The 288,358-nt window shown below is 43.8% G+C and overlaps 2 protein-coding genes across 6 annotated transcripts in view; one reads left to right on the forward strand and one right to left on the reverse strand.

Moving 5' to 3' along the window:
- The first annotated feature begins 28,036 nt into the window (after positions 1-28,036).
- Positions 28,037-231,057, forward strand: ERICH3 (glutamate rich 3). Of its 5 annotated transcripts, none has more exons than XM_073593736.1 (16): positions 28,037-28,286; positions 77,819-77,912; positions 87,425-87,550; positions 114,293-114,364; positions 115,011-115,136; positions 132,837-132,998; positions 138,037-138,240; positions 144,256-144,436; positions 152,152-152,338; positions 154,323-154,633; positions 159,126-159,362; positions 161,783-161,890; positions 173,601-174,002; positions 183,274-183,405; positions 210,792-214,011; positions 228,189-231,057. In XM_073593736.1, exons 1-15 carry the CDS (start codon positions 28,267-28,269, stop codon positions 213,965-213,967), a joined length of 5,538 nt encoding a protein of 1,845 aa, XP_073449837.1. In that variant the 5' UTR covers positions 28,037-28,266; the 3' UTR covers positions 213,968-214,011; positions 228,189-231,057. The 5 variants fall into 5 exon arrangements, with proteins under 5 accessions (XP_073449837.1, XP_073449838.1, XP_073449835.1 ...); XM_073593737.1 differs by having other exon boundaries at positions 228,290-231,057; XM_073593734.1 differs by lacking the exon at positions 228,189-231,057 and adding an exon at positions 215,767-216,250.
- A 33,833-nt stretch (positions 231,058-264,890) lies between these two features.
- The window catches only part of TNNI3K (TNNI3 interacting kinase), a 459,065-nt gene continuing 435,597 nt past the window's right edge, over positions 264,891-288,358 (reverse strand). Inside the window, exons 24-25 of the mRNA XM_073592079.1 lie at positions 272,966-273,045; positions 264,891-267,370 (exon numbers count right to left, since the gene is read on the reverse strand). Coding sequence (XP_073448180.1) covers positions 267,294-267,370; positions 272,966-273,045 — 157 coding nt within the window. The 3' untranslated portion in view covers positions 264,891-267,293. The remainder of the gene's footprint in view (positions 267,371-272,965; positions 273,046-288,358) is intronic.

A 288,358-nucleotide genomic window follows, 5' to 3' on the forward strand; every position in this document is an offset into this window, starting at 1 on the left:
TTATGTCACAGTTATGCTCGGGGATGGTGGGTCGGGACACAGGAACCCGCGATCTGGGACAGCAGCCACCAGTACCAACCACCAGTATCAGTACCAGTACCAACCAGCAGTACCAGTACCAGCCAGTAGTACCAGTCATCAGTACCAGTACCCACCATCTGTACCAGTCATCAGTACCAGCCAGCAGTATAAACCAGTAGTACCAGCCAGAAGTACATGCCAGCAGTAACAGTACCCACCATCCGTACCAGTCATCAGTATCAGCCAGCAGTATAAACCAGCAGTACCAGCCAGCAGTATAAACCAGCAGTACCAGCCAAAAGTACCCGCCAGCAGTACCAGTACCCACCATCTGTACCAGTCATCGGTACCAGCCAGCAGTATAAACCAGCAGTACCAGTACCAGCCAGCAGTACCCACCAGCAGTACCAGTACCCGCCAGCAGTACCAGCCAGCAGTACCAGCACCTGTCAGCAGTACCCACCGGCAGTACCAGCCAGAAGTACCAGCCAGCTGCAGGAATCCTCAGGAAGAAGTGAAGATTGAGGTCAGTTGAGGAGCAGGGAAACCGCTGTGAATCAGTGTGAGAGCAGCCTTAGGCCCCTTTCACATGATCAGTTCAATCGGATCCGCCTGTCTGTTTTTCAGGTGGACTCAAACGGACTCTCCATTCACCTCTATAGAGCGGCAGATGTAAACGGACTCGTGTCCGTTTACACCCGCCTATCTGCAATCCGATCTCCTTAAAGAAAAAACAGAAGGGGATCTGTCCCCTTCTGTCTGGGCGGATCGGAGGGCCCTTAGAGTAGAGCGGGTTGCATCCGTGTCTGCTCTACATATGCAGAGTGGACACAGACCTGCCATCCCCTCTTTACGTTCATTGTGGCCCGCGACTGGTTACCAAGTCGATAAAGTGGCTTTCGCTCCTCAAAAGGTTGGGCACCCCTGCCATAGATCTCTCCTCTACCCTTAAAGCATCTGATCACACCAAGATCGGCGTGATCAGATGCTTTCCTAATTTAAAAATAGCGCTGTTTATATCTGGTGAAACCAAAATGATGAAATGCTTGCAGCTTCCGGTTTCTTAGGCCATAGAGATGATAGGAGCCTCTGTCTCGGATCAGCTCTATGGTCAGCTGGTGGAACCACAGAGTGCATTCTCGGGTTCTCGGGACAGGAGAGCCAAAGAAAACCGTGGAAGACAGCGGGAGGGGGGGTCATCCGCTCCCACTGCTTGTAGAAGCAATTACATAGTAGGTGAGGTTGAAAAAAGACACAAGTCCATCAAGTCCAACCTATGTGTGTGATTATGTGTCAGTATTACATTACATATCCCTGTATATTGCGGTCATTCAGGTGATTATCTAATAGTTTCTTGAAGCTATCAATGCTCCCCGCTGAGACGACCGCCTGTGGAAGGGAATTCCACATCCTTGCCGCTCTTACAGTAAAGAACCCTCTACGTAGTTTAAGGTTAAACCTCTTTTCTTCTAATTGTAATGAGTGGCCACGAGTCTTATTAAACTCTCTTCTGCGAAAAAGTTTTATCCCTATTGTGGGGTCACCAGTACAGTATTTGTAAATTGAAATCATATCCCCTCTCAAGCGTCTCTTCTCCAGAGAGAATAAGTTCAGTGCTCGCAACCTTTCCTCATAACTAAGATCCTCCAGACCCTTTATTAGCTTTGTTGCCCTTCTTTGTACTCGCTCCATTTCCAGTACGTCCCTCCTGAGGACTGGTGCCCAGAACTGGACAGCATACTCCAGGTGCGGGCGGACCAGAGTCTTGTAGAGCGGGAGAATTATCGTTTTATCTCTGCAGTTGATCCCCCTTTTAATGCATGCCAATATTCTGTTTGCTTTATTAGCAGCAGCTTGGCATTGCATGCCATTGCTGAGCCTATCATCCACTAGGACCCCCAGGTCCTTTTCCATCCTAGATTCCCCCAGAGGTTCTCCCCCCAGTGTATAGATTGCATTCATATTTTTGCCACCCAAATGCATTATTTTACATTTTTCTACATTGAACCTCATTTGCCATGTAGTCGCCCACCCCATTAATTTGTTCAGGTCTTTTTGCAAGATTTCCACATCCTGCGGAGAAGTTATTGCCCTGCTTAGCTTAGTATCGTCTGCAAATACAGAGATTGAACTGTTTATCCCATCCTCCAGGTCGTTTATGAACAAATTAAATAGGATTGGTCCCAGCACAGAACCCTGGGGAACCCCACTACCCACCCCTGACCATTCTGAGTACTCCCCATTTATCACCACCCTCTGAACACGCCCTTGTAGCCAGTTTTCAATCCATGTACTCACCCTATGGTCCATGCCAACGCACCTTATTTTGTACAGTAAACGTTTATGGGGAACTGTGTCAAATGCTTTTGCAAAATCCAGATACACCACGTCTACGGGCCTTCCTTTATCTAGATGGCAACTCACCTCCTCATAGAAGGTTAATAGATTGGTTTGGCAAGAACGATTCTTCATGAATCCATGCTGATTACTGCTAATGATATCATTCTTATTACTAAAATCTTGTATATAGTCCCTTATCATCCCCTCCAAGAGTTTACATACTATTGATGTTAGGCTAACTGGTCTGTAAATCCCAGGGATGTTTTTTGGGCCCTTTTTAAATATTGGTGCTACATTGGCTTTTCTCCAATCAGCTGGTACCATTCCAGTCAATAGACTGTCTGTAAAAATTAGGAACAACGGTCTGGCAATCACCTGACTGAGTTCCCTAAGTACCCTCGGATGCAAGCCATCTGGTCCCGGTGATTTATTAATGTTAAGTTTCTCAAGTCTAATTTTAATTCCGTCCTCTGTTAACCATGTATGTGCTTCCTGTGTTGTGTCATGAGGATAAACACTGCAGTTTTGGTTACTGAAGCCCCCCGATTCACTCGTGAAGACTGAGGAGAAGAATAAATTCAATACCTTTGCCATCTCCCCATCCTTTGTAACCAGATGTCCTTCCTCATTCTTTATGGGGCCAATATGGTCTGTCCTCCCTTTTTTACTGTTTACATACTTAAAGAATTTCTTGGGATTTTTTTTGCTCTCCTCCGCTATGTGTCTTTCATGTTCTATCTTAGCCATCCTAATTGCACCCTTACATTTCTTATTGCATTCTTTATAAATTCTGAATGCTGTGGATGATCCCTCAACCTTGTATTTTTTGAAGGCCTTCTCCTTTGCTTTTATATGCATTTTTACATTGGAGTTAAGCCATCCAGGATGTTTGTTCGCTCTTTTAAATTTATTACCCAATGGGATACATTGGCTAATGCCCTTATTTAATATGCTCTTAAAGCAAACCCATCTCTCCTCCGTATTCTTTGTTCCTAATATTTTATCCCAATTTATGCCTTTTAGCAAGGTTTGTAGTTTAGGGAAGTTGGCTCTTTTGAAATTCAGTGTCTTTGTGTTCCCTTCATGTTTCCTATTTGTGTGATTTATACTGAAACTAATTGACCTGTGATCGCTGTTACCTAAATTGCCCCGTATTTCCACATCTGTTATCAGGTCTGTATTGTTGGTAATCAGTAGATCTAGTAAGGTTTTATTTCTAGTTGGTGCGTCTACCATCTGACCCATAAAATTGTCCTGCAAGACACTAAGGAACTGGCGAGCCTTAAATGAATGCGCGGTTCCCTCCGCCCAGTCTATGTCTGGATAATTAAAATCCCCCATTATGATAACACTTCCCATCCTTGCTGCTAATCCAATTTGTGATAGGAGATCCGTCTCCACTTCCTCCCTCAGGTTAGGGGGCCTATAGCATACTCCCAGTATTATTTTCCCCTTAGCTTCATCCCTTTGGAGCTCTACCCATAAAGATTCCACCTCCTCCCTAGCCCCCTCAGTGATGTTATCTCTCACATTCACTTGTACATTATTCTTGATATATAGGCATACCCCTCCCCCTTTTTTACCCTCTCTATCCTTGCGGTATAGGGTATACCCTTTAATGTTTGCCAGCCAATCATGAGAGCTGTTGAACCAGGTCTCTGAAATTCCCACAAAATCCAAATCCTCCTTGTACAACAGTATCTCTAGTTCACCCATCTTGTCCGCCAGGCTCCTGGCATTGGTGAACATGCCACATAGTTTAGACCGGTCGCATATTGTCCTCGTATTGGGTGTTTCAAGATTGCAACTAGGACTTGCTACTATACTCACCTTGTGTTTTTGTGCTTTGGTTAACCTACCACTAATGCCCCCAATACTACCCTCTGGAATATCTTCCGCGCTGGCTATCACTGTCTCTGGACCCTCCCCCCCATCGCCTAGTTTAAAAACCCCTCTAACTTTTTGGCCATCTTCATTCCCAGCAGATCTGCACCCTCCTCATTTAGGTGCAGTCCGTCCCTTCTATAGTACCGGTTACCGACTGAGAAGTCGGCCCAGTCCTCCAGGAACCCAAACCCCTCCTTACTACACCAGCTCTTCAGCCACTTGTTTACTTCCCTAATCTCCCTCTGCCTCTCTGGTGTGGCTCGATGTACCGGTAGTATTCCTGAGAACACTACCTTGGAGGTCCTTTTCCTCAATTTAGCTCCTAAGTCCCTAAAATCGTTCTTTAGGACACTCCATCTGCCTCTGACTTTGTCATTGGTGCCAACGTGCACCATGACAGCCGGGTCTTCCCCAGCCCCTCCCAGTAATCTGTCCACAAGATCCGTGATGTGCCGAACCCGAGCGCCCGGTAGACAACATACTGTTCGGCGCTTCAGGTCTTGGTTACAGATTGCCCTCTCTGTCCTTCTATTTTGCCACTAGGATTGCTTTTACCTGTAGGTTGACCGCCGGCTGAAAAAAATGATACCAACATGATACCTACCCCTGCAGGCATCATCCCGGTATGACCACTCAAAGTCCAGTGACATACCAGTATGTTGTTGGGTATATATTGTAATGTTCTTTTTTTTGTTCATGCAGCCTGTGGGCTGAACGAAAAAAGAGAACCCAACAGATTCCTCTATTCACATTGATCTATCTGGATGAAGAAATTTCTGCCAAGAAAAGTAAAAAAAAATATCCCGAGGCATAGGGGCAATCCGCCCACTGACCACCCCAGCCCCCATGCTTCGGCATATACGCTTCTTTTTTTTTTAACTGCGGTGAAGAAATCTCCTCCTACAGTGCTGCAATCACTGACGTATGTGTTCTGAAAGCAAACCTTGATGCTGTCAGAATAAACAGATCAGTGCTGCAGCTGAATGGCGTTGCTGCAAAGCAAACAATGGTTAACAGTAAAACACAGTAACAATAAAACATTAACTAAATAAAATGAACTATTTTTGCCTTTTTTATTTTTAAAAAGAAAAAAATCTGTACACTGTACTAATGACACTGACAGGGCAGTGAAAGGGTTAACTGGGGGCGATCAGGGGGTTAAACTTTATTAGGGAATATGTGGTGGGCAAACTGACACTATCTAGGACAGATGTTAACTGCTGCTAATGCTATCTGGTATCACCAGTGGCACTAATACAGTGATCAGCAAAAAATCTGTTCACTGTACCTAATGACACTGTGACAGGGAAGTAAAAGGGTTAACGGGGGGAGCGGCAATCAGGGGGTTAAATGTGCCTAACTATGTGATCTGGTGTCAGTGTACTGCTTTTAGTCACAGTCTGATGCTATGTCTTCTCATGCTTGAACCATAGAGGGCTCCAGGAGCGAAGATTGCATCACTTCCTGTGCCTGTGTTTTGTAAACACAGGCACATTCTGTTTGCTGATTCATCAGAACCGATCAGCAGGTCCAGGCCAAAAATCATTGGCGAGGACCTGTAAAATGACTGGTTCTGAAACTAATCACGGCGCCGCCAGGTCGGCAGGTGCTTAATCCCCAGGCTCAGCATTGTGCAGGGAGCACGGATCACGTATATATGCTGCCCTGTAGCAGTAAATGTGTTATAGGGCAGTCGGCAACTGGTTAGGAAATGTCAGGCGGAGGACCAGGCAGACGGTGGTAGCCTTTTTCTTTTTCGGGTCTAGCAGTGGCAGCGGGCAACGTGATTGACAATGGATCTACATTGGGGGACATTGTTTTGATTTTTGATTTTTTTAATGAAGGACTTGTCAAAAACTCGTGTTGTGTCTTTACCCACTTTTTTGTTTAATGGGTAGAGCTACTCATTCAAATATGTACAAAACGATTCTGCGCTGCCCTATATAGAAACAAAAGCAGCTAGCACAACCAACAAGGCATAGACAAGAGAAAAAAACAAAACAGGTGTAGCGCTAGTGAAATGAATGTCCAATATGTAAAAACTGTAAATGTTCCCAAAGGTAAACCAAAAAAGGCAAAAAAGACATCTATATGGGAAGTCCTTCAAGAGACTGAAACTTCAAGGAGACATCTATGATGAAAATAAACACACCACCACCTGAAGAGGCTTACCAGATGGGATGGATCCAAAGGGCATACGCCGAGTTGGGTCAGATAGGCTTGGGTGGTGAGTGACTCGAGACGACCTGGAAAGATGATACTTGTGGATGAACCAGCTTGTTGCTGTATCCCTTTAAATGGTGGATGCCCAGACCAGGGGGGACGATGCAGGTGAAGCAAGCCAGGTGGTACCGTATCCCTCAGAATCGAGTTTAGAAGAGCCAAACGATGATGTAGACAAGTGGAAAAAGAAGGAATGGCCACATAGTGTAAATCCGTAAAAAATATATATGTAATTTATTGAAAATAAAAGGATGTACACTCACATGTAAATCCAGATAAAACAGCGCTGAGAAAAGAAGTGGCGACAGTGGGGTCCTACCCGACGTTCCCCCCAGACGACGTCTATGAAGACGAAACGCGTCGGGTAGGACCCCACTGTCGCCACTTCTTTTCTCAGCGCTGTTTTATCTGGATTTACATGTGAGTGTACATCCTTTTATTTTCAATAAATTAGATATATATTTTTTACGGATTTACACTATGTGGCCATTCCTTCTTTTTCCACTTGTCTACATCATCGTTTGGCTCTTCTAAACTCGATTCTGAGGGATACGGTACCACCTGGCTTGCTTCACCTGCATCGTCCCCCCTGGTCTGGGCATCCACCATTTAAAGGGATACAGCAACAAGCCGGTTCATCCACAAGTATCATCTTTCCAGGTCGTCTCGAGTCACTCACCACCCAAGCCTATCTGACCCAACTCGGCGTATGCCCTTTGGGTCCATCCCTTCTGGTAAGCCTCTTTATCTTCAGGTGGTGGTGTGTTTATTTTCATCATAGATGTCTCCTTGAAGTTTCAGTCTCTTGAAGGACTTCCCATATAGATGCCTTTTTTGCCTTTTTTGGTTTACCTTTGGGAACATTTACGGTTTTTACATATTGGACATTCATTTCACTAGCGCTACACCTGTTTTGTTTTTTTTCTCTAGAGCTACTCATTCACATGGGGGAGGGATGGGATCTGGGGACCTCCCGCCCCAGACCCCCATAACCACCACTCAGGGTTATGGGGAAGAGGCCATTGTCCCCATCAACGTGGGGACAAGGTGCTTTAGGTTGGGGGGGCCGTGCCCCAAAACACCCCCCTATATTGAGGGCATGTGGGCTGGTATGGTTCAAGAGGGGGCTACTCGCTCATTCCCCCCCCCCTCCTTTCCTGGCCTGCCGGGCTGCAAGCTTAGATAAGGGTCTGGTATGGATTTTGGGGGGGCCCCACGCCATATTTTTTTTTTAATAATGGCCTGGATTGGGGGGACCCCATGTCTCTTTTTTTTTCATTTTTCTATTGCCGGCATTCTTTTGTTTACATTTCAGCTCTCAGTGGGGAAGCCCGCTGAAAACTGAAGAGTCATCGGTCGGCTTCCCAGCCCACTCCTTAACAACCAGCTATTCTTCACACAGAATTCAGTCGATCATTTATTGACCGATCCGAATCGTTCTGAAAATTAGAAATTTGTTAGAAAGTTAATAAATTAAACTTATTGAAACGTAACTAAATGAATTCTGAAACGAATCAACTAAACAAAATTAGTAACATAATGAATCTAGAGGAAACAAATGTTTCGGTTCTGCACATGTCTAATTCTACTGACTATAGAGCTGCTTGATTACTTTTACAGGTGGCGAAAGGGGACATCCCCCCTCCCCCCTGTCGCCCTTACCGGGATCTCCTGAATGACCAGGAGTCCAGTAAAGATGAGACTTCTCCTACTGTGTGATGTTAGAAACTGAAAATTCTGAGGATTTCCCCACTTCTGGCTTCAGTTTCTTTGGTTACAAGCCGTTACCAGCTTGTGAAGCAGCAGATCTACCCAATCTCGGTTTGTTCAGATGCTTTGGAGGCCAAAGGAGAGCTCTGGAGTCTCATGGATCCTAGAACTCTCCATAAAGAGGACCTGTCACACCACCCAAAAAAACAATAACCATCACCATTCCACCACCAAAAGAAAAAAAAAAGAAAAACTTGTCTTAGCCCATGCTATCACAAGTGATGTTGTTCATCCCTTGTGATAGCAATAACAATTATCAAAAATATAAATAAAGGGTACTGTGTAAAAATTAAAACATTAAAAAAAAAAAAATAATGAAACAAAAAAATGTTTAAAGCACCCCCACCCCTCTGTGCTTGTGTGCAAATGTGAATATATGAGGGTTCTTCAAAAAGTTTCCGCACTTTTTATCAACTAAGTTATATAACGTATATTAAAGCGTAGAAACTTCTATGTTCTATGTCATTTTCTAGCAAAAAAAAAAAATCAGCTTTTTACATGTATGAGAGAGATGTCAAAATTGGCCTTGTTTTTAAGTGGTTAAAAGTGCGCACTAGGCAGCTAACTAAAGCTAGCCATACTATAGATGTAAAAAAAAACTTACAGATTCCTTCATCCATCCAGACAAATAAAGTGGATGGAGGAATCCCCCCTCCCCCTTCCCCGCTGGAACATTGTATTCCCACCTCACAATATACCACAATGCCTAGGGCAACCGCACCTCCAGTCCCCCACCTTACATGATACCACAACGCCTGGATCAGCCATCCCTCCTGTCCCCCTTAAACCACAACGCCTGGGGCAGCTGCCCCTCCAGCCCCCACACCTCACATTATACTACAAAGCATGGGGCAGCAGCCCCTCCTGTCCCCTTCACCTCACATTATACCACAACGCCTGGGGCAGCCATCCCTTCTGCCCCCCCTAAACCACAATGCCTGGGGCAGCCGCCCCTCCAGCCCCCCACCTCACATTATACCACAAAGCCTGGGGCAGCAGCCCCTCCTGTCCCCCTCACCTCACATCATACCACAACGCCTGTGGCAGCCATCCCTTTTGCCCCCTTAAACCACAATGCCTGGGCAGCCGCCCCTCCAGCCCCCCCCACCTCACATTATACTACAAAGCACGGGGCAGCAGCCCCTCCTGTCCCCCTCACCTCACATTATACCACAACGCCTGGGGCAGCCATCCCTTCTGCCCCCCTTAAACCACAATGCCTGGGGCAGCCGCCCCTCCAGCCCCCCACCTCACATTATACCACAACGCCTGGGGCAGCAGCCCCTCCTGTCCCCCTCACCTCACATCATACCACAACGCCTGGGGCAGCCATCCCTTTTGCCCCCTTAAACCACAATGCCTGGGGCAGCCGCCCCTCCAGCCCCCCACCTCACATTATACCACAACACCTGAGGCAGCAACCCCTCCTGTCCCCCTTAAACCACAACGCCTGGGGAAGCCACCCCTCCTGCTCTTCCACCTCACATTATACCACAACACCTGGGGCAGCAGCCCCTCCTGTCCCCCTCACCTCACATCATACCACAATGCCTCAGGCAGCAGGCCCTTCTGTCTCCCTTGAACCACAACGCCTGGGGCAGCCACCCCTCAAGCCCCCCCCTCCAGGCCCCCCCACCTCACATGATACCACGATACCTGGGGCAGCCGCCCCTCCAGCCCCTCCCACCTCACATTAAAATTAAAATGCCTGGGCAGCCGCCCCTCGTCTGCCTCACCTTGCATGATACCACAACGCCTGGGGCAGCAACCCCTCAAGCCCCCTACCTCAAATTATACCACAGCGCCTGCGGCAGCTGCTCTTACAGCCCCCTCATCTCATATGATACCACAACGCCTGGGGCAGCCGCCCCTCCAGCCCCCCACCTCACATTATATCACAGCGCCTGTGGATGCCACCCCTCCAGCCCCACCTACCTCACATAATACCACAATGCTTGAGGCAGCTGCCCCCATAGTCCCCTCATCTTCACTGTCAATATTTTCTGGTATCAGGTCATCCTGTTCCAATCTTCCTTCTTCCATTCTTGACACCTCCTGTTTCTTGAATTTTTTCTTTCGACTGTAAATGTAAAAAAAAGTGTAAGAACAATATAAGCAGTGTTTACAAACTAACAGAAATTAGCAGCAATAAAGACTGACTCCACCTAAAATCTGCCCTCTCCGGGGGCGTAACCAGTGTGCCCCTTCCGTTAAAATTCTAAGTTACTTTGCTCTGCCATTAGAAACTATTGGAAGAGCGAGACACTATCATTTGGTGTTGTACTGGCTATGAGAGCTGCAAGAACTGGGAACACTGAATTGGATGTCTCACCACTGGTTTAGACATATTTAAAGTCAGGTTTGAGTTTCCACCCAACTACGTAAGCCTGAGATACCAATTTTGGGAGAGTTCCTCTTTAACTGTATACTGCTGCCATTGTCAATTTGTTCTGGCATAGACCTTGTTACATTTTATATGCAGACATTGTGCAGCAAATGAAACTGTAAGGAAAAAAAAATGTAATTATACATCGGGAATCCATTTGCTATTATTACCTGCAGCCTCATAGCCATCCACCTCTGTCAGACATGCTAAAGTTATAAAATGCCCTTAATACTAGCAAAATAGATCTATCGTTGGTGTGTGAAAGATAACTCTATGCTCAAAGAGGTGCTTTTGCTGCTAAAATTTGGGGACTGAACATGGAGGGCAAACTGGTAATAGAGAAAATGGACCTTTGGTTTGTATTTTGATAAAATACTATAGAAAATATAAAATCAACTTACTATATGCGCACTGCTTTTCCCAAGCAGTATATGCCTGTGAATAAGAAGATTACGGAAGCGATGGTCAAAGCGAGAATGCCGACGTATTTTTTCAGAAACGGGGCAAACTTTTCCCATACGATGAGAAACTTTTCTATGTTTTTCTCCCCTGATCTGATTGGTTCTTTGTCAACAGTTGCTGTTTGTTCGTCGGCCGCGGTCACTGTCTGGATAGTGGTAGTGACTGGATAGTGAACCATGGGCTTACGCCTTGCGTTTAATTTCTTGCCAGTGGTCTCTTCTTGGTTCTTTGGTTCTTTGTCAACCGTTGGTGTTTGTTCTGGACGGTGAACCGTGGGCATAAGCCATTGCAATGCATTGAATTTCTTGACTGGATGGTGAACCATGGCCTTAGGCCTTGCGTTGTATTTCTTGCCAGTGGTCTGTCCTTCGTCCACAAGCCTTGCTTGCCCTTCCTCCACAGACGCTGTTTGTTGTTTTTCCACAGCCGGTGTTTGTTCTTCATCCACAGTTGGTGTTTGTTCTGGAAGGTGAACTATGGACGGCATATGCCATGCATTTATTTTATTGACTGGACGGTGAACCATGGGCTTACGCCTTGCGTTTAGTTTCTTGCCAGTGGTCTGTCCTTCGTCCACAGGCCTTGCTTGTCCTTCCTCCACAGAAGCTGTTTGTTGTTTTTCCACAGCTGGTGTTTGTTCTTCATCCACAGTTGGTGTTTGTTCTGGAAGGTGAACCATGGGCGGCATATGCCATGCATTTATTTTATTGACTGGACGGTGAACCATGGGCTTACGCCTTGCGTTTAGTTTATTGCCAGTGGTCTGTCCTTCGTCCACAGGCCTTGCTTGTCCTTCCTCCGCAGAAGCTGTTTGTTGTTTTTCCACAGCCAGTGTTTGTTCTTCATCCACAGTGGGTGTTTGTTCTGGAAGGTGAACCATGGGCGGCATATGCCATGCATTTATTTTATTGACTGGACGGTGAACCATGGCTATACGCATTGCGTTGTATTTCTTGGCAGTGGTCTGTCCTTCGTCCACAGGCCTTGCTTGCCCTTCCTCCACAGACGCTGTTTGTTGTTTTTCCACAGCCAGTGTTTGTTCTTCATCCACAGTTGGTGTTTGTTCTGGAAGGTGAACCATGGGCGGCATATGCCATGCATTTATTTTATTGACTGGACGGTGAACCATGGGCTTACGCCTTGCGTTTAGTTTCTTGCCAGTGGTCTGTCCTTCGTCCACAGGCCTTGCTTGTCCTTCCTCCACAGAAGCTGTTTGTTGTTTTTCCACAGCTGGTGTTTGTTCTTCATCCACAGTTGGTGTTTGTTCTGGAAGGTGAACCATGGGTGGCATATGCCATGCATTTATTTTATTGACTGGACGGTGAACCATGGGCTTACGCCTTGCGTTTAGTTTATTGCCAGTGGTCTGTCCTTCGTCCACAGGCCTTGCTTGTCCTTCCTCCGCAGAAGCTGTTTGTTGTTTTTCCACAGCCAGTGTTTGTTCTTCATCCACAGTGGGTGTTTGTTCTGGAAGGTGAACCATGGGCGGAATATGCCATGCATTTATTTTATTGACTGGACGGTGAACCATGGCTATACGCATTGCGTTGTATTTCTTGCCAGTGGTCTGTCCTTCGTCCACAGACTTTGCTTGTCCTTCCTCCACAGCCGCCATTTGTTCTTCATCTGCAGTCGGTATTGGTTCTGGAAGCTGAACCATGGCCTTACGTCTTGCACTGAATTTCTTGCCAGCGGTCATGAGTGGAGAATCTGCATGAAAACAAATGAAAAGAGAGGTCATACAAATGTACAGTGAAGCAGCAGATCAAACATATTCTTGCTTAGGCGTGCATTCAGTGTGGGAGGATTAAAAACTCTTTCAGATTTTTATTGCTCTCTGTGTCTTTTCTTAGGCCTCATGCACACGGACACAAAAAAAAAGGGCACTTTCCGTGGCATTTTGCATTTTTTACACCTCTGAATGCATCTGCATGTTAGTCAATGTGCCCATGCAGGCATTTTAGCACATTTTTATGCGCAATTTTCAGGGGTGGAAAGAAATACAGCTCAGTCACGCATTTGGGTTATTGAGTTTAGATCGGGGTGGATAACTTAACCACTTGCCGACCGCTGCACGCCGACATTATATGTACATTTACATTGTGATATGAATAAAATTCCTTTGTTCCACTTAACTATCTTCTCGCTTCCATGTGCTTCATATAAAGTCCCACTCTCTTTGTCCCCCCTTTTCTTGCACACCGATATACGTTGGCACAATGGCAGCAGTGGGCAAATGGGTGTACCTGTATGTCCCCTTTAAGAGACCGTGCCTGGGGAACCAGCGGACTCGATGTCCGCCGGTCTCCCGGCGATCGTGTTACAGAGCCTCAGAACAGGGAACTGCCTATGTAAACAAGGCATTTCTCCATTCTGGCTTGTGTCATGACAGAGATCACTGCTCCCTGTCATCGGGAACAGTGATCGCTGTCATGTGACTTGAAGCCCATCCCCCCCACAGTTAGAATCACTCCCTAGGACACACTTAACCCCTTCATTGCCCCCTAGTGGTTAACCCCTTCACTGCCAGTGTAATTTACACAGTAATCAGTGCATTTTTATAGTACTGATCGCTGTACAAATGACAATGGTCCTAAAATGGTGTCAAAAGTGTCCGATGTGTCCGCTATAATGTTGCAGTCTGGATAAAAATCGCAGATCGCCGCCATTACTAATAAAAAAAAAAATTAAATATAAAAATGCCATTAAACTATCCCCTATTTTGTAGATGCTATAACTTTTGCACAAACCAATCAATATACGCTTATTGCGATTTTTTTTACCAAAAATATGTAGAAGAATACATATCAGCCTAAACTGAGGAAAAAAATAGTTTTTTTATATACTTTTTTTTATATACTTTTGGGGGATATTTATTATAGCAAAAAGTAAAAAATATTGCTTTTTTTTTTTTTCAAAATTGTCGCTCTTTTTTTGTTTATAGCGCAAAAAATAAAAACCGCAGAGGTGATCAAATACCACCAAAAGAAAGCTCTATATGTGGGGAAAAAAAGGACGTCAATTTTGTTTGGGTGCAACGTCACACAACCGCACAATTGTCAGTTAAATCGACGCAGTGCCGAATCACAAAAAGTGCTCTGGTCAGGAAGGGGGTAAAATCTTCCGGGGCTGAAGTGTTTAATATGAAATTCGGAAGCCCGAATGGCCAATCCAGGATCCAACAGGACTTCTTTTTAGGAGCCAACTCCATTGACAACAGCTATAGAAAACTTAAGATAGGTAACATCTGGCTACTTGGTCCCTGGGATTTGCCCAGCCCTGGTTTGCATATCATTTAAATCAAACATAAGGTCTCTAAACATTTCATAGCCATTTGTTCAGCTATATGCATGTACATTCCTTCTGTGCAGAAAAAACTAACAGCGCGGGGGCGTCGGCGGTAAAGCGCTGCTAATTTTAGCGGCGCTTTACTGTTGTTTTAGAAACGCTTTTTGGTCGCTAGTGGGGCGCATTTAACCCCCGCTACCTGCCGCGGCGCTTTGCAGGCGCTTCGGCTGCGCTACCCATTGATTTCAATCGGCAGGGGCGCTTTAGGAGCGGTGTATACACCACTCCTAAAGCACCCCAAAGATGCTGCTTGCAGGACTTTTTTCAACGCCCTGCCAGTGCAGCGCCCCAGTGTGAAAGCACTCGGGCTTTCACACTAGGATTGCAGATGAGGCATTTTTCAGGCACTTTACAGGCGCTATTTTTAGCTCTAAAGCGCTTAAAAAACACCTCCAGTGTGAAAGGGGTTCTAAGGTTATTTCCTCTACTGAACGGATGTTCTTTTATTATGGGTAGTAGTAAAATACCGCATTATGGCCACTAGATGCAACTGAGAAGCATGACAGTTATACGTATTTGTAACAACAGATACAATTATTTTAACAATTCTAGAGAACGCTAGATGGAATTAGCAAATGAATGTAACCAGTGGTTACCTGCCCATAATGTTACTCTAGTCCTGAGCTATAGAATATAACAATATAAATAACCAATGGGTCTACTGAATCTAACACTTACCTGTCACGTGGACATTGGTTTTTTGAATCGGTCCGCTCCGTGCACCATTCACAATGACATGGATCTCATATGTCCCACTGTCCTCCATGAGGAGAGGACTGATCACCAGAGAGCAGTCCTCTTGAGTGGTATGGGTGGGATGTAGGTGCATTCTTAGGTCGTGGAGCATCCCAGGATGCAGCTTGACGTCATTGCGCCGAAAGATAGTCCTGTAATTGTTGGATCCATCTGGTGTGAATCCCCATTCATAGTAGATCTTCTCATGGCCAGTCACTCCGTTGGTGGTGAGGTCACATGGAATGACCATTTTGGAGCCGGCTCTAGCCTCCACATTTTGATATGGAAGGTTGGCATGAGGAAATGCTGCAGAAAGAAGGAAAAATGCGTTTAATAAGGAAACATTTGAAAAACTGGATATTATTACATCAAAATACAATGAAAAAAAAGGTTTTGGAGATCACAGGGGGACATGACATTCTTCTTGGGTTTAGATATCCTTTAACAATTTTTGTGATTTTGCACACATTTAAAAATAATTTTAGGCCTGAAGATTACTTAAAACCCCCAATAATATATTTTCAGAAAGCAGACTCTCTGTAGTATAAATTGGTGGTAATTCTAATAGACCCCCGATGTCTCATCTGCCCTCCATTGAAGCTAATGGAGCGCAGATCGCACTGGAAGTGACACCCGAAACCAGAAAATATGTTATACATGTTGCTTCCGGGTTCTTTGCAGCGAGGGGGGATCAGCGAGCGAACATTTGCTGGTCTTCCCCCCCCCCCTCCACCCAGCGACTATCCCCACTACAGGTCCTGGGATATCAAGTTGGGCAGCGGAGCCCAGGGAGCATTGGGTGGGGGGGGTCACTTATATATGGGTGGCAGTAAAAGGGTTATTAAGGCGCCGATGGATAGTAACATTTATGTCTTTTGCCACTGTTGCACGGGTGTGCGCAATTTTAAAGCGTGGCTTTTTTTTTTTTGCATTATAACTAAAAAAAAAAAGTGTATTTTTTCCAAAAAAAATTGCATTTACAAAACCATAGGTACAATATTCTATTGAATTATTTCTATTCGCCATACTCATTCCTGAAATAAGAAGTATCCTAATTTCAGTCAATTTTGTATCATCTACTAATTTTTACCTTATAGCTTATTTTAATGTTTATTACTAATGAAACTTCATTTCTACTATTTTCTATTCCGTCAAATATTGCATTGCCACATATGATATTACTGTACATCTGTTGTTTAAACTTATGGAAACATAATAAAAAAGTTTAAAACAGAAAAAATTGCATTTCAAAAATTTACAACACCCACCAAATTATTCTCTAGGGCAGTGATGGCGAACCTTGGCACCCCAGATGTTTTGGAACTACATTTCCCATGATGCTCATGCACTCTGCGGTGTAGTTGAGCATCATGGGAAATGTAGTTCCAAAACATCTGGGGTGCCGAGGTTCACCATCACTGCTCTAGGGTCTGTATATATATATATAATGTTCTAACTAATTTACTAGCAAAAAAAAAAAAACTGTCTTTTACATGTAAACAAAAATTCCAGATAACATTGCAGGAATAGGATCTCCACCCTGGTCTCCCCACTACTACCAATACACCGCACAACCATTGCCAACTGTTGCTACCCAAGGGAAAGTGAAGAAAATGTATTTTTTTTTTATGTGTTTTTGTGTCATCACTATGTGCTGTAAGGTGAATTCACAGAATGAACACACCAGGACATGGATGGCTGTTTTCAAACCAACCTCCGTTTTGACAGTTAGTCCAGTGAGATTTAAAAAAAAAAAATGAGTTGTATTTCTAAAAATAGAATCCCCCCCCCCCCCCCCCCCCCCAGACATCAAAACAGAACTAAGCCAACAACTTAGACATTTCCCCCCAAAAAAGAGCTGAGATTAGAAATGAATATATAAACTTACCTGCTGCCAGGTGCAGACAGCACAGAGAGATGAGCAATCCTATGAAAAAGCTCATTTTCCAATTTTATCACAAAGATATTAATTAAATGTGATAAAGAAGATATTTAAATAACGATAAATGAAATCGCTTTGCTCACAAAGAATCCAAATGTGACAAAGATAATAATCTAGAGAAGTGTAATCGCCAAGCAAATCGCACGAGTACTGTATTGCTTAAGTCAAAAGCTATACTGACACTGATCTCCCAGCTGGATGCTTTCTTAAAACAGCCAACTGACTATGATGTCATAATTTCAAACCAAGCTAGCCGATCTCAGATCAAGCTAACTGACGTCAGACCAAGCTAGCCGATCTCAGATCAAGCTAACTGGCCCCAGACCAAGCTAGCCGATCTCAGATCGAGCTAACTGACGTCAGACCAAACTAGCCGATCGGTTGACCATTTTTTTTTTTTCAAAAGCCATCAATTCATTTCAGCTTGAGTCCAAGGAGAACTGGAATCCCTGATCACTGATTGGTTGACAAGAATTCTATTGGCAGTGCTGCATTTTCAGTGCATTGTGAAGGACTCAAATCCCAGCAACCCATCTTAAAGTGGAGTTCCACCCACTTTTACAACTCTTCAGCATCCCTCACTAAACTGCGCACTGTAAACGAATTGGATATTTTTAATTTTTTTTCTCAGCACCTACTGTATATCTGCTGTATTCATTTTCCACTTCCTCCTCCCTGGCCGTGGCCCATCGCATCATTTCCTGTTTGCAATGCCTTCTGGGAAGGGGCGGCAACTTCCTCTGACACTGCCGTTGCTATGGAAACCTGACCTGAAACTTATTACACTGCTTGTTCTGCACTCAGCATGTGCGAGATCTGCAAGGATGAGATCCAGGAAGAAATACAGTCTGGCTTCAGATGCCCACACTTAAGATGGCCACGGCCTGCTGTAAGTTTATAAAATAACAAACTACTGCTAAAAACTAACAAAACAGACCTTAGTTTACAGACTAACTTTACTAGAATACATTAAGCTTGTGTATTATAGGGGTATTTTTACTTAAAAAGTATAATTTCGGCCGGAACACCACTTTAAAAAAAACTTAGAAGGTTCAATTCATAAAGATTTAGCAGAAGGATAAGGATCTTTCATTGATCCATGGGACTGTAATTTATAAATGGCATTACGCTCAAAGCCTCCACATCAGGACAAGGGTCCTTGTTTCCAGAAGACTGGCAGTTATATCCCAAAAGGAGAAAAAAAAAAAAACTTGTCTTAATTGTTTAAAAATTGTGTGGCTTTGAAACTGTATTAAACCGAAAATGTAATATATTGCAGCTTACAAATCATTAAAGTGGAAGTAAACCCATTGATTTAACAGTTTCAAAAAACAGTTACATTTCCGGCATGTTGGGAATGTAACTGTCACATTGGTTGTGCTCTCAACCAAACTGTCAAACCATCCAATGGCTGGTGTCATAACTGATCACATGTGCAGCACCATGGCAGTTGAAGATTAAACAGAGGCCAAGATGGCAGCTTCCGTGGCTGAAAACGATAAGAGGGTTTACTTCTACTTTAAATGTGGTGGCTGCATTCGTTTTCTCTTTTTATTCATCTGGTGATCTGGCCAGTAACACACCTCCTGTATTAGAGTGCCAAACTCTGGATGAGGGGGCACAGGAGACACAGCAGACAGCAGCATTGTCGGTCTGGGGAGGGGGGGGGGGGGGGGGGGGCGCTAACACATTGAAGCCAACTCCAGCTAGTATTTGATATTTCATAATGTATTCTTATATTTTTTAAATATTTTATAAGCAGTTACAGCAGAGGTTTCTTTTTCTTTTGGGATAAAGGTTTTACATAACTAAATAAAAGCTGATTCCTGCAAGCACCCCCGTCAATGGTAAATGGTTTGTCTCAATCCTGTACATCTACATCTACAGGACAGCTTTGTCATGCTGAAAAACAACAGTATATGTGCGGTGGGCGGTCCGGAACTGGTTAAATACCAAAAGTTATAATAAAAATAAAAATGTATATTATTATATATCCAGGTCGTGTTATACAGTAGCCAGTACTATTTAGTCACATTGGCCAATGGAACTTACTACCAGCTATACCTTATGTTGTGAATGTTCTATAATTGTTAGTAACCACTTGTCGACCGAAAACTGCTACAGTGCGCAGTATCATGTATATACATGATCCTGCACTTCAAGGTAGGGTGCGCGAAAGCGCACCGGCGGCGGCTCGCTCCCGCTGTGATTAAACACAGCGGGAGCCGATTGGCGGGTACCGTGGACTCGATGTCTGCCAGCACCCGCCGATCGTCCTGCAGAGAGGCAGAACGTCAGTCTGTCTATGTAAACACGGCAGATCACCATTCTGACAGGAGGGAAGGCATGGATCCTGTATCTCTGCAAAGCAGGAACACCGATTCATGCCTTCCCCTGGTGAAAGCACCTCCCACAGTGTAATAAAACACTGGCTAGGCACGCAGTTAACCCTTTGATCGCCCCTTACCAGCCAGTGTCATTAGTACAGTGACAGCCCATATTTTTAGCACTGATCACTGTATTGGTGTCACTGATCCCCAAAAAAAGTGTCAAAAGTGTCAGTCACTGTTCGTCGCCATTACTAGTAAAAATAAATGAATAAATAAAAAATCCCCAAAAATATCCCATAGCTTGTAGACGCTATCACTTTTGCGCAAACCAATTAATATACACTTAGACCCCTTTCACACCGAGCCGCCCTAAAAATAGCTGCGTTTTACCGTTGGATTAGCGGTGCATTTTGGCCACTAGCGGCCGAGAAAGGGTTAAAACCGCCCACAATGCGCCACAATAGTGGCGTTTTGCCGGCAGTATCCCAGCGCTGCCCCATTGATTTCAATGGGGAGCAGTGGTGGAGGTGCATTAACACACCGCTCCTTCACCGCTCCAAAGAAGCTGCTGGCAGGACTTTTCCTGACGTCCTGCCAGCGCAGCACTCCGGTGTGAAAGCCCTCGGGCTTTCACACTGGAATCAATAGAGCTGCTGTTTGAGGGCGGATTGCAGGCGCTATTTTTAACCCTCTAGCGCCTGCAAAACGCCCTTGGTGTGAAAGGGATCTTATTGGGATTTTTTTTTTACCAAAAATATGTAGCAGAATACACATTGGCCTAAATTCATGAATAAATGTGATTTTTTTTTTTACATTTTTTTCTAATTGGATATGTTCTATAGCAAAAAGTAAAAATTTATTTATTTTTTTTCAAAATTCTCAGTATTTTTTTGTTTATAGCGCAAAAAATTAAAAAACGCAGAGGTGATCAAATTCCACCAAAAGAAAGCTCTATTTGTGGGGGGGAAAAAAGAACAAAGAAAAATTATTTGGGTACAGATTTGCACGGCCGCGTTAAAGTAACACAGTGACGTGTCCCCAAAAATGACCTGGTCACAAAGGGGGGGGGGGTAAATCTTCCGGAGCTGTTATATACTGAGTTCACCCCAGTAATAAAATGTACCAGCCAGTCTCGGGGGGCGCCCCATTAGTTTTAAAAATGCTATCAGAATTGGTGCTTAGATAAAAGGCCATACCTGTAGGCCAGTGGTGTCCTCCCCGCAGCCCAATGTTTTCCAACTATACTTCGTATACTGGAAAATGTTTCATAATAGGGAGAGGAACGCAGGCAAGATTGTTTGGTTCATTAGTAAAATGGTCCCTTTATCTAGTTACAGCTTTTAGGCCTCATTTACACATTCTGCAGCCCTCCTCACCCCTCTGAACAGTGATCTGCAGTGGATCGCAGCTGTTTGAAGGTCAGTTGACAGGTGGCTGGGAGACGATACATTGCCTCCTTAACACGTTTTAGAACTTTTTAGGGAACCAGTGACACTAATACAGTGATCAGCGCTAAAAATATGCACTGTCACTGTACTAATGACACTGGCTGGGAAGGGGTTAACATCAGGGGCGATCAAAGGGTTAAATGTGTTCCTAGCCTGTGTATTTGTGTACTGTGGGAGCACTCTTCCAAAAGTAAGTAAGGTGAAAGGTGCAATCTAATGTATTGAACAAGGGTTCATGTCCCTGGTGTCCAACCTATGCTCTGGGGGCCACATGTAGTTCTATGGGCACTTACTGTGCGACTCTTGGGGGTCCACGGAGACAGTAGTCTGCATTTTCCTTACCTACGTAGGTGCTTATCAAGGTCAGGGGAGGAAAAATATTCTGCAGACTGCCTACTAGTAATTAAATGGCTTGTTTTATTTCGTTCACACTATCAACTTGGTGCAAAACAAAAAAAAAAAGAATTTTCATTTTCCCGCAAAATATAAAATATTCTATGGACTCAACATGCCTCATCAGCAAATAGCTTGGGGTGTTTTCTTTCCAAAATGGGGTCATGTGGGTGGGTTTTGTGCCATCTTGTCATTTCATGGCCTCCGAAATGTAAACAGGAAGAGCCGTTGATCGGCTTTTCCTCACTCGCGTCTGACAGACACGAGTAGAGGAGAGCCGATCCGCTGCTCTGCTGACAGTGGGGGTCTGTGCTGATTGTTTATCAACACAGCCCCCCCCCCCCCCCGGATGCTCACCCAGGACCACCTTCTTTCCAAAATGGGGTCATTTGGGGGGGGTTTGTGTTATCTTGTCATTTCATGGCCTCCGAAACTGTGATAGGTAGTGAGGAGTGAAATCAAAAATTTACGCCCTTAGAAATTCTGAATGCGGTGATTGGTTTTCGGGGTCCCGTACGCGGCTAGGCTCTCAAAAAGTCCCACACATGTGGTATCCCCATACTCAGAAGAAGCAGCAGAATGTATTTTGGGGTGTAATTTCACATATAACCATGCCATGTGTGAGCAATATATCATTTAGTGACAACTTTGTGTAATTTTTTTTTTTTGTCATTTTTCAATCTTGTGACAAAAATAAAATCTTCAATGGGCTCAACATGCCTCTCAGCAATTTCCTTGGGGTGTCTACTTTCCAAAATGGGGTAATTTGGGGGGGTTTGTACTGCCCTGCCATTTTAGCACCTCAAGAAATGACATAGGCCGTCATAAACTAAAAGCTGTGTAAATTCCAGAAAATGTACCCTTGTTTGTAGACGCTATAACTTTTGCGCAAACCAATAAATATACGCTTATTGACATTTTTTTTTACCAAAGACATGTGGCTGAATACATTTTGGACTAAATGTATGACTAAAATTGAGTTTATTGGATTTTACTCATAACAAAAAGTAGAAAATATAATTTTTTTTTCAAAATTTCCGGTCTTTTTTCCGTTTATATCGCAAAAAATAAAAAGTGCAGAGGCAATCGAATACCATCAAAAGAAAGCTCTATTTGTGGAACAAAAGGGACGCAAATTTCGCGTGGGTACAGAATTGCATGACCACGCAATTAACAGTTAAAGCAGCGCAGTGCCAAATTGTAAAAAGTGCTCTGGTCATTGAGCAGCCTAATCTTCCGTGGCTGAAGTGGTTAAAACAAATATAATAACCCTTCCTATCTATTTACTAATGCTAGCAGCATAAGGAATAAAAATAGTCAGTGAATAATCAATGATGCAGGGAGTGAAGTTCCGCTTTCAATGAAGCGGGTGGAATCCACTTCCCGATCTCTTCTGCTTGAGTGTTCTGTGCTCCGGGATTCGGAAGGGAGAGACTCAAAACGGATTTTCCATGTTTCTTGGATGCTGGAGAGTTTGGCTCCACTCACACTTGTGGCCGTGTTTACCACCCCCCTTAAGAGCAATCTGCAATAGAGGAAGGAGGTCTGCAGGCATTCGGGAGGTGATGTAGTCTCCTGATGCCTTTTTTTATTTTTAGGCTTTTTATTGCCAAACAGAAATTTTGCATCGCGGAACCGCCCTGCATCTGTAAGCCAAGTTTGCTGCCTGTCAAACACAGTATGTAGCGTCGGCCACATTGCAATGTGTACTCATTCTAATGGCACCATGTCTGCCTGAAGGAGGGCAGTAAAAAACACTGATCATCCATCTGTTTTTACCACCCCCCGTGTGAAAAAGCCTTAAGTACCGGTTCACATATGTGCGCTCTGTGAGATCGCATGTGATTCGCACCGCACTGCAGTGCAAATCACATGCGATGTCCGCGCGATGTGATTTCAGCCAAACAGATAGTATGGCTGATATCGCATCGCATTCGGACCACACACGCACAGGACCCTTTTTCACACCCATGCGATCGGATTCAAGTCCGAACTGTCAGTTCGCAGTGCGATATGAGAGCTGAAATGGGGGTGTCATTAACAATATATTGACATTCCCAGCAGTTCGCATATGGCAGCGTGAACTGCCGTGCGAGATGGGTGCGATGCAGGAACCCGCAGTGGATTCGCAGGATTCCCGCATCGCACAAGTGTGAACTGGCACTTAAGCGTAACTAAATTTTTTTTAAACATTCTAATAGGACCCTCTGATCCCTCCTGTATTGTTTTGTATTGTAATTGTACTGTCTGTCCTCATGTTGTAAAGCGCTGCGCAAACTGTTGGCGCTATATAAATCCTGTATAATAATAATAATAATAATAATAATAATAATAATTAGATTGTAAGCTCTAACGAGCAGGGCCCTCTGATTCCTCCTGTATTGAATTGTATTGTACTTGTACTGTCTGCCCTAATGTTGTAAAGCGCTACGTAAACTGTCGGTGCTATATAAATCCTGTATAATAATAATAATAATAATAATAATAATATGTCCAAGGATACCAAACACCTTTGCGCATGTAACTGTTAGCTGTTATATAAACATGGCTTTATTTAGTTTCAGCTGTTTGCACCTGCACTGTAGTTGCAGACAAGGACTGAAAAAAAAAAAAACTGAAAAAAAAAAATAGATAGAAATAAATAGAAATCTGCTTCTCCTACCTGTTGATTCAATAGGCCTGATTTACTAAAGTAGTTGATCATTTTTACTGAACGAAGTGTGTGAATATTCATTTTATTTATCCAATCATGTGAAAATCAAATTCATGATCACTCCCTTCAATACCCAATAGTGCAGCTCTGCCACCTGTCTTTACCACCTCCCGGCTGCCCGCGTGATAGCGCCCTTTAGATTTACTAACAATTGCCTAAACAGTCTATTCAGATTACCGTATATCTAATTAGGCAGTGTGATGGCCTTTAAATACTTTTGGCTGTATAGCAGAGGTGTGATGGTTAGGTCTTCACATACTTTTGTTTATCAAGTGCAAGTGAGATGGTCAGGTCTTTACATATATTGGCTATATAGTGTTGATATGAAACTTAGGTTTTTACATACTTTTGGCCATATAGTGTATGTGGGATGGTCAGATCTTTGCATTCTTTTGGCCATATAGTATAGATATGAAAGTTAGGCTTTTACATACTTTTGGCCAGATAGTGTAGGTGTGATGGTCCAGTCTTCAAATACCTATAGCAATATAGTGTAGGTGTGATGGGCAGATCTTTACATACTTTTGGCCAAATAGTATAGATATAAAAGTTAGGCTTTTACATACTTTTGGCCATATAGTATAGATGTGATGGTCCAGTCTTCAAATACCTATAGCAATATAGTGTAGGTGTGATGATCAGATCGTCACATGCATTTTGGCCGTAGAGTGTAGATATGAAAGTTTGGTTATTACATACTTTTGGCCATATAGTGTAGGGGGGATGGTCCGGTCTTCACATACCTATAGCCAGGGGCGTTGCTAGGTCTACAAAAGATCTGGGGCTAGAGCCCATAGCAGCGTAGTGAAGAAAGGTATATGCTTGGGCGGGCATACAGATGTATATAATATATGTGTGTGTGTGTGTGTGTATATATATCCCCAGAGAGTCCTCCTTACATCAGGGTCCCCAGAGAGCCTCCCCCTTGCATCAGGGTCCCCAGAGAGCCCCCCTTACATTAGGGTTCCGAGAGAGCCTCCCCCTTAAATCAGGGTCCCAAGAGAGCCTCCCCCTTAAATCAGGGTCCCAAGAGAGCCTCCCCCTTAAATCAGGGTCCCCAGAGAGCCCCCAACTTACATCAGGGTCCCCAGAGAGCCTCCCCTCCCCTTGGGGACCCCTGCAGAGACTCGGGGCTATGGGCCCCAGATTCGGGGCTATAGCCCCAAAAGCCACCCCCTAGCGACGCCACTGCCTATAGCCATAAAGTTTAGGGGTCAGATCTTTACATACTTTTGGCCATTATGTGTAGGTGTGATGGTTAGGTCTTCACATACTCTTGGTCGTATTGTGTAGGTGTGATGGTCAGATATGTACAGTGCCTTGAAAAAGTATTCATACCCCTTGAAATTTTCCACATTTTGTCATGTTACAACCAAAAACATAAATGTACTTTATTGGGATTTTGGGATTTTGTATGATAGACCAACACAAAGTGGCACATAATTGTGAAGTGGAAGGAAAATAATAAATGTTTTTCAACATTGTTTACAAATAAATATGTGAAAAGTGTGGGGTACATTTGCATTCAGCCCCCCGGAGTCAATACTTTGTAGAACCGCCTTTCTCTGCAATTACAGCTGCAAGTCTTTTTGGGGATGTCTCTACCAGCTTTGCACATCTAGAGAGGGACATTTTTGCCAATTATAAAATTTTTGGCGGATGTGAACTCAATGTCTGATTTTCATTACATTAGTATGGTTTTCATACGAAAAGACTACGCATGCGCAGAAATGAAAGAATACATACAAAACTATTCAACACGTTACGTCACTTCTGACATTGTATTCTGTCAAACAAAAATTCCCGTATTGTTAGTAACCTATTCACTTTCAATATGAGACTAGCATGCCACAAAAATCAGATGTTCTGTCGTCCGAAAATCAAAGCGTGTGTACGAGGCTTTATAGTTGTCCTGTGGACAGATTTTCCCACCTGAGCTGTGGATCTCTGCAGCTCCTCCAGAGTTACCATGGGCCTCACTGATTAATGCTCTCCTTGCCCGGCCTGTCGGTTTAGGTGGACGGCCTTGTCTTGGTAGGTTTGCAGTTGTGCCATAAGCTTTCCATTTTCAGATGATGGATTGAACAGAGCTCCGTGAGATGTTCAAAGCTTGAGATATTTTTTTTATAACCTAACCATGCTTTAAATATCTCAACAACTTTATCCCTGACCTGTCTGGTGTGTTTCTTGGCCTTCATGATGCTGTTTGTTCACTAAGGTTCTCTAACAAACCTCTGAGGGCTTCACAGAACAGCTGTTTTTATACTGAGATTAAATTACACACAGGTGGACTCTTTTTTCTAATTAGGTGACTTCTGAGGGCAATTGGTTCCACTAGAATTTAGTTAGGGGTATCAGAGTAAAGTGGGCTGAATACAAATGCACGCCACATTTTTCACATATTTATTTGTAAAAAAAAATTGAAAACCATTTATCATTTTCCTTCCACTTCACAATTATGTGCCACTTTGTGTTGGTCTATCACATAAAACCCCTATAAAATACATTTACATTTTTGGTTGTAACGTGACAAAATGTGGAAAATTTTAAGGTGTGTGAATATTTTTTCAAGGCACTGTACATACTTTTTGGCCGTATAGTGTAGGTATGATGGTCAGGTCTTTATATACTTTTTGGCCGTATAGTGTAGATGTAAAGGTCAGGTCTTCACATAATTTTTGGTCGTATAGTATAGGTGTGATGGTCAGGTCTTTACATACTTTTTGGCCATATAGTATAGGTGTGATGGTCAGGTCTTTACATACTTTTTGGCCGTATAGTATAGGTGTGATGGTCAGGTCTTTGCATACTTTTTGGCCGTATAGTATAGGTGTGATGGTCAGGTCTTTGGATACTTTTTAGCCGTATATTGTAGGTGTGATGGTCAGATCTTTATATACTTTTTGGCCGTATAGTGTAGATGTGATGGTCAGGTCTTTGGATACTTTTTAGCCGTATATTGTAGGTGTGATGGTCAGGTCTTTACATACTTTTTGGCCGTATAGTATAGGTGTGATGGTCAGGTCCTTGAATACTTTTTGGCCGTATAGTGTAGGTGGGATGGTCAGGTCTTTACATACTTTTTGGCCGTATAGTGTAGATGTGATGGTCAGGTCTTTGGATACTTTTTAGCCGTATATTGTAGGTGTGATGGTCAGATCTTTATATACTTTTTGGCCGTATAGTATAGGTGTGATGGTCAGGTCTTTACATACTTTTTGGCCGTATAGTATAGGTGTGATGGTCAGGTCTTCACATACTTTTTGGTCGTATATTGTAGGTGTGATGGTCAGGTCTTTGCATACTTTTTGGTCGTATATTGTAGGTGTGATGGTCAGGTCTTTACATACTTTTTGGCCGTATAGTGTAGGTGTGATGGTCAGGTCTTCACATACTTTTTGGCCGTATAGTGTAGGTGTGATGGTCAGGTCTTCACATACTTTTTGGCCGTATAGTGTAGGTGTAAAGGTCAGGTCTTCACATACTTTTTGGCCGTATAGTGTAGGTGTAAAGGTCAGGTCTTCACATACTTTTTGGCAGTACAGTGTAGGTGTGATGGTCAGGTCTTCACATACTTTTTGGCTGTATAATATAGATATGAAAGTTGGGTTTTTACACACTTTAGGCCGTATAGTGTAGGTGTGATGGTCAGGCATCCCCGTACTATTCCCCATATGTATTATGACTAGTCAGCGGTGACTGGCAGACCTGTCAATCACAATCTTTTGATTTACTTAAAAGCTTCAGAAGCAGATCAAGTTGCTGATATGAGTATCCCCAGTCCAGCGAGCTCTGACCCCCGTCTCCTGACACCCGAGTCCTCCAGCCCTGCAGGTAATAGCAGAGCCAGCCGGAGTGCAGCCTGTTAGCATTGCATTGTTGTGAGTGACTAAACAGCTCCTAGGGAACAGCATACATATATCAGTGACACAAGCAGTAGCAGCCTCTGTGCTGGGGGGGGAGTGACTGCTGATTGAAGTGAGAGGCTGGATTTCACCGCCATTGGCTCCACAATTTCCTGCCTACCTTGTGCTAAAGCATCATTATCTGTCTCAGCAACCTAGCAACCAGTGTGCCCTCAGTCCAGGGACAGGACGGGGAGACAGGACTGGCATACTGGGGGATCCTGGGAGTAGGGATCACACCGGGGACAAAGCTGCTCTTCTCACATTTTATTATTTTTTTGTGTTCTTTTTGCACACTGCAGCTTTCTGGTGCCTTTTTTCTCTTTGCATGCTTCAGTGTAAGACCAGAGGCCAGCCTCCAACATGAGTCACCCATACATCGGGTAAGTGGCTACCAAGTTGTGTAGGAAATTCTGCGTCCGCCAAAAGCCGCTCTCTGCCGTCTCATCAATGCACGACGCCTCGTTTATTAACCCCCTCGCTGCCTGTCCCTCTCCACTCCAGAGTGCCCTACTTGTTGGAGGCAACGGACTTTATATCCACGGGTCCGAAATTCGATCAGTGGGTTTAAAAGATGAAAAAAAAAAAAAAAAATTGCACTGCCAAGGTTGTCAAGGAGTATCAATCAATGCAGTTATATCGGCGGCTCTAGATTTATGGTGACATTGCAAAATGTTGGCTGTAATTTGTAAATGATTGTAAGGGCGAGCTTTATAATTTCCTGACAATTATATTCCCTTTATTGAGGTGCAAACATAGAGTTATATATATAACTATTAGGGCCGCATCACACCATAGAAACGCAGTCCAGATGTGTGCCAGATGCTTTTCTGCATGCGTGTTTTTGGCGCGTTTTTGACGCGTTTTTGGTACTTTTTTTTATGTAGTCCACTGCAATTTTTCCCTCTCTTTTTTCTTAACCTTAAAAAAGGATATGTGTGTTCCAGTCTGTTTTTGGTGTGTTTAGGTGCAGTCCAGTGTGTTTAGGTGCGGTCCAGTGTGTTTAGGTGCGGTCCAGTGCGTTTAGGTGCGGTCCAATGCGTTTTTGATGTGTTTTACAGCGTTTCAGTACAGTCCAGTGCAGGAAAAATGCAGCATGTTCTCCTTTTTTTTTCTGGAACTGGAACGCACTGGAACTGGAAGCACTGGTGTGAACTATGCCATTGAAAACCATATAACCTACTTTCCATGCGTTTTTGATGCAGAAAAAAAACGCACTGGACTGCACTGTGGTGTGAACTGGCCCTTAATACCTATAGCAGTATATAGTATATATATATATATATATATATATATATATATATATATATATATATATATATCACAGTGCAGTCCAGTGCGTTTTTTTTCTGCATCAAAAACGCATGGAAAGTATATATATATATATCTAGTAACACATAGAACAGTATATGCATATAGATGATAATATATAGTGGTATATACCTATAGCTTGGATTAACATATAACAGTATATACATATAGCTCATAAAAAAAAAAAAAAATATATATATATATATACACACATATATATAAATATATATATATATATATAATATATATATATATACACACACATATAGTTATAATACATATAGCAGTATATACATATATAGATTAATACATAGCAGTATATACACGCAGTATAGTTTATAAGACATATAACCGTATATACTGTACATATAGGTAATAACACATAGTATATACATATATTGTATATTACATATAACAGTATATACATATAGATAGTAACACACAGTAGTATATACAGTACATATATCATATAATACATATAGGAATTAAGAGATGGTAGTATATTCATATACTATCTTAAAAAATACACAACAGTATATATACATATAGATAGTAACACATAGTAACATGTAACAGTATATACATACAATAGTATATAAATATACATAGTAACATGTAGTAGTATATACAGGTATCTTATAACACATATATACATGTATCGTATAGCACATATAACAGTATATATATATATATATATATATATATATATATATATATATATATATATATATATATATATATATATATATATATATAGCAGTATATACACATAACTTATAATACATAAAGCAGTATATACATACAGTATATATAGTTAGTAACTTTTACAGATAACTTAAACTCTTCCTGGACTGAATTCACTGCCATTACAAAGTATTCAACCCCACCTCTTATTAGGAAGAAATTAAAGCTTGTTTTTTTTAAAGGGTCACTCGACCCAAAAATTTACATTTCACCTTTTTGGTATAATTTGTGGAGTTGAAGCCCTTGACTGTCTCTTTTATCCCAGGGACCCTCCTGGTGAGCTACCTGCATGGAGTTCACTGGCTGTGACCATTATGAGGGATTCCCACCATCCCTGCTGGATTTTTCAATGTATTCTACATTCTAGAGAATGGAACACGTGTGTGTGTGTGTAAGGCTGGGTTCACACTGCCGTACGGAGAGGCTCACAGCAGGGGGTCCGGTGTGTCCCCTTCACCGTTTCAGGTCCGATTTCAGCAATTTTTTGGCTGATATGGACAAGAAATGGACCACTGTGCAATTCACACCGGAGCCGCTCCGGAGGTGTGTGAACCGGCTCCATAGAGAGCCAATCACTAACTCCTGACATGTGAATTGGATGTGGAGAAACCCACATTCGATTGGCAAAAGTGTGAACCCAGCCTTATTCTGGATGTTACAGAAATCTGCCCATCATCATTACTCAAACACTTTTCTTCCATTAGAAGGATCACTCCTCCCAAACATTATATTCTAGTTAGCAGAGCCTGGTTGATTCAGTCCCTGGCTTCCTATACTGTATATCTCTGATACCCTAACAGTGGAATCTCTCTGTCTGATACCCGACTGTTCCCGTCCACCTGGTGGGGACGTTTGTTTCTGCTACTTTAAGGCTGGGTTCTGTGAATTGGATGTGGGCATGTCCACATCCAATTCACGTCAGGAGATGGTGACTGGCTCTCTATGGAGCCGGTTCACACGTCTCCAGAGCGGCTCCGGTGCGAATTGCACAGGAGTCCTGTGCGTCTTTTGGTCCGTTTCAGATCCGAATTCATGCAAAAATTTGGGCTGAAATCGGACCTGAAACGGTGAACAGGGGCACACCGGACCCCCTGCTGTGATTCGCTCCGTTCCTCAGTGTGAACCCACGCTAAACCTTTGGTTGGTGGCTATTTAGCATGCCTAAGCCCCCGTTCACACTGGTGCGACTTGACCTGCGATTTGACAGTTCCAAATCGCATGACAAGTCAGAGCCCATTGCCTGCAATGGAAAGGTTCATATCGCCGCAACGCATGTCGCAGCGATTATAAAAAAGGTTCCTGCACTACTTTTTGCCGATTTCATTGCAACTTGCATAGACTTCTGTTAAACGAAGTCGCAAACAAAAATGAAATCAGCGGTGCAAATTGCACTGATCTGCGGCAGTAGAATCATGCTGAAGTGATGCGATTTCAAAGCCGCACCAGTGTGAACCAGGGCTTTCTGCATTTTGCTTTACAACATACACCTGATTGATTTCATTGATTGATTGATTGATTGGTTGTTACTGATATAATACATTTCCAAAAAATCTGAAATTAGACTATTAAAAGTCACCTGTGTCTCATCAGATGTGATAGAAATACAGTCCTTTTAAATTTCAGGACAGTATAGAAGACACTGACAGGCATTCCAAAGGTGCTACTGCCGCCTCCTGACTTTTTTTTTCTTTTTTTGTAAATTTTCTTTTTAACCACTTCAGTACCGGGCATTTTACCCCCTTCCTGCCCAAGCCAATTTTCAGTTTTCACTTGTAGACATGTGCGCCGTCAATAAATTAGTTTCATTTTGTTCTGTTTCGCTTCGTAATAGAATTCATTAATTAACTACTAATTTTCGTTAGGTTCGTTAACTTTTTGTAACAATTACGAATGTTCATTATGATGAATTTAAAATTATGAGGGGCTCCCACCATCCCTGTGCTGTGCTGACTTCCTGGGGTTTTTAACTTTTAGGTTCGTTAACTTTTCGTAACAATTACGAATGTTCGTTAGGAATTTGGATCCGAAATTCGTAAACGAAATTTCGTATTTCGAACAAAATTCAAAAGCATCAGAAGTTCGTATTTGGATCCTCCCGAATGTACAAATTTACGTAAATTCGTACGAATTTTGATTCGTACGAAACTAATCGCACATGTCTAGTTTTCAGCGCTGTCGCACTTTGAATGACAATTGCGCGGTCATGCAACACTGTACCCAAATGACATTTTTATAATTTTTTCCCCACAAATAGAGCTTTATTTTGGTGTTATTTGATCACCTCTGCGGTTTTTTTTTTGCGCTATAAACAAAAAAAGAGGGACAAGTTTGAAAAAAAAACACAATATTTTTTACTTTTTGCTATAATAAATATCCCAATTTTAAAAAAAAAATTTCTTCAGTTTAGGCCGATATGTATTCTTCTACATATTTTTGGTAAAAAAAATCGCAATAAGCGGATATTTATTGGTTTGCGCAAAATTTATAGCGTCTACAAAATAGGGGATAGTTTTATGGCATTTTTATTATTTTTTTTTTACTAGTAATGGCGGCAATCTGCGATTTTTATCGCGACTGTGACATTGCGGCGGACAGATCGGACACTTTTGACACCATTTTGGGACCATTGGCAGTTATACAGCGATCAGTGCTATACATGCGCATTGATTACTGTATAAATGTGACAGGCAGGGAAGGGGTTAACACTAGTTTGCGATCAAGGGGTTAAATGTGTGTCCTAGAGAGTGATTCTAACTGTAGGGGGAGGGGACTCACAAGGGGAGGAGACCGATCAGTGTTCCTCTGTACTGGGAACACACCATCGGTCTCCTTTCACCTGACAGGACCGTGGATCTGTGTGTTTACACACACAGATCCACGGTCCTGCTCAGTTAACGGGCAATCACGGGTGCCCGGTGGATATCGCGGCTGCTGGGCACACGCATTGGGTCCCGAGTGACGCGGCGGGCTGGCCTGCGGCGGCGCGCGCGCACTCCCCAGACGGCCGGGAAACCCAGGATGTCATATGACACCCGCCCAGGATGGGAGATCCCTCCTGCGGACGTCATATGACTATATGTGGGATGTGAAGTGATTAAAACCACTTGCCGACTGCCACATGTACATATACGTCCTTTTTTGGGGGTGGATATCGTCGGTGGATAGCTAGCTGCCATATACCTGGTATCCCCGTGTTTGGCTGGCGGTCGGCTAAAAGATAAAAGTGGTCTCTGCGGCGACTTCGCCGCAAGTTCACTTTTATCGGTGGCGGGAGAGGGCCCCCCCTCCCGCCGCGATCCGGTGCCCTCCGCCGCTTACCTGAGCCGTCGGCAGCGGTGGAGGCGATCGCGTCTGTCCCCTGAGCTGACATGGAGACGAGTGAGGGGAAGATGGCCCCCACCCGTCTCCATGAGACTGCAGGGCGGAAGCGACGTCAAAACGTCACTTCCACCCATACCTCTTAAAGGCACATTTTTTCAAATGACAACATTTTTTTTAATTATTGCATATAAGTCAAAATATGAGATCTGAGGACTTTTTGACCCCAGATCTCATATTTAAGAGGACCTGTCATGCTTTTTTCTATTGCAAGTGATGTTTACATTCCTTGTAATAGAAATAAAAGTGACTCAACAATTAAAAAAAAAAAAAAAAAAAACCAGTGTAAAAATAAATAAAATCAAGTAAATAAATAAGAAAAAAAAACATTTTAAAACGCTCCGTCCCGACGAGCTCGCGCGCAGAAGTGAACGCATACCTGAGTGGCGCCCGCATATGAAACGGTGGTCAAACCACACATGTGACGTATCACCGCGATCGGCAGAGCGAGAGCAATAATTCTAGCCCAAGACCTCCTCTGGAACGCAAAACATGCAACCTGCAGAAACGTCGTGAGATTTTTGAGGGTAAAAGTTTTACGCCATTCCATAAGCGGGAGCAATTTTGAAGCGTGACATGTTGGGTATCAATTTGCTCGGCGTAACATTATCTTTCACAATATAAAAATAAAAAATTGGGCTAACTTTACTGTCTTATTTTTTTTATTCAAAAAAGTGAATTTTTTCCAAAAAAAGTGCGCTTGTAAGACCGTTGCGCAAATACGGTGTGAAAAAAAGTATTGTAATGCTCGCCATTTTATTCTCTAGGGTGTTAGGAAAAAAAAACAATATATAATGTTTGGGGGTTCTAAGTAATTTTCTAGCAAAAAAAACTGTTTTAAACTTGTAAACACCAAAATCTCAAAACGTACAGCCCAGTCCAGCTGTATTGTTAGGATCCAGGTTAGTGTTTGTGTGGGGGGCGGTATAAAACTGTGGCTCAGCTGCCTGTTTTTAACCCCTTAACCGCCCTTAGTGTGTAGGGGTGCCATTTAAAATGGCTGCTCTAAAGCAATGCATGTTAACGCGTGCGTTGTGTAAGACAGACCATTTCAAAATAAATGGTTTTCCAATGCCTCCTATCTTATCTTGCCTAAATTTGTCTTTTTTTGTAATGCAAAGCATAATGCTAACATGCATCGCAGAATGTTGCATCGCTCTAAAACACAGGTGTGCTGCCTTAGGCCTGGTTCACACCTATGTATGTAGTTTGCTTTTGATCCTTTCCTGCAGTGCGTTTTTGCACACGTTTTTTTTTTTTTACTAATTTTTCATGTGTTTTTTTATGCAGCTTATCCATTGAAGTCTATTGAACCAAAAAATGTACCATTTTGCATTTTAAAAAGTCCCTGACCCTTTGTAAAAACGCAGTGGCTGAAAAAAGCATAAATGTGAATGTGTCCCATAGGAAACCATGTTAAATGGGCTCTGTAGTGCGTTTCTGCAAAGAGCACAAAAAAATGTGTAGAAAGGTCCTGGGTCCCCTTTGGTCTAAGGAGAACCTCCAGAGTTAGGGACAGGCGACATCCTTCTGTGTAGAGTGGGTTACAAGGCATGGTGGGTGCAATGCAAGGTAGATTCATGGGCGATGGGCGCCAGACACTTCTTGAATGCAAAGAGATTTATTTTCTCTGGAACAGAACTGTGGGAGAGAGGGTTAGGGCCAGGACACCCTTAGGTAGTTGCAATGTTAATTGGCAGATTTTGAGTCTTCTATAGGTAGACAGCCATGTTGGGAAAGGCATCCGGCAAGACGCCACATCTGCATGTGTAGGATCGCTGTTTCCTATGGCACAAGCTGTAACAAACTTCTGTGCTTCCTCTACAACAGTAGTCCCCAACCTTTTTGGCCCTGGGGACCGGCGCTGTTGAAGAAAATTGTGCCAAGACCCGGGGAGGGGGGGGGGCGCCTATGCGGCTTTTCGCTGGCAATTTATCGGGGCAATGGCTGGTGTTGGCGCTTCAATCATCCCGGCACCATCATTGTTATGGTGTCAGGATGATTGAAGCGCATTATTTCTATTATTACAATGTAATATATGATGAAATACTTCAACTCACCATAATGCAGAATGTGCCAGAGTGTCACTTGCCACGTCGCCTGCCACCAGATGCGGATTGTCACTTTCCACGTCGCCTGCCTTCAGATGCAGCTTGTCACTTGCCACGTTGCCTGCCACCAGATGCTTTTTGTCCCTTGCCACGTCACCTGCCACCAGATGCAGATTGTCACTTGCCACGTCGCCTGCCTTCATATGCAGCTTGTCACTTGCCACGTCACTTGTCACCAGATGCATTTTGTCCCTTGCCACATTGCCTGCCACCAGATGCTTTATATCCCTTGCCACGTCACCTGCCTTCAGATGCAGCTTGTCACTTGCCACGTTGCCTGCCACCAGATGCTTTTTGTCCCTTGCCACGTCACCTGCCACCAGATGCAGATTGTCACTTGCCACGTCGCCTGCCTTCATATGCAGCTTGTCACTTGCCACGTCACTTGTCACCAGATGCATTTTGTCCCTTGCCACATTGCCTGCCACCAGATGCTTTATATCCCTTGCCACGTCACCTGCCTTCATATGCAGCTTGTCACTTGCCACGTTGCCTGCCACCAGATGCTTTTTTGTCCCTTGCCACCTCATCTGCCACCAGATGTGGATTGTCACTTGCCACGTCGCCTGCCTTCATATGCAGCTTGTCACTTGCCACGTCACTTGTCACCAGATGCATTTTGTCCCTTGCCACGTCACCTGCCACCAGATGCAGATTGTCACTTGCCACGTCGCCTGCCTTCATATGCAGCTTGTCACTTGCCACGTCACTTGTCACCAGATGCATTTTGTCCCTTGCCACATTGCCTGCCACCAGATGCTTTATATCCCTTGCCACGTCACCTGCCTTCATATGCAGCTTGTCACTTGCCACGTTGCCTGCCACCAGATGCTTTTTTGTCCCTTGCCACCTCATCTGCCACCAGATGTGGATTGTCACTTGCCACGTCGCCTGCCTTCATATGTAGTTTGTCACTTGCCATGTCACCTGCCACCAGATGCATTTTGTTCCTTGCCACGTCACCTGCCACCAGATTTGGATTGTCACTTGCCACGTCACCTGTCATCAGATGCAGCTTGTCACTTGCCACATCACCTGCCACCAGATGGATTTTGTTCCTTGCCACGTCACCTGCCACCAGATTTGGATTGTCACTTGCCACGTCACCTGCCACCAGATTTGGATTGTCACTTGCCATCAGATGCAGCTTGTCATTTGCCACTTCGCCTGCCACCACATTAAGATTGTCACTGCAGTGGTGGCAGCACAGGTGTGCGCATTCGTTCAGAGGCAAGCCTGGAGTAGTGGGTGGTGAGGGAGAACAGCGGTAATGGGGGGGGGGGGCGCGGGTAGTGAGAGATGATCTGTCTCACCTCCAGCAGTGTATTGGTGTTCTTCCACGCTGTGTCGGCAGAGAAGCAGTGATGGAGGCGGCAGTGAGAGATGATCTCAGCTCTCTGCTCCCCCGCCTCACCTCCAGCATTATAGCAGCCCCACTGTGAGTGTGAAACAGCGGCGATGCAGGCGGGCGGTGAGAGATGATCTCATCTCTCTGCTCGCTCGCCTCAGTATAGCGGCCCCGCTGTGAGCACTGAACAGCGTTGATGCGGATGTCATCTCTCTGCACACTCCGCCGCCGCCGCTCGTCAAACAGTGCAGCCTTCGCGGCCCAGCTGCAAACAGGCCACGGCCCGGGGGTTGATGACCCCTGCTCTACAATCACTTCTTGTAGATCTTCACTCCACTGAGCTCCCAGTCTTTCTCACTAGACTTGCTGATCCACTGCCACTGGATCTCCTGAGCTCTTCCAATCTTCTCACTGAGAATCTTTCTCAATCGTCACCCCCTGCTGGGTCCCTAGCTTGGCACTCACAGATACTCCTCAAGTGTCACTCCACTGGCCTTCTCGGTCCCTGGCTTGGTACTCAAGGCTGCTCTGCAAGCGTCACCTCCGCTGGCTGGGTCCCTGGCTTGACACTGCTGAAGTTTCCCAATTCTTCACCGTCCCCGGTTGGTGAGAATACTGCTCTGGTACTTGCTTCAGTTACTCACTGTAGTCCCTGGTAATAAGATGTTTGGTCCCTTAGTGGCGACAGCTTCCCTTCTACCTCCGACCACGACAGGTTCTCCGGCCGGCAGATCCGTCACTTCTAGTTGGACTGCAAGCCGCAACCCCAACGCTGCGCTGCTCTCTTGCTTCTGCATAGGCCTTCAGACAGCCTAGCAGCCAGATGTCCCCGGGATAGACCTCAGGCTCGGGCCTAGCAGCCTGGGGCAATACAACACACGTCCACCCAGACAGCTGTCCAGGCTGTCCAGGTGGCACAGAACCCCGATCACCTGACCTCACCCAAATAAATAGGCTCTCCCAGCAGGCCAAGGGACCCAAGAAGATCCCTTCCCATTGGCTGAGATTCCCCATCTATTCCTAATCTGTCCTTGCAGTGCCCTTGTCTTATCTAATGTCACCAGATACCCAGACATCTAGCGACAGAAGAGAGAAGTGCAGCAATTACAGAATTAGGGTGGAATCAATTGATCTCATATGCACGCAAGCACGCATAAACACAACGCAAGGCTAAAAAATTTTTAAAAAACATGCAAAATGCACACCAGCACGTTACAAAGAAAGTAATGCAACACCCATGAATAAACAGATGCGTTGTGGTGTGAATGAGCCCTAACCCGTAGCCCACCCTAAAATTGATATTCTGCCGGAGAGAGCTCTGCACTCGAGGTGTACATGACTGTCCTGGCCATTATATGAAGGGTTCCTACCCTCCCTCTTTGTTTTATCATTATTATATTATCATATTATGGAGAACGGATTTAATGGGAACACCCAAAAGTCAAGGGCAGCAAAATCTCTTCACTGGGGTCCCCAAAAGAAATAGGAAGACAGGTGAAGACTGTGGTAGATAGAATAAGGCCCCAAAATGGAACCAGTGTGTGGTCGGCAGAGGAGCCTATTCAATAAAAAGGTGCTTCCAATTGGATTCTTCAGGAAGGTTAGTATTTATTGATCATCAAAACAAGTTAAAACACCATCAACACGTTTCGTGGCTACTTCATCAGGAAAACGTGTATGAAATACATAAACGTATGACAAAAACATTTTCAATGAGGATCCAAAGGGTGGAGGATATATACAGTATCCTCTGCCCTTTGGATCCACATTGAAAATGTTTTTGTCACATTTTTATGCATTTCATCCAGTGTACTATACACGTTTTCCTGATGAAGCACCCACTAAAGAGCCATGAAACGCGTTGATGGTGTTTTAACTTGTTTTCCGGATCAATACATACCAACCTTCCCAAAGAATCCACTTGGAAGCACCTTTTTATTGAATGGGCGTCTCTGCTGACCACACACTGGTTCCAGTTTGGGGCCTTATTCTATGTACCATTGTTTGCCCGATCTGATCGCAACCTGGCGTGGTGCAAGAATTTCCGTAAAAACCTTAACGAGCATCGAGTGCGACCGCCTAGTTTCTGCATGGAGACAGTCATATTCTCCACATGTGCTCAAACAGGTCGCTTGACCCTAGGACGGGTATCCAGCAACCTTGGAATGTGAGTATATGCCTACTACATATTTTGACTTACTTTTCTCATACGTTCAACTGAATAATACCCTTAAAAGGATCTCTCTAGTGGATTTTACCCCCCCCCCTTTTTTTTTTCTCTTCCTCCTAGTCTCTGCTCATCTGGAGCACCACTGACTTATCTAGATGTAGACTGTGCCCACCACACTCCCCCTAAAAGGGAAAATACACTTTTGGGTGGAGTGGTCCTTTAAACGGGGTATCTACACGTTTAGATGTATCCCATTTTTAAATCTCTTGCTGAATTAGGACCTTTTCTTTAGTGACATTTGAGAGATAAGCAAGGCTAATGACCTGGGTGATAGTGGAAAGCATATGGCTGCTGATAAGAGATGAAGACAATACTGTGCAAGAGTCGAGCACGTTGCTTCCATCAGAGCCTCATAACAAGTGTTCTGCTCTATGGCAGAGTCCCTATAAGAGAACTTTTCTAAAACGTTTCATTTTGGACAGGCACTGCACCCTCAGCCTGCGCTTTACTTATTTTTTGGCGCGTTAGATAAGGTCCGAACAGATCTACTCACACCAGTCACTTCGGGTCTCAAGTATCTTGTAAATATTGATTGACTTTGTAACAGTGTCTTGTGTGATAACTAATTAACCAGTTCACGACCGCCCTATAGCAGATATGCTACTACAGGGTGGCCGTTCTGTATAGAATCACACACACATTTATATATATATATATATATATATATATATATATATATATATATATAAAACTTTTGCACCAACCAATCAATATATATGCTTATTGGGATTTTTTTATCAAAAATATGTAGCAGAATACATATTGGCCTAAATTTAAGAAGAAATTTGAATTTTTTTTTAATTTTTTTTAAAACGTAAAGTTCTTCATATGTTCTTTACAAGTGCATCGTAAAGCATTGGTAATGTAAAATAAGAAAGAACTATCAAGGTAACAATGAGGAATACAGACTCGTCAAGACGAGATCATCAGGTTATACATAACTATGTAAATGTTGTAGTCAAGGGTTCCGTTCCAGGTGGGGGGACAATTAAGAGGCGGTAGTAATTGGCTGTATATATCGACAAGGAGGTAGAGGGGTAATATTCAGTGAGGAAAATATTGTCAAGCTTAGTGTAACAAAAGCGTAGCTAGCAGAGTAATGCGGAGGTGTCCAGGTTGGAGTAGTTGAACCAGGAGGTCCAGTCTTTCTGGAGTTTAGGCAAGGTCAGGTTGGCTTTAGTGAACATAAGTTCCATCTGGAGATGTTGGTTGATGAGTAGGTGAACCAGTTGCGGAGAGAGGGTGGGGAGGAATTCTTCCAGTTCTTTATGATTAAGAGCCTAGCCACAATTAGAACGTGAGTGATAATGGTGTGATATGAGTAGAGTTGCCACCTCATCCCTTTAAACCCGAACACATATGAATTACACAAGTTCCGTGGCTGATTAAGGTGGTAATTAAACTCACGTGTTGCCTTATCTGCATTTAATTAGCCTCAGAACCTGTGTAATTCATATGTGTTTGGGTTTAAAGGGATGAGGTGGTAACCCTAGATATGAGGTGTCCCAGGTTTCCTTCCCCAGGCCTAGCAATGTGAGTTGGGGGCTGATTTTTGCCAGGTTGCCTTTGACATTGGTGATAAGCATTTGAGCAGACTGCCAAAAGGGAAGGAGCTGGAGGCAGGACCACCAGATATGTATTGTGGATCCCGTGTCTCCACAGTTCCTCCAGCAAGCAGATGAGTGGGAAGGCAAAAACTGGGATAATTTGGTTGGTGTGTAATACCACTGGTGAAGTATTTTCTGTCCTGTCTCCCAGTGCGAAATGCATCTAGAGGCTTTGCGGGTGAAAGTTTTGCCCGGTGCCAGGAAGGTGAATCTGCCGAGAAGTTTCGAGATTTTTCCCATTTTTCCATTGACGGTATTTTTTCAGGGTTCTGTGCGAATTACGTTTTTTTTTGTAGAAAATAGAGGATCCCTTTAGAAGAGATGAGGGGTGTTCGTAGATTTGAATGATATCAAGAGCAAGGGGGAGGTCTGACCAGTTGATAGCGGCTAGGGCAAGCCGCACTCTTAGGTACTTGAAGATATCCTTATTGGGGATGTTATATTTCTTATGGAGGGCTTGGAAGGTGCAGAGTTTCCCTTCTTGTAGGATGCTCCCAACTGTGTTAGCGCCAGCTGTTGACCTAGAGGCAATGACATATCAGAGCACAGTAGTTCTAGTGCTGATAGAGGAAAAGACTCCACAGCTTTTCTTGCGAGACCGTTAGCTTGTTGGTGGATTGAACTCCAGATTTTTATTGTTGCATTTACTGCGCTTATAAAGGACAGGTCTGGTCGATGTTGCATCCATATAGCAGCTAGTAATGATTTGGTGGGATGGCTGAGAGCGGTTTCTTCTATTTGTGTCCACAGAGGACGAGAGCTGAGAGACCACCAATGTGGAGCCTGGTTCAGGAGAGTGGCCTTGTAATAGTTCTTTAGATTGGGAACTCCCATTCCCGATTTAGCAGTCGCAGAATACATGATGGAATGTTTGATCCTGGAATGTTTGTGTTCTCAATTTTTTTTTATTGGGTATGTTTTATAGCAGAAAGTAAAAAAATATTTACTTGTCTCTATCTAGTCCTGAGATTTACATAGTTCTACCACACAGCACTACCCCGTCTGACATAGCAGGAGACCTCATTTTTCCCTACTACAGTCCACTGACACTTACAGGTCCCTCTCCCAGCCTGTGACTGGACATCGAAAGGAAAAGCAGCACACTAACAAGCTTATCTCTGTCACCCTCCTACCAGCATGCCCCTTGCACTGCAGTAAAACTGATTGACTGCTTGTGCTGCTTTTGCTTCAGTCCCTCTGAGCTTTGATATATAGGGACTGCAAGAGGATGATACCTGGCCAAATCAGATACTTACACAATTTGTGAATACATAGCTGCTTTAATTTGTGTCCTTTATATCTGTCCAAAGTTCAGTTGTAGAATTCTTTCACATGGGGCGAACGCGGCTCCAAACCAGTTTTTCAGGTGGGGATCTGTACGCTGATCCCCCACTAAGCAGACAGATAACAGGTCCATGCCCAGACACAGACGCGGCCCACTGTCCTCTATGGGCAGTCAGATGTAAACACCCGACTGCCATCCGATCCAGCCAGGTGGATGGGGAACACATCTCCCTTCCATTTGTTTTTGCCAGATCAGATTGGAGGTAGCCAGGTGTAAACAGGAACAAATCCATTTACATCCGTCTACCTATAGAGGAGAGTGGAGGCTCCGTCTGAAAGGCCTGGGTGAAAGGGACCTTAGAAAACAAACACACCAAGTTCCATCAGCTGAAGACCAATGTAGTGCTTGGTGAACCCTTTATATAGCTAGTAGTATATGCAGGGCTTTTTTTCTCAGAGAATAGGTGCAGAAACTCTGAACTTCACCCTTCTTTTCTCCTCCCTACCCGCCCCTGAGAACCGTTCCTTGGTTCCACCTCCTACCAGCCTCCCTGTACCGCCCATTTTAGAGAATACAGAAGCAAGTATCATTTTTGCTACTAAGTGATTTGCATGTAATTTGTTAATAATAACAAAGAAAGACAGTAAAATACATCCCTTGTAGTGAGCAACAATAGACCCTACCCCAGCAACAGTAGACCCCCCCAGCAATAATAGACCTCACCCCAGCAAAAAGAGAGCCCCCACACAACAAAATACCACCCCAGCAACAATAGACCCCCAGCAGCAAAAACAGATGTCCCAGCAGACTGCATCAATAGACCCTCCAGGAGGCAGCAACAATAGACCTCTCCCTCAACAGTAGATCCCTCCCAGCAACAATTTCTCCCCCCTAAAAACATAAGACCCCCCCCCCACTAGCAACAATAGATCTACCCAGCAACAAGAGTCCTCCACGCAAAAATAGATCCCCACCAGTGACAATAGATCTCCCAGCAGCCAGCATCAATAGACCCTCCAGCACACCCCAGTACTCCTTGCCATTACATACATTCATTGCTGGAGGTGCCGGAACTGCGCTCCCCTGCGTTCCTGCTGAAAAAAAGGCCTGAATATATGATATATAGGCCAAATCAGGCAAGTGGAAAAAAAATGAATAATGTGGAGCCACAAATCTTTATTTCTTTTGTGTTCTATTTCCGGATTTTGTTTTTAAAGTACGTAGTTGACATTTAGATTCAGATCTTGTTTGCAGAAGATTATAACTCATAATGAGCAAAGAACCTTTGTCTTTGGGGAGCGTACTAGATGGCAAGCTCGGTAGTTCTTCAAGTCCCCATTGAGGATTTGCATCCGTGGTGATACTTTGTTCTATTTGGAAGAGGTACATATTGCAATCATTATCATTTTATATATAGAGTCAGCCCACACCCATGTAAGAGGATTATGGTACAATGGTGCTTTAAACACAATCTCAAATACACCGATGTTTACATTTTTTGAGGTGAGGAAACCTAAAGTAAATGTAAAGCCTTAAGTTAACAAACAAGTCACTGGTAGGTCATGACCAAGGTAGATCAGAGGTCACCTTCCTTTTAATTCACATTTGACCACCAACCCAACTCCATCTTCTCAGAGCCCTCTAAAGAAGACACAATACTCTAAAGTTGTATTAAAGTGATTCTAAAGGCCGAAGATTTTTTACCTTAATGCACCTTCTGGGTGCAGCTCCCCCCTTATACATACCTGAGCCCCATTTCGATCCAGCGATGTGCATGAGAGCTCTCCCGGGTCTCTCACTCCTCATTGGCTCACACAGTGGCAGGAGCCAGTTGTTTCTACTGCTGTCTATCACAGCCAGTGAGCCAATGAGGAGAGAGCAGAGGGCGGGGCCAAGCAGCACTCTGTGTGTGAATGGACAATGTTCATTTGTAGGAGCCAGGACCGCAAACGGGGGACCCAAAAAAAGAGGATCGGGGGTTGCTCTGTGCAAAACTATTGCACAGAGCAGGTAAGTATAACATGTTTTTTTTGTTTGTTTGTTTTTTCAACCTTTGGAATCGCGTTAAATGGTCAGAGCAGTCTTTTATTGTAAATAACACATAAAATGACACACCGCATCTCCGATCTCGGTAAAGAGCCTATGACGTAGGCTCTTTACTATGTGATCCGCTGTGTCCAATCACATGGTAACCAGGAAGTGCAGGTTATGAGCTAAGTGAAAAGTGAAAAACTAAGTGAAGCAATGACATTTATCAAGAACATAGAAAATGTGGCAAACAGCATAAAACACAACAACCAATACACACAACAGTGACACATGTGAATATAGAGAAAGCAACCAAACCCACCAAGGAACAAACTAACCTATATACAGGTGGAACCTATCTATCTAAGAATCTATCTGTCTAACAACTAAGTGAGCCAGGGTTTCTCCACCAGGGTTCCATGTAACCCTAGGGTTCACCCAGAGCAGCAGGCGCCAACCAGTGATCCATGGTCCACGAGAAAATTTTGGCGGTCCCCAGGGGTTCTACTACAAATCAACATTGTGGTGGATGTATACCAGTGTTGTTCTCAATGCACGCTGGCAGTCAATACTGTGATGCAGAGAGCCAGCGCATTGTGTGTATAAGGCAGCAGTGTGATCCAGGAGGAGGGGGGCAGAGTGCCGGAGCATTGTTTGTACAAGGCAGCAGTGTGATCCAGGGGGAGGGGGGCAGAGAGCCGGTGCATTGTGTGTATAAGGCAGCAGTGTGATCCAGGAGGAGGGGGGCAGAGTGCCGGAGCATTGTTTGTATAAGGCATGTCCAGAGGTTGCTAGGGTTTCCTTGAGCAATGAGGAATTTCTGCCTCTCAGTAAGTTCCCACTGACACCATTGATCTTTTTAGCTATCTGTAAGGGAGTAATTCTTCCCAGGAGCATTTCCAATGACCATCACACTAACCGGAAAGGTATTTCAAGGGTTCCTCTGTGTTGAAAAGCTTGAGAAAGGCTAAACTGAGCTATATACAAGTGAAAACCTACCTGACCGCCATGTCAGGGGGATCAATGACCACCACCAGAGGCAGCTCTAGGCTTTGTAAGGACTTAAGCAAAACATAGACATGAGGCCCCACTCACGCCCATAATGGGAAAAATAATTCAAGTGATAAAAAAATTAACTGTATAAATTACATATATTAAGAGTTTTAAAGTTCTGGTGTCAGTGCTCTCTATCTCAGTGCTGGTGTCAGTGCTCTCTATCTCAATGCTGGTGTCAGTGCTCTCTATCTCGGTGCTGGTGTCAGTGCTCTCTATCTCGGTGCTGGTGTCAGTGCTCTCTATCTCGGTGACGGTGTCAGTGCTCTCTATCTCGGTGCCGGTGTCAGTGCTCTCTATCTCGGTGACGGTGTCAGTGCTCTCTATCTCGGTGCCGGTGTCAGTGCTCTCTATCTCGGTGCCGGTGTCAGTGCTCTCTATCTCGCTGCTGGTGTCAGTGCTCTCTATCTCGCTGCTGGTGTCAGTGCTCGCTATCTCAGTGCTGGTGTCAGCGCTCTCTATGTCGTTGCTGGTCAGTGCTCTCTATCTCAGTGCTGGTGTCAGTGCTCTCTATCTCGGTGCTGGTGTCAGTGCTCTCTATCTCGGTGCTGGTGTCAGTGCTCTCTATCTCAGTACTGGATCAGTGCTCTCTATCTCGGTGCTGGTGTCAGTATTATCTATCTCGGTGCTGGTGTCAGCGCTCTCTATCTCGGTGCTGGCCTCAGTGAAGGAGATAGCAGCGGAGAAGCCAATCCGCAGGCAGTGCCAGCGCAGGATGCGGAGAACCCGGCCCACCATGGCTGAGGATCAGCACTGGACTGGGACCTCCCAACCCACCCCACAGTGGAGCCCTGCATAGGCGGAGGTAAGGGCAAGGCGGAGGGAGGGGTCACGGGCTGCCAATCACAGGTGGGCACACTGGCACAGGACTGAGCCATCCTTACTGTTAGTGACACTGATGATCAGGAGGAAGAGAGTGAAGTGGAGGGTATGGGACAGGGGGTGGATATAAAGGCCAGTCGGTGGCTGAGGGATGCTGGGGGGGGGGCTGGCTCTCTCATGCTGGTGGTAGCTGGCTGCAGAAAAGGGTTGTGGCATAGGAGCTGTGCCTCTCCTGGCAGCTGGAGCCCCGGTTCCCCCCCCCCCGCACTGATTGACAGCCCCAGAGAGTGGCTGTCCGGACACCTCTTCTTTTTCTACCTCCCCTTCCATCGGCTCCATACAGCGCTCGTGAGGCCTCCTCCACGAGACCCTCCTCGCCACTGCATGCCAGATGCCTCCTCCGTGTGTGCAGGGGACCGCTCTGCTGAGCACTCCAGTGGTGGGGTGGTGACAGCTGGGGGCGCGATCTGCTTCTCCGGAGCAGCGGGAATTGTGCTAACATTTTGCTCTGGCTGCTGGAATCTTCTCCCCTTCTCCTCCCCCAGACAACACAGCGCTGGCCCCGCCTCCTCCCCAAGACACAGCCACCCTCCGTCCCCTCTATCCACTGCCTGGTTGTGGAGCTCACAGGCAATCTTAAACGGCTGCTGGCCTGAGCTTAACGCTGCAGCTGCATTGTTGTCAGCAGCGGCTCTTCAATTAAGCAGTCGCGAGGCCCCTGTGAGTGCGAGGCCTTAGGCGACCTCCTTATTTGCCACCAGCGTAAGAGGGCATTCTGATAACAAGTGTAAGGTCTCTTTTAAATGGCCGGATGGGGGCGATAAAAATGGGCGGCTGAACTACAGTTTTACCACTCCCCTTTTGAATTGGCAAAATACAATCAGACAGGGCTGTATACATGCCATACTCACAATGCGTTGCTTCGTGGCAGCAGCATTTGTAACAAGGAGTGCAGTTTGACAAGCAGTACCGCCTGTCAATCTCACCCATCGAGCTTGTAGGCAGGTGCAGTCTACTTTCTCCACTGCAGGTAGTGACACTGCAGTTAGAGGGGAAGTCAAGCGCAACATGCTTTCTCTATGGTTTTCAGGGCCCGATTGGATGCTGCCCCCCGTGTGACTCTGGTGAACATCTTGGGCAACCATCTTCTCTACCCTGGCCCTTCGGCCACCACCAACACCATCCAGCACCTAACAGAGAGATATCTTGGGGATTTCAATTTTGAGACTGTGCTTGTTTAATTCAATGATATTGTCATCTTCTGAAAAGATATTTAAGGAACACGTGAAACATCTGGACCGGATGTTGGTCAAAAACACCAAGCACACTAGATGGAGCAAGCTGGTGCCAAGTGGGAGCACACCCTGCACCAGGTGGTGGGGCAGCCTTTTCCACCAACCTCGGTCTATGACCTGGTCTCAGGGGCCCGACCCTGTGAAAAAGAGACTGCATTGGAACATGCTGAGACCTTGTGTGTTAGGGGGTGATTGCTCCAGAAGGCCTGCTGATGACCGGGAGGCGTTTGTCCATCCTACAGTGCATGAAGCTCCAACGGACTGGTCCCTACCACCCATCATACTCCAGCCTTTCAAGACTTAGAACCTGACGACAGCCTGGAGGGCTCGTCCACCCCATCCAGTACCACAGACTGTACAGACTTATTCGAGGATTCCCCCGCAGGCTCAGGTGAAGAAAAAAGTAGAAGACACTCTGGTCCCTTGCCTTCTGGGGCCCCTGAGTCACTAGTACTACCTGAGGATGGCCTTTTGCCAAGTGACTCAGCTGAAAGCTAAAAGAATTGTTACCCTTTGCGGCCTAACCACGGGCAACTCCCTGCAAGATATTCTGATTGTGTGGTTGGAAACTATTCATTGCTCTGCCTTAACTATAGTCAATTGTGTTTATATTGCTAGTATTATTGTTGTTTCCATGTTGTGATGCCGAGGACACCATCTGTTAAAGAGGGGGTATGGAGACAGGTGCAGTCTACTTTCTCCACTGCAGGTGGTGCTATCCACAGCGGCACTGCAGTTGGAGAGAAAGAGAGGAGGAACACATGGTAAATGAGCCTCAATGTTTGCAGTATATAGTGTATAGGCATTTTTCCTTCTGCGCAGACTAATCAGCGCTTCTGTCAAACGCCCATCTTGCCAGTTTGCCAGCCCAGGCCTGGATGGAACCATGTACTATACCTAACTGCTGGAAATTCTGGGTCTTCTGTTTTTTTCATCTGTCATCTTCGTGCTTTTAATATTGATATGTTACCTGAGTCAAGTGACACCTCATTACTTTGTGTGCTGTGTAAATACCAGGAAATGACTCTGGTGTCACTTACCTATGCAACAGGTTAAAACAGCACACAAACAGTGGGATGATAGGATCAGAGATAGCGGCAGGTTGCTGGCATCAATGTGGGGAGAGGTGTCACAAGGACTACTAAAAGGCCACTCCACCTACAAAAGAAAAAACAACAGTTTGTGTGAGGAAAGATAGTCTTGGACTCTCGGTCCGTCTGTATTTTTACCTACTACTGCCAATCGGATTTGTCCAGCAATAGTACGAAGAGAAGGACCGTCTTTTTAGCTTATACAGAAAACATAAGGAATTCTTTGTCCCTCAGATATGTTAAATGAAACCCATTACTGCTGTTTATCAATGCAGAAAAAAAGAGAGTTCGAGTGGATTTGGTGACTGACACATGCTGAGGGTCATTCATGAACACGGTTGCGCTCTATTTCCAAATGTTGCACCAAGGCTAGTTCTCTATACCGGTGGTAAGGGCCCCTCAATGGTGATCAGTGCTCTTTATTGGTGGTCAGTGTCCCTCACTTTGACCAGTGACCCTCGATGGTGGTCAGAGCTTTTAAGTTGTGGTCAGTGCCCCTCAGTGGTGATCAGTGCCCCTCACTGGTGATTGGTGCCTCTCATTGTTAATTGGTGCCCTTCATTGGTGATCAGTGCTTCTTAGTGGTTGCCAGTAACCTTCAATGGGTAAACTTTATTGAGGATCATTGCCCTTCATTGGTGGTGAGTGACCCTCATTGGTAATCGATACCCTTCATTGGTGGTCAGAGCTTCTCAGTGGTTGTCAATTCCCCTCATTGGTGATCATTGCCCCTCATTAGTGGCAAGTGCCCTTCATTGGAGGTCAGTGCCCTTCACTGGTGATCGGTGCTATTCATTAGTGGTTAGTGCTCCTCAGTGGTGGTAAGTGGATCTCATTGGTGATCAGTATCCTTCATTGGTTATCGGTGCCCTTCATTGGAGGTCAGTGCTCCTCATTGGTGATCAGTACCCTCCATTGGAGGCCAGTGCCCCTCATTGCTGATCAGTGTCCTTCGTTAGTGGTCAGTGCTCCACAGTGGTGGTCAGTGCCTCTCATTGGGGATCATTGCCCCTAACTGGTAATCATAATTAATTAATATTCAGAACCCTTCACTGGAGGTCAGTACCCCTCATAAGTAATCAGTGCCCTTCATTGGTGATCAGTGCCCCTCAGTGGTGATTAGCACTCTTCATTGGAGGTCAGTGCCCCTTGTTGGTGATCGGTGTCCTTCATTAGTGGTCAGTGCTTCTTAGTGGTGATCAGTGTCCCTCATTGGTGATCAGTATCCTTCATTGATAATCATTGCCCTTTATTGGTGGTGAATGCCCCTCATTGATATTCAGTACCCTTCATTGGTGATCATTGCCCCTAACTGGTAATCATTGCCCTTTATTGGTGGTGAATGTCCCCCCCCCTCTATTGATATTCAGAACCCTTCACTGGAGGTCAGTGCCCCTCATTGGTGCCTCTCAGTGGTGATCAGCACCCATCATTGGAGGTCAATGCCCTTCATTGGTGATCAGTGTCCTTCACTGATAAGCATTGCACTTTATTGGTGGTGAATGCCCCCCTTTGATATTCGGTACCCTTCATTGGAGGTCAGTGCCCCTCACTGGTGATCAGTGCCTTGCCCTCCTTTTCATTGTTGGTTAGTGGGAGTAGTTGCTATTTACCTGATAAATACTGCAAAAGGCCCTGCGCCATTTCCTCTCGGCTCATGGGCCTCCAGAGAGCAATGACAGACCAGAACAATGGAGACATCACCAGGCTGGATATCCCTCCATCCATCACTATGTGCATAGAAAAGAGCAAGTCACTTTAATAGTCAAGGTAATTTGCGAAGTTAGGTCTCGCTAGACCTGGAGAGCTGATGCCTATGGCACGTGCACCCTTCAAAAGAAATTTGGAATTGCTAGTTCACATATATCAATCTTACGTATCATTTTATTAAACCAAAATTTTTTTTTTAGCTAGTTGCAGAAATACAATAGCTGAAATTTGTATGGTTGCTGAGAGCAACTCCTTTATTTCTTCCGTGTTGTGTTTTTTTTGCGCATAAAGCTCTATTGTTTAAAAAATGATGCAGCCAAGAACATGACCACCAGGAAGACTAAGCTCGGTTGACAAGGGACCATCTTCCGGGGACATTCAATTACCCTCTTTAAATAGAAAGGTGACACCAGCTCTGCCAGGACTTTAATTATACGATCTTTTCACAAACTGCTATTGGACACTTTCCAGGAGGCTCATTAAACCTGTAGCAGACTGAGCTATTGTTTTGGCAAGCGGGAATCTATCATAGGAATTTAAAATGTAAGTATTAGCAAACCTTTTTTTTTTTTTTCTTTTGGAAAGAGCGTTAAAACCCCTTATGAGGTTATTTTTTGCTGTCTGTGTACCAGTGGAGATATTTCCCTTCACCCCCTGTCTTGGAAATGCAGCAGGGGGTTAAAGGAAATCTCCCAAGGTCAAGGCAATGCCCCTCTTAGCTGTCCTCAGAACATGTGTCCCCATTGGAAGCTATACCCTTACCTCCTATTCTGGGGACAAACCCTTTTCAGGTTTTTGTTTTGAGATTTATATGTGTAGATTTATCAAATTATCCCCAATCCACCCTAAATAGCATGGATGGATGAATCGTCCACTGCTGGTTATTGTATTCTGACAGCCACAGGTGATTGGCTAAAGTCACTGTTCGGCCAACATTTTTCTGCTCTGCTGCATTTGATTTCCCATTTGAAGTTTGTCAAGCCAGGTGATATTGTTCGGGTCACCCATGGCTCAAATTTAGAGATGTGTCTGGCCAGCCTTAGACAGTTATCACTGGCACAGATGAGGGGGGTAGCAAAATCAACGGTTATGGAAAGAGTATATTGACACATTCTGAGCTGATCCGTAGGAGGCCTTAATGGCCAAAAAAACGGCAATCAGAGCTCCCAAATTTCAGCAATGCCAGTCAATAATGGGCTGTTACTGAACTCCTGGAAGGTTGGGGACCAGGAACAAGCATAGTTACCATCAGGGCTTTTTTTCTCAGAGAATAGGTGCAGGAACTCCCCCCTTCCAAGTCACCCCTTGTCTCCACCCCCTGCCCACCTCCGAGCACCGTCCCTTGGTTCCACCCCCAACCCACCTCCTAGTACCGCTCCTTTTAGAGAATACAAAACCAAGTATCATTTTGTGGTGCTAAGTAATGTGTATGGAATGTGTTAATGATAACAAGAAAAGCAGTAAAATAAACACCTGTAACTAGCAACAATAGATTCATCCCAGCAACAATAGATTCATCCCAGCAACAATAGATTCAGGAACAATGCACCCCTCAGCAACAATGTCATTCCCCAAACCTTATTCTCAGGGACATATTTGTCTACTATGGACCTGGTGCACAGACACCTGAGGTATGCTAAAGAGCACTTAAAGCATGTTAAAGTGACCTCTTAGTCAATATTACCATATGTCGAGTGGCGGCTGGTGCTCAAAATTTTTTTGGGGGGGTGCAAACAAACTGAAAAAAAAACCCATCAATTGCAGCCACTGTGCCCATCAAACGCGGCCACTGTGCCCATACATGACTGCCACTGTGCCATCAAATGCAGCCACTGTACCCATCAATTGCTGCCAGTGTGCCCATCAATTGCCGCTACTGTACCCCATCAAATGCTGCCAGTGTACATCGCCCAGGAGTCGGGACTTACCTGTCTCGCAGCGGGTCATGGTGGCGTCCTCCCCGTCCACGCTCCTCGAAGTCTCCGGTCCTCTCTATCAGGCGTCCAATCACAGCGCCTGTTGTTTCAGCCAATCAGGTGACAGATAACCAGACCCGAGCACCTGATTGGCTGAGAGGCGGGTCAGTGTTCCTAACACAACACTGAGTAAACAGCGAACGCACAGCATTGCGCCCGCTGTTTACCATTTTGGAAGCCTATTAGAGCCTACGGCTCTAATCAGGACGCCTACGGCTCTAATCAGGACGCCTATTAGAGCCCACAGCTCTAATCAGGCGCTTCCAAAAAAAAACCCACCGCTGTAATTCAGGTACCCAGCGCCCGCCTATTAGAGACCACGGCTCTAATCGGGCGCTTCCAAAAAAACCCAGCCGCTGTAATTCAGGTGCCCGGTGCCCGACAAGGGGCCAGACACCTGAATAGGGGGCGGCAGCGGCGACCATAGATAGATTCATGCAATGCATGAATTTATCTATGGTGAGAGAGAGGTGACAGGAGAGAGGGGGCGGGGCTCCTGCGCCCTTTATGGATGCACCGCCACTGCATATGTCATTGAGCATAACTTAAAGGATAACTAAACCCAAGAACAACAATGCAGCTTACAGTCCTTAGATGTGGTGACTGCATTTGTTTTTTTTGTTTTTTTTCAAGCTAAGAATGTTGTTAGCAAGTACAGAAAATACCCAGAACTGCAATATCTTTGTCTCTTCCTGTGAGCCGCATTGAAGAACATCTTCCTTTCTAGCTATCTTCTGTAAACTACCAATAGTCCTGCCCTCCATGTAATGGAGATGAAGGGATACAGACATATTTGTAGTCCATCTCAAAATAGCAGCCTAGAACAATCCCAAGTTTTTGAGGATTTTTTAAAAAAACGGATGGGGCGTTCTGGTTTCAGCATGGAGGGAAATGGATCTCACACCTACTTTTATCAGATACCTTCCGCTCCAGTCCTGATGTTCATAGGGACTTTAATCCCCCCTCCATCTTATTTCCAGTATCTGCAACTAGGACATAAGGCTGCGGCTCAATTTGGCCTACGTAATATCTCTCCCCTTTGGGACGCCTTTTGAATGACCCTTCTCCTTCTAAACGTATTTCTACATATGAGTAAGCACTGAAGACAGTGTGAAACGCGTCAGATTCCCTCTTCTTGCTATGGCATATATGTACTTTTATTGTTTTTACTGAATAAAGGCAAGGCTTATCTTACAAGGTGATTGTTTACAATCACTTGAATTTCACTGAATCCAGATGGCATTCAGATATACCAGAACTTATGGAGGAGGTCTGGCAGGAAATTCTCCCCCTACAGGTCTCCTCCTCCAAGATCCCATACACACTGTAAAACTTTTGTTGTCTGATTTCCTTTAGGCTATGTTTCCACTATTGCGTCCCCAAAGCCGCGAGGTTTTGCCGCAATTTTTTGCCGCAATTTTACAGCAACTTTTTACCACGACTTGAAGCAATGCCTGTGTCTATGGACCTCAAGTCGCATCAAAGTGGGACCAAAGTAGTGCAGGGACTACTTTGAAGTCTCTGCGACTTGAAGTGGCACAGGTATGAGCGGTACTCATTGGAAATCATGGGGTACGACTTGTCATGTGACTTTTCAGTCCCAAGTCGCATGAAAAGTCGCACTAGTGGAAACATAGCCTTAGATTTACCAAACCATGTAGTGCAATAATCTGCCTGATTGCATACAAATCGAAAGTCTCAAGGCTTGACCTCCATATTATATGGTTTTGGTAAATCTAAAAGAAAAAAAAATCTACAGAAAATTGTATAGTGTGTATCCATCTTTAGGATAAGGTTATCCAGACCAAGTTTCTGTACAAGTCCTATTATACTCTTCTGTTTGAATTGGTTACCCTCTGCTGTTTGTTCAAGATGCGTGTCAGCAGATGGCCCGTTTTATCACATGGTGCCTATCAGAGCGTTTTGGTCTGAAATCATTGCTTTCATTAGTTTAATTTACATGAATACCTAATATCTGTAACCCACTAAAGCGCCTATTTGGATATCAGCGGCGGCCTGTGCATTAAGGGCGCACGGGCGCCGCCCCCTCTCTCCTGCCACCCCCTCTATCACCAATAGATAGACTCATGCAATGCATGAATCTATCTATGGCCGCCGCTGCCACCCCCTATTCATGCGCCCGGCCCCTTTTCGGGTGCAGGGCTCCTGAATTACAGCGGTGTGGGGGTGTTTTTGAAGCACCTGATTAGAGCCATAGGCTCTAATAGGCATCAAAAAAGGTGACCTGCGAGCACCATGCTGGATGACTATTCGATTTCCTAACACTAAATCGCCTCTCTGCCAATCAGGTGCTCGGGTCTGTTACCTGTCACCTGATTGGCTGAACCACAGGCACCGCTATTGGACGCCTATCAGGAGGAGAGGACGGGAGATGAGGATGGTAGGAGACGCATGGAGGAGCCCGTTCGTCGCTGTCACCCACTGCCCCACCAAGACAGGGTAAGTGCCGGGCAGACAGTGAGCGGGCGGGGGTCAAACTGGGGGCATTCAAGGGCACACTGGCAGTTTATGATGGGCACACTGGCAGCATATGATGGGCACACTGGCAGCCTTTAATGGGCACAGTGGCAGCGTTTGGCACAGTGGCAGCGTTTAATGGGCACAGTGGTGCCCATTAAACGCTGCAATTGATGGCTGCAATTGATGGCACAGTGGCTGCAATTGATGATTTTTTTTTTTTTTTTTATTTTGCGCCCCCCCAAAAATTTTGAGCACCAGCCGCCACTGTTGGATATATTGATGACGAACCTCTCCCTAAAAGTTCCCAGCTTTTTCTATGCATAGTTCTGTTTTATGCCAAGAAATCTATAGCTATGCACTAGAAATCTTCAGCTCCCACTACTGCAGCTTTCTGGCTTAACCTCATTAACCTCTTGCCGACCGCCCCATGTACATTTACTGCAGGGGGGGCGGTGGCTCCTGTGCGCAGAATCACATACCTGTACGTCTTCTGCCCTTCCGGGTCTGGGGCACACACGTACGCCGCTGGCGACCCGCTCTTGCTGTGACTGGACAAATATAGTGTGGATAAGCCAGTTTGGGGTGGAGGTACTTGACTTTATTATATTTAATAGTTATATTTAACTTGCTTCAATATAGAGTGCCTTGAAAAAGTATTAATACCCCTTGAAATTTTCCACATTTTGTCATGTTACAGCCAAAAATGTAAATGTATTTTATTGGGATTTTATGTGATAGATCAACACAAAGTGGCAAATAATTGTGAAGTGGAAGGAAAATGATAAATGGTTTTCATTTTTTTTTTACAAATAAATATGTGAAAAGTGTGGTGTACATTTGTATTCAGCCCCCCTGAGTCAATACTTTGTAGAACCCCCTTTCACTGCAATTACAGCTGCAAGTCTTTTTGGGGATGTCTCTACCAGCTTTGCACATCTAGAGAGGGACATTTTTGCTCATTCTTCTTTGCAAAATAGCTCAAGCTCTGTCAGATTGGATGGAGAGTGTCTGTGAATAGCAATTTTCAAGTCTTCCCACAGATTCTCAATTGGATTTAGGTCTGGACTTTGACCTGACCATTCTAACACATGAATACGCTTTGATCTAAACCATTCCATTGTAGCTCTGGTTGTATGTTTCGGGCCGTTGTCCTGTTGGAAGGTGAACCTCCGCCCCAGTCTCAAGTCTTTTGCAGACTCTAACAAGTTTCCTTCTAAGATTGCTCTGTATTTGGCTCCATCCATCTTCCCATCAACTCTCACCAGCTTCCCTGTCCCTGCTGAAGAAAAGCATCCCCACACCATGATACTGCCACCACCATGTTTCACGGTGGGTATGTTGTGTTCAGGGTGATGTGCAGTGTTAGTTTTCTGCCACACATAGCGTTTTGCTTTTAGTTCAATTTTGGTCTCATCTGACCAGAGCACCTTCTTCCACATGTTTTCTGTGTCCTCCACATGGCTTCTCACAAACTGAAAACGGAACTTCTTATGGTTTTCTTCTTGCCACTCTTCCATAAAGACCAGATTTGTGGAGAGCACGACTAATAGTTGTCCTGTGGACAGATTCTCCCACCTGAGCTGTGAATCTCTGCACCTCCTCCAGAGTTACCATGGGCCTCTTGGCTCTTCTCTGATGAATGTTCTCCTTGCCCGGCCTGTCAGTTTAGGTGGTCGCCCATGTCTTGGTAGATTTGCAGTTGTGTCATACTCTTTCCATTGTTGGATGATGGATTGAACAGTTCTCTGTGAGATGTTCAAAGCTTGGGATATTTTTTTATAACCTAACCCCACTTTAAACTTCTCCACAACTTTATCCCTGACCTGTCTGGTGTGTTCCTTGGCCTTCATGATGCTGTTTGTTCACTAAGGTTCTTTAACAAACCTCTGAGGGCTTCACAGAACAGCTGTATTTATACTGAGATTAAATACGCACAGGTGGACTCTATTTACTAATCAGGTGACTTCTGAAGGCAATTGGTTCTACTAGATTGTACAAATCCACGCCACAATTTTCAGATATTTATTTTTAAAAAAATTGGAAAACCATTATTAATTTTCCTTCCAATTGACAATTACTATATGTGCCACTTTGTGTTGGTCTATCACATAAAATCCCAATAAAAGAAATTTACGTTTTTGGTTGTAACATGACAAAATGTGGAAAATTTCAAGGAGTATGAATACTTTTTCAAGGCACTGTAGCACAATGTAGATCACTTGGCATCCACTCTACTAGTGGCAATCTCCTGACCGAACAAAGCCAGCTCCCCCCCCCCCCGGCGTGATGACGTTAACGTGCCCACCTGCTTTATGTGTTGTGTCCTGAGGGACATTTTTTTAGCTTCTAAGCAAGTTCATCAGGTGGGTACAAAATACGTCATCATTCCCCTCCCCCCCCCCCACTACTGCATGATATCCATGTATGCCTTTGTATAAAATAAAGCATTCAAAGTGCAGCCATCCAGATTTTGCATACTTTAGAATGAATACCAAGTGATCTACAACATTGTGCTATATTGAAGCATTGATTTCTGGAGCTCAGGAATGCTGTGTACATTCTGAACTTTGAAAGTAACGTAGAGAAGACTGCAGATAAACAGGTACAACTTATGTAGGAGGATTTGTTTCATCTCTGTGTATCACCTGAGGCCAGTCACTTCACTGAGTGGATGTAAGGGTTTACAACCACTTTATTCTTGGTGAATCCGGTCTTATGTTCCCCATAGATGGGCTTTGAGAGAGGAGAAACAGGACAATAAGGCTAACTTTAGACCTAAGGCTGTTATTGAGGCACCTCTGAAAAGTGATTCATGGTGGATCGCTATTCAAAGGCATTTCACAGGCATTGAGGAGGTGATATGTTACCTCCTCACCCCCTGTTTTAGCCCTGTATAGGTAGCACCACCTTGCTGCAACCACTTGCATCATATGTTTGCCCCTTTCGCTCGAACAGGTCTGGGTTTTGTGGCAGTGCTGCCCACCAAAAGTGGCAGGGGGACCATTATTTCTGCAGCATGTATACATCCTCGTCCAGCTTAAACTGTTACTAAACCCACAGCAGTAAAATCAGTCTATATATGCAGTAAAGCGTGCTTGTTATACTCACTGTAGAACCTAAGGGGTTAATCCTCTGCATTGTGTACAAAGGCTGTTTGATCCTGTCTTCTCTGATCCTCCCCTTCTTCCACTGTCCCCAATTCATCTCCTGATAGAACAGAGGCTAGGGGACAAGCTGCACATGCTCAGTTTGGTGTGCTAGAGAGTTTATTTTTTTTATTTTGTTTGCTTTGGGAGGGTGCATGTGATCAGCACTGAGCAGACAGAGGGTTTGGGGTCCTGCAGCCTCATAGGACAGTCAGAGTAGAATGGAAACACCTCCTACAAGCTTTAACCAGACACTAATAGAAGTCATAAGACTGATATATACTGCTGATGAAAAAAGGTATTTAGCCATTTATAATTACTAAAATAATTGCATTTCCATGTTCTGTGTACTGTGGGAGACCAGATATAGTGAATGCAGGGTCCTGGGTTCAGTAACCCTTTAAGGGAGGTGGCAGTAAGAACACGGCTTGACCGCCTGATTTACTGCCCCCCCAAGTGTAAGTCTAAATGAGCCCTTAACCGCATGCTGTCTAGCTACCGCAGTTATACTGCGGCAACATGGCTTGGCTGTGCGAACCACTGTCATGGTACATCAGTACCATAGGCGGCCACTAGGGGGCGCGTGCATGCCCCCTGCTCGCCCATGGAGCCGATGCGAGTGCCCGGCGGTCGCGATCACCGCCGGGCTCCCGCGATCGCTCGGGGCACACGGAGAACCGGGATCTGTGTGTGTAAACACAGTTTCCGGTTCTCTGAGGGGAGAAGAGACAGATCCTCTGTTCATACAGAGTATGAACAGCGATCTGTTATCTTCCCTGCACAGTCCCCTCCCCTTCAGTTAGAACACACACTAGGACACACTTAACCCCTTCACTGCCAGTGACATTTTTACAGTAATCAATGCAATTTTATAGCACGGATTGCTGTATAAATGACAATGGTCCCAAAAATGTGTCAAAAGTCTCCGATGTGTCCGCCATAATGTCGCAGTCCCAATAAAAACCACAGATTGCCGCCATTACTAGTAAAAAAATAATAATAATAAAAAAGCCATAAAACTATCCCCTATTTTGTAGATGCTATAACTTTTGCGCAAACCAATCAATATACGCTTATTGCGTTTTTTTTTTTTAACCAAAAATATGTAGAAGAATACATATCGCCCTAAACTGAGGGAAAAAAATCGTCTTTTTATATATTTTTGGGGGATATTTATTATAGCAAAAAATAAAAACCGCAGAGGTGATCAAATACCACCAAAAGAAAGCTCTATTTGTGGGGAATAAAGGACGTCAATTTTGTTCGGGAGCCACGTCACATGACCGCGCAATTGTCAGTTAAAGCGACGCAGTGCCGAATAGCAAAAAGTGCTCTGGTCTTTGGGCAGCAAAATGGTGAAGTGGTTAATGGGTATGACTACTAAGCATGAAGCTTTTGCCTGATCTCAGATAGAGACACCATCACAAACTGACCGTAGAAACAATGCTTTTTTGGGCATGCGCATTAATAATATTCGCTGATCACATTCATGTTCAGAACTCAAACTCTTTAGAGACTCTGGAGACTCCTCTAATTAGGAAATTAGTTGTGGGTTACAAAAGCCCCCACCCCCACCCAATGCTATTAGTTTCTGATAAGCATCTCTGGACTTTTTTAAAGGAACCTGAATATATTATTGATAGTGGCCTAGAATACATGGAGCTGTCTTCCAGATTTATAGGTGCTGCAGTGTAAACACATCGGTGCATTTCCTGGTAGCGTGCAAACAACAAGTGCCAAGGTAACATTAGACTGTTGCTATAGAGCCATTGTAATCCTACACAGTGCAGAGTAAACTTTGTATCATTAATAAGAGAAGGCTGCAATCACCTGTACACTATGGGCTCCTATCCCCACCCCCACCCCACCCCCGGCTTCTCTTAGGGCTCATTCTGACTTGCAGTTGAGAGACATTTATAACCCCCTTTTAATGTAGAACTAAAGGCAAAACTGTTTTTTTTTCACCATTTTGGATAGCGTAAGAGTCTTATAACCCCTGTCAGTTTTTTTTTTTTTTTTTTTTTTGCCTTCTGTGTCCCATTGGAGAGATTTTACTTCACTTCCTGTCCCATAGCCACAACAGGAAGTGGGAGGAAATCCCTCCAAAGTGAGGGAATCTCCGGTTATTCTTGTTCTAGAATCCAAAATATGGGGGTTGCTTCTTTTCTCACTGTTATGCCCCGTACACACGGTCGGATTTTCTCACGGAAAATGTGTAATAGGAGCTTGTTGTCGGAAACTCCGACCGTGTGTAGGCTCCATCGGACATTTTCCATCGGAATTTCCGTCACACAAAGTTTGAGAGCTGGTTCTCAAATTTTCCGACAACAAAATCCGTTGTCGGAAATTCCGATTGCGTGTACACAATTCCGATGCACAAAGTTCCATGCATGCTCGGAATCAAGCAATGTAAAATCGCGTCCCATTGATTTAACGCTACAGCTACTTTTTACCTACAGGTAGGCCTATAATAAGGCTTGCCTGTAGGTAAACCTGTACGGTTTAGGAGATATTCACCTTACATGCAGCTGCTGACGTCAGCGGGGTATGGGCTCTGAAGGTCCGGCGGATGCTGCCGGAAAAAACAGAGCTCCTTGCCGGAAAGAGGACTGCTGCGCGCATGCGCACAAGTGACATCATCGCGGCTCCGGCCACTCACATTGCCAGAGCCGCGAACTCGTAAGAAACATGTCAGCTTCCTCAGCGGTGACCGGGAGGTGATGCCGGCGCTTCGTTCTATGGTAAGTATTTCTTAATGAGCTAGTATGCGGTTCATTATGCCTTTGCCTTACAGGTTTTATTTTTTGCAGGTACACAACCGCTTTAATGCAAAAACAACTCCTATTGACTGAAATTTAAAATCGGGTCCCATTGACTTCAGAGCAAAATTGCGTCCCATCGACTTCATTGCAAAATCGTGTCCTATTGACCTCAATGCAAATACGCCCCCTATTGATTGCAATGTACAATCACATCTCATTGACTTCAATGTAAAATCCCATCCCATTGACTTTAATGCAAAAACGCCAGCCACAAAAAAATGCTGTTTCATTTTGAATAGAGCAAGTATGTCCGATTTGTTTTTTGGAGACTGCTTCTGCTTACTTTCGTTTCTAAAAATGCTCTTTTACTGGCTGTCATACTGACCCATTGGCTTCTTTGCTCGTTCCATCCAAAGTTGCCCCCAGGCAAGGGGCTCAACTTCACAAAGTAAAAGACTGGAAAAAATGCAGAGCCACCTGGCTCCTTTGTCAGCAGCGCTATTGTTCTCTTTGGTCTCCCTGATCCCCCAGATGGGGTTCTTACAGCCCCCCGGAGTCTTACACACTTCTCAGATTTCCTCCTGCCCCTTCTCTAGACTCGTCACCTCAGCTTTCTCAGTCTCTCTGGACTCATGTAGCTGTCCTGACCCTCCCAGTCCAATGGGCAAGAAATCCACCCCAACATAGGGTGACGTCTCCCTGGTAGGTCACCCCTCCTGGCTGAAAAACGCACACACTTCTCAGACCTGGCTTATAATGATCCTGCACACCTGGGCGCTCACACAGACAGCGGGCATGTATTAAAGTCCGGACACAGGATGGAAGGTTCCGTCCCACCCAAGACACTTTAGAATCTTCAAACTCCAGGCCCCAATCTGGGATTACAAAACCCGGAGAAAACTCAGAACACAGCTTCCTCCGCTCACAATACACACACTGGAGCCTCTCGTAACTTTGAGAACCTTGTGTCCTTTCCTAATCTCACATAGTGGCAAGACCTCCCCTGTTTATCTATTCATACATATTTATTGGCGTATAACGCAAACTTTTTTCACCCTGAAAATCGGGTGCAAATAGCGTGTGCATGTTATACGCCCATGCTTCAATTTTAGCTGCCTTGAAGGGGACAGGGAGGGGCGGCGGGAAGATTGCCGTCAGATTACATACAGTGAGAATCTCCTGTTTACTTGGCAGCCTCTATAATAAGAAGTCCCTTCTCCTGGGCCGCCATTGGAACACCGTTCTGTCTATCATAGGAGATTCTCACTGTATGTAATCTGTCGGCGCTCGTTCCACCCCCTTCCTGTCCCCTCTAGGCTGCAGATGGGCATCGATCAGGCTGCATTGATGGCAATGGTGAGGCTGTTTCATTGATGGCAATGGTGAGGCTGCATTGATGTAGACTGATGAGGCTGCATTGATGGCACTTGTGAGGCTGCAGATGGGAATTGATCAGGCTGCATTGATGGCAATGGTGAGGCTGCAGATGGGCCCTGACCCTTATTTTGCTTCAAAGTTCCTTATTTAAAATTTAAGTTTTTTTCCTGAAACTTCCCGCTTAAAATGAATGTGCGTGTTATACGCCTGTGGGTGTTATACGCCGATAAATACAGTATTTATATGCATGTGTATGTATGTATGTCTGTATGTAGGGAGGTGTAGTCTGCTGTCTCCAGTGCAGCTGGCGCTCAAGCGCAGCAGCAATGCAGAGGGAGAGGGAGTTGTGGGGAACAAGGTTCCTGTATGGCAGTGGTCTTCAAACTGTGGCCCCGGGGGCTGGATGTGGCCCTTTGCTTGCCTTTATCTGGCCCTCTGGCACTATTCCACCAACTGACACCAATGATGGGGCACCATTAACCCTACTGACACCATCAGTGGGTTACAATTCCTCCCATTAAAACCAATGATGGGGTGCTGGTGCCGGGTCATTTTCTACTCCCACTGGCTACTGTCCGGCCCTCCTAAAGCCTAAAGAACATTAAACTGACCCTTTGCTTATAAAATTTGGATACCCCTGCTCTAAGGTTTCCTGAGTCGCTGGGGCAGCGATCCAATTGGATGCTGGCCGCCCATGTGACTCTGGCGGTCATCTTAGGTGTGACAGAGTTTATTTAGGACCCTGGCCCCTGGGTTTGGCACACTTGATGTGAGTGGGTAGTGCAGAGTAAGGTGCCCCGCCTGTTAGGAACCGTAGTAGTGATAGGGAAAGGTTCCTGATGAGGAGGGAAAGCGGAGCATTGCTACTTTTTTGGCCATCTTCCCTATTGGGCACTGGACGGCCAGGGCACATTCTGCCCCAATTCACAAACGCTGTCAATCCGGCTAGTAACTGCTCTGTTCACGTTGTTGGAAACCGTGAGTGCACCCGGTTGGGCAGCCTGCTCCCCAGGTTTGTTGTGAACCGTTGCTGCATTACTTTGATACAAGTTTCCACTGTACTCCACCTACATGTACGTTACTGTTAGGTCTTATTCACATGGGCACAGGCAAGGGATGCACAGGTGTTGCGTGCAACAATCGCTGAGGTAGAGATGATAAAACAGTTTTATATGTGGAAGACAGATGGTGTTGAAGGCCCCAACCCTTCTTCGGGGATGGTTGTTCCAGTTGGACAGAGATGACCACATCCATGCTTCTTGTGAACCAGTTGTCCTCTCTCTCCATAATGTGGACCTCCCTGTTCTCAAAAGCATGTCTCTTTTTTTTTAAGATGTAAAATGATAGCATTTTTGTGCTATAGAATGAAGCCTCTTCTAAATTCTTCTGACTAGCTGAAGAGTACTTTGTCCCATTGCATGTTGTACATCTTCCCTGTAGGCGTAATTCCTGAAAATAACCCTTAATGTGTCAATAACGGAGATGAAATGAGGCAGATTATATCCAGCCCCCACATTCCCCTCCATTCACCGGCTCCTCTGCAAGACGTCACTCCAACCAAGAATTTCCATTATAATTGGAGGAACAATGACAGTTTGATGCACCCTTGTGATGTGTGCTGTTCTTCAGATAATGCTGGTGTTCTCCGCATGTAAAACACACAGAAGTAGATAACAAGCAAGCTTCCAAAAGAATCCACTCCTATCTACTGAAGATCGGACTGCATCTCGATTTACTAAAGATTTGCAACAGTTTTTGTGTGTTTTTGCAACCCCTGTTCATGCAATCATTGTTGGGTGCATTAGAAGTCAAGGTGAAAAGGACAAAGTGTCCCCTATGAGCTCTGACCTGCTTTTGCAGTGTAGCTTGCAGGTCCTGCCCTTTTTGTACTTTGGAAAAATTAATAAATAAATATGATAAGTGTGAATAACACACAAAAAACACAAAAAGTCACAAATACAAGCTGCTCCCCTAATTTGAATAAAACAATCAAATAAGTAATGGTGTACAGTAGGGGGCGCTAGAGACCTGAAAACATATGTATCTGCCAATAGATACACACACTAACTAAATCAACCACAGTGGATTAAATAGTGCTGTTTGTGCTAAACTGAAATTATATCAAATACATAGTTTATAATAAAAATAAATATAAAGAATGAAGTGAAAAGTGATATTAGGATCAACAAAATTCTTAGTGCAAGTGTGATAAATGAAATCGTGATGTTTGATTGTCCCAATCCATTGAAAAGATCAGAGCAAACAGTTGAAACCAACATCAAAGCAGAGACATGGATCCTCAAAGATGCAACAATTCCTGCGATGATATAAAGATTCCGTCACCCAAGAGGAAAAAACACCTGAAGATAATAGATATCTGCTTACCAGATACCAATGACTTCTTTAACTAAAAAGAAAGTCATTAGTGCTTGTACAGGATTGTGCCTGTTCACATGAAGGCTGGAAGGCTGGATGGTACTTTAGGCATAGATCCCTCCCGTCCCATTCATTCAGGATAGGAAATATGAGAAACAAAAGGGAATCTCCATAGCGTAAAACCGTTTAATGAATAAAAATAGAGAACAATAAAATAGCCAATTGGCCTCTTACATTGATCGGTGCCTACCCGGCACTGGGACTGCTCGCATGTCAGGGTGAATGGAGTCAGGAACCCTTCGCATCACATCGCACATGCGGCGTGCGTTCCACCCCGTGCGTCTAGCTAACCAGATGATCCGGAAGTAGGTGGGACGATTCTGGACATGTGACCACGTACCGCTCCGACGTACGTTTCGTTTGTGAACGTCTTCAGGGAAGCGTACATTGGTCACTAGGCGACTGGTTTATATGGGGAATGAGGGCGGGTAAATTGGCTTGGTAAGAATACTCCGCCTTTGTGTCGATAAAGTTTATTTGCTGAACACTGTGCACAAACCAACCAGGGGATAAAAACTCCCCCTGGTGGTTATATGTCATAGTGCTCCAGATAAAGAGAAAATTTCTTAGTATTACATACCATAATTGTCAATCAATAAAATGACAGAAAAACAGTTGGAGATGATAAATTAATAAATACTACATAAACAATCTCATTATTAATGATAATTGTCATAATTAATTGGAAAGGACTAAAAATAATCCCGTCATTCAGAGCAGTCTCAGTCTCGTTTTCACAATGGCTGGTAAGTGATAAGCACATTTAAACATTCTCCATTGTAACCACAATAATAAATTATTTTAATTTTAATTTCATGTGTTAAAGATCTTAAACTATACTTTAATGTAAAAAAATGATGATAACCACATAACCATTAACATCAGGGTTCAAAAATGCATACTGATAAGATTGTGATTAATCATTTGTTAAAAAACAATTGAGGTCTATGTCTATGTTCATCCCATACGGTTGCATACTCTGTAGCTTATAAAGCCAATATGTTTCATTTTTGGACACTGTCCTTTTCATATGAGTACCCCTCCAGTCCCTTGCTACTTTATCAATCCCATAAAACGTACATAGTGATGGATCACTGTTGTGGTACATTTTAAAGTGTCTGGAGACACTATGATTGGGGTAGCCATTTTTTATATTAGCAAGATGTTCACTAATTCTTACTTTGAGTTGACGTGTGGTTCTGCCCACGTACTGTAAGGAACATGGACATTCCAATACGTAAGTTACGTGGTCAGAATCACACGTAATTAATGGTTTGATATTAAACTGTTGCTGGGTAACCACAGAATTGAATTGGGATTTCTTTTTCTTGGAGCCCGGTTTCCTTGTTATTTTGCATGCATTGCACCTAGTGCAGTAGTGGAAACCAGATCCATCCAAAAACGTAGATGGTTTCCTGGGTGGGTCCGGTACATTGGGGGCTAGTCGATTCCTGAGAGTAGGGGCCCTACGGTATATGAATTTTGGTTTCTTTGGCAAAGAGGACTGTAAATCTTTATCTTTTAACAGAATTGGCCAGAATTTCTTGAAAATACCCTCCACTGTTCTATATTGTCGATGGAAGCCTGACAGGAATGCGCATTCATCTTTGTATTCTTTTTTTGGTTTAGAAACCAACAAAGTTTGTCTGTCCATATTTGACACCTGAATTACCAGTTTCTCCAAAACATGGGCTGGGTAGCCCTTTTCCAGAAATCTGGCAGTAAGGGTATCTGCTTGTACAAAAAAATCTTTATCATTTTTACAGTTGCGCCGTATGCGCATGTATTGCCCTTTGGGTACAGCCCCAATCCATTGCGGGTGGTGGCAACTGTGTGTGGGGACATAGGCGTTGCGGTCGGTTTCCTTAAAAAATGTTTTTGTGCTTATAGTGGAACCCTGTTTGAAAAGTGTTAAATCCAAATAGTTTACTGTTGTTAGGTGAAGATCTGCTGTGAATCTAAGATTGTATTCATTATGATTCATACCATCCATAAATTCCCCGAAACTTTCCTTAGTTCCCTCCCACAAAATGATGACATCATCTATGTACCTTTTGTACAACAAAAGTGATTTGGGTCTGTTATTAAAAATGGTTTCTGACTCCCACTTATTTAATGTGATATTCGCCACACTTGGCGCATAACGGGCTCCCATGGCAACTCCACCTATTTGGTTGTAGTACTCATTAAGCGCCCAAAAATAGTTATTCCCCATAGCCATAGATAGTCCTTCCAATAAGAATTTAATTTGGGATTGTTTTAAGGTGGACTTATTTGTGAAGGCCCACCTCACTGCTTCCAACACATCTGTCTGCCGTAGGTTGGTATACAGTGACTCGATGTCTATTGTCACTAGTAAAGTTTGGTCAGTGACTACCACGGATTGTAGCAAGGTGATGAGCTCCCTGCTATCTTTGAGATAGGATTGGCTCTGTGGGACAAGAGGCTGGAGGAAGGTGTCGAGGTATTCCCCCACCCTCGAGTACAGAGAGCCAATCCCACTCACTATTGGGCGGCCTGGTGGATTCTCCTTATTTTTGTGTATTTTCGGCACAATATATAGTACCGGAATTCTGGGTGTAGTCAGATCAAGGTAATCTGCTTCCTTCTGATTTAAGATTTTTTTATTCATTCCTTTACTGATCCATGTTAATAGTTCCTTTTTTAATTTTGTAGTAGGGTTGGATTTAAGTAACTTATATGTTGTAGTATCCCTCAGTAATCTTTGCAGTTCTTTATTGTAATTTTCTTTGGTTAATATCACCAGCCCTCCCCCCTTGTCTGCGGGTCTTACCACTATCTGTTTGTTTTCTTCCAATTTTTTGATGCCTTCCCATATTTTTTGGTTATTTTGTTGTTTGGATGTTTCTATTAGGCGTACTTCATCCTGGACCATGTTCCTAAACACTTCTATGTATTGGTTTGAACCTTTCTTGGGATTAAAAACAGAGTTGTTTTTCAGAGTACTATGTACAAATGGGTCCTCAGTCTCTTTAGTAGTGGAGTTGGTTTTATGGCCTGAAAAATGTTTCCTTATATTTAATTTTCTTATATATTTTTCAATGTCTATAAACAAGTTGAATTTGTCTATGTTTTTGTTTGGTGCAAACTTCAGTCCCTGTGATAAGACTTCTAATTCTGACTCGGAAAACTCTAAATTGGTTAAATTAAATAGCCCAGATTTTAGCTGTTTCTCTTCCTTTTTCTTTCGCCCTCTGCCCCTTCTTCCTCTCTTTCTGCTTGCTCTGAATATCCCTGTTGGAGGTTGGTTGGGATTCTGTATGGCTCTTTCCAGTCCCTCCATTCCCCCCCTCCTTGTGGTGGATAGCTATTGTATCCTGGTCTACCCCTGAAATTGCCCCTTTGGTGTCCCCTCGGGGGTCTATAGGGATATTGATTACGATTATGGGTATAATAGCCATAATCAGGGGGTCTGTATTCTGTGGGGGCAGGTCTGTTGTAATTTTGTCCCCTATAGGGGGATTGGTAGACTGGAGGATAGGTATGGGGATGAGACTTGATTGTATTATTTTGGCTATAGCTTTCTTTTTTGTGGGCCCTCTGGGGTGTACCAGGATCCCTTTTCATATTTGGTGCCAGATTGGCTACCGTATTGTGCACTTCAATCTTCCTTTCTGCCAATGAGTCCTGGGGAGGATTTGTTTGTAAATTATCCTGCCATTTGTATACCTTATTTTCTTGGTAGTCCTTAATATCTCTAAAATATTTTTTAAGTTTTTTATCCTTAATTTCCCCATCATACTTGGCTAAATGGGTACTCAATTCCTTAGCCTTATCTATATATTCTTGAGAGGACATAAATGGTTCCATAGTTGTCCTGAGTTCTTTGATTTTAGATTCCAAGACAACTTTTTTGGCTTCCCGCCTTCTAACCATCATTTGCATTAATTTCTGTTCACAGGCGTTGAAGAATTGGTACCACTCATCGAGTAGTCTCAAATCCTCAACCCCGTCATTCGGGCTGACATCCCATCTTAAACTCCTGGGGGTTAGATTTTTGCCTATGTACATCTCCAGGGATGCAATATCCCACCACAACCTTATTTGTTTTTCAGTATCATATTTAAGTTGTTTGAATCCTTTCTCAAGGTCCACACTGGTACTAGGTGTTTGGTGGAAAATTTCTTCCACATTAAACTTCCTAGTTTGCATAAAATTAAATATATCCATGGCTGCGTAAAGTGAACAAGCTCAAAACCAAAAAAATTTTTTTTCCTCTTGGGTGACGGAATCTTTATATCATCGCAGGAATTGTTGCATCTTTGAGGATCCATGTCTCTGCTTTGATGTTGGTTTCAACTGTTTGCTCTGATCTTTTCAATGGATTGGGACAATCAAACATCACGATTTCATTTATCACACTTGCACTAAGAATTTTGTTGATCCTAATATCACTTTTCACTTCATTCTTTATATTTATTTTTATTATAAACTATGTATTTGATATAATTTCAGTTTAGCACAAACAGCACTATTTAATCCACTGTGGTTGATTTAGTTAGTGTGTGTATCTATTGGCAGATACATATGTTTTCAGGTCTCTAGCGCCCCCTACTGTACACCATTACTTATTTGATTGTTTTATTCAAATTAGGGGAGCAGCTTGTATTTGTGACTTTTTGTGTTTTTTGTGTGTTATTCACACTTACCATATTTATTTATTAATTTTTCCATATTTAATATCACGGGCGCGAAAGTATTGTCTATTTATCACTTCGGCTCAAAAAAAAAAAAAAAAAAAAAAAAAAAAAAATTTTTTTGGTTTTGAGCTTGTTCACTTTACGCAGCCATGGATATATTTAATTTTATGCAAACTAGGAAGTTTAATGTGGAAGAAATTTTCCACCAAACACCTAGTACCAGTGTGGACCTTGAGAAAGGATTCAAACAACTTAAATATGATACTGAAAAACAAATAAGGTTGTGGTGGGATATTGCATCCCTGGAGATGTACATAGGCAAAAATCTAACCCCCAGGAGTTTAAGATGGGATGTCAGCCCGAATGACGGGGTTGAGGATTTGAGACTACTCGATGAGTGGTACCAATTCTTCAACGCCTGTGAACAGAAATTAATGCAAATGATGGTTAGAAGGCGGGAAGCCAAAAAAGTTGTCTTGGAATCTAAAATCAAAGAACTCAGGACAACTATGGAACCATTTATGTCCTCTCAAGAATATATAGATAAGGCTAAGGAATTGAGTACCCATTTAGCCAAGTATGATGGGGAAATTAAGGATAAAAAACTTAAAAAATATTTTAGAGATATTAAGGACTACCAAGAAAATAAGGTATACAAATGGCAGGATAATTTACAAACAAATCCTCCCCAGGACTCATTGGCAGAAAGGAAGATTGAAGTGCACAATACGGTAGCCAATCTGGCACCAAATATGAAAAGGGATCCTGGTACACCCCAGAGGGCCCACAAAAAAGAAAGCTATAGCCAAAATAATACAATCAAGTCTCATCCCCATACCTATCCTCCAGTCTACCAATCCCCCTATAGGGGACAAAATTACAACAGACCTGCCCCCACAGAATACAGACCCCCTGATTATGGCTATTATACCCATAATCGTAATCAATATCCCTATAGACCCCCGAGGGGACACCAAAGGGGCAATTTCAGGGGTAGACCAGGATACAATAGCTATCCACCACAAGGAGGGGGGGAATGGAGGGACTGGAAAGAGCCATACAGAATCCCAACCAACCTCCAACAGGGATATTCAGAGCAAGCAGAAAGAGAGGAAGAAGGGGCAGAGGGCGAAAGAAAAAGGAAGAGAAACAGCTAAAATCTGGGCTATTTAATTTAACCAATTTAGAGTTTTCCGAGTCAGAATTAGAAGTCTTATCACAGGGACTGAAGTTTGCACCAAACAAAAACATAGACAAATTCAACTTGTTTATAGACATTGAAAAATATATAAGAAAATTAAATATAAGGAAACATTTTTCAGGCCATAAAACCAACTCCACTACTAAAGAGACTGAGGACCCATTTGTACATAGTACTCTGAAAAACAACTCTGTTTTTAATCCCAAGAAAGGTTCAAACCAATACATAGAAGTGTTTAGGAACATGGTCCAGGATGAAGTACGCCTAATAGAAACATCCAAACAACAAAATAACCAAAAAATATGGGAAGGCATCAAAAAATTGGAAGAAAACAAACAGATAGTGGTAAGACCCGCAGACAAGGGGGGAGGGCTGGTGATATTAACCAAAGAAAATTACAATAAAGAACTGCAAAGATTACTGAGGGATACTACAACATATAAGTTACTTAAATCCAACCCTACTACAAAATTAAAAAAGGAACTATTAACATGGATCAGTAAAGGAATGAATAAAAAAATCTTAAATCAGAAGGAAGCAGATTACCTTGATCTGACTACACCCAGAATTCCGGTACTATATATTGTGCCGAAAATACACAAAAATAAGGAGAATCCACCAGGCCGCCCAATAGTGAGTGGGATTGGCTCTCTGTACTCGAGGGTGGGGGAATACCTCGACACCTTCCTCCAGCCTCTTGTCCCACAGAGCCAATCCTATCTCAAAGATAGCAGGGAGCTCATCACCTTGCTACAATCCGTGGTAGTCACTGACCAAACTTTACTAGTGACAATAGACATCGAGTCACTGTATACCAACCTACGGCAGACAGATGTGTTGGAAGCAGTGAGGTGGGCCTTCACAAATAAGTCCACCTTAAAACAATCCCAAATTAAATTCTTATTGGAAGGACTATCTATGGCTATGGGGAATAACTATTTTTGGGCGCTTAATGAGTACTACAACCAAATAGGTGGAGTTGCCATGGGAGCCCGTTATGCGCCAAGTGTGGCGAATATCACATTAAATAAGTGGGAGTCAGAAACCATTTTTAATAACAGACCCAAATCACTTTTGTTGTACAAAAGGTACATAGATGATGTCATCATTTTGTGGGAGGGAACTAAGGAAAGTTTCGGGGAATTTATGGATGGTATGAATCATAATGAATACAATCTTAGATTCACAGCAGATCTTCACCTAACAACAGTAAACTATTTGGATTTAACACTTTTCAAACAGGGTTCCACTATAAGCACAAAAACATTTTTTAAGGAAACCGACCGCAACGCCTATGTCCCCACACACAGTTGCCACCACCCGCAATGGATTGGGGCTGTACCCAAAGGGCAATACATGCGCATACGGCGCAACTGTAAAAATGATAAAGATTTTTTTGTACAAGCAGATACCCTTACTGCCAGATTTCTGGAAAAGGGCTACCCAGCCCATGTTTTGGAGAAACTGGTAATTCAGGTGTCAAATATGGACAGACAAACTTTGTTGGTTTCTAAACCAAAAAAAGAATACAAAGATGAATGCGCATTCCTGTCAGGCTTCCATCGACAATATAGAACAGTGGAGGGTATTTTCAAGAAATTCTGGCCAATTCTGTTAAAAGATAAAGATTTACAGTCCTCTTTGCCAAAGAAACCAAAATTCATATACCGTAGGGCCCCTACTCTCAGGAATCGACTAGCCCCCAATGTACCGGACCCACCCAGGAAACCATCTACGTTTTTGGATGGATCTGGTTTCCACTACTGCACTAGGTGCAATGCATGCAAAATAACAAGGAAACCGGGCTCCAAGAAAAAGAAATCCCAATTCAATTCTGTGGTTACCCAGCAACAGTTTAATATCAAACCATTAATTACGTGTGATTCTGACCACGTAACTTACGTATTGGAATGTCCATGTTCCTTACAGTACGTGGGCAGAACCACACGTCAACTCAAAGTAAGAATTAGTGAACATCTTGCTAATATAAAAAATGGCTACCCCAATCATAGTGTCTCCAGACACTTTAAAATGTACCACAACAGTGATCCATCACTATGTACGTTTTATGGGATTGATAAAGTAGCAAGGGACTGGAGGGGTACTCATATGAAAAGGACAGTGTCCAAAAATGAAACATATTGGCTTTATAAGCTACAGAGTATGCAACCGTATGGGATGAACATAGACATAGACCTCAATTGTTTTTTAACAAATGATTAATCACAATCTTATCAGTATGCATTTTTGAACCCTGATGTTAATGGTTATGTGGTTATCATCATTTTTTTACATTAAAGTATAGTTTAAGATCTTTAACACATGAAATTAAAATTAAAATAATTTATTATTGTGGTTACAATGGAGAATGTTTAAATGTGCTTATCACTTACCAGCCATTGTGAAAACGAGACTGAGACTGCTCTGAATGACGGGATTATTTTTAGTCCTTTCCAATTAATTATGACAATTATCATTAATAATGAGATTGTTTATGTAGTATTTATTAATTTATCATCTCCAACTGTTTTTCTGTCATTTTATTGATTGACAATTATGGTATGTAATACTAAGAAATTTTCTCTTTATCTGGAGCACTATGACATATAACCACCAGGGGGAGTTTTTATCCCCTGGTTGGTTTGTGCACAGTGTTCAGCAAATAAACTTTATCGACACAAAGGCGGAGTATTCTTACCAAGCCAATTTACCCGCCCTCATTCCCCATATAAACCAGTCGCCTAGTGACCAATGTACGCTTCCCTGAAGACGTTCACAAACGAAACGTACGTCGGAGCGGTACGTGGTCACATGTCCAGAATCGTCCCACCTACTTCCGGATCATCTGGTTAGCTAGACGCACGGGGTGGAACGCACGCCGCATGTGCGATGTGATGCGAAGGGTTCCTGACTCCATTCACCCTGACATGCGAGCAGTCCCAGTGTCGGGTAGGCACCGATCAATGTAAGAGGCCAATTGGCTATTTTATTGTTCTCTATTTTTATTCATTAAACGGTTTTACGCTATGGAGATTCCCTTTTGTTTCTCATATTTCCTATCCTGAATGAATGGGACGGGAGGGATCTATGCCTAAAGTACCATCCAGCCTTCCAGCCTTCATGTGAACAGGCACAATCCTGTACAAGCACTAATGACTTTCTTTTTAGTTAAAGAAGTCATTGGTATCTGGTAAGCAGATATCTATTATCTTCAGGTGTTTTTTCCTCTTGGGTGACGGAATCTTTATATCATCGCAGGAATTGTTGCATCTTTGAGGATCCATGTCTCTGCTTTGATGTTGGTTTCAACTGTTTGCTCTGATCTTTTCAATGGATTGGGACAATCAAACATCACGATTTCATTTATCACACTTGCACTAAGAATTTTGTTGATCCTAATATCACTTTTCACTTCATTCTTTATATTTATTTTTATTATAAACTATGTATTTGATATAATTTCAGTTTAGCACAAACAGCACTATTTAATCCACTGTGGTTGATTTAGTTAGTGTGTGTATCTATTGGCAGATACATATGTTTTCAGGTCTCTAGCACCCCCTACTGTACACCATACCTTTTTGTACTTTCCCTGAAGAAGTGTCCAACCTCCTCTTCTGCCTATCCCCTGGCCCACCCTGCCATCCATAACAGTGGACTGTAAGAGTCTGTTTACATGTGTGCTGGCCTGCACCACTCTGCCACAACATTGTGCCGAAGCCCTAATTCACTTGAATGGGTCACATTCAGTCCAGTAGGGGTGCTGCACAATCATTCATTGGTGGCAATGGCTGTACAGTACCTCTACTGGTATGACGGGGGTCTTGAGGAGCCTTCTCGATAGGTGTGCACACTAAATCAGCGTGGGTGTGGGACAGGAGTACTCCCTTGGCATGGAGGACTCCAAGGCCCAGTGCCTCCTGATCTGAGTGGTGCTACCTGGTCTGGACATGGGATGGAAAGGCAGAGAACCCAGGGTGTCTGTGCCCCCTGGGAGTGGCGCTCCAAGGGTGCTCTTAGTATCACTATGAATTTGGCGGTGAGTTTGGCAAACTCACTGTGAGAACAGTGCACAAGGTCATATCACCTCTTGTTTTTTTCTGCACTGTGCCCAGGAGCTAGGACTTTTGTTCAAAACCAATTTTTGTTACCAAGCAGCAAGGCCTGGCCAGTGCACCTACACTGCCACTCATTTACTTAATTTATTTTTCTCTTCACATGATTGTCACTTGCATGTTTGTCTATGTGTCTTTTCCCTTGGATGGAGGGTGTGGGTCCTCGGGCCTACCCTGAAGTCTAGGGGGAGGATGTGTGGTCGTTAGGTTCCTTCCTTCCCTGAACCGGTGGGTATCTCTTTGGGCGAGCCCTTCACCTAGTACTCAGTGGTTGGCTTTGGCAGACCATGAGGAGAGGGTTCTGTCAGACCTTTTGGCTAGGTGGACCAAGTTGAGTCTTGCCCCTGTCAGGAGCCTTGCAACCTGGGGGATCAGGGTAAGGTCCTACTTCTTCAGGGGGGAAGACATGAGACATACCTTTAAGTGCACTTTTTATGTGTGTGTTTTTCAAATGCACTTTTTTTGTATACTTAGGTGTTTTGTTTTTGCGCACCACATTTTGTTAAAAAAAAAACAAGATCCTGCAATGAAGGCATTTTTTGTTGTAGGGTGGTAACACTTTGCCCCTTTTGCTCCTAAATGTTCTTCTGCATTGATGTTGAGTCACATGGGCTTCTGATAGAGACTACATGCCATTGTTTCAAAACCCTTTTCGAAGACATGGCCCACTGTTGTCACCAATAAATTCCAGACATCCCTGGAGTGCATGTAGACAGGAAGTGATTGCAAAAAGGCTGTGGGAGATCAGTGTGTCATTCACTTAGGGTTTAAACTTCTTTAAAGGGTTGGTCAACCAATAACAGATACATTTTTGGTAGATGTTTGAAAGATCAGTAATACCCAAGTGCATTCACTAATAGGCTTATAGCATAAGAGAAAAAAAATATAGAAAAAACTTTTTACATATCCTTTATTCCACCAATAGTGCTTCCAACTAAATGATCTAAATAAAACAGTACTGATTGATGCGTTTTTGGGCAACTGCCCTCCTGGGGTCCTTGTGTATGCAACTCTGTCTCCATCTGACACCCCTGCCGTTCCGTTCACTGGGGGGATCTATATGTGCGTTGCCTCTTCCAGCACAGATCACTATATTTCATCCAGTTATGCCGCATACACACGAGCGGACTTTTCAGCAGACTTGGTCCGCCCGTCTTTCCAATGGACTTTCGCCGGAGTTACGGCGGACTTTCAGAATGAACGGACTTGCCCACTCACGGACAAGTCCATTAATTTTGAACGTGACTCGGGTACGACGGGACTAGAAAAGGAAGTCGATCTCGCCGCTTTTATCGGCGAGATTGACACCTTGCGAGCCCCGTCATGGGGCATCCCAGGCCCTTAGGTCTGGCATGGTTTTAAGGGGAACCCCCTACGCTGAAAAATCGGCGTGGGGTCCCCCCAAAATCCATACCAGACCCCGATCCGAGCACGCAGCCCGGCCGGTCAGGAAAGGGGGTGGGGACGAGCGAGCGCCCCCCTCTCCTGAACCGTACCAGGCCGCATGCCCTCAACATATGGGGGTGTGTGCTTTGGCGGAGGGGGCCCTGCGGGGCCCCCCCACCCCAAAGCACCTTGTCCCCATGTTGATGAGGACAAGGGCCTCTTCCCGACAACCCTGGCCGTTGGTTGTCGGGGTCTGCGGGCGGGGGGCTTATCGGAATCCGGGAGCCCCCTATAATAAGAGGGCCCCCAGATCCTGGCCCCCCACCCTATGTGAGTGAGTATGGGGTACATGGTACCCCTACCCATTCACCTAGGGAAAAAGTGTCATTAAAAAAAACACAGTACACAGGTTTTTGAAGTAATTTATTAGACAGCTCCGGGTCTTCTTCCGACTTCGGGGGTCCCTCCGGTTCCTCTTCTCCCGGCGTCCGGTTGGTTCTTCTCCGCTCTCTCTGTCCTCTTCTCCCGGTGTTCCAGTTCTTCGGCCGGCTCCTCCGCTGTCTTCATGCCGCTCTCTTGCCAGCGGAGGTCCGGACTTCTGGCCTCTGGGCTTCTTCTCTCTTCTCTTCTTCCCATGTTGACACGACGGTCTCTCTGGCTGGAATGGTCTCTGAGAGCTCCGATGTGACTTATATAGGTGGACACCCCGCCCCCTTATGCCGTCACAGTCCCTGGGCATGCTGGGACTGTGAAGGCATAAGGGGGCGTGGTCACTGAGTTATGTTGAACACCGGGAGAAGAGGACAGAGAGAGCGGAGAAGAACCAACCGGACACCGGGAGAAGAGGAACCGGAGGGACCCCTGAAGTCGGAAGAAGACCCGGAGCTGTCTAATAAATTACTTCAAAAACCTGTGTACTGTGTTTTTTAATGGGTAGGGGTACCATGTACCCCATACTCATTCACATAGGGTGGGGGGCCGGGATCTGGGGGCCCTCTTATTATAGGAGGCTCACAGATTCCGATAAGCCCCCCGCCCGCAGACCCCGACAACCAATGGCCAGGGTAGTCGGGAAGAGGCCCTTGTCCTCATCAACATGGGGACAAGGTGCTTTGAGGTGGGGGGGGCCTGGTACGGTTCAGGAGGCGGGGGGCGCTCGCTCGTCCCCACCTCCTTTCCTGACTGGCCGGGCTGCGTGCTCGGATCGGGGTCTAATATGGATTTTGGGGGGGACCCCACGCCGATTTTTCGGCGTAGGGGGTTCCCCTTAAAATCCATGCCAGACCTAAGGGCCTGGGATGCCCGCACTCGCCGCAATAGGAACATTTGTTTTTCCTATTGCAGCGAGCGCGAGATGCAGTACCCTGTCCTTGCTTCGTATCTGGTCCGTCGGTCCAGCATACAGATGAACGGGCTTTCCGTCAGAAACTGAGTCCGGCGGACTAAGATTTGAAGCATGTTTCAAATCTAGGTACGGCGGACTTTTGGGAAAAAAAGTCCGCTGGAGCCTATACACGGTCGGATTGTCCGGTGGACTCTGGTCCGCCGGACCAAGTATGCCGGAAAGTCCGACCGTGTGTACGCGGCATTATGATGTGCAACATGTACACTTGAATTTTTAAAAATATTACCCATTTTGACAAAACTCTGAAGAAGGACGTACAATAGTCCGAAACATGTCAGGTGTCTACGCAAGTGTGCATGGCAGCTAGCCCAACAGTTCTCTACGGGTAGCCTCATGTTTGCCACGCTCCTGTGTCGTCAAGGGTATTCAGATGTTATGATTTTCTAATTTTTGCATATCTTGCATATTTTTGTACTGCCTATATGCTTTTTAAACTCTGATGTATAATAAAAACACGTTTTTATGGTATATACTGGTCTGTCTGAAAAGTCCATGAGGGGTTTACTGTGCATTCATGCATTAGGTTTTCTTTTTTTTATTGGTGTCAGTAACGAGAATAGTTCCCCATTGTTGGTGTGAGTGGGAGGAATAGTGCCCCTTGTTGGTGTCAGTAAGAAAATAGTGCCCCAAGGGCTGGATAAAGGGAAGCAAAGGGCTGCATCTGGACCCTGGGCCAGTTTGGAGACCACTGCTCTACATCCATCTTTATGCTGTTTTATTCTGCAGGCTTCTGTACCAATGGGAGAATTTTAGACTGCTGCAACTGATCAGCAAAATAATAAACCGTTATGCATTTTCATAGCACGCAAAGATGAGTTATATAATATTTTTAACAAATAAGTAAAACATGTGGCTGAGTTGGACTTGGTGGAACTTTATGTGAGATGGAAAAGGGGCAGAAGAGGTTTGACAATTTCTTGCAGCGTATCGCTAACATTCTTATGTTTGTCTTGCAGGCCACTGTCCGCCTACAACAGCCTCACCGACAAACACCTAACGGGCTACTTCAACAACACCCGGATCAAGCGACATCTTCAGAGGGCTGGTCTGGTAGGATAACCTTACCATTTTATCCAGTTATTCTCAATAATCAGATGGGTGCTATCTTGCAGATTCCTTTTGCTTTTGGCTTCTCTGGAAACAGATGCATTGTTTGGGGGGTTTGCACTGTTTCCATGGTGTAATTGACTAACCCATCAATTTTTATCAAAATGATCATTGGATCAAGAGATATGGGCACTAGAAGTTAAAAGCAAAGCTTGACTTTTCCTGTAAAAGTCAAAGTTGACCATGATCTTAACCTCCAAAGAATTCCTATTGGTCATTGAGACCGTGGATCACATTATATGGCCAGGAGGAAGGCAATGTGAGGCAGGAATGGTGGGCCCAGCTTGATATTGCAAATCTTAGCTTTTCCTGTAAAAGTTGAGCTTGACCCTCCCTACCTTTGAGTCTTTCTCTGGTTGATGAGATGCTATCTTCAGATGTTTTCTAGCTTGCCCCAGGAGCGTACAATCCTAGATGCAGACACTCTGTTCCTGGGATTGTATGTTCATGCTTGAGTTTAAAGTGTTTGTTAACCCCAAAAAAAGAAAAAAATTACAGATCCTGGTCCTTTAAAGCAGATTCAGCAGTTCAGCCCCGGAAGAATTGGCTGCTCAATGACCAGGCCATTTTTTACGATATGGCACTGCGTCGCTTTAACTGACAATTGCGCGGTCGTGTGATGATGTACCCAAACAAAATTGACATCCTTTTTTTCCCACAAATAGAGCTTTCTTTTGGTGGTATTTGATCATCTCTGCAGTTTTTATTTTTTGCGCTACAAACAAAAAAAGAGCGACAATTTTGAAAAAAAAAACACAATATTTTGTACTTTTTGCTGTAATAAAATATCCCGAATTTTTTTTTAAAAAAGCTAATTTTTTCCTCAGTTTAGGCCGATATGTATAATACACATCTACATATTTTTGGTAAGAAAAATCGCAAAAAGCGTATATTGATTGGTTTGCGCAAAAGTTATAGCGTCTACAAAATAGGGGATACATTTATGGCATTTTTATTATTTTTTTTTTCTAGTAATGGTGGCAAACTGTGATTTTTATCGAGACTGCGACATTATGGCGGACACATCGGATACTTTTGACACATTTGTGGCAAATATACTGCGATCAGTGCTATAAAAAATTCACTGATTACTGTATAAATGTTACTGGCAGGGAAGGGGTTTAAAGGGGCGATCAAGGTTAACTGTGTGTGTGTTCTAACTGTGGGGGATGGGACTGACTATAGGAGATGAAAGATCGTGGTTCCCAGCTCGTAGGAACTCATGATCTCTCTCTCCTCAGCTCACAGAACAGGGATTTGTATGTTTACACACACACGTCCCTGTTCTGCCTCTCGTGCCTGCGATCGCTTGTGGCCGGCGGTCATCGTGACTGGCAGTCTCAAGTATCGGCACCCCCGCTGTGCAGTGGGCGTACGCCTGCTATCCGGCTTAAAGGGACCGACGTACAGCTACGACGGTTCGCGGGATTGTGGCGACCAGCCATAGTATAATGACCGTGGCTGGTCGGCAAGTGGTTAAACAGCACAGTGCTTGTGCTGTGTAATCTCCCCCCTCTAAACTGTAAAAAAACCTCCCTGAATCTGCCAATTCCTGTATGCCCTCTCTAATCTGACCACGACAACCAGGGATACTCAGCCCTGATCACCGTGGTCAAAGTGCGCCCCTCCGTCATACACTGCCCTGCTATGCTCTCCTCTCTCCCCCTCTCCCCACTCCTTTCTGCCTGTCAGAGCCCTCTCTGTCTCTGCTCTGCCCCGCCCCCCCCCCCCCCACCCCCGCCGCTATTATTGAAAATAAAAAAAACTGAAATTGTCACTGCCAGCCTCTCTATTAGAGGCTTGAATGCAACACTGTGTAAATCCTTTCTAAAAACGAGCAGTGTAAATAGTTATTTAGAGCTGTCTTCAGGCCGGTCACGTGACTCGCGGCCGCTTTACAGCTCCGATGGATGGTTTCTGCGGGAGGAGCCGAGCGGCCACGTGATCTCCCCGGCTGACGTCAGAGGGAGATCATTTTCCCTCCTGCAGTAATCGTGTATCGGAGCTGAAAAGCGGCTACAAGTCACGTGACCGTGAAAAAAAAGGCTTAACATACACTTTAAGTAAGTGGCGGTATAAGCCCTCATATACAGTGCATCTGGAAAGTATTCACAGCGCCTCGCATTTTCCATATTTTGTTATGTTACAGCTTTATTCCAAAATTGATTAAATTCATTCATTTCCTCTACAAACAATACCTGATAATGACAACATGAAAGAAGTTTGTTTGAAATTTTTGCAAATTTATTAAAAATAAAAAACGAAAAAAAAATCCCATGTACATAAGTATTCACAGCCTTTGCCATGATACTCATAATTGAGCTCAGGTGCATCCTGTTTCCACTGATTATCCTTGAGATGTTTCTACAACTTGATTGTAGTTCACCTGTGGTAAATTCAGTTGATTGGACATGATTTGGAAAGGCACACACTTGTCTATATAAGGTCCCACAGTTAACAGTGCATGTCAGAGCACAAACCAAGCCATGAAGTCCAAGGAATTGTCTGTAGGCCTCCGAGAAAGGATTGTTATGTGGCACAGATCTGGGGAAGGGTACAAAAAAATTTCTGCAGCCCCAATTAGCACAATGGCCTCCATCATCCATAAATGGTAGAAGTTTGGAACCACCAGGACTCTTCCTGGAGTGGGCCGCCCAGTCAAACTCAGCGATCAGGGGAAAAGGGCCTTAGTCAGGGTGGTTACCAAGAACCTGATGGTCACTCTGACAGAGCTCCAGCATTTCTCTGTGGAGAGAGGAGAACCTTCCAGAAGAACAACCATCTCAGCAGCACTCCACCAATCAGGCCTGTATGGTAGAGTGGCCAGACAGAAGCCACTCCTCAGTAAAAGGCACATGACAGCTTGCCTGGACTTTGCCAAAAGGCGCTTGAAGGACTCTCAGACCATGAGAAACAAAATTCTCTGGTCTGATAAAACAAAGATTGAACTCTTTGGCCTTATTGGCAAGCATTATGTCTGGAGGAAACCAGGGACTCCTCATCACCTGGCCAATACCATCCCTACAGTGAAGCATGGTGGTGGCAGCATCATGCTGGGGGGATGTTTTTCAGTGGCAGGAACTGGGAGACTAGTTAGGATCAAGGGAAAGATGAATGCAGCAGTGTACAAAAGACATCCTTGATGAAAACCTGCTCCAGAGCACTCAAGACCTCAGACTGGGGCGAAGGTTAATTTTCCAAAAGGACAACGACCCTAAGCACACAGCCAAGATAACAAAGGAGTGGCTACAGGACAACTCTGTGAATGTTCTTGAGTGGTCCAGCCAGAGCCCAGACTTGAACCCGATTGAATATCTCTGGAGAGATCTGAAAATGGCTGTGCACCGACACTCCTCATCCAACCTGATGTAGCTTGAGAGGCCCTGCAAAGAAGAATGGGAGAAACTGCCCAAAAATAGGTGTGCCAAGCTTGTAGCATCATACTCAAAAAGACTTGAGGCTGTAATTGGTGCCAAAGGTGCTTCAACAAAGTATTGAGCAAAGGCTGTGAATACTTATGTACATGGGATTTTTTTCATTTTTTATTTTTAATAAATTTGCAAAAGAAGTGTGACGCAGTTACTTTTATTCTACAAAGTCCAATGTTCATCCTATGGGCGTCCCATGTCCCTTTTCCCCAACCAAGTTCAATCCCCTAATAAAAAACAACAAAAACAATCAAAAGATTGTTCATTTACTGAGAAGTTTGTCTAATGGAGGTCTGGGAGCAGAGGGTGGATGCTGTAACGCGTAGCAACCCCGCTGGGCCATCGCTACATGTACATTTCAAATACATGACAAACACAGGTAAACAGCTCCCATCGATGAGCCCTAAAAGTGTTAGCTGGGGCTGGGCATTTGAGTCCACTTAAAACTACATGTCTATCTAAGATTAGATGTTTACACATGTACTGTATTTGCAAAGGTGTGCAAACTAAACCCCTGTTTTTAACGCAAACTGTTAGGCAGGATAATTTGGTTGGTTGCAGACTGGTTAGTAAAACAGGAGGTTATAACAGGGGTCATAGTACCTGTGTAGTGTGAGTATCTGAGTGTTGTCTGAGTAGTGTGTGTGGATCGTTAGTACTTGTATACTGTGTACTGTATACTTGTGTATTGCGAGTGCACGTAGGTCTGTGAGTACCTGTGTATTGTCTTGTTGTGTACCTGTGTATTGTCTTGAGTATTAGTGCCAGGAAGCTAGCTGTTAGGTAATTTGGACAGGGTAAAATCCCCAAATCCTCACTAAATTTAATAGGTACGATGCCCGGCGGGTGTGGAGAGGCGACTCTTTGTACATCTTGCCGCATGTATGCGTTCCTTGATCATCCGATCGAGGGCGAATACTGCTGTGCAAAATGTAAGCACATTGTTTCCCTGGAAGCCCAGGTTCTGAATCTGGGGAAGCAACTGTCAGCACTGAGAAGTCCCTCCATACTAAAGGTGAGCCAGGAACGTACACGGCAGGTGCCGGCAGGGGCCAGCACAGAGGCGGGTGGAGACAAAGAGGTGCAGGCACTAGCAAAGAGTAGATGGGTGACAGTCAGGAGGGGTAGAGGGGGAAGTGCCAGAGAGGCCGATCCAGGACTGGAGCATCCCAATAAGTACGCTCCATTGAGTGACATTGGTGAAACCAGTCAGGGACCAGCACTGCTGGAGTTGAGGGACTCTCCTAGCTGCCAGGGGAAGAACTCCTCCAGTGAGAGTGGGGGGGCAGCAAAGGGAAAGGAAAGACAGATTCTGGTGGTAGGGGACTCAATTCTTAGAAGGACAGAGAGGGCAATCTGTAACCAAGACCTGAAGCGCCGAACAGTATGTTGTCTACCGGGCGCTCGGGTTCGGCACATCACGGATCTTGTGGACAGATTACTGGCAGGGGCTGGGGAAGACCCGGCTGTCATGGTGCACGTTGGCACCAATGACAAAGTCAGAGGCAGATGGAGTGTCCTAAAGAACGATTTTAGGGACTTAGGTGCTAAATTGAGGAAAAGGACCTCCAAGGTAGTGTTCTCAGGAATACTACCAGTACATCGAGCCACACCAGAAAGGCAGAGGGAGATTAGGGAAGTAAACAAGTGGCTGAAGAGCTGGTGTAGTAAGGAGGGGTTTGGGTTCCTGGAGGACTGGGGCGACTTCTCAGTCGGTAACCGGTACTATAGAAGGGACGGACTGCACCTAAATGAGGAGGGTGCAGATCTGCTGGGAATGAAGATGGCCAAAAAGTTAGAGGGGTTTTTAAACTAGGCGATGGGGGGGAGGGTCCAGAGACAGTGATAGCCAGCGCGGAAGATATTCCAGAGGGTTGTATTGGGGGCATTAGTGGTAGGTTAACCAAAGCACAAAAACACAAGGTGAGTATAGTAGCAAGTCCTAGTTGCAATCTTGAAACACCCAATACGAGGACAATATGCGACCGGTCTAAACTATGTGGCATGTTCACCAATGCCAGGAGCATGGCGGACAAGATGGGTGAACTAGAGATACTGTTGTACAAGGAGGATTTGGATTTTGTGGGAATTTCAGAGACCTGGTTCAACAGCTCTCATGATTGGCTGGCAAACATTCAAGGGTATACCCTATACCGCAAGGATAGAGAGGGTAAAAAAGGGGGAGGGGTATGCCTATATATCAAGAATAATGTACAAGTGAATGTGAGAGATGACATCACTGAGGGAGCTAGGGAGGAGGCGGAATCCTTATGGGTAGAGCTCCAAAGGGATGAAGCTAAGGGGAAAATAATACTGGGAGTATGCTATAGGCCCCCTAACCTGAGGGAGGAAGTGGAGACGGATCTCCTATCACAAATTGGATTAGCAGCAAGGATGGGACGTGTTATCATAATGGGGGATTTTAATTATCCAGACATAGACTGGGCGGAGGGAACCGCGCATTCATTTAAGGCTCGCCAGTTCCTTAATGTCTTGCAGGACAATTTTATGGGTCAGATGGTAGACGCACCAACTAGAAATAAAACATTACTGGATCTACTGATTACCAACAATACAGACCTGATCACAGATGTGGAAATACGGGGCAATTTAGGTAACAGCGATCACAGGTCAATTAGTTTCAGTATAAATCACACAAATAGGAAACATGAAGGGAACACAAAGACACTGAATTTCAAAAGAGCCAACTTCCCTAAACTACAAACCTTGCTAAAAGGCATAAATTGGGATAAAATATTAGGAACAAAGAATACGGAGGAGAGATGGGTTTGCTTTAAGAGCATATTAAATAAGGGCATTAGCCAATGTATCCCATTGGGTAATAAATTTAAAAAAAGAGCGAACAAAAATCCTGGATGGCTTAACTCCAATGTAAAAATGCATATAAAAGCAAAGGAGAAAGCCTTCAAAAAATACAAGGTTGAGGGATCATCCTCAGCATTCAGACTTTATAAAGAATGCAATAAGAAATGTAAGGGTGCAATTAGGACGGCTAAGATAGAATATGAAAAGCACATAGCGGAGGAGAGCAAAAAAAGTCCCAAGAAATTCTTTAAGTATGTAAACAGTAAAAAAGGGAGGACAGACCATATTGGCCCCATAAAGAATGAGGAAGGACATGTGGTTACAAAGGATGGGGAGATGGCAACGGTATTGAATTTATTCTTCTCCTCAGTATTCACGAGTGAATCGGGGGGCTTCAGTAACCAAAACTGCAGTGTTTATCCTCATGACACAGGAAGCACCTACATGGTTAACAGAGGACGGAATTAAAATTAGACTTGAGAAACTTAACATTAATAAATCACCGGGACCAGATGGCTTGCATCCGAGGGTACTTAGGGAACTCAGTCAGGTGATTGCCAGACCGTTGTTCCTAATTTTTACAGACAGTCTATTGACTGGAATGGTACCAGCTGATTGGAGAAAAGCCAAAGTAGCACCAATATTTAAAAAGGGCCCAAAAAACATGCCTGGGAATTACAGACCAGTTAGCCTAACATCAATAGTATGTAAACTCTTGGAGGGGATGATAAGGGACTATATACAAGATTTTAGTAATAAGAATGATATCATTAGCAGTAATCAGCATGGATTCATGAAGAATCGTTCTTGCCAAACCAATCTATTAACCTTCTATGAGGAGGTGAGTTGCCATCTAGATAAAGGAAGGCCCGTAGATGTGGTGTATCTGGATTTTGCAAAAGCATTTGACACAGTTCCCCATAAACGTTTACTGTACAAAATAAGGTGCGTTGGCATGGACCATAGGGTGAGTACATGGATTAAAAACTGGCTACAAGGGCGTGTTCAGAGGGTGGTGATAAATGGGGAGTACTCAGAATGGTCAGGGGTGGGTAGTGGGGTTCCCCAGGGTTCTGTGCTGGGACCAATCCTATTTAATTTGTTCATAAACGATCTGGAGGATGGGATAAACAGTTCAATCACTGTATTTGCAGACGATACTAAGCTAAGCAGGGCAATAACTTCTCCGCAGGATGTGGAAATCTTGCAAAAAGACCTGAAGAAATTAATGGGGTGGGCGACTACATGGCAAATGAGGTTCAATGTAGAAAAATGTAAAATAATGCATTTGGGGGGCAAAAATATGAATGCAATCTATACACTGGGGGGAGAACCTCTGGGGGAATCTAGGATGGAAAAGGATCTGGGGGTCCTAGTAGATGATAGGCTCAGCAATGGCATGCAATGCCAAGCTGCTGCTAATAAAGCAAACAGAATATTGGCATTAAAAGGGGGATCAACTCCAGAGATAAAACGATAATTCTCCCGCTCTACAAGACTCTGGTCCGGCCGCACCTGGAGTATGCTGTCCAGTTCTGGGCACCAGTCCTCATGTACTGGAAATGGAGCGAGTACAAAGAAGGGCAACAAAGCTAATAAAGGGTCTGGAGGATCTTAGTTATGAGGAAAGGTTGCGAGCTCTGAACTTATTCTCTCTGGAGAAGAGACGCTTGAGAGGGGATATGATTTCAATTTACAAATACTGTACTGGTGACCCCACAATAGGGATAAAACTTTTTCGCAGAAGAGAGTTTAATAAGACTCGTGGCCACTCATTACAATTAGAAGAAAAGAGGTTTAACCTTAAACTACGTAGAGGGTTATTTACTGTAAGAGCGGCAAGGATGTGGAATTCCCTTCCACAGGCGGTGGTCTCAGCGGGGAGCATTGATAGCTTCAAGAAACTATTAGATAATCACCTGAATGACTGCAACATACAGGGATATGTAATGAAATACTGACACATAATCACACACATAGGTTGGACTTGATGGACTTGTGTCTTTTTTCAACCTCACCTACTATGTAACTATGTAACTATGTAGTTGAGCTGGGAAGTTTTGTTAGGCATGCATCGCCCTTTCATGTGCTCCTTGTGGCGAAGGCCAGTTATAGGTAGGGGCAGTTGCCATTTGTTTGTACCATCTAAGTTTATCCTAAAACATTAAGGCTTCACGTGCATGGCCACAAAAAGGGTGTACAGCGTGCATGGGGCTTGTTCACACATGCTTTAACAGGCGGTGAGGAGGCCTGCTCGCCACCTGCTTTAACCCCTTGATCACTGCACTATCATGCTGCGTGCATTGCATGGGGTTGCAGGGCACTTAAAGAATGGCTCCATTCACTTGAAAAAGACAGAGTGTGTAATTTCTGTGGCAGCATTGTGGCTGTGTATGTGTACACCCCTGGCCACTGCCTCTGCAGCTAAAGGGGGTAGCGTTTGGGGGCAGTAACAGCACAGCTCAACCTTAGGGTTTTACAACCCCCTCAGCCGCTAGTGTGAACAAGACCAAATAGCGGTTTAAGGGAGCCACAGGTGCAGCGCAAAGCCTTCTAGTACTATGAATGGTTGTATACTTCTATGTGATGGTTTAAGCTAGCTTCTGCATAAACCCTGGACGCAGACCATTTACATCTAGGATTGAATACCCCCCCCCCCCCCCCATGTTTAAGCAAGAGCTGGCATAAATACCCATCTAGCAGCTTACAGCCATTCATTGCAATGGGAGGCTGTACCCTGTACCTGTGGATGTCAAGCAACGCCCATCAGTGAGCCCTAGAACTGTTAGCTGGAGTTGGGCTTTTAAGTCCATTTCAAACTACATGTCCATCCAAGACTACCCTAAGACTTTTGGCTTCAGTGGGCGTACAGGGACTGTAAAAAGCTGATGTAAGGGAGCCAAAGGTGCAACATACAGCCTCCCATTTCAATGAATGGCTGAACGCTGCTATATGAGGGTTTACGCCACCACTTATGCTGCACAAACTCATGCAAGCTCACAGGTGTACTACCCTGGATGCAGACCGTCTGTGTTTAGGATTGTACGTCCATGTGCATGCAATTGAGAATTTAGCATTGGGCTACAAAGCTCACTCCCAATAGGTCCTATTTAAAGTACTAAACCACTCTGACGTTAGAAACTATATAACTTTTCTGGTTAGACTGGAGGGCTATAATAATCTCAGTGGGTTATGTTTCAGGTCACAAGAAGTGGTAGGATCTTGACCGAAAAAGAATACAGAATAAATGCCATGAGACGGGACCATCAGAAGTACATCCGGGAATGTCTGGCTCAGGCCATATTTCACAAAGTCCTCGACATGGAGGTGAGTGATACAGCACATTTGTCACAGCTATGGTCACTACTACTTCTTCCTTCTCTTTTACATTTCCTTTCTGTTTTAAATGTGGAGTCTGACTGCGCTTTCTTTTTTAGTACCCCTAAGACAGAAGTACCTTCCCAGACTGGTAGGCAAGACTGTAAAAATGTATACAATTTCTCCTTGTAAATGGACTTATTAAGAAAGAGATCAATTGTTTGGACCATATCACACAAAGGATCCAATCATTGGTGGCAAGTCGCATGTACCCACTTCGGTGGCCACGTTGTTCCCTTGTTGACTATAAAGAAAACACACCGGAGGACTCAAACGTCTAGTGTATTATTAGAGATTTATTGTATTAAAACATAAATAGTGACAAAACTTACAAAAGTGGAAGATATTTGAGCATGGTAAACACTATATCCAGCATAGTGGAAGTATAATCCCTTCTGGGTTGGCCACAAAGATGGAAAAAATTCTGAAAAGACAACCTCAAAAAGATGGGGATAGAATTGCCTTTTGCCCAATGGAGATGAAAACTGGACTTAGGATTGAAATAGATGTGAGTGACTGGGGCCATACTAACATAACTCTAAAGGAGTTCTGGGATGAATGCATCCAAATCCTGTGCACCCTGTGACCACAAGTCCTCCAAAACATGCAAAATTTCCTTATCTTGAGTCTCACCTGTGGTGGCTATAATGTTGGAACTACTAGAATCTACGACTGACAATTTCCTTCATAGAATAATAATGTTTAAGAGTAAAATTTCGAGTGAAGTAGTTGAAGGCCATGAAAAGTTCAAACAAATCTGGGGATAGGTGGATCAAAATGAAGCCCTTTATGCAATAGGACAAGCTCGTCTTCACTAAACTGTAGGCAAAAGGTTTATATATTTTGATGGTATCATAATTGTGTATTAGAATTTTTCCTCTTTTGGAGCTTCGGTCCTCCTCACTTTCCTCTCCTGTTTTTTCAGGGCTTTTTTCTCTGGTTCACACCCCCCTGTGGATGGGGTTTCCCTAAAAAAAAAAGAGTATATATATATCAGGGACGTGCAGTCAGGAGAGGCAGGAGAGACAGAGCCTCACCTACCATAAACATAAAAAAAACCTGGGGTTACAGAGACCCTGAATGGGGTAGGTAGCCGAAGTCCCACAACACCACTAGTCAAAATTTGGGGCTCCTGGGTTCTCTATAGTTCCAGAGATATGGGGCTCCTTGTGCAGCCTGTCAGAAGCTACATACAGAGCAGCCAGTTTAAATACAAGCTGGCACACTCTGCAGACTGAGAGGATGAGCACACAGTGCCTCTCACTTCTCGTCAGAGACACTGCGGTCAATGAACAGCTTGGAGCCTTGGACCAATAGCCCCAGCTGTCCAATAAAACTACATAACTACATAAAAAAAATAATTTTTTTGCTAGAAAATTACTCAGAACCCTAAACATTATATATATATATATATATATATATATATATATATATATATATATATATATATATATATATATTTATATATATATATATATATATGTATATATATATATTTATATATTTTGTTTTAGCAGACACCCTAGGGAATTAAATGTTAAATGGTGGTCCTTGCAACTCTTTATGTTACATGGTATTTGTGCAGCAATTTTTCAAAGGTTTTTTTTTTTTGGGAAGGAAACTTTAATCACTTCAGCCCCGGAAGAATTTACCCCCTTCCTGACCAGAGCACTTTTTGCGATTCAGCACTGCGCCGCTTTAACTGACAATTTGGTGGTGGTGTGATGTTGTATCCAAACAGAATTGACGTCCTTTTTTTCCCACAAATAGAGCTTTCTTTTGGTGGCATTTGATCACCTCTGCGGTTTTTATTTTTTGCGCTATAAACAAAAAAAGAGCGACAATTTTGAAAAAAAACACATTATTTTTTACTTTTTGCTATAATAAACATCCCCCAAAAATATATAAAAAAACATTTTTTTTCCTCAGTTTAGGCCGATATGTATTCTTCTACATATTTTTGGTACAAAAAAAAAAATCGCAATAAGCGTATATTGATTGGTTTGCGCAAAAGTTATAGAGTCTACAAAATAGGGGATAGATTTATAGCATTTTTATTATTAGCTTTTTTTTTTTTTTTACTAGTAATGGCGGCGATCTGCAGTTTTTATCGTGACTGCGACACAATGGCGGACACAACGGACAATTTTGACACATTTTTGGGACCACTAATACAGCGATCAATGCTATAAAATTGCATTGATTACTGTAAAATTGTCACTGGCAGTGAAGGGGTTAACACTAGGGGGCGCTTGAGGGGTTAACTGTGTTCCCTGGGAAGTGATTCTAACTGATGGGGGAGGGGACTGACTGGAGGAAGTGATGGATTGTGGTTCCTAGCTAATAGGCTCTTGGCCACGCGACCGTTAGCCATGAGCACTGGCACCCCCGGTGTGCAGCGGGCGCGCGCCTGCTATCCCGACCCTGCAAGCTGACGTATATCTACGTCGGCTCGCGCAGGGGAGCCAACCTGCCATAGTATAACTGTGGCGGTTGGTCGGGAAGCGGTTAATGAAAAAAACCAAAACACTAAAGTTAGCCTGATTTTTTTGTATACTATGAAAGATGATGTTACGCCTAGTAAATAGATACCTAACACGTCAAGCTTTACAATTGCGCACACTTGTGGAATGGCACCAAACTTCACTACTTATAAATCTCCATATGCGACACTTTAACATTTGCGCCATATGTAACCTGTGTGTATCTGGCTCTAATACTAGCCAGTGCCTCACCAGCCACTCACCTCACCGCACATCCCTGATGAACATACATATATATATGTATACAGTTGTGCTCATAAGTTTACATGCCCTGGCAGAATTTATGCTTTCTTGGCCATTTTTCAGAGAATACGAATAACACAAAAACTTTTCTTTCACTCATGGTTAGTGTTTGGCTGAAGCCATTTATTATCAATCAACTGTGTTTACTCTTTTTTTAATCATAATCACAACAGAAACTACCCATTTGACCCTGATCAAAAGTTTACATACCCCAGTCCTTATACCGTGTATTGCCCCCTTTAACATCAATGACAGCTTGAAGTCTTTTCTGGTATTTGTGGATGAGGCGCTTTATCTTCTCAGATGGTAAAGCTGACCATTCCTCTTGACAAAAAGCCTCTAGTTCCTGTAAATGATTGGGCTGTCTTGCATGAACTGCACCTTTGAGATCTCCCCAGAGTGGCTCAATGATATTGAGGTCAGCAGACTGAGATGGCCACTCCAGAACCTTCACTTTATTCTGCTGTAGCCAATGACAGGTCGACTTGGCCTTGTGTTTTGGATCATTGTCATGTTGGAATGTCCAAGTACGTCCCATGTGCAGTTTCCTGGCTGATAAATGCACATATTCCTCCAATATTTTTGATAACATACTGCATTCATCTTGCCATCAATTTTGACCAAATTTTCTGTGCCTTTGTAGCTCACCCATCCCCAAAACATCATCGACCCACCTGTGTTTCACAGTAGGAATGGTGTACCTTTCATCATAGGCCTTATTGACTGCTCTCCAAATGTAGTGTTTATGGTTGTGGCCAAAAAGCAAAATTTTGGTCTCATCACTCCAAATGACTTTGTGCCAGAAGGTTTGAGGCTGGTCTCTGTGCTGTTTGGCGTATTGTAAGCGGGATACTTTGTGGCATTTGCGTAGTAATGTCTTTCTTTTGGTGACTCGACCATGCAGCCCATCTTTCTTCAAGTGCCTCCTTATTGTGCATCTTGAAACAGCCACACCACATGTTTTCAAAGAGTCCTGTATTTCACCTGAAGTTTTTTGTGTGTTTTTCTTTGCGTCCCAAACAATTTTCCTGGCAGTTGTGGTTGAAAGTTTAGTTGGTCTACCTGACCGTTGTTTGGTTTCAACAGAACCCCTCATTTTCCACTTCTTGATTAAAGTTTGAACACTGCTTATTGGCATTCTCAATTTCTTGGATATCTTTTTATATCCCTTTCCTGTTTTATACAGTTCAACTACCCTTTCCCGCGGATCCTTTGACAATTCTTTTGCTTTCTCCATATCTCAGAATCCAGAAACATCAGTGCAGCACTGGTTGAAAGATGCAACGGTCTGTCAGGAGTCCAGAAACTCATTGACCTTTTATACACACACTAATTACAAGCAAACAGATCACAAGTGAGGATGGTTACCTTTATTAGCCATTCAAACCCCTTTGTGTCAACTCGTGTGCATGTTATCAGGCCAAAATCACCAGGGTATGTAAACTTTTGATCAGGGTCATTTCAGTAGTTTCTGTTGTGATTATGGTTTAAAAAGAGTAAACACAGTTGATTGATAATAAATGGCTTCAGCCAAACACTAATCATGAGTGAAAGAAAAGTTTTTGTGTTATCATTCATAATTTTTGAAAAATGGCCAAGAAATCATAAATTCTGCCAGGGTATGTAAACTTATAGGCAACACAAACAAAACATCCTTTTTTTAAAATCTGAGCAGTCGCCTTCAAGTAGACATTGACTGCTCTCACCACATCCAGAGAATGTAGGGACTTCTCTTCCGTAGAACAGGGTTCTAGAAAAAATGAAGGTAAAACAATATCCTTGTTTAGATGAAAACCTGACACTACCTTTGGTAGAAAGTTAGGATGAGGACGCAATACCACCTTTTCCTTGTGAATAATTAAATATGGCTCTTTACAAGAAAGAGCAGCCAACTCTGATACCCTTCTTTTAGAAGATATGGCTACCAGAAAAATTAGTTTTCTTGTCAAAAGGACCAAGGGAATATGCCGTATCGGCTCAAAAGGCTGTTTTTGCAATGCCGACAGAACTAAATTCCCAAGGGTTCAGGGGTGACCTAACTGGAGGATTAAGCCGCGTTACCCCCTGAAAAAAGCTACGGACTAAAGAATGCGAAGCAAGTGGTCATTGAAATAATACCGATAAGGCCAAGACCTGGCCTTTGATAGTACTCAAGGCCAGCTTAATTTCTAACCCCATCTGCAGAAAGTCAAGGATTGTACCTATGACATACTTCCTGGGGTGCCAACCCCTGGATTCACACCAGGAGTCATATGCCTTCCAAACTCTATAATATATGATTCTGGAGGCTGGCTTCCTTGCATTAATCAAGGTAGATACCACTGAACCTGATAGCCCACGCTTCTTCAGAATGTGGGTCTAGCATTTGTAGGATGGAATACTGGACCCTGCGAGAGAAGGTTTGGATGTGGTGGTAGGGTCCATGGGTCCCCTACTGCCATCCTTATGATCTCTGCATACCAGGATCTTCTGGGCCACGCTGGGGCCACAAGAATCACCGACTTCCCTTCCTGCTTGATCCCGCGAAGAAGTTGTGGAAGCAGCAGAATAGGAGAGAATGTATAAATCGGTAAAACTGATTCCACGGGAACACCAAGGCATCTGTTGCGCACGCTAGCAGATCCGTTGTTCTTGACACAAAGTTGTTGATCTTTTTTGTTGAAGCTGGACGCAAACAGATCTACGTCTGGGATCTCCCATCTTTGGCATATTGTCAGGAAGATATCGGGGTGAAGGGACCATTCTCCCGGGAACAACTTCTGGCGACTTAGGTAGTCCACCTGCCAATTTTCTATTCCTGGAATGAAGACTGCCGATAGGCAAGGTACATTGTTTTCTGCCCAAGCTAGCATATGATTCACCTCTCTCTGGGCCGCACGACTTCTCGTGTCCCCTTGGTGATTGATATAGGCCACTGCTGTGGCATTGTTGGATTGGACCCTGACAGGACAATTCCGTAACCTGAACATCCAGGCCCCTTAGGACCAAGCGTGCTGCCCGAATCTCTAGAATGTTGATGGGTAAGGTCATGTCTGATCTGGACCATTTTCCTTGGACAGTCGCCTCTTCCAGGACTGCTCCCCAACCTGAAAGGCTGGCATCTGTTACCACCTTCCAGGTAACTGGTAGGAAGGATTTTCCCTTCTGCAGATTCTTGGTTATCAACCACCAGCTGAGGCTCCGGCGCACCCTTGGAGACAGACACATTGGGAAATTTAGAGCTTGTTCCAAGCCGATAGGATACTGTTTTGCAGCAGCCTTGAATGAAACTGAGCATAAGGAACGGCCTCGAATGAAGCCACCATCTTTTCCAACAACCTCATGCAAAGTCGAATAAAAGGATTCTTCTTTGCCTTGACCACCTGAATCAGTTCCTTTATGGCACTGATCTTCGCCTGGGGCAAGAATACCCTTTTCTGGGCTGTATCTATGATCAGACCCAAGTATTCTAATCTCCCTGATGGTTTTAAGGAGGATTTCTCTAGGTTGAGAACCCAACCTAGGTATTCCAGGTAGTTGACTGTGGATCATACTTTGGTCTAAGGGCTCTACCGACTGGTCTATCAAGAGCAGATCATCTAGGTAAGCTATAATCGTTATACCTTGGGCCCTTAATCTGGCTAAAGGAGGGGCCAGGACATTTGTAAACACTCAAGGTGCAGTAGCTAGACTGAAAGGCAGAGCTACAAACTGAAAATGAAGATTTTCTACCTCGAAACGTAGATATTTCTGGTGAGTGGGGAAAATAGGCACATGGAGATATGCATCCTTGATGTCGATTGACACCAGAAGTTCTCCTCCTTGTAGGATGGAGACTACTGATCGGATTGACTCCATGTGAAAAGAGCGGACATTCAGAAACCGGTTTAGATCTTTGAGATCTAGAATGGGTCTGACATCTCCATTTGGTTTTGGTACCGTGAAAAGGTTTGAATAAAACCCCAATCCCTGCTCTTCCACAGGGACCACTGAGATCACTTTTTGAGACAAAAGATGGTTCAATGCTTGAAAGAGAGACTTCTTTTTCTCTGGATCCCTCAGAACGTTTGATCTGAGAAAATGAGGAGACAGGAACTTTCAGGAACTCTAGTTTGTACCCTAGAGTTAATGAGGAAGTCACCGATCTGTCTCGACACTCTTCCTACCAGACCCTTGAGAACTGCAGAAGTCTTCCCCCCACTCGAGCGAGCGGGGGAACCCCTTCATAAGGGGGCTTTAGTATTTTGTCTCGTAGGTTTCCTTCCCCAGGACTTCTTTTGTCCCTGGGGTTGACCCTGAGGTTTACCCCTTGAACTTGAAGGCGGAGGCCGTTGTGACTGCCTGGAGGCAGACGCCTCTGGCACTGGAGAAGGAGCTTGTTTACATGAAATACGTTTACTCCTCTTCCTAACTGGCAAAAGGGTACTTTTTCCACTAGAAATTTTTTGGATGTATTTATCCAAATCTTCCCCCCCTGAGCCGTTCACCATGAAAAGGAAAACTAGCCAGGAGCTTTTTGCATGGCGCTTCAGCTGACCAATTTTTCAGCCATAAGATTCTACGCATATGTACCAGCCCAAGCGTAAGGCGTGAGGCCTGGAGAATAGAATCTCTCATAGCGTTTATTGCAAAACATAAAGCCCCTGGTAGCTTGGCTAAATCCTGGGCCTGCTGATCAGGAATAACCTTGAGCACCTGTTTAAACTGGTCTCTCAAGGATTGACATACACAAATTGCTGCCAGCACAGGCTGAGTCACTGAACGTGCCAGAGAAAAAGTGTTTACTAGGAATTCCAACTTCTTATCCATTGGATCCCTAAGCATTTGAGCATTGTCTACTGGACAATTAAAACTTTTATTCACAGAGAATATAGCAGCTTCAATTGCTGGTATCTCCCACTTCTTAGTGAATTTTTCTTCCATAGGATAAAGTTTTGGAAACTTTTTAGGGGGAAAAAAATGCTTATCTGGGTGATCCCACTCAGAATACATAAGCTTTTCCAGCAATGAATGGACAGGAATGGTATGCACAGCTTGAGGAGGCTTTAGCGAACCCAAACAAGAAGTGGGCTTATCAACCGACTCAGGTAAGGGTAGCATAAATGTGGAACGGTCCATCTCAGTAAGAGATTGCACCATCAATCTTTCAAATTGTGAAGCTGATCCTTCCGCATTTGACCCCTCAGAAGAGGAGTCATCACCCTTTTCTTGTTCCCATGAGAGAAATTCATCTTCTCCCGACCCTAGTTCCTCAGTTTGAGGGTCCTGGGTAATGGACGGGAACCTGTCGCGTTTTGTCTCACACTGGTATGCGATTAAAGCTGCTCACCTTTCTTCCAAACCCATCATGGCTGAGGAAAAAACTTTTTCAGTAATATAGACAGGGGCTGCAGTGTTGGAAACAGTTGCAACATTTGCCAGCCCTGATGGCTCACTCTGACCAGCCACCTCAGACCTCTCAGGGGAGGATGCCATTGTAGAGATGAGTTTAGGCTTTTTAGAGCTTGAGGGAGTCCCCTTTGAGCCCTTTTTTGGGGTGATTCTACCTCCACTTTTGACCATAGCCCAATGCACAAATGCAGAGCTACTACCAGAAAAAATTGCAACCACTGCTTGAGCAAATAGTCCAGCAACTGCCGCTGCTATTAGTGCTCAGCCTGGTGCTTTAGTAAATGTGCCAAGAGAATGCCTGTCACCACTTACATGCCCCCTTTTTGCTCTTGTGTCCCACCGACAGCTTGCAGTCAGCAGAATGGAGCTTTTTAAGTGTACTCCTGCGCTGGACGTTGCTGCACGCCAAGGCCATGCTAAGCCACGCCCCCTCCATAATCCCACTGCGCTCCCTCCTCCTCTTTGCAAAAAAAGCATTTTTCCCGCGCGAGCGTCGGATCTGCGTGGAGGAGAGCTGACAAAACCGCCGTGCAGAGGCGGTGAGGAACGGAGCGGCATCTGTCGATCGTTCTCGCTCCCACTCAATCCAAGGAGAGGGGGAGAGCTTCTGTCCAGGTGGGGGGTGTTTTTGGAAAAAAAATCCCCCCCAACATCTTACTGGAGGCCTGGGACTGCTAGCCGGAGGGAAGTCTGTCGTTTCTGCTGAGACAGGGTGATCTGAGGAAAGCATGACAAGGTACGATCTCTATTCAGCCCCCAGTGGTGACTTTTAGGCATGACAACATTTACTTTTAAAGGAGAAAATTCATAAGAGAATTTAAAATTCCTTAGAAATCTCCACTTACCTTTCCCGCCGCAGGGATTATGTGGTAAAACCAATCAGACCCAATCTTCAACCCTCACGGTGGGCTCCATTAAAAAACCTTCAGGACCCGGGGCCCCTTTTTATCAGGGGATCCACACTCCTGGACCCATAAAGCACCCCGCCAAACTTTATGGCTGAAAAAAACAAAGTACTGGATCCCAGGGTCCAGCTCTCTAAAAAGAGAAGCATTACGGGCTAAACCTCATATCTTCCTCCACGAGGTCCGGGTACCATTCAATTCGCCCTAAAAAGACACTTTTTATGTCGCATAGCCTGCCCCAGCAAGGAATATTCCAGTGGAGCTCAGTGGAGCGGTCATAATATATGTATAACTTAATGTTATGTTATATCTTATCATCTGGCGCCATCTAGCGGCCAAAATATAAGAGGACTGCATCTTTATCTTTTATTGTTCAGAAGTTGACATGGAAGTGTTTTGTTTGTTTACATTTGAACATTAACTTGACCTACCCACAATGCTCATTGACTCCCATGAATCTCAGGGAACAGAACTGCATTGTGGGAAGATTATAAAAGGGCTTGGAGCTGTAATCTTAGGGCTCTGGGACACGCATGGCCAGCCTGGGAGGATCTGTGTGAGGTCTCCAGCACAGCGCGGCCTACCTCCACGGAGCAGCGAACCGAGCAGCAGTACTGGGACACACCAGAGAGCTGGACTGACGGCAGGGCAAGACTGGGGAGGAGCCTGTCGGAGTCATCTGGGAGTTCCGGAGCATCTTTAACTGTGAAGCGGAGCAGCGCAGCAGTGCCAGCCGGCCGGAGACAGAACCCTGTACATCAGAAAGGAGTCTTCTGACAACACTGTCCTGGTTGGGTGAGAGGGCTGTTGCCCACAAGTTTCTTGATGTACTTTTATACATCCGCCTACACAAGGCAGAGTTGCTGGGACCCATAGTCCCACAAGCAAAGTCAAGAGAATTTAGTACTAAGTCCCTGGCATCAAAGTCAGTTATAGTGCTGCTGCACCAGAACCTTACTGTCACATTTTCAGTCTACTTTGATCAGGAGTCATTAACCCTTTGGATTACAAATCTGCTTTGTTTTTGCTAGCAGAAGAAAAGAAGGACTGTTTAGTAAAACACAGGGCCTTGTGTCCCCTTACTATATTGGGGTAGTGTGATACTAAATGAGGGAGCTCTCTAATTGTTGTACTACACTTTATCAAGTTAGTCTTTGATTTAGTATAGTAATAAAGTGCGCAGACAATAGGATAGTGCTCATAGTGAGATAAATTCACTCTGACGGTTATCCTATTTACTTTGCTACAACACTCATATATTATTTCAAACATTTTATACCTGTATTGTATCTTTGTAATATAAAGTTCAGTTGACTTTCAGACTATGTTGGTCTGACAGTGCAACCATTGTAGTTTAACCCTTCTAAAACAATTACAGTAAATAAGGTTATTATTCAAGTACAACTGTGTGAGTGTTGTTTTCCTCTTCATCACCAAGCAAGAGGAGGCCAAGGTAACTACAGACAGGTATATTATATTGCGTATTGTGAACTTGCCTTTATGATTTTGTTTTAACTGCACACTATTACACCACAGCTGTGTCGGGGGGATTGAGATATTCAAAGGGGAAATAAAGCAGAGTACAGGCCCAAATAAATCAGCAGCTCCTTCGGGGGTCAGTGCTACATCAGCATAGCACATCTTTACTCGTGACCAACACCTAAGACACTGGCAAAAAAACTGAGGTACTCCCAGTAGTGGGAGGGGTTATATAGGGAGTGGACTTCCTGTCTAATGCCCCGTACACACGATCGGACTTTGTTCGGACATTCCGACAACAAAATCCTAGGATTTTTTCCGACGGATGTTGGCTCAAACTTGTCTTGCATACACACGGTCACACAAAGTTGTCGGAAAATCCGATCGTTCTGAACGCGGTGACGTAAAACACGTACGTCGGGACTATAAACGGGGCAGTGGCCAATAGCTTTCATCTCTTTATTTATTCTGAGCATGCGTGGCACTTTGTCTGTCGGATTTGTGTACACACGATCGGAATTTCCGACAACGGATTTTGTTGTCGGAAAATTTTATCTCCTGCTCTCCAACTTTGTGTGTCGGAAAATCCGATGGAAAATGTCCGATGGAGCCCACACACGGTCAGAATTTCCGACAACACGCTCCGATCGGACATTTTCCATCGGAAAATCCGACCGTGTGTACGGGGCATTAGGGTGTGAAAATGTCCATAACCTGAAGGTGGCCTATAACCCACATAGTAACTACTACGGCTCTGTGTCCCGTGATGTACGGTAAAGAAATACAATATCTCACAAAAGTGAGTACACCCCTCACATTTTTGTTAATATTTTATTATATCTTTTCATGTGACAACACTGAAGAAATGACACTTTGCTACAATGTAAAGTAGTGAGTGTAGAGCGTGTATACCAATTTTCTGTCCCCTAAAAATAGCTCAACACACAGCCATTAATGTCTAAACCGCTGCCAAGAAAAGTGAGTACTCCCCTAAGTGAAAATGTCCAAATTGGGCCCAAAGTGTCAATATTTTGTGTGGCCACCATTATTTTCCAGCACTGCCTTAACCCTCTTGGGCATGAAGTTCACCAGAGCTTCACAGGTTGCCACTGGAGTCCTCTTCCATTCCTCCATGACGACATCACAGAGCTGGTAGATGTTAGAGACCTTGAGCTCCTCCACCTTCTGTTTGAGGATGCCCCACAGATGTTCAATAGGGTTTAGGTCTGGAGGCATGCTTGGCCAGTCCATCACCTTTACCCACAGCTTCTTTAGCAAGGCAGTGGTCATCTTGGAGGTGTGTTTGGGGTCATTATCATGTTGGAATACTGCCCTGAGGCCCAGTCTCTGAAGGGAGGGGATCATGCTCTGCTTCAGTATGTCACAGTACATGTTGGCATTCATGGTTCCCTCAATTATCTGCTCGTGTGTTTTGTGCTTGTTGGCCGAATTAGATAGGTCCCTTTCCGTCACTGGTCCCTCACTGGCCACATTAATAAAGTATCACTCTGTCATTGCTACCTTGCTGGTTGCCGTTGACTCTGCAAAAATTTGGCCGGGTAGAGACTGAAGTTGAAGGAGCAGGTAAGGACTTTCTTTGGTGATCCTGTTGCTGGGAGTTGCCCATTCCATGCAAGGTGTCATTCCGTCACTGTACCCTCACTGTTCAGATTAATAAACTGTTACTCCATTATCGCTACTTTGCTGACCGATGCAGTTGATTCTTTGACATTTCGGCCAGAGAGGGAGTGAAGTTAAAGGAGCAGGTGAGTCCTCTCTTTGGTGATCTTGTTGCTGGGAGTTGCCCATCCCATGCTCCCTTGGTGGCCAAATTAGTAAGGTGTCACTTCATCACTGCTCCCTTGCTGTTGGAATTTGCAAGGTTTTGCTTTGTCACCTCTTTCTTATTTGCCAAATTAGCAAGGTGTTGGACCCTCGCTGCCAAAATGAATTAGGTGTTGCTTTGTCACTGTTATCTCAATGGCCAAATTAGCAAAGTGTTGCTCTGTCACTGTTCCCTTGATGGCCAAATTGACAAGGCGTCACTCCATCTCTGTCCTCTCGCTGGCCAAATTAGTGCAGTGTTGCTCTCTTTATTTCCCCAATGTACAAATTAGTGCTTCCTCCTCCGTGGCCAAAAAACTATGTTTTAGACATCACTGTTCCCTTGCTAGCCAAATAAATTAGCAGGCTGTCACTCCATACTGCTCCCTTGAATTAACAAGGCGTCACTCCTCTGCATGCACGCTAGTTGCAACTAACTGAATTAGCGAGCTGTCGCTCCGTTGCTGCAACCTTGACAAGTGAGATTCTGCATCAATATAGCCAGAGAGAGAGAGAGAGAGAGATTGACATCAGAAGAGGAGGTGAGGGTTCTCTTTAGGGATCCTGCCTCTGGAGAACAGTCTGCCTGTCATGCTGATCCAATGGCTTTGATGCATTGAGTCAGTGTGGTTGATCTATTGAAGGGAAATAGGTTGTGCAAAGGGATTTACCCTTAGGGTCCTTTCACGCGGGCTTTCCGACCAGGATCAGTTCTTCGGGCTGACCTGATTGGACCTTGCAGTCTCCTCTATGGATCGGTAGATGTCCGCTGACACCCGCCGCCATCCGTTCCGACCTGCAAAATCCAGACGGACATGGTCATATTTTCCATATGACTGACGGATCAGAGGAAAATGGACAGGCGGCCCGTTTCCACCTGATTTCCCCATAGAAAAAGGGACGGTTTAACCTGGGCTACTCCAAATATTAATGCCCAGTAACACCTGTGATGATGTAGGGACTATCTCGGTCTACCTCTGATTTCCCCATAGAAGAGAGCAGAACTGGGTCTGTGTCTGCTCTGCACAGTGAGGGGACATGAACCTGTCATCTGCCTGCTCAGCAAGCGGAATCTGCAAGATGGAGGCGCCCGTGTGAAAGGGGCCTTAAAGTGATATTACTTTCAATGGCCCTGTCACACAGCCCCCTAACCTAGGATGGCAAGGCATTCCCTGTTTTTTTTTTTAAACAACAAACATGTCATACCTCCACTGTGCAGCTCGCTTTGAACAGTGTGGCCCCGATCCTCGATTTATGGTCTCCCCGGCGGCTCCTCCCCACATCAGATAACCCCCTAGGAGAAGTGCTCAACAGGGGGGGTTAGCTTGCGGGCACACTCCCGAGTCCAGCATTTGCGTCCATAGACACAAATGCCGGACTCGGCCCTGCCCACGCATCATTGTATTTGATTGACAGCAGCGGGAGCCAATGGCTGCACATATATTACTGGGGACTACTGTTTATTTTACTGTGCTCATGTGTTAAGCCAAAAAAAACAATGAGGGTTTATTACTGTTATAACTTAGTGAATGTGGTGAAAATCCACTTTGTATTGAATACCCAATCAGATGCAAGGAAAAAAATAAATCAGTATTTTTGCTTGCATATGATTGGATGATGGAAGTCAGCAGAGCTTCACCTCAATTCACCAAGTAAGGGAAAATTCCCTTGCAAAGTTAAAGACCTATTTGCCTTTACTAAATCAACTCCGTTGAGTCAGAAAAACAATATTGCAGTTAGGGATGTCTGACTTTTCTTCAACTTTCCTGACCAGCACACTTGCACTGGCTCAGCAATTTGGACAGTAGTGAAACTATTGGCTCAGCATAACAGCCAGGCAGCTACCATTTCACAATGATATCAGCAATGGTAGCCTTGTATTTCTCTAATGATAGGTCCACTTTATTGAATACATGAGAGTCCCCTGCATGGCTGCTTTCTCTGTATTTCTCCAATGGCAGGTCTATGTTATTGGATACTGAAGAGTCCGGTACACGGTTGCCCTCTCTGTTTTTCTCCAATGACAGGTCCTCTTTATTGGTTACAGACGAGTGACAAGCTGCATCTGGTGGCCCTCACTCTGGGACCCAGCCAATACACATGTGCTGAAAAGCTGGGGAGAGAAGCCTCTTTCTCTGCTGTCGCTGTTGCCTGCCACCAAATTGCCTTTACATTTGAAAAGTGAGTAGCTGCATCTGGTATTTTTTGTTGGCAGGCAACAGTGGGAAGCTTCAGCTGGTGGCAGGATAGGGACAATCTGCATCTGGTGGCAGGCGATGTGACAATCCGCATCTGGTGGTAGGTGACGTGACAAGCTGCATTTGGTGGCAAGTGATAATCCGCATCTGGTGGCAGGCGACGTGGCAAGTAACAATCCGCATATGGTGGCAGGTGACGTGACAAGCTGCATTTGGTGGCAAGTGATAATCCGCATCTGGTGGCAGGTGATGTAGCAAGTGAGAAGCTGCATCTGGTGGCAGGCAACGTGGAAAGTGACAATCCATATCTGGTGGCAGGAGACGTGGCAAGTGACAATCCGCATCTGGTGGTAGGCAACGTGACAAGCTGCATTTGGTGACAGGTGACAATGCGCATCTGGTGGCAGGTGATGTAGCAAGTGACAAGCTGCATCTGGTGGCAGGCGACGTGGCAAGTGACAATCCGCATCTGGTGGTAGGCAATGGGTCAAGCTGCATTTGGTGGCCAGTGACAATGCGCATCTGGTGGCAGGTGATGTAGCAAGTGACAAGCTGCATCTGGTGGCAGGCGACATGGCAAGTGACAATTTGTATCTGGTGGCAGGGACGTGACAGGCTGCATCTGGTGGCAAGTGACAATCCGTATCTGGTGGCAGGCAATGTGGCAAGTAACAAACTGCTTCTAAAGGCAGGTGACCTGACAAGCTGCATCTGGTGGCAGGTGATGTGGCAAGTGACAAGCTGCATCTGGTGGCAGGTGATGTGGCAAGTGACAAGCTGCATCCAAAGGCAGGTGACGTGGCAAGTGACACACTGAGGGCTCCCACTGATTCTGCATTAAGGTGAGTTGAGCTATTTCATTTTATATTACAATGTAATAATATAAATAATGCGCTTCAATCATCCTGACACCATATCAACCATGGTGCCAGGATGATTGAAACGCCAACACCAGCCATTGCCCCCAAAAATTGCCCGCGAAAAAACGCATTCCACACAGCCGGTCCTCGGTGCCAAAAAGGTTGGGGACCACTGTAGTACACAGTTGCTTTCTCTGTATTTCTCCAATGACAGGTCCTCATAATTGAATATAGACAAGTCTAGTACACAGTTGCTTTCTCTCTTTTTCTCCAATGACAGATCCACTTTATTGGATACAGACGAGTGACAAGCTGCATCTGGTGGCCCTCACTCTTTCTCTAATGACAGGTCCTCCGTATTGGATACATAAAAGTCTAGTCTAGTACACAGTTGCTTTCTCTGTATTTCCCCAATGACAGGTCCTCTTTATTGTATACCGAAGTGTCTAGTACACAGTTGTCTGCTTATTAGATAAGTGCCCTCTTGGTGCTTCTTTCCCCGGGGATCTTTTATTTTGGGGATCGGGTTCTCAGGAGACACGGCCTGATCACCTTCTGAATTCCCCCAGTGTCACCTTAGAGAAGATGCAGCCTGAGCAGTGGCACGGAACCTGGCGCTCCTCAGAACTGGCAAGGCTGTGAGATAGGATGGCCTTGTAACATTATTCCCATGTGGGTGGCAGCACAGAATCACTGGACACTGACACGAGCCTGGCATTGTCCTCTTCTTCTTTCTTCTCACCGGTCCCCATTGTCCTGGCAGCCATGCATTGTTTGGAGATGAATAATATATCAGCACAGAGTGGCGTGCTGTTTGTCCCTTTATCCTACCGCATTGTCTCACCTGGTTTAATGGGGGGGTTCTATTTTTCTTTTAATTTTTTTCATCTACACAGGAGGGTCACTGGCCAGAGATGATCCCTTTGCTGCAGGATTGAGGTTTTCATGCTATCCGTCATGCTAAATGAACGCTCGCCCATATTCATTCTACCTGCTTACAGGCCAGTAGCTGATAATTTTTGGCTGATCATTGATATTACAGGCCCGGTTCACACTAGTGCGATGCCAGACATCGCATGTGATTCGCAAGCGCATTGCTGTTCAGATCACATGCGATGTCTGTGCGATTTCAGCCATACAAACTGTATGAAATCGCATCACATTCGCATCAAAATGGTGCAGGACCTTTTTTTTGGTCCGTACTGGATAGGTGTTCTCACTTATGCGATCCGATTCCTGCACCATTTCACAGTTCGCACTGCGATCTGCTGACTAATCTGGGGTGTCATTAACTTTACATTGACACCCACATCGGTTCGCAGATCTCAGTGAGAACCACTGTGCGATTCAGGTGCGATGCAGGAACCCACACTGGATTTGCAGGGTTCTCGCATCGTCCTAATGTGAACTGGCACACAGTGCTAATATGTGCTATTAGGGAAGTATGTTGCATATATAGATACAAGAGATACCAATGCTTTTAACTTCGGTTGCACCAATGCCATTTTTTTTTTAAATCAATTCCTGTCCGAATCGCATTGGATTTCCCCCATCGCTCCTGTGTGTGTGTGTGTATAGAAAGGGAAAAGCACCATCTAGTGGGCAGTTTATTAACTACTTTAAGACCGGGCCTATTTTTCAAACTTGTTGTTTACAAGTTAAAATCATTTTTTTTGTCTAGAAAATTACTTCGAACCCCCAAACATTATATATATATTTTTTCTAACACCCAGAGAATAATATGGCGGTCGTTGCAATACTTTCTGTCATACCGTATTTGCGCAGCGGTCTTACAAGCGCACTTTTTTTTAGGAAAAAATACACTTTTTTGAATAAAAAAATAAGACAACAGTAAAGTTGGCCCAATTTTTTTTTATATTGTGAAAGATGATGTTACGCCGAGTAAATTGATACCCAACATATCACGCTTCAAAATTGCGCCCGCTTGTGGAATGGTGACAAACTTTTACCCTCAAAAATCTCCATATGCATTGTTTAAAAAATTCTACAGGTTTCATGTTTTGAGTTACAGAGGAGGTCTAGGGCTAGAATTATTGCTCTTGCTCTACCGATCGCGGCGATGCCTCACATGTGTGGTTTGAACACCGTTTTCATATGCGGGCGCTGCTCATGTATGCGTTCGCTTCTGCACACAAGCTCTTATTTATTTTCCCTGTTATTTTTTATTTTTACACTGTCCTTTAAAAAAAAAAAAAAAAAAATTGTGTCACTTTTATTCCTATCACAAGGAATGTAAACATCCCTTGTAATAGAAAAAAAAACATGACAGGACCTCTTAAATATGAGATCTGGGGTCAAAAAAACCTCAGATCTCATATTTACACTAAAATGCAATAAAAAAAAAAAAAACTTGTCATTTAAAAAAAAAAAATTTAAAAATGGCCCTTTAAGAGATAAGGGAGGAAGTGGCGTTTTGACGTCGCTTCCGCCCTGCATTGGTATTGAGCCAGGTGGGGGCCTTCTTCCCCTCACTCATCTCCATATCACAGAGGACACAGGATCCAATCGCTGCCGCCGCTACCGAGGGCTCCGGCGTAAGCGGCGGAGGCGAATCCGCCACAGAGACCACTTTTATCTGAAAGCGGACCGCCTGCTGAAGAAGAGGATACCGGGGTTATGGCAGCTAGCTGCTGCCATAACAACGATATTCCTCCTCAAAGTACCGCCATATAATGACGGAGGACGGCCCGTAAGTGGTAAATGTTAGAACTCACAGTACATATCTGGCCAAATGCAAAATCTTAGAAGAGTTGTAAAGTTGTTTTTTTTTTTTTATCTTAATGCATACTATGCATTAAGGTAAAAAAAAACCTTCTGTGTGTAGCAGCCTCCCCAGCACCCCCTAATTACTTACCCAGGGCTGGTGCAAGGATTTTTGACACCCTAGGCGAAACCCCCCCCTGGCTTTACCCCTGACTCCACCCCCTTTGCCCTGTCCATGTATACCCCACCTTTTTAATGAAGCGCCCAATAAATGCAGCCTCACCAGTGCCCATCAAATGCAGCCTCACCAGCGCCCATCAAATGCAGCCTCACCAGCACCCATCAAATGCAGCCTCACCAGCGCCCATCAAATGCAGCCTACCAGTGCCCATCAATGAATGTTTGCTTGCTTCCATTCATTCAGGAGTCGGGACACAGACACAGTCCTCTGTCACCGCTGTGCCTCTGCCACTATGGCAGCTGCCTGCTGATGCTGAGACTTAGTTGCTTGCTGCAGAGAGAAGAGAGTAGGAACACCAGTGGCCGGGCGCCCTAGGCAGCAGTGCGCCCTAGGCGGCTGCCTAGTTTGCCTAGTGGTAGCACCGGCCCTGTACTTACCTGAGCCCCAGAGGCGGCTCTCTAATTAGGCGAAATAGGCGGTGGCCTCAGGCCTCGCAGTCATAGGGGCCTCGCACAGCTGGATTGTTTACCTAATCAGAGAGCCGCCTCTTCCAGCAGCAGAGGTATCCGCCATCACACAGTCCTGAGTCCCCTCGTTTTGTTACAGGGAGAGATAACATGCTGCGAGTGAGATGTGTGATCGGAGCTCACGTACATCTCCGGATCACAGACAGGGAGAGCCGCTCAGCATAGCCTGTTCTGACAGATCTCCCCCCTCCCCCTTCTGCCCGCACAGCCAAACAGAAGAGGAGAGAGAGCTTCTGCTCCTCCTCCTCCCGCCCTCTCCTCCTGTGTCTGCCCCGCCCACTCTCCTCGGCAGTGTTCTCTGCTCTGCCTCAGAGAAGGGGATGTGTGGGCGGGAAGATTCAAGCTGAAGCCCAGCAAAGAGAAGGACAAGGGGAGTCTGATCCATCCATCCATCCATCCATCCAGTCCCTCCTGCGTCCCAGTGAGTACAAGGGGATGCTCTTCCTTCCCTTCTTCCCCCATCCCCTTCTCTTTCTTTCCTTCCATCCATCCATCTTTCTTTTTCTTTCTTTCTTTCTTTCTTTCTTTCTTTCTTTCTTTCTTTCTTTCTCTTTCTTTCCATCTTTTTTTCTCTTTCTTTCTTTCCATCTTTCTTTCTCTTTCTTTCCTTCCATCTTTCTTTCTATTCCTTTCTTTCTTTTCATCTTTTTTCTCTTTCTTTCTTTCCTTCCATCTTTCTTTCTTTCCTTCCATCCATCTTTCTTTCTCTTTCTTTCTTTCTATCCATCTTTCTTTCTTTCCTTCAATCCATCTTTCTTTCTCTTTCTTTCCATCTTTCTTTCTATTTCTTTCTTTCTTTCCATCTTTTTTCTCTTTCTTTCCTTCTTTCTTTCTCTTTCTTTCTTTCCTTCCATCTTTTTTTCTCTTTCTTTCTTTCCTTCCATCTTTTTTTCTCTTTCTTTCTTTCCATCCATCTTTCTTTCTCTTTCTTTCCTTCCATCCATCTTTCTTTCTCTTTCTTTCTTTCCTTCCATCTTTTTTTCTCTTTCTTTCTTTCCATCCATCTTTCTTTCTCTTTCTTTCCTTCCATCCATCTTTCTTTCTCTTTCTTTCCTTCCATCCATCTTTCTTTCTCTTTCTTTCTTTCCTTCCATCTTTCTTTCTTTCCATCCATCTTTTTTTCTTTCCTTCCATCCATCTTTCTTTCTCTTTCTTTCTTTTCTTCCATCCATCTTTCTTTCTCTTTCTTTCCTTCTTTCTTTCTTTCCTTCTTTCTTTCTTTCTTTCTTTCTTTCTTTCTTTCTTTCTTTCTTTCTTTCTTTCTTTCTTTCTTTCTTTCTTTCTTTCCTTCCATTTTTCTTTCTCTTTCTTTCTTTCCATTCATCTTTTTTTCTCTTTCTTTCTTTCCTTCCATCCATCTTTCTTTCTCTTTCTTTCTTTCCTTCCATTTTTCTTTCTTTCTTTCCTTCCATCTTTCTTTCTTTCCTTCCATCTTTTTTTCTCTTTCTTTCTTTCCTTCCATCCATCTTTCTTTCTCTTTCTTTCCTTCCTTCCATCTTTCTTTCTCTTTCTTTCCTTCCATCCATCTTTCTTTCTCTTTCTTTCTTTCCTTCCATCCATCTTTCTTTCTCTTTCTTTCCTTCCTTCCATCTTTCTTTCTCTTTCTTTCCTTCCATCCATCTTTCTTTCTCTTTCTTTCCTTCCATCCATCTTTCTTTCTCTTTCTTTCTTTCCTTCCATCTTTCTTTCTTTCCATCCATCTTTTTTTCTTTCCTTCCATCCATCTTTCTTTCTCTTTCTTTCTTTTCTTCCATCCATCTTTCTTTCTCTTTCTTTCCTTCTTTCTTTCTTTCCTTCTTTCTTTCTTTCTTTCTTTCTTTCTTTCTTTCTTTCTTTCTTTCTTTCTTTCTTTCCTTCCATTTTTCTTTCTCTTTCTTTCTTTCCATTCATCTTTTTTTCTCTTTCTTTCTTTCCTTCCATCCATCTTTCTTTCTCTTTCTTTCTTTCCTTCCATTTTTCTTTCTTTCTTTCTTCCATCTTTCTTTCTTTCCTTCCATCTTTTTTTCTCTTTCTTTCTTTCCTTCCATCCATCTTTCTTTCTCTTTCTTTCCTTCCTTCCATCTTTCTTTCTCTTTCTTTCCTTCCATCCATCTTTCTTTCTCTTTCTTTCTTTCCTTCCATCCATCTTTCTTTCTCTTTCTTTCCTTCCATCCATCTTTCTTTCTCTTTCTTTCTTTCCTTCCATCTTTCTTTCTCTTTCTTTCTTTCCTTCCATCTTTCTTTCTTTCTTTCCATCCATCTTTCTTTCTTTCCTTCCATCCATCTTTCTTTCTCTTTCTTTCTTTCCTTCCATCCCTTCCATCTTTCTTTCTTTCTTTCTTTCTTTCTTTCTTTCTTTCCTTCCTTCAATCTTTTTTTCTCTTTCTTTCTTTCCTTCCATCTTTCTTTCTTTCTTTCCTTCCATCCATCTTTCTTTCTTTCTTTCTTTCTTTCTTTCTTTCTTTCTTTCTTTCTTTCTTTCTTTCTTTCTTTCTTTCTTTCTTTCTTTCTTTCTTTCTTTCTTTCTTTCTTTCTTTCTTTCTTTCCTTCCATCCATCTTTCTTTCTCTTTCTTTCTTTCCTTCCATCTTTTTTTCTCTTTCTTTCTTTCCTTCCATCTTTTTTTCTCTTTCTCTCTTTTTCTCTTTCTTCCTTCCTTCCTTCTCCACCCATCCCCCTTTATTTCTCTCTTTGTGACAGCCTACCAGAATAGGTAGGATCTGTGAGAGCAGCTTCCCTGTGCAGCTCGGCTTGAGGAAAATATATCTTTATTATGCCCACTTACCTACCCCCTGTACTGTCCACTCCCCTATACTGTACACTCCTAATACAGTTCATTTTCATCCCTTGAATTATTTTTCCCATTATGGGAGTGAGTGGGGCCTCATGTCTAAGTTTTGCCTAAGGCCTCACAAAGTCTAGAGCCGCCTCTGCTGAGCCCCATCTCTCTCCAGCGATGTCCACGAGTGTCTTAGTCGTCCAGGACTCTCCTCCTGATTGGCTGAGACACAGCAGCGGCACCATTGGCTCCCGGGGCTACCAGTCAAAGTCAGTTAGCCAATCAGAAGAGAGAGGGGGTGGGGCCGGGTCTGGGCTCCGTGTCTAAATGAACACACAGAGCTGTGACTCAGCTCGGGTGCCCCCATAGTAAGCTCCTTGCTGTGGGGGCCCTCGACAGGAGGGAGGGGCCAGGAGCACCGAAGAGGGACCCGAAAAGAGGAGGATCTGGACTGCTCTGTGTAAAACCAACTGCACAGAGGAGGTAAGTATAACATGTTTGTTATTTTTTTTAAACGACTTTACAATCACTTTAAAAGTTGTCCCGCCAACCATAGAAAATCATGGCCGCTGGAGGTGCTTACAGGGCTAGAGGAGAAGTTCCAGGACACTGTGGGTATAGGGCGGAAGTGATGTCAGCTTGGGGGCAGACCCCTCCAGCCCTGTGAGCACCTCCAGCCACAGTGATTTGCTATCATCAGTGGGGCAACTATGAAGATTTTGCATTTGGCCAGGTATGTATTGTGAGTCTTAACATTTTTAATAAACTGCCCACTAAGTGGCGTTTTTCCCTTTCTGCATGTGATTCGGACAGGAATCGCACCGCATTCTAGTTCAAATCGACAATTCATTTTGTATTGCACTGCAAAGTATCATTTTAGGTATCGGGAGCATTTGCGCGAGTACCAATACTTGCGCAAATGCTTGGTATTATAAGTAGGTGCATCCCTACTTTTAACCCCCAGAACGGGACTCAATCAATATTCTGACCAGGAGAGGGCTTGTAGCTTTAAAGGCAAAAATACCACGAGAGAAATAATTAATCCATTACAAAGATAAAATAATAATTTGTCTCTTTTATATCTGCCTGGAGTTTAGCTTTAAAGAGGAGTTCCACCCGAGGTCCAGTAAAAAAAAAAAAAAAAAAAATTAAAAGTCAGCAGCTACAAATACTGCAGCTGCTGACTTTTAATTGGACACTTACCTGTCCCAGGGTCCAGCGATGCGGGGGATCGAAGCCCCGCTCGTCTCCCCCTCCGTTCAGCGGCGCCAGCATTGCAACTGTGGGCGCCGGGCTGTGGCCAGTAATGGGTCCCAGATGACTGACAGGAGGGAGGGAGCAGAGCTGAGCCCTTCCTGTGCCGAGGGGGAAGTGATGTCACCAGCCCAGGCACTGGAAGAGGCAGACTACGAGGGACCACCTAGCAACAGGCATTTAGAGGTAAGTAAAAAAAAATATATATATCCAAATGTTTTTTTTGTATTTTTTTTTTTTTACATTTTTCATGTAGTTTTTTTTTTTTTGGGTGAAACCCCACTTTAAAGCCTTTTAATGCTTTTAATACTCACCAGGTGAGGTCAAAGGGTGCCTTTTTTCAGGGTGTTCACATATGTAAGTGTAGCAGGTACCTCTCCAAGCTGATTGAATCAATGAAGGAGAGAGCTGCCTGCTAGCAGCTGCATGGGCTTTTCACCCCCTTCCTCTCCTCACACACACACACAGAGGCTAGTCTGTTCCTCCCCTGTGTTCCTATTGGCAGGAGGAAGGATGCCAATTGTAGGAGGATTTACAGGATCCAATGAATGGGGCTTTAACAAGCAGCAGCTGAAAAGTAGTCTGGAATATGAAGTAAGGACTATGATACTCTGGGTGAAAGCTCTGAGGAAGTTGTTTTCACTTCAAAAAGGACTCTTGAGGCGCCTGGTTCTTCCACCATGCATTTGGTGGAGGTCAATCCCAACTCACCCCCTGGCACATCTAGCTGGGCTCTACCAACTCAGGTGGCCTGTAGGCAGGACAACCTCCCCTCCTGTGCTAATTGGTGGGAGGTTTCTCTGCCAGTTTTTTATGCAGATGCAAACTGATGCAAACTGTCTGATTTCCTGTGCACACTAACTTGCTTTCTCCACTTGTATATAAAAAGCATGCAACAGGTCACAGATTTTTTACTTACTTTGGGGACCAAAGGTTCTTTGGTGGGGGGTGTGTGTAGCAGGTGCCTCTCCAAGCTGATTGAATCCACGAAGTAGAGCTGTCTGCTAGCAGCTGCATGGGCTTTTCACCCCCCTTCCTCTCCTCACACACGCACACACAGAGGCTAGTCTGTTCCTTCCCTGTGTTCCTATTGGTCAGCAGACTGAACACCATTGCAACACATCTGCAATTAGGAGAATCGTTTGATCGCTCTTCAGAGGATCGCTGAACGTGTACAGGATTGGTGAGGGGGCTCTTGCCCAGGAATCTCATTCCTTTTTATAAATTACACATTTGAACACTGTGCACAGACATCTGTTACCAGGATCGTGTAGAGGAGTGTTATTTCACAAGACAGCTATCTTACCCTGTTCCTTATCACTCTGTTACATTAAAGGACCCTTGTTCTTAGAGCTCCAACATGCCAGTGAAGATAGTGTGAGGCCTCACTTTTAGGACACTGTTATTTACTGCTCTTAAAGGGGACACACCAGGTATACCTATTGTGTATTATTCCCAATAGACTTTGAGGTATTATAGGTTGTCCCGGGGTTCCCCTTTAGTGATATATCTACACTTATTCTTAGCTTGCTTAAAGATTTGCTTATTACTGTTTAACATTGTACTCACTGGTGTTACGTTTGTTGTTGCTAATTGCCATTTATTGCTTTAACAGAAATTGTTTCAACCAAGTCCTGGCTACTTATACAAGGCTTGGCTGACTAATATCACTTTAAACCTTTCTCTGGTCCAATTAAACTTGAGAGAGCAGAACTGTGTCTGTGTGTTATTACTGTGTTATTCCATTAATCACATTGCTAGGCTTCCACACTTCAGTGTTCACATATGTAAGCCACACCACTCCATACCAATTACCCCAGTCTTACAATGAGCACCCTCACACAAGTATGCCCACACAGCAGGGACGTGCGGTGAGGTCAGTGGCTGGTGAGGCACTGGCTAGTATCAGAGCCAGATACACACAGGTTACATATGCCGCGATCGTTAGAGCGAGAGCAATAATTCTAGCACTAGACCTCCTCTGTAACTCTAAACTCTAAACACAATTTTAGCGTGACATGTTAGGTATCTATTTACTCGGGTTATCTTTTTGTTTTTATTCATAAACTAAAAAAAAAAGCTCTGTTTGAAAAATTGCTGCGTAAATAACAGTTGAAACGACCACCATTTTATTCCCTAGGTTGTCTGCTAAAACAATATATATAATGTTTGGGGGTTCTGAGTAATTTTCTAGCAAAAAAAATGATGATGATTATTACATGTAGGAGAGAAGTGTCAGAATTGGCCTGGGTGGAAAGGGGTTAATTACCATAAGTAATATACAAATAATTATTATATATATATTTTTTAAGGTAATTTATTATATTTTCAAAAACTGTACTCAAGCAGGTGGCTTAACGGAGAAATTACTGAAGTTTAAAGTTATAACTCAAACCAGTAATTTCACAGTAAATAGATAAATAATAAATTATTATATTATAACATATAGCATAATCATATATGATTTAGCTTGATTATAACAGTACCTTTTTAACAGCAGCAGATTCTCATTCTCCCTCTTAAAGTGGTGTTCCGCCCAAAATTATACTTTTTAAATAAAAATACCCCTATAATACACAAGCTTAATGTATTCTAGTAAAGTTAGTCTGTAAACTAAGGTCTGTTTTGTTAGTTTATAGCAGTAGTTTGTTATTTTATAAACTTACAGCAGGCCGTGGCCATCTTAAGTGTGGGCATCTGAAGCCAGACTGTATTTCTTCCTGGATCACATCCTTGCAGATCTCGCACATGCTCAGTGCAGCACAAGCAGTGTAATAGGTTTCAGGTCAGGCTTCCATAGCAACGGCAGTGTCAGAGGAAGTTGCCGCCCCTTCCCAGAAGGCATTGCAAACAGGAAATGATGCGATGGGCCACGGCCAGGGAGGAGGAAGTGAAAAATGAATACAGCAGATATACAGTAGGTGTTGAGAAAAAAAATTTAAAAATATCCAATTTGTTTACAGTGCACAGTTTAGTGAGGGATGCTGAAGAGTTGTAAAAGTGGGTGGAACTCCACTTTAACTGTGTGAGAAAAACATGGTATTGTGGGTAAATCTTATACACATAAACCCATGTATTTGCTTCTAGTTAAGAGGGCTGAGCTGGAAGGGAGGATTTGTCTTTTAGACACACGCCCCTTCTATGACACTGCAGTGAGAGGCGTGCCTCCACTGCAGCATTTTTATTGGATAGCTGGGGCTAATGGTACTTTACCATTGGTCCAAGACTCAAAACTGTCCATTGAGCTCAGTGCCTCTGACAAGAAGTGAGGAGAGGCACTGTGAGCTCATCCTCTCAGTCTGCTGCAGAGTGTGCCAGCTTGTCTTTAAACTGGCCGCTCTGTATGTAGCTTCTGATAGGCTGTGCAAGGAGCCCCGTATCTCCGGAACCATAGGTCGTAGGAGCCCCAGTCCTATCCCAGTTGTGAGGTAGGACTTTGGGGTCTCTGTTACCTCAGGTCGACGAGCTATGACCCTTGAAGCTTGATTTTTTTCTTGATTGATTTGGTTCTGCCTTACCTGCCTCCCCTGACTGCACGTCCCTGCCACATAGGCTTCTACACTCCAGTGTTCACATATGTAAGCCAAACTCTGCAAGCCAAATCCTCCAATCCTCCACTGAGCATCCACAGAGAAGTATGACCACAAAGGCTTCCACACTCCAGTGTTCACATATGTAAGCCACACCACTGCATGCCAAATACTTTCCAAGCCTTACTTTCTCTGGCCACTGTATATCTGTATATCCTAGAAGGAGATCAGTATTTGACAAATTCTCTCAATTTTTTCTCCAGGAAAATAATATATATATTTTTTTCCTTTGCCAGAGACGCCACCAAATCGACATCAAGAGAAAGCTGGAAACATTTGCAAGAAGGGAGCGGGTGCAAAGAATTAAGGTAAACATCCAGCCTAAGTTTCTCACTGCCTGTGATTAGCCCCATGCAGTGCCGACTTCCTGGCGGGCTCTGCACGTGGGGTGCGCAAACAGGCCGGAGCTCATCCTTAATCCTAGGTATAAATTGCTGAGTGGCTGCCATTTTTATTTTGCATAAAAAAATACATTATAACCCTGTAGTGAAGTTTAAACCTCCAACAATTCTACTTACCAAAAGCTATATTGATTACCATTGTTTATTTGGTTGGATCTACTTTTGGCTCAGATCTCATACTCTGACCTGCCAAGTTGGGTCTGAAATATTTACCAAACCCTTAGGGCTGGAAAAGGCTAAAATCTAATATGGATTGTTAATCCCTGTGCTAAAAAAAATCCAGATACATGTGAGCATTTATTTTTTGGGCTAATTTATTGCAGCAATGTGTGCCTTACCTGGATTTTTTTTACAGGTTTCTGGACGGTATATGAGCAGAATACATCCATTAGGGGGCAGTGTTTACTCACATACTGTATATCATTCTCTACAAATTCTAGCTGTTTCTTCCTATTTGCTGTAATTGTTGTAATGCTCTATTCCGATAAGCATGCACTTTATATTGTTACAAAGGAAAATTATTCCTTGTTCCTCTTGTGTGATGTATTTTTAGGTGGATCATTCCAGCAGAGGCAGAGAAGAAACACTTCCAGCTTTTTCTCCTCGCCCCCCTACGGGACCTAAAAGTGGGGTGAACCCACGTAGGCGAAACTACGAACTTTCAGACTCATCTGAATCAGTGAGTGATTGAACAGTGCGAATTACATGGGCTTATTCAAAGTATGCATCAGCCAATCAGATTTAATATGTCACTGATCTGACCCTATAATTTACCATCTAGAGCCCTGAAACCTGATTGGCTCTGTCCCACATAGCATGCTCTATCATGTACTAAAGTTACAATCAGGTCCATAAATATTGGGAAATCGACACAATTCTAATCTTTTTAGCTCTATACACCACCACAATTGATTTGAAATTAAACGAACAAGATGTGCTTTAACTGCAGACTTTCAGCTTTAATTTGAGGGTATTTACATCCAAATCAGGTGAACGGTGTAGGAATTACAACAGTTTGTATATGTGCCTCCCACTTTTTAAGGGACCAAAAGTAATGGGACAGATTAACAATCGTCCATCAAACTTTCACTTTTTAATACTTGATTGCCAATCCTTTGCAGCCAATTACAGCCTGAAGTCCGGAACGCATAGACATCACCAGACGCTGGGTTTCATCCCTGGTGATGCTCTGCCAGGCCTCTACTGCAACTGTCTTCAGTTCCTGCTTGTTCTTGGGGTATTTTCCCTTCAGTTTTGTCTTCAGCAAGTGAAATGCATGCTCAATCGGATTCAGGTCAGGTGATTGACTTGGCCATTGCAAAACATTCCACTTCTTTCCCTTAAAAAACTCTTTGGTTGCTTTCGCAGTATGCTTCGGGTCATTGTCCGTCCGCACTGTGAAGCACTGTCCAATGAGTTCTGAAGCATTTTGCTAAATATGAGCAGATAATATTGTCCGAAACACTTCAGAATTCATCCTGTTGCTTTTGTCAGCAGTCACATAACCAATAAATACAAGAGAACCAGTTCCATTGGCAGCCATACATGCCCACGCCATGACACTACCACCACCATGCTTCACTGATGAGGTGGTATGCTTTGGATCATGAGCAGTTCCTTTCCTTCTCCATACTCTTCTCTTCCCATTACTCTGGTACAAGTTGATCTTGGCCTCATCTGTCCATAGGATGTTGTTCCAGAACTGTGAAGGCTTTTTTAGATGTTGTTTGGCAAACTCTAATCTGGTTTTTGAGGCTTACAAATGGTTTACATATTGTGGTGAACCCTCTGTATTCACTCTGGTGAAGTCTTCTCTTGATTGTTGACTTTGACACACATACACCTACCTCCTGGAGAGTGTTCTTGATCTGGCCAACTGTTGTGAAGGGTGTTTTCTTCACCAGGAAAATAATTTTTCGGTCATCTACCACAGTGGTCTTCTGGGTCTTTTGGTGTTGCTGAGCTCACCGGTGCATTCTTTCTTTTTAAGGATGTTCCAAACAGTTGATTTGGTCACACCTAATGTTTTTGCTATCTCTCTGATGGATTTGTTTTTTTTTTTCAGCCTAATGATGGCTTGCTTCACTGATAGTGACAGCTTTTTGGATCTCATATTGAGAGTTGACAGCAACAGATTCCAAATGCAAATAGCACACTTGAAATAAACTCTGGACCTTTTATCTGCTCCTTGTAAATGGGATAATGAGGGAATAACACACACCTGGCCATGGAACAGCTGAGCAGCCAATTGTCCCATTACTTTTGGTCCCTTAAAAAGTGGGAGGCACATATACAAACTGTTGTAATTCCTACACCGTTCACCTGATTTGGATGTAAATACCCTCAAATTAAAGCTGAAATTCTGCAGTTAAAGCACATCTTGTTCGTTTCATTCCAAATCCATTGTGGTGGTGTATAGAGCCAAAAAGTTCAGAATTGTGTTGATGTCCCAATGTTTATGGACCTGACTGTATAACACATTGTCACCGTAAGCTGAGCACCCCAGCATGGGGAGTATGGGTACAGTGCTAGAATGGAGTATTTTATGCTTTTATTCCTCTACGTGGCTCCGATGGGGGAATTTTTCCTCCCTTCCTGTCTTCCTGTCTGTGCAATCCATAGAAAAAATGTGGGAAGCATCGTCACAGGGACAGAGAGGCTCAGGCAGCCCAAAAAACATTGTCACAAGTCCTGATCTTTGCCCACTCTATTTAACCACTTCAGTACTGGGCACTTTCCCCCTTTCCTGCCCAGGACAATTTTCGAATGACGATTGCGTGGTCATGCAACACTGTACACAAAGTAAATGTGGCTTAACGGACAAATTACTGAAGTTTAAAGTTATAACTTCAAACCAGTAATTTCACAGTAAATAGATAAATAATAAATTATTATGATGGAGCATAATAATATATGATTTAGCTTGATTATAACAGCACTTTTTCAACAGCAGCAGATTCTCATTCTCCCTCTTAACTGTGTGAGAAAAACATGGGATTGTGGGTAAATCTTATACACATAAACCCATGTTTTTTCCTTGTAATTAAGAGGGCTGGGCTGGAAGGGAGCATGTGTCTTTTAGACACATGCCCCCTTCTATGACACTGCAGTGAGAGGCGTGCCTCCACTGCAGCATTTTTATTGGACAGCTGGGGCTAATGGTACTTTACCATTGGTCCAAGGCTCCAAGCTGTCCATTGAGCTCAGTGCCTCTGACAAGAAGTGAGGAGAGGCACTGTGAGCTCATCCTCTCAGTCTGCTGCAGAGTGTGCCATATTGTATTTACACTGGCCGCTCTGTATGTACCTTCTGACAGGCTGCGCAAGGAGGACCATATCTCCCGAAACATAGGTCAGGGTCTCTGTGACCTCAGAATAAAATGGTGGTCGTTGCAACTTTTTATGTTACATGGTATTTGCGCAGCAATTTTTCAAAAACATGTTTTTTGGTAAATAAAACATTCATGAATGTTAAAAAATAAAAAACACTAAAGATAACCATTTTTTTTTTTGTATAATGTGAAAGATGATGTTACGAAGAGTAAATAGATACATAACATGTGACTCTTTCATCACTTGCCAACCAGCTGCCGCAGTTTTACTGCGGCAGAATGGCATGGCTGGGCGAAACAATGTTATGTTACGTCGCTTCGCCCTGTGGCCACTAGGGGCACCTGTGCCGCGTGTCCCCGGAACTGATGCGTGAGCCCGGTGGGTGCGATGACCGCCAGGCTCCCGCGATCGCTCATGACACACCGAGAACCCGGGATCTGTGTGTGAAAACACACAGATCCCGTTTCTCTGAGAGGAAAAGAGACTGATCTGTCATCTCCCCTAGACATTCCCCTCCCCCCTTCAGTTAGAACACAGAGAGGGAACATGGTTAACCCCTTGATCGCCCCCTAGTGTTAACCCCTTCCTTGCCAGTGACATTTTTACAGTAATCAATGCATTTTTATAGCACTGATCACTGTATAAATGCCAATGGTCCCAAAAATTTGTCAAAAGTGTTCGATGTGTCCGCCATAATGTCGCAGTCCTGATAAAAATTGCAGATCGCCACCACTACTAGTAAAAAAATAAAATAAATAATAATTAAAATGCTATAAATCTATCCTATCTATCTATGCTATAACTTTTGCTTAAACCAATCAATATACGCTTATTGCTATTTTTAATTACCAAAAATATGTAGAAGAATACATATCGGCCTAAACTGAGGACAAAAATTAGCTTTTTTTAAAAAAAAAAAATAGGGATATTTATTATAGCAAAAAGTACAAAATATTGTGTTTTTTTTTTTCAAAATTGACGCTTTTTTTGTTTATATAAAAACCGCGGAGATGATCAAATACCACCAAAAGAAAGCTCTGTTTGTGGGGAAAAAAAGGATTGTTTGGGTGCAGCGCCACACAGCCGCGCAATTGTCAGTTAAAGCGACGCAGTACCGAATCGCAAAAAAATGGCCCGGTCATTCAGCAGCCAAATCTTCCGGCGCTGAAGCCATTAAAATTTTGCACACTCGTGGAATGGCCCCAAACATCAGTACTTAAAAATCTCAATGGGCGACGCTTTACATTTTTTTACAGATGACATGTTTTGAGTTACAGAGGAGGTCTAGTGGTAGAATTATCGCTCTCGCTCTAACGATCGCAGCGTATGTAACCTGTGTGTATCTGGCTCTGATAATAGCCAGTGCCTCACCAGCCACTGACCTCACCGCACGTCTCAATTTAAGAGATGGAAAACTCCATTAATATAAAACCCTAAAGCCAACCCGGAAGGCATTTGTACATAAATAATTTCTGAAGTCAGAATGAACCAGCTTTTTTTTTTTATTTGACAAATACCAAGCTCAGATTAACATTCCTACAAACAGGAAACAAAAAGTTTGTGTACCAAGTGACAACTCCTTGACAACTTATCATTGATGTATTTCACTTATCTGGGCCACACCACACATACCACAAATACAAGATCGCTTGATTAAATATTTAACCTTGATCCACTCACAATACATGGAATGTAATGCTTCAGCAACATCTAGGCAGAGAAATTGCCCGCACTCCTGACTTCCTTGTCCATGTGCGGTGAACCGCGCTCAATGCACGTCTACTATATAATATTTATTGAAACGCCATTATGATAATTCCTCTGGATGGCACACAATAGAGGACCGGTGCCATGAATAAATTCAAGCCGGGTTTCACAATGTACAAGTTGAGGTTCTTGGGATCAGTGCGGAATTGGCTCTATAATATTGTGACGGCTTCGGCGCAGCCATTCTCCTAATTCTCGGACAAGCTGGATGACATTTTGCTTGTAATAAGCGTCTACCGGAGCCACTTGTGTAGTGAGTGGTTTCCCGTCACTGGCCGCGGAATCAGATTTGTCACCGAGGACGTCAAGTGGCCATTGACACAAGATGGTGACTCAAAGGTCAGACCAATCAGAACATTAAGTGATTTGGCTTTTCAAAGATACGTTCGCATAAAGAGACTGATGAGTGTGATTTTTTTTTAAGGTGCCAATCGCATAGAAAACCCGTGATATATAAAATAAATTATTTTATTTCATGTGAATATTAAAATCATATATAAAAGGGTTCAAATCTGATTTTGCATGACATTCAAATGAGGATCGTTAGTAGCCCCATATAAACTGGATATTGCCTAATGCTCAGCTACCTTTATATACCTTCAAACTTATATTTCCAAAAAAAAAAAAAATATGCGGGGTGTGACACTTTATTTCCCGGAATGGACTGTGAAAAAGGTGTTTGCTTACTTATACACTAGCAGCTGTTGTCTCCTTCATAACAGTCCCCTTGTGAAGTGACCCACTTTTCTAGATGACGTACCACTACTGGAAATATTTGTGGAATTCATTCTGCAGAATGCTGCACAGTATCTTTGAGGCGGTGCGCTGGATGTCTGGAATGTCATTAAATCTGCACTCTTTTAAGGCAATTTTTAATTTTGGATACAGCCAAAAAATTGCGGGGTGCTAAATCTAGGGAATAAGCAGGGGCGTACATACAGGGGTTGTAGGGGTCACCATTGCAACCCGGCCCCCTGTACGCCTGGATAGGAAGGTGGCGGGGGTGGTGGCATGTAGAGGAACCGATCTCTCCATGCGGCCTCTGAATGCCCGCTTCTCCTCCTCTCCCTCCAGCAGACATTCAGTGGCTGCAGGAGGGAAATGGAGGGCATTGGTTCATCCATATGCCACTCCCGTCGCCTCCCTATCCCTATCCTGCTGCCCCGGGCCCCTGTGTCCTTTCCTGGAACCCCTCACCCCCCTGTAGCGCTCCTGTGTTTCCACCTCCCGCTGGCTGCTGCGGAGGATCTGTCAGGATGGAGAGCGGGGAAGAAGGAAGTAAATTTGTCATTTACTGGCCCCTTCCTTGTTTTAATGAATAGAGTCAGTAATCGGTACCAATCACTAACTGTTTTTTTTTTTTTTTTAATTAATTCATAGCTGAGGCATAGTAAACTGTGTTTACTATGCCTCAATTTATGAATAAATAGGAAGCTCTGTAAAGAGCTATTCCTGCTCATTCATTCTGTGCAGCTGTCTCAAAAGTGAGACATCAGGGGTCTGTTTAGACCCCTGATGTTTCACCAAAGCCTTAAAAAATATGTAAAAAAATAATGGAAAATAAAATGTATAAAATGGTAAAAGATGTTAAAAAAAAAACAACAAAGAATAAAAAACTACTGACACCAGTGGCGGAGCTACCAGGGTCGCAAAGGTCTCACTTGCGACTGGGCTCTGGTGTTCCGCCACCGTGGGGAGACCCTGAGATGGCAGGAAGGTGGCCCACTGCGGAACTGTAATAAAGGGTCCCACAATGGGAGTAAAGGGCTTCGGGATAAGTGGGAATGACCCAGGTCGGGGGCCCTTTATGATTTCCTGCAACGGGGACCTGAAGGTTCTAATTACACGTCTGGAAATAAGGTGGTAGGTCAAGTTTAGGAATGGATTTCTGGGCCAGGAACTCGCGAACACTTATTGGATCGTATGCGGAAGCATTGTCATGGTGGAGAATCCACTTGTCAGTTGCAGTCTTTTCCTCTGAACAGATTCCCATAACCTTTTCATTTTTCACGCTTGCTTCCGTCCTTTTGCGTTTTCGGCTGCCCACTTATTGCGTCATCGTGGGCATTTTCCCCACCCCTCCCTAAACCGTCGACTGAAGTGCGAGTGGCTGCGTGACTCACTACCATAGTGCTAGGCTGCAGGCATTCCTGGAATTAAATTGTCACACCTTGTAATATAACAAGTGATGTGAATCCACACTTTGATGCTGATTGATGCAGTAGGATGAGGATGACTCATGTCAGTTCCCAAATCAGAAGATCTGCTTTATCAGGAGTTATAAGGAGGTAGGTGTATGTAAAATATTATTATATAGGATTTATATAGTGTCAACAGTTTGAGTAGCACTTTACAACATAAGGGAGACAGTACAGTCAGCATTTTTACATGAGAGCGCTCCGCTCTGTTTAGCATGGAATTCACTTACAAAAAGATATTGATAAGATAGAGCAAGTTCAACGAAGGGCAACAAAATTGGTGAAAATTCTGAGAGATAAAACCTATCAGGAGAGACTTTAAGAGTAATGCCGCGTACACACAGGCAGACTTTCGAGGGACTTCCGACGGACTTTCTAACGACCGGACTTGCCTACACACGATCACACCAAAGTCCGACGGATTCGTACGTGATGACGTACACCGGACTAAAATAAGGAAGTTGATAGCCAGTAGCCAATAGCTGCCCTAGCGTCGGTTTTTGTCCATCGGACTAGCATACAGACGAGCGGATTTCTGGGTCCGGCGGAATTACGACGTAAAGATTTGAAGCATGTTCCAAATCTAAAGTCCATCAGATTTTCGACTGGAAAAGTCCGCTGAAGGTCCGGTGAAGCCCACACACGATCGCACTGTCCGCCGGACTCGGTCCGTCGGACCAGTCCAGTCGAAAAGTCTGCTCGTGTGTACGCTGCATAAGTGCCGGTTCACACCAGTGAGTGGTGCGAGATCGCATGTGAATCGCACCACACTGCAGTGCAAAGCACATGCAATGTCCATGCAATGCGATTTTCAGCCATACAGATAGTATGGCTGATATTGCATCGTATTCGGACCAAACTCGCACAGGACCCTTTTTTTGGTCCGCACCAGAATCGGATCACATGGGTATTCACAGCCATGCGATCCGATTCATGTCCGAACTGTCAGTTCGCAGTGCGATATGCGAGCTGAAATGGGGGTGCCATTAACAATGCATTGACACTCCCGGCAGTTCACATATGGCAGAGTGAACTGCTGTGCGACTCGGGTGCGATGCGGGAATCCGCAGTGGATTCGCAGGGTTCCCGCATCGCACAAGTGTGAATCGAGCTTAACTCCACTTTTGTTGAGAAAAAAAACATTCCCCTCTGGGTGATCTGTGTACATTGCAGGGATTTTAACAAATTTTGTTGCAGATTCCTACCTTTTTGTTATTCTGGAGAAATAGTCATGTGTCCATGCCGAGTGAGTCTGTATGGGAGTGGTTTTGTAATTATCAATTAGCTACTGCACATTTAGGGCTCTAATGAGGAAAGTGGCAGGATCTACATCCCTTTTAGACGTGATTTCCTATGGCAGTATATCACCAAAAATTACATTTTTGCTGCAGGGGATGCTCAAAATTGAATTTGTATCTTGGTGCAGATTTCTGGGAAAACCAGTGAGCCAATCACACAAGCAGGAAAAGACATATCTGGGGGGCGTTCTGTATACCATCTGTGTACAGAACACCTCCAGGTAGCCATATTGCATTTAACAGAGAGCTACAGAGCTGCAGTTATGAAAAGGAAAGGTCATTTTTAATAGCATACAATTAAAATATGAATTGTGTCGCAGTTGTATATATGCTATATATTTTTTTTTTTTTTTTTGTGAATTTTTTTTCCCCCACAATAGTGGAGTTACCCTTTAAGCCTGGCACACACGATGAGAATATCGGAGGAATGATCATCTTTTTTTTTTTTTTTTTGCATGCTAGGCTGATATCAAAAACGAATAGGTTACTAGAGTTACGAAAATTCACGTAAGACAGAATACAACTTCCTGTGATTATGTACTGTAGGTGTATTCTTTTGTTTTCCAAGAAAATCGTTCCGTTATTGTACAAGAAAAATTTTCGTGCTTGTCGATTCGAATAATTTCGCATGTGCCGCTACTTGTGTAAAGTGGTGCAGGTGTACAGATGTACAGTATCTCACAAAAGTCAGTACACCCCTCACATTTTTGTAAATATTTTCTTCTATCTTTTCATGTGACAACACTGAAGAAATGACACTTTGCTACAATGTAAAGTAGTGAGTGTACAGCTTGTATAACAGTGTAAATTTGCTGTCCCCTCAAAATAACTCAACACACAGCCATTAATGTCTAAACCGCTGGCAACAAAAGTGAGTACACCCCTAAGTGAAAATGTCCAAATTGGGCCCAATTAGTCATTTTCCCTCCCCGCTGTCATGTGACTCGTTAGTGTTACAAGGTCTCAGGTGTGAATGGGGAGCAGGTGTGTTTAAATTTGGTGTTATCGCTCTCACTCTCTCATACTGGTCACTGGAAGTTCCACATGGCATCTCATGGCAAAGAACTCTCTGAGGATCTGAAAAAAAAAGAATTGTTGCTCTACATAAAGATGGCCTAGGCTTTAAGAAGATTGCCAAGACCCTGAAACTGAACTGCAGCACGGTGGCCAAGACCATACAGCGGTTTAACAGGACAGGTTCCACTCAGAACAGGCCTCGCCATGGTTGATCAAGGAAGTTGAGTGTAATTGCTCAGCGTCATATCCAGAGGTTGTCTTTGGGAAATAGACGTATGAGTTCTGCCAACATTGCTGCAGAGCTTGAAGGAGTGGGGGGTCAGCTTATCAGTGCTCAGACCATACGCCGCATGCTGCATCAAATTGGTTTGCATGGCTGTCATCTCAGAAGGAAGCCTCTTCTAAAGATGATGTACAAGAAAGCCCACAAACAGTTTGCTGAAGACCAGCAGACTAAGAACATGGATTACTGGAACCATGTCCTGATGAGACCAAGATAAACTTATTTGGTTCAGATGGTGTCAAGCGTGTGTGGTGGCAACCAGGTGAGGAGTACAAAGACAAGTGTGTCTTGCCTACAGTCAAGCATGGTGGTGAGCGTGTTATGGTCTGGGACTGAATGAGTGCTGCCAGCACTGGGGAGCTACAGTTCATTGAGGGAACCATGAATGTCAACATACAGTGGGGCAAAAAAGTATTTAGTCAGCCACCAATTGTGCAAGTTCTCCCACTTAAAAAGATGAGAGAGGCCTGTAATTATCATCATAGGTATACCTCAACTATGAGAGACAAAATGTGGAAACAAATCCAGACAATCACATTGTTTGATTTTTGAAAGAATTTATTTGCAAATTATGGTGGAAAATAAAGCTGGCCATACACCTATAGATTATCTGCAGATTTTCTATGGTTAGATGGAAAAAGTGGGAGATTCCTCCATCCACACAGTTTAGCGAACATGGAGAAATCTGTTGCACTTTTTCCATCTAACCATAGAAAATCTGCAGATAATCTATAGGTGTATGGCCAGCTTTAGTATTTGGTCAATATCAAAAGTTCATCTCAATACTTTGTTATATATCCTTTTTTGGCAATGACAGAGGTCAAATGTTTTCTGTAAATCTTCACAAGGTTGTCACACACTGTTGCTGGTATGTTGGCCCATTCCTCCATGCAGATTGGTGGCTGACTAAATACTTTTTTGCCCCACTGTATACTGTGACATACTGAAGCAGAGCATGATCCCCTACCTTCAGAGACTGGGCCGCAGGGCAGTATTCCAACATAACGACCCCAAACACACCTCCAAGACGACCACTGCCTTGCTAAAGCAGCTGAGGGTAAAGGTAATGGACTGGCCAAGCATGTCTCCAGACCTAAACCCTATTGAGCATCTGTGGAGCATCCTCAAACGGAAGGTGGAGGAGCGCAAGGTCTCTAACATCCACCAGCTCTGTGATGTCGTCATGGAGGAGTAGAAGAGGACTCCAGTGGAAACCTGTGAAGCTCTGGTGAACTCCATGCCCAAGACAGTTAAGGCAGTGCTGGAAAATAATGGTGGCCACACAAAATATTGACACTTTGGGCCCAATTTGGATATTTTCACTTAGGGATGTACTTACTTTTGTTGCCAGCTGTTTAGACATTAATGGCTGTGTGTTGAGTTATTTTGAGGGGACAGCAAATTTACACTGTTATACAAGCTGTACACTCACTACTTTACATTGTAGACAAGTGTCATTTCTTCAGTGTTGTCACATGAAAAGATATAAAAAAATATTTACAAAAATGTGAGGGGTGTACTAACTTTTGTGAGATACTGTATGGAGTCCTGGAGCTTCAACAACCCTATGGAATTCCAGTAAATCTAACCTGACCTTATCATACTCATTCATTCAAAGGTATATGAAGAACTTTTATTACCTAGTAGCCTGTATGATAAAGTATGCAAGAACTAACTCTGGTTTTTAATGCACTGTTCTAACAAGCGAGAATATACGGGATTTGCTGGACACCCAAGCAAAAAGCTATAGATACACTATATTGTCAAAAGTATTGGGACACCTGCCTTTACACACACATGAACTTTAATGGCATCCCAGTCTTAGTCCGTAGGGTTCAATATTGAGTTGCCCCACCCTTTGCAGCTATAACAATTTCAACTCTTCTGGGAAGGTTCTCCACAAGCTTTAGGAGTGTGTCAATGGGAATGTTTGACCATTCTTCCAGAATTGCATTTGTAAGGTCAGGCACTGATGTTGGAAGAGAAGGCCTGGCTAGCAGTCTCCGCTATAATTTATCCCAAAGGTGTTCTATCGGGTTGAGGTCAGGACTCTATGCAGGCCAGTCAAGTTCCTCCACCCCAAACTCGCTCATCCATGTCTTTATGGACCTTGCTTTGTGCACTGGTGTGCAGTCATTTTGGAACAGGAAGGCGCCATCCCAAAACTGTTCCCACAAAGTTGGGAGCATGAAATTGTCCAAAATGTCTTGGTATGCTGATGACTTAAGAGTTCCCTTCACTGGAACTAAGGGGCCAAGCTGAACCCCTGAAAAACAACCCCCACACCATAATCCCCCCTCCACCAAATGATTTGGACCAGTGCACAAAGGAAGGTCCATAAAGACATGGATGAACGAGTTTGGGGTGGAAGAACTTGACTGACCTACACAGTCCTGACATCAGCCCGATAAAACACCTTTGGGATGAATTAGAGCGGAGACTGTGAGACAGGACTTCTTGTCCAACATCAGTGCCTGACCTCACAAATGCGCTTCTGGAAGAATGGTCAAACATTCCCATAGACACACTCCTAAACCTTGTGGACAGCCATCCCAGAAGAGTTGAGGCTGTTACAGCTGCAAAGGGTGGGCCAACTCAATATTGAACCCTTCGAACTAAGACTGGAATGCCATTAAAGTTTATGTGCGTGTAAAGGCAGCCGTCCCAATACTTTTGACAATATAGTGTATCTCCAGTGCTTTCATCGCCCCCTAGTGCTACAATGTAACACTTCAGCACACAATATTCTCACCTGAGAAAAGTTATGCTTGCATTAACCTAAAATGTTTAAATGACACTCGGATAAGGTTCAGGAATGTATTTAATAATGGGAAAAATACATTTTACAATTTTTCTCATTAAATTTTCTATTTAACTTCCATTTCATTTCCCCACAATTTAAGTTACTTGGATATTCATAGAAACAGAGAGAACAGTAAAAGACTAAGTGGTCCATCGAGTTTGAAGACATCTTTTGGACCTCTTACTAGTATAACTTGAGAAACTGCCTTAAAGCGGGGGTCCACCTATCTATCGTTTTTTTTTTTTTGGAGTTCATTCACAAACTTTTCTTCTCATGATTATCTACTCACATGTTCTGTGTAATAAGTCCACCTGTGTCCGATTTCGTTGTAAAGAATAACTTGTAAAATTCACTGAAGGCGGTTTCCATCTTCATTGTGGGCATTTTGAAGCCCACAAGCATGTATTTCCTGGATGCGGTGAATGCTGGGAGCAGAGATGTTGTGATGACGCTGTTGCACAATGCATGCTGGGAAGCCTGAGACTAGCTCCCAGGGGACTGTGGGAGGTCTGGGAGAGGCTAGAAACACACCTACTCCCAAAAAAAAGGTAATTATGGCGATTTAAATTTTTTTACACAGCATGTCAGCATCTAGGCAAGGAAGAGAATACATAGAGATAATGTTCAAAATTTGGGTGGAACCCCGCTTTAAAATCTGTAAGAATATCTCCAGGCACAGTTTTCATTGAAGAAGATTCATCATTTTTAAAGTTGAATTCCAGGAATTCAGACACTTTATGAAAAGTGAAGGAGCAATATGAGTTAAGTCCAATGAGCTGCATTTTTTACAAAGTAGCTGAAGGTATCATTTCTAAACAAGACCCCCTCCTCACCCATCCAATAATTCTAGTAAGAAAAGTTGTACAGCAAGTGCTGTAATGATGAATGGAGGAGGGAGAACTCAAGGCTCCATTCATAAAACAGAAAACTCATTTTCCATCACATTTCTTCTTTCCGTCACTGGATTTTGATAAAAATGCACTTTGCTGGCTTATGCCCCGTACACACGGTCGGACATTGATCGGACATTCCGACAACAAAATCCATGGATTTTTTCTAATGGATGTTGGCTCAAACTTGTCTTGCATACACACGGTCACACAAAGTTGTCGGAAAATTCGATCATTCTGAACGCGGTGACGTAAAACACGTACCTTGGGACTATAAACGGGGCGGTAGCCAATAGCTTTCATCTCTTTATTTATTCTGAGCATGCATGGCACTTTGTGCGTCGGATTTGTTGTCGGAAAATTTTATAGCCTGCTCTCAAACTTTGTGTGTCGGAAAATCCGATGGAAAATGTGTGATGGAGCCCACACACGGTCAAATTTCCGACAACAAGGTCCTATCACACATTTTCCGTCTGAAAATCCTATTGTGTGTACGGGGCATTAGGGGAAACCTGTACCAAGATAAAGACAATGGCTGCAGCTGCTGACCTCCTTTTATAAAATGCTACTTGCCTGGTTGTCTTTTTTTTTTTTTTTTTAATAAATTCTTTATTTAAAGTTATTAGCAGAATGCAAAATACAATATAAGAATACAAAACAGCAAATCAGCAGGGGGAAACCCACGTTCCAAAATGGAACAAAAAGAAAAGACATAATAAAAACGATGTTACTCCGGAACAAGCCTTTAGAGCTCCTGAAAATGAACCAGAGTATATCAACCTATTACAAGAGGGTTTCCAACCACAAAGAAAGCAGGGTCCCCTCCACCACCATCAGGGTTCGCCTTCCATTTACATATTGAGCTATAATTCTGGGTCACCAGAGTGCGGAAAAAAAGAAAAGTAGTGGGGACTGAGAATTGTGCAACCAGAGGACCAACCTCTGGTCTGGCAATACAAAACCGCCCTTGAGGGCAGAAGCCGCCAAGGGGCATGGAAGATGACTTCCCCAATGTACACTTCAAGGCTTCCAAGACTGGGGGACAGAGACTGACCAGTTTCAGGTGGCAAGGTCTGCGATCTAGCTGGAGGAAAAGGTATAGCATGTCCTGCAGAACCATGTTTTGCGAAACTTCTCCTCTCTTCCATTCTGTAAATTTCCTAAATTTTGTGTAACCAAACATTGAGTGGAGGAGCAATAGGTTGCTTCCAGAAAAGTGGGATGCAGGTCTTGGCAGCTTTAAGTAACTGAATCGTAAGGGACCTTTTGTAACGCTTGGATGACATGGAGTTCAATTAAGCAGATAGGCTGCCGGATCATCTCCCAATTATTATTATTATTATTATACAGGATTTATATAGCGCCAACAGTTTACGCAGCGCTTTACAACATTAGGGCAGACAGTACAAGTACAATACAATTCAATACAGGGGGAATCAGAGGGCCCTGCTCGTTAGAGCTTACAATCTAGGAGGGAGGGTCAAGTTATACAAAAGGGTAATAGCTGTGGGGGATGAGCTAATGGAGAAAATAGTGCAGTTGTTAGATGGAGACAGGATAGGCTTCTCTGAAGAGGAAAGTTTTCAGGGATCGCCTAAAAGTGGATAAATTTGGAGACAGTCTGACAGATTGGGGTAGGGGATTACAGAGGATGGGCGAGGCTCGGGAGAAGTCCTGGAGGTGGATATGGGAGGAGGTGATGAGGGAGCTAGAGAGCAGGAGGTCCTGGGAGGAACGTAGAGGGTGATTAGGTTGGTATTTTGAGACTAGGTTAGTGATGTAGCTGGGGCAGAGTTGTGGATGGCTTTGTAACTTATTGTTAGTATTTTGAATTTAATTTGTTGGGCGAGTGGCAGCCAATAGAGGGATTGGCAGAGAGGGGTAGCAGACACTAAGCGGTTTGTAAGGTGGATGAGTCTGGCAGCAGCATTCATGATGGACTGAAGGGGGGATAGTCTATTTAAAGGTAAGCCAATGAGGAGGGAGTTGCAGTAGTCAAGGCGAGAGATAACCAAGGAGTGAATCAGGAGCTTTGTGGTTTCATTGGTTAGAAAGGAATGTAGTTTAGAGATGTTGCGGAGGTTGAGGCGGCAAGCTTTGAAAAGTGATTGGATGTGGGGCCGAAAGGAGAGTTCAGAATCCAGGATAACACCTAGCACCCTAACATGTGGGGACGGGTGGATGGTTGTGCCATTGCCCTTGACAGATAAGTCAGGGGAAGAGGCACGTGGGCGAGGAAATATTATAAGCTCGGTTTTGGACAAGTTAAGTTTGAGGAAGTGGTGTGACATCCATACAGATATGTCGGTTAGTAAGTTAGTGATGCGTGAGGAGACTGATGGAGTGAGTTGTGGGGTGGAGAGATAGATTTGTGTGTCGTCAGCGTAGAAATGATATTGAAAGCCGTGAGAGGCAATTAGACGTCAGTGAGTTTGAATATGAGGTCACAAACCCTTTCCCAAAAGGGTTTCAAAACCGGACAACTCCAGAACATATGGAGAGCTTGGCTCAATACTTTCTGAGCCACTGACCGGGAACAAATAGGCTGATCAGAAGGTCAGAGCACAGGCAGAACTGTCATCGTGGCAGCCAAGCAACTACCATTTTAAGAAGGAAAAATCAGCAATGGCCATCTCCATAGTCAGCATTAATATCCTGTAGCCACCCTGGCGGTATGATTATGTCAGATTTTTGCGTCTCAAAGTGGTACATTGTTTTGCATAGAAATTTGACGTTTTATATTGTAGGCCTGTAATTCTTAGTAATAACACACTTAAATCTGTCCAAACAAAACTCTAGTAGACATCCCGGGTATGATAAAGTTTGAAACACTAAAATCATAAATTATAAATAACTATATTAAATAACAATTAAATAATAATAAATAACGATAAATAATTATAAAAAATAATAATTTAATAATAATAAAATGAATTTTCCCACGATTCACTATCACTCAATTCTGCAAGTGTTCTAATTTACTATCACTGTTTTCTAGCTGGTCTAGAACCAATTTTGACATAAAAGGGACACTTTTTGGTTGCTATGGACAATCTCAAGTTTCCAGGCAGAAAGAACAGTATATATAATATAAAACTGCTTGCAGGGCATTGGACAAAGCATTAGGGACAAAAGGGATGTGAAATGGTTTCATACAGTAATGTAATCTTACAGATTACAGTGTACTGTATGTGTTATGAATTTTGTACTTTTGCGTCGCACACAGAGGCATCGGGAGACAGGGACAGAGCCCGCACACACATTGGGGGGACATCGCAGGATCCCAGGGACAAGGTAAGTAACCTGGACCAGGATCCTGAGATGCAATCACGAGTGTGGCTCGGGGTTACCGCTAGTGATACTGAAATTTAACCCCAAGCCACACTCGGGAAAACCGCCAGGGAGGTTAAACATCACAGTGCAATAAATTATTTCCAAAACAAAGATCGGTGTAAGTCTCTGGAAAAGCAAAATGTATTAGGAGAGGTGTGGACTCCAGAGAGAGAGATATAGTTTTGCCCCTGTACAAAGCATTAGTAAGACCTCATCTGGAATATGCAGTTCAGTTTTGGGCACCAGTTCTCAAAAAGGATATCGGGGAACTGGAGAAAGTGCAGAGAAGGGCAACCAAACTGATAAGAGGCATGGAGGAGCTCAGCTATGAGGAAAGATTAGAGGAAGTGAATTTATTCTCTCTTGAGAAGAGGAGATTAAGGGGGGATATGATCAACATGTACATTTAAATAAGTGATCCATATAGTGAACGTGGTGTTGAGTTATTCACTTTAATGTCATCACAGAGGACAAGGGGACACTCTTTACGTCTAGAGGAAAAGGGATTTCATCGCCAAATACGGAAAGGTGTCTTCACAGTAATGCCCTGTACACACGATCGGACATTCCGACAACAAAATCCATCAGATTTTTTCCGACGGATGTTGGCTCAAACTTGTCTTGCATACACAGGGTCGCACATAGTTGGTCGGAAATTCCGAACATCAAGAACGTACAACACGTACGACGAGCTGAGAAAAATGAAGTTCAATAGCCAGTGCGGCTCTTCTGCTTGATTCCGACCATGCGTGACACTTTGTGCGTCGGAATTGTGTACACACGATCGGAATTTCCGAGAACGGATTTTGTTGTCGGAAAATTTTAGATCCGGATCTCAAATTTTGTGTGTCGCAAATTCCGATGGAAAAAGTCCGATGGAGCCTACACACGGTCGGAATTTCCGACAACAAGCTCCGATCGCACATTTTCCGTCGGAAAGTCCAATCGTGTGTACAGGGCATTAGAGCTAGGAAAATGTGGACTAGCCTACCTCAAGAGCTGGTCCTGTCCAGCTCAGTAGATTGCTTTAAAAAAGGGCCTCGATTATTTCCTAAATGTACATAGTATAACGGGATACTAAGATTTATAGGTGAAGTTGATCCAGGAAATATCCAATTGCCACTCGGGGGATCAGGAAGGAATTTTTTCGCCTACTAGATCATGCTTTGCTGTTTTTTTTTTTTTGCCTTCCTCTGGATCAACTGTGGGTTTAGGATTGTATATATAGGATTGTGTACATTTTTTATTTAATTTCATTTTTTTCCCTTTGTTTGGTTGAACTAGATGGATTTGTGTCTTTTTTTTCAACCAAACTAACGATGTAACTATGTATTTTTCTACCGCGTTTTTTTATTAAACGCGCTGCATAGTAAAATGTCTATATTTTGCATGTATTGTATACATCTGTATTGTCAGCTACAGGGTAAAGTTACTTTTTCCTTCTTTTAACTCCTAAAGGTCTCATCGCCGCGACCAAACACTGCACCGGGTCAGATGCAGCGACCAGTCCGCCTGCAGCCGCTACCAGCACACGCCTCATTTGGAAACGGAATAAAGATGTCTGCGGGGTCCCACCACAAGCATGTTTCTGAAGACGACAATCATCGCTATCACAGCGGGGTAAGATACTGATATAATTATCTACAAATCTTTATTCCAAAAGAGTTATTAAGTAACAATTTCTTCTTCTTTAGATTAATTTATTAAAATTATATGTAAAGCCAATAACTAAAACCTCTTATACATTTTAGCACGTCATTGTAGCTTTAAAAGTTATTTGCAATATTTTTAAAGCTGAATTCCAGGTACTTTTTTGCATAGTTACGTTGGTCTAGCTTGGACCAATGCAACTATGCATGTACCATACCTAGCCAATACCCGTGGAAGCTAGAAATCAGTGTAGTAGGCACCGCTACATGAGTGGTCCTCACTGTCTTTAGCATCCTGTGCTGAGTGGCTTTCCAGGTGAATAGAGAACACAGGGGGGATGACCACTCAGCTTGGGCACCATTCACAGAACCCCTTGTATTTTTCACAGTGACTGCAAAGTGTTCACTGATTGGATGAGGTAGAGATTTTGATTTTATCACCCCAGCCTCCCTCATAGAGCCAGAAAATCCAGCATTACCTGATGAAACATGCCACTCCAGTGCCTCACACCAGGTCCCATGCACCATCTTCTATACCAGGAGTCTCCAAACGTTCTAAACAAAGGGCCACTTTACTGTCCTTCAGATATTAGGGGGGCTGGACTGTGGCCAGTGGGAGTAAATAATGCCCCATCTTTGATATTAGGGGAAGAAAAAGTGCCCCATCATTGGTTTCATGGGAATGAATTATGCCCCATTGTTGGTGTCAGTAGGTAGAAAAGTGCCCCATCAGTGTGAGGAATAGTGTTCCATTGTTGGTGTTAGTGCCAGGAGTTATGCCCTATTGTTGGTGTAAGTGGCAGGAGTTATGCCCCATTGTTGGTATAAGTGGCAGGAGTTATGTCCCATTGTTGGTGTAAGTGGCAGGAGTTATGTCCCATTGTTGGTGTAAGTGGCAGGAGTTATGTCCCATTGTTGGTGTAAGTGGCAGGAGTTATGCCCCATTGTTGGTGTAAGTGGCAGGAGTTATGCCACATTGTTGGTGTAAGTGGCAGGAGTTATGCCACATTGTTGGTGTAAGTGGCAGGAGTTATGCCCCATTGTTGGTGTCTGTGGCAGGAATTATATACCTCAAGGGCCAGATAAATGCAATTAAAGGCCCACATCTGGCCCCTGGGCCACAGTTTGGAGACCACTGTTCTATACTGACGTCTTCATGGGTCTGACTGTCTCCTCCAGGGTCTTGCACACAGGTGATGGCACACTGCTGCATAAGCACAATGTGCCCAAGATTGCCAGGCACATGTGCACTGTGATGGACATTGCCCAAGGCTTCCTAGGATGGGTAACATGAGTATTTCAGGAAGCTTTGGGAAGGTGTGTGTGGGGAATGCCATTCTTGTCTAGGCCAGAAAGCCTGAAGAGTGGGGCCAGAACCTGCAGAACACGTATTTAAAAAAAAATTATTTTTTTCAATATCTGATCTTGTAATGGAAAAATATCTAAAGTGCTAAAAGAGGGTGGAGGTTCACTTTTCAAGGATGGGTTCACCTTTGGAACATGGTACATGTTCGACACATATTTGGGGTGGAACATGTAATATGTTCCATCTCCTGCCCCCTTCTTAAAAACAGCACTCTGCCTACATAGCGGCATAATTCATTCACAGATTCCTGTAAATGAATAAACTACAAGTACCGTCTGCCAACGTGACAGATGGCCTGGGCAGTTTCAATAGGCCATAGGGGGCACTGATGAGTGCTCTGGTAGACCACTGACATGTTCTCCAACTTTCAAACAGAAAGACCGCACAGAGGTACAGGCTGAAAGGTGAAGGACATGTCTGCAGAAGCCCACATTGTACCCATAATCTACTGATTTTGCTGCAATGCTTTTCCAGGCTCCTGCAGGAAAAAATAATAAATGCACATTTTTTTTCTGTAAAGGTGAACTTAAAGGGTAAGTTAATCTATAGAGAAAATCTGTAAGGTGAACTGGACCCCCTCCCTAGCCCCCCTCAGTCCCATTGTACCGAAGTCCCGCGATCCCCCCTGTCAGGCACCAGGACGCAGTTTCACCGGTCTGGGGATTTGGAATCCTCCTGGCTTTCTCATCTCGCAGCGCTCATATGACAGGCAAGACAGATTCTAATGGTTAGCGCCGTCCATGTGACTTTGAGAGGTATGGATAGGATATTAAGCCACTGGGATTTTACAGCAGTGCCTGACAGTGGGGGATCGCAAGACTCAGGTACGACGGGACTAGGGGGATGGGGAGGGGTCCATTTTAAGTTCACCTTACATATTTTCTAGTTAGAAGTTAGCCAATAGAGGATATTACTTAAAGTGGTTCTAAAGCCTGAAGGTTTTTACCTTAAAATCTTCTGTGTGCAGCAGCCCCCCCCCACCCCAGCCCCCCTTATACTTAGCTGAGCCCCATCATGATCCAGCAATGTGCACGAGAATCTCGGCTCTCCGGGGACTCTCCTTCCTCATTGGCTGAGACAGCAGCGAAAGCCATTGGCTCCTGCTGTTGTCAATCACAGTCAGTGAGCCAATGAGAAGAGAGGGGCGGGGCCGAGCTGTAGCTCCATGTCTGAATTGACATGAATAGCGCCTTGGGAGCGAGCCTGCTCGGGTGCCCCCACAGCAAGCACTTGGAAGAAGGGAGGGGCCAGGAGCCCTGGCGGAGGACCCGAAAAAAGTAGAATCGGGGCTGCTCTATGCAAAACCACTGCACTGAACAGGTAAGTACAGCATGTTTGTTATTTAAAAAAAAAAAACTAATTTTAATATCACTTTAAATTCCAAAACTTTCTGCAACAGTCAAAGGCTAATACACTTGTGCAAGACTCTTCTACTTCCATATTTACCAACAATCACTTCCAGGTTGGCAACCTTTTTTTTTTTTTTTATTAAACCAGTTGGTATAGGTAAATTAGCATTTTCAGGTAGGAGGTTAAAAGTGGCATTGGTATTAGACTACATTAGATTTAAAAAACAGAAGGATGTCTGTGTCTTACGTCCCAATAAGATTCCAGTTGTCATTTTTCCACTGTAGGTTGAAAAACATCTGATTGGTTGTTTTGGACAATGCCTCCAATTTTTAATATAGCTGTATAATCTACAGATTTACCAAAACTATCCAATATAAGGACAAACCTGCACAATCCATTTTAATTGTATCCAGTCAGGTAGGCCTTCCATTATATACAGTACCTTGAAAAAGTATTCATAGGGTTTGAAATTTTCCTCATTTGTCATGTTACAGCCAAAAACGTAAATGTATTTTATTGGGGTTTTATGTGATAGACCAACACAAAGTGGTGCATAAATGTGAAGTGGAAGGAAAATAATACATGGTTTTCAAATTTTTTTACAAATAAATATGTGAAAAGTGTGGCGTGCATTTGTATAGCACCCCCCTGAGTCAATACTCCACCTTTCACTGCAATTACAGCTACAAGTCTTTTTGGGGATGTCTCTACCAGCTTTGCACATCTAGAGAGGGACATTTTTGCCCATTCTTCTTTGCAAAATAGCTCAAGCTCTGTCAGAATGGATGGAGAGCGTCTGTTCACAGCAATTTTCAAGTCTTGTCACAGATTCTCAATTAGATTTAGGTCTGGACTTTGACTGGGCCATTCTAACACATGAATATGCTTTAGACCAGTGGTTCTCAACTCCAGTCCTCGGGACCCACCAACAGGCCAGATTTTAAGTATTACCTTGGGGAGTTGCAGACTAGTATACTGCAATCACTGAGCAGCAAATGATATCACCTGTGATGTATTTCAGCTATCTTGCAAACCTGGCCTGTTGGTGGGCCCTGAGGACTGGAGTTGAGAACCACTGCTTTAGACTAACACATTCCATTGTAGCTCTGGCTGTATGTTTAGGGTTGTTGTCCTGCTGCAGGGGGAACCTCCGCCCCAGTCTCAAATCTTTTGCAGACTCTAACAGGTTTTCTTCTAAGATTGCCCTGTATTTGGCTCCATCCATCTTCTCATTAACTCTGACCAGTTTCCCTGTCCCTCCTGAAGAAAATCATCCCCACAACATGATGCTGCCACCACCATGTTTCACAGTGGAGATTGTATGTTTAGGGTGATGTGCAGTGTTAGTTTTCCGCCACACAGCAATTTGCTTTAAGACCAAAAAAGTTCAATTTTTGTCTCATCTGACCAGAGCACCTTCTTCCACATGTTTGCTGTGTCCTGCACATGGCTTCTCGCAAACTGCAAACAGGACTTCTCATGGCTTTCTTTCAACAATGGCTTTCTTCTTGCCACTCTTCCATAAAGACCAGATTTGTGGAGAGCATGACTAATAGTTGTCCTGTGGACAGATTCTCCCACCTGAGCTGTGGATCTCTGCTGCTCCTCCAGAGTTACCATGGGCCTCTTTTCTGGATAATGCTCTCCTTGCCCGGCCTGTCAGTTTAAATGGACGTCCATGTCTTGGTAGGTTTGCAGTTGTGCCATACTCTTTCCATTTTCGGATGATGGATTGAACAGTGCTCCGTGAGATGTTCAAAGTTTGAGATTATTTTTTATAACCTAACCCTGCTTTAAACTTCTCTACAACTTTATCCCTGACCTGTCTGGTGACCTGTCTGGTGTGTTGCTTGGCCTTCATGGTGCTGTTTGTTCACTAAGGTTCTCTGACAAACCTCTGAGGGCTACACGGAACAGCTGTATTTATACTGAGATTAAATTATACACAGGGGGACTTTATTTACTAATTAGGTGACTTCTGAAGGCTAATTGGTTCCACTAGATTTTAGTTGGGGTTATCAGAGTAAAGGGGGCTGAATATAAATGCACACCACACATTTTAGATATTTATTTGTAAAAAAAAATTGAAAACCATTTATCATTTTCCTTCCACTTTGTGTTGGTCTATCACATAAAATCCCAATCAAATACATTTACGTTTTTGGTTGTAACATGACAAAATGTGGAAAATACTTTTTCAAGGCACCGTAGTTGCTGTTAGATCTGATGGTCAGCTTCAGATCGATAATCGTTAAGAAACATCTAACCAGCCAGTTGTTCCTCTGCCTTTCAGACTGAAAAGGATTTTTTCAAGACAATGAATTCCACAGATCATTCAGTAGGCATCTCACCTTATCGCCTTCCTATCATTAACAACTTTGTGATGCCCGTGCCACCACCACCCCAGAAACAACCAAAGAAGTCAGTGAGCACCATGTCAAGAGGGAGACGGTACCGACCCACCACCGTGCCAAATGAACTTGAGGTTACCGCTAAGGTAGATATTGCCACTGTGTGCAAATTGTCATTTGGTATCTGTAGCATTTTTGTCAATGGGAATACTAATACAATTATCAGGGATACAATAATACATGCCATTCATTAGGGACATTCCCCACCCTGCAGTTCCCTTTACAGAAAGGGGTTGGGGTGCTCATGACATCAGTGATCAACGTCATTGTGGCCATGTTGGGTCAATAATGTCATGAGCATACTCTCCAAAGTTCAGACCAAACTCAAGGTCATCACTAGTAGAGAAGAAGTAAAGAAGTAATCTACTGTTAGACCTTTATTGCAGTCTACAATAACCCCCCCCTCCTCAAATGTCAAAGATTGCCCTTCACCTCTGGTCCTGGAGACACAACAGGAAGTAACAAAAAAATCTCTTAAAATTCCCTTTTAGATAGTTGTCACCAGGAGGTGTCCCCATTGGAAGATTTCCTCTCCTCTCCTGTTCCAGTGACAATTTCCATCACTTGCTATGTCAATGACAGTGGTCACCAGATTGCGTGAATCTCCCCACCGGGGTCACAGACAGAAATATAAGGACACTGAAAAGGATGACTGCTAAATTTGCTTAGCATAATAAAACAGTGATTTCTTTAGGGCCATAACAAAAGTGTAGAGCTGGGTATAATCCAGTAGAATTTCTTACGGAAATTTGTACGATAATTCTCATTCGAATGGCACCTAAAAGTAGTTCAAGATTTCCTTTGCTTTTAACATTCAATTTTGGATTGTATAGACTTTACCAAACAAAAACCACACACACTGTTAGAAATGGATTTGTTCGAGAAAATTTTTCCATCCTGCTCCTTCTGGACGCTGCAGTCCAAAACAAACGTCAATTTGACCCCCAATAATGATTAGAAAAACAAACAGACGTTCTTACAACATACTTATAACGAAAAATGGTGAGTGAAATTCTACTAGCATATACCCAGTTTAACACACAAGTTAGATTTCAGGGTACATAGAGCAAACAAAATTTATTAAAAGACATCACTTTTTTATACATACGTACAGTATATATTCTTCAACCAATGGTCTACTTCCTCTGGAGGAGTGAAGAAGTTGGGTATTAGAATAGCATAATGTCATAAAATTATTATAAAATCATGGATAGCATTCGTGGATGTCGCCATGAATATATCATTTACCTAAATCCTTCCTCATGCCAATTGTACAATAACAATCTACAGCCACATGTACCTCTGTCCTATCTCAAAGGACAAGGAAAAATCCCCGATTGCCAACATGTTGAATTGCACAGCTTTTCCACCAGCAGGTGGTCATGCCCTACCAACCAAAGGCATTCGGTTGGTGGGGCATACCCACCTGTTGGTGGAAAATGGTGCAATTTAACACAACGGACATTGGGGATTTTCCTTTTTCTTTTGAGAAAGGATAACAGTATGTGTGACTATAGATTGAGACAGTACAGTTGGTTTTGGAAGGGCCCTGTTAGGATCCAGGTGAACAGTATATTCACTGCAAGTTTTCCTTTAATATGATATTTCAAAATAAGCAATGCATTCATTTGAAGTGTCATTGAAATAATACATCCCAAAAAATCAGGAAGGGAGATCTGCAGAGGCGGCTCTGAAAGAAGAAGATGGGACTTCTGTATGAAGGAACATACATAAAACATCATCAACGCATTTCATAGTGCTGCACTGGGACACTATTTAAGCTGCAGAGTTATTTACTCTGATGTTCTGGAGAAATCAAAAACTCTGCAGCTTCAGAAGTGTGAGGAAGTGGCCAGTGTAGTGCTACAAAATTCATTTATTTATGTTTTATATATGTTACATGACTTTCCTTGATGCACAAGTTCCCTCTTTCATCGCGCCTCTGTGGAGCTCCCTTTCATATTATCTATTGCATTGGAATCCAACTGCTCTTTAGCGCAGGATCATCCAGAAATACCATGCAGAGCACTGAGTGTGACCCACCTCTGCATGCTCCTCCTTTCGGTTGTGTGAGCCCTTTAGGCTGGGCATACACGGTGCAAATGTCTTTCCTGCAACCACGGGCTGCTAGAAAGAAATTTGCATGATTCTCCCACCAATACAGACAGTGCTGACAGGGGAATCACCAATTGTCTTCTCCCAGCAGGAAGGTGGGGGTGGGTGGGGGTGGGTGGGGGTGGGTGGGGGAAGCTGTCCCCACCGGGATCAGACAGTGATTATCGCTAGCAACTAATCGGATAATCATAAGTGAATCCAGCAGGCTGGTTGTACCCAAGTTGATCGATCGATCAACTAGGTACATTCAGCCTGCCATTAATGCCCCGTACACACGGTCGGACTTTCCGATGGAAAATGTCCGATCGGAGCGTGTTGTCGGAAATTCCGACCGTGTGTGGGCTCCATCGGACATTTTCTATCGGATTTTCCGACACACAAAGTTGGAGAGCAGGAGATAAAATTTTCCGACAACAAAATCCGTTGTCGGAAATTCCGATCGTGTGTACACAAATCCGACGGACAAAGTGCCACGCATGCTCAGAATAAATAAAGAGATGAAAGCTATTGGCTATTGCCCCGTTTATAGTCCCGACGTACGTGTTTTACGTCACCGCGTTCAGAACGATCGGATTTTCCGACAACTTTGTGTGACCGTGTGTATGCAAGACAAGTTTGAGCCAACATCCATCGGAAAAAATCCATGGATTTTGTTGTCGGAATGTCCGAACAAAGTCCGACCGTGTGTACGGGGCATAACAGTGCAAATCTCGGGCTGTTTTTGCTGAACCGGCCAAGATTCGAACCGTGTATGGCTAACCTTAGGGGCATCCAGCAACCCCAGGAATGTATAAGCTTTCCAATCATCAGTTTTTTTTAACCATATTGCCTCCAGATACTACAAGAGTATTTCATTTACACGGTTCTCTCAAATGACTTTTTGTTCAGTGGCAGCTGGTGCTCAATATTTTGGGGGGGACTGCAAACAAACCTGGCCCCCTCACTCGCACTACCCCCCCCCTTACCTTAGCAGGACGAAGACGAGGTGGTGGTGTTGGTGCTGGATCCGGGGGTAGGGTTCCTGGAAGCTGGAAGAGGCTGTTGCTGCCCCTCCGCCCCTCCACCTGTTGCTCCTCGCTGCACATGGCCCGCAGCTTGCAGAGGGAAGAGCCGGGGCCATTGCTTCTCAGGATGCGGGTCCCGAGACCCGATTTGTCGGGAGTCTTAGGACACCCGGCCAATTGGGTCTCAGGACCTGCTTCCTGTACGGCCGGGAGGAGAAGCAGGAAAATATTAGCAAATATTAATTTGCTATTGTCACACAACTGGGTGCTCTGCGCCCCAAGCCTACCCTTTTTGAAGCCAATTATAGCCTCGGGTTGGAATCCTGTGCTTCGGAAAAAAAAACACTTTGAAATCCATGCGTCTGGTGCCCTGCATGGAGATTAGGGGCCGGGTGCATGGATTGGGGGGGGGGGGGGGGGGGGGGCGCCCCTGCACCCCTAATGGAGTGGCCTCCACTGTTTTTGTTCCATATTTCTTTCCCTTTCTCCAGTTTTCTAAGGATCATCACATACTATTGCAATAATTTGGAGGTTGAATTAAAGTTTTTTCGAGATATGTTTATTTTAATTTTCAGGGTTTTATACAAAACCAGGCTTATGAAGAAAAAAACACAAAAACAAACAAACCTTGATTAAAAAAAAAAAAAAAAAAAAAAAAACAAACTTACAGAGTCTCTTGTGTCTCATTAATAGCACGCACCAAAGGAAGACATATCGAGTATTAGGCCAATTTCACACATGATGATCCGTTATACGGATTCCGCTTGCTCAGCAGGGATCAATTCGTTGATCCCCACTGAGCCGGCGGATGACAGGTTCGTCTACGCTCACTGTGCAGAAACGGACCTGTCAGATCTCCATTCTCCTCTATGGGGAAATCAGATGAAAAAGTCAGTTTTCATCCGATACGCCAGATGGATGGAAAATAGGACCACCATCTGTCTGGACTTCGCGGAGCGGATGTCAGCGGACATGACACCTCTGACATCCGTCGCTCCATAGAGGTGCATGGAGCGTCCATTCGGGTCTGCCTGAAAAAACTGACAGGCGGACCTAAACGGTCCACATGTGTGAAAGGGGCCTAGGCCCTTTTCACACCGGTGGACTGATTGCCTAAGGGGCGGTGGATGTCAGCGGACACCCGCCGGGCATCCGATCCAATAAAAACCACTAAAAATAGATGTATGGTGATACGTTCGCCATCCACCCAGCGAATCGGATGACAATCAGCTGGAAATGGACCTGCAGTCCGTTTCCATCTGATGGCCCTATAGAGGACAGTGGGCTGTGTCCGTGTCTGCTCTGCTTAGCGGACACGGACCTGTTATCCGCCTCCTCAGCAGGGGATCAGTGGAAATCCCCCACTGAGCAGGCAAATTCCACTTGGGTGGATCTGCTTCATCTGAAAGGGCCCCACCGATGCCACCATATTTAAAAATCAAAGTATACCAGCACTGAGTAACAGATAGGGCAGATTTAACAACCTGTATCTAGAGAGGTTCATGTAAGTGGACTGGAAATCCATTTGCCCCCAAAGTTTATCAAAAATACTTGTCTTTTTCCTGAGTTCAAAAGTTAGCCTATACAAAGGTAATGTATCATTAATTTGTTTTAGCCAGGGGTTTAGTATAGGGAGGGTTGTCCCTTTCCAGGACAATAAAGTTGTTTCTTTAGCGAAGAAATATAAAATGCGTAACAACCTTTATAGCATGTTTAGAAATCCCCAGATCACCAAATATTCCCAAAAGACAATTTTTTGAATGCAGAATATTAGGAAGGCACAACACCAATGAAATAAAGAACCCAACATCTCTCCAAAATTTTTGGAATACAGGGCAAGACCAAAAACAGTGTAAGAAATCACCAGTGTGCCCACAGCATCTAAAATGGATGTTCATGTAGGCAGGTGCAGTCTATATTCTCCACTGTCGGTGGCGCTTGACCGCAGCAGCATTGCAGCTGGAGGGGAAGTCAAGAGGAACATGGTTCCTCTATGGTTTCCTAGGTCACTGGGGAAGCTATCTGATTGGATACTGCCACCCCATGTGACTGACTGCCATCTTGAGTCTTGCAGAACCTATTTAAGGCCATGGTTCCCAGGCTAGGTGCACATTTTGTATGCGGGTAATGTAGAGACAGGTCACCCATCTGACGGAACAGTGATTAGTGGCAGTGAGAGGTTCCAGATGAGTAGAGAAAGGACGGGGACACGCCAACCTCCTTGAAGACCTCCCCAATTCGGCACGGTCTGGTCAGTCCGCATTCTGCCCCTCAAGACAGATGCTGTCGGCACGTCCGAGACCTGCTCTCCTACTCATCGCATTCTATGAATGTGCCTGGTCAGGCGCGTTCCCCCCGGGCTCGTTGTGAATTGACAAACTTTAACTTTAATAAAAGCTTTATTTCTGCAACTGGACTTTGTGTGTTTACTGCCGACACACCACGCAGCACCACCCACATATGTAGTATATTTGGTAGTCACATTATACAGGTTTATAGAGGTTTACTTGTCAGACCAAAAAAGAGGGACAACTGGAAAGAAAAGAGGGACAGAGGTTTCGGGTTCCAAAGAAGGGCCAGTTGGGAGCCATGAATATGGACACATCCATACCCTGTTCTGGACTTTCATGGCGACAAGACATTTTTTTTTCAATGGAGGGAGAGGTGACCTTTAACTTTTTGAACAATAAACAGCAGGTAAAGCATTGTTAAGGAATATATTTCACCCTTGTGGTTTGTATCAGAAAATTTCCAATATGAGGTTCCTTTAATGTCATGGACCGGTATATAATTCAGCCTCTGTCCTCACAAATCACCGGTATTGCATGTCAGGAGCAGCTCCGGATTATTAAAGTTCTTGGAAGCTGGTGATCTGAGACTGTCCTAGGACTGCTTTGTGACACGGATGTTTTATAGCAATAACCAGCCTTCTGCTGATTTGCCGGGAGAGTGACGTGATTTATCTTTTTTTTTTTTTTCCAGGATACGGGAAAGTTTCATAAAACGTCCTTGCACAGTAATGTAAAAATGACCATGGTTTATCTAGGAAAAAACGTGCATCTATCACACGACGATGATGACTACAGAGACGAAATTAAGGTCTTTCAGCAGCACTGTGGCGGGGAGAACCTCTGCGTTTTTAAAGGGAGACTTCTGGAAGAAGGTGAGGATTGGGAAATCAATCACTTTGAGTTGGGAAGGTGGGGGGGGGGGGGGGGCACTAAGCAATGTAGCAGTTTTGCCCCCCCCCCCCCAATCCCTTGGATTATAGATAAGCACAGAGAAACCACATAATTTGCTTTTTCTGTACTAATGTGACCCCATAAGGTACTATCTGCCTACCAATGCAACCCCCTTGACTAGTGACAGGCAGGTGCACAGATATGACCAATTTTATTACCCCCCCCTGGTTACTGTAGGAGCATAATGTTTCTAGCTGGGCCTCCTAGATATCCAATGGGTCCTAAATTCCTTCCTAGGCTGTCTTATGAATAATCCAACTCTGGCAAGTAAAGTCAGTCAGTGTGCTGGTAAAGTAGATGTAAACCCCAAATAAGTGATATTTAACCACTTGCCAACCCTATAACTTATATATACAGTGGGGACGGAAAGTATTTAGACCCGCTTACATTTTTCACTCTTTGTTATATTGCAGCCATTTGCTAAAATCATTTATGGTAAGTTATTTTTTTTCCTCATTAATGTACACACAGCACCCCATATTGACAGAAAAACACAGAATTTTTGACATTTTTGCAGATTTATTAAAAAAAGAAAAACTGAAATATCATATGGTCCTAAGTATTCAGACCCTTTGCTGTGACACTCATATATTTAACTCAGGTGCTGTCCATTTCTTCTGATCATCCTTGAGATGGTTCTACACCTTCATTTGAGTCCAGCTGTGTTTGATTATACTGATTGGACTTGATTAGGAAAGCCACACACCTATCTATATAAGACCTTACAGCTCACAGTGCATGTCAGAGCAAATGAGAATGATGAGGTCAAAGGAACTGCCTAAAGAGCTCAGAGACAGAATTGTGGCAAGGCACAGATCTGGCCAAGGTTACAAAAAAATTTCTGCTGCACTTAAGGTTCCTAAGAGCACAGTGGCCTCCATAATCCTTAAATGGAAGACGTTTGGGATGACCAGAACCCTCCTAGAGCTGGCCAAACTGAGCTATCGGGGGAGAAGAGCCTTGGTGAGAGAGGTAAAGCAGAACCCAAAGATCACTGTGGCTGAGCTCCAGAAATGCAGTCGGGAGATGGGAGAAAGTTGTAGAAAGTCAACCATCACTGCAGCCCTCCACCAGTCGGGGCTTTATGGCAGAGTGGCCCGACAGAAGCCTCTGCTCAGTGTAAGACACATGAAAGCCCGCATGGGGTTTGCTAAAAAACACCTGAAGGACTCCAAGATGAGGTGAGAAATAAGATTCTCTGGCCTGATGAGACCGAAATAGAACTTTTTGGCCTTAATTCTAAGCGGTATGTGTGGAGAAAACCAGGCACTGCTCATCACCTGTCCAATACAGTCCCAACAGTGAAGCATGGTGGTGGCAGCATCATGCTGTAGGGGTGTTTTTCAGCTGCAGGGACAGGACGACTGGTTGCAATCGAGGGAAAGATGAATGCGGCCAAGTACAGGGATATCCTGGACGAAAACCTTCTCCAGAGTGCTCAGGACCTCAGACTGGGCCGAAGGTTTACCTTCCAACAAGACAATGACCCTAAGCACACAGCTAAAATAACGAAGGAGTGGCTTCACAACAACTCCGTGACTGTTCTTGAATGGTCCAGCCAGAGCCCTAAATTAAACCAAGTGGAGCATCTCTGGAGAGACCTAAAAATGGCCGTCCACCAACGTTTACCATCCAACCTAACAGAACTGGAGAGGATCTGCAAGGAGGAATGGCAGAGGATCCCCAAATCCAGGTGTGAAAAACTTGTTGCATCTTTCCCAAAAAGACTCATGGCTGTATTAGATCAAAAGGGGCTTCTACTAAATACTGAGCAAAGGGTCTGAATACTTAGGACCATGTGATATTTCAGTTTTTCTTTTTTAATAAATCTGCAAAAATGTCAACAATTCTGTGTTTTTCAGTCAATATGGGGTGCTGTGTGTACATTAATGAGGAAAAAAATGAACTTAAATGATTTTAGCAAATAGCTGCAATATAACAAAGAGTGAAAAATGTAAGGGGGTCTGAATACTTTCCGTCCCCACTGTATGGTGGCCATGCTGCGCCGGATCACGTACCTAGTAGGTGATCTGACATGGGTAGGGGGTGCGCATGCTCGCCGCCGCCGGCCCGCTCCTGCTGTGATTATACACAGCGAGAGCTGATCTGTGGGTACTGAAGACTCGATGTCTGCCGGCACCTGCCGATCATCCAGCACACTTTGATCGCCCCTGATGTTTAACCCCTAGTGTCACTGGTTCCCACAAAGTGTCAAAAGTGTCAGTGTCCGACTGTCCCCCGCTATAAGTCACTGATCGCCGCCATTACTAGTAAAAAAATAAATAAAAAAATCCCATAGTTTGTAGACGCTATAACTTTTGTGCAAACCAATCAATATACGCTTATTAGGAATTTTTTTTTTACCAAAAATATGTAGCAGAATACATATTGGCCTAAATTGATGAAGAAATTAGATTTTTTTTCAATTTTTCTATTGCCTGTGTTTTATAGCATAAAGTAAATAAAATATATATATATAATTTTTTTTTTTTTTTTTAATTACGGTCTTTGTTTGTTTATAGCGTAAAAAATAAAAACCTCAGAGGTGATAAAATACCACCAAAAAAAAAAAGCTCTATATGTGGGGGAAAAAAAGGACATCAATTTTATTTGGGTACAGAGCTTGCATGACCGTGCAATTGTCAGTTAAAGTAAATCTTCCGGAGGTCAAGTGGTTAATTTGCTAAAGCACCTTGTATCATATTTAATTTCCATTTTTGCATTGATTTGTCACCTTTTTATAATTTGTTGCATCTCAGTGCAGCTGATCTCCTTCACCCTTTTTGTATCCCTTGGACTTGCGATGGATACATGTCATTGCTTAACTACCTGCTTACCGGGCACTTAAACCCCCCTCCTATCCAGACCAATTTTCAGCTTTCAGCGCTGACGCACTTTGAATGACAATTGCGCGGTCATAAAACACTGTACCCAAATTAAATTTTTATCATTTTTTCCCCACAAATAGAGCTTTCTTTTGGTGGTATTTGATCACCTCTGCAGTTTTTATTTTTTGTTAAAAAAAATGTAAAAATACTGAATTTAAAAAAAAAAAAAAATATATTTTTTTATATTTTGTTATAAAAAAATTAAAACAGGTAATTTTTCTCCTTAATTGATGTACGCTGATGAGGCGGCACTGATGGGCACTGATAGGCAGCAGTGATGGGCACTGATGGGTGGCAGTGATGGGTGGCAATAATGGGCACTGATCAGTTACACTGATAGGCAGTACTTCTAGGTGGCACTGATTGGCACTACTGGTGGGCATTGATAGGTGGCACTTGTGGGCATTGATAGGTGGCACTTGTGGGCATTGTTAGCTGGCACTTGTGGGTATTGATAGGTGGCACTTGTGGGTATTGATAGGTGGCACTTGTGGGTATTGATAGGTGGCACTTATGGGCTTGTGATTGGCTGACAGCTCATCACATGGTAAGGGGCCGGGACCTTACTCGGATCGGTGATCACCCGGGTCTCAGTGACTCGTGATCACAGGGCGCGCGCAGGGTGCGTGCACAGGGGAGGCCATCATATGACGGCCTCCCGGGAATGCAGGTCCGCGCTGTGGCCGTCATTCAGCCATAGTGCGGATGTCAAGTGGTTAAATAGAGCGTCCTAATGGTGACAACAGTGGACCATTCCTGCTCACTGAGGGTCCATTCACAATGTAGGGTTGGGTTACTAAGGGCAAAAAGGATGTTTACTTTGCAAGGTAATTATCCTCAGAGCTTAGTGAACGGGCCAAAGTTTCAATTCACAAAGAATACCTAATCGCATGCAAAGAAAACTAAAAAAACAAAACAGAATTTTTGCTTGCACATGATTAGATGATGGATGGTAGCAGAGCTTCAACTCATTCACTAAGCTCTGGGGCAAATTCCCTTGCAAAGTGAACAGCCTACTTGCCTTTAGTTAATTAACCCACTTGTCCATTGAGCTGAACTATGAAGCCTTGCCCAGCACAGTTCCAAAGCATAGACAAGGCAATTTGCCTTGAGTCGTATGAGTTGATAGGATTGCAGTGGTGCGCACTAGACATGTGCAATTTGTTTCGTTCCGAATTCGTTTTTTAAAATGAATTTCGACACATGCGGTAATTCGGAAATATTTGAGTTAACAAAACTCCGTTTAACAAATTTTTCCAAATATTCGTAAATTCAAATATTCGTCAATTCGTAAATTAGAAAATTTAGTAAATTTGGAAATTCGTAATTCGAAAACCCGAAAAATTTGAAAATAATGAACTAATAATAACTTAGCTATTACTAATGCCGCGTACACACGGTCGGACTTTACGGCAGACTTTGCCTGGCGGACTTTTCTACGTACTTTACGACGGACTTTCTGAATGAACAGACTTGCCTACACACAATCCACCAAAGTTTGTCGAATTCGTACGTGATGACGTACGACCGGACTAAAATATGGATGTTCATAGCCAGTAGCCAATAGCTGCCCTAGCGTGGCTTTTTGTCCGTCGAACTAGCATACAGACGAGCGGACTTTTCGAGAGGACTCGAGTTCGATGAATAGATTTAAAACATGTTTCAAATCTAAGTCCGTCCAACTTTTGAGCAAACAAAGTCCGCTGGAGCCCACACACGATCGAATTGTCCGAAGAAATCCCATCCGCCGGGCAAAGTCTGCTGTAAAGTCCGCTCGTGTGTTTAACTATTAAGTTATAGGTATTATATTTTCCTTTCAAATTTGGCTGTTAGTGAACTTAACGAATACAAACTTTTTCCGAAGTTATGAATTATCCGAAATAATGAATGCCGTATCTAAACGAATGGAAAGTCACAAATGAATAATAATAAATTACAATAATAATAATAAAACGTATTATTATTTATTATTAATTTGTTCCGTACCATTTGTTTAGATGCTGCGGTATTCGTTATTTCGGATAATCGCTAACTTTGGATAAATTCGTTACGTTCACTAACAGCCAAATTTGAAAGGAAATCCCAATACCTATAATTTAATAGTTAGTTAATTATTAGTTAGTTAGTTATTCTTTCTTATTTTCGGATTTTCTTTCTTATTTTCGGATTTCTGAATTTTCTAATTTACGAGTTTACGAATTTTCTAATTTACGAATGGCGATCAGAAGGAATGACCCGAAAAACGAAAAAACAAAACAAAAACTAATGAAACGAAATCGATTGAATTTTTCTGCAGTGACAAAAGTAGGGCATGCACCACGTTTTCTCAGCGCAGTGTGTTGTGACGCAATACACTGCACTGCTACCTGCCGCGGTAAATAAAGAGGAACGAAACGTCACACATTTTGATAAAGTTGAAAAAAAAAAGTTAAGAGTGCAACGTGTCATTTCACAGTGCACACCATGTTGTAACCCAGCCACTTGTGTGAAGAAGATCCTGAATGCTGGCATGGCATTGGCTGGGAGCACACAGGCAAATTTCTGTGGCAAAATCGCACTGCTAAAATCACTGACAATTAAAGGCTAGGAGTGGTAATAGATCACATAACACATCACACTACATCACACAGTGTTCACAAAGCAAATAAATATGTTTAGATTTATTCAAGGTCTGTAATGCTGACAGTCACCGCCTAATGCCACGCCCCAACTGACGCATTTGTTCTTTTTCGTTTCATTTGTTTTTTTGCTTTTTTCGGAAATTCGGAAATTTGAAAATTTGAAAATTTGGAAATTTTCGAATTTCTGAATTTTGAATTTTCGGATTTCCAAATTTTCTAAATTTCCAAATTTCGAAAATCAGTAAAATTCGAAATAACAACTAACTAATAATAACTAACTATTAAATTATAGGTATTGGAATTTCCTTTCAAATTTGGCTGTTAGTGAACGTAACGAATACAAATTTATCTGAAGTTACAAATTATCCAAAATAACAAATGCCGCATCTAAACAAATGGAATGGAACAAATTATTAATAAATAATAGTAATAAAAAGGTTGTATTATTATTAATATTGTTATTTATTATTATTAGATCGTTACGTTCCATTCTTTTAGATATGGCATTCGTTATTTCAGATAATTCGTACTCGTTACATTCACTAACAGACAAATTTGAAAGGAAATTCCAATAACTATTATTAGTTAGTTATTTCATATTTTCAAGTTTTCGAATTTTCATTCTTTTGAATTTTCAGATTTTCATTCTTATTTTCAAATTCCTGAATTTTCAAATTTCCGAATTTTCAAATTTCCGAATTCGAATTTTCCAATTTCCGAAATTTAGAATTTTTCAATTTCCGAAAGTACTGTTTTGATGTCTCTTTAGATCTTTTTATAACCTACAACATACAAAGTGTGATGGGGCCTATTAAGATCCCAATGAGGTGGATCTATAGTTGCCTATTGAAAGAAGCATACGAGTGCTACATTGCATCTAATACACGTGTTTAATTATGCTATGCTATACCCAGGCATTTGAGATGTGCAGATCTTGGAGTTCTCCAGCGTGTTTAATGAATGTAGAATACTACTTATGGTCATATGAGATGCCCCATTGAGGCTATAGTTTGGGACTTGACTGTTCCCTTGAAGATAATCTAATGTGGATTTTTTTCACATGCGCATTAACTGGTGGTCTGGCCCTAATTTCAGATAACACAGGATTTCCTAGTTCATACCACCACATCTCAATTTTTGTGAACTATATCCCTGGTTCAGGGATTTCATCCTACAATATCTACTGTACATAAACAAGTTTACAGTGCAATTTTTGTCTAGGAAGTGTCTTTTCTTTTTTTTTTTTCTACTTGGTGGGATTTTTCTCCATAGCTGCTGTTTTTTTTCCCGTATAACTGGGCAATTATGATTTAATATGGTTTTATGGTAATTTATGTGTTGTGTTTTTGACATTTTTAAATTTTTGATGTATAAAAAAATATGATTATTTTATAAATTGTACTGAGCTGGCTCCTGGGTCTCATGATTAGATATTAAGGGTTTTGGATATAGTTACATTGACATTAGAGTCAAGGTCTTTTATTCAATTTTTTGGGGATTGTTCTATATACATGTACCAGCGGCTCCCTCATGATACAACTAGGAGAGAGGTCCTGTTTTTTTTGTTTTTGTTTTTCCTTCTCTCTCTCTCTTTTCTAACATAAAATATGAGTAGACAGCAGACTGTGGATGTTTAGGCCACGTTTTATCATTAGATTTGATTCTCGTTACATAACTCATACTGTTTCTAATATACAAAAAATGTAACTGATTTGTTTAAAAAAATGTATATCAAGAGTATAAAAATAGATATAAATTAGCAATTTATACACATTACAAAACACAAATTAAATTGACCTATAGTCATTATTGTTTACTTTAAACAACAATCTGTGAACATGAACACAGTTTCACCAATCTAAATTTTTAAAGATCAAATTGTCAGTTAAACAATGGAAAACATCCCATGGGTGATCATTATTTTTTCTTAAGAAGTGAGTAGAAAAAATGTGGTCAAAAAGCACAGAAATAAAAAAGGTAAGGTAATAAAAAAAAAAAAGCAGAAAGGGATAAACAAGTTACTAAATCGAAAGTCAATAAATGTGAAATCCTCTTTATTACATGAAATAGATTTTGCGTTTATGGTCATACCTTCGCGCCTTGTGACAAGTGTGTTTACGGTTTCAGAGTGTTTCAGTTTGGTCTCCAGGCGTCACCGTGGCTTCCCGTTTAGCCTCACCTTCTACATTAATGGGATCCAGGTGGACCGTTTAAGCTCATGCTGTGAGTACAAGCACCGCAAAGGAGCGCGCCTCGGAGGCAAAAACGGGTATTTCAGAATCATCAACGTCGAAGGAGCTTCTCCTTGTTACAGGTAACGCTTGACCTGAGGCAAGTCCTGAAAATAAAATGCTTCAATCTCAGTAAAAGCAATGGAATGGTAAAAAAAAATAAAAACATTTTTGTTAGTAACTCATATGCTATGTTATTCTGTGTCTAAATTGAGCTGTTACTGATTAAAGTTCAATGTTTACCAGGTAAGGAGGCATCAGGCACTAAATGTAGGTGCCTAGAGGTCATACCCACCTATGGATCTCTTCAATATTGCCGCAAGGAGGCCAGATACCCAACACACTTACATTAGAAGTTTAGGCTGCTAAATTCACAGCTTAAAGTAGAACTAAATGCAAATTGTTTTTCATTTTGGATAGAGTAAGGTTGGTTTATAACCCTAAAAAAAAAAAAATACAATTATAAAACAATCAATTTTATTAAGTATTACATAAAACCATAATAACTGCTGCCCTGGGTAAGCTTTGGGGATTACATAGTTACATAGTAGGTGAGGTTGAAAAAAGACACAAGTCCATCAAGTCCAACCTATGTGTGTGATTATGTGTCAGTATTACATTGTATATCCCTGTATGTTGCGGTCATTCAGGTGCTTATCTAATAGTTTCTTGAAGCTATCAATGCTCCCCGCTGAAACCACCGCCTGTGGAAGGGAATTCCACATCCTTGCTGCTCTTACAGTAAAGAACCCTCTACGTAGTTTAAGGTTAAACCTCTTTTCTTCTAATTGTAATGAGTGGCCACGAGTCTTATTAAACTCTCTTCTGCGAAAAAGTTTTAACCCTATTCCATTCTATAATACGGTATGAGTTTATGCATTGTTGTTCTTCTGGGGTTTGATTGGTTGCCCGCTCTTGGACATTAAAACCAATTGTTGCGCAAGATGTTCATTTTAGCAGGCGCTCCTTATTTTCCCTCTGTCTATTTTCTGTGTGGGTCTTCAGCAATCTTTGTTTTGTGCTGTCTATCTATACTCGTGTTGTTGATACTAGTGACCACCCATCTCACCCTGAGGAAGAAACTTTAGGAATGTAAACACGTCAGACTCACATGTAACAATCTGATTGTAAAATTGTATTGATGTAACATGTGTTTGATTGGTGGTTTAACAAACAATAGTGTCAAAAAAACATTTCTTACTAGATTTGTTTTTATTATGGTTTTATGTATTATTTAATAAAATTGATTGTTTTAGAGTTGTATTTTTCTTTTTTGGTGCTTTCAAAAACTCCCATTTTTTTGGGGACTTTTGTGGGTATTGTGTACACTTGGGGATATAGCACCTTGGCTTACCTCAGACTTTTATGTGTAAGGGTTATAACCCCTGTCAGTTTTTTTTTTTGGCCACCTGTGTCCCATTGTGGACTTTCTGTTCACTTCCTGTCCCATAGCCACAGCCTGCAGGAAGGAGATCCCACCAAAGTTCCCTGGTAGTCATTAGAGTCATAAGATCTAGTGTCCCCTTTGGTCTTGGTGTTGGGTAACTATTCCAGCGCAGTCCCACCACAAAACTAGGCAAAATGCCATGTCTCCTACCTGACCAGTCTACTCCACCACGTTGTAGCTGTATGCACAAAAAAAAATTACAACAAACAGGACTTTTCCCAGTACAGAACAGTGCGAGGCTATCCACCATGTGGGAAACTATGGGAGCCTAGTATGAAGACAGAATGTGGTAATATTAAAAATAATTTTTGATGTATTTGTAGCCAAAACCTTTAATTTAGTTTTGGATAGAGCAGGGAATAGATAAAATCTGTAAGGTTTTTATTGCTCTCTGTGTTTCTTTTGGGGAGATTCATACTCGTATTTGTTCTGGTGACCATTGTCACCAGAGCAGAAAGATGGGAAATCCAAAATCTTACATTTGTTATGTGAATTGGGGAAACTCATGCCGTGACAAGAGTTGCCTTCACATTGGAGAGATTCCCCCTTTTCATGTAGTATTTCCGGGAATAGGAAATGACCTCAGCCCACGTTTCATTTACACATTGGTTTTATTGCAGATGTATCATTGCAATGGGCCTAGATAAGAAGCCATCTCCCCCACCTCCAAAGAGCAAGACCACCCTAGACAAGAATGAGGAGGAGAACCAGAATGACAAATCAGACATAGATAATGAGCCTACAGTAACATACTATGATGAACCTGATGATAAACCAGAACAGGAAATGTCCGTCCACGAGGATGACGATCCAAAGGAAGATAAGTCTAATATGGACTGTGAAGAGGATGGAGAAGAGGAAGAAGAAGAAGAAGACGGAGAGAATAAGGACAAGACGGACGAGTATGAAGCAGATGACGAAGCCAAGGATGGTAAGTTCAAAGAACATTTTTAAGAGGTATAATTTAAAGGAGTTGTAAAAGCAGAAGATTTTTTATCTTCATGCATTTCATGCATGAAGATAAAAAACCTTCTGTGTGCAGCAGGCCCCCCAGCACCCCCCAAAACACTTACCCTGAGCCCCTTCTCTGACCAGTGATGTCCCAGATTCCCTCGGCCATCTGGGACTCTCCTCCTGATTAACTTGGGCACAGCCGCGGTGCCATTGGCTCCCATGGCTGTCAATCAAAGTCAGTTAGCCAATCAGGGGAGAGCGGGGGCGGGGCTGAACAGCATCTGCGTGTCTGAATGGACATACAGGGCTGCAGCTCGGCTCGGGTGCCCCTATAGCAAGCTGTTGGTCTATGAGGGCACTCGTCAGGAGGGAGGGGCCAGGAGCACGAAGAGGGACCGGAGAAGAGGAGGATCCGGACTGCTCTGTGCAAAACCAACTGCACAGAGAAGGTAAGTATACCATGTACTTTTTTTTTTTTTAAAGCGAGACTTTACAATCACTTTAAGCGGAATTTTAACAAAACAGATAAATACAAAGGTGAAAACACTGTAAAACCATTAGGGTGACACCACTGCTCATAATTTCAGATGTAGCTTCTTCTATCACCTTCCTGCCCACTGGATGATGACTGAAAATTATTACACAGGTATGGTCCTTCCTATAGTACCCTTCAGACTGCATTCACACTATAGAGTTTTATAAACATGCACAAAATCATGCAATTTTGCCAAAAGCACTTAAAAAGCACATGTCACACTTGTGGTGCCATCCATTGTTAATGGCATCCCAAACACGGCAAAGAGATGCATATTTTTTTGTGGTTAAAAACCAGCTTGAGGCTAAAAAAGGTGCATGGGCTACTTTGCCACGTTTGTTGCCTGGTGGACAGCCCACTGAAATGAATGGACTGCTCCATATTCATAGCGCAAAAAATGCACATATGTGCGATGCCCGGCGTTGTGTGTCACAGTGTGAATGGGGCCTTACTCAAAAGCTGCCTAAATACCTCTTCTTCTGCCCCGGTGTCTGAAAACATGCAATGCCAAATGAAATGGATTGCTTCTGAAGTCATCTGATTTTTGTAGTGCATGGGGAGGTGGGGAGATAATATAAATGTAGATCTCAGGTAGTTATACTAGCAATACTTGATAATGCATAATAATATATTGCACACAATATTGGAATAAAGGGAGCTTTTGTGTTTGCCAGGAATTCTAGGATAAGTTTCTGAAAAGCATAATTTGAGTGTAGAAGTCTCAAAGCTGCCATGGTGGTACAGGCTCCAAAACCCTCATCCTTATCCTATCTTCACTACCTGGAGGAGTGGTGATCAACTTTAAAATAATAGAGGACCCTAAGTGCGGACCTTGACCCATCCAGAAGGCTGCACAATAGCAGTGTGTTTTTGTGAGGTCAATGGTGTCGAGTTGGGCAGCTCATTTATGATGAATTCAAAATGAATGGGCTGTACCTTAACACCCCGAAATTTTTGCAATGTACAGCAATTCACACTAAGGATAAAGTTAGAATGATCATTGGTGTCAGTGGCTGCAATAATAACCCCCAGCAATGGGTATCAGTGTAGTGACAATGACATTTAACCCACCCTCCAACTGGTGGCCAGTGCAGCAGCAGTGAAGACTAACCTCCAACCCCCCTGCCCCCCCTTACTGCCCTGGTGGTCAGTGCAGTGGCATTGAAATTTGCCCCCCCCCCTCTTTACCCCCGAACTTATGGTCTTTGCAGTAGTAGTGAAACTTATACCCCCCCCATCTACACTGGCGGTCAGTGAAGTGACATTTAACCCCCTTTACCTGATCATACATTGTAGCCATATGCCCCCTCTCCCCACCCAAGACTTGTACTGTGAGTAGAGATAATTGCTCACCTGACAGTATTGTGTATTTCAATGCCAGGTGCAGGAATGCAGAGTGTTTAAACAACTGGCACCCCGCTGTCACTTTGCAAATTCCATCAAGGTGCCCCACAGGTACACAGTGGTCCGCATAAAGACAGCCAGCGGTCCGCATGTTGATCACCGGGGACCTAGAGAGTCAATGAGCTGGAACACACTGGAGGTCAGACTTTTTTTAGACTCCACTGTCTGCATGCTTGCACCATGGGTGTCCCAGAAGGTACCAAAACCTAGATTTAGATCACAACCCCTGAAAATGAACCTTTAAAAACGGTCCAGCAGGGGCAGCTCCCCCATTATTATACTCACAGGTTCAAGTTGAGGTCAATTTGCAGTACCTGTTGCTTCCTACAGATGGCGGTGTTGTCATACTATTTCTTCTTTTCTTTTCTTTTCTTTTTTTTTCTTTTTTAGCTAAATAGGAAGTTGAAAAACACACGTACAAATTTATATACATTGGTGAATATAGTCATTAAAGGTTCCCTGTGTGAGACTTTTTTTAGAGCATTCAAGCACTGCCCAATGGCAAACATATATTCATTCTGTATATCTGGAGAGATAGATGGATGTATGCAGATAAACAGTTGCCTTTTTGATACCCTGAACTCCACCATGGGTTCCAAACTCCCAGAGGGACCCTTGTGGAGCTGCATAGTCTGCACACTTGGTATGTCTGCCCTGGCACATATAGGTGCACTGTCAAAAAATCTTCCTCAAGCAATTCTCAAGGTGCTCATAAGATATTTTGGTTCTAATTTTGCCCTTCATGTGCTTCATCATGGAAAATAGTTGCTCACAAACAAAAGTACTGACGAAAACTGATGACATGAACAAGGCGTGATTGTGAAGAGTGGAAGATTTTTCTTTGGGGAGATAAAACTTAGAAAAGTTCAGTAAAGAGACACTGTAAAAAAATTTTCTTCGACCCGTATATTTGTTCATAGCCATCTTGGGTTGCATGTGGCCTGTGGGTCACAGGTTGGAAACCCCTAGACAACAACATCAGAAGACCATATTGGGTTCCACCCATATCAGCCAAGAACAGAGGCTGCAGTGGACACAGATTTAATAAAACTGGACAGTTGACTGGAAATATATAGTCTAATCTGATCTTGATTTCATCTGAGGCACATAGATGGTAGGGTCAGAATTGGGTGTTGACAGCATGAATCCATGGACCCAATCTGCCTTGGGTCAACAGTCCAGGCTGGCATTTTAATGGTGTGGAGGGTGTTTTCTTGGCATGATTTGGGTCTTTTAATACCAATCATCACTTGAATGTCACGTGCATCCCTAAAAATTTAGTACAAAGACTCATTCCCAGTTGCAGCCTTTTTTTCCACCCTCTGTGGTGGATTTCTTTTTAGAGGGAGGTTATCAGACAGCTAGGAAATGATATGTTGCCTCCTCACTGCCTATTTTGACCCTGAAAAGCCTGAAATTACCTAGGCGGTTGCAGTGTGGCCCCTCTCACTTGAAAAGGTTGTATTTGACAATGGTACTGCCCACCAAATGTGACACGGGGTATCATTTTTGCCTTGGCCTTGGCTGCAAAGCGGAGCAACAGCATGCGTACAACCCCATTTGGCTGCTTTGCAGCTTTCACAACACTTAAAGTTTATTTGTTGAGTATTATACAATTTTGCAAATGGTTCTGATGACCAGGGAGCATAGTTTATTCACCAAAGAGAAATAAAATACAAGCATTGTCTTCTTGACACACATGAGTCGAAATGGCTGTGGTGAATTTTAGGAAATATAGATATAAGGCTATAGGAGTTTGATTGGGGTAACTGATATTTGTTTTAGAGATAAACTTTAAAGTTGGACTCCAAGAAACTTTTTTCCTGTAGTGCACCTGCACTGCAAGGGTTAACTCCTCCTTTATGTCTAAGGGGCATAGAATAGTAGGTTTACATACTTACCCAATCTTCTGCTCCTCCACGCTGCTAGACTGGTCTCCCCCAGTGTTCTAAGCAGTGCCGGGACAAGGTCACCCAGAATTTAGGGCAAAGATTCCAAATTGCGCCTCGCTCCCCGCTCATGATGTGCAAGATTAGGGGATCCTACACCCAACAGTCACTTGCTTGTCAAAATCACTGCTGTTGTCACTACACTGTCAACCTTGCAACAGAAGGAGGGTACCCCCAGTAAACCATTGCGCCCAGGGCAGTCGTACCTCCTCCCCACCCCTTGTCCCAGCCCTGGGTCTAAGGTCCTGACATCCTCAAGACCATGACCCTGCATTAGACGTGAGGATGCCAAGAGACAGTCCACCACTGGAACACGGGGAAGCGTCATCTGCCAGGGGGGCAAAGGATCAGGTAAATAAAAGTGCCTAATTTTGGTATCCCTAGTCTAAACAAGCAGTTAACCCTTACAGGGCAAACGCAGCTCCACCGCAAGAGAGAATTTTTGGGGGTCCCTGGAGTTGGGCTTTAACTAACTGACTGGTTCTCTTTAAACAAGGATTATCTTTAAATCCTGTAAAAGAAGCATTTTTTTTCTTTTTGAGTGCATCTTGTGTCTTTTCTTTTCCCTCTCCCTTTGGCAGACTATGATGAAGATTTTGAAGCGGAAGAATACAAACCTGACAATAAGAGTAATAAAGATCGACAGGCTGATGATCAAGTGGATGAAGAGTCAGAGTCATCTTCAGATGATGAAAAAGATGATTTAGACCAAGAGCCGGGAAGGAGCACACCATCAAAAGCGGAGCCCGAGGCCTCTGACAACGACAGAGATGAAAGGGAAGGGCACTGTGACAGCGACTCTGAAGAGCATAAACAAGGTTGGTTTCTGTATTTTTTACTATTTAAATCTATCATTACCGAAATGTATTCAAGACCTCTTCCTGGGTATGGAGTTTCATGAGGCCAAGTACGGCTTTGCCTGTAAATACACATCTCACTTCCAGAGGGAAGACTGGATGTTTTGTAAACAGCGACGAGGCGTTTCACACGCGGTGAATTTGTGCAGCATTTTATAAAGAGGCAAAATTATTGGTTTTGCCTTCACTTCAAAATCGTTCCTAGCTTTCCTTGTTTTTCTAAAACTTTGATGCGGAAAGTTGTGATGTCAAAGTGCCATGTTATTAAACAAGAAAGCAACAAGTACCATTGTGCCTCTGTTTATGCAACCACCTGTAGCAGAGAAAACACCCCCCCGGGTGCTGCCAAACCTGCCCCCCCTTTCCTCCCCAGGTGCCAATAACCACCCTTACTCATGACAGAGACTCACTAGGGTTGATTTACTAAAGGCAACTAGACTGTGCACTTTGCAACGGGCATTTGCACTCTGCAGCAGATGCAGTTGCTCCAGAGCTTAGTAAATGAGGTAAAGCTTCACTTTGTAAAGAATACCCAATCACATGCAAGAAAAAAAAAAACAGCATTTTTGCCTGCACATGATTGGATGATGGAAGTCAGCAGAGCTCCCGGTCATTTACTAAGCTCTGGAGCAGCTGCTCTTGCAATACAAGAATTGTCAAAAACTTGTGTACTGTCTATTCACTTTTTACACATTTTTGTTGAATGGGTAGGAGTACTATGTACCCCATACTCATTCACATGGGGGGCGGGATCTGGGGGCTGCCTTGGTAAAGGGGGCTTCCAGTTTCTCATAAGCCCCCCCGCCTGCAGACCCCCACAACCACAGCCCAGGGATGTGGGGAAGAGACCATTGTCCCCATCAACATGGCGACAAGGTGCTTTGGGGCGGTCCTCCACCTGCCCCAGAGCCCCCCCTGCCCCAAAGCACCCCCCCATGTTGAGGGCATGTGGCCTGTTATGTTGCAGGCTCAGATAAGGGTCTGGTATGAATTTTGAGGGGGACCCCATGCTGTTTTTATTTTTTTTTTATTTACTATTGCTGGCATTGTTTTATTTATATTTTAGGTGTCAGTGGGGAAGCTCACTGACAACTAATGAGTCATTGTTAAGGATGCTACAGCCGGCTTTCCGGCCCGCTGCTTAACAACCAGCTATTCTTCACACAGAATTGGAATTGGTCAATCATTTTTCGACCGATCCGAATTGTTCTGAAAATTTGGAATTGCTTTGAAAATTACGAATATTATGAATATGACATAACGAATATATCCAAAACTAAACACATTTTTCCCTTCTGCACATGTCTAAAACTCTTAAAGCGGGAGTCCCACAAATTTTTTTTTTTAAAAAGTCAGCAGCTACAAATACTGCAGCTGCTGACTTTTAAAATAAGGACACTTACCTGTCACAGGGTCCAGCGATGTCGGCACCCGAGGCCGAACCGTCCCTCGGTCCTTGGATGCTGCTGCCGCCATCTTCGGTAAGGGAATCAGGAAGTGAAGCCTTGCGGCTTCACTTCCTGGTTCCCTACTGCGCATGCGCGCGTCGCGCTGTGCAATCTGAGTGGTCCCTGCTGTCTCTGGGGCCCGTGTGTCCCCCAGCAGACATCGCTGGGGGACGGGAAGTGGCGTAGACTCCCATGGGAGTCTAAGCCCGGAAGTGGGTGCAAATACCTGTCTTAGACAGGTATCTTACCCCCCTCCCCCCTGAAAGGTGCCAAATGGGACACCGGAGGGGGGGAGGGTTCCCGAAAAGCGGAGGTTTAATTTTTGTGTGAACCTCCGCTTTAATTTCAGAGTGCTTTTATGATCCATTGTTAGCAGAGCACGCTGGGCTCTCTAATAAGAAAGCCCAGCACTAGCTTTGCACTTATTGCCTGCACCTGCAGATAGAAAGCCAAGTACACTGTCAAGAGAGAAGCGACTGATGCATGACACTAAGAACAAAAGAAATCGCATTGTATTCTGTTACTTTCATCATTTGTTTAAGGTGGAATGTAACCCTCTTGATTTACTGATCTACATCCTATGGCACCGTGTACCATGACTCTGCTATAACTTTGTATTGTACAATGCATTGAGTCCTTATAAATAAAGAACGTACACACTGGAGCAGCGGTCTGGGTCTCCAGCAGTCCTACATGCCCCCTGCACAGTGCTCCAATCAGCAGTGCTACTTTAATACGCAGTAGGAATATTCACCTGCCTAGAAGCATGAACTTTTCTTGCCCTTTGACCTCTTTTTTTCATAGAATATCAGTTTTCCTGGCTCGCTATGCATACATCTAATGATGAATGGTGCACACACTCTGACTTCAATAAATCATCTTCCCTTTGAACTCAGAAGCTGCCTTTGATATTGTCTTTTCCATGTTGAATAGGCAAACTTAGCGTAGCTGACGAGGAAATGAATTCAGCTGCCATCAAAATCCAAACTCTTTATAGACAACAGAGGAACCATCAACCAAACGGCGGCGAGAAGAAACCAGGTTTGAAACAGAGCGGTCGCTGACCAAAAATTTATTTTGCTGGCTAATCGAGCTTCCCGATTTGTCATTTTCCTAAATTGTCTTTCCCAAGTCGGCTAAATCTGCATGTTCCACAATCAGCACTTCTCCTGTGATTATAGCTACTTTTTTTTAATTATCCGGCAATTGAATATCTATAATCATGGCTGGAAATAGAGTAAGCAAAATTGCATTGCAAATATATATTGCTATGATTTGTGCATGCTGAACTGCTTGGGCGAAAAATACAGTATTTTTTACCTCGCTAGAATAAATGTATCCATAATTTAAGGTATCTTATAAGATTTTGAGATTTTCCTGTTATACAGTAGGTGGATGCATGGTGGCAACATTACGGCAAGCCCTGGCTGACCATGCAGACAGGCCCTCACATCTTCTTCTGTAGTGAAGTCAATAACATATGCTAAAGGAAAATCCAATAGTGTGTGATGCAGTTCTTGCAGAGTTTGAAACTCTGTTGAAGAGGGTCCCCAAGCAATTAAAGGAGCCCATTAGTGATTTGTCCTTTTCCCATACACTGCAAAGAAAAATACCAGTTTTAGGTAGGATAATCCAGCACTTCTAAATCTTTTTCAGTAACAGCACCCTTTAAAAGTACGCAAAATCTCAACACCCATGATGTAAATGTTATTTACCATCAATGGGGACCCTAAGCCTGGGACAAGGCACATAACTGTCTTGATGAAAATAGCATCACATCAAATGCCCCGCCTTTACATCAAAGGTCCCCCCTATCACTTTAGAGTCACCCCCCCCATCATCAGGTCAGAGTCCACCTCTCATCACATCAATAGCGCCCCCCCACCACATCAGAAGCCTCATAAGCATCAGAAGCCTTCCTATACATAAGGGTCCCCCATCCCAGAGTCCCCTCTTCCCTTCAGAGCCTTTCCTTACTCCAGCAGCGTGGCAGAGGGCCAGAGACAGAGCAGGGCTGGACGGAAGTGCACTTCATATTCTCCTGCATGTTGCTTGCCCTGCATTAGCATCATTTATTGCCATGGTGCAGACAGGACACTCTGTAGGAGATTTACTAGAATTGGTGGCCTCAGAATCTGGTGCAGCTGTGCATAGTAACTTCAGCTTGTTCAATTAAGCTTTGACAATAAAACCTGGAAGCGGATTGGTTTCTATGCAGAGCTGCACCAGATTCCGTGTGCACCAGTTTTAGTAAATCTCCCTCTGTGTGTCCTGGCCCTAGCGCTTCATTGGTAGTTATGGTTCTAGTGGCCAGCCTGCACCATGACAGAGCATAATGCTGATCCAAGGCAAACTGCATCCCGTGTTCACAGTACCCGAGGGGATCCCAAACGGCACCCTGGTTGAGAAATGCTGGGATTACCCTTTAAACCCACCTGTTGATTATATACTGTAGGATCCATTTTATTGGTTTCAAAGTGGTGAATGTTGTATATATCAAAGGATACTAGAGCATAATATAACCACTGCTCATTGGATATTAAGAACCCATTTCCAGTTGTACAATAATAATTCTATTCTCCACCAGGTATAGACAATACTTATCTACCTGCACTTATATATCTAATTTCCCGAAAGCTGCTGTATCAGGCACCCTATGGTGTCAGTGTGTTAAACATGTTTATATGTGCAGTGCTAACAAAATATTATATACATATAATCATATACATACTGTATGTGAGTATCCCAGTGTTACAAAAAATAAAAAATATATGCATACTCCATATATCACAATATCCATTACTACTTACAAAAAAGTTCAATGCTTTACATAAGCAAGAACTCATTAGTGGAGGTGTATGCACAGAAGTTACCACAGGTGGAGAGGGGCACTAATTGGATATTGTGTTATATGGAGTATGTATATATTTTTATTTTTTGTGGCACTGGGATAATTACATATGTATATGATATATACAGTATATATATTTACTTTTAAAGAACATTTATAGAAGACAAGTCACCGTGGAATGGTAATGGTAGTCACTGGTGCAGTTATAAATGTTATATATATATATATATATATATATATATATATATATATATATATATATATATATATATATATATATATATATAATGACTACCATTACAGTTCCACGGTGACTTGTCTTTCTATAAATGTTCTTTAAAAATCTTCTATAAAGGTTCTTTAACAGTAAATTGGTCACAAAACTGGTCACAAATAGACATAAGCAGAGGTAACATTTAATAAAAAAGTACATTTCAAAATAATCAGTGGATCCATAGACAGCCGAAGTTATGAGCAGATTCTGATGTTTCCTTTTAAAAGTCAACCTGGTTCCACCTCCCAAGTTTTTTTTGTTGGTCAATGTTGTCACCTTACTCATTAAAGGACCAACATAGAGGTTTCGAAGGAAGCTCTTTTACTGGAAAAATCATCATATAAAATGTGTAAACACTCAATTTTATTTTGTCTGGTTATGTAAAATGGTGACCACAGTCATCTTTCTCAAAACTAACTGATTCAACATTGAGGACCAGTTTTGCATTTGTCAAGCCAAGTAGGATTGAGTTATACAAATTTTGACATGCTTGTTAGGAGTGTCCATTCAAGTCATGTTAGTTGCCCTTAAAGTGAAACTACACTCAAAATTGGATGGGCACAAGTGTGTTACATTACCGAGAGGATACGTATATGTCTCAGAAATGTTAGTGGTGAATGTTTCCTGGAGGCGTTTGAAATTCTGTTATCTATCATTCAGCCTTAAAGCAAACCTATGATTTTCCCACTCAGGGCAAAGCAACAGGTGGTTTGCTTTAATCCCCCTGCCAAGCAGCAGATACCTTTCCTTCGCTACCCTGTCACTATGTGCAGCAAAGATAACAACCTGTGCTTATGGACCGGAAGAAGCATGTGACTCACTTTTCATAACATCAACACTGTCACATGGAGAACATCCCTAGTCCTGTGTAAGCTAGCAGTTGAGCGACTCATAGCTTACACATGGTGACATCTGCTGCTTCCAGCAGCTGGATGGAGCAGTTGGGGAGAAAAGAAAAGGGGAGTATGTGCTACTGGTAAGGGGGAATTAATCTATTGCTTTGCATTGCATAGGCAGTACACAAGCTCACTTTAAAGAGCCTCTGGCAAGTCTCCAATCATATAAAAAGGGTCCTTCTTCTGCAATAGAAAATGTAATATACTCAATTCTCCAGTGGCCTGTGTCTATAACCATCCCTCTGTTCAAGTGTTGCAGCCTTGGTAGGCGGTACTTCTAGAAATGTTGGATGTCTGCCATGATGACTGCAATGGGAGGTGAGGACGTGAGAACGTAGCGTCCGTCACGGAGGGAGGGGTCCCAGTGTGGCAGCAGGAAGCCGCCTCGAGGAACGCTCTGTGAAGCCGTGGTGTATCTTGTCAGCAGGGAAGATGACAGCTACATGAAAAGAAAAGATACCGCTGGAGAAACATCCCAGGACATTTAGGAATGGCCGGAGCAATAAGATAAGTGTAAACCGAAAGTGATCTGTGAAACAGCTTGTAAGCCCCGGCATCCCCCCCCCTCCTCCTCCCCCTCGTCTCCCCTGTCTTACGAACGGCTGGATGTCTGTGAAATAGCTGGGAGACTTGGCATCCCGTTCCCCCCCTCCTCCCCCGCGTCGTCCCTGTCTCCCAAACAGCTGGCTAGAAGATTTATTGTTGCAGTAGCCCTCAGCCATTAGCACTGGAGGAATCAAAGGAAGTTTTTCTCTGAGACACAGAACCTGTAAGAGTGGAGAGTGGAGAGGGTGAGAGGTGGATGGATGAGAGAGAACTGATTAACAGCAGGAGAAGTGAAAGTCTTAAAGGACAGAAGTCAAGTGTATTCTGGAGATACTGAAGTTTAAACTCTGAGTGAAAATAACTTAACTGAACATCATTGAGAAAGTTGGTAATTGTGATAAAACATCAAGGGACTGCATTTAAAAACGCCAGGGAAGTATAAAAGAATATATGTGATCATCAGCTCATTAATGTTGTCAGCATAAAGTAGCTGAGTTGTGGAGGATGAAGGAATACATACCGGCCTAAGAGATAAATGGTTTAAAATCTGTATCAGAGCTGTGGTGGGGGAGGGGTAGAGGAGAGAGGGAGAACTAAGTTCAGGAAGAACCAACAAACCACCTGAAGTATAACATTTAAAAATAAATAAATAAATAAACATAATCAGCTGGGAAAACATCTAAATCACTATAAAACACAACAGGATTGACATATGGGATACCCCTAGATAGAGGTAAACCCTGGAACAGCTCTCTTACCTTTTACCTCTACTACCCATCCCCATAAACCTCTTTCGGTACCCCCTGCTCCAGTAAGACATTCTGCTCCCCCCTAATTAAGGGAGAGCAGGGAATTAAGGCTGGGTAAACGGATAAGAGAGATAAGAAGGGCAAAGATGAGTAAAAGCACAAATAAAACAACAAGAGGAGGCGCCCCTAAATCTCCAAAAGACAAACCAGGGGTCAGTACATTGAAGCATTACATGACACAAGGAGCCAGCCCAAGAAATATGGAAGCGGAGAAGCAGGGAAAAGCAAAGGTGGAAAATAAAAAAGGGACAGATAAGAAGGCGGGTGAGACCCTAGAACATTCCAGGGAAGATTGTATATCAGAAGGGGAGTCTGAAAGCAGTAGGATAGAGGGGAGACCATCCGAGTCTCTCCCCCCCACAAAAGGAGAGATGAATGAGATGTTACTGAGACTGGAAAAGTCGATTAAAGCAGACATCAATATGATGAGAGGAGATCTGGGAAGCCTCCTGGATAGGGTAGAAGAAACAGAAAAAATAGTAGAAAATCAAAAGAAAGAACTAGAAACCCTTAAACAGCAAATGAAAATAGCACAACAAACCCAGAAGGAAATTCTCTATAAGCTGGAAGACCAGGAAAATAGAAATAGAAGACAGAATATAAGGTTACGATCAGTCCCAGAAAAAGAGGGAGAAGATCTGAGGAAAATGTGCATAATATTGCTAGGCTCCCTTATAGATAAAAAGGATGAAGAACCCCTAAGAATAGAAAGAATACATCGGGTTGGATACCGGCGAAACCCAGAAGAGAGACCACGGGACATTATTATTAGATTTAGATTTTATGAGGATAAAATGGAGATCTGGAGAAAATTAAGAGGAAAACCACCCTTAACATATGAAGGAGCGGAGTTACAGGTGTATGCCGATCTATCCCAAGAAACCCTGACAAGAAGAAGATGCCTCAAACCCCTCTTAGAAAAAATGAGACAACAAAACATCAGATACAGCTGGGGGTTCCCAGCCTGCCTGATAGGATACAAAGAGGGGAGATCAGTAAAATTGCGCTTCCCCGAAGATTTAGAAGAGTTTTGTAGAAAACTGGACTTACAGATACCAGATATACCGGGTTGGATGGGGGGGGACTAGGGGGGAGGGGGGGGGAGGGGGGGAGAAAGGGGAAAAAAAAAAAAAAAAAAAAAAGAAATGAGGGGAGAAGCTTTACATGTTTAGGGGAGAGGGGAGGAGGATTATTAAAAATAGAGTGCACAGATCATTAAAAATAGAGGATGGCTGATTAACACCCCTTCAAATTTTCAATCTAACGAAGGGGTGAGAGGCTACACTGGGTCCCACACCTTGGGACAAGTGGGTTTGTCAGACACCTTGACTTTCAGGGCGCCGGACAAACTAGGGGCTCATATAGGGCCAGGTGGGGAGAGGAGGGGGAAGGTGGATGGGTGGGGATGGAGGGAGGAAGGAGAGGGGGGGGAGGGGGGGAGAGGGGATACTGAGCCCCATATTGTGGTACAAACAGGTCTGTCGGTTGCCCTGATGTTCGGGGCATGGAGAAAACTAGGGACCCACTTGGGGCCAGGAGGGGAGGGGGGGGGAGGGGGGAGGATGGATGGAGGGAGGTGGGGGGAGGAGGGGGAATGGGGAGTGGGGGGGGTAATTTGTGCATATGCATTGATAGAAAAAGGGGTAATTCAAGGTAGGCCAGAGGTACAAAAGATAGCAAACTCAGAAAAATGACAGCATTTAAATTCCTATCCTATAATGTAAAAGGGTTAAACTCAAACTTAAAAAGGCATAAAATTTTGAGGGAACTTAAAACCTATGGAGCAGGGGTGGTGTCCCTGCAGGAGACCCATTTAACACACGAATCAAATATTAGATTAAGATCAAAAGAATTCCCGAATTGGTTCTATGGAGATGCAATATCGAAAAGAGCAAGGGGAGTAGCGATAGGACTGGCTAAAGGAGTACAATTTAAATTAGGAGGTATGATGCAGGACCCAGGAGGGAGATTTTTATTCATCAGAGGAATACTTGGAGAAATAGAATGCACCCTCGCCAACATATACGCCCCTAATAAAAACCCAGTAAGGTTTCTGAAGGACACATTGGAGAAATTAATGGATTTTAGGAAGGGGGAACTTATAGTAATGGGTGACCTCAATATGTGCTTGGAACCAGAGATCGATAGTGCGTCCGGGGCACAGGGGACGAATAACGGACAGATGAAGAAGATAAAACAGGAACTACATAAAAATCAACTGGTAGATATTTGGAGGATCATGAATGGTAAAACACGAGACTATACGTTTTACTCCCCTGTGCACCGGACGTACTCTAGGATTGATTACATCTTAGTAGACCATAGACTTTTAGACAGGATAGTAGGCTCAAAAATAGGAATAATCACAACATCAGACCATGCCCCTATTGAGATGGAGATGCAGATATACAGGGCTCAAGGGAGACAATCACTGTGGAGAATAAATGAAGACCTACTGCAAAATGAAGATATCTCCAAAAAAATAGAGAGAGAGCTAAAATTTTATTTTGCAACAAATGAAACAGGAGATACATCGGGATCGGTGACATGGGATGCACATAAAGCCTACATAAGGGGAATAATAATAAAAGAGGGAGCAAGGAGAAAGAAGGAAAGGAAAAATAGGATGGGAAATGTTATAAAAGAAATTTTTTACTTAGAACAAGAACATAAAAAACACAGAGGACACCACCAAACAACATACCTTGCACTGATCAATAAACGGGATGAATTAAAAAAGTTGATGGAACAAGAAACAAAGGAAAAATTCAACCAAATAGCTAAAGAAAGATATGTGTGGGGAAATAAGGCGGGAAAACATTTAGCCAGAATGCTCAGGAAAAAAAAAGCCCTAAACTTTATAGGAAAGATACAGGATAAACATGGGAAGATGGTTTATGAAACCAAAGAGATTGGTGAAGTATTTAAAAACTACTACAGTGAACTATATACGGAGGAGATTAATGGTGACCAGATAAGTGAGGAAAATAAAAACAGGAAGATAGAGGAATTCTTAAAATGTGCCAAATTAACCAAGATTACAAAAAATTCTAGAGAGGCCTTGGAGAAACCAATAACAGAGGAGGAGATATACAGAGCAATAGCAGATAGTACACAGGGGAAAAGCCCAGGTCCGGATGGGTTCACCACATATTACTACAAGAAATTTAAAGACATACTAGTCCCGAAAATGTGTAAGTACATGAACGGGGTGGGAAGTGAGTTTGAACTAAGTAGTGAGGCGCTTTTTGCTACAATCACCGTAATCCCCAAAGAGGCCAAAGACGCGACTTTATGCGCTAGTTATAGACCGATATCATTGATTAACGTTGACACAAAAATATATTCAAAGATACTGGCCACGAGGATAAAAGAATTGATGAATGGGGTGATTCATCCGGACCAAGTAGGCTTTATAGCAGGAAGGGAGGGAAGAGACAATGGGGTGAGAACCCTATTGTTGCTTCAGAAGAGAAGGGAGGAGGGACTCCCAGGCCTGCTCTTGTCAAGTGATGCCGAAAAGGCATTTGACAGGGTGGGCTGGGAGTTCCTGTTTAGAACCCTAGAAATAATAGGAATAGGCCCAAAGATGATAGGAAGGATCAAAGCACTTTATAGAAAACCCAAGGCGGCCATTAAGATCAATGGAACCCTGTCGCCACCTTTCGAGATGAGGAGAGGGACAAGACAGGGATGCCCCCTGTCCCCCCTTCTCTTCGTGCTGGCCCTAGAACCCCTCCTGGCAACAATTAGAAATAACCCGGACATTGAAGGATTTAAGGTGGGAGAAGAGGAGCACAAATTGGCCGCTTATGCGGACGATGTGCTCTTCTATATAAGTAATCCCGGAAATACATTACCAAGATTGGTTAAAATATTAAAACAATATGGCGAAATAACAAATTTTAAGATCAATATGGGGAAATCGGAAATTCTAAAGATAAACGTGAATAAAATAGAGGAGGAAAAACTGAAGAGAGATTTCCAATTCTGCTGGAAAAAAGAGATCAAATATCTGGGAATAATGCTCTCGAACTCCCCGGAAAAGATATATAGAAAAAACTATATCCATCTCTTGGATGAAATAAAGAGGGAAGGGAAAAAACTCCAGACAAAACCTCTTTCATGGATGGGGCGTATTAACGCCATAAAAATGGTCCTCTTACCCAAGATCACGTATAAATTTCAAATGTTACCTATTAAACTCCCACAAGAATATATTAGAAAACTGAAGTCAATAATCTCTAATATAATATGGAAAAACAAAAGATCAAGAATATCTCTCAAGACCCTAAAACGAGATAAAGACAAAGGGGGCCTTGCGGTCCCGGATATCCTAAAATATTATAAAGCAATAATTTTATCAAGAGCAATAGAATGGGCTAGGGATAACCAAGAAAAAAGATGGGTGAATATAGAGAATTACTATAGTAAAACACGTTTAGGATCTATTATTTGGAACCCTCCGAATCACAGAACGGTAGATGAGGGAACGCACGGTTTGACAAAAATAGTTTTAAAGACATGGGAGGTAGTATATAAACAGTTAGATAAGATTTATAATTCTCCCCTGATAGAATTAAAGGAGAATGAGTTTTTTGCACCAGGGAAAAGAGACATAGGTGGGAACTGGATAAAAAAAGACAAAGTACAGCTTAGAGAAATACTTAAAAAAGGGAAAATGGTCACAATCACTGAATTGAAACAAAACACTGACACATGGGTGATAGATGAATGGAGGTATATGCAATTAGACCGCTTCGTGAAAAATCTACCTCAACCGATAAGATCCGGAGAAAACTTGACAGCGTTAGAAAAATTATGTTGTTCGGAAAAAACAAAAAACACAGTATCTAAGCTATATAAATTAATATTGAAGGAAGAAGAAGCAGAGGTACCCACATTTATCAAAAAATGGGAAAAGGAATTGGGAACACAAAAAGACACGAGCACGATTAATAAAATGTTATTTTTGGCCCATAGCTCAGCGGCGGATATAAAAACGGCCGAGATGAATTATAAATGTATGGCAAGGTGGTATGCAACGCCAGATAGGATAAGTAAGTTCCAACATGGGAAATCGTCAGAGTGTTGGCGGGGCTGTGGAGGGATGGGTACTATGGCTCACTTATGGTGGAGTTGCCCGGTAATTAAAAAATATTGGAAAAAAATCTTGAGATCGATAAAGGAGATTACAAAAATCGAGGTGAAGGAGGATCCGTGGGTGGTTCTCCTCCACGGCATAGAAGGGAATGTGAAACAGTATAAAGCATCTCTGGTCCCACATTTATTGAACGCAGCAAAAAGATTAATCCCCAAAAATTGGGGGGGGGGAAGAAAGTCCGGAGATGTGGGACTGGATAAATGCCGTGGAGGAGACCTATACCATGGAACAGTTTTCTTTGTATAAAGAGGAAAAGAGAGAAGTAGATAAATGGAAATGTTGGAAGGAGTTTAAAAAAACATGGAGTTATGCAGAAAAAATCAGGATTTAACTACCTACCAAATAGAACATAGGCATTGCACAGGGGTTAGGGGGGGAGAGGGGAGGGAGATGGGAGGGAGATGGGAGGGAGATGGGAGAGAGATGGGAGGGAGGGGGGGGGCTATATATATATGTATGCGGTTTTTTTTTTTTTTTTTTTTTTTTTCTCTTTTTGACATCTGAAACAGAGAGATTTATAAATAAAGATAAAACTTTAGAGAAGGGGAACTAGGGGTTGAGCCTCATCAGGTGAGGGTAGGTTTTATATAACTATTTTTTTGTAAACCACTGTTGTGTCCTTCCATTAAAAATAAAATTTATATGCCACAGTGATGAAGAGATGAGAAGAGACATATATGAGCGAGAAAGCTGAATTAGTCTCTCTAGGAATTTTCTGAGGTGGCAGAAATAAAAAAAAAAAAAAAAAAAAAAGAAAAAAAGAAAAAAAAAAAAAAAAAAAAAAAAAAAAAAAAAGAAATGTTGGATGTCTGGTTTCGTGGTACTCACTGTGGTTCTTTCATTTGGCCTCTTCACAGCAGTGACACACCGGTTAGAAAATGGAACTGAGGGGGATACGAGCATCCAGTATTGCAAGAAGTGTTGAATGCCTTAGAGCAGCCATTCTCAAACAGGGTTCTGTGGAATCCCAGGGTTCCTCCAGAGGTTGCTAGGGCTTCCTTTAGCTGTGGCTGATTGGCCTCCCAGTTGATGTCTGCTTAGTTCCAGGGCCAAGGCCATTTGGTAACATCAGCAACATGACACCAGTGATTGTTTTAGCTATCTGTAAGGGGGACATTCTGATTACAATTTAAGGGGCCATTCTTCCCTCTGACCCCTGAAGAATTGATTCTTAAAACCTGAAAATTATATCAAAGGTTCCTCTAGGGCAGTGGTTCTCAACCTCTCTAGTGCCATGACCCCTTGATAAAATTTCCCAAGCTGCGGGGACCCCTAACAGTAAAATTTTTGTAGCGTGGGTTGTCAGCACCCAAGGCAAGACAAGTAGTTTGTGCCCCTAACCCATGGACATTTAGCGCTCCCTGAGTCCCTTCCACTCGTACAATATTAAAATCGCTTATGGTACATTTTAGGGTATACCACTCTTTCTCTTTGTTCTCCTTTTTCACTTTCATCTCTCTCTCTCTATCCTCCAGCCCCTCCCACTTCACATTCCTTACCAGTCAGCTGACCTCTAGTCTCTGCCCCCCAGCCATGCCGTGAACTGAATGGGCGGCTGCGACGAGGCTGAGTGGGCAGCCAGCCACAAGCTCCAGGGACAGTCCTGCTGGGCGGCTGCGAAAAGGCTGGGAGAGCGGTGCGGGCTTCAGGAACAGCCCAGGATTGGGTGACCCCTGGCAAATCGTCATTCGACCCCCGAGGGGGTCCCAACCACCAGGTTGAGAACCACTGCTCTAGGGTAAAAAGATTGAGGTTGTCTTAGAGAATGACGTAGTCTTTAGCACTGGTAAAGAGGGAAGGTAAGAGACACGGGCTGCCAGAGTGGTGAGTATAATACTTTTTGAAGATAATGTTCCTGGTTTGCAGCTGCATCCTCCAGATATTTAGCACACATCATGAAGAATGCAACAACATCTTTGCTTTGTAAAAGTTGTGGTAGTTCGGATCAACTGGGATTTCTGGTGGGGTATCTCGCTATAATTTCCAGAAAATATAGAAATTTGGCATATGAGTCAACTTGACAGCGCTATTGAAACATCAGAGCTGGGTGTTAAAGCAGATAAATGGGGATAAGGATTTTCAGTGCTGTTTATGAGTAGAGCGGTACATGGTCATGGATTTCACCACCCTTTTACAGGCATTGCAGATATGACCATATTTTCTTTACAGACTAAAGCTACATTACAATTTCACAATTTTCTCCCATTGTAGATAGGAAACACACAGAGTCCTATTCATCCAACAGTTCTCTAGATAGTAGCTCAAGTGAACATGAGGCAGAGGATGAGGCAGAGGATGCTAAGAAGAAAAACGAAATGCGAAGAGAATCAGAAGAATTCCCTGAGCCAGATAGCGAAGCCATAGCGAAGGAACCAGAGTTGGAGGATTTGATAGGCAAGAAGGAAGAGACAGCCATTGATGAAGATGATCCGGACGTTTATGACAACATGGAAGGTGATGATGGTCAACAAGGCTTGGAGAAAGCAGAAGATGACACTGAAACCAACTTGATAAACCCCATAGAGAATGAAGAAGGTGGAATTTCAGATCTTAAGGATGAAGACAAGCCAAAGGCAGAAAATGACCTAGTTAGTGATAATGAAGAGGAAGGTGGTGAGTATAGACTGTGATCTGAGATGTTCCTCTCAGATTTACAGCATACCTTCTTTGTCTTGGTTTTGGTGTGTTCAAACGCATGGAGTGACTTTTCCATTGTCCCAGATGTAATGCTGACTTGGACGCATGAACAGTGTTGCATCGTGGGGATTTATATATTTATATTCCTTCAAAATGCAAAAAAAAAACTATAATTCTGTATCCTTCAAAAATAATAATTTACAAACTTGGTATACAAGAGTATTTCCAAAGTAATCTAAAGTAAGACTATTTATATTATATTTGTTGTCTAAAAATGAAAATGAAATTTAAGTGTTTAAAACTAACTCTATTTCAGTATGGTGGCCACTGGTGCACTTAACACCTTTGGCCTTTTATATCTTGTAAGATTCTAGTGGCTTCCCACTGTAATGTGTGTCTTTGCCTCCTCCTGCAAGCCCAAGCTGTAACCATTATAGAAAATCCACCCCAGGAAGAAATATAATTTCCCAACTGCTGGGAAAAAAATCAGGGATATAACAAGCTAGTGTGTTCAGCACCCCAAAACCTGCAGCTGTATTGTCACGTTGGGTTTTATTTTTCTCATATTTTACACCACTTTGAGTAAAGTTGAAGAACAAATAGGGGAGTTAAAGTGTATGTGTAGGCAAAATAAAGCACACTTCCTCATGTACATGTATTGCAACTGAAATTTCAAGCAGTGCTATCGGTTCTGCCTGAGTTCTTCCTTGCTAGGCTGCAGTACACCTCCCTCTTATGTTATGGAGATGAAGGGAGAAGTTTTCTAGTCCAACAGGGTGACCTCAGAAAGGGCTGACAACTCTTATTGAGATTTCAGTAGAGCAGAGATCATGGGTTGTCGGCTCCCTACAGGAAGTTAAGAGCTTACTAGGTTTCTGCCGTGATCAAAGATACAAAACATGGGGAAATGTGCGTGTATTGCATAGATGGCCATACATGGTCGAGTTTCGAAAAAAAAAAAAAATTTAGAAAATCAGAAATTTTGTTCGTTTTGTGATCCAATGATGCCACCATTGATTTCGAAATTTGGCCAACCAAGCCTTCAATTTCACCTCATGTTGCTACAGAAAATAATTTTGTGGCTGGGAATCTTCTTTTCTTTCCAGGAATCTTCTTTTTCTTTCTGGGAATTTTCTTTTCTTGCACTCATGTGCATTTTTTTTTCGATTACATTTTACACACGATTCTCCCATCATTGATTAGAAAATCGTTTGTTTTTCAAAAAATGTCCAACATGGCCGATTACTCAAATTCGATGGCCGCACAAAAATCGGCTGTTGCTGCAGCCCACCAATGGTGCGCAATTCGAATGAAAATTCTTAGATAAGATTTTCAAAAGAAAATTCTTTCGAAATTCGAGCCGTGTATGGCCTGCCTTACACAGATGGGGAAAATAATTTCACATTCTGGATTTTTACTGTCTCGAATGTCACTGGTTACCAATTAATTATTATGTTGGCCTCCCATTTAATAATTTCTCCATTTTCCTAAATAAGAATTGTAAATGTTATAGAAGCAAAGGCTGATCAGACCTGGGGGGGATACCCATTCTCAGTCACATGACCTAAACTCAGCATTAGGTCACATATGCCACAGGATTTCTGTACTGTGGACACCACATTAATCTTCCTTTACTTAGACTCTGAGTTGTCCTGCTCATGCTGCTGTGGCATTAGGCCATATACTGTATCCCCAAATGATTGCATTATGTTACAGGATTATCAGTGATCTGAGTGCAAGGCACTGACAAATGACAAAGATGTAGCCTGTAGTATCTGTATCAAAGAGGAGACACAAAACACTGTTGCTCACTTGCTTTCCAAGTATAACCACTTAAATTCCGCCCCATAGCAGTTTTACTGCTACAGGGTGGCTCTCCTGTGCAGAATCACGTGTGTATATATATATATATATATATATATATATATATATATATATATAGTGAAACCTTGGATTACGAGCATAATCCATTCCAGGAGAATGCTGTGCGCCGTATAGGGGATATTTACTGTATTTTGCGAGTGAGTGCTATAAATGGCGGCTCCCATGCGCATGCTAGGGAGTGACGTCATGTGGCTCCAGCCAGTCACAGAGCCGGAGTCCGCGGCCCCGGAAGGAAGAGAGGCGCACATGGATGCAGCGGGGACGTTGCGGGCTTCGTCTACAGGTAAGTGTCACATAATGTGCTATTATGCGATGCATACTAGCACATTATGCTTTTACTTTGCAGGGGCAAAGGAAGGAAGTAAAACCCATCAGGGTTTACTTTCTCTTTAAATGTAAAACCCTGTGAAGATTTAACCTTAAGATACATGCAGTATTGTAGCCTGAGTGTCTGCTGGGTAGTTCAGTTCTTCAACCAGGCATCGTTATGCCTCATCAGTAAACCCCTGTCCCATTTGTCTGTGTTCTGGGGATCATGAAACTTACCTGCTGGTAATGTTGGAACACCTTCCCTGCTAGTTCTTATGCCGCATACACACGCCGTGTCGGAATAAATGCCGAAGGTTTCTCCGACGGAACTCTGACGGAATTCTATTCAAGCGGTCTTGCCTACACATGGTCAACCTAAAGTTTAACCAAAGTCCGACCGTCCAGAACGCGGTGACGTACAATACTTACGACGGGACTAGAAAAAGGAAGTTCAGTAGCCAATAGCTTCCGTCTCGTACTTGCTTCAGAGCATGCTTCGCTTTTGGTCCGTCGGAACAGCATACAGACGAGCGGTTTTCCCGATAGGAATTGGTTCCGTCGGAAATATTTAGAACATGTTTTATTTCTAGGTCCGTCAGAATTTTTTGAAAAAAAAGTCCAATGAGGCCTATACACGATCGGAATAGATGATGAAAAGCTTCCGTCTGACTTTTTCTGTCGGACATTCCGCTCGTGTGTACGCGGCTTTACACACAAAATAGGTGTTATGGATGCTGAGGATTAGGAGCCATGGGTTTTATGGATGCAGAGGGGTGCATTTCTGACTTTAGTCTAACCAAAGTTGGTTTCTTCAGACAGGAGAGGATGTTAGTGGTTTAATCATCTAATAATAATATCGTTTGGGATTAGATTTGCCCCATCCATTACCATTAGAGAATGGTGACCATAAGACCCCTTCACAAGGTTCCTGGAAGGTGGGTAAAGCTGGGAACCTAATGTTTAAGGACAACACAGCCACAAGACCTCTTCACAACAGTCCTAGCAGGTGGGTGGAGCTAGGATCCTCAGGTTTTAAGGACAGTAGAACCAGAGTTCCAGAGGAGTACAAAAAGCAAATGCGTGATCCAACCAAGCTAAGACTAAAGCTGGCCAAACACGTGGCAATTTTCAGTCAATTTCTACCACTTGCGAGAATTGGGAACCTCCAAAAACTAAGCAATCTGCAGTACTACCCATGAGTTTGATTGGCCACCAGAATGTGTTTGATTCTGAACTCATAACTGGGCAAAACATTGCAATGAAATGGAAACTACAGCAATTTTGCTAGACAAGATCAGAGTTTTCCATCGCTTGTTCAATTACGACAATGTTAATATAAGTTCCTTGCAACGCATTTTATGTCTTCCATTGTTTTGTGATTTTTTTTTATCCAAAAAATATAATTGATAGTTCAATCACGTTCCATTAAATTGCTGTGTGTATGGCCAGTTTAAGGTTTTTGGAGGGCAGCTTGTATTTTAAACAACTGTACAAAAAAATGACATGTAATCATTGACTTTTGTGGTGTTGCTACCATTGAATTGTAATAATGACTGTATTGTATTGCTGGTTTGTTTGTTGATTTGTGTTGTATTTGACCTATTTCAGCATGTTGGAAATAGCATTGCATGTGTGTAATAAATCATGAACTGAGCGGTTTCTCCATTCTCCTGTATATTCTCTCCTGTTCCATCGTGTGTGTTTTGGCTTTTCCTTTGTTTTTTAGCAATGCAAAGATAATTTGTGAGCTTTTCATGGGCAGAAACCTGATTGTTTTCAGGATTTATGAAGACAGATCTCTGGGAAAGCAACATAAAAATTTTAACATGACAAAAAAAAAAAAAAAAAATCCTCATCGTTCCTAAACGTTTAAGGATAAGATAAATCGCTAATTACCGTCATTCTGCCAGACCATATTCCTACTCGTTAAACTCAAAATCTTATCTGTATGATTGATTCCTCAGACTCAGTTTATGGCAGCACAGAATGAAAAGTAAAAGACGCAGAGAGTGCAGAAATCTTCTTTTGGTACAATGTAAAATTGTTCTGGATTGGATATAAAAAGTAGAAATGCTGCAGGATTTTAGGGCCTTTCTACAACATGTGCGGTGACCTGGGTAAATCTGCGCAGACCAATACACGCTCATGGCTAGGGCACATAGAAAACATATATTTTCTATGTGCTTTGTTAACACAACAACTCCACCTTGAAGTAGGGTCCAGTGCGTTGCAGAAAAATGCTACATTTTACCGAAGTGCATCGGACCCTATCCTATGTCGCTGCTGGTCACTGCAATATAACTATGCTGTGGTGCGTAGGAATAATTATCATGTCATTTGTGACATTTCAATAAAGTTTAAAAGAAAAAAAAAAAAAAAGGTAAATAGTGCCCCAAACCACCCATACACAACAGACGCCAGTCCTCATGCTAAAACATATTGTTTTAGAATGCAGACTGGTGTGAATGAGCCCTTAAAGTAAGCCTGCCACAAACTGAGCACACAATGAGTGAAGGCATAATCTGGGGTTGTCTTCAGTGAAAAATGCATGTCAAACTAATCAGTAGATCCAAAGATGAAGGCAGCTGAAGTTATAAGCAAATATTGACTTTTCACTTGAAGCTTTGTCCCTCCTTATCTTGCTTAGCCTTCCTACTGGCCTTTAGAAGTCTTTAGAACAGTCAAGCTTTTACAGAAAAAGTTGAGAGTTGCATATAACTTCTGCTGTCTGTATATTGGGCTCTACTGGTCATATCAACATGCCGTCTGTCCCGTGGTTGGATATTTTTTCATCATATGCTTAATTTGACTTGTCCAGGTTTAAGTCATATTTATGTTAGGGCCTCATACATGTGGTCATGGTTTAATCTAATATTGGTCTAAAGGGTGTCAGATTCGACAAGTATATACAAAACCTATAACAATGTCAATCAGTTCCTTAAAGCACCTTTTAGTTCCAGTGTTAGATACAGCTGACTATATCTTAATATTAAACAAACTTTTAGCAGACTTTAGCAAGCTATAATCAGGGTTTAGCTTCAAGCTTTGCAAATTGTTGCTGAACAAGGATCTATTTTCACTGATATTTACAAGTCAAGGACACACAACATGCATTTTGATCAATATTACGGTACTTTAATTGTTGGGTTTAGGACATGATTGAACTAACTGGCACCTGGACAATTTCCTTACCTATTCAAGAGTTTCATTGTTTTTGTTTATGGTTTAGTCAACAGCAGGCCAGCACCCACAAATTTGTGCTAACACTTTTGTCCATTGGTCAGCCTTTCTCAGCCTTCTTATCCTAGAGCAGTGGTCTTCAAACTGTGGCCCGCAGCCTAGATGTGGATCTTTTCTTTATCCGGCCCTTGAGGCACCATTCCATCCACTGACACAAATGATCGGGCACTATTCCTTCCACTGACACCAATGATCAGGCACTATTCTTTCCACTGACACAATGATGGGGCACTATTCCTTCCACTGACACCAATGATCGGGCACTATTCCTTCCACTGACACCAATGATCGGGCACTGTTCTTTGCACTGACACAATGATATGGCACTATTCCTTCCACTGACACCAATGATCGGGCACTATCCCTTCCAATGATCAGGTAATATTATTTCCACTGACACAATGATGGGGCACTATTCCTTCCCCTGACACCAATAATCGGGCACTATCCCTTCCAATGATCGGGCACTATTGCTTCCACTGACACCAATGATCGGGCACTGTTCCTTCCACTGACACCAATGATCGGGCACTATTCCTTCCACTGACACCAGTGATCGGGCACTATTCCTTCCAATGATCGTGCACTATTCCTTCCACTGACACCAATGATCGGGCACTATTCCTTCCACTGACACCAGTGTTGGAGGCACAATTCCTCCCACAGACACCAATGATGGGACACTATTCCTCCCCTAAATAACAATAGGACACTATTCCTCCCACCTATACCAATGATGAAGCACTATTCCTCCCACTGCTACCAACAATGGGGTACTATTTCTGCCCCTAAAACTACGGAAGGGGCACTATTCCCCACTGACACCAGGGTGTTTTCTAATCCCACTGGTCAGTCTGGCCCCCCTAAAGCCTGAATGACAGTTAACTGGCCCTTAACTTAGAAAGTTTGGAGACCTCTGTCCTAGAGGAACCCTTGAAATATATTTTAGCTCCCAGGGAACGCTTGCTATCAATTATATCTACAGTACAGTTCATAGTACATTAGTTCTATATGACAAAATTATTTTCAATAATAATTGATAAATAAATGAATTGAAACAAATAATAATATTGATGACCAGAAAATGAACATAGATGTTGAAATTTGTATTTTTCCCCTTTACAGTAGTGCCCATTTGTGAAATGCCCTCTTACACTGGTGATTGTGGAAAAGTTCCCCCACCATATACTACTGGCCACTTACTGTACATTACATGATGTCAGTGGGAAATTCCCTCTTACATCGAGAGGGAAGTGAAGGTGGGAAAATAATAACCACCATTATTCACAGCTCAAGGAACCCCTAGGAACCTCTGGATGAGCCTTAGGGTTCCATGGAGCCCTGGTTGAGAAAATCTGGTCTAATTGAATAAAAATTACGTATATAGCCCAAAATATATAAAACATTGAATAAAATGAGCATAAATATTACACACTGGTCTAAAAACAAAGGTGTGCTAATGTCTATGTCCCTAGTCACTGCAACATAATGTTTCGGTCAACATTTTCCTGTCACAATCTCTCATTTGGTGCCACCAATAGTTTATCAGGTCTATTATGTTTTCTAAATGATCTTTATAATGTCAACATTAAAATCAGCCACTTTTTGTGAAATGGTTCCTTAGTAAGTCCTAATACACATACTGTATATATAAAATTTACTCTATTATTATTTTAGTTATTGAACAATTAGGAAACAATTAGGAAAAGGTTGAAACCCCTATAAAGTTGTTGTTTTGCTGCCTGCGTCCTGCTTGGGAGATTTCTCTTCACTACCTGTCCTAGAGTTGCAACAGGAAATAAGAGAAAGTTCATTTTAGACTGTCTGCATTATAAGATTTATTCCTCTTATCCCTCACCTCTTCCTCTGATAACAGCTGAAATTGTTTGGATTTCCCCTCACTTTTTGTTTTCCTGATGTACAGTAGATACCAAGTTAAATGCAGGGGTGAATCTCAGCAGCAATAAAAACTTAACAAAGTGTCTAACCCATACCTACTCCATCAAAGTTAAAAAATAAATAAATGCTTGTTTTTACATACAGCATAATAAAAGTTGACTTAAAGTGGAGTTCCACCCACTTTTACAACTCCCAGCATCCCTCACTAAACTGTGCACTGTAAACGAATTGGATATTTTTAAAATTTTTTTTTCAGCACCTACTGTATATCTGCAGTATTCATTTCTCACTTCCTCCTCCCTGGCCGTGGCCCATCGCATCATTTCCTGTTTGCAATGCCTTCTGGGAAGGGGCGGAAACTTCCTCTGACACTGCCGTTGCTATGGAAACCTAAACTGAAACCTATTACACTGCTTGTGCTGCACTGAGCATGTGCGAGATCTGCAAGGATGAGATCCAGGAAGAAATACAGCCTGGCTTCAGATGCCCACACTTAAGATGGACATGGCCTGCTGTAAGTTTATAAAATAAGAAACTACTGCTATAAACTAACAAAACAGACCTTAGTTTACAGACTAACTTTACTAGAATACTTTAAGCTTGTGTATTATAGGGGTATTTTTATTTAAAAAGTATAATTTCGGCCGGAACACCACTTTAACTCAAAATTTTAATTTCAGGAATGGCGGGGCACTAATGCATTGGATCATCTGGCAGCTTCTTATGTCTCTCAACATTTCAGTGATGAGAATTCCTATATAAGTTTTTTTTAATCTCTTCTTCATCCAATAAAAGGTTGTAATGAGGCAGGAAGAAGGGTATGACACCATCATTCTAATTTCTACTTTGTCAGAAATGAGAATTATCTCACCACTGGTGTCCCCAAGAGATACTTGATTACACACGCCAACAGCCGTGGAAAACTGAAATATTCATTTTTGGATTGAGTTTTGAGCTTCAAAGGAGATCCTTAGTCAAAACAAAAAATCAGGAGGTAGTTTAGGAAATGTAAAGTATTCACTTTTATCAATTATGAATTATCTTTTAAACAAAGATGCACATGGGGTAACATGCCATAGGACCCCACTGTGAGACTGAACTGCACCTTCTGGCATTTAAAGTGCCTAGAGAAAGAACAATGGGATGGGGCATTGTTGACCCAAAAACTGAAAAGTGTATCAAATACCGTACTTACCACAATTTTCCATTCTTGGAGCCAATCAATGCATATTGCACATATGGGATAGTATCCCTGTATGTTGCCATGGTGGCCCCAGGAAAACAGAAAATGGTATCAAATACTTACTATAGTTTTCCTTTCCTGGTGCCAATCCATGGCAGCATACATTTGGGGTGGTATCCCCGCCTGCTACATATATGTTGCCATGTTGGTACCAGGAAAATTGTATCCAGTATCCTAATTTTCCTTTCCTGGCCCCAATCAATGGCAGCATACATTTAGTAGGCAAGGCTATTACCCATATGTATGCTGCCATGTTGGCCCAGGAAAATCAAATTTCATCATGACAAGCAGTTCGGGATAAGACTGCGACTAAATGGGCATTTTGGGACAATTAGTGCATCACAAGCCACATTCTAGAGATTAAAAAACGATAAGCACACAACATGATTAATACTAGCTGGTGTGCGTTTGACAGGAGCTCTTCAAAGCACATGAATAATAATGTTATATATGACCACATGTGTAAGCAATCTATGCAGCGCATTGCCCAGGTAATTTTTCCTGCATGTTTTTTGTGCCGTGGATTGGCTTATGAATCATCTGCTTCAAGTTTGCCGCTACCCAGCTTGCTTTGCTGCCGCCTGTTTGCAATCATAAAAAGCGTCAAATTTGCCCTCACAAATATTCTGATACCCCTTGCCCCTTCTTTTTATAATTTGTGATTTCCTAAAGATTGCAAATCAGTTCAGGAGAAAATAGCGGAGGCAATCGGCGGCAAAACATTGGAGGATTCAGATCCAGAGCCCAGCGACTCGAGCACCGATGACGAGGACAACTTAAGAGGAATCGCCAACACGCAGAAACGTAAGATGGCAAATAAAGGCATTTTGCTCTGACAAGTTTTAAAGGAACGTATTTATAGATTGCATAAATGATACACTTCACCTATCCTGCGAATCCTGCCACACAGGACATACTATATGTTTGGATAAAATATAACTTATTTATAGCTAAAGTTTAATTTATCCAATAGTATCATGAACAATTAATTGACCCCTTGATTCATTTCAGTGATGTTGAAATTTTATCTAATTGTTCAAATGTAATTTTCTATGGGCTTTGAGGATATTTCTCCCCCTTCCTTCACAGCTTTCATTCTTCCCCTTATTAAAGTGTTACTAAACCCACAACAGTAAAATCAGTCTGTTGTAAAGCATGCTTGTTATACTCACGGTGGAAACTAGGGGGTTAATCCTCTGCATTGTGTAAAAAGGCTGTTTGAAACCTGTCTTCTCTGTACCCCCCCCCCTTTTTTTACTGTCCCCAATCCATCTGCTGATAGAACAAAGCCTTGTGGTCACTCTGCACATGCTCAATTTGGTGTGTATTGCTAGAGAGGTTTTTTTTTTTAGGGTTGGGTGCATGTGATCAGCACAGGGCCAATCAGCACTGTCCAGACAGATAGTCAGAGGTCATGCAGCCTCATAGAACAGTCAGAAGAGAATAAAAACTCCTCCTACAAGCTTTAACCAGTGCTCAGCTGGACACTGATAGAAGTCACAAACTCCTATATACTGATGACGAGAAAAGATATTTAGCAGTTTATTTTTATTAAAATAATTGCATTTCCGTGTTCTGTGTACTGTGGGAGACCAGATATAGTGAATGCAGGGCCCTGGGTTTAACACTTTAATTTCATATGATGGGGCCTCAGAACGGCCGCTCTCACGCGCCCGCGGGGGTGCGCAGCGGTTGCGGGCGCGGCGTGTTGCTAGGACACGGCGCGACCCCGATCTCTGTAAAGAGCTGTGTCCGTGGCTCTTTAACCATGTGATCTTCTGTGTCCAATCACAGCCGGTCACATGTAAACAAGGAGATGCCGGTAATCGGCTCTCCTCGCCTCACACTGATAGAGTATGAGGAGAAGAGAGGAGAGCCGATCAGCGGCATCTCCTCACAGGGGGACATCTAGGGATGTAATCAGGGCACTGATCATCAGTGCCCTGATTACAATAAATAAATATAGTGTCACAAAACAGTGCCCACCAATGCCAGCATAGAGTACCCACCAGTGGCAGCAATCTGTGCCACCAATCAGTGCCCATTAGGGATGCCAGTCAGTGCTGGCAATCAGTGCCACCTATCAGTGCTGCCCATCAATGCCCATAACTGCCGTCGATCAATGCCGATCAGTGTCGCCCATCAGTGCCACCCATCAGTGCCCATCTGTACCGCCAATCCGTGCCGCCTATCCATGCCCATTTTTTAATTATCACATTGCAATTTGTCCAGTGAAAGTGCATGTACATTTGTTTTGTGAGCATATGGCACAGTAAAGGGTTGAATGTTATGAGGCTATTTTCTTTGCTGGTTGAATGCTTTTCATGGATTTACAGTGGAAAATATTGAATTTGGCCAGTAGATGGTGCTAAGCATCATATGAAAAGGTATTTAGTAGCATCTACCGGACAGATTTTTACTTAGATTAGGTACAAATGTAAAAAGACACATATAGATATCAAATTAATTATTGAGAGAGACATTGGATTTCACCAAGTCGCTGTAAGGTGCCATAATATAGAAAAAAGTGAAAGTCCTGCTTTAAGGGTTCTCAATTTTAAAATTGTAGGGCAGATGTGGGGGAAAGGAGGTATTGGATAGGAAGAGGGGAATATCTACAAGAGAGGAATTCAAGGGATGGTTGGAGAAATAAAGGGAAAGGGAAGAAGGTGGAGGAGGGAGCAAAGGGAGGGTAGAGAATGATGTGGGAGAGGGGATGAAACTCTTGTGGCTTTTCCAATCGAGATATACAGTGCCTTGACAAAGTATATATACCCCTTGAAATTTTTCACATTTTATCATGTTACAACCAAAAACGTAAATTTGTATTTTATTGGGATTTTATGTGATAGACCAACACAAAGTGGCACAAAATTGTGAAGTGGAAAGAAAATGATAAATCGTTTTCCAAATTTTTTACAAATAAATATGTAAAAAGTGTGGCGTGCATTTATATTCAGCCCCCTTTACTCTGATACCCCTAACTAAAATCTAGTGGAACCAATTGCCTTCAGAAGTCACCTAATTAGTAAATAGAGTGCACCTGTGTGTAATTTAATCTCAGTATAAATACAACTGTTCTGTGCAGCCCTCAGAGGTTAAGAGACCCTTAGTGAACAAACAGCATCACGAAGGCCAAGGAACATACCACACAGGTCAGGGATAAAGTTGTGGAGAAGTTAAAAGCAGGGTTAGATTATAAATAAAAATCCTAAGTTTTGAACATCTCACGGAGCACTGTTCAATCCATCATCCGAAAATGGAAAGAGTATGGCACAACTGCAAACCTACCAAGACATGGCCGTCCACCTAAACTGACAGGCTGGGCAAGGAGAGCATTCATCAGAGAAGCAGCCAAGAGGCCCATGGTAATTCTGGAGGAGCTGCAGAGATCCACAGCTCAGGTGGGAGAATCTGTCCACAGGACAACTATTAGTCGTCCTCTCCACAAATCTGGCTTTTATGGAGGAGTGGCAAGAAGAAAGTCGTTGTTGAAAGAAAGCCATAAGAAGTCCCATTTGCAGTTTGCGAGAAGCCATGTGGGGGATTCAGAAAACATGTGGAAGAAGGTGATCTGGTCAGATGAAACCAAAATTTAACTTTTTGGCCTAAAAGCATGTGGGGCGGAAAACTAACACTGCACATCACCCTGAACACACCATCCCCACCGTGAAACACGGTGGTGGCAGCATCATGTTGTGGGGATGCTTTTCTTCAGCAGGGACAGGGAAGCTGGTCAGAGTTGATGGGAAGAAGGATGGAGCCAAATGCAGGACAATCTTAAGCCCCATACACACGATAGGACATTGTACAAACTTTCCCTTGGATTTTTGTACAAAGGGAGTTGGCCAGAGGGGGCGTGGTCATAGGATGACATGACCACGCCCCTTTATGACCTCACAGTCCCAGCATGCCCCGGGACTGTGATGTCTTAGGGGGGCGGGGTCACCGCCTATATAAGTCCGTTGCGGAGCAAACAGAGAGCATTCCGGCTGGAGAGAGCGTTGTGTCAACATCTCTGGAAGAGAAGAGGGAAGAAGACGATCCAGAAGTCCGGACCACCGCTGGCAAAAGAGCGCAAGAAGATAGCGGTGGAGCCGGCAGAAGATGCGGACACCGGGAGAAGACGCCGGAGAGACCCCCGAAGTCAGAAGAGGACCCCCGAAGTCGGAAGAAGACCCCCAAAGTCGGAAGAGGACCCCCGAAGTCGGAAAGGACCCCCGAAGTCGGAAGAAGACCCCAGAGCTGCCTAATAAATTACTTTAAAAACATGTGTACTGTGTTTTTTATTGACACTTTTTTCCCTAGGTGAATGGGTAGGGGTACGATGTACCCCATACTCATTCACATAGGGTGGGTGGGCACCCCATGTTGAGGGCATGTGGCCTGGTACGGCTCAGGAGGGGGGGGGGCGCTCGCTTGTTCCCACTCCCTTTCCTGACCGGCCAGGCTGCGTGCTCGGATAAGGGTCTGGTATGGATTTGGGGGGGACTCCCACGCCGTTTTTTCAGCGTAGGGGCTTCCTCTTAAAATCCATACCAGACCGAAGGGCTTGGTATTCCCCAGAGGGGAATTCATTCTCGCGCCCACCGCAGTAGGAAAATGTGTTTTTCCTATTGCAGCTAGAGCGAGATGTACAGTACCCTGCCGCCGAGAACCAGAGTGATCCGATTGCGCTGGAAACATTCTCGCGGCTGCGTACTGTAGTTTGTACAAAAGTCCGATGGCTTTGTGTACACACGATCGGACTTTGCTCCATCGGACTTTTGTTGCCGGAAAGTTTGTCTGTTCGCACAGCCAACAAAAGTCCGATGGAAACTGAAAAAGTTTGTCTGATGGAGCGTACACACGGTCGGATGTTGCTCCAAAACAGCTCATTTGCATGTTTGTAGTCAAAAAGTCCGATCGTGTGTACGGCCCTTTAGAACACCTGTTAGAATCTGCAAAAGACTTGAGACTGGGGCGGAGGTTCACCTTCCAGCAGGACAAGACCCTAAACATACAGCCAGAGCTACAATGGAATGATTTAGATCAAAGCATATTTATGTGTTAGAATGGCTCCGTCAAAGTCCAGACCTGAATCCAATTGAGAATCTCTGGCAAGACTTGAAAATGGCTGTTCACAGACGCTCTCCATCCAGTCTGACAGTCTGACAATCTGAAACTAGATGTGCAAAGCTGGTAGAGACATATTTTATTTATTTAAGTTACGTATCAATCGGTATGCAATTGCACTGTGTGTTGGCAGATTGCATGCAGATTGTAAGCTAACAGATCTTCCAGACAGAGATCTGTGTGTGTGTGGTGGCTCAGCAGACCAGTCTGCGGACAAACTGTTGGGTGGTGGCAGGCTATCGTTTATTGTGTGTCTGGTGTGTGGGTGTGGGGACAGTGGGAAGAGTGATTAACACCGGGGTTCAAGCTTGCAGGATAGCTGGAGGAACCCTAGAAGTGTATAGTAATTGCTAGACTGCTCCCCAACCCTTAGAGTGCACCAGATTGTATGTAAGATTTGTATCTGCCTGTGTGTGGTCAGCTAGCTGGATTGGAGTGGAGTCTCCCTCTAGTGGTGGCCAAAGGTAGTGTAGGCTGTGAAAGTACTGCAGCCAGTCTTACATGCGCAGTATAAGTTCCCCCTTATTCCCTTAGTTCCTCATCTTCCCCGGTCACGGAACGCACGTCGCGGTTAGTTAGTAGCCGTTGGGGTGTGAATTCGTGACAGATTGGGACATATCCAAAAAGACTTGCAGCTGTAATTGCAGTGAAAGGCGGTTCTACAAAGTATTGACTCAGGGGGGCTGAATACAAATGTACACCACACTTTTCACATATTTATTTGTAATACATTTTGAAAACCATTTTCCTTCCACTTCACAATTATGTGCCACTTTGTGTTGGTCTATTACATAAAATCCCAATAAAATACATTTATGTTTTTGGATGTAACATGACAAATGAGGAAAATTTCAAGGGGTATGGAAACATTTTTCAAGGCACTGTACACATATAGAGGAAAGAGTTGGCTATATTTTGCGCATAGTCTATACCAGCCTTTCTAAACCAGAGGTTGCCAAGGGTCCCTTAAGCAATTAGCAATTCCTGTCTTTCGGGTGAGTAACCACCAATGATCCTTTTAGCTATCTTTAAGGGGGGCATTCTTCTCAATGACCATCAATGTAAGAATCATTATTCCCAATGATCACCAATGTAAGGAACATTCTTCCCACTGACCACCAATGTAAGGAACATTCTTCCCTCCGACCACCAATGTAAGGAACATTCTTCCCACTGATTACCAATGTTAGGAACATTCTTCTCACTGACCTCCAATGTAAGGGGACATTATTCCAAGTGTTCACAAATGTAAGGAGCATTCTTCTCACTGACCTTTATACATGTACTGTGAGCTGTATATACAATGATTATTATCAGAGGTCCCCTGAGACTGGAACATTATTTTAAGGATTCCTCCTTGTTAAAAAGGTGCAGAAAGGTTGGTCTATATAGTCAGCGGAGTCTATGGGCCTAAGTAGGAGTTAGATCCTTAATAGAGGATACGTTTTTGAGCACAATGCACTTTAATCAGTAATTGGCTCAGTTTAGAGATCAAATAAATAAGGGAAAAAATGAAGGATGTGAAGGGAGAGAAATACATTTTATCTCCAAAGCCCACAGAAAGGAAAATCCGGTGAAAATTTTGAATACGTTTAGAGATCAGTGAACAAATGGAAGGATTTAATTAATTTTGAAGAATTTAAGTTTAAATATACATAATAAAGATTATATTTTATTGATTATAACCCCATTCAGTTTATTTTTTCCATCTGTGTCTCGTTGGGGAAATATCCCTTCACTTCCTGTCCCATACCCAAACAGGAAGTGAGAGGAAATCCTTGCAAATTAAGAGAATCCCTTGGGGTCGGTTCACACTGGGACGACTTGGGATCCGACTTGTACGCCCTCAAGTCACCCCAAGTCGCCCCAGAAAGAGATTCACATTTAAGTGAATGGGAGCGTCTTAATAGACACTACTGAAGTCGCTCCGACTTCAGAGCGTACTCCCTGTACTACTTTGATCCGACTTTGATCCGACTTCGGCCTATTGACTATCATTGAAGTCGGATCAAGGTCGGATCGCCGTCTCGCATGATCCGACTTCGCCATGCGACTTGTGCTCAGATGATCTTGAGGGGGAACTCCGCGCCAAATTTTAAATAAAAATCCGGCATGGGTTCCCCCTCCAAGAGCATACCAGGCCCTTGGGTCTGGTATGGACCTTGAGGGGAACCCCCTACGCCGAAAGGGCGGCGTGGGGGGTCCCCCAATCCATACCAGACCCTTATCCGAGCACGCAGCCCGGCCGGACAGGAATGGGGGTGGGGGACGAGCCAGCGCCCCCCCCCATCCTGAACCGTACCAGGCCGCATGCCCTCAACATGGGGGGGTTGGTGCCTTGGGGAAGGGGGGCGCGCTGCGGCCCCCCCCACCCCAAAGCACCTTGTCCCCATGTTGATGAGGACAAGGGCCTCTTCCCGACAACCCTGGCCGTTGGTTGTCGGGGTCTGTGGGCTTATCGGAATCCGGGAGCCCCTTTTAATAAGAGGGCCCCCAGATCCCGGCTCCCCACCCTATGTGAATGAGTATGGGGTACATCGAACCCCTACCCATTCACCTAGGGAAAGTGTCAATTTAAAAAAAAAACACTACACAGATTTTTAAAGTAATTTATTAGACAGCTCCGGGGGTCTTCTTCCAACTTCGGGGTCTCTCCGGTTCTTCTCCGCGCTCTCCGGGTCTTCTGCCGGGCTCCTCCGCTATTTTCTGCTCTTTTGCCGCTCTTTTGCTATAGCGGAGGAGCCCGGTCTGCTTCCTTCTTCTCTTCGGGGGTCTCTCCGGTTCTTCTCCGCGCTCTCCGGATCTTCTGCCGGGCTCCTCCGCTATTTTCTGCTCTTTTGCCGCTCTTTTGCTATAGCGGAGGAGCCCGGTCTGCTTCCTTCTTCTCTTCGGGGGTCTCTCCGGTTCTTCTCCGCGCTCTCCGGATCTTCTGCCGGGCTCCTCCGCTATTTTCTGCTCTTTTGCCGCTCTTTTGCTATAGCGGAGGAGCCCGGTCTGCTGCCTTCTTCTCTTCGGGGGTCTCTCCGGTTCTTCCCCGCGCTCTCCGGATCTTCTGCCGGGCTCCTCCGCTATTTTCTGCTCTTTTGCCGCTCTTTTGCTATAGCGAAGGAGCCCGGTCTTCAATCTTCTGCCTTCTGCCCTCTTCTCCTGATGTTGACACGACGCTCTCTGGGGCTGGAATGCACTCTGAGCGCTCCGCTCTGACTTATATAGGTGGTGACCACGCCCCCTTATGCCGTCACAGTCCCTGGGCATGCTGGGACTGTGACGTTTTAGGGGGCGTGGTCATCACCCAATGACCATGCCCCCTTATGCAGTCATAGTCCCAGCATGCCCAGGGACTGTGACGGCATAAGGGGGCGGGGTCACCGCCTATATAAGTCAGAGCGGAGCGCACAGAGAGCATTCTAGCCGGAGAGAGCGTCGTGTCAACATCAGAAGAAGAGGAGAGGGCAGAAGACGGAAGACCGGGCTCCTCCGCTTTAGCAAAAGAGCGGCAGAAGAGAGCGGAGGAGCCCGGAGGAAGATCCGGAGAGCGTGGAGAAGAACCGGAGAGACCCCCGAAGTCGGAAGAAGACCCCCGGAGCTGTCTAATAAAATATTTAAAAAATCTGTGTAGTGTTTTTTTTGTCATGTTCATGTTGAGGGCATGCGGCCTGGTACGGTTCAGGAGGGGGGGGGGGCGCTCGCTCGTCCCCACTCCCATTCCTGTCCGGCCGGGCTGCGTGCTCGGATAAGGGTCTGGTATGGATTGGGGGGGACCCCCCACGCCGTTTTTTCGGCGTAGGGGGTTCCCCTCAAGGTCCATACCAGACCCAAGGGCCTGGTATGCTCCTGGAGGGGGAACCCATGCCGGTTTTTTATTTAAAATTTGGCGCAGAGTTCCCCCTAAAGATTCATACCAAACACAGTGGCGGGGATCCAAGTCGGATCCCCGTTCATTGAAAGTCGGACACATGTCGCAGGGCAAAGTCGGATCCACAAGTCGGGTTGAAGTCGCGTTGAAGTCGCGTTGCAAAGTCGCGTTGAAGTCGTGTTGCCCCTGTGTGAATCGAGCCTTGGGGACACCCAGGTCATCAGAACTAGTGTCCCCATTGGAAGATCCCCCCCACATTACTTTTCTGGGGACAACCCAAAATTTGGGGTTTACTTTTACTTTCACTTTCAATGATACAGTGAGGGGAAAAAAAAGTATTTGATCCCCTGCTGATTTTGTACATTTGCCCACTGACAAAGAGATGATCAGTCTTTAATTTTAATGGTAGGTTTATTTTAACAGTAGGAGACAGTATAACAACAAAATTATCCAGAAATGATCAGTCTATAAATTTAATGGTAGGTTTGTTTTAACAGTGAGAGACAAAATAGCAACAAAAATATCCAGAAAAACGCATTTCAAAAAAGTTATAAATTGATTTGCATTTTTAGGCCTCTTTCACACGGATGATCCGTTCAGGTCCGCCTGTCAGTTTTTTAGGCGGACCTGAACGGCCGCTCCATAGACCTCTATGGAGGGTCGGATGCCAGTGGTGACATGTCCGCTGACATCCGACCTGCTCCGATCCGAAAAAGTGTGACGGAGGAAAAACCTATTTTTCCAACCGTCTGTGGATCGGATCGGGTGACGACGGACTGCACAGTGTGCAGAGACCGACCTGTCATCTGCCTGCTCAGCGGGGATCGACGGAGCGTTCCCCCACTGAGCAGAGCGGGCTCTGTACATGGACACGTCCGTGTGAAGGAGCCCTAAGGAGTGAAATAAGTATGTGATCCCCTATCAATCAGCAAAATTTCTGGCTCCCAGGTGTCCTCTATACAGGTAACAAGCTGAGATTAGGAGCACTCTCTTAAAGGGAGTGCTCCTAATCTCAGCTTGTTACCTGTATAGACACCTGTCCACAGAAGCAGTCAATCAAATTCCAATCTCTCCACCATGGTCAAGACCAAAGAGCTGTCCAAGGATGTCAGGGACAAGATTGTAGACCTACACAAGGCTGTGATGGGCTACAAGACCATTGCCAAGCAGCTTGGTGAAAGGGTGACAACAGTTGGTGCGATTATTCGCAAATGTAAGAAACACAAAATAACTGTCAATCTCCTTTGGTCTGGGGGCTCCATGCAAGATCTCACCTTTGTGGAGTTTCAATGATCATGAGAATGGTGAGGAATCAGCCCAGAACTACACGGGAGAATCTTGTCAATGATCTCAAGGCAGCTGGAACCATAGTCACCAAGAAAACAATTGGTAACACACTATGCCATGAAGGACTGAAATTCTGCAGCGCCCGCAAGGACCCCCTGCTCAAGAAAGCACATGTACAGGCCCGTCTGAAATTTGCCAATGAACATCTGAATGATTCAGAGGAGAACTGGGTGAAAGTGTTGTGGTCAGAAGAGACCAAAATCAAGCTCTTTGGCATCAACTCAACTCGCCGTGTTTGGAGGAGGAGGAATGCTGCTTATGACCCCAAAAACACCATCCCCACCGTCAAACATGGAGATGGAAAGATTATGCTTTGGGGTGTTTTTCTGCTAAGGGGACAGGACAACTTCACCGCATCAAAGGGATGATGGACGGGGCCATGTACTGTCAAATCTTGGGTGAGAACCTCCTTCCCTCAGCCAGGGCATTGAAAATGGGTCGTGGATTGGTATTCCAGCATGACAATGACTCAAAACACACAGCCAAGGCAACAAAGGAGTGGCTCAAAAAGAAGCACATTAAGTTCCTGGAGTGGCCTAACCAGTCTCCAGACCTTAATCCCATAGAAAATATGTGGAGGGAGCTGACGTTTCGAGTCACCCAATGTCAGCCTCGAAACCTTAATGACTTAGAGAGGATCTGCAAAGAGGAGCGGGACAAAATCCCTCCTGATATGTGTGAAAACCTGGTGGCCAACTACAAGAAACGTCTGACCTCTGTGATTGCCAACAAGGGGTTTGCCACCAAGTACTAAGTCATGATTTGCGAAGGGGTCAAATACCTATTTCACTCATTAAAATGCAAATTAATTTATAGCTTTTTTGAAATGGGTTTTTCTAGATTTTTTTTGTTGTTATTCTGTCTCTTACTGTTAAAATAAACCGACCATTAAAATTAAAGACTGATCATTTCTTTGTCAGTGGGCAAATGTACAAAATCAGCAGGGGGTCAACATTTTTTTTTCCTCACTGTAATGGCAACAGGACAAATAGAGAGGGTGAATCTCCTTAACAGGAGCACAGACAGCAATAATAAATGACATGCGTTCTAATCCATCTGCACTCTATCCACATCTAAAAAAATAAGTTTTGCCTTTAGTTATACCGCTTGCCAACCGCTGCACACAGATGTACGTCGGCAGAATGGCACAGGCAGGAAAATGGGCGTACCTGTAGGTCCCTTTGAATTTGCCGCCCGCGCACCACGGGAGCGTGCCCACGGGTCCCGGGAACTCGATGTTCACTGGCGGCCCACGACTGGCAGAACGGGGAGATGCCCATCTAAACAAGGCATTTCCCGGTCTGCCTAGCAACATGACAGAGATCCACTGCTCCCTGCCATCGGGAGCAGTGATCTCTGTCATGTTGTAGCGAGCCCATCCCCCCTACAGTTAGAACACCTCCCTAGGACACACTTGACCCCTTGATCGCCCCCTAGTGTTTAACCCCTTCCCTGCCAGTGTCATTTATACAGTAATCAGTGGCTATTTATAGCACTGGTCGCTGTATAAATGACAATGGTCCCAAAAATAGTGTCAAAAGTGTCCGATGTGTCCGCCATAATGTCGCAGTCCCGATAAAAATCGCAGATCGCCGCCATTACTAGTAAAAAAAAACAATAATAATAAAAATGCCATAAATCTATCCCCTATTTTGTAGATGCTATAACTTTTGCGCAAACCAATCAATATACATATGCAACTTTTTTTAAACAAAAATATGTAGAAGAATACATAGCGGCCTAAACAGAAAAAGAAATTCTTTTTTTTAGAGATTTTTTGGGGATATTTATTATAGCAAAAAGTAAAAAATATAGTTTTTTTTCAAAATTGACGGCCTTTTTTGAGGTGATCAAATACCACCAAAAGAAAGCTCTATTTTTGGGAAAAAAAGGACGTCAATTTTGTTTGGGTACAACGTCGCATGACCACGCAATTGTCAGCTAAAGCGATGCAGTGCCAAATCGCAAAAAAATGCTCTGGTCAGGAAGGGGTTAAAATCTTCCGGGGCTGAAGTGGTTAAGTAGCATTTTCAAAAGGAGAGCTGCATCTTTCACTAAAATAATAAATAATCCTGCCATGAAGGTCCTAGTTCAGGCACTTCCTGTTAAAAGGTGACAATACTCTTTCGCACAGAGCGCAGGGGTCAGAAGTGCATATCACACAAAATACTGCATAACACACAAAGTGTAGGACCCCTACACTTTGTGTGTTATGCAGTATTTTGTGTGATATGCACTGAGTAGGAGTAAGTAACGCACTGAGTGGTTACATAGTAGGCGAGGTTGAACAAAAGAATAAAAAAGACACAAGTTCATCAAGTCTAACCTATGTGTGTGATTTTATGTCAGTATTACATTGTATATCCCTGTATGTTGCGGTCGTTCAGGTGCTTATCTAATAGTTTTTTGAAACTATCGATGCCCCCCTCTGAGACCACCGCCTGTGGAAGGGAATTCCACATCCTTACCACTCTTACAGTAAAGAACCCTCAACACAGTTTAAGGTTAAACCTCTTTTCTTCTAATTTTAGTGAATAGCCGCGTGTCTTATTAAATTTTCTTACGCGGAAAAGTTTTATCCCTATTGTGGGGTCACCAGTACAGTATTTGTACATTGAAATCATATCCCCTCTCAAGCGTCTCAAGTTCAGTGCTCGCAACCTTTCCTCATAACTAAGGTACTCCGGTCCATTTTTTTGTTTTGTTGCCCTTCTCTGGACTCCCTCCAGTTCCAGTACATCCTTCCTGAGGACTGGTGCCCAGAACTGGACAGCATACTCTAGGTGAGGCCGGACCAGAGTCTTGTAGAGCGGGAGAATTATCGTTTTATCTCTGTAGTTGATCCCCTTTTTAATGCCAATATTCTGTTTGCTTTGTTAGCAGCAGCTTGGCATTGCATGCCATTGCTGAGCCTATCATCTACTAGGACCCCCAGGTCCTTTTCCATCCTAGATTCCCCCAGAGGTTCTCCCCCCCAGTGTATAGATTGCATTCATATTTTTGCCACCCAAACGCATTATTTTACATTTTTCCACATTGAACCTCATTTGCCATGTAGTTGCCCACCCCATTCATTTGTTCAGATCTTTTTGCAAGGTTTCCACATCCTGCGGAGAAGTTATTGCCCTGCTTAGCTTAGTATCGTTCGCAAATACAGAGATTGAACTGTTTATCCCATCCTCCAGGTCGTTTATGAATAAATTAAATAGGATTGGTCCCAGCACAGAACCCTGGGGGACCCCACTTTCCACACTGGCCCATTAAGAGTACTCGCCAGTTATCACCACCCTCTGAACTTGCCCTTGTAGCCAGTTTTCAATCCATGTACTCACCCTATGGTCCATGCCAACGGACCTTATTTTGTACAGTAAACGTTTATGGGGAACTTGGTCAAATGCTTTTGCAAAATCCAGATACACCACGTCTACGGGCCTTCCTTTATCTAGATGGCAGCTCACCTCCTCATAGAAGGTTCAAGGATTGGTTTGGCAAGAACGATTCTTCATGAATCCATGCTGATTACTGCTAATGATACCGTTCTTATTACTAAAATCTTGTATATAGTCCCTTATCATCCCCTCCAAGAGTTTACATACTATTGATGTTAGGCTAACTGGTCTGTAATTCCCAGGGATGTATTTTGGGTCCTTTTTTAAATATTGGTGCTACATTGGCTTTTCTCCAATCAGCTGGTACCATTACAGTCAGTAGACTGTCAGTAAAAAATAGAAACAAAACTCTGGCAATTACTTGACTGAGTTCCCTAAGAACCCTCGGGTGCAAGCCATCTGGTCCCGGTGACTTTGTTTTTCAAGTCTATTTCTAATTCTGTCCTCCCTATACCGAGGTTGGCTCTCCGGGTGACGTAATTTACCTTTATGCGGTCCATGCTAGGTTTGGAATCACCCTACACAGTTCCTGATATCATCTGGATGCCTGGGAAATTGGGATTGCTGGCACCCCCCCCCCCCCCGAGGAGGACATCCCTCATACAGATATGCCCTTGATTTCTGTCCTTATGTAAGTGCATTACTTTGCGCATTAAACATGCTATTTTAATACTACACTTAGGTGCGCCGCCCTCCTTTCCTCTTTTTGCATTCTCACAGAGTTCTCTGGATACGCTCTGGGGATGGCTGGCACCTGTAACTACTTGTTACACACCCGAGTTGCCATGGACTACTCCTACCATACTAAGGATTAATATACAGATATATATATATATATATATATATATGTAGGAATGCCAGTATGGTGGCCTGAATTTATGGGAGGAGCCCGGAGGGTATTTAACCAGCCCGCCCGCCTGTGGTCTTTGTCGGTTTCCTGTGCGCGATACTACGTCACTAGGCCGACTATTTGAAACTCAGTGTCCGTAAGTTCTCGTGTTCGTGAGTTCGCGTATTTGTAAGAGTTCCCGTGTTCGAGATTTTCGAGGCCCTCGTTGCCAATTCGTAGTTTCGTACAACGTGTCTGGCTCGGCTGTTGCAGGTAGGGTTTCGGCTGACGTTTTTCATTTCACGCATTGTTAGATATCATGTCACTAAACCGTGATATCATACTTACGAAACATTTGTAAATTTTACACGTAACCGTAACGTACCACTCGTACCGTCGTCATATTAGTCATTTCGTTATTTTGTACCCCACTCCGACACAGGCGCCGATTCGTTCAGGCATGTCTAAAACTGTTTACCATGCTTCACAAGACAAATCGTTGTCACTCGCAAAATTCTGTACTCCGACTCAAAGCTAATTCATTTCACAAACATTTCAAAAACATTTCGAAGCATTTCAAATAATTTTGAATCATTTCATTCATTTCGGTCATGTACCGCGGTCCGATTCGCTCCGATGTGCCCCAGTTGCTTACGGCCTCATTTCAGTACATGCTCCAGAGTCAGATTCATTGTCAGTCGCAGGTTACGGCTCACTGATTCATGTCTCTGTCATGGCCTATCATTTCACTGTCACGTATCACGTTCCGATACGAATCCAGTCGCATCAAAAATGCACCGATTCGTCTCGGCGTGCCCCAGGTATTTTAGCCACATTTCGGTACATGCTCCAGAGTCCGATTCGTAGTCAATCGCAACAGCGGCATGATCGATTCGTGCCTCTGTCATGGCAATTAAAACCATTTCACTGTCACGTACCGCGCTCCGATTCGAATCCAGTTGCATCCGTGATGCACCGATTCGTTCCGGTGTGCCCCAGTTGTTTTGGCCTGATTTCAGTACATGCTCCAGAGTCCGGATCGTTGTTAGTGGCAGAGGCGGTGCGACCGATCCGCATCTCTATCATGGGAATCAATTATTCATTCATTTCACTCCGACATATTGCGCCCGGTTTCGAATCCAGTCGCATCTGAGATGCACCGATTCGTTCTGGTGTGCTCCAGTTGTTTCGGCCTTATCCAGTACCTGCATCAGAGCTTGGTTCATTGTCAGTCGTGGTCAGGGCTAAACATTTCATTCATTTCATTGTTACCTCCTGCGCCCCGATTCGAATCCAGTCGCATCTGTGCAGCACCGATTCGTTCCCGGTATGCACCAATGTTTTCTGTTGCCTCATTTCAATACATGCCCCAGAGTCCGGTTCGCTGTCAGTCGCAGCTGCGGCACGACCAAGTCAGGCCTCTGTCATGGCAAGATGTTTTATTCATTTCATGATCAAGGCAAACATTTCATTCATTTCATTATCGACACACCTCACGCTAATTCAAATCTTGGGCATTCGTGAGGCATTGATTCATCCCGGCAGACCACAACAGTCTTGGCTTTGTTTCATGCTATGCCCCACAGTTCAATTCATAGCTTGTCGCAGTCGCGGCATACCGATTCGTGCCACCATCAAGGCATACACATTTCACTCATTTATTTCGTCCCATGCACCTGTCATTTAAGTCACCATACAATTCACTGCTTCAAGTTAGTTAAGCAAACCCTTCACCAGTTGTCACCTTTTCATTTCCCTCCAGGTCAGTCAAGTTCAGTAGGTCCACCCTGCATCAGGTTGGACGATACTCTCCCAGGTAAAAAAAAAAAAAAAACCCCAAAAGAGCACCAGCTAGGTATGTATGCCTTTTTAAGGAAAAGAAGCAAACTTGAAATTCATGTCACCCCAATAGGTTCCGGTCGATCAAAACTAGACGCCAAGGACAGGACCATATCCCGGGCCGGCAGCGAAGACCTCACGGCCCCTCTTTCATCTTCTCCGGCCTCAGAGAGCGGCAGTGTGCAGTCCCTCAGGGGATGGACCATCCCCAAGTTGACGGCAGAACTAAGGCGCAGAGGTGTGCCCTTTCCCGCTACAGCTAGGAAGGGAGAGCTCTTCAAGCTCCTCTTCCCTTCACCAGCCGCAGCAGAACCCAGTACCCAGCAGGCCTCCCTCCAGTCAATATCTTCTGCCATCTCACAACTCCAAACCATGGTCTCATCTTTGTCTACCTCAGTCACGGATGTCTAAACCAGAGTGGCACTCTTGGAGGCTCGCCCGGCCGATGCTATTCTTGACCCTACCGCAACCCAGGTTTTGACACCCCTTCCTGCAGGTACCACAGGGTGGAGCCCTATTGTCTACTCGTCCCATTTGGTTCCAGCCAGCATTAGGAAGGACATCCTGGATGGCAGGGACGTCAATCTTGCCTCTCTTCTCATTTCTGTCCACGATCTGGCGGAAAACAAAGCCTACACCTGGGGTGACGTGTCAGTGGTCCTTAAGGCCAAAGACCCCAGGCTCAACCGGAAATTGTCCGTCCCAGAATTCACATTGGCCTTTGGCATGCTGAGGGATGTCCTATGTTCAGCCTCTCCCAGGAGGAGGGAAGAGCTGGACTTATACCTCCATACTGTAGTAGACTTGGGCTACAAGTATGGAGGATTTTCTTTTTACGATTATCATCATTCCTTCTCCGCCAAGGCAGCAGCTAGGCTCACACAATTTCAGACAACCACGAATTGGAGCCTTATGGACACAGAGCTGTTTTGTCGCCACTTTGCCGGCTTGCGCTCACCACTGTGCGCCATTTGCCAGTCCTCCACCCACACCGCTACTTGGTGTGCCAATGCGACAATCAGACGCCCCTTCGAATTTTCCTCTACCTCCGGTGCAGTTCAAGGCCCATCGGCTCCGGTACAGACGCCTCAGGTAGACAAATTCGGACGCCCAGTCAGAACTGTGGGAGCAGCAGCTATCTACAACAATTACAACTACGGATTCTGCAACTTCAGTCACTGCTCCACATCTGCACCCTATGTCAGAGGGCACACCCAAGGAACGTGTGCGAGGTCAAGCAACAAAAGAGAGCATGACTAAGCCGAGGTAATGTCCTGTGGTTAGGGCTCTACCTCACCTCACACCCCACTCCCTCCCTGGCCTCCTACCTTATCCATGAATTTACAGCAGGGTTTCATACCGGCCTCATTACCCTGCCCCATACTACCTACGAATGCAGGAATCTCCACTCAGCGTCCACTGACGAGCAGGCCATAGATCAGCTCCTACAGGCTGAAATAGACCGAGATTTCATCATAGGCCCCTTCACTCAGCCCCCTTTCAATACTTGGAGAGTCAACCCTATTGGGCTTGTCAAGGGTAAGTTCTCTAATAAATTACGCTTGGTGTACAACCTGTCTGCGCCTCATTCTTCCCACATTCCCAGTCTCAATTCCCTAATCCCCTCCGAAGTGTTCTCCCTCAAGTATGCCTCTGTAGATATGACAATTCAAGCGATTATCAATGCAGGCACAGGCGCCTGGCTCTCCAAAGCCGACATCTCGGACGCTTTCAAGCTCCTGCCTATCCACCCGTCCCTTTGGTGCTGGCATGGCTTTAAGTGGAAGGAGGCATACTATTTTCCATCAAATTAACTTTTGGTTCGAAGAGTAGCCCCTTTTGCGCAGTCCCTCACCTGGATATTATTGCACAAAGCTCAGTGTCAAGAGGTCATCCATTACCTGGAAGACTTCTTATTAATCGAATTACCCAGCATGTCCCCAGGAGACCTTGACAAACTGAGAGTCGTATTCAGGAATCTCAATGTTCCCATCGCTGAACATAAAGTCGACGGTCCAGCACACACCATCACCTTTCTCAGGGTCAACCTAGACACCTGCTCCATGCAGGCTAGTTTCCCCCCTCGACAAACTGACCCGCATCAGGGCGGTCCTCCAAGACTTCACCCACACTAGGGGGTGTACGAAGAAGCAGCTGCAATCTCTGTTAGGAATGCTTAATTTTGCCATGCGGATCATTCTGCAGGGTCGCTCCTTTGTGTCACAGCTGCTGGTATTCCTTTCACAAACACAAGACCCTGAACAGATCCTCAATCTAGATACCGCAGCATTAGCGGACCTATCTATGTGGGAGGAATTCCTTTCCGCCTGGAATGGTATATCCCTATTTAAATCTTCTATGTCGTCCCTATTACCCCAGGTAGTGACAGATGCTGCAGCCTCCACAGGCTTTGAGACAATTTTTGGCCATCATTGGTTTTCAGGACCCTGGCCTTCACAGATACTTTTAATTCCTGGCTTCACCCGAACATCCTCCCTCTTTAAGCTCTATCCGATAGTGGCAGCTGCACAGCTCTGGGGTCATTGTTGGACAGGACAAACGGTGGCCTTCACCACCGACAATCAGGCCAGGGCAGACATTATTAACAAAGGCAGGTCCAAGTCCCTCTCGGTCATGTCCTTCCTGCCCAGACTGGTACAACTGTCTTTACAACATTTGTTTAATATCCACTGCTCATTTGTTCTGGGCAAGTACAATCTCGCAGCAGACGCACTGTCACGATTTAACTACACCTCCTTTTTTAAACAGGTACCCGGAGTCGATCCAGTCTCAGCCCCTATCCCTGCTTGGTCTCAGCTGACCCTGGATTAGTACAACATCTACATGGAACGACCCAGCTCATCAACTATTCACTGTCCCACAACATGCTAAAAGCCTACCAGACAGCTTGGAGTGCGTTCAATAAATTCCTGGCACACTGCTCCGAGGAAACAGACGTCAAGCACATATTGGCCTTTATTTTGTATTGCCATACCCAGCTGGCCTTATCGCATAACACGATTCGGCTATACCTAGCCGGGATCCAACATTTCTTGACTCTACGAGACCCCACAAAACCTTCCTTATTCACATCCCACGCGATCCGGGCCACCCTACGCGGTACTCAGAAACACCAACCGGTGGTCAGTGCCAAACGTTTACCCATAACGAAAGCCATCTTCAGGGGTATGTCGACTATCCTGACTTCTTCTCCATTTGATCTTCTCCCCAGCATGGTCCTACAAGCGGCCATATACTTAGCCTACTACGGGTTCTTGCGACCTGGCGAGTTCACCTATAGCAACCCTGCAGGCCAAGTGCTACATAGACGTCACTTGGTCCCCTACCAAGACCACTTCGTCCTCCACCTGGCAGTTTCTAAAATCCAGCAGGCAGGCTCTGGGGTAGATATCCACCTTTACAAAACTAATAATAGCTGGTGTCCAGTTACCATGCTCAATCACCTTCTATCACTCCTGCCTGAACAGCCGGACTGCAGTCCCCTTCTGCTGTGCCTGTCAGTTTGTGGAACACATAAGGATTCTACTCTGCCTCCTTCACCTCAACCCCAGCCAGTACTCTGGCCACTCCTTCTGTATTGGAGCGGCCTTGGCGGAATCCCGCCACGGGGTTCCAGACCATGTCATTAAGAGACTAGGCAGGTGGAAGTCTGCCTGCTTCGCCCGGTACATCCCCAATCCTCAATCCTGAGTGTTTTTGCCCCCTTATTTTGGTATACCATCCATCAGACCAAGGCACACTTTCAGGTCCATTTCATGTGGTAAGTGTTATGTTAACTCTAAATGTTGTCTCTATCAATATCGGCCATAGGGCTTCAACCATAAGTAGGAAGGCCAGTATGGTGGTCTGAATTTATGGGAGGAGCCCGGGGGGGGTATTTAACCAGCCCACCTGCCTGTGGTCTCTGTCGGTTTCCTGTGCGCGATAACCACCCTCCCATCCCCTTTTTCAGGGCATTTCTCAAATATTCATTTCTCTTCACAAGATTTTAATTTCTAATTTAGGGTATGCCCGCTTATTTTGTACTACACCCACCTCCCTCTCTGTCACTCTCCTCTTTCGAAGCACACTGCATTCGTCTTTTCACTCCAGTTTCTCTAAGGATAGCTGTGATCTACAGTCCCCCTGGACCAGTATCAACCTTTCTTGAAGACTTCTCTGCCTGGCTACCCTACTTTCTTTCTTCTGAAATCCCCACAATCATTCTCGGAGACTTCAACATCCCTATTAATACTAACACTCCTGCCACTTCCAAACTTCTCAGCCTAACATCCTACTTTGACCTGAAGCAATGGATACATGCTCCAACTCACTCCGAAGGCAATACCCTTGACCTCGCTTTCTCTCACCTTTGCACTCCATGCAACCTCTCTAACTATCCATTCCCTCTCTCTGATCACCACCTTATTAGTTTCACTCTCTTCCTCTCCTCCACCTCCTCTTCCTCCAACTGCCTAAAAGTTACCCGCAGAAACCTACGTCATCTCAACCCTTCTCTTCTCTACTCTGCTATCGACAACCTCTACGACAAAATCTCACGCACCAACCTAGCCACTTTTGTCTACAACACCTCACTTCTAGCCTCACTGGACTCAATGGCCCCCCTCGCTACACACAAAATCAGGCCCCAACCCCTTCAACCTTGGCAAACAGATGATACTAGAAGTCTGAAAAAATGTAGTCACGCTCACAAGTGCCAGTGGCGTAAGACTAAGTCTCAGAGAGATTTCTGCCCTCCAAAAATACAATTCCAGCCTCCTCACTGCTGAGCAGACCTACTTTATCACTCTCATTAGCAGCTTATCATCCTGTCCCTGTCAACTCTTCTCTGCCTTCAACTCTCTGCTTCATCCTCCACCGCCTCCATCCGCCAACTCACTCACTGCCCTTACTGTCACTCACTGCCCAGGAGATCGCCAATCACTTCAAACAGAAGATTGATACAATTTGTGAGGAGATCTCTACTGTTTCGATACCCTCCACGCTTCACACTTCATGCCCACAGGCACAATCATTACTTCCCTCTTTCATCCCCACCACTATAGACGAGGTTGCTAAACTACTTGCTAATGTCCACCTTACCACCTGCCCTCTGGATCCTGTTCCCTCACAAATGCTACGTTCACCCTCTGGCTCTATGCTACGCTCTCTAACCCACATCTTCAATTACTCCCTCACCCTCTTCTGGCATCTTCCCCAACTATCTAAAACATGCACTTGTCAGACCCATACTTAAAAAGCCCTCACTGGACCCATCCAATCTTAACAACCTACGCCCCATCTCCTTGCTCCCCTTCTTATCCAAACTCCTCGAATGTCTGCTCTACAGCCGACTGAGCGTCCACCTCGCTGATAATAGCCTTCTTGATCCCCTTCAGTCTAGATTTCGTCCTTAACACTCCACACTCCCACTGCAGTACCCCCCTCACCAGCACAGCTTTCCCCCCAGTAAGCTTGCCCCCCCAATACAGCTTCCCCCTTCCCAGTACAACTCTCCCCACTAGTGCAGTTATTCCCTGGTACGGCTCTGCCCCCTCGGTACAGTTCCTTCCCCCAGTACAGCACCCCCCAGTACAACTCCTCCCCAGTACAGCTCTTCCTCCCAGTACAGCTCTTCCCCCTCCAAAAACACACCTATTAGACCAGGACAGTTCAGAATAAGGAAATCTTCCCTCAGTGGGGTCATGTGGAGCTTTGAAGGTGCAGCCTCTCGATCTGAACTGAAAGGCTGCAGGAGCGGCTCCTGCTTCAGGTCTGTAGACACTGTGGGGGAGGGGGGTGGAGATGTTGAGTTTTCTCCCCCACACACACTTAAGTTACTTCCCTGATTACAAGTGGCTGTTGCAGTGCACATTAAACAGGAATGGTCACCATCAGCAAATCAACCCAAGGAAATACATTGCAGCCATCACTGGAGTGCATATAGACAAGAAGTGGCAGCATAGAGGCTGCAGGAAATTGGCAGCATTGAGAAGCTCAAAGCACAACAAAAAAGTGAAGACAAGTATATTATTAGAAAATTGGGACCGTTTATGATACACAGTGCTTTAGCAAGCCAAAAGTCATTTAGTCAGGCTTTACATGTGCTGTAATGATGTTTAAGTAATTTATGGTAAGAGTATAGTAGTGAAAAATACATCAAGGCCGACATTTTGGGGCACATAGGGGACAAGGGTGGTGTGTTGGCTTTTCCTAATCTACCCAACAAGGACAATAATAACCAGGCTGAGTTTTTACAAGCTGGCTGCGTAGATTGGGACCTTAGCAATGGGAAAACCATAGTGTCCCCTCGGGTAGTGGTTTCAGCCAGCCCCTTACCCTATATATATACACACGTGTGAGCGTGTTTGAGCTTTGGGGTGCACACCCTAATGCAATTGGCTGTGTGCACCTATGCACAGGGGGCTCCTGACAAAGAGGGGGACATCCAGGACCGGGAGAAGAGCGGCCCGGACTGTAGGGATGGAGGGAACGGTTAGCAAATTGCACTTTCATCTGTGTAGATAAAAATGCACCAACCCTGCTGACCAGTGCACTTTTTGTGATTCGGCACTGCGTCGCTTTAACTGACAATTGCGCGGTCGTGCAACGTTGCACCCAAACAAAATTGATGTCCTTTTTTTCCCCAGAAATAGAGCTTTCTTTTGGTGGTATTTGATCACCTCTGCGGTTTTTATTTTTTGCGCTATAATCAAAAAAAGAGCGTCAATTTTGAAAAGAAAGCAATATTTTTTACTTTTTGCTATAATAAATATCCCCAAAAAATATATAAAAAAAATAATTTTTTCCTCAGTTTAGGCCAATATGTATTCTTCTACATATTTTTGGTAAAAAAAAAATCACAATAAGCGTATATTGATTGGTTTGCACAAAAGTTATAGAGTCTACAAAATAGGGGATAGTTTTATGGCATTTTTATTATTACATTTTATTTTTATTAGTATGTGTAAATGACGTTGGCAGGGAAGGGGTTAAACTCTAGGGGGCGATCAATGGGTTAAGTGTGTCCTAGGGAGTGATTCTAACTGTGGGGGGGATGGGCTTCAACTCACATGACATCGATCACTGCTCCCGATGACAGGGAGCAGTAGATCCCTGTCATGTCACTAGGCAGAATGGGGAAATGCCTTGTTTACATAGGCATCTCCCCGTTCTGTGGCTTCGTGACACGATCGCCGGGACACCGGCGGACATCGAGTCCACGGGTCCCGCGTGCATGGTCACGCTGTACGCGGCAGGCGGGCGCGCACCTGCTAGCCCCGCCAAATAAAGGGGACGTACAGGTACGCCCATTTGCCCACCGCTACCATTGTGCTGACGTATATCGACGTGCAGCGGTCGACAAGTGGTTAAGGTAGGCTCAATTCATATTTTTACAGTGACATTCCTTTTATTAAGTTAAGCATATTTTATGGGTACAACAATTTTTTTGTTTTATTTAACTATGCCCTTTTAAGCCCCTCCCTCTGTTAACGCTATTGGAACACACACACTGTTCACCGTGGCACGCTACTCACCCAAAGGCATCCCAGGTCTTTTCCAATCCTGTTCCTATAGTTTCAAGCCTCACCTCTGCAGCAGATTAGGAAGGGTGTCGCTGGGAAGGAAGAAGAGCATACAGAAGCAAGCCTTGGCTCACTTCTTCTTCCAGTGGCGGCCCTCTTATTCTGCTTAAGGCTGGGTTCACACTGTAGCACGGAGCGGCTTACAGCAGGGGGTCCGGGGCGTCTCCATTCACCGTTTCAGGTTCAATTTCAGTCCTAATTTTTGGCTGAATTCGGACCTGAAACCTGAACTATTAAGTAACCAAGCATCATCCCCACTCAGCCACTAGGAACTTTTTGAGGAGAAATGGAATGTGGAGAAGGCACCATAAACATTAGTTCAAACGTTTTAGGCTAACTACTCTAAATTATGAGAAACTCCATGTCCAATTATTCGAACAGATAATTAGGACTTTTAAAAGCTCGGTGGCATACAAAAATGTTTATGGTTATATGAAAGAAGAAACTTGATGAAGCTTAGAGAGATAATGAGAGAGAAAACGTTTAAAAAATCCATAGCTGGATTAAATTCTGAGAAATAACGATGACAGAAGTTTTTCTGACTCAAGAGCTCGAAGAACAATACTTGTTCTCTACTGTGACAACTGTTACCAGCAAAATGTAGATGGCAAGCTCCATCATCGAGAAGAACTGAGGAGTTAGAATACAATATTCAGTTTGAAGTTAGTGGTGAACAAAAACCCAGACTGGTAACTAAATGACAGAATGCCAGTCAACGGTTTATTTTTAGTAAGTGCACAATTGATTTTTCAAAACAGAACTAATAAGGGTATAAAACACAAAGACCATTTTTTTTGTATCAGTGAATCTAGTGTATCATTTTTTTTATGGGGTCTCCAAATAGCCAACTCATGTTGGGACACTTCAGCCATGGACCAGTGTTTCACCACCATGCTTTTGAAGGGACAAGATTGGTCTCTGCACCACCCCCTTGTAGACTTGACCAAAAGACAGCATATCATTGAGGGCAAGGGGGTGGCTAGAGGCTCTACACAGTAAATTTCTATTTGCTTATTGTTGCCTCTGCTAAATGACTTACATCTCTTCCCTTCCTGTAGAAAGAGGCTTGGATGTGTATGGAGGAGCGCTGGTACATAACTTTTTGAAACATTTAGGTTGAATAAAATGTTATTATTATTATATGAACGTAAAAATATATGGGGGGTATAAAATAAAAGAGAGGGAGGGGGATATCAGGAAAGATTTGTCATAATTTGAATATCTTCTAACTTGTTACATCAGATATTAAAGCAACCAATTGGAAGAAAAAAAAACATTGTAAAAAGAGGGGGAGAGAAAGACCGAATAGGAAATAAAAGGGAAGGAATGAATAGGTTAATGGGTTGGTTGACAAGATGTGGTCTGTAAAAATCGTATGACTATCATAGGTCTCCTCTAGACGGGTGGGCTCATGGAGAGAATGAAATGAGGAGAAGGGCAGGAGGAGGGTTATTAAAAGAGAAAAAGGTGGGAGAGGAAGCAGGTAAAGCCAGTTATTTCTACCCTGCATTCAGACCAACCATCTACTTGTCTAAGTGGAAAATCTTCTATGAAACTTTTCCGAGGTAGAATAGTGAAGCCAGATGTACCACGATTTGTTATTTTTTTCCCATGTGTCTAGTTCCCTAGCTTGCATTTCCTCCATAAGCATAATGTCGTTCATTAGGTCTACCCATAGATTTAGAGGTGGCATGGTAGTGGATTTCCAGAATCTGGAAATAAACTGTCTTACAGCTGATAGGAAAAATCTGAGAAGGCTGGATTTCTGAGAATTAATGGAGACCGGTAACATGGACAAAAGCGCAGTCTTAGGAGAAGGGATGAGAGACTCTCATCATAAATCTCGTTATATACCTAAAATATTTTTTTCCAAAATGGGTGGATCCGATCACATTCCCACCATACGTGTAGGTATGTTCCTCTCACTCCATGACAGTGCCGACATATGTCCGAGGACTCAGGGAAGATCCGCTTAATGGATGCTGGAACCCAATACCACCTGGATAGCAATTTGAAATGTATCTTCCGCGCATAGCAAGAGACCGAAGGCTTATGCATGAATACAAATGCGTTCTACCAATTCTTGGGGGATATCTCAATCTCCAAGCCCCTTGACCACCATTTCTTGTAAGTAGGGAGTGTGCAATGGGTATGGGATAGGATCACCTTATATATCAAGGATAATGTAAGGCGAGGAATCTTCGAGAGAAGACACAGTCTTCCAAAGGCCGTTAAGGGTCTGTGGATCTGTCTCGATAGGTGTAGTTATTTACAGTATTTCATCAGGCGTAAATTTGTCAGTCAGTCTAAAGAAGCTGAAGGAACATCTGCTTGAGCTTCAAAGAGGCCTAGTGTAGGGTACACAAACAAACGGGTTATGGGCCAGGATAATCTGTCATGTGTGCCGTAAACCGAGGTTTTACCACCGTCAGGTAAAGCCGGATTATCAAATAACGGAGTTAGTGAGCTTGGCTTAGTGGAAAGGGAATAGGGCCCTTTATTTCTAAAGAAAGTTTATTGAACAAAAAAATAGTAGCATATATCGTACATACTGAGATAGGTACAGCAAAACCAGTCCAGAGTTATTACATCATAGGAGTGAACAGAGCTGGAATACATCCTAGGCTGGGTTCACACTATTGCGAATTGGATGTGAATTTCCCCGCATCCAATTCACATGTCAGGAGATTGTGACCGGCTCTCTATGTAGCCAGTTCACACATCTCCGGACGGCTCTGGTGTGAATTGCATTTTTTTGGTCCGTTTCAGGTCCGAATTCAGCCAAAAATGGCTGAAATTGGACCTGAAACAGTGAATGGAGACGCACCAGACCCCTGCTGTGAGCCACTCCGTGCTTCAGTGTGAACCCAGCCTTAAAGTATAACTAAAGGCAAAACTTTTTTTCCTAGTTGCGGATAGAGTGATGGGTTAGAACACTTGTCAGTTTTTACTGCTGTCTGTGCCCTCATTAAAAGGGTTGTAAAGGCAGAAGGTTTTTTAATCTTAATGCACTCTATGCATTTAGATAAAAAGCCTTCTGTGCGTAACAACCCCCTTTAGCCCCCCTAATACTTACCTGAGGTCCCTCTAGGTTGCAGGAGTGTCTCGGCTGCCCGGGACTCTCCCTCCTCATTGGCTGAGACAGAAGCATGGCATCATTGGCTCCCGCTGCTGTCAATCAAAGTATGTCAGCCAATGAAGGGAGAGAGGGGGCGGGACCAGGCCTCGGCTCCGTGTCTGAATGGACACAGGGAGCAGCAGCTAGGCTAGGGTGCCCCATAGAAAGCTGCTTGCTGTGGGGGCACTCAACAGGAGGGAGGGGCCAGGAGCACCAAAGAGGGACCCGAGAAGAGGAGGATCTGGGATGCTCTGTGCAAAACTAACTGCACAGAGCATGTAAGTATGTAGGTTTGTTATTTTTACCATTATCATTGAAAGTGAAGGTAAAAGAAAATCCCAAATTTTGTCCCCAGAAAAGGGGAAATCTTCCAATAGGGTCATTAGTTCTGGTGACCTGGGGGGCCCCAGTGAGTTCTCTTAATTTTCAGGGAGTTATTCTCACTTTCTGTTTGGCTATGGGACAGGAAGTGAAGGGAAATCTCCACAGTGGGACACAGATGGCGAAAAAAAATCTGACAGGGATTATTACTCTGACTTGCTCTATCCAAAAATTTTAAAAAAGTTTTGCCTATAGTTCTACTTTAACCACACAAGCAGTAGACATCAAGTACTACATGGTGTAGAGTAGTAGGGCCCTAACAGAGTAAATAGAGGGAAGGTCAGCAGAGTTATAAAGCATACCAAAATCCAGTAAATAACAATGAGCAACACAATGCAGGAGACACATTATGAAAAGATTATATCCATAATAAGGTCAATGGGTGATAAACCCGACACAGCTAGCCACTTCCTCCATAACTTGTCATATTTATTGGGGCAACTTCTATGCTGGTAAATAAGCTTTTCTAGGCAGAGTGTGTCCCCCATGTGATTAATCCATTCTCTATTGGTTGGGGCCTGATCAGATTTCCAGTGCTGCAAGATAAGCTTTCTGGCCTGAAATAGTGCTCTATGTATGGCTGCCTGTTGATAATTATTTATTTTTATCTGGAGTTCTGCTTTAATCATTATAGTAATGTTACAGTATACTATATTTCCTGGAATTATTCAGTGTTATACAGTTCACACACACACATATGTATTTTTTCAATATTTAATTATTTTCACAGTTTTGACTGAAAGCACCATTCAAGATACAGTAGATGAGGCTTCAGAAAAAGAGCAAGAATCTGGACAAGAGCAAGATGAAATAGAAGCCAAAGATAGTGTGGATTCAAAACATGAAGAGGTTGAGGAGGATTTCAAAGCTGACACAGAAGATGAAATAAAAGAGGCAGCAGGAGATTTAGATCAAGAAATGTCTGAGGATAAAGTTGAAATACCAACTGAATATCATTCAGAAGAATCCATACCCTTCGATTTAAAAGCAGAAGATGCAGAATTAAATAACATCAATGAGGATAAAGTTTTGGAAGAGAACATTGGTAAAGAGGAAGCAGTGGGACTTGAATGTGAAATGAAAACAGATCCAGAAGATGATAAAATAGAAGAAACTCTATCAAGTTCTTCAGCAGAACAACTGAAAACAGAAGGAGACCTAAAGTCTGAAGAGGTTGGGGTCAAATCTGATGATGGGAATAACGAGAACGAAGAGGCATCTGGTGACCTCAGTGTCGAGGGTGAAGATACACTTGCTGAAGAGAATGTGGAGAATCAAGAAGCACCCGCGGGTGTCAGTGAAGAACTTGAAGATGTACCTCCTAACATAAATGCTGAAAATGAAAAAGCATTTGTTACTGTCAATGAAAATGACAATGAAGCACCCACTGCTGTGGATGGAAAGCATGATGAAGAAAGTGCTGATGTCAAAGTGGAGAATGAAGAAGCATCTGCTGATGAGAATGTGGAGCATGTTGAAGAAAGCCCCGATGCCAAAGTGGAGAATGAAGAAGCACCAGCTAATGTAGATGTGGAGAACAACAAAGAAAGTGCTGATGCCAAAGTAGAGAATGGGGACACAACTACTGATGAGACTATGGAGAATGATAAACCACCTGAAAATGTGGAAAATGAGAATGTTGAAAAGGAGGAAGCACCTGGTGATGAAAATGTTGAAAAGGAGGAAGTACCTGGTGATGAAAATGATGAAAAAGAAGAAGCACCTGGTGATGAAAATGTTGAAAAGGAGGAAGCACCTGGTGATGAAAATGTTGAAAAGGAGGAAGCATCTGGTGAGGAAAATGTTGAAAAGGAGGAAGCACCTGGTGATGAAAATGTTGAAAAGGAGGAAGCACCTGGTGATGAAAATGTTGAAAAAGAGAAAGAATCTGGTGAGGAAAACATTAAAAATGAGGAAGCACCTGGTAATGAAAATGTTGAAAATGTGGAAGCACCCGGTGATGAAAATGTTGAAACACCCCCTGATGTGAATGTGGAAAATGAAGAGGAGCCTGCTGGTGAAAATACAGAAAATGATAAAGTACCTGAAGAGCTAAACATTGACAATGAGGTGAATGTGGAAGATGAAGAAGCACCTGCTATCGTGAATGCAGAGAATGAAGAAATACCCAATGAGGTGAATGTGGAGAATGAAGAAGTGCCCGCTGATATGAATGCTGAGTCTGGAGAAGAACCTGAGGAAGTAAAGGTAGAGAATGAGGAAGTTCCTACATCTGATGATCAGAATATGGAGGATGAAACTTCAGCTATAGATGTGAATGCTGAAAATGAAGAAACATATAATAACGCAAATGAAGAGAATGCAAATGTTGAAATGAGTGATGAGAATAAGGAAACATCTAGTGAAGCATTTGTTGAAAATGGACAAGAATCTGTTGAGGTGATTGGTGAACATGAAGAAACAGCTATAGGTGATATTAATGTTGAAAATGAAGATGCACCTAGTGATGTACATGCCCAGATTGCAGAAACATCTGATGATGTAACTGTTGGGATTGAAAAGGCACCTGCTGATGCAAATGCAGGCAATGAAGAGGTACCTGCTGATGCAAATGCTGAGAATGAAGAAACAACTGGTGATGTAAACGAGGAGAATGAAGAAGCACTCGCTGAGGAGAATGTGGAAAAAGAAGAAGCACCTGCTGAGGAGAATGTGGAGAATGAAGAAGCACCTGCTGAGGAGAATGTGGAGAATGAAGAAGCACCTGCTGAGGAGAATATAGAGAATGAAGAAAACACTTCTGAGGTGAATGTGGAGAATGAAGAAGCACCTGCTGAGGAGAATGCAGAGAATGATAAAGCACCTGCTGAGGAGAACGTGGAGAAGGAAGAAGCACCTGCTGAAGAGAATGCAGAGGATGAAGAAGCACCTGCTGAGGAGAATGCAGAGAATGATAAAGCACCTGCAGAGGAGAGCGTGGAGAAGGAAGAAGCACCTGCTGAAGAGAATGCGGAGAATGAAGAAGCACCTGCTGAGGAGAATGCAGAGAATGATAAAGCACCTGCTGAGGAGAATGTAGACAATGAAGAAGCACCTGCAAACATGAATATGGAGAATGAGGAAGCACCAGTTGATATGAATGTGGAGAATGAAGTTGCATCTGCTGATAGGAATGTGGAAATTCAGGTAGCAACTAATGACGTGGATGAGCAGAATGATGACTTACCTGGTGAAATAAAAAAGGAGAATGAAGCATCACCCAGTGTGGTGGATGTGGAAGATGAAGACATACCTGGTGAGGTGAATGCGGAGAATCAAGAAGCACCTGTTGATGAAAGTGTGGTGAATGAAGAAGCATCTGGTGAGGTAAATGAGGAAAATGAAGAAGCTCCCAGAGCTATGAGTGCTGCTGATGCACCAGGAGACGAAGCTACAGATAACAAAGCTGAAGGCTCCATTGATGAAGTAGTTGAAATAAATGAACATCCTGGTGATGATACGAATGTTGATGCACCTGATGATGGAAATGAAGATGCAAGTGCACCTAGCACTAGTGAAGAAGTGCAGGAATCTGAGACTAATGAAAACACTGAACCCAATGATGACAATCAAAACGAAGGGGGCAGAGAAGGTGAACATGCGGTCACTCAAGTGGAGCCTATAGAGATCAATGATGAAACATCTGAAACAAACCAAAAAGCTGATGATTCAAATGTTGATGATGAACCAAGGACAGAGGAAGCCAGCCAGGAGCTGGAGCAGGAGGAAAGAGCCCAGGAAGGGGATGAGGTCACTCAAGTAGTCAATATGGAAGAAGAGAAAAAAGAAACACATACTGACCAGCATGGTGAGGCAGAATCATCAAGCATTCATGACATTGAAATGACGGATGTCCAGTCTAATTCTGAGGACCATGGAGACACAACTACCCAAACAGAAGACTAAGAATGTGTGAAGTTGAAGACCAGCTAGACATTTAGGCTTACCAGGTGAGTATCTCTATTCTAAATCATATAAATCATTAAATCAGGGATCTATACTGAAGTACAATGGTTCCAAGTGGGTGGCTTTCTGGGAATACATAGCCTTTCCAAAGGAAGATATACTACGTTTTAAAAATAATCACATGGTTTTGCTGATTCCTAGCACCCACTTTAGACATTATTACCCCACTAAAGTCACTGCTAATGGGGCTTCACAGTCTGGAATGAACTATTGTCAGCTTGGGTGGATGTCCACACAAGCCTACCATATAAAATTGGCATTTATTTGTAGTGGCTAATAAAGATGAGCAGTTATACTGGCAAAATAGTTTTTGCCTCAAAATTACTGAGCAGGCCAAAAATATTTTATTTGTAGCTGCCTAAAACTGAAAGTGGAACTTCCATGAAAAATTAAAACCCCTTATAACCCAAAGTATAATGACCTACAAAGGTGATTTAAAAATTAAACTAAAAAAAAAAAAAAAAAATACCCCAGCTTCCAACACTTTCAGGATTTCATCAACTCACTACTGCCTCCTTGAGATGCCTGGGCACTTAAGAAGCTCTTCTGCAATGGCCTAGAGTGCATTCTCATGGGATTTTGTGTGTCCAGCTATCACAGGAGACAGCACTGAGGCATGTTGACACCATAGAACAGTGGTTCTCAACCCGGGGGTCAGGACCCCCTCGGGGGTTGAATGACGATTTGCCAGGGGTCAGCGAATCCTGGGCTGTTCCTGAAGCCCGCACCACTCTCCCAGTCCCTGGAGCCTGTGGCCACCCAGCTGGACTGTTCCTGGAGCTTATGGCCGCCCACTCAGCCTCTTCGCAGCCGCCCATTCAGTTCACGGCATGGCTGGGGGGCAGAGACTAGAGGTCAGCTGACTGGTGAGGAATGTAAAGTGGGAGGAGCTCCTGATTTTGGCATAGGTGTTACTGCTGCGAGACACCACAAAGTCGGAGACACAGTAAAGCCGGAGACACAGTGAGTAACTCTACCTGTGATTATAGTTGCCATTAAAATTCCCCACTACAGTTCTCAGATCAGCAGATGACCTTGATCAAGAGCACCTACGTTGGCTGATCAGAACTTCCCCCAGCACTGCCACTCATCCCATTCCCCCCCCCCCACCAATGAGTAAGAGAAGGAATAAAAATAGAGAATACGTGGAAGGGAGAGGAAAAGAGGGTGAGGAACAAAGAAAAAGGGGGAGAAAGAATAAGAGAAAGAACAAGAAAGATGGCTAGAGAGAGGGATGGGGGAAAAAAACCCAAGAAATTAGGATAGAGAGAGATAGGGAAAGAAAGGAGAACAAAGAGAGTGGTACATCCACAATGTACCATAAGGGGTTTTAATACTATATGAATGGAAGGGACTCAGGGAGTGCTAAATATCCATGGGTTAGGGGCGCAAATTACTTGTCTTACCTTGGGTGCTGACAACCCATGCTACAAAAATAATTTTACTGTTAGGGGTCCCCACAACTTGGGAAATTTTATCAAGGGGTCACGGCACTAAGAGGTTGAGAACCACTGCCATAGAAGCATTGGAAGGCCGGCCTGGTATAAGTATTTTTCTCCCTTATTTCCTAGTCAAAAAAACATTACCAAAAAATAAATTGCTCCAGCAGCAAAAGGGTTACAGGTCACATTTTGGGTAAACAGATTTTTATAAGGGTTCCCAAAGTGGATTTTCTGATTCTATTAAATGAAGTAAATTTCTGTTGACGATTGACTAAAACTGCACTGATCACTTTTCAGCTTCATCGGCAATCCATTTAGAAGAAGAAATCTGTGAATGGAGGCCTTGTGTTTTTTATGAAGACATTATGTGACTTTAAAAAAAACAAATATATAAATATATTATACAGTTCCATATGAAAACACATATAAAGAAGATATCTATTTTTTAAACTATAATATATATTTATATAAACATTTGAATTGTGTAACTGTTTACCTCTATCATAAGTTGATTACACATTCCTATCTAAAGACTTTTAATTAGAACCAAACCAACCAGAGCTTTTGGATAGAGTGGGGAAGTATTATGGACCCAGACAGGTTTTTTTTTCTTGCTGTCTGTACCCCCACTGAGATCTGCTCTCAGTGGTGAACAGGACTGCAGTGAAATCAGGTTAGAACCTCTGTGAGGTTTTTATTTTTGTCTGTGCCCCATCTGGAGAGTTTACCCTCTACGTCTTGTAGTATCACTGGGATCACTGGTAAAGGAGAAGGAGTGAGAGAGGTGAGAGAGAGGGGGAGGGTGATGGGGAGGTGAGAGAGAGAGGGCGGTAAAAGAGAGAGGGGGGTGAGAAAAAGAGGGGGGTAAGAGAGGGGGGTGATAAAAAAGAGAGAGAGTGGGTGAGAGAAAGAGGGGGTTAAGTGAGGGGTAGGAGAGAGAGGGGGAGGTGAGAGAGAGGGGGTGAGGGAGAGAGAGGGGTGTGAGAGAGAGAGAGAGAGAGAGAGAGAGAGAGGGGGAGGGGGAGAGACAGGGTGGTAAAAGAGAGAGGGGGATGAGAAAAAGAGGGGGGTGAGGGGGGTAAGAGGGGGTGGGGGAGAGAGGGAGGCGAGAGAGAGAGAGAGGGCAGTAAGAGAGAGAGAAGGTGGGTGAGAGAGAGAGGGGTGAGAGAGGGGGGAGATGTGAGAGAGAGGGGGGTGAGGGAGAGAGAGGGGTGAGAGAGAGAAGGGTAAGAGAGAGAGAGAGGAGTGAGAGGGAGGGTGATAGTGAGGGGGTGAGAGAGAGGGGGTAAAGGAGAAGGGCTAAGAGAGAGGTGAGAGAGAGAGGGGGGAGATGAGAGAGACAGGGCAGTAAAAGAGAGAGGGTGGGTGAGAGAGAGAGGGGGGAGATGAGAGAGACAGGGCGGTAAAAGAGAGAGGGTGGGTGAGAGAGAGAGGGGGGAGATGAGAGAGACAGGGCGGTAAAAGAGAGAGGGTGGGTGAGAGAGACAGAGGGGTGATGGGGGGAGGGAGAGGGGGGTGAGAGAGAGAAGGGTGAGAGAAAGAGGGGTGTGAGAGAGAGAGAGAGAGAAAGAGGGGGTGATAGTGAGGGGGTGAGAGAGGCAGAAAGGAATGAAGAAGAGATTGGGGGTAAGAGAGAGAGAGGGGTATGTGAGAGCGCGATGGGTATGAGAGCGGGATGGGTGTGAGAGAGAGGGACCCTGAGAGAGAGAGGTCCACCCTCTGAAAACATGGCTTTGTTCAAGTAGTCCTGAAGAACTCCTGATGAACGGGTGCTTGTGCCATGAAAGTTGTGCCTTCCCAATTCCCGTCCTGCCAACCATGCCCCACCCCACCACGCTCCATAGCTATACAATGTAAACAGATTACACTGTATGCTGGAGGCAGAGACGGTGATACATTGCAAGCTGATGCACCCGCAAAATACTGAGCCAAGACACGCTGGCAGTGTAGGCCATTCTTACATTGCATTTCCGTAACATTTCTCAGGACAAAAAATTGGCTGGACAAATAAATCCATGACAGTACTTGGCAAGAATTCTCTCATGGGGCCCCCTACTGGCTGCAGGCCCTTGGGCAGAGCCTGAGTGCCCAAATGGTCAGTCCGCCCCTGAAGGCATAGCAATAGTCATAGAAGCCCACAGGGCTTCTATGGGGCCTAGGGGTGGAGGGAACCCCATTATGGGAGCTGTTGAGGCAATTTGAACATAGAACATCTGTGTAAGATAACACTCACTTATCACTGTATTATTAAGGATTACAGAGGTTGCTGCTGACACTGTCCATAGCACTGGATCCCCGGCCTGCAGCTCATTAGTCTGGCACTGACAGCTATCTTCTGGGTTCTGTCAAACATGAGTTGAGCCTGAACGGTGGCCGAACCCAAGCTTATCCCAAATGACAAATTCCCATTTGCAAGCCCTAAAGTGAAGTGACTTTGATATTGTAGTAGTATAGATTTATTGCCCTTAGAGCAGGGGTGCTCAACTATTTGAAGAACGAAGGCCTCCTAAGTGATTTGGTAACCGGTCACCAACCACAATGACAATGGCTTTTACTGCCCTCCAAACCACAAATGTAAATGAGTCCCTAATGTCCTGAGCCCCCTATAAGGCTGCTTTCACACTGATGCGCTGTGGTTTATCCGCACTGAAGGTGCAGCGCAGTGCACCAACAGCTTTCCTTTGGGTTAGCTGCTCTGAGCCATAGACTTCTATTACATCTTGTGGGAGTGGTGCACTTTCAGAAAGTGCACCAAACTTGCAGGATATATTAGAAGTCTATGGCTCAGTGCAGGTAACCCCCGCGGTGGTGAACTGCGCTGCACCTTCAGTACGGGTAAACAACAGCGCATCACTGTGAAAGCAGCCTTATAGGAAGCTCAAGACAATAGGGGCTCATTTTCGTTTGCGATTTGGGGTGCGGTAAAAGCCAGTTAATTGTGGCCTGCGACCGGTTACTAAATCACTTAAGGGGATCAGTATGGAAGCTACCTAATAACCATTGAAAAACTGTACTCATTGCTCATATATGCCCCATTGCAAAACTATGACAATAATATGCCTGTTGCTAACCTGTGACATTTAATAAGCTGACCTTTTATCCTTCACTTTTTTTGCTGGCATCGCTGGCTGTTGGAAAGGTTTCTGTCCCAGGCAGTATAGATAAAGCGTTGGCGTATGTGGCTCCTGCTCCCTCCGCAGCCGCTTGCTTCTTCTGGCGCTGGCTCCAACCACTCTGATGCTCTAGGCAACCCGTGATTTGGGCTTGCCGACCCACCATCCTAGAACAGACCACATCAGAGGCCTCCGGGCCACCGGTTGAGCACCCCTGTCTTAGGGCTTCTAGTCATAGTCATCCTGTCCAGCACTGACTCCTTCAGGCTGTAAAAATCCCAAAGTGTCTCCTCAGCTAAAATCTGGCTCTATTTATCAATGACTTGTGGTTGAAGAAGATCAATCAAATTTAAATTGGGTTCAAGGTTTCCAGCGAGGCTGCTCTTAGCGCAGACAAGGTACCTCTTAGTTAATGGACCCAGAGTTTGAAATCCACATGCAAAAAGCCTAATGAGATCACCAGACCAAGGAACCAAAGTCTCTTAAAGTTGAAGTTTAGATATATATATTTTTCTGTACATCTTTAGTCACATTGCCTACCAGTAATAAAGTCCTGTATGTCCCAAGTCATTCAGAGATCTTCACTACAGGGATGCCCTGTCTTCTTCCTGTCTCTGAACTTCCGGAGCTGTGATGGCTAAAAGCTTCAGGCTCTGGGCTGAGCTGCTGTGAAAAAGATGTGCCAAGGACTCACCCATCCTCCCTTCTCCTCCATTGAGAAAAAAATATTTTATTCTTGATACTGCATGAAACAGAAACTGTGATTGGGCAGAGTCTGAGGAGCCGCAGGATCCTCCCCAACATTCAGAGGTCGTGCTACAGGCAGCGAAAGTGATAAAATAACCTTTCTCAATGGAGGAGGTGGTAGGAAGGGGTGGGTCCCTGGCATTACTTTTTCACAGCAGCTCAGCTCCAAGCTAATAATCATTGCAGAGCTGGAAATCCAGAGACAGGAAGAGGACGGGGTATCCCTTCAGTGAACATATCTACAGGATCTGGCTGCCTACAGAGCTTGGTACATCCTTCATTACAGGTAAGTATTGTGACTAAAGCTGTACAAAAAAAAAAAAAAAAAATTACACTAAAGCTTTATTATTGCTGTTCATTCACAACAAGAAAATATAAAACAGCCAAAGTGTTTTGAATATTGTACATAGTGAGGAGCACTCAAAAATGACATTGTCCCCATGCCTAATTAGTTGGAAATAAATGAAAAAAAAAAAAAAAAAGGACCCAGGAGCAAATTAGGAGCAGCACCTGGTGAGGTGAAGGTAAATCTTCCCTAGGCGACAGGAAATAAAAACAGCAAAAAATAAATAAAATAAAAAAATAAAACATTTCACGGTGGTTTAATCATTCCCTACTCTATTCAAAAAAAGCATTAATGGCTATATATATGTTATGGAATGGCACAATCGTATCAAAAATGGCGTGTGTGATCCTTTACATCTATTTTTGCAGACTCTCAAATTACAAATTGTATTTCTTGTGGTTTACATTCAAGGAAAAAAAAGCACTTTGGAACTACAATTTATTTTTGTTTGTGAATTATTTTGGTGTTATGTTCCTAAAAATGTTTTGGATCAGTTAAAGGAGACTTCCAGGAATAATGGACAACTTCTGAGACCTTCTGAGTCCTAAAACATGGGTGTCCCCACCTTATATAGCTTCAGCCTTGCATAAAAGAGCAGGATCCACATCCTGCTGTTTTCAGTATTACAGTGCTTTGAAAAAGTATTCACACCCCTTGAAATTTTCCACATTTTGTCATGTTACAGCCAAAAAACGTAAACGTATTTTATTGGGATTTTATGTGATAGATCAACACAAAGTGGCACATAATTGTGAAGTGGAAGGAAAATGATAAATGGTTTTCAAATTTTTTTACAAATAAATATGTGAAAAGTGTGGGGTACATTTGTATTCAGCCCCCCTGAGTCAATACTTTGTAGAACCGCCATTATCTGCAATTACAGCTACAAGTCTTTTTGGGGATGTCTCTACCAGCTTTGCACATCTAGAGAGGGACATTTTTGCTCATTCTTCTTTGCAAAATAGTTCAAGTTCTGTCAGATTGGATGGAGAGCGTCTGTGAACAGCAATTTTCAAGTCTTGCCACAGATTCTCAATTGAATTCAGGTCTGGACTTTGACGGAGCCATTCTAATGCCCTGTACACACGGTCGGATTTTCCAATGGAAAAAGTGCGATCGGATTTTGTTGTCGGAAATTCCGATCGTGTGTGGGCTCCATCTGTCTTTTTCCGTCGGAATTTACGAAACACAAAGTTTGAGAGCAGGATATAAAATTTTCCGACAACAAAATCCGATCGTTTAAATTCCGATCGTGTGTACACAAATCCGACGCACAAAGTGCCACGCATGCTCGGAATAAATTATGAGACAAAAGCTATTGGCTACTGCCCCGTTTATAGTCCTGACGTACGTGTTTTACGTCACCGCGTTCAGAACGATCGGATTTTCGGACAACTTTGTATGACCGTGTGTATGCAAGACAAGTTTGGCCCAAAATCCATTGGAAAAAATCCGATGGATTTTGTTGTCGGAATGTCCAATCAATGTCTGACCGTGTGTACAGGGCATAACACATGAATATTCTTTGATCTAAACCATTCTATTGTAGCTCTGGCTGTATGTTTAGGGTCGTTGTCCTGCTGGAAGGTGAACCTCCGCCCCAGTCTCAAGTCTTTTACAGACTCTAACAGGTTTTCTTCTAAGATTGCCCTGTATTTGGCTCCATCCATCTTCCCATCAACTCTGACCAGCTTCCCTGTCCCTGCTGAAGAAAAGCATCCCCACAACATGATGCTGCCACCACCATGTTTCACGGTGGGGATGGTGTGTTCAGGGTGATGTGCATTGTTAGTTTTCCGACACACATAGTGTTTTGCTACCAGAGCACCTTCTTCCACATGTTTGCTGTGTCCTCCACATGGCTTCTTGCAAACTGCAAACAGGATTTCTAATGGCTTTCTTTCAACAATGTCTTTCTTCTTGCCACTCTTCTATAAAGGTCAGATTTGTGGAGAGCACGACTAATAGTTGTCCTGTGGACAGATTCTCCCACCTGAGCTGTGGATCTCTGCAGCTCCTCCAGAGTTACTATGGGCCTCTTGGCTGCTTCTCTGATGAATGCTCTCCTTGCCCTGCCTGTCAGTTTAGGTGGACGGCCATGTCTTGGTAGGTTTGCAGTTGTGCCATACTCTTTCCATTTTTGGATGATGGATTGAACAGTGCTCTGTGAGATGTTCAAAGCTTGGGATAATTTTTTAAAACCTAACTCTGCTTTAACCCCTTCCCGCCGACCGTACGCAGATATGTGTACTCGGCTTTCCGGGGTTATACCGGGATGATGCCCGCAGCTGCAGGCATCATTCCGGTACCGTTGTTTACAGCGGGCGATCGGCTACCCGAGTATAACAACCGATGCGGCTAAAAGCCGCTCGGTTGTTATACCGGAGGAGCGGGAGGGGACATCCCCCCTCCCGCCGCCTCCCGCCGCTGTTACCGGGGCTCCCGTGCGATCAGGAGGCCCGGTGTCCAATCGGGTACCTTCGGCGGCTGGGGGCGGGATAGAACGAAGCTGTGGGCGGCTTCGTTACAGCCTTCTCGTTGTAAACGCGATAGCGACGTCATGACGTCACTTCCCGTTTACTCGGCTGCCAATGGCGCCGAATTAAAAAAAGTACACAGTATTCAGAATCGCCGTTTTCAGCAATCTGAATACTTTGAAGTGTAAAGGAGGAATGGGGGGTCTTTTAGACCCCCCATCCCTCCATAAAGAGTACCTGTCACCACCTATTACTGTCACAAGGGATGTTTACATTCCTTGTGACAGCAATAAAAGTTATAAAAAAAAAAAAAATTTTTTTAAAACACAATTTATAAAGTAAAAAAATAAATAAAATAAATAAAAAAAAAAAAATTTTTTTTAAAGTGCCCCTGTCCCCGCGAGCTCGCGCAGCGAAGAAAACGCATACGGAAGTGGCGCCCGCGTATGTAAACGGTGTTCAAATCACACATGTGGGGTATCGCCGCGATCGTCAGAGCAAGAGCAATAATTCTAGCCCTGGACCTCCTCTGTAACTTAAACCTGGTAACCGTAAAAATTTTTTTAAAGCATCGCCTATGGAAATTCATAGGTACCGTAGTTTGTCGCCATTCCACGAGTGCGTGCAATTATAAAGGGTGACATGTTTGGTATCTATTTACTCGGAGTAACATCATCTTTCACATTATACAAAAAAGTTGGGGTAACTTTACTGTTTGGATTTTTTAAAATTCATGAAAGTGTCCCTTTTCCAAAAATTTGCGTTTAAAACACCGCTGCACAAATACCGTGTGATAAAAAATATTGCAACAATCGCCATTTTATTCTCTAGATTCTCTGCTAAAAATATATATATATATATAATGTTTGGGAACTCTAAGTAATTTTCTAGCAAAAAATACGGATTTTAACTTGTAAACACCAAATTTCAAAAATAGGCTTGGTCATGAAAGGGTTAAACTTCTCCACAACTTTATCCCTGACCTGTCTGGTGTGTTCCTTGGCCTTCGTGATGCTGTTTATTCACTAAGGTTCTCTAGATACCTCTGAGGGCTTCACAGAACAGCTGTATTTATACTGAGATTAAATTACACACAGGTGGACTCTATTTACTAATTAGGTGACTTTTGAAGGCAATTGGTTCCACTAGATTTTAGTTAGGGGTATCAGAGTAAAGGGGGCTGAACACAAATGCACGCCACACTTTTCAAATATTAGTAAAATTTTTGAAAACCATTTATCACTTTCTTTCCACTACACAATTATGTGCCACTTTGTGTTGGTCTATCACATAAAATCCCAATAAAATACATTTACGTTTTTGGTTGTAACATGACAAAATGTGGAAAATTTCAAGGGGTGTGAATACTTTTTCAAGGCACTGTAGGTTAACAGGTTATGTCGGCTTGTTCAGGTGAAGTAACAGATACTAATCAACCAGATATAACTTTTCTCAATGGAGGAGGCTTTTTCACAGCAGCTTAGCCCCAAGCTATTAACCATTTTTTCTCTCGCATTCAAATATTCTTCATACAGAATCAGGAAAATAGTGCATTATGACCACTAGAGGGAGCTGACAATCACAGTTAATCAGTATTTTTTTCCATCCAAAGGCCATAATGTGGTATTTCCCTGATTCACACTATGAAGAACATTCAACCTGGAGAGAAAAATGCCTAATAACATTTGATTTTGTCCCCATTCACACATAACAAATGTACATTCAGTTTCACAGGATGAATAGCTCTGCAAATTTGTTATAGATACCCCCTTTAGTTTGCTAAAGCACTGTATATCATAACCAATCATCATGTTTTTTTTTTCAAGCAAAATATTTTTCACATTTTTTTTTTAGCCTTTTCTGCATTTCACATGCTGCTGATCTCTTCCAGCCTCTTTTAGGCACTTCCTGTCTACATGCTCTCACTCCAGCATTGACTGTACAAGATTTTCCCGGCTTCCTGATAGTGACAACACTGGACTATGCTTGTGCAATATGTGTTGGCGCGGCTGCTTGTAGTCTCCATCAGGGTCACATGTCATTGGGTGACAATGCAGGAGCATAGTTGGGAGACAATTGTCACATTGTAGCAGGAAGTCCCTGAACAAGGACCTTCTTGGTAGGATAACCAGGTATAAATGTAATCAAAGCTGCATTTTGAAAAAAAAAAATTAAAACAATTTTTCAATTTGCAATAACTTGCTAAAGCTTTTTAGGAGGGTTAAATGATTGATGATATTTTACATAGGGAAAGGTATGGCATATGGATCAGCTAGAAACTTCAAGCAAACCTAGAATCTAAATTAGACATGTGTATGGACAAAAAATTTGTTCGTTTTCGTTTCATTCATTTTTTTGCTTTTTTCGGAAATTTGAAAATTTGGAATTCGAAAATTCGGAAAAACAAAAATTCGGATTTTCAAATTTCCGAATTTTCCAATTTTCAATTTTCGGATTTCCCAATTTCGAATTTTCAGATTTCCGAATTTTTGAATTTCCACATTTTTGAATTTCCGAATTTCTGAATTTCCCAATTTTCAAATTTTCGAATTTCCGAATATTCAAATATTCAAATTTCTGAATTTTCGTATTCCGAATTTTTGGATTTTCGGAAATTCAAAAATTCTAAAATCCGAAAATTCGAAAATCTGAAAAAAAGAAAGAAAATCTGTAAAATTCGAAATAATAACTAACTATTAAATTATAGGTATTGGAATTTCCTTTCAAACTTGGCTGTTAGTGAACGTAACGAATACAAATTTATCCGAAGTTACGAATTTTCCGGAAAAACGAATGCCGCATCTAAACAAATGGAATGGAATAAATTAATAATAAATAATAATAATAAAAGGTTTTATTTTCATTATTGTTATTTATTATTATTAGATCGTTATGTTCCATTCGTTTAGATACAGCATTCTTATTTCAGATAATTCGTACTCATTACGTTCACTAACAGCCAAATTTGAAATGAAATTCCAATATCTATTATTAGTTAGTTATTATTTCCGATTTTCGGGTTTTTGAATCTTTAGATTTTCATTCTTATTCTTGGACTTTCAAATTTCCAAATTTTTGAATTTTTAAATTTATGATATTTCAAATATTTAGAATTTTCGTAAATTCGTAAATTTGAAAATTCATAAATTCGTAAATTCGAAATTTCAGAAATTCATGATTTCGGAAATTCAAAATTCGGAAATTTGGAAATTCATAATTTCGGGAATTCAGAAATTTGGACATTTCGGAAATGAAAAAATTCAGAAATTTCCGAATTAATGAATTTGTCAAAAATTGTTAAAAAACGAATTCAGAACTAAACGAATTGCAATTGTCTAATCAAAATTCAGTTTTACTATAGGCCTAGTTCATACGGGCGTACTTAAATGTATACCTCTGCCAAGGGCCAGGTTTGCACTCATGGGATACACAGGTGATCTGTGCATTCCCATGCAGGCAGTCCAACTCATGTGAATAGGGATACAGCAAATGCACGAACACAGCCACTGGTCCCAAATTCACAGTTGTGTGGGTGCTTGCCCTAAATGCAGACAGTGTGTTTTTGGGGACACACACCCGTGCACACCCGCCCCCCGCATAGCTGCCAAATTGGGAGCAGCAGCCATGTCCTTGCAGCCACTGCGTGGAGAAAAGTCATCAGCACACCAAGGATTCCTCAGAAGGATCCAAAGCCTTATTCACATGGTCACACGGTCATACCTACCAACATTTTGAGATGGGAATGAGGGACACCTATTAGCAAACGTATCTAGGCATAGGACACGCCCCCTGCCACACCCTCTTAAAGGAGAATTAACCAAAACAAAAAGGTTAAATAAATCCACAAGGGCTTTTTTTTACCACTACTATTCCTTTATATTGGCTTTTAAAATTTACAAATGCAGCAATTTAGAAATTGGATGAAAGGTTTAGCACTTGGGAAAAGTGCATTTTATATACATCTATATAGATCAGACCAAAATGAGGGACAAATGAGGAGGAAAGAGGGACAGAGGGACATTGCTCCAAATCAGGGACAGTCCCTCGAAATCAGGGACAGTTGGCAGCTAGGCACGGTACACATACGGGCAATGTTTCGGAGCCACGCAGGGCCCCTTCATTAGGCAAGTGACAGTGACTGTTGGACCCTTCTGAGGAATCCTTTGTGTTGAGGTTTCCAGCCGGTGGTCATTACAGCACTCAGCACAATTACAGCCATTTCTATGAAAGTGTGCGTGGGGAATATTGCGTTTGGACTTGCAGCCACTGCGTCCCGATTGACATGAATGGGACTGCCTACATGGGGATGCATAGGACACCTGTGCATCACATACAGGCAAACACAGCCCTTCACATGGGTATACAATTAAGTACACCTGTGTGAACAAAGCCCAAAGGGTAAAAATTGAAATTAAGCTTGTATTCAAGGTATGCATCTAGATTCACTAAAACTGGAGCACTCAGAATCTGGTGCAGCTGTGCATGGTGGCCAATCAACTTCTAACTTCAGCTTGTTCAATTCAGCTTTGACAATAAAACCTGGAAGCTGATTGGTTTCTATGCAGAGCTGCACCAGATTTTGCACTCTCCAGTTTTAGTAACCCCCCCCCAATACTTCATCTACAATGACTGAAGTGCACTTTTAATGGTATGTTGCTGTCATAGACTACAATTATATTTGGTGGTTGAAATACCAGATTTAATCATCAGATGGCGCTGCAGGTAAAACCTGTAATCACAGCTCCTGGTCTTAAAGTATAACTAAAGGCAACTTTTTTTCTTTTGTTTTGGATAGAGGGGAGAGGGATTAGAACACCTGCCAGTTTTTACTACTGTCTGTTCCCCCCGTTAAGGAATTTCACGCTCTCTATTTGGTCTGTTAACCATTATTATTGAAAATGAAAGTAAGAAAAAGCAAAAGTTCCAAATTTTGGGTTGTCCCCAGAAAAGTAATGAAGAAGGAATCTTCCAATGGGGACACTAGTTCTGGTGAGCTGGGGGGTCCCCAAGGAATTCCCTTACTTTTCAGGGATTCCCTCTCACTTCCTATGGGACAGGAAGTGAAGGGAAATCTCCACTATTGGACACAGATGGAGGAAAAAGAAAGTCTTGACAGGGGTTATAACCTTCCTTTACTCTATCCAAAATGACAAAAAAAAGTTTTGCCTATAGTTCAACTTTAAAACTGCTTTGGGAAGGGGAGCAATCCAAGTTACAATAGTCAGGGGTCACAAATGAATAGAGAACATCATTTAAAGTGGATGTAAACCCAATGTCATCTTTTCTAAACTCCTGCCATAGGGGTTATCTATAAGGATATACATGTCTCCTGCATGTATCTTTACCTGTCAAATGTCTCCCCTCTGTCTATGAGACCCGAAAAACTGCAGATTCTGTGGGTGGGTCTGTTGTCTGGAGCTTGGTGGGTGGAGTCGTGATGTCAGTAGACTCCCCGCCCACCTCTACACTCCCCTTGTCAATATGCATTTTCTCCTGTTTATTTCTAACACTGAACTTCTGCTATGATCTCTAACATCCAATGAAAAGACAGGAAAGTAACCACATGACTTCAGCATGCCAAATCATGCTGAGATGTGGAACAGCCAATCCTTGCAGAGCTGCTGAAGAAAGGAGTGGGGGAGGGAATTAAAAAATAATGCATGTCTTAGGCTAGTGCACGAGATATGTAAATCACCTGTCACTCACAGCAAGGGGGAGGATTTGACAAAGTTTTTCTCAGTTTGTCAAGATTTTTCTCACTGAACAATAAAAGAGGATTGCTCAGAGATGAATTAACTCTTTGTGGCAAGACTGGGCTCAAATGATAGGAAATCTTATACTCTACAGTATGATATCAAAAAAAAAAAAAAAAAATTGGGGTTTACATCCACTTTAAGAGTAGTGGACCTAATTTATGAAAACGGAGGAAACAATGGACTTCAGTAATCTATTGAGTGAGGACTCCCCAAGAAATGGAGTTGACTTCTGATGTAACTAATTGCCTGATAAAAACTTTCACATCTATTGTTTTCTTAGCCGGCAGATAGAATTGATATGCAGATCATCATCTTCTCATCTAGAACACTTTTATTATTTTTCATAAATCACCATGGATTCAATTTGCTCTTCGTGAGAAGATTTTAGAAGACGTTGTTTGGTGCCTTAGGAGTTTTCAAGCATTGACCTCATTTGACCTCACTCAAGTGCAACCGGGAAAAAAAAGAAAGAGAATTTGAAACACTTACGGATTATTTCCTAATGATATTAAACAAGCATTTGGTTGAATAGCTTTAGTACAGCTAAATATACAATAATATAAAATGATTTTCTTCCTTGGCATATTCATTGCCATCTGTCCTTGTTCTGCACTTTGGGTTAGGGCCAAGGTGCCGTCTGTTACTTTGTATGAAGCTCAGAAGACACATGGGAACTTTTTGGATTGCAAATGCTCCAGTTTGTAAATAAGTCATATATATATAACCAAATATAACACAAAGGAAGCGCGGTTGGCTACTTCAAAGGGGTACAGAGTAAAGAGTTAAACCCTTTCAATGTACTCGCATACGGGGCCTCTTTAGTGTCTGGCAGTCTGTTTGTTCACAGCTGGGTGCAGACTTCATACCGTTCTCCGTTCTCCCATGGAACTTAGTGAGCTGAGGCTCTGATGTCAGCCAGACAGTATCGGTGGCAGTGGCTAGTCTAACAACCCCTCTATTACTATACAGTTGATTTGAAGGACTTTGAACAACCTTTAGTTGTCATGTATAAGTTAATGAGCTGAGGACTAGTTGCAGTCTAGCTGCAATATTAACCAGAGAGCCTACTTTATAAAGTCTTATGAGTACCGCATTTATCAGCCTATAACACGCACCCCAATATAAGAGGGAAGTTTTAGGGAAAAAAAACTTTTTTTTAAATAAACCACTTTGAAGCAAAATAATGGTCAGTGAGCATCAATGCAGCCTGATTAGTGCCCATCTGCAGCCTCAATGCAGCCTAATCTGTGCCCATCTGCAGCTTCAGTGCAGCCTGATCTGCACCCATCTGCAGCCTGATCTGTGCTCATCTGCAGCGTGATCTGTGCCCATCTGCAGCCTGATTTGCGCCCATCTGCAGCCTGATCTGTGCCCATCTGCAGCCTGATCTGTGCCCATCTGCAGCCTGATCTGTGCCCATCTGCAGCCTGATCTGTGCTCATCTCCCCCATCAATGCAGCTCACCATCTCTCATAGGAAATCGCCGAGCCGTCATCTCCTGTTTACTCGGCTCTCAGTCAGCAGTCACATACACACAGTCCCGCCTCCGCCATCAACATTGGACCAGCTCCTGTGATAGACAGAACACTGGTCCAACGCCGGTGGCGGAGGCGGGACTCTGTGTGTGTGTGACGTGAGAGCCAAGTTAGAGCAGAGTAAGAGCCGAGTGGAGAGGAGATGAAGGCTCGGTGAATTCCGGAGGCACTCTTCCCCCCCTCCGAGGTACGCTGTCGGCGTATAACACGCACCCGTGATTTCCCCACTATTTTCAGGGAAAAAAGTGCGTGTTATATGCCGATAAATACGATATTTATGACAGTGCCTACCCTACCAACCCCTCTATAACAACACAGATGATTCAAAGGACTTTGGACAATCTTTAGTTGTCATGTATAAATTAATCAGCTGAGGACTAGTCAAAATCTGGCTACTAGTTAAAGTCTGCCAGCAATATTAACCAGAAAACCTACTTTAAAACGGAGTTCCGCCAAGGAAAAAAAATTAAAGTCAGCAGCTACAAAAAGTGTAGCTGCTGACTTTTAATAATCAGACACTCGCCTGCCCCACGGTCCGGCGATGCAGGAGTACGAAGCCCCGCTCCTCTCCCCCTCCTCTCCACGGTGCCGGCATTCTTACTGTGGGCGCCTGGCTGTGGCTTCACAGCTGGGCACACACTGCGCATGCGCGAGCTGCGCTGCGCGCCGTGAATGGCCGGGCAAACTTCTGGGACCTGTGACGTGTCCCAGAATATTGCAGGGAGGGAGGGGGGAGAGGTGAGTTTTCTTCCGGTGCTGCAGAGCCCCGGGAGGAAGTGGGAGCTGGATGCCTCTAAAAAGAGGGTATCTGCTCCTCTCCCGAAAAAAATGACATGCCAAATGTGGCATCTCAGGGGCTCACCATCACTTAAAGCGGAAGTTCCATTTTTGGGTGAAACTCCGCTTTAATACGTTTTTTTGAGTATCTGTGGCAGTGCCTATCCTAACAACCCCTCTATAACAACACAATTGACTTAAAGGATTTTTGACAACCTTTAATTGTCATGTATAAGTTAATGAGCTGAGGGCTAGTTGAAGTCTGGCTGCAATATTAACCAGATTACCTTCTTTATTAGGCTTTCTGAGTATCTATGACAGTGCCTATCCTAACAACCTCGTATAATAACAAAGTTAAAAAGATTTTGTACATTTAGTTGTCATAGTTAAGTTAATGAGCTGAGGGCTAGTCAAAGTCTGGCTGAAATATCAACCAGGCAACTTACTTTATTACGTTTTATGAGTATCCTAACAAATCCTCTGTAAGCCTGGATTCACACCTATGCATTTTTAGTGCTTTTTGCATTTTGCAGATTTGCACTACAGGGCGTGTTCCATAGGAAACCATGGGAAATGGACTGTAGTGCAAAATGCAAAAAGCAATAAAAATGCATAGGTGTGAATCCAGCCTAACACCATTGTCCATTTGAAGGACTGCACACAACTTTTCATTGTCTCATTTAAGTTATTGAGCTGAAAGATAGGTGAAGTCTGCCTTCAATATTAACAAATGACCTGCTTTATTAAGTTTTATGAGTATGTATGGGAGTGTCTACCCTAACAAACCTTCTGTAATAACCTGGTTGATTTGAAGAACTGCACACAACCTTTAGTTATCTCATATAGGTTAATGAGCTGAGAGATAGGTGAAGTCTGACTGCAATAGCCAACAGAAGACCCGACTCATTAAGTTTTATAAATTTCGATAGCAGTGCCTACCTTAACAACCCCTCTAGAACAACACGATTTAAAGGACTCCAGACAACCTTTATTTGTCTTGTATAAAGTGATGAGCTGAGGCCTAGGGAAATGTGGCTGCAATACCAACCAGAGAGCCTATCTATGGCAATGCCTACCTTAACCACCTCTCTGTAACAGAGATGGGAAGGCATTTTCATGATACAAGGCACTTCAAACAGCCCTATCTTCACAAATGAGGCTAACGGTGGCTAAAAGGGTCAGTCCACCCAAAAAAAAGATATTTAATTTTTTTTATATATATATTTTAATTTTTTTTTTAGATGCTGAAATATTTAACCGGCCCTGAAAGTTTCTTCAATGTCCCGGAGACTCTGTTGGTGAGATCTCTGCACTGATTTCCTGGGTCTGCACATGTGCTGTGCCCATTATGAGCTCCCTCCATTCCTGTTGGAATTCTACTTATTCTATTTGATGCAGAACGTAACAGGAGGAGCCGGGACACACAAAGGAGGGCGGGAACACCCCAAACTCCCAGGTTGACAGTTAAAAATTATGGCATGGAGATCTCATTACAATAAGATATATAAAAGGCCAGAGGATGACAAGGGGTGGGCAGAAGGGGGCGGCTGCCCTGGGCTCAGCGTGTATTGTAGGGATGGGGTGTGGCAAGTTCCTTTGACTTTAAGGCTGACAGTAGGAGACGGTGGAGTCGCTACTTCTGCCAGCCCAGCGCTGGAAGCGGCAAGGGAGGAGGAGAGAGGCGGGAGGAGGTGCGGGCTGTGCTCTCTCCCCACCTCCACCTCATAAGCTCGCACATAATGAAGGGAGGGGGCGCGCAATGTGGCATCCTTGCCCGGGGCACTGGATGATCTTGTCCTGGCATTGCCTCCAATACCCCCCATTAACTCGAATATCACTTTTGGGTGGGCTGACTCTTTAAAGTTGTATTGAACTCAAAAGCAATTATTTATTTTTGCAAAATAAAAATTTATTTTGGACTGCAGTCAATGAAGCCCCATGTAAGAAGATGGCGGCGCTCCAAAAATGAATGGTATTCTGCAGGGCTTATGGTTGCTGTATATTGTGAACATTACTGTATATCCCAATAGGGGGCATCACCCTTATTGACACATAGGTGCAAATATGCTACTGTCTCTTTTTGGGGTTTTAATTGATTTTATGCTTTTAAATGTGCATTAATAAAAAAAAATAGATTTTTTTATTAATATGAGTGTTGTGTGCCCAAAAATTCAATTTGCTCAGGTCCAAAATTATTATTTTTTTATTCCATACCATTAGGATGTGGCACTTGTACGTTTTATATAAACGAGAATCCATAGTACCACCCAGTGATCTCTCATTGTTTACTCATTTTTGTGATTTATTATATTGCATTTTGCAAATTCTGAGATGTGATTTCTGCATTAGGTTTCTTTTTTTAGGCTTTTTTCTTTTATTTTCACCTGGTGATCCAGCCAGTAAGTCTGTTGATTTTTAACAGAACAAGCTCTCCTGCAAATATAGTGTTTACAATAAACCATTTACCACTGACAGGGGTGTTTACAATGATCAGCTTTTTTTTTTATTCATGTAAAACCTTTATCCCCCCCAAAAAAATTAAAAAAGCTGGTGTAACTGCTCAAAAAGTGTTAGCTGGAGTTTGGCTTCAATTTGCTAGTGTATCTAAATCTGCTAGTACATTTAACACTCCCTTCCCCCAGACTGACAATGGGGCTGTCCAAAGGTGCCCCCTGTGCTCCTTCATCCAGAGTGGGGGCACTCTAATACAGGAAGTGTATTACTGGCCAGATCACCAGGTGAAAACAGAGGGGAAAAAGCATAAATCTAATGATGGGTAAGCTGCAATATTTTACATTTTGGGTTTAATAACGCTTTAAAAATTTGCACTTTCAAAGCCAAATGATTTTGGTAACACAATGTCAGTGTGATTTGTTTATTTTTTTTCATTTGCTCTATGTGTGTTGAAAAGGAAGTATAAAAAAAGTAAAAAAAGCAAATAACCTGTATTAGCTACAACATCCAATGTATGTTTGATAGAAGATTATTATAGTCTATTATCGTAATTAAATTATTAAAGAAAATGTTCTACTTTTCACGTTGACTTTTGTGTTATTTTTACTGTGATGCTCCAAATAATAAAACTATGTTTAATAAATCCAAAGTGAGGGTTTGCATTATTTGGGGAAAATTTCCTGTATGGGGAAATTTCATTTTGGGGGGGGAAATTTCAGATACACGATGGAAGCTGAATTGTTGCTAAAAACCAGTAGCAAAATTACAGAAAAAAATTTAAAAGTATCTAAAAGCAAAACTTTTTATTTTTGGATAGAGCATTGTTTCTCAACCTTTTTTTCTTTCAGCCCCCCGTTCACACCTATGCGAATTAGATGCGGCTTACAACGCATCCAATTCGCAGGACATTTTAAACTAGGTTCATTTGAATGAGGCTGGTTCACATATGTGCGTTGCATTCGCACTGCGCATTGCACAAAAAACGTGTGCGTTTTCTGGTCATTGCGGTGCGAATTACAAGGCCATTATCTTCTATGGGCATGCTTCAAGTGGTGATCAAGTCAATGGGGGTTATTTACGAAAGGCAAATGCACTTTGCACTACAAGTGCAAACTACAAGTGCAAAGAGCACTTGAAATTGCACTGAAAGTGCACTTGGAAGTGCAGTCGCTGTAGATCTGAGGGGGACATGTAAGGAAAAAAAAACAGCATTTTAGCTTGCACATGATTGGGAGATAGAATGAGCAGAGCTTCCCCTCAGATTTACAGCAACTGCACTTCCAAGTGCACTTTGCACTTGTAGTTTGCACTTGTAGTGCAAAGTGGATTTGCCTTTCGTAAATAACCCCCACTGAGTACCATTACTACCAGCCCCTCTGTTATAACAAGGTATAATACAAAGTGGAGGTTATTTACTAAAGGAAAATCCACTTTGCACTGAAAGTGCACCTGGGAGTTCAGTCGCTGTAGATCCGAGGGGGATATGCAAGGAAAATAAAAGAACAGCATTTTAGCTTGCACATGATTGGATGATAAAATCAGCAGAGCTTCCCCTCATTTCAGATCTTCCCCTTAGATTTAGAGCGACTGCACTTCCAAGTGCACTTGCAGTGCAAAGTGGATTTGCCTTTAGTAAATAACCCCCAGTGTCAATATTTTTGAAAATGATGACGCAAAATACCTTTTTCAGAGCGCCACTGTGCGGGCACGTGACCTCCCGCCACTCTCCTCCCCCAATCCAAGGACTACAGTGGGAGGGGCTGAGATTCCCCTCTGGCATCAGCCGGGAGGTCACGCTGTCAGCTTGGCCCCTCTCGCTGAAGTCCTTCGTTAGGGGAAAGAGACTGGCGGGATGTCACATGACCGCACAGCGGCGATTTGAAAAAAAAGGTGTTTACCAGGATAATAAAAAAAAACAAAACCATTAAGACTGTTGGTTACACCTTGTTATAACAGAGGGGCTGACAGTAATGGTACTCACTGACTTTACTGCCACAAGAAATAGAGGGAGGGGAGGGGCAGGTTTGAAGAGAGGAGAGACTCTAACACAGAGGGATGACAGAGGCACATAAACTGAATCGTGGATCAGCAGCCATGATTACCATGGTCAGTTCACATAGGGGACACAAGAACATGCAGGATCAACCAGGTATTTTACAGCATAGAAAGGGACAAATAACAATGCACAAGCACTATGCTGCTTAACCGCTTGCCAACCGCTCCACGCACATATACTGCAGCAGGGCAGCCGTTCTGTGCCAGATGACGTACCTAGTACGTCATCTGACACTTACAGGTCTGGTGCGCACGTGCCACTGGCAACCCGCTCCCGCTGTGATTGGACACAACGGGAGCCAATCAGCGGGTCCAGCGGACGCAATGTCTGCAGGACCCACCAACTGTTTGGGAGACCGGCAGAACGGCGATCTGCCTATGTAAACAAGGCAGGCAGCCGTTCTGTGAGAGGTGAATGTACCGATCTCCTGTGGTTCTGCTAAGCAGGAACACAGATCTTTACTTTCCCCCAGTCAAAGCACCATCCCCACAGTTGATGAGCACTCCCTAGGAACACATTTAACTCCTGATGTTAACCCTTTCCCCGTCAGTGTCATTAGTACAGTGACAGCGCATATTTTTTTTAGCACTAATCACTGTATTAGTGTCACTGGTCCCCAAAAAAGCATCAAAAGTGCCATTTAGGTGCCCAATTTGTCACAATATCGCAGTCCCGCTATGAGTCGCTCATCGCCGCCATTACTAGTAAAAAAATAAATAAAAATTCCATAAATATATCCCATAGTTTGTATACGCTATAACTTTTGTGCAAACCAATCAATATACAGTTATTGGGATTTTTTTGTTAACCAAAAATATGTAGAAGAATACATTTTGGCCTAAATTTATGCAGAAATTCAATTAAAAAATTTTTTTTTTGGATGTGTTGTATAACAGAAAGTAAAAAATATTGTCGCTCTTTTTTTGTTTATAGCGCAAAAAATTAAAACCGCAGAAGTGATCAAATATCACCAAAAAAAAGCTCTATTTGTGGGAAAAACAACAATTTTATTTGGGTACAGCGTCACACAACCGTGCAATTATCAGTTAAAGTAATGCAGTGCCGTATCGCAAAAAATGGCCTGGTCATGAAGGGGGGGGGGGTAAACCCTCCGGGGCTGAACTGGTTAACATGCTTTAAAGAAACAGGATCTTTTTTTTTTTTTTAGGGTTACAACCTTTTTTCAGTCAAGGCACCCTTTAAAATTCTGCACAAATCGCGAGGCACCCAATTCTAAAATGTAAACAACTAAACTAATAGTTTTACATAATGCAGTAACATCCACACACGTAGAGTGGAAGTATAATATCCCCGCGCCACTAAATAGATAAAAACTACACTGTTGCAAGCACTGAAAGGTTGAACCGAAAACCCCAAAGTAGAAAGTAAAAATAGATAGTGCTGCGCTGTATGATCTACACGTAAATATCCATAATGAGGTGAACTAAATTCATACACAGTAAAGTGACAATGTGCTATATATTAAACAACCAGAACTGTGCTGGTAACAAATAAAGTGGCAATGTGCATATGTGCAAGTGATAAATAAACTAGAGTATCACGTTCCTCAGAGCGATGCTCTAATGAGAAAAAAACCTAGAAATGTCCTTATCTTCTAAGTGATAAATAAATAACATGGAATAACATAAAATATCTACAAAATGTCTACAAAGAGAGGAAGTCGAGAGGATGGGGATTATTGCGGTGCCAGAACGATTCAACCAGAGAGTGTTATAAAAATATATATAAATTTTATTACAAAGTATCAAAATCACAAAAATTACACATGAACAAATAATCAAAATAGATATAAAAAAAGGATGAAGGAGCTGATTTGGGTTCAACGTGGGCCAGAGTGGTACGGGCCCATGTATTTGATTAGGTGAGGTCTTCCCTACATGTTCCGCCAAGGTATTGGCTTCCTCAGGGGTACAAGAAGTGAGCATTATATTAAAGAAATAGCTCTGTAGAAGAAAACAGAATAAGTGAAAACAAAAACATAACCTAACCATAATGATATGAAAATATGAAAAGAAAGGAGACATGCTGCATGACATGGGAATGGGAACTGACATTAGCAATTCAACCCACCCACGGTAGGAAAAAACAGCCACTCTCCATTGGCCCGAAGGGTCCCAATACCTACCCCAACACATCCGCCGACAGACTCGGCGCAGGGCCCGCCCCGAGGGTGGCAGCCAAGACACCACCGTAGTGTGGCTGCAGGGGGCAAAAGGCAACCAATAAAACTAATAAAACTAAAATAGAAAAAAGGAATGTTAAATGGAGACATTTAGCTCATAGGAGCCATGAAATATCGCATTTGCAGGGGCCAACATGGCCTCAATACCTACCCAATATATAGAGAACTATCTGGCGTTTTAAATATGGTGGTGTGTGTCCGTCTTTGGAAGCCAACAACACTCTGCCGGACATGGCCAGTTCAGCGTGACCTCAGTGGGTGGGTGTTGAGGGTATAAAGGGAAGAAGAGGAGGGGATGCTCGATGGTGTAGTATGTTTTAAAAAGTAGATTTATTAAAGTTAAAAGGACTAGAATACTCACATTTTTTTACATGCACAATTCAAAACAAATACGAGCAGCCAGCTCGCCGACATCACTTCCGATGCCTGTATGTCCCAGGCATCAGTGCCACCTAGCAGTGCTGCCTATCAGTGTCACCTACCAGTGGCCAATCAGTGCCCATCACTGCCACCCATCAGTGCCCATCACTGCCACCCATCAGTGCCCATCACTGCCAGCTATCAGTGCCACCTATTAGTGCCCTTCAGTACCACCTATCAATGCCCTTCAGTGCCACCAATCAGTGCCACCTCTCAGTGCCCACCAATGCCACCTAACAGTGCCCACCAGTGCCACCTCATCAGTGCCCACCAGTGCCGCCTATTAGTGCCCATCAGTGTCGCCTTATCAGTGCCCATCAGTGTCGCCTTATCAGTGCCCATCAATGCAGCCTATCAGTGCCCATCAGTGTAGCCTCATCAGCGTACATCAATGAAGGAGAAAAATTACCTGTTTGCAAAATTTATTAACAAAATATAAAACAGTTTTGTATTGTTTTTAAAAAAATTTGATCTTTTAAAATTTTTTTAACAAAAAATACAAAACCCAGAGGTGATCAAATACCACCAAAAGAAAGCTCTATTTGTGGGAAGAAATGATAAAAAATTCATTTGGGTACAGTGTTGTATGACCACGCAATTGTCATTCAAAGAGTGACAGCGCTAAAAGCTGAAAATTGGTCTGGGCAGGAGGGAGTTTTAGGTGCCCCGTAAGCAAGTGGTTAATAAATCTACTTTTTTTAAGGTACTACACCATCGAGCATCCCCTCCTCTTCTTTCCTTTATACCCTCAACACCCACCCACTGAGGTCACGCTGAACTGGCCAAGTCCGGCAGAGTGTTGTTGGCTTCCAAAGACGGACACACACCACCATATTTAAAACGCCAGATCCGGAGGTTGGTGGACACCTGGATGCATAGGGAACATATCCGTTACCCTGAAAGATACCCTTACATGCTGTTACCTTACAGCCGGAAGGTAAGAGGACACCCATACACCACGTATTGCACTGAAGATAAGAAGTCACTCTCTGCACTTTCTATAGACTCTTGGCACAGAAGAAGGAATTTCACGAATTTTGCACATTTTCTTATTATTCACAACAAAGAAGAAAAGGACATTTTATAGATATTTTATGTTATTCCATTTTATTTTTTTATCACTAAGAAGTGAAGAACATTTCTAGGTTTTTTTCTCATTAGAGCATCGCTCTGAGGAACGTGATACTCTAGTTTATTTATCACTTGCACATATGCACATTGCCACCTTATTTGTTACCAGCACAGTTCTGGTTGTTTAATATATAGCACATTGTCACTTTACTGTGTATGAATTTAGTTCACCTCATTATGGATATTTATGTGTAGATCATACAGCGCAGCACTATCTATTTTTACTATCCTCACACGTAGGACACCCAACGTTGGAGGTTATTTATTCTTCCAAAGCAAATACACCTCTGCACACCGGTACTGACTAGTATTCCAAGGTTTCCCTTCTCCTCCCAATTCTCTCCCTCACTCAGCCAATATGACCCCAGTGCTGATGGAGAGGGGCAGGGGAGGGGCAAACAAGGATGCTGTACAGGCGCCCAACGTTACCCTTATCAATCGATGATGTAATTGGCTGTTAGGATGACGGTCCCTAGAAGGTTGTAATTGTGTACAATGATAACCTGTGTCTTTGTGTAACTAAAAGCAGGTTTGAGCCACCTGCCGGCTCGTGTACAGTTTTTGGGCAATTTTTAGGCACGTGCCAAGGTATCCCTGAAGAAACCTGAAGGCACCCCAGTTTGAAAAAGGCTGGGGTAGAGTAGTGAAAGGTTAGGGCCTGTGTTTGTTTGCTATCTGTGTCCCCACTGGGGTGATTCACCCTTTCTATTTGTCCTGGAGACCCCTGAACAGAAAAAGAGTCGAAATTTTCCAATGAGAACAGCTGTTTAAGAGAGGGTTTCCCATCATTTTGGAAAGACTTCCTTTGACTTCCTGTTGTATCTACAAGACAGGAAGTGAAAGTGTCAGTAAACCCATGGCTAAATCGCACTATTCCCTTTAGAATAAATACTATTTTTAGCAATTTTGTTCTGGTCACGTGACTTTTATCATTTTTCTCTGCTCTACAAAAGGCAAACTGGAGCATTTACAGGCGGGTGGTAACACTGCACAGAGAAGATAAGCCTGTAGAGCAACCAACACTTTGGCCACCATATAGAAAGCAGAGTGGAAGCAGGGTGCTGGACGCTAGAACGCTCTCTGTGTTCCAGTACCCAGCACTAAGAGAGACAGTACTGTGGGCAGAGTTATCTCTGCCCACAGTACAAGTAAAGTGCCAGCCTGGGGAGAGCGCGGTTTGGGAGCGTGTGATAAGGCAAAGTGGATAGGGGTTAAATTTTCACTGCCATGGCCAGCAATAGAGCAGTGGAAGTGATTGGGGGGGGGGGGTTAACTTTCACTTCACATGACCTGCAATAGTGGGGTTAACTATAACTGCCACTGACCACCAATGCAGGTAGTGTGTGTGGCACTGGGGGCCAAATTTCACTGGCAGTAACCACAAATGTGTGTGTGTGTGTGTGTGTGTGTGTGTGTGTGTGGGGGGGGGTTTAACTTTAATTGCCATGACCACCAATGCAGGGAAGGGTTGGGGAGTTAACTTTCACTATCACTGACCACCAATGCGGGGGGTGGGTAACATTTCACTGCCAGTGACCCCAATGCAGGGGGAATTAACTTTTACTACCACTGTGGGGGCGTATGGGGGGATTAACGCTCACTGCCACTGACCACCAATGGCAATGGCATCAATTGTATTGATCACCTCTGCAGGGGGAGGGATGGGAGTTAAATATCACTGCCAATGACTACCATTGGGGGGGGGGGTTAATAGTACACCAGTGTTGGGGGGCTATTATTGTGTTTACTGACACCAATGTTGAGGGTTATTATTGTGTCCACTGACACCGATATTGGGGCTTAGTATTGCATTCACTGACATCAACGTTGGGGGATAATATTGGGTCCACTGACACCAATATAGGGGGTTATTATTACGTTCACTGACATCAATGTTGGATGTTTTTGTTATGTTCACTGGCACAAATGTTAGGGGATAATATTGTGTCCATTGAGACATTGTATTGCATTGTGTGCATTGCATTACCCTTCAAAAAGTACAGCATAAATTACATTTTTGGGCTTTAAGGTGCAAAATTGTGGCGCTATTGTGCAGCCCTATGGAAGTTTTGGGGGTAGCACTTGAGGTCCTCCATAATCTTTAGCTTGACCACCACTGCCCTAAGTGACAACTTCCTTCACTATTGTCTATGGGACCGGATGTGAAATCTCCCCAATAAGACAAAAAGCAAACTTGACAAGATCTAAACTCTTCTCTTCTCTATCCAGAACTATACTTGTCTAAAAAGGCTCCAGAGAACAATGATCCTGTCCACCTTGGAATTCGGTGTGGTCCTGCCCACCCGTGTGTTTCAGCTCCTCCTCTTATATTCTCCATAATAATAAATAAATAAAGATCAACAAGGGAGAGTGGGAACCCTTTATGATGGTCACATAAGACCCCAAATCTCACCAAAAGAGTTCCAGAGAGATAGAAGAAATGTCTGGTTAAAGTCTTCAGCACCTAACAAAAACTGCAATTGCTTTACTTGGACTGACCTCTTGATTCTTCCATTATCATACAGGTATGATATCAAAAGGATAGACTCCATAGTTGTGTACCCCCTGCAGTAGACATAGCACTAAGTGAGGACCTGTCTTGGAGCACCGGGTATTTCTGTTACTGTAAGTTTTGTTATGGCTTCACAAGCCAAACTCCCATGTAGTAAAGAGCTTGGGTTCGGCGTGAACCCAAGGCTGTTGCCATTTCTGGCCTACTCAGCTGCGGTCAGGATATTCCTCACCCCGCAACTACACATACACAAAGAGGCAGGGAAGTTTGTGACATTACTGATCTAATATCCCCATATAGCCACGTTAGGTCAATGACATTGATCTGATATGACAAAGACATACCCAAATGCACAGTTCCGCTCAAGGCTTGCCCCTCCTATACATGGACAATTAGGGTGCCGGCCATTGTAGTCCGTCTCCACCCCCCATCAGAAATATGAACAAATTTATTAGTCACACTTTTCTCTTAGCTCATCTTGCTGTAATTATTAGTTGCCAACAAAGTGACCGCATACAACAATGTCTCCACCAGGAACCAATCTTCGCCGATCCTTCTGAGCAAGCCAGAAGTAGTGAAACATGTCAAGGAAGGTTGGTAGGTTGGTTCCCAAGTGGAGACATTGTTGTATGCTGTCACTTTGTTGACAACTAATAAATATGGCAAGAGAAGCCAAGAGAGGAGGGCAGCTGATAATTTTTTTTCATATTGACCTGATATAGCCATGTGGTCATATTAAGTCAATGATGTTACGAACATCCCTGCACCATTATGGGCATGCAGCTGCGGGGTGAGGAATCCCCTGCCCGCAGCTCATTGGCCTGGTACTGACAGTTGACTTCCAGCTCATCCACACCCAAGATCCTCTTCAAATGCCAAATAAAAAAACAAAATCTGGCTTCAAAGCTACATTGCACTAGTGTCCTCGGTACTAAGTCTAGTGGTGCAGACACTTCTTGCTGGGCCTGAGTCAAATATACTCATTTTGCCCTCTTGTTAAAACAGCTCTGAGTACAGATGGGTAATATTGCAGACGACAAATAAAAGCGAATTTCTATATTTAGGATTTTGTTGTGCCGTATATGAAGAGTATCTGATTAATCTGATTACAGACTCAGCATCTGGCTGTAGGATGTTGTGTGGGAGGACATATTGCAGCGTTCTGTACAAATGTCGAGCACTCGCGTATGTCTTTGGAAACTGCCTCGTCATTCATGGAAGATTATCCCTTGTTTACAAAGATCTCTTCAACAATAACAGAAATAATTGAATTATTAGAACAGAGTGGGAAACAATTACATTGTGTTCATAATACAAGCATCATTAAACCTATCCACGTTGTTTTTAGCAGTGTTGTACCATGATAGCCATTGATTAATGTACAAAGTTTGGAGTTTTGGTGATACCCTTTATTAAACAATTTGGGTTATTAAAGACGCAAGCTTTCAGGATAACTCAGATCCCTTTGCCAGGCTTTATACACTGCCTTTTAAAATTAATTCATAAATAAAACCAACTATCTTTGTGCTTTGTCAGCCAGGTAAATAGTATGAGTGCAGGCAGGTAGAGGCCGTATCCACCAACCTGAAGGTGGCACTGTGCCAGAATTTTCAGGCTGGTATGAAGGCTAATTGGGGTTGATTTATTAAAGGCAAATAAACTCTGAGCAGCAAATTATATCACCTGTGATGTATTTCAGTTATCTTGCAAACCTGGCCTGTTAGTGGGTCCTGAGGGCAGGCGTTGAGAACCACTGTTCTATGGGTTCCAGGCAGCCATCCTGGGGACAAGGGCAATTCTATTGGACACCAAAGTTGCACTAGATTTGGGCAGTCATTTTGACTAATGCCATGTACACGCGACCGGACTTTACGGCATACTTTGCCCGGCGGACTTTTCGACGGACTTTCCTGAATGAACGGACTTGCCTACACATGATCAACCAAAGTCCGACGGATTTGTACGTGATGACGTACACCGGACTAAAACAAGGAAGTTCATAGCCAGTAGCCAATAGCTGCCCTAGCCTCGGCTTTTGTCCATCAGACTAGCATACAGACGAGCGGACTTTTCGACCGAACTCGAGTCTGTCGGATAGATTTGAAACATGTTTCAAATCTAAGTCCGTCAAACTTTTGGGAAAACAAAGTCCACTGGAGCCCACACACGATCGAATTGTCCGACGAAGTCCGGTACACCGGACCAAGTATGCCGTAAAGTCCAATCGTGTGTACGCGGCATTAGAATTCTATTTAAAAAAAAAGGATTCTGCATCATTCAGTGTGCCCGCCATGTGGGAATAAGATAGGGACAGACCCCTTACTGGTTAGGTAGAGAATAGGAACGGTGTTAGGGAGAGGTACCTGTTGAGGAGGGAAAGAACAGAAATAGATTTAATATTACAGGGTGTCTCCCACTGGAAGCCAGATATGTGCAAGAACATTTGGGGATCACAGTGGGTGTTATTTACTAAAGGCAAATCCACTTTGCACTACAAGTGCAAACTACAAGTGCAAAGTACACTTGGAAGTGCAGTTGCTGTAGATCCAAGGGGGACATGCAAGGAAAATAAAAAAACAGCATTTTAGCTTGCACATGATTGGATAATAAAATCAGCAGAGCTTCCCCTCATTTCAGATCTACCCCTCAGATTTACAGCGACTGCACATCCAAGTGCACTTTGCACTTGTAGTTTGCACTTGTAGTGCAAAATGGATTTGCCTTTATTAAATAATCCCCATTGTGAATAAGCGGTATCATAGCCCCTCCTAGAGAGGTGCTCCTCTGGCATTCTGTGGTGTATACAGTGCATCCGGCAAGTATTCACATCGCTTCACTTTTTCCACATTTTGTTATGTTACAGCCTTATAGGGCGTACACACGGTCGGACTTTGTTCGGACATTCCGACAACAAAATCCATGGATTTTTTCCGACAGATGTTGGCTCAAACTTGTCTTGCATACACACGGTCACACAAAGTTGTCGGAAAATCCGATCATTCTGAACGCGGTGACGTAAAACACGTACGTCGGGACTATAAACGGGGCAGTGGCCAATAGCTTTCATCTCTTTATTTATTCTGAGCATGCGTGGCACTTTGTCCGTCGGATTTGTGTACACACGATCGGAATTTCCGACAAAAATTTTGTTGTTGGAAAATTTTATCTCCTGCTCTCCAACTTTGTGTGTCGGAAAATCCGATGGAAAATGTCCGATGGAGCCCACACACGGTCGGAATTTCCGACAACACGCTCCGATCGGACATTTTCCATCGGAAAATCCGACCGTGTGTACGGGGCATTATTCCAAAATGGATTAAATTAATTATTTTCCTCAAAATTCTATAAAAACAATACCCCATATTGACAACGTGAAAGAAGTTTGATTAAAATTTTTGCAAATTTATTAAAAATGAAAAATGAAAAATGAAAAAAATCCCATGTACATAAGTATTTACAGCCTTTGCCAGTACACTCAAAATTGAGCTCAGGTGCGTCCTGTTTCCACTGATCATCCTTGAGATGTTTCTACAATTTGATTGGAGTCAACCTGTGGTAAATTCAGTTGATTGGACATGATTTGGAAAGGCACACACCTGTCTATATAAGGTTCCACAGGTAACAGTGCATGTCAGAGCACAAACCAAGTCATGAAGTCCAAGGACTTGTCTGTAGACCTCTGAGACAGGATTGTATCGAGGCACAGATCTGGGGAAGGGTACAGAAAAAATTCTGCAGCATTGAAGGTCCCAATGAGCACAGTGGCCTCCATCATCCGTAAATGAAAGAAGTTTGGAACCACCAGGACTCTTCCTAGAGCGGCCCACCCAGCCAAACTGAGCAATCGGGGGAGAAGGGCCTTAGTCAGGGAGGTGGCCAAGAACTCGATAGTCACTCTAACTGAGCTTCAGAGTTTATCTGTGGAGAGAGGAGAACCTTCCAGAAGAACAACCATCTCCGCAGCACTCCACCAATCAGGCCTGTATGGTAGAGTGGCCAGACAGAACCAGTCCTCAGTAAAAGGCACATGACAGCCCGCCTGGAGTTTGCCAAAAAGGCACCTGAAGGACTTTCAGACCATGAGAAACAAAATTCTCTGGCCTGATGAAATAATGATTGAACTCTTTCGCCTAAATGGCAAGCATCATGTCTGGAAGAACAACTCTGTGAATGTCCTTGAGTGGCCCAGCCAGAGCCTAGAACCCGAGAGATCTGAAAATGGGCACCGACATCCAACCTGATGGAGCTTGAGAGGTCCTGCAAAAAAAAAAAAAAAAGGAAGAAACTGCCCAAAAATATGTGTGCCAAATTTGTAGCATCATACTTAAAATAACTTGAGGCTGTAATTGGTGCCAAAGGTGCTTCAACAAAGAATCGACCAAAGGCTGTGAATACTTACAGTATGAACACGTGATTTTTAAAATTTTTTTATTTTTAATAAATTTGCAAAGATTTAAAAACAAACTTCTTTCACGTCGGCATTATGGGGTATTGTCTGTAGAATTTTGAGGAAAATAATGAATTTAATCCATATTGGAATAAGGCTGTAACATAACATAACAAAATGTGGAAAAAGTGAAGCTCTGTGAATATTTTCCGGATGCACTATACATGTCTGTAATATTACTATTGGAAAGTGGATAAACAGCGCCATCTCCTACCTGAAGAAGTCTCTGATCTACAACATACATTATGTGGTACCATAGCTGTAAACTATCTGTCACAGTCAGGGGTGAGGTTCAGCGACCAGTAGCTAGAGCAGTAGAGAGGTTCACAACGACAATCGGGATAAGTACATAAGCAGGTCACCCTGGCGCAGGGGCGGCTGGTGAAGTTTTAGGATGAGGGTGTGCCATTCCTTTTTGAGCCCTCCCACTCCTCATAAGCCCCACCCCTTATATAATCCAACCACTCCGTCCACCTGTATTCCACTTGCTTCCACCCATGGTATCAGGAGTATACAGCTCAGCCTCACAGATCAGGGTATATAGGTGGGCATTACAGATAGGGTATATAGCCCAGCCTTACAGATAGGATATATAACGCAGCATTACAGATAGAGTATATAGGTGAGCATTACAGATAGGGTATATAACTCAGCACTACAGATAGGGTATATTGCCCAGAATTTCAGATAGGGTATATAGCCCAGCATTACAGATAGAGTATATAGGTCAGAATTACAGATGGGGGTATATAGGTCAACATAACAGATAGGGTATATAGGTCAGCATTACAGATAGGGTATATAACTCAGCATTACAGATAGTGTATATAGAGCACCCCCCCACCGTGGGGCTCGAAGCACTGACAGCATCCCCCCTATCCCTCGGCGTGGGGCTCGCAGCACTGACGACACCCTCCACCCCCGGCGCGGGGCTTGCAGCACTGACAGCACCCCCCTATCCCCCCGACACGGAGCTCGCAGCACTGACAGCACCCCCCCCCATCCCCCGGCGTGGGGCTCGTAGCTCTGACAGCATCCCCCCCATCTACCTCCCCCCGTGGGAGGTCTGGCACTTACCGGGCTGTGGAGAGGATCCTCCTGTGTCACCACTCTCCTCCACAGTGTGGACTGCAGCGGCGGCTTTGGTGTCCACGCCTCATGCTTCCTCCCTCTGTGTCTCCTCTTCCGTCAAAGCGCTAGGCATCCAATAGGATCGCCTGGTGCTTTGGCCAATTGGGAAACAGGTCTCACGACTTGCCTTCCTGATTGGCGGGGAGGCACTGTAGTGTGAAAATAGCAAAAATTCATTTGATATGGTCACACAATTGGGTGGGATCAGGGCGTATTCTCTGTGCTCCGAGCCCACCCTTTTTTTGAAGCCTATTAGAGCCTCTGGCCCCCTCCATAGAAATCCATGCACCCGACGTCCTGAAAGGGGCCGGGCGCATGGATAGGGGGGCGGCGGCAGGGATAGGAGGGGCGGCGCCCGTGCACCCTCAATGCACGGGCCGCCACTGCCCTGGCGAATGACGTGGGTTCACGCGAAGAGCAGGGCCTAAATACTGGCTTGTTTTCATCGGAGTCCTTGATGGTGGAGATCTGTTTTGTTGCAAGCTAGTGCCAGATCGCAGTCCCCAGGATCGCCCCACTAGGAGGTGAGCAAGCCAAGGTCCCGTAACAGATGTAGTAAATAGAGATCAAGCAGAAACGTAGTCAGTAAACAAGCTAAATGTTGGTAACATCTGGTTGCAGGTTGGGAACAAGCAGAAGTGTAAATGAGGAGCAAGTCAAAGGTCTGTAACAAATAGTTGCAGGTTGGGTTTAAGTAGAACTGTAGTTGAGGAACAAGTCAAAGGTTGGTATGAGTGGACAGTTGCAGGTACGCAAAGGAGCAAGATATCGGCTGGAGAGGGCACAATGGTCTTCCAGACAGGAAGTGCACAGCATCAGAAAAGAGCTACAGCCAGACACTGCAGAGGTCCCAGGTTCAGATCTGGACCATAATACTACCATCAGTTTCTACAATGTAGACAAAGGGGGTTATTTATGAAAGGCAAATCAACTTTGCACTGCAAGTGCACTTGAAAGTGCAGTCGCTCTAAATCTAAGGGGTAGATCTGAAATGAGGGGAAGCTCTGCTGATTTTATCATCCAATCATGTGCAAGCTAAAATGCTGTTTTTTATTTTCCTTGCATGTCCCCCTTGGATCTACAGCGGCTGCACTTCCAAGTGCACTTGCAGTGCACTTGTAGTGCAAAGTGGAGTTGCCTTTCGTAAATAACCCCCAAAGTTTAAGCATCCATGTGTGTTTACTGAATTCTTGGATACACTTATTAGACCCTGCTTACTTGAGCCCGCAGTGATACAGACAGAACCATTAAAAGCAGGTCACTTCAAGGGGTTGAAACCCTCGTGTTTTTTCACCTTAATGCATCCTATGCATTTGTCATGATGGGAGCGACTTCTGTGTCTGTGCAGCCACTGCAACCCAAATTGACATGAATGGGACTGTCAGCACAGGGATGCTGCACAATAACAATTTACATTTATAGATATTCGCCAAAAAAAATAACAAAACTCCACTTTTTAAGTTCAGGTCCACCTTAAGGTGTTACTTCTCCAATGAACGCTGATGGAACAACAGAAGATTAAATCTGATTAGATATTAAAAAGGCACCTTGTTGTTTTCTTGTTCCAAGCCTGTCTAAGAGCTTTCTATTTATACATTACCATTCAGGCTACAAAAAAAGTGGATTTTTTCCATAATATACTTTAAATAGAATGTGCAAATAACATACCGTATTTGCTCATTTGCATTTTTATACCATTTATTATTTCATTTTTCTAAAGTTGTTATTGAGTTTGGTGAAAAATAGCGCACAAATGTTGTACTTCAAAGCTTGAGCCACATGGCTGAAATAATTAGGGTCCCACAAAATGTTTTATTTTTTTCCGTTAAAAGCGGGCCCCATCAAAATGTTGGATTGAATAGGAAAGAGAATCTTGTCATTCATCAGATTTTCCCCATTCACAGCACAGGGGGTGTTAGATGCAGTGTAATCAATGTACGAGTGTAAGGCTGGGTTCACACCATTGCGAATTGGATGTGGATCCCAACATCCAATTCGCAATGGAGCCGGTTCACATATCTCCCGCTGCGGCTCTGGTGAGAATTTGCACAGGAGCCCTGTGCACCTTTTGGTCTGTTTCAGGTCCGAATTCAGGCCAAAATTCGGGCTGAAATCAGACCTCAAACAGTGAACCAGGATGCCTCGGACCACTGCTGGGAGCCGCATGTGAAGATGGTGTGAACCCAGCCTTAGGCTACTTTCACACTGAGACGCCCGCGTCCAGCGATAAAGCACCGCTCGTTTTTGCAGCGCTTTAGCGGCCTTTTTCGGCCGCTAGCGGGGCGCTTTTTACCCCCCAAAAAGGGTAAAAAGTCCAGTTTTCCGGTGCTTTCGAAGCGCTGCCTATTCATTGCAATGGGCAGGAAGTTTTGGGAGCACTTAATACAGCGCTCTATTAGCACTGATCACTGTATTAGTATCACTTGTGATGTCAGTGTCAGTTATTCCGTTTTCACCCAGTGTCAGTTATTGTCAGATCGTCTGCCCACTGTAAGATGATGATCACCACCATTACTAGTATAAAAAATAAAATAAAAATTCCAGTACATATACCATCATTTGTAGATGCTATAGAGAATCTTGTCATTCATCAGACTCTCCCCCATTCGCAGAGGGTGTTACATGCAGTGTAATCAATGTACCAAATTTACTCAATGGAGGAGGAGAGAGGAAGGCGCGGGTCAATGGAAGAGGAGGAGAGATGAAGGGGCGGGTTAATGGAGGAGGAGGGAGGAAGGGGTGGGTCAATGGAGGAGAAGGAGAGATGAAGGGGCGGGTCAATGGAGGAGGAGGGAGGAAGGGGCGGGTCAATGGAGAAGGAGGAGGAGAGATGAAGGGGCAGGTCAATGGAGGAGGAGGGAGGAAGGGGTGGGTCATTAGAGGAGGAGGAAGAGAGATGAAGGGGCGGGTCAATGGAGGAGGAGGAAGGAAGGGGCAGGTCCCCATTTTTTGCCATAGCTCACAGTTGACTCAGAACTATTAACTCCTTTAGCACCCAAAGTTCAGCAGCAGGAAGAAGACCTGTCATCACTGTATAGAAGATATCCTCTGGATCCAGCTGACTGAAAGACATAGGACATACTTTACTGCATGTATAGGAGCAAAATTACTTTTTGACTAAACTTCAATTTAAAGGAGGACCTAGCACTGGATATTGCTTTATGTTAAGTGCCCACATACTATGTAATGTGTTAAGGTAGCACTTCCAGCTATTTATTATCTCTCATAGAGATCACAGTACTTCCCCTGATAAAGCCTTCATCTGCTTTTCTCACCAAAATGGGAGCACCATCTTTCTTCAGGCATCAACCATCTACTTTTTAGACTTGAATGCTCTCAGAGATGATAAATCCTGGTGTCTCTCACCTTGTGACTTGCTACAAAGTGATGTCTGATCATTAGGCGGGAGGAGACATCCTCTAAGCCCAGAAAAAGTAATTTGGCTAAAACTCAGGAATGGCTTTTTATTGATAAAATGTGAATCTTTTTTGAAAAAAAAAAATCTTGTCCCTGACACACAGAAAGGAAATAAAAGAGAAACACAGGTACAACTTAAGTTGTCTTTCATCTGCAGTCATCTCTCCTCTACAGCCATTCAAAGTCCAGAATTTACACAGCATTTCTTAGCTCCAGAAGACAGAGGGTGGGGATCTGATGTCACACACTGCACAGCAGAGTGTAATCTGAGACCTGAGTAGAGGGGATGGAAACACCCCCTCTACACAGTCTGTTAGGGGAAACATGCCCAGATGAGGCTGCCAATCACAGGTTGTGTGCTGGAGCTCTCTCCTCTGCCTCCCTGGATCCCTTGAAGTCAGCATAACCTGTCTGAAGTGACTCATGCAAAATCAAACTAGGTGCTTTGAAATTATGCAAGTACAGTGCATCCGGAAAGTATTCACAACGCTTCACTTTTTTAACATTTTGTTATGTTACAGCCTTATTCCAAAATGGGTTAAATTTGTTATTTTCCTCAATATTCTACAAAAAATACCCCATAATAACAACACGAAAGACGTTTGTTTGAAACCTTTGCAAATTTCTTAAAAATACAAATTGAAAAAAATCCCATGTACTTAAGTATTCACAGCCTTTGCTCAATACTTTGTTGAAGCTCCTTTGTCACCAATTACAGCCTCAAGTCTTTTTGAGTATGATGCTACAAGCTTGGCACACCTATTTTTGGGCAGTTTCTCCCATTTGCAGGACTTCTCAAGCTCCATCAGGTTGGATGGGTAGAATTGGTGCACAGCCATTTTCAGATCTCTCCAGAGATGTTCAATCGGGTTCAAGTCTGGGCTCTGGCTGGGCCACTCAAGGACATTCACAGAATTGTACCATAGCCACTCCTTTGTTATCTTGGCTGTGTGCTTAGGGTTGGAAGATGAACCTTCGCCTCAGTCTGAGGTCCAGAGTGCTCTGGCGCAGGTTTTCATCAAGGATGTCTCTGTACATTTATGCATTCATCTTTCCCTCAATACTGACTAGTCTCCCAGTTCTTGTCACTGAAAAACATCACCACAGCATGATGCTGCCACCACCATGCTTTACTGTAGTGATGGTATTGGCCAGGTGATGAGCGGTGCCTGGTTTCCTCCAGACATGACGCTTGCCATTCAGGCCAAAGAGTTAACCTTTGTTTTATCAGACCAGAGAATCCTTCAGACCTGAGTCCTTCAGGTGCCTTTTGGCAAACGCCAGGTGGGCTGTTATGTGCCTTTTACTGATGAGTAATTTGTGTCTGGCCAGTCTACCATACAGGCCTGATTGATGGAGTGCTACAGAGATAGTTGTTCTTCTGGAAGGTTCTCCTCTCTCCACAGAGAAAGAGGTTCTTTGTCACCTCCCTGACTAAGGCTCTTCTGCCCCGATCGCTTAGTTTGGCCAGGAGGCCCGTTCTAGGATTCCTGGTGGTTCCAAACTTCTTCCATTTATAGATGACGGAGGCCACTGTGCTCATTGGGACCTTCAATGTTGCAGAAAATTTTCTGTACCCTTCCCCAGATCTGTGCCTCCATACAATCCTGTCTCGGAGGTCTACAGACAATTCCATGGACTTCAAGGCTTGGTATGTGCTCTGACATGCACTGTTAACTGTGGGACATTATATAGGCAGGTGTGTGCTTTTCCAAATCATGTCCAATCAACTGAATATACAGGTGAACTCCAATCAAGTTGTAGAAACATCTCAAGAATAATCAGTGGGAACAGGATGCACCTGAGCTCAATTTTGAGTGACATGGCAAAGGCTGTGAATACTTATGTACATGGGATTTTTTAGTTTTTAATAAATTTGCCAAGATTTCAAACTTCTTTCACGTTGTCATTATGAGGTATTGTTTGTAGAATTTTGAGGAAAAATGACCAGTTACACTTACCAGTAACGTGTTTCTGAGAAGTCTTCCAGCATGGCACCCTGAGAGATTACTGATCCCACCTGACAGGAAACACAATCAACAAAGAGGTTAAAACCCCCGCCCCTCCCTGTGCTCCTCAGTTGTGAAAAAGTATTGACCCACACCAGTGCACGAGAGTGAAACACCTTAAAACTCCATACATAACCAACATACCAAAAGAGCGGGTGGGAAGTAGGCCTGCCGTCCTGGAAGACTTCCCAGAAACACCGTTACCGGTAAGTGTAACTGGTCATTTTCTGAAGTTTTCTTCCAGGACAGCACCCTGAGAGAAAGCAAGTAGCTCAGGTCTACCTTAGGGCGGGACAACAGCTTGTAGGACCTTCCTACCAATTGCCAGATCCTGAGGTGACAGCAACTCCACCCTGTAGTGTCTCAGGAAGGTGCTCTGGCTTGTCCATGTAGCTGCTCTGCATATTTTCTCCACTGATGCTCCGGCCCTTTCTTCCCAAGAGGTCGCCAGAGACCGAGTAGAATGTGCTTTAAGGTCATTCGGGGCTGCCCTATCAGCCTGATCATAGGCTAAAGTTATAGTCTGCTTGATCTATCTTGTTATGGATGCTTTAGACGCTTGCTGACCCTTCTTCTGGCCAGAAAAAATAACTAATAAATGGCTGGACCTTCTAAACTCCTTTACTTTATCTAAATAAGCCAACAGACAATGTCTGACATCTAAACAATGAAAGGAACTTTCTCTTTCTGAGGATTGGTGCAAAATGAAGGAAGGACAATCTCTTGAGTTCTGTGGAGCTTAGAGGCAACCTTCGGGAGATACAGGTGGTCCTGCCAAGTACAACCCTGTCATCAAATAATAGAAAAAAGGGCTCTTTTATTGACAGAGCCTGAATGTCACTTATCCTCCTGGCCGTTGTAACCACCAGCAGGAAGGCTGTCTTTAGGGTAAGCAACTTAAGAGGGATAAGAGCTAACGGCTCAAACGGTGTCCTGGTTAGGGCTTCTAAGACTAACGTAAGGTCCCAGGGTGGAAACTTGCTCATCTGCACTGGGGACATTCTATCTATGGCTGACAAGAACCTTTTAATTAGGGGGTCCAGAGCCAACCTCCTGTCCAAAAAACAGGACAAGGAGGCAACCTGAACCCTAAGTGTCTTGGTTGCCAGCCCCTGATCTGCTCCATCCGGGAGAAAATCCAGGATGGCAGGGACCTCCTTGTAACGAGCCCCTTGCTTGCTCGGTTCCACTCTCCCGACACTCCTCTGCAGCTATTGAATCAGATTGCAATGTCTGATGGTTCGGTCATCCAATGCTCCGGGATTAGAACTACAGCTCTGTGCCGTTCTAACCCAGTTGTGATAACTCAGAACAAACACCAGGCAGGCTGTATGTAAGTTCAAACAGGACTATCCTTTATTGCAAAATACAGGCTTTTATACACTCAAAGTGGAGGTGCAGACCTCCTGCTCATATTACTCTAACAATACAGCTGTAACCTAATTAATCTAATTAACATGAGCTAATTAACTAATCCCTTTAGACAGCCTAGATGACTCAGACATGACTGTTAGGCCAGACTGGCCGTCTTGTTGTTCAGAAAATCCAATCAACATTATCACAATCAACATAGACTCTTCTTCACACAATAGCAGAGTTAATTAACACAAATACAATGGGGATCTAATGACTCTTAGATCCCATAGTAGACTTATTTACAATACACATTTTAGCAGACAATAGACAGACAGGTGTTGGAATTTACATCAGCATCTCCTAACAGTATCTGTCCCAGCATTATGAATCAGCCACTATTCCAATATGGCAAATCCAGGGTCCCCAGAGTCTGTGTGTCCTGGGGGACCAGGACTCGAATCTACAGTAATACCACTTCAAGGGTCCCCAGGCATACAGCTCACAAAGAGCACCGTTACCCCAAATGCAAGGGCCCAGGATTGATCAGCAAGAGGCTAGCATACAGTCCCCTCCAAAAGTCTCTCTCCTGGCTAGGTCTGTCACACTCCTGTTGGGAAGTTCCCTTCGCAAGAAGACTCCACAGACTTTTGCGTAAATATGCTTGGTACGCTCCCTACTCAAAAGAAGGTTGTCGATTACTCTCTCAAAACAACCCCTTTTTCGCAGGCTCTCCCTTTCAAGAGCCAAGCCGTCAGCCAGAAGAAGCCGGGATCTGGGTGGCAGACTGGGCCCTGAAGGAGAAGGTCCTGCTGGTCCGGAAGACGCTGAGGGGGAGCTATGGACCAATTTCCCAGGGAATGGTCAGTCTGCCCTCTGAGAGACTTAGCTTCTGCAATATCCTCAGGATCAGAACTAAGGGGGAAAGGCATATGCCAAGCGGAAGTCCCAAACTTGGGCCAGCGTGTCAACCCCCTCTGAACCCCTCTCTCTCTCGAGTGAGAAGAATCTCTTCACTCTCCTGTTCCCTCTGCGCACAAAGAGATCAATCTCTGGGTTGCCAAAGTGCCGGCACACAAGGGAGAATACTTCGGGGTTCAATTCCCACTCCCCCTGGTGAATCGGCTGCCGACTTAGGTAGTCCGCTTCGACATTGAATGCCCCCTTTATATGTACTGCTGAGATGGAGGGGATTCTCTGCTCTGCCCACTCGAGGAGCTCCAGAGCCAGGGTCAGAAGAGCGTGAGACCTGATGCCTCCCTGATGATTCAGGAATGCCACCGCTATTGCGTTGTCGGAAAGGATCTGGACCTCCCTGCCCCTGATTCTTTCCTCGAAGGCCTTTGAGGCCTCTCTTACCGCCAAGAGTTACCGGAAGTTGGAGGAAGTGCTCCTCTGACTCTGGCTCCAGGCGCCCTGGGCTCAAAGTTCCTCTAAGTGGGCCCCCCAACCCCAGGCGCTTGCATACGTTGCTACCCTGAGGGGTTGGAGTTGGGCCCAAAGGTGGCCCTCCTGCAAACTGTGATGATAGAGCCACCACTGTAGAGACTCCTTTACCCTTGCTGGAATGGGAACCTTGTTGTCCAGTGTTCCTCTTTTCCTGTCCCAGGAGGATAGGAAGAATTGCTGGAGAGTCCTGGAATTGAGCTGAGCCCATGAGACTGCTAGGATACAGGATGTCTTCAGCCCGAGAACTCTCATGACCCTTCTGTAAGAGACCTCTTCCACGTCTAGAAGGGACGCTACTGCTGAAATAAAGCCCTCTACCTTCCCCTGGGGCAAAACAAGCCTCTGTGCTGTTAAAACCATCAGGAACCCTAGATAGATCTTGGTCTAGGCAGGAATCAGTGAGGATCTCTACTGGCTAATGATCCACCTCAGGGATTCCAAGGTACTCATTACCTAGGCCAGGTTTGAGAGAAGGAGATCTCGATTCTGATTGTAAACCAGAATGTCGTTGAGATAGGGGATCAGCGTTACTCCTTGGAGATGAAGGAATGCAACCACCTCTGCCAGGATCTTTGTAAACACTCTCGGACTGGCTGCCAGTCCAAAGGGTAGGGCAGAAAACCCTAGAAAGGCCTGGTGCTCTGGAAAAATAGGGACGTGAAGATAGGCATCTGTCAAGTCTATCGTTATCATAAATACATCCTTCAGAAGGTGCTTTCTGAGAGTATAGACGCTTTCCATGCGGAGCCTTTTGTACCGCAGGAACGTATTTAACTTCCTTAGATTTATTATGAGGTGGTACTTTCCCGAGGGCTTTGGGACTACAAAGATGTGGGAATAAAATCCCTGCCCACACTGTCCTGCTGGTACTGGCACTATGACCCCTTGCTCTGCCAGCTGTCTGACACTGTGTAAGAGACCCACTGCTTTCTGAGGGTCCCTGGGTAAGTGGCTTAAAAGGAAACTTGGGGGAGGTGAGGAGAGAAACGCCAATCTGTAGCCCTCTCTTACAATCTGAAGGATGTGGGGACTCTGAGTAACATTTCCCACTGAGAGAGAAAGTGGGAAAGTCTTCCCCCTACCCTTACGTCACTTGGTATCCTTGTCGGCAGACTTCTGGCTGGGGAAGAGAAGACGCCCCTTCTGCTTGCCTTTGCCGACCTCCCAACGTCTATTAACAGTACCTTCCTTTTTATCTCTAAACCGGTTTTTAGCCTGGGAGCCTCGAAAAATGTTTCCCCTGTCCTTCTTGGGTTTAATGGGAAATTTCTTGCCTTTCTCTATAGACCTAGAAAGGGCCTGATCCAGCCCAGTGCCGAAGAGCAGGCAACCCTCAAATGGAAGACCACACAGCCGAGTTTTTTTTTTAAATTTATGGTTGAACTAGATGGACTTGTGTCTTTTTTTAACCTGACTAACTATGTAACTATGTAACCATCTGGTCCCTGATGTTGCCTGCATCCTCAAATGAGAGGTCGGATTGCTTGGACACCTGAGCCAGGGAAGCATCTAATCTAGGTGTCTTAAAGAATCTCTCTTCCTCTTCCTCCTTGAAGGGGCACCTACTTTTAAACTTCAAAAGTTTTCTTTCAGGCTCCTTCCACTCCCTCAGGATGATATCCTTAAGGGCTTGATGGACCGGGAGGACCTTGGATTGGGGCTTAACCAAGCCTCTATACATCCTATCTTGTGCGGACACCTGTGCTGCGAGTTCCTGAATCTCTTCTGATGCATACACTGCCCTAAGAAGGCTCTCCATATCATCGGCAGCAGAGATATGTCTGCCTGGTCTGGAGTCCTCCTCCTGCTCCTCCTGACTGTCCTCAGTGCCCTCATCAGAACCACTATGATCGGAGAATATAGCCTCCTCCTCAGAATCCTGAGAGGGGAGAGGTTTCAAGGGTTCTGGATGCCTGTGTCTGCTACCCTCTGCTCGGTTAGAAGAGGGGCGCTCCTGGGAGGAAGAACCCTCTCTGCTAGTGTGAGGTTCAGGGTCCCTAGCTTTGAGGGTTGCTTGGAAAGCTTTATGGGTCGTCAGCATTTCTGACTGAATGGAGAGAAAGTCTTTCATAACCTGAGAGGTTTCTTTCCCCGCTAGCTAGGATGTGCTTTGTTCATTTTGCATTTCAGAGGTCTAGACAAGGAGGTAGGTATTTATTCTATCACCATAACTTTGGAAACCTTTCCTAACTACAAGACCTGAGATAAATTTAAAAATCCTTGTTTTCTGGGTCAAATCCTGAATGTTCCTAGGTATGTCCACAATGCAGCCCGTGAATTATCCTACGTTTTGTAATTACCCACAATTCACTCTGCAAGAATTGGAATGGCTCTATAAGCGAGCCAGGCATAGCTTACAATAAAAAAGTGATTTCTGTTTATTCCAGGCAACTTGTGTTTTTTATTCTCTTTAGTAATCGTGGACAGAAAATGACTTAAGTACGCAGTCATCTGCAGTGTTTCCTCGGGTTCAGAACAAAGCCACCCTCTCCTTTTTACAGTAAAATCAATATAATGCGTGTACAACAATTTGATCTCAAGGAAAATTCTAGGAGGGATATTACTCATTGTGTAGGAGAGCCTGGTGGTGGTTTACACAAACTATTATCTATACAACTCCCCGCTGGCTTCTAAAAGTGTCTGCGAAGATCTTAAATTTAACATATTTGTACCAGGCCCATGCATTATTACTGGTTTTACTGCTATCTCTGCATTGGAACTCGGTATATAAAACGGTTTGTCATTGTAAATTGTAGGCAGGGTCAATGAAAAAAAAAAAAAAAAGGGGAAATAATAAACACCACCAAGTACGATAAAAAACAAAGTTTAAAGTATATGTAAAGCTTACCTGAATGACATTTAGTTTTCTAAAGCACTGTGTATCATAAACAAAATGGCATTTGTTTAAAAAAATAAATAATGCCTCCTCACTCCCTGTTTTAACCCCGCACTAGCACGCTGCAATCATGTGCTTTGCATGCAGTTGCAGGACACTTGTAGAGCAGCAGTATTCACTTGACTTTTTCAACAAGGGTATCATTTCTGCTATGGTTGTGAAGCACGGCATAGCAGTAGTGGTGGCATGTGTACACCCCTAGCCACTACCTGCATTGCTAAAGGGGGTAGCAGTTTGGCAGGCAGTAAAAACACTGCTCAACCATGGGTTTTTACATCCCCCATATTTATGGGTACATGAGCCCTAAGGACTCATTCATCCATGTATTCTGGCCTTGTGAATGAGTAAATTGTTCGCACAGCTGGAGCTGCCTGTTAGGGACGCAGTGGGTGTATGAACACAGCCACAGGTCCAAATTTGACAGGTGTGCAATTGTAGGGGAGTGGTCCTGATTGCACACTTTGTTTGGGGCTGTACATCCGCACTCACACACCTGTCACATATAGTGTAACATTTGCTGCCTGCGCATAAACAAACCAAGGGTCAATATCGGCTCAGTGTGAAACTCCCTCTTCTTTGTCAGTGCCACCTGTCAGTGCTAATCAGTGTTTCCAATCAGTTCCACCTGTCAGGGCCAATCAGTGCCGCCTAATATCAGTGCCAACCAATACCACCTATCGGTGCCAATCAGTGTTTCCAATCAGTGCCAGTGCTTGCAATCAGTGCCTATCAGTGCCACCTATCAGTGCCCATCAGTGCTGCCAATCAATGCCCATGAGTGTCAGCTATCAGTGCCTATCTGTGCTGCCAATTAGTGCCCATCAGGGCTGCCAATCAGTGCCACTAAATGCTGCCAATCAGTGCTGCCTATCAGTGCCATTAGTGCTGCCAATCAGGGCCAATCAGTGCTATTGGTGCCAATCAGTGCCAATCATTGCTGCCTGTCAGTGCTGCCAATCTGCCAAACTGAATGCAGGGATATGCTTTGATCATTTTGCATTTCAGAGGTCTAGACAAGGAGGTAGGTATTTATCAGTGTCAATCAGTGCCGCCTAATATCAGTGCCAACCAATACCACCTATCGGTGCCAATCAGTGCTTCCAATCAGTGCCTATCAGTGCCACCTATCAGTGCCCATCAGTGCTGCCAATCAATGCCCATGAGTGCCACATATCAGTGCCCATCTGTGCTGCCAATTAGTGCCCATCAGCGCTGCCAATCAGTGCCACTAAATGCTGCCAATCAGTGCTGCCTATCAGTGCCATTAGTGCTGCCAATCAGGGCCCATTAGTGCTGCCAATCAGTGCTTTCTATTAGTGCCAATAATTGCTGCCTGTCAGTGCTGCCAATCTTCCAAACTAAGTGCAGGGATGGGGCGATGAACTCAGCAGCCAGGCACATTGTCCATGGGGGGCCGGCCTGGTGGGGCACAACTGAAATCTGTTGATGTTTATTAATTCCACATGCCAATCTTTAGTATAATAGATAATCACCACACTACTATTTACAATAAACTACTGGAGGTAATAAAAAAAGTGTCAGTAAAAGGCCTGCCCCTAAGCACTGTTATGTGTTCCCACACCACAAAAAAAAAAAAAAAAAAAGGTGCAGCGCTAATGGTGGAATCCTCTAATGTATGGAAATCTCAATAGGCTTCAATATTACCACAATACCGGTCTCTGTGATACGCAACTGAAAATAAGACATACCGTATAAAATGAAACTTAGCAGGGATGGGGGAAACCCCTCCTATAGATATTGGCTATAAAAAAAAGTCTTCATCAGTTTAGGCCAATATGTATTCTGCTACATGATTTTGGTTAGAAAAAAAAAATCGCAATAAGTGTATATTAATTGGTTTGCGTAAAAGTTATAGCTTCTACAATATAGGGAATAGATTTTTGGCATTTTTAATCTGATAAATTAAATTTTAGTTATGATATAAAATAATGAATGTGGGGGCCTTTTGGTGGGCATGATTTTTTATTTTATTTTTTTTTTGGGGGGGGGGGGGTGCAGCATTTCATTCTTGGGCCGGCCCTGGAAGTTTAACCACTTCAGCCCCGGAAGGTTTTACCCCCTTCCTGACCAGAGCACTTTTTACAATTTGGCACTGCGTTGCTTTAACTGGTAATTGCGCGGTCATGCAGCGCTGTACCCAAACAAAATTTGCGTCCTTTTTTTCCCACAAATAGAGCTTTCTTTTGGTGCTATTTGATCACCGCGACCATTTTACAAATAAAAACAATATTTTTTACATTTTGCTATAATAAATATATCCAAAAATGTTTTTAAAAAACAAATGTCTTCATCGGTTTAGGCCAATATATATTCTTCTACATATTTTTGGTAAAAAAAATCGCAATAAGTGTATATTGATTGGTTTGCGCAAAAGTTATAGCGTCTACAATCTATGGGAAAGATTTATGGCATTATTATTATTTTTTTCTTTTTTTTTACTAGTAATGGCGGTGAGCTACGATTTCTAGCGGTATTGCGACGCACATATCGGACACTTTTGACACATTTTTGGGACAACTGACCCTTATACAGCGATCAGTGCTATAAAAACGCACTGATTACTGTGTAAATGACACTGGTAGGGAAGGGGTTAACACTAGGGGGCGATCAAGGGGTTAAATGTGTGTTCCCTCAGTGTCTTCTAACTGTATGGGGATAGGACTGAGTAGGAGAGGAGACACACCGCTGTTCCTACATAATAGGAACAAACAACATGTTTCCTTTCCTCTGACAGCACAGGGATTTGTGTGTTTACACACACAAATCCCAGTTCTGGCGCTCGTGCACACGATCACCGGCCACGTGCATTAGGTCCACGCAGTGCACCGGGCGCACGCCCTCTGGCGGCTCTTAAAGGAACCCAGTACCCATAAGGGGTTTCGCGCAGGGGATCCATTCTGCCCCTGTAAATAGACATGAGCCAGTCGGAAATCAGTTCAGGGAGGTCCACCATTCTGGTACAATAATTTTTATTGAAAAAAGTATAACATCATGACAAATGTTCACCCATGCAGGGGCGTAATTTGATGAGCATAACGATTATATAACATTGATAGGTGGGAAGTTCACCTTTCAATCTCTTCCAGTCAGCCAGGCTACCAGAGTTGATTGAAAAGTAAAAAATTCTGGTCCAGTTTGTAGCTGGATTAAAAAAACAAACAAAAAAAAACCAAGCAATCGTGAAGGTTCCAGTTGCCCAGAGGAGATGAGGATTCGGTTAACCTCTGTTCCTAGCAAAAAAAAAAATCAAAATCAGGTAATCTGTGCCCAGTGCTAAAGTTGAAGGAAAATAAAACTCAACAATCACAGGAATTTGGAGTCATGCAAGATGGAAAACCTCCAATCAATTATATTATTCATAAATCTGGAAGACTGGATGCTCTGTAGGCAGTGCTGTTTCTTGGCCTAGGCCGACAAGGCCCAGGCCTAGGGCGGCACTTTGAGGGGGGCGGCAAAAACCGCCCCCCCCCCGACCCGTCTTTCCGAGCCTCGGCTCCCGCGGCCACGTCCCGCACAAATACAGCGGCCGGCTTGCTATAGTGGGGCACGTGTAACTATTATGGGCAGTAAGTATATGCCGTGCTTGGCCGAGAGGGGGCGGGGGGGGCGCAACCTGACTGGCGGAGGCGGAGCCTTATGCTCCGCCCACACCCTCCTCCGTGCAGCGTTCTACTCTGCATCGTCTCCCAGGTCCGAGGCGAGGTCTATCGAAGAGGAGGCGGAGAATATCCTCACCTCCCTAATTATCACTGGAAGGATCGGGATGGCCCAGAATCGAGGAAGAGATCCAGAGATGGCTCATCCCACTGCAGGTAGGACAATGCTGAGCTCTCAGGATACTCCTCTGATTAGGTAAATGTATATCCATCCTCCCCCATACATAGAATGCTCTCCAAGTAGTCAGTGTTCCCCCTCCATGCAGTCATACATTAAACCCCACCCCCCTTCATGCAGTCATACATTACCACCCCCCTCCATGCAGTCATACATTACCCCCACCCCCCTCCATGCAGTCATACATTAAACCCCACCCACCTTCATGCAGTCATACATTAAACCCCACCCCCCTTCATGCAGTCATACATTACCACCCCCTCCATGCAGTCATACATTACCACCCCCCTCCATGCAGTCATACATTACCACCACCCCCCTCCATGCAGTCATACATTACCACCCCCTCCATGCAGTCATACATTACCACCCCCCTCCATGCAGTCATACATTACCACCACCCCCCTCCATGCAGTCATACAGTACCACCCCCCCTCCATGCAGTCATACATTACCCCCACCCCCCTCCATGCAGTCATACATTAACACCCCCCTCCATGCAGTCATACATTACCACCCCCTCCATGCAGTCATACATTACCCCCACCCCCCTCCATGCAGTCATACACTACCCCCACCCCCCTCCATGCAGTCATACATTACCACCCCCCTCCATGCAGTCATACATTACCCCTACCCCCCCTACATGCAGTCATACACTACCCCCACCCCCCTCCATGCAGTCATACATTACCCCCACCCCCCTCCATGCAGTCATACATTACCCCCACCCCCCTCCATGCAGTCATACATTACCCCCACCCCCCTCCATGCAGTCATACATTACCACCCCCTCCATGCAGTCATACATTACCCCCACCCCCCTCCATGCAGTCATACACTACCCCACCCCCCTCCATGCAGTCATACATTACCACCCCCCTCCATGCAGTCATACATTACCCCCACCCCCTACATGCAGTCATACACTACCCCCACCCCCCTCCATGCAGTCATACATTACCCCCACCCCCCTCCATGCAGTCATACATTGCTCTCTGATTCCCCTCACTCCTTGTGGTCACAAATCCCCCACACAGCTCCTGACTGCAAAACTTTTGTAATGTGTGCGAAGCAGCCAATCACATATAAGTGCTTAATATGGAAATTAATATACAGATCTTGTTGCAATAAAGTGATTGGTGCTGAAAACTCAGTAAACAGTCCTCATTCAGTGAAAGTTCATGTATTGCAAAGTTTGCATTGATTATAGCATGCATGGAGCACTTTGCACATGCTGAAATCAATGCAAACTTTTTAGTACATGAACTTTCACTGAATGAGGACTGTTTACTGAGTTTGCATTCATTTCAGCATTTGCAAAGTTCTCAATGCATGCTGAAATCAATGCATACTCATTAAAGAGGAGGTCCAACCCCATGAAAAAATTAAAAGTCAGCAGCTACAAATACTGTAGTTGCTGACTTTTAATATTAGGACACTTATTGGTCCAGGGAGACTGTGATGTCAGCACCCCAGCTGATTTTTGGATCAGCTCTCGGGTGCTGCCGCCACCGTACATGTTAAGGGAAACCGGCAGTGAAACTACATAGTTGATTCCATACTGCACATGTGCAAAGAAAGCTGCGCTTTCTGAATGGCCTGGCGGCAGAGGAAGGAGGAGGAGGGCCGAACTTCCAAGGGATGGCACGGTCTCCTGGAAGTGGGAAAGGGTACCTGTCAAAAACAGGTACCCGGTCCCCCCCTCCCCCCTGAAAGGTGCCAAATGTGGCACCGGAGGGGGGAGGAAGCAGATAAGCAGAGCTTCCATGTTTGGGTGGAACTCCGCTTTATGATATATGCTACACTGATAGGCTGCACTGATGGCCACTGAGAAGCTGCACCATTGGGCTGGGCACCGATGAGGCAGTGCTGCACTGATGGGCACTGACAGCCACTAATGAGGCCACATTCTTAAGCTGCACTGATAAAAGGCACTGAAGGGGTATGGTTTACAGATGACAGGGCGGGTCTTAAACAGTAAGGGGTGTGGCCTTGACAGGAAGGGGTGTGTGATTTAAATTAGGGGGCGCCCGCATTTAGTCAGGCCTAGGGCAGCACAAAACCTAAATACACCACTGTCTGTAGGTTTATCAGACAACTACTTGTCCCAATTCATCCTCAATTCCTCTACCAGTTTCAGTACCTCCCCTTCGGTCTGTACATCTCCCTCAGGATATTTACAAAGGTCTTACAGTCTGCAATAGCGACGGGAAAAATTCAGTAGAACTTCCACAAGGGAATATCCATCCTCTGATAGAGAAAGTCAAAGGTGCTGTGGAAGTGAAATCTCTTGCAGCAGAACAGTGCCGGAGTATCCTTGGTTCTTCGTAACTGACCAATTGTTTTCGGATGGAACATAAGACCCCAGCTAGAAAGGTTGGGGGACGCATTTCTAAGAGCAGGCTGCTCAAAGTCATGGGATGTTAAGCTTATGAGGCATAGTATTGAATGCTCTTGAACTGAGTAGTGTTCAACGCACTTCTGTCTTTCACTCCTTTTTAGAAAGAGGAACAAGGTTTGTACTGTGTCTAGACAGCAGTGGAAGGGTAGAATTCTTAGACTGTCAGTGGAACTTCCTGTATCAATAATTGCAAATATACCATTTTGGCTTAGGATGCTCTAGTGTCTGTCTCTCCTATACTTAAACATTGAGTCCCCACTGCTGCTTCCAGTGATGACGGATTTGCTCTCATCCAGAGACTACTTTTGATGGCATGGAAGTTGAGAGGTGGAGGCTACCAAGTCAAGGGTGCTCAGTGCAGGTAGCGCCTACCTTGTGTCAATCCAGAGAGGACTTCATGAATAACACCTACCAAAGAATATGGGAAAATTATGCAGATCTCCCCAGCAAAAGCCTGGAGGTCCTTTATCACCTAAACCAGCCAAGGTTCCACAGTTCCTAAAACTGGGGCTGAACAGGGGCCTAGGTTCAAATATGTTTTAAAGTTCAAAGTTCAGCCTTGTCTGCACTTACAAGGGTTTAAGGAGTCATTAACCCTTTAGTGATGCAATTCTTAAAAAGGCTTCTATGAAGTTATAGACCTCCCAACTTGACTGTGATTCTCATTTCTATCAAGGCCTCATTTCTATCCTACAGAATTTGCTACACTCTGCAATCTAACCCTGAAGACCGTATTTCTGGTTGCTACAACCTCTGTGAAAAAGGGTGTCAGAACGGCAGGCTTTGTACTTAAGGAGCCTCACCTAACGTTCTACCCGGACAGAATAGTCCTAAAACTCCAGACTGCTTTTATCCATGGGGTGTCTTTCTCCTTCGAATTTAACCAGGAAGTCAATTTACCATCTTTCTTGGATGTTGAGCCAACTCTGGTGACCTGCTTGGCAGCTACCTTTTCATTCAGGAAGGCTAAAATCTGTACTTGGGTCCAGCGTGGCTTAAGGCAGGGTCAGTCAGCATCAACACGTTCAGTCACATTCTAGATTAAGACAATTAAAAGAGCCTACTCTTCACAAGACCTTCCTGTTTCGGAGGTCTTAAGAGCACATTCAACTAGGGCAGTGCCAGCCCTGTGGACAGCTCAGTGCTGAGTCTCCTGAGGCTATTTGCAAGGCTATTTGCAAGTCAGCAATATGGTCCTCCCAGGACACCTTCATTACACTTTAATGGGTGAATCCGGCTCACGACAGTAAGATTTGGGAAATTCATGGTGCATATTTACGCTACTGATTACAAAAGTTTTCTTGCACCCTCCTGTATGGCGAGTTAGTCCCCATTGTATGCTGCCATGATGCACCAGGAAAACGGAAAATGGTATACTCACCTTTCCATAATTTTCCTTTCCTGGTGCATCTTCATGGCAGCATACAGATGCCCACCCAAATGGTGAGAGTTACAGAGAATGCTGTGAGCCGGGTATGTCTTTGATTTATAGTTAACCAGTCCTATCAGATTGTGGGGGCGGAGTCACAACCCATTGTATGCTGCCATGGAGATGCATCAGGAAAGGAAAATTACAGAATGATGAGTATACAATTAATCCGTTTCACTGCTTTTGCAAACCAATAAGACATCCTTGCTGTTTATTGAATTGAATTTGTTTATCCAACATAAGTGTTCCACTGCTCCATAGGGCTGTCTTATCCAGCGGCTGCCCCTGGGCACTGCCCAGAGGCCCCAGGTTCACATGGGGCCCCATCAGGGCCAGCTTTGACCTTGGAGGATGCTGCTGGCAGTACTGAGGTCAGGTGACATGGTAACCATTACTGTACTGCACACCAGTACTACCACTCTAGTTTAGTTAGCAGCGGGGCTGAACGAGTGGACACTGGCCCGGCGGCATCTTCTGCTTTCCATCTCCGTCCTGTCATTGTCACCGGCTCTGCTCCTTCTCAGCGGGCGGCTCCGCTTTCCCCCGCCACCCAGCCAGGAGTCCGTGGCTGGGAACAGGTACACATCTCCAAGCTGAGCCGTTAGTGCCACCACTTTCATTGCCAGCTCTGTCTCCACCCGCCTCCCAGCCAGGAGTCTTTGGCTGGGAGCGGGTGCACTCAGATGATTCGTCAAGCTAGATGGAACTGGAACCCAATGAAGGATCTGTCTGAAGACTTCCTCTGGGGTCCTGGGAAAGCTAAGAATTCCAGATCTTGTGAGAAGTTGCTTCAGTGCAGTGCAAAAGTGTCTTTGGGGGAGAATTTGGATCTTTGGTTTTCTCTGAGTCCTGGGAGAAGGCCCAGAAACATCAAACTTACCAGAAGCACACGATCACCCCTCCACCTACTATTAGTCTTCTGACGGATCCTTCATTGGGATCCAGTTCCATCTAGCTTGGCGTATCATCTGAGTCCTAGGCTTCCAGCCAATACGTATTCCATTGATCCATCCTCGCTGACAAGTGGATCTACCGTGTTTGGATCGATTGCCCTCCGGGTTCCAGTCTTATCCTGGTTGGTACAGCATCTGATTCCCAGGCTTTCGGCCAATACGAGCTTGATTGACCCGCTGCTGCTGGCAAGTGGGCCCACCTTATCTGGTAAGAGTAAATATTTACATCTCTTTGATAGAAGAATTTTCCGTTTTGACAGCTCCATGACCAGTCCATTTCATCTCACCATATCAGTATTAAGGAAGTTCACTACATTGGTGTTCCTATTTGGTTTTTTTACTTTTTGGACTTTATCTCCATTTGAATTTTTTTTGTACATGCTGTTATTGTGTTTATATATCGCACGTTTATATTTAAATACTTTCAATGTATTACTGTCACACTGTTCTATGAGAAATTTTAGCGCTACACTTTTTTTCATATATATTTTGACTTTGTTTTAGTGTTAGCAGCTTCACTCACATTGGTTTAGCACAGTAATTTCCCCAATTTTCTCACATGCATTAAGATTGCCCTGCGCCTGAGCTCATCCTAATGAACAGATACAATCTACCATAAGTGGACAGACACTATACTTTGATCAGACAACGTAAGATATTGCAAAACACAAACAGGGAGTAAAACAAAACTCAGGTGGAATCAATTGATATGATAACTGTTAGTTAAAGCTTCATCTTTTTTTTTTTTTTTTCCTGCCAGGTGAAAATTGATAAAGTCTCACAGTCTCTCTCATGTAATAAAAAAGAACAAAACAAGAACATAAAAATGAATTATCTGACATAAATAAAAGAAGAGAGAATCTTTGTGTGTAAACACTTCCCCCTGGGCTGTCAGGTGGCGCTGCGTTTGCCCTTTTACTGGGATCTCGCCACCGCCTTTAACGGCTCCATCTGTCAGTTACTGTCTTCGAAACTGCTGCTCCTGCAGCAACTATGAAATCGCATAGTGCTCATGGGATCAGACACGTAACCTGTCAAATGAAAAGAAGTAAAATAAATGCAATGTCCTCCATGCGGGTTTATGTAAAAATAGACAGCTGTGTATTCTGGCAGACAACAATAAACCTAATACTGACGGGTCAGTCTACTACAGAAGTGGTATTTCACAGGGTGACCCCCCCCCCTCCTTCCCACACACACATACTAAATTTTTATATAATTCTCTATTGGTGACATGTCAGCACACAAGTGCTCAGATACACCTGGCAGGAACAATATTCACCTTCTTGCACACATACACCAAAAAAAAATGCTGCATTTTTAGGCATTGTGGCATTTTTTAAATGCAGCCCATTGGTTTTAATGAGCCTGTGCACACAGGAACATAATTTTGCATTGAAAAAAAAAGATAAAAATCTGCAAATCTGTGCTGCTGATCTGTATTTTTATGAGCATACACGCAAATATGTGCATAGGCCACACTCCCTTGAATAAAATCAAACTAGAAGGATTTTTACGACATGCAAAAACGCACAAGTGCTATACAGCCCATCCTCACTTTTTTTTTTCTGCCAGGTATGTCTCATGTTCATGCATCAGTACAGTGTGCAAATAACATAAGGGGCACTGCCTTGCTAGAAGCCTATGCTGTATTATACAGAAATGCAGCAGAAGAAGGGAGATTTTGTGTAAATAAGTAGAAAATCCATATACTTTAGCTGGAAATCTGGCCATGGAAGCCCATTAGTCTCCTATATGACTGATTTATCCCACTAATGAATAATAATTACAAAAATAATGTAAGGCTAAGGTTAGAACTTGTAGGGTGGCTTTAATAAGGCTGTTCACTTAGGTCCAAAATACACTTTAAGAATAGAAAAGTATTCATACACATTGAAATTTTCCACATTTTCTCATGTTACAACCAAAAACGTAAATATATTTTATTGGGATTTTATGTGATAGACCAACACAAAGTGGCACCGAATTGTGAAGTAGAAGGAAAATGATAAATGTTTTTCAAAATTTTTTTAGTAAGTAAATATCTGAAAAGTGTATCGTGCATTTGTATTCAGCCCCCTTTACTCTGATACCCCTAACTAAAATCTATTGGAACCAACTGCTTTCTGACGTCGCCTAATTAGTAAAATAGAGTCCACCTGTGTGTAATTTAATCTCAGTATAAATACAGCTGTTCTGTGAAGAGGTTTTTTAGAGAACCTTAGTGAACAAACAGCATCATGAAGGGCAAGGAACACACTAGACAGGTCAGGGATAAAGTTGTGGAGAAGTTTAAAGCAGGGTTAGGTTATAAAAAAATATCCCAAACTTTGAATATCTTAATCCATCATCCAAAAATGGAAAGAGTATAGCACAACCCAAACTACCAAACTACCAAGACATGGCCGTCCACCTAAACTGACAGGCCGGGCAAGGAGAGCATTAATCAGAGAAGCAGCCAAGAGGCCCATGGTAACTCTGGAGAAGTTGCAGAGATCCACAGCTCAGGTGGGAGAATCTGTCCACAGGACAACTATTAGTCGTGCTCTCCACAAATCTGGCCTTTATGGAAGAGTGGCAAGGAGAAAGCCATTGTTGAAAGAAAGCCATAAGAAGTCCCATTTGCAGTTTGCGAGAAGCCATGTGGGGGACACAGCAAACATGTGTCAGATGAGACCAAAAATTTTACTTTTTGGCCTAAAAGCAAAACGCTATGTGTGGCGGAAAACTAACACTGCACATCACCCTGAACACACCATCCCCACCATGAAACATGGTGGTGGCAACATCATGTTGCTGGGATGCTTTTCTTCAGAAGGGTCAGGGAAGCTGGTAACAATTGATGGGAAGATGGATGGAGCCAAATACAGGGTAATCCTTTATTTATTTTTATTTTTTAACAGATAAGTTTTTATTTGTCTCCAAGAGGAGAAACATGGCATACAAATTAACAGTACAGTACACATACGCAAAATACAATGTACAATCAATCTTCCAGGTCATAGTACTGTAAGTACAAAGTATAAAATAATACCATCAGTAATCTGTTGAAAAGGGTTTCAAGTTATACGGTTATTCACCTATTATTGCTATTTCCAGGTCTGACAATAGATGGTATTGATCTTCCTGTACTGAGGGGGGGGGGGGGGTAGGTAGGAGATCGTAGGGGACAGTAGATTAGCAGTGGGGGGTGGAGGGGGGGGTGACAGAAAGTACACCACAATGAAGAGGGGCAAAACAATCTCCCAAGGCTCATTCACCCTCCCTTGCTCTCCTCGACTTCATGGGGTCCTCAGCCTATCTCCAGTGTTCAGCTCTTAGTCCAGTTACCCCATATCTTCTCAAATTTTTTGTGAAATTTTGGACTGATATATGTGAGTTTGTATAGTGGTAGGATAGAGTCGACCATGGCTCTCCATTGTGAAATGGTGGGAGGTTCTGGTTGCTTCCAATTAAGTAGGATAGCTTTCCTAGCGTAGAATGTTGCATAGAATATGAACAGCTGTTTGTGTGAACTCGGTGTGATATTATCACAGATACCTAGCAGGAGAATAAGCGGATCTAAACCTATTGACAAGCCTTCAACTAAGTTGATCATAGAGCCTACATCCAACCAGAACTTTTGTATGAGAGGGCAGGACCAAACCACATGGAAGAAGGTGCCCAATTCAGTGGTACATTTTGGGCATCTGTCAGATTGTGTAGGGTATATTCTCGAGAGTCTTTGTGGGGTATAGTACGCTCTGTGTATGAATTTGAGCTAAATGAATCTGTCTCTAGCAGAAATCATTAAGGGGATATATTGTTGGATCCCTTCCTCCCAGTCATCATCCTTCAAGGCAGGTATATCTTCTTTCCATTTCTGAAACAATTTGGTCCTTCCGCCGGAATCCTCACAGGATATCCGCAGGTATAATGAGGAGAGGATGCGATCTGCGTTGTTGGAGATCAGGAAGCTCCCCACCCCATGTGATTTAAGGGAAACCCCTATGGGGAATTGTGCTTGCACTGCGTGGCGTAGCTGCAGGTATCGGAATAGCATTCTGGATGGGAGCTGAAAGGTGTCTCGTAAGGAGTCAAATGAAAGCAGCGTACCTTCCAGCATAATGTGTTGTATAATTTTGATATCATACCGAGACCCAGAGAGCTGGGTCAAGGATGGTCTGTAAGTGATGCAGCTTAGAGTTGCCTCATAGTGGTGTGTATGGAGAGATGGTATTGGCCTTGTTAAGCTTAGCTGACATATGTTCCCACACTTGGACCTTCATTTGCATCGAGGTGGTCATTAAATACAGGGTAATCTTAGAAGAAAACCTGTTAGAGTCTGCAAAAGACCTGAGACCAGTGGCGGCCTGTCCATTAGGGGATCCTGGGTACCGCTCCCTCTCTCCTCACCACCCCACTATATGCAATGGATAGATTCATGCATGAATCTATCCATTGCCGCCGCAGCCGCCCCCCATTTTCATGCGTCCGGCCCCTTTCAGGTCACCGGTCGCATGAATTAGAGCAGCCAGGTTTTTTTCTTGAAGCACCTGATTAGAGCCAGAGGTTTTATTAGGCTTCAAAATGCGCCTCTGATCCCACCCAGGCGTGTTACAACAGCGAATGAATATTTGCTGTTGTAACACTGATCCTCCTCCCGGCCAATCGGGTAGCGGGTCTTATACGAATCACGTGATTGGCTGAAAGGACAGGCGCTCCTAGGAGGAAGCGAGGAGGAGAAGAGCCCATGCATGGATACCCTGTCCTCGCTGCTGCTCCTCGGATGCCCGATCCCCGCCGCTCCTCGGACGTCTAGATGGGGTGCCGGTGGACTGACCAGCAGACAGCGGCGGGGGGTTTGAGTTGCCGCAGGGGGGGGATTCGGTTGTTTGCCACCCCCCAAACAAAAACCCACCAGCCGTCACTGCTTGAGACTGGGGCGGAGGTTCACCTTTCAGCAGGGCAACAACCCTAAACATACAGCCAGAGCTACAATGAAATGGTTTAGTTCAAAGCATATTCATGTGTTATGCTGTATACACGGTCGGATTTTCCGACGGAAAATGTGTGATAGGACCTTGTTGTCGGAAATTCCGACCGTGTGTAGGCTCCATCACACATTTTCCATTGGATTTTCCGACACACAAAGTTTGAGAGCAGGCTATAAAATTTTCCGACTACAAAATCCGTTGTCGGAATTTCCGATCGTGTGTACACAAACCCAACGCACAAAGTACCACGCATGCTCAGAATAAATAAAGAGATGAAAGCTATTGGCTACTGCCCCGTTTATAGTCCCAACGTATGTGTTTTACGTCACCGCGTTCGGGGCTGAATACAAATGTACACCACACTTTTCACATATTTATTTGTAAAAAATTTGAAAATCATTTATCATTTTCCTTCCACTTCACAATTATGTGCCACTTGTTGGTCTATCACATAAAATCCCAATAAAATACGTTTACGTTTTTGGTTGTAACATGACAAAATGTGGAACATTTCAAGAGGTATGAATACTTTTTCAAGGCACGTTATATCTATTTCTACTGTAATTATAATTAGTGACCTTGGTGCTGGTTACAGTCCTAAAGATTGTTTAGATTCCCATTATTTGATCCCTAGCACACAAAAACCAACAGAAGAGGAAGCAATAGTTTTCTGGATGTCGAAAATCAACATTCAAACAACCTCTAAAGCTAGAATGGAGATCTGAACATGCCTGAGCATATGTAAAAAAAAAAAAAAAACTCTGAATATAGCAAACAATATAATAAAAGAGGAAGCCAATAGGCATGAAGCACCACAGCAAGCAAATTTAGTGCTCTGTTGCAAATTGATACTCACACCTGAAAGTACAGCAATTGCCTCAACTGACACCATACCCCACGACCCCTCACCTCCATACCCCACCCTTCTTCTCTCTTCTTTTTCTATTCCTCTTACCCTTTTTAATATTCCTATTTCCATATTTTTTTCATTCTCATTTACATCAGCAGATTTTGAGGATAAGACATTACGATTGTTCCACCATTGCCACCATTAACAAACTTATGTCAACATTTTGTAATATTTTTGTTAATGTAAAGTTCATCTGTATGTTGATTACATTCTCATGCATGGTTTAGGAATTGCCAATGACCTACCCTCATTCTGTGAAATTATATATACTAGTTTTTTTTTCCTTTTTGATCTCTGTTTTCTATAGGCATCAAGGAAATCTTCAACAAAAAATATAATCTTTAAAACTGATTGTGTCACTGTAACTGTGGCTGGATTAGCAAAGAATTCATTTTGATTGGGTTTCTTCAGTTTCCTTTATCGAAGACATTTTATAGATTCTTGCCAAGGTCGGAATTTTTTTTCTGTAATGCTTCTGTAGAATTGTTTGTCATATTTTTATTCTTTTTTCTTTTACTTTTTTCATTCTTTCTGATTTATTATTTTTCTTATAACTTTGAACATAGAAACTTCCAGATGGCTGCCTAATCTGTTTATTTTAAGAGTAGCGGTCCAAGCTTTCAACTGAAAAAACATGCTGTTCTGGTCTTAAAATAAATGTTCAGGCTTTTCTAAGTCCATCTTCATGCAGAAAAATATTGTGATTACATTATTACTGTTACAAGTACATCTGTACTTACCATTCTTGTCTATCGGTGGGTACTGAAAACTTTTCTTCATCTCCTCTAAGGTCAAACCACGGCTGGAGGAGGCTTCTGAGCTGAAAAATAACAGCAGAAAAAACATTTTTGTTGTGTTGGCCGCTTTTTAAGTTGGTGAACAGAAATACTGATAATGCCTAATCTGAACAATGAGCTTGGCTACCTAAAACATACCTGAGCCTTGCCTATTTGCTTTTTAAGTTAGTGAACAGAAATACTGATAATGCCTAATCTGAACAATGAGCTTGGCTACCTAAAACATACCTGAGCCTTGCCTATTTGAGAGCCAAGCAATATGTTGGCTTTAAAGCAGGGGTCTCCAATCTTTTGACCTTCCAGGTTCACATTGGGAGAAGAGGAATGGTCTTGGGTCACACATAAAATACACTAACAATAAGGATAGCTGATGAGCAGAAAAAGTCAGGCAGATCACAAGTTAACGTTCACTGATATAGATAATGTAATGTAATAAACTTAATTTTTTTATATTTTTTTTTTATTATAAAAGTAAAAGAGGGAACATAAAACTAGTGCGATATCTGACGCTGTTTTTGATAAACTAACGCCCCAATATCTGGTTGGATGGATGGAGTAGCAATTCTCAATAAATTGTCAAGGCGCTCATCAAATATTTTGGTTGTAATTTTGCCCTTCTGTGCTCACAAATTTAGGTGCTGCCAAAAACTGCTGCCTGTGTTCTCTAATGCCGCGTACACACGGTCGGACTTTTCACCTGCAAAAGTCCGACGGACGCCGCCGGACCAAGTCCGGCGGACAATCCGACCGTGTGTGGTCTCCATCGGACTTCCGACGGACCGTTTCGGGCGGAAATCTGACATACTTTAGATTTGAAGCCTGCTTCAAATCTTTACGTCGTACCTCCGCCGGACTCAGTTCCTGACGGAAAGCCCGTTCGTCTGTATGCTAGTCCGAAGGACCAGATACGACGGAGGAGCAGGTTACTGCATCTCGCGCTCGCTGCAATAGGAAAAACTAATTTTCCCATTGCGGCGAGCGCGGGGGGCATCCCAGGCCCTTAGGTCTGGTATGGAACTTTAAGGAGAACCCCCTACGCCGAAAAACCGGCGTGGGGGTCCCCCCAAAATCCATACCAGACCCCGATCCGAGCACGCAGCCCGGCCGGTCAGGAAAGGGGGTGGGGACGAACGAGCGCCCCCCCCCCCTCCTGAACCGTACCAGGCCGCATGCCCTCAACATGGGGGGGTGCTTTGTGCCCCCCCACCACAAAGCACCTTGTCCCCATGTTGATGAGGACAAGGGCCTCTTCCCGACAACCCTGGCCGTTGGTTGTCGGGGTCTGCGGGCGGGGGGCTTATCGGAATCCGGGAGCCCCCTATAATAAGAGGGTCCCCAGATCCTGGCCCCCCCACCCTATGTGAATGAGTATGGGGTACATGGTACCCCTACCCATTCACCTAGGTAAAAAGTGTCAATAATAAAACACAACACAGGTTTTTAAAATAATTTATTAAACAGCTCCGGGGGGGTCTTCTTCCGTCTTCGGGGGTCCCTCTGGTTCATCTTCTCCCGGCGTCCGGTTGGTTCTTCTCCGCTCTCCGGCCTCTTCTCCCGGTGTCCCAGGTCGACCACGCCCCCTAAAACGTCACAGTCCCAGCATGCCTGGGACTGTGACATCATATGGGGGCGGGGTCTCCGCCTATATAAGTCACAACGCAGCCCTCAGAGACCAGTCCAGCCGGAGAGAGCGTCGTGTCAACATCTGGGGGAAGAGAAGAGAACACAAGAAGCCAAGAAGCCCAGAAGTCCGGAACTCCGCTGGCAATAGAGCTACCTGAAGACAGCGGAGGGGCCGGCCGAAGACCTGGGACACCGGGAGAAGAGGCCGGAGAGCGGAGAAGAACCAACCGGACGCCGGGAGAAGATGAACCAGAGGGAACCCCGAAGACGGAAGAAGACCCCCCCCGGAGCTGTTTAATAAATAATTTTAAAAACCTGTGTTGTGTTTTATTATTGACACTTTTTACCTAGGTGAATGGGTAGGGGTACCATGTACCCCATACTCATTCACATAGGGTGGGGGGGCCGGGATCTGGGGGCCTTCTTATTATAGGGGGCTCCCGGATTCCGATAAGCCCCCCGCCCGCAGACCCCGACAACCAACGGCCAGGGTTGTCGGGAAGAGGCCCTTGTCCTCATCAACATGGGGACAAGGTGCTTTGTGGTGGGGGGGCACCGCAAGGCGCCCCCTCCCCCAAAGCACCCCCCCATGTTGAGGGCATGCGGCCTGGTACGGTTCAGGAGGGGGGGGGGGCGCTCGTTCGTCCCCACCCCCTTTCCTGACCGGCCGGGCTGCGTGCTCGGATCGGGGTCTGGTATGGATTTTGGGGGGATCCCCACGCCGGTTTTTCGGCGTAGGGGGTTCCCCTTAAAGTTCCATACCAGACCTAAGGGCCTGCGACGGGGCTCGCAAGGTTTCAATCTCGCCAAAAAAAGCGGCGAGATTGAATTCTTTTTCTAGTCCCGTCGTACCCAAGTCACGTTCAAAATGAACGGACTTGTCCGTGTGTGTGAAAGTCCGTTCATTCTGAAAGTCCGTCGGGAAGACCGGATTCCGGAAAGTCCGGCCGTGTGTAGGCAAGTCCGGCCGTTCAGAAAGTCCGGCGGTAGTCCGCCGGAAGTCTGGCGGCAAGTACGTCGGACCTAGCTTTCTAGAAAGTCCGACCGTGTGTATGCGGCATTAGAGTAAACATTTAAATTTTTTTAAATTCTCCCCCAAAAATCAGAATTTTTAAGTGAGTTTACACTTGTAGCTGCTGGAAGCTGACTGACACCAAAGGTTGCCCTGACATTGTAAGCCTCCCGACACCTTTGACACTGTCAAAATGACAATGCAATTGCACAGACACCAGACTGCAGCCACGTAACCAAGTATTTGACCTAAAGTTCTTAAAGCAGATAAAACAGGAATGGCTTAGGCAAATGCTATTGTAGTATTAAACTCTTATGCCTCGTACACACGATCGGACTTTCCGCCAACAAAACCGTGGAATTTTGTCCGAAGGGCGTTGTCTTATAGGGCGTACACACGGTCGGACTTTGTTCGGACATTCCGACAACAAAATCCTAGGATTTTTTCCGACAGATGTTGGCTCAAACTTGTCTTGCATACACACGGTCACACAAAGTTGTCGGAAAATCCGATCATTCTGAACGCGGTGACGTAAAACACGTACGTCGGGACTATAAACGGGGCAGTGGCCAATAGCTTTCATCTCTTTATTTATTCTGAGCATGCGTGGCATTTTGTCCGTCGGATTTGTGTACACATGATCGGAATTTCCGACAACGGATTTTGTTGTCGGAAAATTTTATCTCCTGCTCTCCAACTTTGTGTGTCGGAAAATCCGATGGAAAATGTCCGATGGAGCCCACACACGGTCGGAATTTCCAACAACACGCTCCGATCGGACATTTTCCATCGGAAAATCCGACCGTGTGTACGGGGCATTAAACTTGTCTTGCATACACGCGGTCACACAAATGTTGGCCAACAATTGGGAACGTAGTGACATACTACATGGTTTTTCAGCTCTTTAGCGCCACCCTTTGGGCACCTTCTGCTAATTTCGTCTAAGTAGAAGTTTGGTGAGTGTTGATTTGTGCTTTTCTTTTCGCGTTTTTCATTTAGTGCTTTTCAGTTCGCGCTTTTCATTTTGTGCTTTTCAGTTTGTTTCTGAACGGCCGTTCGTCAACCAGACATGTTGCGGAATCGGAGGAGATAACGTGTTATTTATTATTGGCCTTGGAGTTTTTGCTTTAACATTATTTTTTTGGTTGAATAATGATTTGATTTGGTATATTTTCTACATTTTTGGATGCATAGAATACACTTTTTGGTTAAGTTTAGGGATGAGCTTCGAGTTCGACTCGAACATCGGCTGTTCGCCAGTTCGCTAAACAGCGAACAATTTGGGGTGTTCGCGGCAAATTCAAAAGCCGCGGAACACCCTTTAAAAGTCTATGGGAGAAATCAAAAGTGCTAATTTTAAAGGCTTATATGCAAGTTATTGTCATAAAAAGTGTTTGGGGACCTGCGTCCTGCCCCAGGGGACATGGATCAATGCAAAAAAAAGTTTTAAAAACAGCCTTTTTTTCAGGAGCAGTGATTTTAATAATGCTTAAAGTGAAACAATAAAAGTGTAATATTCCTTTAAATTTCGTACCTGGGGGGTGTCTATAGTATGCCTGTAAAGGGGCGCATGTTTCCCGTGTTTAGAACAGTCTGACAGCAAAATTACATTTCAAAGGAAAAAAAGTCATTTAAAACTACTTGCACTTATTAATGAATTGCCGGTCCGACAATACACATAAAAGTTTTTGGTGAAATGGTAGGGGTACAATACACATAAAAGTTCATGGATAAAAACGGCATGGGAATTCCCCACAGGGGAACCCCGAACCAAAATTTAAAAAAAAAATGACGTGGGGGGTCCCCCTAAATTCCATACCAGGCCCTTCAGATCTGGTATAGATATTAAGGGGGACCCCGGGCAAATTTAAAAAAAAAAAATGGCATGGAGTCCCCCTCAAAATCTATACCAGACCCTTCAGGTCTGGTATGGATTTTAAGGGGAACCCCGCGCCAAAATTAAAAAAAAAATGGCGTGGGTTCTCCCCAAAAATCCATACCAGACCCTTATCCGAGCACGCAACCTGGCAGGCCGCAGAAAAAGAGGGGGGGACGAGAGAGCGCCCCCCTCCTGAACCGTACTAGGCCACATGTCCTCAACATTGGGAGGGTGCTTTGGGTTAGCCCCTCAAAACAGCTTGTCTCCATTATGATGCCTGGTGGTTGTGGGGGTCTGCGGGCGGGGGGCTTATCGGAATCTGGAAGCCCCCTTTAACAAGGGGACCCCAGATCCTGGCCCTCCCCCCTTTGTGAAATGGTAAGGGGGTACTTTTGTACCCCCTTACCATTTCACAAAGGGGGGAGGGCCAGGATCTGGGGTCCCCTTGTTAAGGGGGGCTTCCAGATTACTTTTGTACCCCCTTACCATTTTTACAAAGGGGGGAGGGCCATGATCTGGGGTCCCCCTGTTAAAGGGGGCTTCCAGATTCCGATAAGCCCCCCGCCCGCAGACCCCCACAACCACCGGGCAAGGGTTGTGGGGAGGAGGCCCTTGTCCCCATCAATATGGAGACAAGGTGTTTTGGCGGGATAACCCAAAGCACCCTCCCAATGTTGAGGGCATGTGGCCTGGTACGGTTCAGGAGGGGGGGCGCTCTCTCATCCCCCCCTCTTTTCCTGCGGCCTGCCAGGTTGCGTGCTCGGATAAGGGTCTGGTATGGATTTTTGGGGAGAACCCACGCCATTTTTTAAAAAATTTTGGCGCGGGTTTCCCCTTAAAATCCATACCAGACCTGAAGGGTCTGGTATAGATTTTGTGGGGGACCCCACGCCATTTTTAAAAAAAAATTTGGCCGGGGTTCCCCTGAATATCTATACCAGACCTGAAGGGCCTGGTATGGAATTTAGGGGGACCCCCCACGTCTTTTTTTTTCTAAATTTTGGTTCGGGGTTCCCCTGTGGGGAATTCCCATGCCGTTTTTATCCATGAACTTTTATGTGTATTGTACCCCTACCATTTCACAAAAAAGTGTCAAAAATGTTAAAAATGACAAGAGACAGTTTTTGACAATTCCTTTATTTAAATGCTTCTTCTTTCTTCTATCTTCTATCTTCTTTCCTCTATCTTCTATCTTCCTTTGGTTTCTTCCTCCATCTTCTTCTTCTTCTGGTTCTTCTGTTTCTTCCTCCGGAGTTCTCGTCTGGCATCTTCCTCCACGGCGCCAGCGTCTTCTTCCCTTCGTCTTCTCGGGCTGCTCCGCATCCAGCATGGTGGGAGGCTCCCGCTGTGGGACGCTTCTCCTCTTCTGGCGGTTCTTAAATAACAGGGGGCGGGGCCACCCGGTGACCCCGCCTCCCTCTGACGTCACGGGGAATGCCACAGGGAAGTCCCAGTCAAGGCCCCAGTGCGTCAGAGGGGGGCAGGGTCACCGGGTGGCCCCGCCCTCCGTTATTTAAGAACTGTCAGAAGAGGAGAAGCGTCACACAGCGGGAGCCTCCCATCATGCTAGATGTGGAGTGGCCCGAGAAGACGAAGGGAAGAAGACGCTGGCGCCGCGGAGGAAGATGCCGGACGAGAACACCGGAGGGAGAACCAGAAGAACCAGAGGAAGAAACCGAAGGAATATAGAAGATAGAAGAAAGAAGATAGAAGAAAGAAGAAAGAAGAAGCATTTAAATAAAGGAATTGTCAAAAACTTTCTCTTGTCATTTTTAAAATTTTTTACACTTTGTTTGTGAAATGGTAGGGGTACTTTTGTACCCCCTTACTATTTCACACAGGGGGGAGGGCCGGGATCTGGGGGTCCCCTTGTTAAAGGGGGCTTCCAGATTCCGATAAGCCCCCCGCCCACAGACCCCCACAACCACTGGGCAAGGGTTGTGGGGATGAGGCCCTTGTCCCCATCAACATGGGGACAAGGTGTTTTGGGGGGCTACCCCAAAGCACCCTCCCAATGTTGAGGTCATGTGGCCTGGTACGGTTCAGGAGGGGGGGCGCTCTCTCGCCCCCCCTCTTTTCCTGCGGCCTGCCAGGTTACATGCTCGGATAAGGGTCTGGTATGGATTTTTGGGGAGACCCCACGCCATTTTTTAAAAAAATTTTGGCGCGGGGTTCTCCTTAAAATCCATACCAGACCTGAAGGGTCTGGTATAGATTTTGAGGGGGACCCCACGCCATTTAAAAAAAAAATTTTGGCTGGGGTTCCCCTTAATATCCATACCAGACCTGAAGGGCCTGGTATGGAATTTAGGGGGACCCCCCACGTCATTTTTTAAAAAATTTTGGTTCGGGGTTCCCCTGTGGGGAATTCCTGTGCCGTTTTTATCAATGAATTTTTATGTGTATTGTCGGACCGGCAATTCATTAATAGCCGCGAGTAGTTTAAATTACTTTTTTCCTTTGAAATGTCATTTTGCTGTCAGACTGTTCTAAACACGGGAAACATGCGCCCCTTTACAGGCATACTATAGACACCCCCCAGGTACAAAATTTAAAGGGATATTACACTTTTATTGTTTCACTTTAAGCATTTTTAAAATCACTGCTCCCGAAAAAACGGCTGTTTTTAAAACTTTTTTTGGGATTGATCCAAGTCCCCTGGGGCAGGACCCAGGTCCCCAAACACTTTTTATGACAATAACTTGCATATAAGCCTTTAAAATTAGCACTTTTGATTATTCATGTTCATGTCCCATAGACTTTAACGGTGTTCGCATGTTCAAACTGATTTTTTGCCTGTTCGCATGTTCTGGTGCGAACCAACCAGGGGGGTGTTCGGCTCATCCCTAGTTAAGTTCTATTGGCAGATAGCATGTCTGATTTTTTTTTTTTTTTTTTAATGCACAATAAAAAAAATGTGGAGAATAATACTTGGCTATGTGTTTTACTTCAAATGACAGTTTAGGAGTAGGCAGTTACATTTTAAAAAATACAATGTAAAATTGACAAGTAACACCAACATAGTTGTATCCTTGATCTTATAACATACGGGATAATGGTGTTGTGGTAACTTGCACAAATAAAAAAAAAAAAAACATAATAATATTATTCTTGATATCACTAGAAAAAAAAAGCCTTTGAAAATTTGTTTGCAATAACTACTTCAGTATCACCAGCAAAGCAGCTCCATTATTATCCCTTTAAAGAAGAAGAGAATTGTGCGTTGCATTTGGAGATTTCATAATTTGCCACGTCACAAATGTTAATTCTCCATTACAAATGCTAGTTTACCAGACGGACCGCTTCTGCTTCCGAGCATGCGTGTTTGTACTTTTGTCCGACGGACTTGTGTATACACGCTCGGAAAATCCGACAACACACATTTGTTGGCGGAAAATTTGAAAATATGCTAGCCAACATTTGTTGGCAGAAAGTCCGACAATAATTGTCCGATGGAGCATACACACTTTCGGATTTTCCGCCAACAGTCTGACATCCAACATTTCCCATCGGAAAGTCCGATTGTGTGTATGGGGCTTTACTCTTGGCACATATAAAACAGGTATGGAATGCAAATAAAGTTACAATACATCAGACAGTAGTAACCAGTAGACTCTGAAAGAACCTATGACCCCAGGTATTAAAGGGAAGAGAATGAACTTTTATGTCAGACTGCTCCCTTCAACTCCTGATGCCACAAGCCCAATAAACTCTGCGACACAATTACAGAACAACAAAGTTACCAGAAATGTAACACTTGACCGCTGAGAAGAGTTCCCCTTAATGCGTACAGATATTGTACACAAAGTCCTTTAGATGTGTGTGGGTGGTGGGGGAGGGAAGAGTAAAGAAGTCCTTGTGATGTAGATGTTCAGTGTCTTCAGCTAGCTTAACAAGGCCCCAAAGGGATTCCTGTACAATGGCGTCCAGCAGCTGAAAAAAGCATGTGCAAAGTGTCTCCTTGTTGAAGATTTATTGCAAAAGGTGGAATAAAGGTGTCTGAATGCAGTGTCTTTGAGGGGTGTAAAGGGGGTGGGTTTATGCCTGCTCACCAATCCTGATGATACCAGGCTCAAGGGAATAGAAGGTCCCAGGACGAGCTCCTGCAGAATCTGCAACCAGAGAAAGGTGCCCGATTGCACACCTTGCAACGCTGGGATTCAGCGAGGTCTGTACCGATGACCCCCGACAGTCAATCGGCCAACAGGGAGCTGGCAAAGGTGGATCCACTCGCGCATCCACCGGAGGCCCTCCACGCTGCCTAGGCCACAACACCTGCATTCAACCCGCTGAGTGGGTCCCTGCTCTCAGATGAAGGGGTCACATTTTTAACTTAACAATTATACATTTTTGAAGTGTATGTTTTTAACTAATTGCTCAAAATGTTTAATAAATTAACCTTAAATACAGGGTGAACCCATGACACAAAGGGGTGGATTTACTAAAGGCAAATAGACTGTGCACTTTGCAAAGTGCAGTGGTAATCTGAAAGTGCAGTTGCTTTAGAGCTTAGTAAATGAGCAGAAACTCTGCTGACTTCCACCATCCAACTATGTGCAAACAAAAATGCTGTCTTTTTAATTTTCCTTGCACGTGACTGGGTACTTTTTGCGAACTACAGCTTTACCTCATTTACTAAGCTCTGGTGCAACTGCACTTTGCAAAGTGCACAGCCTATTTGCCTTTAGTAAACTTACCCCAAAGTTTAAAGAGCATTGAAGGTCTTCTAAAGAGAACGTGCAGCAGATGCTGTTTGCTTTCATACTTTCTATCTCTGATTAAAACTTTTTATGAAGCCATCTGTATACAGCTAAAGGAAAGCGAAGGGTGGAGTTGGTGCTTCAGTGGCTTTCACAGCTGATCTTAGGAGATTTTTGTACTTGATGCAGAAACCCAGTGATGAAGTAGGAACAGGAAGTGCTGCAGGTGGCCTGGGACTCTTGTGATCCAAAACTCATGTTTCAGAGCTTCTGTCAAGGTAGAAAGTGATGACAGGGTCTTTATAAACACCCTGTACAAACAAACGGCCACTGCCCCAACCTATAACTGGCCTTAGCAGCAGGGAGCACATGGAAGGGAGAAGCATGTCAAACAAAAACAAAGAAAAATTCCCAGCTCAACTTACCAGCCAGCCTGCAACAAACTGAATTGCCCTGTCTAACAGTTCACGTTAATAACATGAGTTTAGTTTGCACACATTTGCAAATACATGCGTAAGCTGCAGAGGGTGCGAAAAGGCACCAGTCCTAACTCTATACATTTTGAGAACCTCAAGAGTAGGAGCACATATATACAGTGGGGAAAATAATTATTTGATCCCCTGCAGGTTTTGTAAGTTTGCCCACTTACAAAGAAATGAAGGGTCTATAGATGTTATCATAGGTGTATTTTAAATGATAGAAACAGAATCAACCAAAAATCCAGAAAAAACACACGTTACAAATGTTATAAATTGAGTTGCAGTTCAGTGAGTAATATAAGTATTTGATCCCCTACCAACCAACAATAATTCTGGCTCCCACAGACTGGCTACAGTATGTGCTCATGTGGTACACAGATTAGTTCTGTCAATTTAAAAAGGTCCTAACAACAACTTGTTATGTGTATAAAAGAATCCTGTCCACAGAATCTCTTTCTTCTATTCAAACCTCACCATTGTGGGCAAGACCAAAGAGCTGTCAAAGGATGTCAGGGACAAGTTTGTAGACCAGCACAAGGCTGGAATGGGCTACAAGACCATCAGCAAGCAGCATGGTGAGAAGGAGACAACTGTTGGAGAGATTTTTCGCAAATGGAAGAAATACAAAATAACCATGAATCGCCCTCGGTCTGGAGCTCCATGCAAGATTTCACCTCATGGGGTAAGGATGATCATGAGAAAAATGAGGCATCAGCCCAGAACTACACGGGAGGAGCTTGTGAATGATCTCAAGGCAGTTGGGACAACAGTCACCAAACAAACCATTGGTAACACAATACGCCACCATGGATTGAAATCCTGCAGTGGCCCAAGGTCCCCCTCCTCAAGAAGGCACATGTACAGGCCTGTCTGAAGTTTGCCAATGAACATCTAAATGATTCAGAGAAAGTGCTGTGGTCAGATGAGACCAAAATTGAGCTCTTTGACATTAACTCGACTTGAAGTGTTTGGAGGAAGAAAAATGCTGACTATGACCCTAAGAACACCATCCCTGCAGTCAAGCACGGAGGTGGAAACATTATGCTTTGGGGCTGTTTCTCTGCTAAAGGTACAGGCTTACTTTGCCGCATTAAGGGGCCAATGGACGGGGCCATGTATTGCAAAATCTTGGATGAGAACCTTCTTCCCTCAGCCAGAACACTGAAGATGGGTCGTGGATGGGTCCTCCAGCATGACAATGACCCAAAACATACCGCCAAGGAAACAAAGGAGTGGCTCAAGAAGAAGCACATTAAGGACATGTCTCCAGACCTTAATCCTATAAAAAATGTATGGAGGGAGCTGAAACTTCAAGTTGCCAAGCGACAGCCAAGAAACCTTAAGGATTTAGAGAAGATCTGTAAAAAAGAGTGGACCAAAATCCCTCCTGAGATGTGTGCAAACCTGGTAACCAACTACAAGAAACATCTTACCTCTGTGCTTGCCAACAAGGGTTTCTCCACCAAGTACTAAGTCATGTTTTGCTTGGGGGATCAAATACTTATTTTACTCACTGAACTGCAACTCAGTTTATAACATTTGTATCATGTGTTTTTTTCTGGGGTTTTGGTTGATATTCTGTCTCTATCATTTAAAATACACCTATGATAAAAATTATAGACCCTTCATTTCTATGTAATGGGCAAACTTACAAAATCTGCAGGGGATCAAATACTTATTTTCCCCACTGTAGTAATGAATAGAGTGAGGGCAGTTTTGCCTGGAGGGAGCCCACTCCTCTTTATAAACACCCTACCTGGCACCTCTCTTGGGGCTGAAGACTGGGGCAGTCCAGATCCAATGCCTACCTGTCTTGCTGCCCCCTCGTTTTCAGGATTAAGAAGACTCAGGATCTGGTGCATCATGCAACCATGAATTTAGTTATTTGGACCATTTACTTTAACTTTTGGTTTAAATCTGCTGGGGAGATTAGCTAGAGGAAGGAAGGGGGGGGGGGGGGGGTGTAAAGTTTATTAGGGGAAAGGGGTACCTGGCTCGGGTTCAGCTTAAACAAATTGGGGAAATTAGAAGCCTCTATTAATAATTAAAAAATACAAGGTCTCATTGCTTTCTAACTAGACAGAATGTCCTCTAAGACTGATCCAAGGACATCTGCCTCATCAGCAAATCAGAGAAGTCAACTTAGACAGAACATTACTTGGTAGTAAAAAAAAAAAAGTTATTCTCCCACTTCTACCAACAGTCAATGTACGGTATTGATTTTATATGTTGTATTGCCACGTAGAACCTGTTTAAAAATGTAAGAGCCCTCGTACACACACGGCTTGTGTCCCTCTGGTATAAATATTTTATCAGTCTTGGTGCTATCGAATTGCAGCTAGATGTCTTTGCGGTGGACAAGCTGGCAGCCTGATGATTTGGAGGAACTGTCCTCGTCTCTTAGAATGTTTATCGGCATTTTCCAGGTAAGACAAACCTTTATCTTGATTCTTTCTTCCCCTCTCAGATAGCAAGAGATTGCCTGGGGATTTTACAGATAAAACATAAAAAACGTCTCTCGGCTAAGAATACCAATGCAGGTGACACCTTGCAGACACTTTGCAAATGTTTGGAGCTCTTAACAGTCAAAAAAAGAGAATTGTATCGTTATCAATTTTCAAACTCTCCCTAAAGTCATTTTGAGAATATGTCTGATTTCACTAGCACATGGCAGGTAAGTTGCATTTATTTAGCTAAGAAAGTTTATTCTATGTGTGTATATTTGTATGAATACCAACTTCTTATTAGTTAACAGACAAGCAGCCAATTCTTGCATGATTCAGACTTTCATGTTATGATTCTTACTGTCTTTCCTACATTCTTATTGTAGTGGTGGGTGGGAAGCATAGAGAACATCTAAAGCCAATTTTAGCGTAGGAAAGGGCTAAAAAAAACATTTTTATCATTTGTGTTCCATTAAGGAAGCTTTCTATCACTTCCTGTCTCAGAGAAAAAGAGTGGGTTAAAAGAAAATCTCTCCATTGTAATGTAAATAACCCCCCCAGACAACTTTCAGAAGAAGAGGTGCCCCCATCAGAAGATTTCCTGTTCTGTTAACCCAAATTTTTGTATTTTTATTACTTTCAGTCTCGATGACCAGCAGTGTTGCTACACCCTGGCACCTAGGGCATGTGTCGCAGGTCTTTTACTGAGTGCCCTGGATCTCCTTTGGGATGTGGAGATAATATTTTCTACGCATTATACAGTTTTAAAGCAATGGGGCTGATTTACTAAAACCAGGAAGAGCAAAATCTGATGCAGCTATGCATGGTAGCCAATCAGCTTCTAACTTCAGCTTGTTCAATTAAGCTTTAACAAAAAAAAAAAGATTGGTTTCTATGCAGAGCTGCACCACATTTTGCACTCTCCAGTTTTAGTAACTCAACCCCATTGCATAATGTGTCTACTTTTCAATATATCTTACGTTGTTATCATAATATGATTGTTTTTGCTTAAATCATTTTTGTTCAGTCAAAAAGATTTTATTAGTTTTAGATTTGATCCAAAGTGGTCATCATGGTATTTTACCAGCTCCTCAACATTTTCATGGTCTACTAGGCCCCTAGAAATGCCTCTGCTGGTCACAGTTGTCACCAGGACATATAAAGAAACTGAATCTTCCCAACAAGGACGCAACAATAAAACCCTGGTGGACCCCAGACAAGGTTGATCCACTTTGACACACAAGCTCTTTAGGGCATGGTCTGGATTTTTGATCTCTGAGCCGTAACCAGTTCAAAGACTGAGTGGTACCCATGTTTAGGGCCCTATGCATTAAAGGACCACTGTCCAGATGCAGGTCTTCTACATTCTGGGCATTTGTCCCTGAACACGTAGGGGCCTTAAACGTGGGTTCCACTCGGTAATGCATTCAGCCCTGCCGAGCTGCAGCCTGCCATAAACCTCAACAGGCTGCAAGCAGTAGGGGTGGATGATGCACTTGTCCTTAGGCAAACCAAATGCCAGGAGGACCCACTGCAGCTAGACAGCCCTGTGTGAAACTCTATTAGACCCCTTTCACACTGGGGCGGTTTGCAGGCGTTATTGCGCTAAAAATAGCGCCTGCAAACCGCACCTAAACAGCCTCCGCTGTTTGTTCAGTGTGAAAGCCCGAGGGCTTTCACACTGATGCGGTGCGCTGGCAGGAGAAGAAAAAATCTCCTGTCAGCCGCTTCTTTGGAGCGGTGAAGGAGCGGTGTATTCACCGCTCCTAAACCGCTCCTGCCCATTGAAATCAATGGGACAGCGCGGCTATAGCCGCGGTAATACCGCGGCTATAGCCGCGCTATACGAGGGGTTTTAACCCTTTTTCGGCCGCCAGTGGGGGGTTAAAACCGCACCGCTAGCGGCCGAATACCGCGGTAAAACAGCGCTAAATATAGCGCTGTTTTACCGCCGACGCCCCCTACCGCCCCAGTGTGAAAGGGGCCTTAGGGATGTAATGCAGGTAGACAAACTTGTTTGCAAGGGGCCTCACTTCATACCTCCCAACTTTTTGAGATGGAAATGAGGGACACCATTTAGCAACAGTATGTAGGTATAGGACACACCCCCTGCCACGCCCCCAAAGGTGAATTATACAGAAAAATGTGGAAAATGGGGGTGGGACTTTACATGAAGCATGTCATTGTAATTAATAAAAGTTTAAAAATAATTAGTTTTAATGTAATTTAATGTCATGATCCCCTAGAGGTAGTCCATGATGTTTGTAATCATAATAAATGAATAAATTATATAAAAAGATAATATATCTCATTTGAAATATAATCATGAAAAAATATATACAGAAAAATGATTAGTTAAACCCACAAGTGCATTTTTTTACCACTACTATTCCTTTATATTGGCTTTTGAAATTTACAAATGCAGCAATTTAGAAATTGGAAACACTGGGAAACGATTTTTGAAAGATAAAAAGTTATTTCTAAATTATATATACAACTATATAGGTCAGACCAAAATGAGGGACAAATGAGGAGGAAAGAGGGACAGAGGGACATTGTTTCAAATCAGGGACAGTCCCTAGAAATCAGGGACAGTTGAGAGCTATGACATTGGTCTGTGAACAATTACAGACCAGTAATCAATGATAGAAACTTTGTAAACTTTAGAATAGGTCATGCTGCCAAAGAGAAGAGATGAGAATGGAGGATGCGGGAGCAGATACAAACCCATATGGATCAATGGTGTGTTAATTAAAGTTTTATTTGGTTAGTTGTTTTTTTATTTTATTTTTTTGCAAATGCAAAGTTATGCAAACTGCACAATATATTGCCGCTATTTAGAGATTATCACTATCAATTCCTATGATTTTTTTTTTTCATAAAATTTTTGCCCCTAATTGATAAATGCATCTTATTCTCTAAAATGTTACCCATGTGGTCCTATTAACACTTTATAAGGGGGCCGGCTTATGAAAATAGCACATTTCCTTTAATCAGAAACTATATTTTAGGTTGAAAAAAATCTTTAAATAAGTCTAGAATTGGTTTATGTCTTTCAGATGGTACATGCTAATGATGTAGTAAATTTTATACACCATGTTGTGTGATCATAGACATTGATATCATCTCTCTTGATCGGCTGCAGAAATCTATTAACATAATTTTGAAAGAAATCTGTTTGTTTAAGAAACGTCTTCTT

The sequence above is a fragment of the Aquarana catesbeiana genome, linkage group LG07 (assembly GCF_042186555.1).
Source record: "Aquarana catesbeiana isolate 2022-GZ linkage group LG07, ASM4218655v1, whole genome shotgun sequence".
Lineage (NCBI taxonomy): Eukaryota > Metazoa > Chordata > Amphibia > Anura > Ranidae > Aquarana > Aquarana catesbeiana.

Coding starts and splice junctions, on each gene's coding strand:
- ERICH3 (XM_073593736.1), top strand. CDS start 28,267: ATGAGTCACCCATACATCGG. Junction 87,551..114,292: donor ACAAAGTCCTCGACATGGAG/GTGAGTGATACA, acceptor TTCCTTTGCCAG/AGACGCCACCAAATCGACAT. Junction 183,406..210,791: donor AATCGCCAACACGCAGAAAC/GTAAGATGGCAA, acceptor TTATTTTCACAG/TTTTGACTGAAAGCACCATT.